The sequence below is a fragment of the Sturnira hondurensis genome, unplaced genomic scaffold (genome assembly GCF_014824575.4).
Source record: "Sturnira hondurensis isolate 20B ecotype Veracruz unplaced genomic scaffold, ASM1482457v3 Scaffold0016617, whole genome shotgun sequence".
Lineage (NCBI taxonomy): Eukaryota > Metazoa > Chordata > Mammalia > Chiroptera > Phyllostomidae > Sturnira > Sturnira hondurensis.
Genome location: NW_028089248.1, coordinates 6,782,337 through 7,023,198, shown reverse-complemented (window position 1 = coordinate 7,023,198; position 240,862 = coordinate 6,782,337). Strand labels below are relative to the sequence as shown.

The 240,862-nt window shown below is 58.2% G+C and overlaps 13 protein-coding genes and 1 long non-coding RNA gene across 29 annotated transcripts; 7 read left to right on the top strand and 7 right to left on the bottom strand.

Annotated features, from left to right (window-relative positions):
- Positions 1-1,519: 1,519 nt before the first annotated feature.
- On the bottom strand, positions 1,520-20,888 carry TCF25 (TCF25 ribosome quality control complex subunit). The gene is made up of 18 exons (XM_037066456.1): positions 20,573-20,888; positions 18,103-18,258; positions 17,100-17,174; positions 15,672-15,790; positions 15,109-15,174; positions 10,404-10,486; positions 9,407-9,537; positions 8,987-9,086; positions 7,819-7,912; positions 6,601-6,693; positions 6,376-6,481; positions 5,582-5,741; positions 4,458-4,545; positions 3,829-3,987; positions 3,593-3,683; positions 3,300-3,379; positions 2,005-2,077; positions 1,520-1,776 (listed from the first exon to the last, which is right to left on the bottom strand). Exons 1-18 carry the CDS (start codon positions 20,759-20,761, stop codon positions 1,618-1,620), a joined length of 2,022 nt encoding a protein of 673 aa, XP_036922351.1. The 5' UTR covers positions 20,762-20,888; the 3' UTR covers positions 1,520-1,617.
- Positions 20,889-23,765: 2,877 nt separating this feature from the next.
- On the bottom strand, positions 23,766-47,790 carry SPIRE2 (spire type actin nucleation factor 2). Of its 3 annotated transcripts, none has more exons than XM_037066453.1 (15): positions 47,387-47,762; positions 39,183-39,226; positions 35,286-35,651; positions 32,792-32,872; positions 32,504-32,668; positions 31,716-31,802; positions 31,382-31,505; positions 31,124-31,293; positions 30,344-30,533; positions 29,496-29,617; positions 28,317-28,451; positions 27,717-27,784; positions 25,703-25,730; positions 24,922-25,037; positions 23,766-24,645 (listed from the first exon to the last, which is right to left on the bottom strand). In XM_037066453.1, exons 1-15 carry the CDS (start codon positions 47,655-47,657, stop codon positions 24,423-24,425), a joined length of 2,190 nt encoding a protein of 729 aa, XP_036922348.1. In that variant the 5' UTR covers positions 47,658-47,762; the 3' UTR covers positions 23,766-24,422. The 3 variants fall into 3 exon arrangements, with proteins under 3 accessions (XP_036922348.1, XP_036922349.1, XP_036922350.1); XM_037066454.1 differs by having other exon boundaries at positions 24,472-24,645; positions 24,890-25,037; positions 47,387-47,790; XM_037066455.1 differs by having other exon boundaries at positions 24,472-24,645; positions 24,899-25,037; positions 47,387-47,790.
- On the top strand, positions 24,126-47,090 carry LOC119001187 (uncharacterized). Its single transcript, XR_005069499.1, has 3 exons — positions 24,126-24,204; positions 33,892-33,897; positions 47,073-47,090. It is a non-coding gene; the product is annotated as an uncharacterized LOC119001187 (long non-coding RNA).
- A 12,600-nt stretch (positions 47,791-60,390) lies between the features above and the next one.
- Positions 60,391-95,279, top strand: FANCA (FA complementation group A). The gene is made up of 43 exons (XM_037066452.1): positions 60,391-60,585; positions 60,984-61,093; positions 61,250-61,334; positions 61,922-62,064; positions 62,179-62,274; positions 63,254-63,327; positions 64,886-64,998; positions 65,424-65,506; positions 66,007-66,040; positions 66,489-66,555; positions 68,143-68,255; positions 69,030-69,106; positions 69,295-69,436; positions 69,783-69,916; positions 71,222-71,332; positions 72,278-72,373; positions 72,475-72,534; positions 73,264-73,352; positions 74,018-74,078; positions 74,167-74,216; positions 75,186-75,262; positions 76,575-76,688; positions 77,803-77,939; positions 78,387-78,457; positions 78,651-78,747; positions 78,826-79,013; positions 80,023-80,119; positions 80,939-81,106; positions 82,544-82,617; positions 83,985-84,113; positions 86,762-86,846; positions 87,992-88,158; positions 88,684-88,789; positions 89,357-89,413; positions 89,555-89,659; positions 90,377-90,486; positions 91,302-91,455; positions 92,387-92,449; positions 92,815-92,917; positions 93,225-93,300; positions 93,426-93,579; positions 93,723-93,815; positions 94,152-95,279. The coding sequence occupies exons 1-43, from the start codon at positions 60,393-60,395 to the stop codon at positions 94,257-94,259; spliced, it is 4,464 nt and encodes a 1,487-aa protein (XP_036922347.1). The 5' UTR covers positions 60,391-60,392; the 3' UTR covers positions 94,260-95,279.
- On the bottom strand, positions 94,572-107,378 carry ZNF276 (zinc finger protein 276). Its single transcript, XM_037066437.1, has 11 exons — positions 106,980-107,378; positions 105,832-106,135; positions 105,510-105,556; positions 104,966-105,415; positions 103,967-104,045; positions 102,895-102,978; positions 96,420-96,530; positions 96,275-96,350; positions 95,858-95,975; positions 94,918-95,017; positions 94,572-94,845 (listed from the first exon to the last, which is right to left on the bottom strand). The coding sequence occupies exons 1-11, from the start codon at positions 107,167-107,169 to the stop codon at positions 94,599-94,601; spliced, it is 1,806 nt and encodes a 601-aa protein (XP_036922332.1). The 5' UTR covers positions 107,170-107,378; the 3' UTR covers positions 94,572-94,598.
- Positions 107,379-107,595: 217 nt separating this feature from the next.
- VPS9D1 (VPS9 domain containing 1) lies at positions 107,596-119,229 on the top strand. 2 transcript variants are annotated; one of them, XM_037066434.1, is made up of 15 exons: positions 107,596-107,851; positions 109,090-109,165; positions 110,753-110,845; positions 110,938-111,100; positions 112,863-112,974; positions 113,043-113,105; positions 113,523-113,575; positions 113,665-113,752; positions 113,978-114,063; positions 114,398-114,891; positions 115,869-115,998; positions 116,238-116,446; positions 116,733-116,829; positions 118,153-118,257; positions 118,552-119,229. In XM_037066434.1, exons 1-15 carry the CDS (start codon positions 107,753-107,755, stop codon positions 118,748-118,750), a joined length of 2,067 nt encoding a protein of 688 aa, XP_036922329.1. In that variant the 5' UTR covers positions 107,596-107,752; the 3' UTR covers positions 118,751-119,229. The 2 variants fall into 2 exon arrangements, with proteins under 2 accessions (XP_036922329.1, XP_036922331.1); XM_037066436.1 differs by lacking the exon at positions 113,978-114,063 and having other exon boundaries at positions 114,423-114,891.
- Positions 119,230-120,352: 1,123 nt separating this feature from the next.
- Positions 120,353-123,802, top strand: SPATA2L (spermatogenesis associated 2 like). Of its 2 annotated transcripts, XM_037066439.1 has the most exons (3): positions 120,353-120,496; positions 120,730-121,033; positions 122,167-123,802. In XM_037066439.1, exons 2-3 carry the CDS (start codon positions 120,731-120,733, stop codon positions 123,118-123,120), a joined length of 1,257 nt encoding a protein of 418 aa, XP_036922334.1. In that variant the 5' UTR covers positions 120,353-120,496; position 120,730; the 3' UTR covers positions 123,121-123,802. The 2 variants fall into 2 exon arrangements, with proteins under 2 accessions (XP_036922334.1, XP_036922333.1); XM_037066438.1 differs by lacking the exon at positions 120,353-120,496 and having other exon boundaries at positions 120,531-121,033.
- A 145-nt stretch (positions 123,803-123,947) lies between these two features.
- On the bottom strand, positions 123,948-135,229 carry CDK10 (cyclin dependent kinase 10). 7 transcript variants are annotated; one of them, XM_037066447.1, is made up of 13 exons: positions 135,140-135,229; positions 128,732-128,804; positions 128,083-128,154; positions 127,522-127,624; positions 127,348-127,429; positions 127,179-127,246; positions 126,566-126,618; positions 126,348-126,417; positions 125,878-125,937; positions 125,441-125,564; positions 125,234-125,373; positions 124,883-124,935; positions 123,948-124,561 (listed from the first exon to the last, which is right to left on the bottom strand). In XM_037066447.1, the coding sequence occupies exons 3-13, from the start codon at positions 128,099-128,101 to the stop codon at positions 124,464-124,466; spliced, it is 870 nt and encodes a 289-aa protein (XP_036922342.1). In that variant the 5' UTR covers positions 128,102-128,154; positions 128,732-128,804; positions 135,140-135,229; the 3' UTR covers positions 123,948-124,463. The 7 variants fall into 7 exon arrangements, with proteins under 7 accessions (XP_036922342.1, XP_036922338.1, XP_036922336.1 ...); XM_037066443.1 differs by lacking the exon at positions 135,140-135,229 and adding an exon at positions 129,638-129,946 and having other exon boundaries at positions 125,252-125,373; XM_037066441.1 differs by lacking the exon at positions 135,140-135,229 and adding an exon at positions 129,638-129,944.
- SPATA33 (spermatogenesis associated 33) lies at positions 132,823-135,676 on the bottom strand. The gene is made up of 3 exons (XM_037066450.1): positions 135,587-135,676; positions 135,140-135,307; positions 132,823-133,074 (listed from the first exon to the last, which is right to left on the bottom strand). The coding sequence occupies exons 1-3, from the start codon at positions 135,621-135,623 to the stop codon at positions 132,857-132,859; spliced, it is 423 nt and encodes a 140-aa protein (XP_036922345.1). The 5' UTR covers positions 135,624-135,676; the 3' UTR covers positions 132,823-132,856.
- Positions 135,677-135,805: 129 nt separating this feature from the next.
- On the top strand, positions 135,806-142,544 carry CHMP1A (charged multivesicular body protein 1A). The gene is made up of 7 exons (XM_037066449.1): positions 135,806-135,900; positions 137,175-137,194; positions 138,721-138,798; positions 139,806-139,952; positions 140,167-140,295; positions 140,711-140,898; positions 141,096-142,544. Exons 1-7 carry the CDS (start codon positions 135,894-135,896, stop codon positions 141,115-141,117), a joined length of 591 nt encoding a protein of 196 aa, XP_036922344.1. The 5' UTR covers positions 135,806-135,893; the 3' UTR covers positions 141,118-142,544.
- Positions 142,545-144,509: 1,965 nt separating this feature from the next.
- Positions 144,510-151,019, bottom strand: DPEP1 (dipeptidase 1). The gene is made up of 11 exons (XM_037066440.1): positions 150,642-151,019; positions 148,850-149,024; positions 146,948-147,080; positions 146,554-146,686; positions 146,290-146,440; positions 146,101-146,170; positions 145,600-145,776; positions 145,430-145,514; positions 145,278-145,353; positions 144,950-145,085; positions 144,510-144,874 (listed from the first exon to the last, which is right to left on the bottom strand). The coding sequence occupies exons 2-11, from the start codon at positions 149,020-149,022 to the stop codon at positions 144,707-144,709; spliced, it is 1,302 nt and encodes a 433-aa protein (XP_036922335.1). The 5' UTR covers positions 149,023-149,024; positions 150,642-151,019; the 3' UTR covers positions 144,510-144,706.
- Positions 151,020-163,354: 12,335 nt separating this feature from the next.
- Positions 163,355-173,270, bottom strand: CPNE7 (copine 7). The gene is made up of 15 exons (XM_037066468.1): positions 173,002-173,270; positions 171,304-171,486; positions 168,558-168,632; positions 168,297-168,371; positions 167,845-167,928; positions 167,450-167,539; positions 167,262-167,360; positions 166,977-167,063; positions 166,619-166,678; positions 165,808-165,941; positions 165,241-165,295; positions 164,853-164,904; positions 164,655-164,788; positions 164,086-164,322; positions 163,355-163,898 (listed from the first exon to the last, which is right to left on the bottom strand). Exons 1-15 carry the CDS (start codon positions 173,170-173,172, stop codon positions 163,761-163,763), a joined length of 1,674 nt encoding a protein of 557 aa, XP_036922363.1. The 5' UTR covers positions 173,173-173,270; the 3' UTR covers positions 163,355-163,760.
- Positions 173,271-178,225: 4,955 nt separating this feature from the next.
- ZNF507 (zinc finger protein 507) lies at positions 178,226-198,687 on the top strand. 4 transcript variants are annotated; one of them, XM_037066431.1, is made up of 7 exons: positions 178,226-178,337; positions 185,954-188,100; positions 189,575-189,692; positions 193,213-193,327; positions 194,795-194,929; positions 195,020-196,895; positions 198,388-198,687. In XM_037066431.1, exons 1-6 carry the CDS (start codon positions 178,289-178,291, stop codon positions 195,366-195,368), a joined length of 2,913 nt encoding a protein of 970 aa, XP_036922326.1. In that variant the 5' UTR covers positions 178,226-178,288; the 3' UTR covers positions 195,369-196,895; positions 198,388-198,687. The 4 variants fall into 4 exon arrangements, with proteins under 4 accessions (XP_036922326.1, XP_036922325.1, XP_036922327.1 ...); XM_037066430.1 differs by having other exon boundaries at positions 197,451-198,687; XM_037066432.1 differs by lacking the exon at positions 178,226-178,337 and adding an exon at positions 178,705-179,272 and having other exon boundaries at positions 197,451-198,687.
- A 3,228-nt stretch (positions 198,688-201,915) lies between these two features.
- On the top strand, positions 201,916-234,322 carry DPY19L3 (dpy-19 like C-mannosyltransferase 3). Of its 3 annotated transcripts, none has more exons than XM_037066428.1 (19): positions 201,917-202,050; positions 202,946-203,086; positions 203,879-204,015; positions 209,435-209,525; positions 211,302-211,423; positions 211,942-212,087; positions 213,680-213,803; positions 214,466-214,600; positions 216,242-216,373; positions 217,522-217,623; positions 218,966-219,039; positions 219,231-219,389; positions 220,907-221,017; positions 221,548-221,659; positions 222,164-222,220; positions 225,484-225,566; positions 231,228-231,360; positions 231,560-231,718; positions 232,791-234,322. In XM_037066428.1, exons 2-19 carry the CDS (start codon positions 202,984-202,986, stop codon positions 232,950-232,952), a joined length of 2,142 nt encoding a protein of 713 aa, XP_036922323.1. In that variant the 5' UTR covers positions 201,917-202,050; positions 202,946-202,983; the 3' UTR covers positions 232,953-234,322. The 3 variants fall into 3 exon arrangements, with proteins under 3 accessions (XP_036922324.1, XP_036922323.1, XP_036922322.1); XM_037066427.1 differs by having other exon boundaries at positions 220,898-221,017; XM_037066429.1 differs by lacking the exon at positions 216,242-216,373 and having other exon boundaries at positions 201,916-202,050; positions 220,898-221,017.
- Positions 234,323-240,862: the final 6,540 nt, after the last annotated feature.

Sequence of the window (240,862 nt, the reverse complement as noted above, 5' to 3'; positions counted from 1 at the left end):
CTCCCATTTTCCAAAATGGAGGACCCACATGCGTGTCACTGGCCATGCACAAGCCCCCCCCCCCACTGCCAACAGCTGGACAAAAGGATGGGCCCACCGCAAACCCTCTCCCGCCCTTCTGGTGTGGAACCCCAAAGGGTCCCAGGGCATGAGTGCAAGGCTGTACCGCCGCAGGAAAGGTGGCCCCAGCAGCTGAACGGGGGACCCGTCCCTTCCACTCGCCTTAGACCCCCACTGAGCCCTCTGTCCCTCCTGCCATCTGTCCGTGGGGCACAAGGGCATCTCCTGGGTGAGTCAGACTGGGCTCCAGCTCCTGTTATGGCATTTCAGGGACGTTACTATTTCTGGCTCTATAAATGAAGACTTTGAGGTGGCCAGTGCTCCCCTCCTGGCCCCTTAGCCTGAGACTTCAAAAGGCGTGAGAACTGGGCGGCCTTTGGCCAGTGACCACAACCCTCTTCCTGGTGGGGCCTCAGGACAGTCCATCTGGTTCTCACTGGACTCGCCTGTTGGGGACCCCGTGGGAGGGAGACAGCAGGTACAGCCGAGCTGTACAAAGTGGACACACAGCCATCTACTTTGTGGTTAGTTACAGTCACGAGGAAAACATCTACGGTAATGACAGATAATCCCGAGGGCAATCACACCACCCGATCTCCATCGCCCCTGGGAGCTGGCGTAGAGGGCAGGCATGGCCACGGTGTCCCTGGAGCCCACCAGAAAACCAGGCACCTGACCCACTGTGAGAGGTTGTGAGAGCTGGAGCCCTGGGTCTTGTTCATGGCTGTCCCCCCAGCACCAAGCACAGTGACAGGCGCACACCAGGCCTGCGTCACACGAGCATCCGACGTGCAAGTGAGCCCCACAAGGACACCAGGGCACGAAGAGCCAGAGGAAGGGGGAGGGGGGTTCCTGCAACCAGCCACAGCCACACCAGCGAAGTGGGGTCCCTGTCTGACCGGGGGCCCAGGTGGCCTGGCCCTGCTGTCCTCGCAGAGGTGCCCACGGGCCAGGGGACACACAGGCACGCGGGATGTGTAGCCGCGCCCTGGCTCTCGCCACAGAGAAATCCCAGGAAGGGCTGGGCCAGAGCTGGGTCACAGGGTCGTTTCCTTTCAACTTGGGAGGGCGCCCAGCAGATAGGATTCCTCCAGCTCACTGCTCAGTGCCCTGGATCCTTCCGGAACCAAACAGGCTCCTGAGTCACAGGCAGCCCTGTGTGGTTCTCAGCTGTCAAACAAGTGTGCCAGGACCTGCCCCAGCTGACCGGCCTATCCACCAACGCTGTTCATCCTGAGGAGCAAACGCCCCTGTCTCTGCCCTGTCCACCCTTTGGCAGCCCTCTTGGGCTGCCCTCTGACTCGACGCTTTCCCACAGAGCCCTTCCACTGGGCTGGGCAGCACACACCCATGTGCCCAGGCCGGTTCTGAGCGCGGTATGCTGGGCGAAGGCACAGCCTGGGAAACCAGGATCAGATGTGCAGGTGTGGCTGTTCCCGCCGACAGGAGAGACAGGACAGGCAGGCAGACACCACGTTTTTACTTTGGGGAGCTGGCCAGTTCTGACCAGGTGAGTCAGGACCATAACTGCACAGCGCAGGCACGGCGTCCGCTTGTTCAGTCCCACTCCGCATCCCCCTCGGCATGGGCCTCCTGCGGAGCCTCCGGGTCGTAGAAGTGGAAGGTGGCCATCATGTCGCGCACAGCAAGCATAAGCCTGTTCAAGCCCTGGTTGCGGTCCAGCCCCTCGGCCCCTCCATCCTCTGGCCTCTCCCCCTGTGGCAACGAGACCCATGTGAGCAGGGCTGTCGGGCACAGGAGAACCTGTGGGGGCGAGGAGTCCCTAGAAGCCGCACCCAGCATGGCCATGCTGACGGAAGAGAGTTCTGTCCAGTCGGCAGCTACGGGCTCGGGTGGGCATGGCCCGACGTCCTTGGCAGGCAGCGTGCTCCGCCGCTGGCAGGGCTCCTAGTTAGCGGGAGAGGCCGCGGCGTGCTCACTTACCTCTGTGGTGTAACTGGGCAGCAGTGACCGAAAGAAGAGGGCGATTGTGTTTCCACGGCTGACGGGACTCAGCCTGAAAAGGACAGGAGGGTCAGGAGACAGAGCAGGGATGGGAAGGCGGCAGCAGCAGCTGGACAAGGGATGAGCTGGGACCTAGAGCCCCAGGGGCAAGCAGACCTGACTGCCCCTCAGCTTGGGGTGCACTACCAGTGCCCAGGGGCAAAGGGGGGGACTGTTCCTGAGGGTGGCTGGCTCGTTGAACCAGGTGGAAAGCAGGGCCCCCACAGCCAGGCTGCATACCGGCCACGGCACAGGTGCCTGAGTTCAGAGTGTCCTTCAGCACTTAGAGCTAAAGGGGCAAAAACTGGCCAGAGATTCCAAGGCCAGTGTTCCATGAAGACCCCTCCTGGTGAAGTGTGGTACTGCAGCTCAGCTCTACGATACACAGAGGTGCCCTTCCGCAGGAGCCCCCTCTGCTGGGAAAGCTGATGATGGTCTATAGGGCTGGGGTGGGGGCAGGGTGGGGGACACTCTTTACTGTAGTCAGCAAAGTCCTACAGCTATTCCTCAACGCTGTGATGTCCAGCATGTTGGCTTTTTTCTGAACCCACGAAACAGTAATTTCCACCTTGACCGAAGAGTTTAACTGGGAAACGGTAACTCACGATCATGCAATCCAATTCTTACAATTCGGTGGAAAAAAATTCACGCTACAAAACATGTTCTACCAAGATCTGAAAGCCCCTGCTCCCTTAAATGGGACAAGCTGTCGACGACCGTTCCAGACCTGTGAGTCGGCGCTGGGGAACTCTGGGATCGGCAGTGACTCGGTTTTAGAGTCCAGAAGGAAGCAACCGCACATCCCACCCTGCAGCAGTGGAGGCCCGGCTCTCCCGGCCCAGATGCACGGGCCTTTGCACGAGCTGACTCTTCCGCTCAGGCCCAACAGCTGTCACCTCATCACCTGGTCAGGGCGCCTCCGGCCTCCATGTGCCCACCACTCCTTCCACGCAGCTGCTGGTGGCGGTCCCTAGTCCCTGCCCCTGGTGTGTCTCCCCTACCAGACTGCAGGCGCCGGGAACACAGAGCTGGCCTCACTCTTGCTTCCCACTGAATGCACAGCACCTGGGACTGAGCAACGCTTCTGCTCAGACCGAAATAACTGATGGTGTTCACACCTGCAGAGGCTGGTCCGTGACCCCAACACTCAGCTCTGTGTCTGGAGGAAGCAGCAAGCCCAGGGTCCAAAGCACTGAGCCAAAAAGCAAAGAAGCGAACCACATGCAGACAAGTACCTCTCAGGCCTCGTGTAGGAATAGATGGTGTCCGGAGGAGGCAGAGGGTCAAAGCCCATCACAGACTGCGTGGTCACGTCCTGCAGAAGGTGACAGGACACAGAGGCGGGGCTTACTGTACCCAAGGCGCTGGCAGCAGGGGTGGGACAGACAACCACCCTTCTAAGTGCCACAGCCTCCACGCGGGGTGTCAGGATGTCTCTGCGGAGCAGCGGGCTGCAGGCTGTGGGAGCCTGAGGCTCCAAGGGAGGGACCAGTCCCCACCGGCTCCTGCTGGAGGCCCCACTCCTTACCGGGGGGAGGGCGGCAACAGCTTCCTTGATCTCAGAGAGGATCACGTGACGGTGGATATTTCTGGGTGCACGCTGGTAGAGCACCTTCCGCCTGGGGCCCGGAGAAAACAAGGGACAGCCCATGGAGTGAAGCCTGCCCTGCCCCCACGTTCACAACCAGATCCCTGAGCAGTCGGGCCTCGCGCTTCCTGTGCGAACCCATTAGGCCAAGTGCTCCCTGGCTGCCCCAGGCTCACCTGCTCTCACACTCTTCCACAGCAGGGTCCCCGGCGTCCACTGCCCGCAGGACCTCCCGGACGTTCTCCTCCAGCCAGCTCATGGTGGTAGCCTCCTTCCACAGGAAGTGTGACCGCCCGAGGTACAAGCTCACCAGCTGGCGCAGGGCGGGGGGCTGGCTGTGAGATAGCAGGGCCTGTCAGCACGGCCCCGCCCAGGCCCAGTCCCCACAGGCCCGCTGGCAACTGTGAGGCTACGTCCAGGGTGTGCCTAGGCCCTAAAGAGAGCAGAGGCTGCCCAGAGGGGCTGCCCACCTGGGATGTGCTGCTACCTGGGGGTTTGGGGGCACACAGGTGGTTTCTTCTGCACACGCACATGGTCCTCACTAAGTACAAGTCCATTAATGGGAACATAAAGAACAGAAAGGATGTGGGGCCACCATGCCCTGCACCCCTGCTCCTTGGGAAGCCTTGTGCTTTGGGCTGCAGGCCACTCACACGCCCGCCAGCTCCAAGTCCGACAGGCCAGGCCAACCAACCCCCACAGGCCCCAGGCCCCTGCACATGCGTGCACAGCACCTGCCAGGAAGACAGGCCCCCACCACAAACACACAGGCACGTGGCCCCTCAGAGCGTCTGCTGGTCTTTACCTGATCTCGGCACCGGGTCCGAAGAAGTGGTGGCCAGCGGCGGCGGCGTCAGGCCGCACACTGCAGTACTCGAGCAGGGGCATCAGAACTGTGGGAGGGAGCACAGCCCCGACGTGTCACTGACACCCAGGGAGGGCCCTCTGTCCTGCTGCCTTCCAGGGGCCCAGGGGCTAGGGCCCCTCCGAGCATGGGAGCTGGACGTCCTCATTGCAGAGGCCACACACCCTGTCCCCTCAGCAGCATCCACCCTCTGAGGGAGAAACGTTCTCCCCAGTGACTCTCCAGGGGGGTCCTGCCCCAGGCCCTGCCCAGAGGCAGCTGCGTAGGTGAGAGCGGGCTGCATGGGTGGGCAGCTGTGCCATACGGGGGGTCCAGAGCCACGCCTCTAACACCACCAGGCAGTGGCCTGGAGGCAGACCTCCCTCCTCCACATGAACAGACACACAGCTCCAGCCACTGGGTGGGGAGGGTCAGTTCCCTGAGACCTGCCAGGCAGCCCTGTGTGCACAGCAAGCCAGGCCAAGGTGCGCAGCAGGGCGGGGGTGGCTGAGGTGTGGGGGGCTGGAAGCCCGAGTGGCTCCCCTTCCTCCCCATCCCCACACAGCCCTTCCAGTCCGTCTGCTCCAGCGCCACCTCGTACACCGTCCCAGTGCCTGCCTCCCTGCCCCAGGGAACAGTGGCGAGCTCCTCTTGCAGGTCAGAGCCCTTTGAAGATGTCTGGGATGCACCGCAGCCACCGAAGGGATGAGCTGCAGGCCTCTGCACCCCGACACCTACAGGGTGGTTCGACCAACCAGCGGTGGTTCGAAAGCGCCCAGGACAACCTGCGTCTCAGCCCCTCCAAATGGAAAGACTCAGGATCACATGACAAGAGTGTGAAGCCCACCTGGCTAACTTGCCCTCCTGCCCCACTTGCCCCTCCGTCCAGGGCCTTGCTTCCTGCTCCTTAGAAAATGCCACACCTTCTTCAGAAGCTAAGTCTTTTTCAGACAAAACAGCCAATATCAAAGACATCCTAAAACCCCAAGCTCCCCTGAGACCCAAGTAAGTCCCAAGTCCTTCTTGGCTTTCACTTGGTCCCTTAGGCTGGTCTGACAGGGAGGGCTGGGCTCAGGGTCACCCACCTCCGGGGAACATGGTGAGGGCCCGGCGCAGCAAGAGGGAGGCCTTTGCCCTTGTGGAACTGAGCTCCTGGTCTGGGAGGTCTGCCTGCTGGCTCAGCAGGAAATAAGCCAAGGGCACGGAGAAGGCGAAGTTTGGGAGCTGGGACAGGTTCCGGTGAGCCTACAGGGGTGAAGACCAGAAGCAAAGTTCTCAGCTTGCCAACACACATGGAGTCTCTGTAGCACTTAGTGGGACAATGACAGTCTCACATCTGGGGGGAAACGACACACGGTCATGCCCCTTATCCATGGAGGATGTGCTGTAAGACGGCAGTGGGCGCCTGGTGCCATGGCCAGCACCGAAGCCTGAACATGCGCATCCGTGACCAACTCCAGGTTACGGACGGGGCAGCGTAAGAAACTGACAACAATAAAACAGGATGACAGTTTGAGGTACGACAGTGAAAACAGCACGGATTTCTTTTCTTTCTTTAAATTTCACTGACAGATTTGTTTTCACCATAGATTTTAACCACCTCAGCATATGATTTTTCTCTCTCCTTATTCAGTTGCAAAGTTTCACCTTCTCACTTAAGCGAAGCGTTCTACGGCTTTCCTGGGGCAGCGCGGCACCTCCGGCATCGGCACTCTGGTGTATTATTCAGTGAGATTGGGCTGACCTGCGCACAAGCCCCGTGCTGCCCTGACAGTCTCCCTTACAACCCAGAGGGCTCATCCGTGCGCCCCTCATCCAGGCTAGGTGCACTGGGGTCTCCCGGGACCCTTGCCAGGGCCCGTCAGGGACTCACTCCTACCTCCCACTCCTCAAACAGGCGGATCAAGTACTCGTAGCTGCGTGCCCGTAAGGCCAGGTGGTCCACCAGGAGCAGCATGCACAGGGGGTCCTCGTCTGGCTCCAGACTTCCAGAGGCAGCGCGGGGCAGGGGGAAGAGGGAGACGGAAGCCAGAGTGAGCCCAGGTCACGGTCATGGGCCTGCAGCTACCGCGGGAGAGGCCGCGGCCGCAGCCAGGGCACCTACCTCAGGATGAGCCTGCAGTACTCCAGTGCCGTGCGCGGGCAGCCACGCTTCTCTAGGAAGCTCAAGTGCTTGTACAGGGCCAGGTAGAAGCTCCTAGACCCAAGACAGTGCTGCGTGAATGAGAGCGACAGCAGGCGGCAGAGCCACGCCACCCTGTCCTGCTGGCTGCGTCGGCACTTCCTGTGGGGCCTAATCGCCGTGAATGTTCCGGAATGTTCCTGGGTCTGCAGAGAAGGCGACGCTCCGCTTGTTGTTTGAGTTACACGTGTGTCCGTGTACAGAAAACCAAGCTTATCTGCTAGGTTGAACCTCTACCTTGGGTTTTTGTTTAAGTCACCATTGAAGGGAGCAGAGTTAAAACCCAGTGTCATTACCGCCTGCACCCACCTCTCACTCCAACAGCTGCAGCAGCTCTGTCGCTGGAGCATTGAGTTTGTGGCAGGAACGATCCCAGTGGACCGCTGTTTTATCCAGACCTCCCGCCCAGGGAAGGCCTGGAAGTGTGAGTACTTCACAACCTGCCCCAGTGCTCTAAGAATTCACACGGAGAGACCAGGCTAACAGACACCAGCCATGGGGCGGTCAGATGGGGCCCACAGTGCAGGGGTGCAATGGGTCAGCATGCCGGGGACCAGGGTGGCCTCTGGTGGGGGCTGGGAAAATGCTCCTGGCTGCCGACAACCAGAGAGCCCAGGACAGCCAGCATGCCCCCCACACTAGGGCTCTGATGACCAGGCTGAGGTGAGCAGGGGGCTGCGGAGGCCACTCAGGGCCTGAACAGGGCCCTCGGGGCAGCAGAAGTTTCTGCAAGACACAGGGGTCCCGTATGCAGAGCACGTCACTGCCAGAAACAGGGTCGGGTTGCACCCCAGGGGCACACTCATACACACTCATACACACTCACAGTCAGAGTGTGGCAGGGCATTCTGCACTCACAGGGCACGAATGCTTCTGGGCAGAGACCCATGGGACCCTGAGTACAGACCCCCCAGGGCGAAGTGGCTCATCAGGCTCACTCCTGACATGGACAAGCACAACCCCAGTCAGTGATCACCTGGCCAGAGCCCAGCCTTCCTGCACTTACGCTTTAAATACAGTGTGATGCCCGGTCTGAACTACCAGGTGGACCCGGTGTGGACAGCCCATGGCCCTGCCCCCACTCCCCACCACAGGTTCTCATGTTACCTGCAAGGAAAGAGCAGGGAGCTATGCACACACCTGTTCTCAGGTCTGCGGTAGTCCAGCCGGCACGCCCCGCTGGTGAGGCTGAACAGGGGGTGGAAGGCGCACTCCATGCTGTACAGCGCTCTCTCTGTGGGCCACACAAACACCAGGGGACAGCGTCACAGCCACCGTGCAGGAGACTGCAACCCCATCCTCTGTGCCTCGCAACACGGAAGGCTCTGCAAGGAAGGAGGTCAGGTAACTAGGACTCGGGGAAGAGACAGGGCACAGATGTGACGCTGGAGGTCTGAGGCCACTCTGCACTGACTTCACCCGCGGGTCTGAGCTGGCAGCTCCGGGACTCCAGACAGAAGTGCACACACATGCTTCCCTGGCTGGGTGGCTCAGGTGGCTGGAGCGTCATCCCATAGACCGAAAGGTTGTGGGTTCGAGTTCCGAATGGGGCACATGCCCAGGTTGTGGGTTCTATCCCCAGTCAGGGCATGTAGAAGGTAACTGACTGACGTTTGTCTCACATACTGATGCTCTCCCTCTCTCTTTCTCCCTTCCTCTCTAAAAAGCAGTAAAAAAATAGCCTCGGGTGAGGATTTAAAAAAAAGGAAACGTACTCATGCCCTTACAAAATTCACACGCACAGGCCCCAGCGGCTCATCCACAGGGGCTGGAACACGGGAACAAGCCCGCGTCTGCCGAGCGCTCCCCCACACAGTGGAGCGCCTGCCAGCCCTGGAGATGGTGGTGAGCGAAGCACCCAGACACGTTTCTACGATTCCACTGTTCAGAAGGGTCCAGCACGGGCAAGCCCAGAGACAGAGAGCAGACTGGTGGTTCCCCAGGGCTGGGAATGAGGCAGGTGGCCGACGAGTCCAGGCTAACAGACACCAGCAGCGGGGGGCTCAGATGCAGCCCCCGTGCAGGGGTGCAGTGGGTCAGCACACCAGGGACCTTTTGTAAGTAATGAAAATGGTCCAGGATCCTCAAGGGGCTATATGACTCTGGCATTTATTAAAAAGCCAATGAACTGTACATTTTTGAGCGAGTGAATTTCATGTAACATGAATTCTACCTCAAAGCTGTCATTTTCACAATATCTTGGCAAACCCCTTCGAGTCCCAGCATCGCCACACGGCAGGTGCCACTAGCCAGCCTCTGAGACACTCGGGTGAGGGGACGGGAGGGCTGGGCAACAGGCAGCTCTCACCCACGAGGTCTCGTGCCATCTCCTGGTCGTCCTGGAAGCGGCAGGCGTCGCTGAGCTGCAGCAGTGAGTCGACGTGGTAGGGGCTGGTCTGCAGTAGGACCTGCGAGGCCAGAGGGCACGCTGGCCACAGCTGTGGGCAGGGCCCTCCAGGGACAATGCCCGGGAGACACCAGACCCCCGGGCACATCTTTCTCTCGGGCACCCAAGCCTCAGGGAAAACATCACCAAGGGCGACTCAAAACCCCCAGCTCAGACGCTGATGGACATGGCTGTGAAGCCAAACCCCTGACTTGACTGGACAGGCAGCTTGGGACTCTCTGCGCCCAGGTGTCTCCACCTGCCCCCACCCCCAGGGCCCAGGCCCCACACTGCCCACAAGCACGGCCCCCGTGTCCTGGGCGGCCTGCAGGCCCTGCGCACCACGATGTTGTTGGGCTCCATAGACTCCACGGCGGCCAGGAACTTGTGCTGTGTCTGCTGGTACTCCTCGCTGTGCTCGAATGCAAAGTAGGACAGACCTTTCTTGGACTCCAGCAGCCGCATGGACAGGCCTGGGGACAACGCTGGGTCAAGGCCCTCAAGGTGCTCTTGGTGGGGAAGCTCTGCACTCAGCTTGAGCTGCCACAAGAGCGCCAGCTCCACCAGGCCAGCTAAGCGGCTGACGGCCCGCAGCCCCTCCGCTCTTCCCTGCAGAGACGCTCCCTCTGGGAGTGTGGACAGAGCACGAGCCCCCGGGACAACAGTGCAGGGGCCAGGCAGGCAGGAAGGAGATGTGACCCAGACCCGTGACCAGACGCCGTCTGTCCCTGCTCCTTGTGCCCGAACCTTCGGGGCACAGGGCTGTTTCTGCAATAAACCTGGAACTCCTGTTTCCCTTCATCACCTTCAATAACTCGGTCCGCGGTTCCTGGTCACTCTAAGCTCACACTGTGCTGACGGCCGCACTAGGGCCACGTGCCGCAGGACACACGGCGAACGTGCCCCCATCTATGCCCAGGCCTCATCGCTCACCCCCACCCCAGCCCCAGGGTTCCTGCAGGCCGTGCAACCAAGCTGTCCCAACAGGCCACTGGCCCATATCCCACACCTTTCTGCACAGCTCCTGTTTTGCTTTAAAGTACATGACATATTAGTTTGCAACAAAAAATAAAATATCACACTTTAAAAATGAATTTGATTGCTTGCTATGGTATAGTATCCATAGAAATAAGCAAGAGGGTAGAAAAAAACTGCACTGAAACATGGTCAGGATGACACATGGTTGGCAGGGGGTGCTGTGTCTCTAGCACCACGCCAGGCCTTCAGTCTCCGCACACAGCTCTGCACAAGCTGAGGAGGGGCCTGGCCGAACGGGCTCAGACCCCAGCAGTGCCCAGCGCTGGCCACTGCACAACCCCACACTGCCGCAGCTCCTCACCTGGCTTGGAGTACCGGGGCCAGGTGCTCTTCGGGGTCGTCAGCCACGTACACTTGGGGTACATGCGCTGTCTCTGCCGCGGCCTACGGAGGACAGGACACAGCTTCAGCTGGGCTGCCCAACCTTCGCTTGGCTGTGGGAGCAAAACCGCGTGGCGGGGGGAGAAGGCGCATGGCTGCACCTCCGCATGCGGTGATAACCTCATAGGACCACTGCTGGACAGAGCTGCGACCTGCGACCTAAATAACCAGACAACCAGAGAAAGCAAAGAAACAGGAAACTGGCGGCCTGGCAAAGTGGCGGGGAAGGTGACGGGGTCAAACGCCTACACTGAAGACGATGAGGAGAGCGAGCCTGCAGGCACCCTGGGGATGCCCACGAGCTGCGTCTGGGGGGCGGACAGGACAGGCCATGCAGTGGGCTGACCTCCCGCTGCAGGTGAGGTCCCATCTCCCCCCACTTCTTGGGACTCCCCAACCCAACAACAGGTTTGAAAAGGGGAGAGACCTGGCAGCCCGCTAACATCAGCACCAACACCAGTTTCTGGGAGGAGGCTGGCCCAACAGGAGCACAGGGTGGGTGGCAGGCACAGCTCTGCAGACTTTGGAGTGGATGTCCCCCCACCCCTTGCCCCACACCCCGGGTCTCTCTGCAAGTGGCAGACCCACCCGAGCACTGGCCACGAGGAGGGGTTCCCACTCTATCAGTGATGTTTCGTTTCTTAAGCTGAGTGATGAGCACACGGACGTGTGTATGTAATTATCTATACTTTTTTTTTATAAACTGAACTATGTCACTTGAGAAAAACATGAGTGATGACTTCTGGCCAAGATGGAGGTGTAAGGAGACACACTGTGCCTCCTCGTACCACCAAAAGAAGGACAACGACAATTTAAAAACAAAAAACAACCAGAACTAACAGAAAAATCAAACTATAAGGAAGTCCATCAACCAAGGAGTTAAAGAAAACACATTCATCCAGACTGGTAGGAGGGGCAGTGATGGGCAGCCAGGCAGAGAGGACTCACGCAAGGCAGTGGCTGGAGGATTGGGGCAGGCAAGGTGGCCACTGGCGGACCCAGTGAGGCAGTGGATTGTGAACTGGGTAGTCCCACATTCGTGCGCAAATAAACCAGTAGAAACAACTGGGGAGCAGGACGGACTGCAAAACTCAGGGCAATAGCGTAGGGAAATAAAGCCTCGAACCACTGATTGAAAACACCTGTGGGAGATGAGGCGCCAGAGGGAGCAACTCCCAGCCTCACAGGCAATCCGCTGGAGCGACCCCCACCCCCCCACCTGGAAATTAGCACCACAAGGGCCCCATTTGCTTGTAGGAAGCGGCAGAAGGGACTGAAATCCAATAGAGTGGAGCAAGCACCATTGTTCCCTCTTGGAACCCCCCCCACCACACACACACATATAGCGCCACAACACAGCCACGTGGATTACCTAGCCTGGGTGAACACCTAAGGCTCCGCCCCTCACTATGTAACAGGCACGTCAAGACCAAAAAAAAAAGGCCCAAACGAAAAAACAGATCAAAGCTCCAGAAAAAATACAACTAAGCGATGAAACATAGCCAACTTATGAGATGCACAGTTCAAAATACTGGTGATCAGGATGCTCACAGAATTGGTTGCAAGTTAGACTAGAAAATGAAGGCTACACTGCCCTGGCTGGTGTAGCTCAGTGGATTGAGTGCGGGCCTGGGAACCAAACAACCACAGTTCAATCCCCAGTCAGGGCACATGCCTGGGTTGCAGGCCAATTCCCAGCAGGGGACACACAAGACGAAACCATACATTGATATTTCTCTCCCTCTCTCCTTCCCTTCCCCTCTAAAGATAAATAAATAAAAATTAAGAAAAAAAAAAGAAAATGAAGGCTACGCTGATAAAATAAAGGAAGATGTACAGGGAACCAACAGTGAAGGGAAGGACACTGGGACTCAGATCAACAATGTGCAGCAGAAGGAAGAAAGAAACATCCAACCAGAAAAGAATGGAGAAATAATAATTCAAAAAAATGAGAAGAGGCTTAGGAACCTCCAGGACATCTTTAAACGTTCCAACATCCGAATTATAGGGGTACCAGAAGGAGAACAAAAAGAGCACCAAGTGGAAATGTTACTTGAACAAATAATAAAGGAGAACTTTATTATTTGGCAAAGGAAATAGACTCCCAGGAAATCCAGGAAGCTCAGAGAGTCCCAAAGAAGGTGGACCCAAGGAGGAACACACCAAGGCACATCATAATTACATTAACCAAGATTAAAATTAAGGAGAGAACCCAAGCAACAGCAAGAGAAAAGGAGACAGGTACCTACAAAAGAGTTCACGTAAGACTGTCAGCTTACTTCTCAAAAGACCTTACAGGAAAGAAGGGGCTGGAAAGAAGTATTTCCAAGTCATGAAAGACAAGGACCCACATCCAAGATTGCTCTATCCAGCAAAGCTTTCATTTAGAATGGAAGGGCAGATAAAGTGCTTCTCAGATAAGCTCCAAGTTAACAAACAGAGTTCATCATGACCAAGCCCTTACTATATGAAATGTTAAAGGGATTTATCTAAGAAAAAGCAGATAAATATGAAGAGTAAAATGACAGCAAACTCACAATCATTAACAACCACACCTAAAACAAAAACAAAAGCAAACTAAGCAAATAATAGAACAGGAACAGAAACAAAGAAATGGAGATCACACGGAGGGTTATCAACAGGGGAGGGGGAGAGTGGGGAAAAGGGAATAAGTAGCACAGATGGTAGGTAGAAAATAGACAGGGGAAGGGTAAGGATAGTATAGGAAATGTAGAAGCCAAAGAACTCATATGTACGACCCATGGACATGAACTACAGGGGGGGGGGAATGTGGGTGGGAGGGGGTGTGCAGGGCGGGCAAAGGGGTGTGAAGAGGAAGAAATGAGACAACTGTAATAGCATAATCAATAAAATATATTTAAAAAACATGAGTGAAAACTTAAACTGTGTTAGAAACAGGATGAAAAAGCATGTTTCTGCTCCCAGTAAGAAGTCAAAAGCAGGGGAAGACAGCCACACGAGAAAAGCCCAGGCAGATCCTCAAGAGACCAAATTGGGAGCCGGTTCTGCACAAGTGGCCAGGTGCCCACAGGAGAGGTAACTGTCCGGTCTGTGGAATCCCAGGGACAGCCCAACCCTGCAGGGACCTTTCTATGGACAGACTCAGACTGGACTGAAGCAGCTTTGACTGTGCTGGGCAGTGGGACAGGGGGTGGGGTGTGGGGGGACACAGAGACACAGGGGGAGAGGGCCAGCGAGCCAGCGGGCCTGTCACAGCAGGGGGCCAATGAGAAAGAGCAGAGCACCCAGTGGATGCAACTCTGAGTGGCCGGCAGAGACAGCGGGCAGACGCCCGCGGGAGCAGGTGAGGGATGAGAGGCAGGATGTCTAGGGAGGAGACCGCGGCTTCTCAAGGAGGCCATCGTGTAGGACTTAAATTTTAAAGAAATAGGTAAGTATAAACCAATAAAAACAAACGTAATTATTATTAACTTAATTACTAGCTTTAACTCAGACGAAATAAGACAGGCAAAAATGTCAAGAAACAGCAGAGACAGGCACAGGGGGTGAGGCTGGGGGCAGGGAGAAGGCCAGCCTAGGGCGGCCCAGGTGACCAAGAGGAATGGTTTAAAGTACAAATGTTTTTCACTAATATTAAAAAAGAGAGAGAGACAGAGTCAGAAACCCTTGTGTCCTAAATAACACCAAAAATAAAAGCAAACTATAAAGTAAAAACCATAATAAACACAAGGGAAGTATAGGCAAATAACAGGGCACAAAGTCCTCACTCAACCTTTCTCATAATCAAAGGAAGGTCAAATCATCAACACAGCTGTCCATGTGCGCAGGGCAGACTGTGAGCCCTCCTGCGCCTGGGGAGGGACAAACTTGGGCAAAGGGCGGTGGCGGGGGGGGGGGGACGACACAGTTGTACCGCTCTTCTGGCGGCCAACGGGGTGATGTGTCGCTGGGAAAACCCAGACTGGGGCGACTTCTCTAGAAAGGCTGGCACGGACACAGGGGCTGCAGCCAGCACACAGCCTGCTGCCCGACCCCTAGAGAGCAGCCCCCCTACACCAGGGTGTGGCCACAGGGCATGCGGGGACCGGCAGAGCTCTGGGACCCCGGGGAGGTGCAGTGACCCAGCAATCTGTCCTGAAGGGTCATCTCTTGGGGGCTGTCAAAGCAGGCAATTCTGACTTGCTTGAATTTTTTAATGAGAAGTATTTAGTTCTGTAATTGGAAAAAAGTTCTGTCATCAGACAGAGCTCCTGTCAGGTAGAGGCTCTCAGAACACCGGTCCTTCCACAGGGAGCTCCAGAACCAGCCCCTCACACCCCGAGCGTCTCTTGTCGTGACTCCCACGGAGCACCAGCCACCGAGAACTGTTACATTAACAGAGATCAAACTTGTCCCAGAACTGAAACTCAAGTTACTTGTGCTAATTGAGAAGAATGAACCTACCTAAGATTTCAAGGCTAGCAGCTCAAAATTTAGGAATCTCAAAGCCTTTGCTACAGAAAGCAGTGGGCCCAGCAGCCAGACAGATCCAACTCCGGCGGTCCTCCAGCCCTGCCCTCAGCGCCCCCGGCCCCAGCGTCCACCTCTGCTCACCAGGGCTTGGAGAGCCCCGTCTGCAGCGGAGACTCACTCACTGGTCTTACCTTTGCTCCCCCAGGACAGCTCGAGCACCAAAATACCTTTTCAGTTCTGTGTCAGGGTTCAAATGTCTAGAGAATTTAAAATTAAAGCAAAAAAAAGAAACTGAGTTCTTCTTCAGTGATTCTGGGAATTTTAGAAAGTCACATAAAACCCCCAGTGGGGAGAACTGCCATCTGGGCGTCAAAGACCATTTGTCAGCCTGCTTCCCCTGCAGCCACCTGCCCAGAGGCCAAGTCAGGAGAGTGAAAGGCCTGGACTAGGTGGGCTTTACCCACCGGCTCAGGAGCAGCCTCTGCAGTGGGCACACGCTCCCCCCCCCAACCCCCCGGCGTCTGTGGGGACCAGACGAGTGACTGACCCCAGGATGACGCCCCAGGGCAATGGTGTCACTGCATACCCCCAAACTAAGAGTGGGAGGCCCTTGGAAATGGAGGGCTCCTCCGTTCCTCTTCCTCCTTGTTCCTCAACATCTGGTAACGAACCCCTATCGCCTTTATTCAAGGAGAGTAAGCTTCCTTCCTCCTCCTGGCTGCGGAGCCCCGGTGGCCCAGGAGGGCAGCGGTACCTGTGCTCCACGTACAGCACGTGCCTCCTCGTGCTCAGGGGCTGCGGGCTGGGGCGCCTCGGGCCGCCACTGTCCTCGATCCTCTCCAAGATGCGATCGATGTCTTCCAGCCCATTTTCCTAAAAGCCCCCAAACCCTGTATTAATCACCATCTTCACTTCACTTTAAACATCACAACGACAGATAACCCTGTGATTCACTTTGACAAAGAATACCAGTCACACTGCTAACTTTCAGGAGAGCGAGCATATGACCGAGAGGAAGAGAGTCTGCCTAGAAGGGGCTCCGACGAGACAGAAGCACCACGAGGGCCCCGGGCCATCTGAGCGCCGAGCCCACGCCCCTGGTCTCACAGGTCCACTCACCTCCTCAGGTAATTAGCTGGGACTGGAGATGCTGATGAACAGCCTCAAAGCTGCAACCTCTTTTTTGGGACTAAGAGAGGGGGACAGGGAGGCCCAAGGGCAACACGGAAAAATACTTTCCGGGGACACACGGCCCCTGGGGGCATCTGCTCCTCAGCACTGGACACAGGTCCGGCTGGGAAGGGGCTCCGCCACCCCACAGAGTCATCTGGGGGCAGAGTGGGCTTGGGTCTCAAGGAATGACATGAGCAAACACAGAAGCAAAGCTGGGTAAGCAGTCTCCCCTTTATTTTTTTAAAAGATTTTTTATTTATTTATTTTTTTAGAGGGGAAGGGAAGGAGAGAGGAAGAAAAATATTAATGTATGGGTGCCTCTCATGAGTCCCATAGCTGGGAACTGGCCTGCAACCCAGGCATGTGCCCTGACTGGGAATCGAACCGTGATCCTTTGGTTCGCAGGCCCGTGCTCAATCCACTGAGCTATAACAGCCAGGGTGCAATTTCCCCTTTAAATTTCTCTAACCTCTAAATTAGTTACACTCCTGGTGGGAAGAAATCAAAACATCAAATGAAAACAAACTGCTTTCCTTTCCACAACCACAGTGCTCTTGCCAACCTGGCTATGTCCCTAATACCTTCCCAACTTCCTGAGAGGCGCTGCAGGCACCAGCCCCACAGAGGGACTCCCGACAAGATGGGCAAGGCCTGGCTGTGTGCACAGGGGGAGCGGCGTGATGACAGGACGCAGTGCCTGTGGTGGGCGGACTAAGCCCGTTTTCCACAAAAAGGCCACGACTGGGAAGATCAGGCTGAGGCTTGCGTGCGTGGCGCACACTGGCACATGTGAGAGACGCCTGCCGTGAAGACGTGCGAGCAATTTGAACTGGGAGCAGGTAAGAGGAGGCAGAGCCACGGGACCCAGTCCCAAACTCTGTATTTTGTCTTATCATGTGACAGTAAAGCCTCGAGGACATTTTTGCTTCACACAGACAAACGAATAAGCTGCCTCCGACACCACCTGAGAAACAGCCAGGAAAGGATAGGCGGGTACCGCTGAACATACCAAAGTTTCTCCCGTAGCATTTTTCTTATTTTTCTGCTTCTTTTTCTTCTTTCGGAGTTTGCCACTCATATTAGACTAACAAAAAAAGCACATCTTAATTAATGGGAAGAGACAATGAGACCTTCCACCCTGACACCCAGAGCGGTAGCTACAGAGGGACAGTCACACAGGACGCAGGCCTGGCGTCCCGCTTCCACTTCCTGAATGCCCTGGGACCTCACCTACTTCTCTCAGACAACAAACACCTCCCTGAGTCTCTGCACGTCTGATCCAGCCTCCCCCTTCCTCTCATGCCTCTTTCTGACACGCCTCGGGGCCCCCTGGGACCTGAGGCTCAGGGTTCTGACGTCTGCCCAGCAGCCCTCTGCTTTCACCCTTCACTTTGTCAAGCCCTCTCCTGCCACACTTAGCCACTGGAGACCAGGCCCCGCATCACAGTCCCTATACCCATGTCCCTCTGCTCTCGTCCCCACGTGGAGGCTCCTTGGAAAGGCCCCCCCACGCTCATCTACTCTCCCCAACTGGAGCTGTCCATCCATCCTTGTCCCCCTCGACCAGAGGCCCCTGGAGGGCAAAGATTTGTCCCGAGAGTCCAGGAGGCTCCCCAAGCATGTGTTGGATGAGTGAGCGAGAGGTCTTTGGAGGAGCATTCCCAAGTGCCCCGAAGAACACAGAACTAGTGGGGCCTGCACATTCTTCAAGGTGTGTCCACCCGGGGCCCTGGTCCACCCGGCCTGAGCTCCAGACGCGCATTTCCGAAAAGCAAGCGCCCTGCTGAGTAGGGGACTCTCGAAAATGAGGGAGACAGCACTTGTGCTGGGGAGACTGGTCTGGGGGACCCTGGATGCAAGAGCCCTGACAGTACCAGTCTTGAGGATTTCATGCACATCTGACCAGGGCTCCCCAGGAAATTTGGGGTGACTGAGCAATGAACAAGATGGAATTTAGAGAATGACAGCAGAGAGTATGTGCCTGGGCACCTCTGCCCCACACCCCGCCACACCTGCTCCAGGGGTGCTGCCCCGCCAGTCTCCTCTCCATCCTTCTTGGGCTCGGCACCTCCACTCTGGGCCCTCCTTTTGTTCCCCGACACCGCAGCATCTGTGGGCAGACTCTCCCCATTCACCACTGGCCCCTCCTCCAGGTCCTCAATGTTTATCTGCAGAAATGGAGGGGAGAGAAGAGGGTACTATATGGGTGTCCGGTCACCACTTCATCCTGATGCTACTGCAAGGCACATCTGCAACGATGGCAGGGAGGCCACACGGGGCTGTGGAGGAAGGAGCGCCAGCATGCTGTGCCCCGCAGGCCTCAGTGCCAGCACCTCAGTACGTCCTGCATCAGGGCTCCCACAGTCCACAGAGGGGTTGTGGCCCACGTGGCCCATGGTGTCCTGTCTTCCGAGCCGGCAGCAGGCAGACTCCCCAAACATCACAACTTATCCCCCATGAGCACCGCCCAGGGCCACTGTCATACAATGGAGTCCACACTCACTCCCAACATGGATGAATCTGAGGGTCACGGTGCTGAACAGGAGCAACTCCCAGGACATGCCCCCCCCCCCCCCGCCCACCAAACACACACTCTGGAGAAGAGATGGAGACAGGGATAGGGGTGGCAGAGGTGGATACAGGTTACTGCGAAAGCTCTGGCCCTTCAGCTAACAAATTAATACAGAAATAAGAGGCCACCATGTAGCAATAACCAGATCTGACAGACGCAATCTGGTGCACTCAAGTCCAAAAAGAAATAAAACTGTATGTTCAATTTAGAACATCTAAAAAATATAAAGCTAAAAAAAATCTACTCTAACCCTGTAAGCCTGAGATAATTTTGAAGTACAACTCGGACTACGATGTGGCTGTGACTTCTCACTGATGAGAACGCAAGGCAGAAGCGCCACTGCCGTCCCCAGTGGGCCTGCTGTCCAGCGGGAAAGCCGCAGAGAAAGCAGGGTCCATTTTGTGCTCTTGGGTCCACCTTCCTCACCGGCGGAGAGCTCCACGTGGAAGGATAAACTCAGGAGTGTGCGACGCGTGTCTGTCTAGCAGACCCCTAGGTCTTTGTGGATGAAAGAGCACCTGATTGGATGATGCTGAAATTTTACCAAAATGGGGTCTGCCACAGCACCACCACTGGCAGGTGACTGCTCCCTCAGACGCCTTCTTCTGTGCGGCAGCATCAGGACATCAGGGGCCCCGTGTGGTCTGGCTGGTTAGGGTCTTGAAGCAAAGAGGGAAGCTGGAATGAGGCTACTGTGGATATCTCCCCTAAACTTTGGGTGTCATGGAGGACTGGCACCCACACTGTCCTCATCATTCAACTAAGGGTGCCACCAGGGCCTCTTGTTAGTTGGGTGCTGGTTTCCTATTATAAAGTCATGCTCTCTTCCTTTAAAAATATCCTATTTTTTAGCCCCCTTTGGGAATCTGAGGTGTTTTAAGGAATTCAAGTTCATAACAAACTCTAGGCCAAGCTAAACCTCAACAGAAAGAACTGCTGATTCTATGTGCACACTGGGCACGCACACTGTGCAGGACACACAGGTGAGCAAAACACGCATTACCAGCCCACACAAGGAGCTCAGGGAAGCAAGAACACGGTAAAGAACATAACGCCCTGGCAAGGTGGCTCAGCTGGTGGGAGCGTCATTGCATACACCAAAAGGTTGCAGGTTCGATCTCCAGTCAGGGACTGGAGGCAACCAACTGATGCTTCTCTCTCTCACAAAGATGTTCCTCTCTCTCCCTTCCTCTCTCTCTAAAATCGATAAGCATATCCTCAGGTGAGAATTTTTTAAAAATCTATAAAAAAGACACAGCACACACAAGAAAATTACAGACTGAGGCCAGCGCTAAGGAGACACGGGTGGGAGTTTATTCCTCCAATTCACAGCTACTGTGTTACTTCTCTGTGCTGGACACCTGGCTGGCGGTGATGCAGCGATGAGCAAGACACCACGTCCGGTGTGAGGAATAAAGGAGAATGTTTGTAAAGACCCTTCAAGTGCCTGGCATGGAGATGAAAATCAAGGGAAGAGAGCTCAAGATCCTGAGAAAGGGAGCCCCGCCCCCCACGCTTCCGCCCCACCCACCGATGCCACAGCCCTGCCCACTGCAGGGCAGCCCCACACCTCAACTGCTGGCTATGCTCACTAGAGGTAGCTCAGACCACTTGCCCCGCCCCTGGTCACTATGGCCCCGCCCCTAGCGTTGGCTCAAACCCGAGGTGGCCCCAACCCCAGGTGGCCCCGCCCGGTGCCCCTGCCCCACCACCCCGGCTGCATGCCCCGCCTACTCCCCTGGTCCCGCCCTCTCCAGTGCGGCCCGGACCCTAGATCGCCCCGCCCGCGCGACGTCACTGCCTCACATCCCCACCCCCACCCCCACCCCACCACCGCACTGACCCGCCCGGTGCAGACCCGCCTCCCACGCGGAGTCCCCGCCGCCCCCACCCCAGGCGGCGCAACTCACCAGCTCGAACCGGTTGTTGACTTGGACACCCTCCTTCCCTGCACCCCGGAGGCGCCGAGCGCCTGGTCCCCGCTTGGGTCCTTCTTCCGCATCATCGTCATCACGGAAGCCAAACTGCAGGGCGCCGGGCCCGAGGGGCTCCTGTCCGCGCTGTTCCCCCCTTAGCCTCCGGAGGGCCCGGCGCGACATAAGACCCAACGGCCGCTGACGTCTAGGGACTGGGAGAAGACTGGCAGAAAAGAGAGCGGCTGACGCGCCTGCGCACTTACGGCGCGCTGGCGCGGGGCTGGCTTGTGGCGTCTGCGCGCTGCGGCTCTCCGGGACTTCCGCTCCGTTCCGGGTGGCATCAAGGAAGGTGCGGGCATGCCCGGACTTGTTCTCGCGCGATTTGCGTGCCCCTGGAGGGTGTGTCCGAGTCTTCCGGAGGCGTGCCTGGGAATTGGGCTGGGATGCGGGAGTAGGGTGCACAGGCTCCCAGCCTCCTGCGCTGGGACCTAGGCTCTGTCCTGCGTGGGGTCACGCAGGTGGTGCCAGGTGAGGGGGCGATGCGCAGGTGACAGCTGGAGGGACCTATAGGGCTTGGTCCCCGCTCTCCGCGCCCTGCCCGTGACTCGACTGGCTGTAGACCGGACAATCCCCGCATTAGCAGTAAGCGCGTCCAAACCGAGTAGCTCCCCAAAACTGCCGAATTCCGGACAACACGCAGGGACAACCCCCGTGCCAGGATGGACTGAAACCGAATCTGTCCTGCTTGCTTTCCGCCACTGATGCGCCCCCAAGAGACTTCCTGTACCTCTAGGTATGGGAAACTGTGGTCTGAGGTGAACTCGCCACCCTAACTGCGTCATAATCTGGGAGGTTGTTATAATAAAGATGAAGGACCCAGCCCTAAACATTTTAGGTGGGGCGTTGACATTTTAAAAAGCTCTTTGGAAATTAAAGCGTGAATGCAGACAGGACTGAGAACCCTGCACTGCCATCCAAGAGCAAGGGCAAGATGACCTGGTGTGGCAGCCTTGAGCTGGGGATGGCTGTCACTAGGGAGCCTGGCCAGGCCCTGTGCTAAATTCTCACCTCCTCTAGCGAGCTAGGGATCCCCTTTTAACAGGTAAAGAGAGTGGGATTCAGAGAATAGCCGGGCCAGGTACAGCCTGGCTTTGCATTTGTGTCTGTGTCTCCAGAGTTCACAGGAGGAAGTGTAACAGTGGAAAATTGTAACCCGCCGCACCGTTCTTTCAACATTGTTTCTGTAAGTGCAGACTCTGACTAATATGTAGCTTATAGATGAACAGCATGTTCATATAAGAATCCTAGGAATTAATTTCGAAAGAGTCCCTGACCTTCAGGCATCCCAGCTCTGGGAGTTTTGCTGACCTTCAGTCCTGGAGCCGGATGACGTGAAGCCAGGATGATGAAACCAGGAAGGGGCTGTGTTCGTCTGCACGCAGAGAACTTTGCAGCCCCCTTTCCCTCCTTATAAAAACCTCTGCCTCCAATGAGAAATGGAGATGGGCTTTGAGAGGTGAGTCCTCCATCTTCCAGGACATGGGGTATTTAACATGAGTCCCACATCTCCAAGGAGATGGGCTTTGAGACCTGAATCCCATCTTCCACCCACATGGCCAGCATCTGCAAATTAACTACTTCCTTTTACACCAGCACCTGCCTCTCAAGTATTGGCTTTCCTAGCGGCAGGCAGCCAGACCTGTTTTCGGGGGCAGAAGGCCACTGGCAAGGATGGAGAAGGGGAGTCAGGACGGGATACGGTCTACAGGCCTGTACTGGTCACTGCATCTTGAACGACTTCACACCACTGGCTTACAGCTTCTGCCTCGAGCTCCCGCAGCCTCACCTGCTCTAGCCACTCCCCCCGGGGCCCCTAGAAATCCTGCCCCCGTTTGCAATCCAGCTACAAAGTAAAGGGTTATGCTCAGCACAGGTGAGCCCTCCAGGACACCACCCTCCTGTCCAGTCTGTGCAGGGCCAGGCTAGCTGGTGAACAGGTTGGGTCACTTCCTGGTCCAGTGGTGTGACCGGTTTATGCAGGCTTACGGCCCCGCCTGTGGATGGAAACTCAGGAGTCTGAGGAGCCTGGAGCTGCTTTCTGCTTTCCCCATCACAAGACAGCTGTGTGACCCCGAGGGGGGGCAACGTGCAACCCCATTTGAGTGGCACCTTCCCTGAACAGGCAGCTTGAGCCTGGGTCCACGTACCACCAGTCCACTATTTACTGTGTTTGTAAATACTTGTAGAGGAAGTGACCTTTGTGGGTCAACCTCAGGCCGGGGCGGGCAGGGCTTGGCTCCATGGGCACTGCACAGCCTCTGGACCTGTGGTCCGCAGATGGCAGGCCCAGCAGCCTGGGGACAGCAGTGACAGTGACACCCTCTCCGCCCAGCCAGTCAGGTGTTTGTGTGGCCTTCCATTTCCACGGCTTCCTGTGTGGGCCAGAACCCAGGTGTCCCCTGTTGAATTGGGACAATGACAACAGTGCCCACCCCCCAAAAGCATCTGCTTGTGGAGCTGCTACCCACGTGTGAGCTTTCTCCTTGCTGGCTGTGTGTCTGGGAGCAACTCCTATCCTTTCTGTCCTGTTTTCTCATTTTTGAATAGGAATAATACCACTCCCTGCCCGTGAAGTGCGCAGAACAAGGGCTGGGAATTGGCCACTGTTACTGGCTGCTGTAATTTTGTGTAACTGAATAATCTGGACCCCAGCTGATGCAATATCTTCTCCCACAAACCCACCTGTTTCGAGCCATTGCCTTGGGTCTCCTGCAGACCCATGTCCACCAGGCAGGCATTGGAGCCTGGTACCCAGCAAGCCTGGGTTGAAGTCCCGGGAAAGCTGGGTACATCTTTAGCAAAGTTCTTGAACACTTTGAATCTCAGTTTCCTCATCTACAGGGTAGGATGACAACAGATACCATCTCCCAAGTACATGTGGGGCTGCTTCCACCCCGCACACCCCAAAGAGCATCTGGGGGACGAGGACAAAGGGTCCCTCAGGCTGGCCAGTGACAGGCAGCCCTGCTGGCCTTAGGACCAAGGTGTTGGGTTATGAAGTGGGGCACAGAGAGTGGCAGTGGGCGTCCCCATCCCGCCCCAGGGGCGGTTGCCCCCAGAGCCCAGTTTCTACCTTTGGAGGGCACTTCCACTGCCGCGGCAACCCTTAGTTCACGCCCCGACGGGAGACTGTGAGACCACCTTTATTAGGCCGAGAACATAACCCACACGTATAGGTTCCCCCAGGTGACCAGGCCGAAAGCATTGCAGTGTGTGACGTTGGGCAGGGAGTGAGCTTGGCCACAGGCCTTCCCAGGGGATGGTCTTGGGACACCTGCCTGGGAGAGTCTCAGCCCATGCAGGCTTCCTGGGTGCCTCCGAAGCCCGCATCCCTGCTGCAGAGCACAGACGCAAGCCGGGCCCTCCATGCCCCTCCCCGGACCAAAGTGCCCCTCCCAGCCAGGACATCCACCCGAGGAGGGACGGAGAATCAGTGCAGGGGCAGGGTCTTCCCCAGAGCCCCCGGCCCCCCGCCTCCAGTCTGCCCTCCTTCCCATCCTGTGCCATCCTCACCCCACCCAAGGAGTCCAGAGAGGAAACAGCTTCCCGGGGAGGGGCCAGGAAATGTATATAAATATATAGGCTGTGTATGTGTTATATAAAGGTATCTATATATGTATATATGTACATGCACACTTGGGAGGCTGCTGGCAGCTGGGCCCTGGGACGGGGTGAGAGGGTCTCCAGCCTGGTCCAGAATGGGCCCAGCTCCTCCCCAGAGGCCTGGCCACCTGAGGCCACCTTGAAAAGGCTCTCGCCAGGTGGCCTTGGGTGACAAGGACTGTCACTGGAAGTCAAGAGTCCAGGTGCTCGGGACGTAGAGGGACTGGGTCTGGCGAGAGCGGCGAGGAGTGGTATTGAGGGCGTCCACACTCTTGCGGCTTGAGCGTACCACGTCCGCCACAAAGCTGGTGCAGTCGCTGCAGACGTCCTTCAGGACGCGGCCGTGGGTGTACATGTGCGGGAACTCCTCCTCCACACTCTGCCACTGGGGCCCCTGCAGGGACCTGGGGCAGGACCTGGCAGTCAGGGGGGCCCCAGCCCGTGCCAGGTGTGCAGGGTTTAGGAAAGGCCATGCGGAACAAAGTGCATCCCAGCAAGACCTCTTCCTCCGAGTCCCCGGCCCTCACCACCCAGCACAGTTTCGGTCTTACACCACTCACCCCCAGAGCCCTCCCAGACCCCTGCGTCTGGTTTCCTCGGGGTGTCCCAGCAGACAGGGTGCCCCACCCACACCCTGGCTCGCGTTACCCGCAGCACTGGCAAACAGCAAAGGCACGCACTGGAAGGCATCTCTCCTCTGTGTCACCGTGGCTTTGGCCGCTGCTGCCCTCTGAGGACTCTCAAAGCCCAGGGTGTAGACAGGGATGTGTGCGAACTTCTTAGAAGGCATCTTCATCTGTGGACGGAGGAGTATGGGTGGAAAAAGGCTTCCCCAGGGACAGCCCAGGCTCCCGAAGCCCCCTGGGTCAGCCCCTAATGCCATGCCTGGCATCTGAAGGCACATGCCTCCTCGCACACACACCCAGCCACAGCCACTCACACATAGGCAGGGAGCAGGCCCTGTGTGTTTCCCAGCAGACAGTCCCTGTATGTAGCAGACAGTCCCCTGGGACCAGGAGTGGTAGGGTATGACCTCAGGGTCTGGAAACACTGGGGATGAAAACCCCTCTCACCCAGATTCCTGTTTCTGGGCTGAAGCGTTAACAGGGTGACACACTTCTACAGACATCACCCATTTACATCAGGGCACACCTGTGTGCGGACACCTGAACAGTTACAAAGAGCCCCCCCAAACACTGGGGGACGTGTGGGGTCAGGAAGCTAGGACTTTTGGGGGAAGAGAAATGTTTCTTGGCACTGTCTTATTAACATGGAATGTTAAAAAAATCAAAAAGCAAAAAACCATAGTCCTGGAAAGTACAGGAATGGGTCCTGCCTGGGGGGAGGAGAGGCGAAGGTGGTGTCCTCTGACAGGAGACTGCAGAGCCCCTGAGGACACTCCTGGCCAGGCAGCAGCCCACCGAGACCCCAGGGGCCTGCCCAGACCCCACGGAGCCTCACCTTTATGCTGCAGGAAGTGCAGACGGCTCTGGAAGGGAAGAGGGAAAGGGTCAGCCTGGAGAGGCCCGGGAAGAGACGGCTGCCTCCCGGCCAGTGTCCCAGCAGCACACCTGCCTCCGGCTGGGCCCCTGGTTACCTCAGAGTTTCACCAGCATTTGACTCTCGAGTCTTGCTTTTCTCTTCACTTAGTTCTACACCCAAACCATTCCTGTCCCTCGTGGCTCTTTCTCAGCATGTGTGGTCTGCAGTTCTCACTTACCGCCCCGTCCCCCGCACCTGCGTGGGCCCCACACTTCTCGCCACAGCGGCCATCTGAGCCAGAGGGGCCATGATTAACTCTTTTTATTCCCCACATCTGATTTCAGAAGTAAATGCGCTTTTTGGGGGGGTAAAAAATTCAAACATTAGAATCGTAATTCAGACAATGGGGTCCTCTTCTCTGAAGCCCAGTCCTCAGCGATGGCCCCTGCTAGAGATACAGCCTTCACTTCCCTGGCATGAGCTTAGAGGTGCAAAGATGCACATCGAAAATAAAAATGCAGTGTCATACGTGCTGTTCTGTCGAGATGTATCAGGGCTCCTCCACATCAGTGCAAATCGCCCACGTTCATTTTTAGAAATAAGCCGTTGTTTTCTTGGGTGGGTGTCCCACCAATAAACCACTAGGTGAATTTTATTTCACTGTGGCCAGGGAACATACTTTGTGTGACTCGAGTCCTTCTACACTTTAACACTTGTTTCATGCCCCGGAATCTGGTGTATCTGGGTGAATGTTCTGTGTGTACTTGAGAGGAACAGGTCCTGCTGCTGGTGGGGGAGGGGTGCTCCTTCACAGGGTGGGTCAGATCTTCTACAGCTTTAGCGTCCTTCTGTCCACAAGTTCTACCCGTTGTCCAGAGAAGGCCACTGAGGTCTCTAGTTACAACTGCACATTTACCTATCTTCCATGTCGCTAACTTTCTGAGCATAAATGCAGTTCAAAACTGTTAATGTCCTTTATTTGACTGGATGCCAAGCATTTTATCTTGCTGGGTGCTGGATACTTTTTATTCCTATTCTTTTTTTTATGTAATTTTTTAAATTACATTTTGTTGATTATGCTATTACAGTTCCAATTTTCCCCCTTGGCCCTTCTCCACCCAGCACCCCTGACTCCCCCAGGCAATCCCCACACCACCGTCGACGTGCGTGGGTCACACCTTTAAGCTCTTCAGCTGCTCTATTTCCTATGCTATACTTTGCATCCCCGTGACTATTCTGTAACTACCTATTTCTATGTCTTAATCCCCTCACCTTTCTTGAGCTCTGTTCCAGGAAACAGTTAAGATACTTGAGAACAGTCTGGTCCTTTCAGGTCTTGCTTTTGTCGATTGTGTAGGTCTGGGGCAATGCTCGGTCTAGGTACTTATCCCCCAGTAACCAAGACCTTACCGGGCTTTCCACTCAGTGGCCCGTGAGTTACATTCCTGCCACTGCTGGTGAGAGCAGACGCTATGTAGCGTACTGTTCCTTTAAACTTTTAGGGGAGGGTCAGTAAGCTTTTTCTATAAAGGGTTACATAATATTTTAGGTGTGGCTAAATGACTAATGAATAAAACAGGCTGTGGCCATATTTGGCCCATGGGCCAGAGTTTGCCAATCCCTGATTCTTTCAAAGCCTTCAGTAATTTCCTTGCATGTGTTGATCAACACTCTGCTGAGCACTCAACGGGGACCTTTGGCATGTCACTAGGCTCGCTCTCGGGACAGCTCTCTCCTCCCTGAGGGCTCTGGGGCCTGGGGCTCCTGGGGTGTTTAGCTCCACCGCTCAAGGAGCCAAGCAGGCGCTGACTCATGGCCCAGAAACTCAGGCAATGGAGGTGAACCAACCCCGCCCTTTCTTATGTCCTGCCTGAGAGGACACCCCCCCCACCCCCATCACAGGGAGTGTTCTGTCAGACAGTGCTGACCTTAGGGCTTCTTACCTCTTCCCTCCCATGTTAATTCACAGCCAAGGTGCTTACAAAAGACTCACCTTTTGCAAAAGAGACAGGTGGACGGCCAGGAAAACAGTGGGAATTTGCTTCGGCAACAGCAGCAAATCTGTAAGAAAAGGCCTCGTAGAAGATTAAAACTATGAACATTAAAATGGTAATAAATTCACAACTATCAACAATTGATTAAAAAAAAACAAATGAAGCAAATAAGCAGAACAGAAACAGAATCATAAATGCAGAGATCACATGGAGGGGTGTCAGTTGGGAGGGCGTAGGAGGAGGTTGGGGGAAAAGGCACAGGGAATAAGAAGCACAAATTGGCAGGTACAGAACAGACCAAGGGAGGTTAAGAACAGTATAGGAAATGGAGAAGCCAAAGAACTTATAAGCATGACCCATGGACATGAACTAAGCGGGGAGCTTGCCGGGGGGAACGGGAATACCAGGGGAGGAGGGCAAAAGGGGAAGAATTGGGGTAACTGTAATAGCATAATCAATAAAATATATTATTTTTAAAAAGAAAAGGCCTGTTAGAGTCCAATTTTGTCTAAAGTTCACTGGGTCCAGTCCTGTCCTCCCCACGCCCCCATCCAGGGCTCCTGTGTCGGGAGGGGTATCCGGGGTCCAGGCTGCCTCACCTTTCCCCTCTTCAAGCTGCTGAAGAGCTCCCTGTTCTGCAGGAACTTCTCCATCTCAGCCTTGACCAGCACACGGCGCACGCCCATCACCTCCTCCACAGTCAGGGCCAGGCTCTCCGCAGGGTGGCTGAACTCCTGCGCACAGGGCGGGGGGCGTCGGTGCTTCCTGGGGCCCTCAGTCCTGGGGCCTTGCAGGAGCCTCCCTTCCTTGCGGACCCTGACGTCTTCCTGGCCTCGGTCCACCCAGGCCCAGCAACTCCTACAAGGCCCTGTGCCTCAGCTCACACACACCCAGGAGCTGGACAGGCTCCCGTGACTTCTCTGACGAGACCTTCTGACGCAGCTGTGGGAGAGGCTCCTCCAGCCTCACTGAGCCCTTAGACAGAAGGTCAGCAGCCCCCACGGACACTCCCACGGCCCCCTCCCTACCCGAACCAGAGGCCCTGAGCCGGACCAGACCTTCAGAAACTGTGTTTGTTGTTGTAAGCAGCCGTGTTCAGGGGTAATTTTCCGTGCAGGGAAGGATAGCAAATTCAGGGTGCAGGGAAGGGCACTGCCCTTGTGTGTGTGGGGGGGGGATTAACAGTAACACTACTGTGCGTTTACCCAGCACTTACACTTTGCAAAGCATTTTAACATCTGATCTCACTTGAGCCTCTTGCTCAAACATCAAGGAGACGATACAGAGCACCCACTGATGTCTCTCCACGTGCCAGCCAGGTGCCCAGTAGACAAAGTCCCACACTGAGGCTGGGGTCAAAATGCCAGCAAGTGTCAGAGCAAATTTCACAGTTGATAAAACTGAGGAGCAGGGAGGGTCAGCAGGGTCGTGGCTGAGTGGAGACCACTGCCTCACCCCAGGAAAGAGCCCCCTGGTGCCACCATGAGGACTTCAAGGCATAGGGTCTCTCCTCTGTGCTAAGCTGGGACTCTACAAGCCCACTATCCCCTTGGCAAGGTCCTTCCCTTCCAGGGGCTGCAGTGCCCGGAATGCCCAGCAGGGGGCAGCAGAGACCCACCTCCCCAGACTGCGGCCAAGGTATGGACCAGCCTCGCCCATGAACGGAGGCAGATGCCACTCTGGGCTTCTGCTGGAGCCTGGTGCTGGGCACAGGTGAAGCTGAGCACCCGAGATGCATCCACCCCAGCCACCCTGGACAGCGCTGCCCTTTCACTCACCAGCCACAGGTGATTGGCGTCTGGGGTGGCAGAGGCCTCTGGCCTGTCCCCTACTGAGCTCAGGTCACCATGTCGGCAGGAGCTGAGGTCAGCCTGGGACTGGACGCTCACAGGGAAGGGACCTGAGGAAGAGGTCAGAGACCCTGTCAGAACAACCCGGCACAGATCCTGGTGGGGGAGGGCCGCCCTGGGGAGGAAGAAGATAGTCTGCCAGGCAGCAGGAGACAGTGGGGTGGATTCATGGAGGCGGCAGGTCGAGTAGAGAGCATGTCACCCATGTCACGGGCCCATGCCATTCATAGGGTCTGAGCCCTATGAATGAGCCACAGTGCAGGCCCCGTGGGACCTTCCTGCTCTGTGGTCCCACTCGTTGCATCTGCACTGGGGACCCAGAGGGCAGAGCGGGGCAGGGGCGCCAAAGGCAGACTAGCCTCCACCATGGGGTCTCCGAGTCTTCAGGACGGTTGGCGGGGCCAGTGAGGTATGCACTGGCCTGGCCGGGGCCTCTTCCTGGCCAGGAAAGAAGGTCACAACTGCTGAATGGGACCATTCCGAAAGTGGTCACAGGCTGAGGTGACCAGAGGGCAGAGAGGGGGCCTGGCCAGGTGGAGTGACAACCCCGTGTCCTGCCCACACAGTGGTAGGACTAACCGCGTGGCCCCGAGACTCCATCTGTCCTCCATGACAATGGACGCGGAGGAGGAGGCCCTTGAGACACGGAGGTGACAGAAAACGGGATGAGCTCCCTGCACCCCGCAGGTGCCACCTACTCAAGAAACAGGGACCCAGGCCAAGGGACACAGCACCCAAAGGACAGGACCAAGGGAGGGGCGAGAGGAGGCACTTGCCCTGCTCCGGGGTGCTGGGTGGGCAGGTGTGCACGCTGCCCGCTCGGGCCCGAGGCGGCTCCAAGCCTCTGGGGGGCTGAGTGGCCGGCTGCAGCCCAGAGGCCCCTTCTGCTCGGAGCTGGGCGAGGTCGTGCTCTGAGAAAGAGCGGTCCCGCTTCAGGGTCACCTCCCCACACGGAGACTCCTCCTCCTGTGGACACACCAGAGCCAGGCCCACCTCACCACTCCACCCACAGCGCCACCTGCCCGTGCCTGCACGGGGGCCACTGGGGCCACCCTGCACCCACGGCCCAGTCTGACTGTTCTCTGGACAGGAAAGGCAAGTGGCCCCCAAACCAAACCATTCCCGGCAGCCTCTGGAAAGCCCTGGAGAGGGGAGGCCTGGCATGGGGTGGAGCCTGCTGAGGTGGCCACCACCCTGGCCTTCCTGGCTCAGAGGGCAGTGAGGACAGGCTGGGAGCCCTGCTAGGACACACTGGTTTTTCACCTTGACCAGGGGGCTGCTCAGCTTCCCTCCCACTCCCAAGATGACGGTCCTTTCAGTGCTGTGGGAACTGGGGCCTCAAGGCCACTGTCCCTGTCATCCTCTGGTTCCCACCATGCTTGTGCCCAGGACAGGACACCAGCATCAGTGGAGGTGCTGCCAGGGGCCCCGAGCAATGGACGCCGCAGCTGGAGGCTACACCTGGGTTTGCCTGGCCCCTTCTTACTTCCTCACCGCGCCCCCCGACCCCCGCTCCTCCCTCCCTGCTGTCTCTTCCGGGGACTGTGGGATCTGACCTCCGACGTGTTCATCTCCTCCATCTCCGCCAGCGTGGGAGCCTTCAGCAGGACCCGGGGCCGCGGGCGGCGGGCACAGCTCCCAGCATCCATCAGGGACAGGTTGATACAGGAAGTGGACTTGACATCCCCAGAGCAGGCGTTGAGGATACAGGGCAGAGAGCCAAACCCTGGGGGGGTGGGGGGCGGGGCAGGAGGTGAGGGAGGGGGCAGGTCAAGGGGTAAGGGGTGGCAAGGAAGGGGGCATCCCTGGCTCACCCCGGCCACCCCAGCGCTGGGCTGCCACAGGGCGCAGCCTCCGCTCCTGCTTGATCTCCTCCAGGATCTTCTCGTGCAGGGTCCTCTGCTTCTGGGGCAGGGGGCGGAGCCTTCTCTCGGAGACCTGTGGGGGGTGGCAGCGCAGGGTAGGAGGGGTGGGAGCTAGTGGGCACAAGAGAGTTGGGGAGAACCACCAGGAGCCCGCACATCAGGGAGCAGGGAGGCGTCCATTGAGCTCCTGGGGCACCTCCCTTGGCAAGAACTCCAGGCCGCCCTCCTGGTGGGAGGCGGGGGTGGGGGGTGGGGACAGGGGCTGTTGGTGGGGAGCCGGCACCTGCTTCAGTGGAGGCCGGGAGCGGATGAAGTCCAAAATGAGTTCGTGCGCATCCTTCTTCACCCTGGGAGGGATGTCCCCATCGACCTGTGGGGAGGTAAGGAGACCCAGAACCTGAGACTCCCTGCGGCTGTCAGCTGGGGCGGAGCCGGGAGGGTCTCACTGAACCGTGAGCAGGACCAGGCCCTCACAGCCTCCTCCGCTGGCTCCCCGGAGCCCCTCGAGTTTGGGGCTCTTCCCAGGGAATGCGGGCAGGGTGGTTGTGAGGGTCAGAAGAACTGGTACATTTGAAATTCTCAGAGTCCTGACTGCTGCTTGGCGGGTTGGGTGATGTTCACCCTGAAAAGTGCAGGGCTGCCGGTGCAATTCCAGGTCAGGGCACCTGCCTGGGTGGTGCAGGTTAGGTCCCCAGACAGGGCGCTCACAAGAGGCACCTGATCGTTTTCTCTCTCATGTCCATGTTTCTCTCCCTCTCCCTCCCTTTCCCTCCCTCTCCCTCCCTCTAAAAATAAATAAAATCTTTTAAAAGTAAAAACATTCTCAGAGTGATGCCAGCGTCTGGCAAGGGCCAGAGGTGCATCGCTAGATGATCCCGCAGCCTCGGCTCCCAGCCCTGGTTCTCCACAGCCCATGACTAAGCTCTCCCTCCCCTTGACTCACTGAGTCCCCGGCGCGACCCTGTGAGTCTGGGCCACGTCTGCTGACTCCCACTGGGACCCTGGCTCAGCTTGGTGGCCCGCACACAGGCGGGTGGGGCGGCTTGGCAGCGGCTGCCCAGACCTGCTCACCATGACCTTGCGCAGCTTGTAGTTCCTGGCACGGATGTCCTGCATCAGCATCTCGAAGGGGGTGAGCTGGAACTCGGTGGGCAGCGGGTTGAACTCCCGCTCCTGCACCTTCTTGAGCTTCACTCCATGTCGAAGTTCCCGCATGAGCTGCACCCAGAGCCGGGCCTGTGCCCGGAGGAGGGGAGAATGGCCCTTAGCCACGCAAGGCAAGGCTCCCTGGGCCCCCTCCGCATGGGTCCTCAGGGCCCCCGGACAGGGCTGGGGGTGGGGGTGGGGGCCTCGTCTTACCCAGTCCGTGTGCCCCAGGTTGTCGAGCTCTGCCAGTGGCTGCTCCGCCTGCGGCTCGTCCTCCCGAAGCTTCTGCAGCATCTGTGCAGGGGGGAAGGTGGCAGATGGCAGCTCAGGGGACAGGCACCTGCAGGGCCACTCTCTCGGGCCCTGCCCTTACCACACCAGCTGCGATTCCACCCGTGAAACAAGGGCTTCGGCTGGGGGGGCTCAGAGCAATGTCTGGGGAAGCTGAGACGTCAGCCATGACACCCACGGGACCTGCGACATCCCATCGCTGCCTCCGACAGCATCTGCTGGACAAGCACAGCTCCCACGGGACCTCCCCTCACCTGACGTGCACCCCCAACGAGGCGAGGGGCCCTCCACACACGGCACAGAGCCCCGCTCGCCTGCACCTGTGAAGGCGCCCACCCTCTCAGGGCACCCTGGACCCAGCCAGAGGTCTACACGGATCTGCTTCTCTGACTATTGTCTGCACTGTGGGCTCCGTGAGGCCAGGCCAGGCCTTTTGTGGTTCCTCCTCACGTTGGTGTCCCTGTCTCCTAGGACAGAGCGACACATGCTAGGTCTCGAGTGTTGTTGGATGGAGAGGGGATGGGAGCAGGGATGGATGGGGGGTCGGGGAAGGCAGGGGTGAGTGAGAGTGAGCCCCTGGAGGACAGTCATGGGCATGTACTATACGAACTGGGAAAAATGCCACCGCTGTGGGCAGGGCCCAGGAAGGACATCGAGGTCATCAGGCAGCTACTATGCTGAGAATTTGGGAAGAAGCTGCTGGATCTGCTGCTGCCATTGTCCTGGGTCTTGGCAGCTCCCGGGGCCTCTGTTCTCACCAACCCCTGACCCCCCACCCCGGAGAAGCACCTGTCCTTTGGCACAGTCCTCCCCCCCTCTAAGACAGAACCGGTTCCCCTGGCTGTAGCCCCAAGTCACTCGCCAAACTGCGTTGGAACACTCTAGAAAACACCGCCAAGTTCCTGAGAAGCACAAGGTGTGTGGGTCCAAAAACAGACCTGTGTGTGACCTGGTGGTCCCTGTGGGCGTAGGGAACGAAGGTGTGCCTCCCACTCTTCTGCATACGTGCCCCTGTCCCCGAGCAGCCTGTCTGCCCCAAATGCCTGCCTGGCGTGTCCCACGGAGAGACCCTCCTCCCACTGCCCCCGCCGCTGCCTGGCCGAACCCCTCCTGGGTCCACAGCTGCAAGTGTGGGTCTTTGTGCTCTTGCTAAAGACACAGTTTCTGGCGCCTGGGTCAGGAATGGACTCTCCACAGAGTGGAGGCTTCAGAGCACCCACCAATTGGGGCGTTAGGAGCACATCTCCGAGATGCTGAGGAGGAGCAGGGGTGGGAGGCCGGCAGGGGCTGAAGACCCACCCCACCTTGGGTCATCGACTGGGCTGCAGACCAGGCCCAGGAGGCTCAAGCAGCAGCTCTAACTGGTCCTGCACTGAGTCCCTGGCATCAGTCAGAGCAAGCATGAGAACCTTCTCAGGCCCAGAGCGCCAGGGATACTGCCCAGAACACTTCAGGTGGGAGGAAAAGAGAGACAGCACCCGCCATTGGTCACGGCGAAGCGAAACCAGGGGCCAGCATCAGGTAATTCCAAAATACCTTCTGCCATTTATGCAACAGAGGGAAGCTAAGGCCCCCTGACTTCTCCCAAGTGTCTATTTTCTCATCTGTGAGAGGCTGGTGCGAGGCAGGGGTCCCTGTGTGCCGAGACCCCCATTTCAAGGAAACACCTCAGTATTGTCCAAGGGTGGGCCTGGAGAGGTGAGGGGTCAACTGTCAGCTCCTAACACTGAGACCACCAGGGGCAGGGCAACCCTGAGGGAGAAGCCCCCAGAGAGCCAGGGGAGGCCCCAGCTCTGCCCAGTACTGGCTATGACTCGGGGTGAGGGACAAAGCCTCTCAGAGCCCCCAACTTCTCCTCTGTAAAAGGGGTGACAAGCACAAAGGGCATGGAGAGCAGCGTCGGACATCACCAGCCGCAAATGCCTGGGCAAGTGTCCCTCACTTAACTGTCCATGGCCCCAGGGCTGCCAGCCCGCGGAGCACCTCTGTGGGTCCAGGCTGCAGGGAGCAGGGGCTGGCTGCCTTTAGCATCCTGTCTTCAGCTCTGCCCAGGTAAGCTGGAGGCAGGAGGACGGGCCCTGGGGAGGTTAAGGACCCCACAGGAGTGGGGTCACAGGGACGAGAGGCTGACAGCTCTCTGAGTCTGTTCTCTCTGTGCAAAACTGGGTTAGAAGGTGGGAGGGGCGCCTTACAGCCTGCCAAGGTGTAGAACAGCGCCCGCTGGACGGACAGAAGGGCAGAGCGACCCACACTCCGAGGGGTGCAGACGGCCATGCCCCACGAATGATCCCTCCCCAGCCTTGCACCAAAGGCTGCACCCACGTCCACCGCCTCCTCCCGGAACCCCTCCACACGCTCACCCTGGGCCCGCCCCCTCCACAAGCTCCGCCCCACGGCACACCCTCCCTGTGCTCACCTCCTTGGCCTCTCGGACTCTGGCCAGGAAGGCCCGCAGCTCCAGGGTCTCCACGAACAGCGCACGGCACACCGCCTGGTAGTGGGCCTGGGCGCCCCGGGGGTCTGTCAGGCGGGCTGCGCACAGCCGCATGGCCTGCGTGAAGGTGCGCACGGCCCGGGGGCTGCCCTCCACCTCCTCCTCCTCCTCAGGGGCCCCATAGCCCTCATCTGCCGCCCCGCAGCCGCCGTCCTCGTCGTCCTCGCAGTCGCAGTTGGCCATCAGGTCGATGAGCTGCTCCAGCTGCGGGCTGAGTTCCCGCTCCTCGCTCTCGTCCAGCCCCCAGTCCAGCGCGCGGTACACAGCGAAGCCCAGGGACTGCACCATCTGCAGGACCAGGTGGGGGGTCAGATGGGGCCACTGGGAACCTGAATGACAGGCCCCAACAGCAAAGGGAACAGCCAGCCACGGGCCACAGGGGACCACCACGGGACAGCTGAAGCAAGCCACCGGATGGCCGGTACGCCCACCCCACAGCACAGCCACCACGGAAAACACTGGCCAGTTCTCACCATTTGAGCGCGAATCCATCATTAAATGCCTCTCCCAGACATTTAACCCAGAGGAAGGAAAGCATGCCCTCGCAAAGACTGGCCCTGAAATGCCCCTGGCGCCCAAACCAGGAATGTCCAAACGTCTTTAACCCGCGGACGGCACCCAGACGTGGCCCATCCTTACAGCAGAAATGAGGCACCAAGCCCCTCCCCCATTGTCTCATACCCTAATCGCCTGGTGGGGGCCAGCGTGAACCAGCCCAAAGTCTCCATTGCTTGGGTCCCTTCGCACAAAACTCAAGGCAACCTCAGTCTCATGTGCAGCCCCAAAAAGCAGCTCAGTGATTCCAGGCCGGGGCAGCATGGGGCGGGGCCTGGCCTGGACATGAACTTCGGGCCATGGAAGAGGTTGTGTCCATTTGGTGAAGTGGGCATGTGTTTGTCAGCACCTGTCAAGCTCAAGTGTAAAACACACCCCAATACATTTACCTACCATAGATACCCTAATTAAATGTTATCTCCTAACGTAACATAACCCTACCTGGTAAATCTGAGGAGAAAGGCCTGCATACTCAGTGGCTGCTGCCGGGACAAGCTGCTTCACTACGCACGATCACATTTGACAGCTGAACTCATATAAAACTGACCTCCTCATTTAAGTATTTAAACTGCATGTTAACTTCAAGGCATGTAAATTTAGCTTAAGAAAGAAAAACCTGAGAAATAACTGCACCTGAGAGGTGGCGGGGGGGGGGGAGGGTGGAGCTACTGGGGGAAAAAGCCTTGGTACTAAGTTGTAATCACAAGGCTGTTCTGTTTGCTTCATACAGCCTTGAAATTCTCCTTAAGAAGTTTTTTTAAAGTCCATCAGCACGTTAAAAATCTGTGAGTCTTACAGTGCAGAGATGTTTTAACTTAGCATTCCTCAATTCTTCCTGGCCGTGAACCCCACTTCCATGGACTAGCATTGACGTCTGTGGGACCAGAGTTCCATGGGCACGTCCACATGCCCAAACACCGCCTGCACCCCCAAGTACCTGCTCCGAGGGATGCAGGCAGACACAGCCTAGCACTGAGGGCAGAGGGTGACCACAGGGATGCTGCTGCCAATGTGCACAGCCCTGTGCTCACGGCAACGACACGGAGACCCACACGAAGGGCGATGGCCCTGCCGTGTCAGGCACCTCACTGAGCTCGTGGCCACTCGGCCTTGCCTCACCACGCCAGGGCACCTCTGGAGTCACAGGCAAGGCACAGAGGCACATGCCCGGCCCCTTGACTGACACTAGCAACTAACTGAGCTGGGCCTGAGGCTCAGGTCGGTCCGAGGCCTATGTGGAAGGTGGCTTGGTGACAGGTGGACCCACGTGCTTACCAGGGCACCTGCCATTCCCCCACCACCTGGCTTCAGAGGGGCCCCTGGGCAGGGAACGGGGTGCAAGAACAGGATTCTCTGTCCTGCAGGCATGCCTTGGAAAGCACCCTGGGCCTCAAAGCACCCTGGGCCTCAAGGAACCTGGGGGTCAGCTGGGCTCAGGGTGACCAGTGGGAAGAGAAGGCACAGCCAGTCCTCGGAGACCATCACCTCTCTGATTCAGGTCGGGGCATGGGCAGGGTCACACCCTGGAATCCAGGGTCAAGGGCACAGCCCAAGGCCTAATGGCTGCTGACACCTGACAGGCAATCACAGGGCCCGGGAGTCCCCAGGGCAGTGGGCTAGGAGCCCCCCCATGCCCCTCAGGAGACTGGGTGTGAACTTCACACAAATTCCCATCATTCCTTCAAGGAGATGGGGGCAGATAAACTTGACGCTGACTCTGGGTCTGCCCCACAGGCCTGGCTGGCCCTACCAGTGGCTCTGACCAGCCACTGGTCCCCAGTGAGGACCAGTCTGCTACATGGGGCAATACAGACAGGGGGGAGTGACGGAAAAGCCCCAGCAAAGCACAGCACCTGACTACCAGCCTCTTCCTCTTTGTCCAGGCCGCTGGCCCCCATGAGCTGCACAGCAGTGAAAGGGTTAACTCCATGCAAGCCTCTTATCTGATGATAGCTCCTGGAGGGGGGTGGGGTGCCCACTGCACACCTGGAAGGCTGGCACTGGCTTTTCCTGGAGGGGAAATCTGGGCTGCCGGCCAGGATCTCAGGCCCTGCAGCTCTGCCTTCGGTGGGGGCGCCAGCCAGGGGGCCAGCCCAGGAAGAAAGGAGCTGCAGTGGCAGGCCAGCTCCAACTCGGGGCCTAGTGAGAATTCAGGGGGCCGTTGCAAGTGTCCCTGGGCACATTTCCTGGGGTGGGGCGGACCTCCAGACACAACAGCCCAGACTGGATGCCTGCCCACAAAGCTCCGTCTGAAGAACTTGGAAACTGGTAACCACAGGGCCCCTTTGTGTTGGGAGGTGCGGGCGGCAGGGGCAGCCCGAGGGACTCGCCCAGGAGGTGGGGAGCAACCCTGGGTGGTAGATAAATAAATTCCAGAATATTATGCAGCAGTGAAGGGTCTACCAGCCACGCAAAGTGATAAAGATGAGTCTTGAAAACACATCGTTTTTTCCAAATTCCAGAAAACTATACAGGGTGGGGCAAAAGTAGGTTTATAGTCGTCCATGTGGAAAATAATACAATAAATAATTCCTAATAATATGAGAATAAACTCTCGGCACTCATGACGGTGACCCCACTTGCCCACCCTGTATGCAGAGGGTGCAGGGCCCCAGCGGTGCCGGGGGTGGGGCGTGGGTCCTGACCCTGATATGAAGGAGAATGGCCAGCAGCTTTGGGGTGGTTTTGTTACTGTTGTTAAACCCTCCACAGTGGGTGACAGAGCCTCTTTCGGCCTGTGCTCACCCCCACGCCGTATAGCCTGTTTAATAAATACATGTGCATTTGCATAGAACTTTTTTTAAAAAGGCGGTGGAACGATAAACATCAGGTTCAGCACACACTGGGGAGGAGCAGGGGAGTGGGAGAGGCTGGGGTCTGAGTTCGGGGTGGGGTGGGGGTTCCCGGGCATTGCTCACGGGGCTGGTTTCCTCTGCGCTCCCTGACCCATGCCTTGCCCACACTGTGTGCTTGGCAATGGCTCCACACACCACATCACCTTCACTTCCTCAGGGTGGAAGGAGCGGGGGTCAGGTATCATGGCTTCCCCCTCCCCTGTAAGGCCAGGAGGCTCACTGGGGTCTAGACCATGCACGTGGGCTTTCCCCTCCCCCACCCACCCTGGGGGCAGGAACTCTTCACCAGCCCCCTGCAAGGAAGCCCATGCAGAACTGTATCCTGTCCTGCCCCACAGAAGCAATGGTGTAATGATACAGGTTAGCTTGAATGTGTATCAAGTAAACTTAAAAGTTGTTTTGCCAGTACCTGGGCTTCTGAGCTGGCCGGTGACACCACCATGGTTGCGGGCTCTGCAAGAGAGAACAGATGACAGGTCGGGACATGCCCCCTACTGCAGACCCGAAGCAGGGGGCGCCCAGCCACTCTCCCCTCAGGAACACACGGCACGTCTCCCAGAACTTCCTTCACTGCACTGGGAAGCTCACAGTGGGCTGAGCCACCGGTCACTTGGACAGACGCCCACAAGATCCAGCTGGACGCCCAGGTGCGCAGTCAAGACAGTGAGGCAGGCCCTGCCCACTCACAGCACGGAGCTGCATGCAGAGCTCCAGCAGCTGAGCTGGGTGAGCCGGCGTCGGCGCCCACTCTGGATCTGGGGGGCGGTTCACCCAGACTGTCAGCCCCTCTGTCAGAGCCAGAGTGCCTGCCCCATTGAAACCCAGGTGCTAAGTCAGGCTCTGCCCAAATTAGTATTTTATTATGCTTCTTACTAAGCATGGCACTGAGTCGGCGTGTGGACACGTGGCTGCTCACATACCCCAAATACAACCCCAGAGGTAGGCACTTCCGGTGCCCATTTCCGAGATGAAGAAATGGAGGCCTACCGGGACAAACTTGTGTGCCCCAAGGTGTCACAGGTAGTAAGTGGTGGTGCAAGGGGACCCAGACTCGAGCCCTCACTGCTACTGATCCTGCCTCCCAGGGCCTCCCAAGCGGCCAGGCTGGATGAGACGGGACCCAGTGCTCCCCAAACCTTCCCTGAACTCAGTAGGCGTGAGCTTCTGCTGCCTTACATTCCCCCAGGAATGAGGTGGGGAATAAAGACAGGACCCATGAAATTGTCTGCTCAGCGAACCCGCTCACTGCATGAATATTTTCAAAATGCTACCAAGCTCCAGGAAGACTGCCAAGATAAGGGGACTTTGCATCACACTGACCATTAGAAGAAGGGAAAGCACCCGCCCCCCAAGGTCAGTGGGGCTCCAGCCGGCAGCCCACAGCACACTGGGAAAGTTCGTGGCCGTGACTGGGTGGAGGCCGTGGAGAAATCAGGTTCAGCGCAGAGGCACTTCCTGGACCAGATCCGTGCCTGGAATCACCCTGATGACCTGGAACGGGTGCGGCCAGCCTGCAGGGCTGCTTACAAACCAAGCCTGTCCTCCCATCAGCGGGAGGCTGTCTGGTTAGAATAATTTTAATGCCTTTGTCCCTGGCTGAAATAGTTCATATGTTCACAAAAGTGCTCGTGAATCTAACTGCGTGTCAAATTGCAAGAACTTGGCGAGTCTCTGGGTTTGGAGGAGCAAGCTGCCCCTCTGGGAGGTCTGGGGCGACAGAGGCTGCGCCCAGCTCTCTGCACAGAACCCTTTGAAATGTTGTATTATGGCTTCCACCCGTGCTGCCCCCTCATGGAGCTCGGTCCTGTCATGTCCGCTTTACAGATGAGAACACTGAGGTTCGGGCAGATAGAGAAACGTAGCCAAGACCACAAAGCCAATAAATGGCTGGGCTGGGACCCCCATACCCCAAAATGCCCCCTCCCCATCCCCCTGGAACACCCCGGCACAACCGAGTGGAGCTACCATAACTTGTGATCAAGGTGGTCTCCCAGCATCATGCAAAGTCCCGTTTGCTCCTTTAGAAAACCATCCCCGTGGAGACCAGAGGCAGCCAGGCAGAGGCAAGGGTAGGCAGCGGGGACCGTGGGGCAGATGCCCCATTGAGGCAGTGCCAGGAGCCAGGAGCCAGGACACCTGGGGCCCCGGACAGTGCCCGTCCCTGCAGACGACCGGATGCACTACGGAAGGAGGCCTCCAGTTTCTCTTCTACAAAACAACAAATGTGGAGAAATCAAGGAGGTCCTGAGTTTTCTTTGCAGTGACCCTCTGTCAGAGAAAAGACAGAAGAACTTGTTCGTGGGGACTCTGCAGCCCGGAGGCCCCTGGAGCAGCTTCAGGTGGAAGTGCTCCCACCTGCCTGGCAGGTGAGAGGTAGGAGGGGGCTCCCCCAAAGCCTCAGCCCCCATCCACCTGGGGCCTGCAGACTGAGAGGGCACCTGCCCAACCTAACGAGAGAGAGAGAGCAGATGCTTCCCAGGGCACGACACCCCGCAAGGATGCGGACCAGCACGATGGCAACAATGAGGGGGCGAGCCTCCTGCCCAGGACTGCTCAGGCCTGGGGTCAGGGCAGCGAGTGGCCGTGGAGGAGACCCCAGGCATCTGGAGGGAGGCCGGCCACAGCCTGGGCTGCAGCAGGCTCTGCAGGCGGCCCCCCAGGGGTCTTAAGTGCTGACAGTAACTGCAGACTGAACAGCAGAGGGGTCTCTTAAGCCCAGGAGGCTCCTGCCTGTCACATCTCAGGTTTAGAGCAGCCATGTGGCCACACGGCAGGGCACAGACAGAGTCCCCTGCCGCTGTGAGAATGAGGCCCCCCTCAGTGCTGGCGGACAGGACACCAGCCCCGCACGCCTCTCAAGTCACACCCACTCACCACCATGACAACCACTCACGGCCGTGTCCTTCCTCACAGAGAAACGCTGCAAACACATGGTGAACATGTCCACACAGGGGACTCTGGACAGATACTAAGAAGACGGAGATGTCCTTTGTAATGAGACGAGATCAGCCTGCGCTTAAGGAAAGTAGGAGGCAGCCCCCTACGTTTGCGGGGTGGGTGTCCTGAGCCTTCTGTGGCACGTGGACTCCCCTCTCACTTTCTGAGTTGTGTGCGTGTGTGACAGCGAGCGAAGCCACCACGTCACCTCCTCACACACACTCAGTGCTGGGGGTTGGCGGGGAAACAGGGCCTGGAGCCAGACAACTGGTGTGTGGTGGGACACCTCCTCTTATAAACAGGGCTTCGCCCACCACACAGGTTACCGGAAAGACTAAACAAGCAGGCACCGAAAGTCTGGTGTCCAGTAAGCTACCCATAAACGCCATTCCACCATCAGGAGACAAATTTTGCAACCTAAGTCAGGTGTCGCCCGAGACCAAGCGCTGGTCTCTAGCAAGGACTGGTGGAGGCAGGGAGCGGGGAACGCCCGCGCGAAACCACGGAGCTTGTGTTTGTTCAGCAAACACTGAGAGCTCTTTGGGTCAAAGGCAGCCACACTTCACTCAGCCACCGCCTCAGGGACCTCGGGGTGGGTGAGCTCAACGTGGGTGAGTTCGCCACGAAGTCACACGTCACTCAGAGGGCTTCCTCCCTGTGAACAAGAACCCAGGACCACCAGGCACCGAGTGAATTCTGGGGAGCCAAGTCAGGGAGACGTGTGGGGGCCAGAGCTGCCCCCCCTGAGGCAACCCACGCTTCTCCGCCTCCCCACCAAGTTCCAGTGCCTCTGCTCCCAGGGAGCCCCCACACCCAGTCCCTGCCCAGGAATCTCGAGAATAAACCCAGGGAGACCCCACCGGTGGTCACAGCAGATGGGCAGCCCCCCAGAAACTGATGTTCCAACTGCCTGTCCTTCCACCCTGCTAAGGATGGCTGGAGGGAGCTTCCCGTGCAGCTTTCAGGGACTCTCTCCTCTAGGTCACTGCTGCCCCACAGAGCAGCCAGGAGACAGGGCAGGGGGACTTGCCCAAGGCCACCTGGCTGAGATTCAGTCCCCCACTAGCCTGGCTCTGCTGACTGTGACTGGGCCCCCTCTCTGACCACATCAGTCGTCCTGCTACTGGGGGCGTTCTGGCAACAGCAGGGGGACCCCTCCTTAAGGTGTGGCCCAGGGGACACAGGCACAGGACACCAGTGGCCCCAGAGCGGGACCTGCAGCACTGGCATCAGTGGGACTTGTCAGAAATGCATGTTCGCAGGCCCATTCCAGGCGTGGGGGAACCAGCAGCAGGGGCTTCGCACTCGACGCACCCCTGAAAACCAGCCCCTGAAAGCAAGGGGACTGTAATTCCAGAACCCATATCCTGCCGATGCTGCTGAGGAGGAAGCGCCCATCCCCTGTGGCCCCCCTCCTGGGTTCCACCAGCCTGTCTGCGCCCCAGGCCCAGGCCCGTGCAGGACCTGTGACCCTCCCAGGGGACTCGGGGAGGCAGAGGAAATGAGGTTGCCAACCACCTGACCCCTAACTGCAAGAGAAGGGGTCTGTGTCTGGTTCATACGGGTCAATGTGTGTGGTTTGTTACCGCCGCCAGGGAAACGCCCACACCCTCCTTTTAATCTGCCCCAGCGCCTCCCACCGTGCAGTCCCTGGGGAGGGGCCGCGACACCAGCGTCCTTCAGTGGGGACAAATGTGCCAACGCTGAACAGACAGGGCGCCAGATGGAGGCGAAGACAGCAGGGGCACTTCCTCCAGGTGCCCTGCTCACTGCAGGCTGATCTGCCTGGTCCCCCGGGAATCCATTCCCAGGCAGCCTCCCTGGAGGCCAGACGCCCTCTGAGCCGTCCAACAGGATCCGAGTGAAACCCTAGTGTCTTCCCCTGGCCGATACTCACCGGCATGTTTGCTTAAATGCCTACACCCGGGACCAGACCAACCAGTGCCACAGTGCTGCTTTTGTGGGGCCACGAGGACCGGGGTGGGGGCGGGGCGGCAGGACTAGGGTCCCAAAGCTGACAGGGGCTGGAGCTGTACCCACCAGAAGCCAAATCTCAAGGGTGCACAGGGACCCTGGGGACCCTTTCTCAAGAGTGAAGCCTCTCCTGAAAGCCCAGGGCAGGATCTAAACATGGTGGGTGGGCAGGGCGGCCAGCCCAGGAGGCAGGTGGGCTGAGCGTCTCCTGGGGTCAGTCATGCAGGGAGGGCCAGGATTGCTAAGGGTGGCCTTCCTGTGAGGTCACTGCTGCCAAGAGGGAGACCAAATCGGGACTGCTGTCCACAAACACACTCGGCTCCGTCACACCCAGGCGGGTGCCCTTCCCAGCACGTGCACCTCGCCCCCCACAGCACCAGGCCCTCGGCACACCCACAGCCTAACCAGCCCCGCGCCCAGTGCTCTGAGGGGTTGCTGGGGTGCCTCCGGATGGAGGGCATTTTACATCAGCCAGAAGTGTGCACGGCAGGCAGCTGCCCATCCTGGTCAGGGCTTGTGTGCGGGAACCTGCACCCATGTTTCCGTGTGTGCCTGTGTGTCTGAGGATGTGTGTGCATGTCTGTGTGTCCGTGGGCCTGCACACGCATGCTTCCTGGGCCCAGGGCAAATGCAGGCTCCTCCCTATGCTACCTCACCCGTCTCCCCCCCTCCACACAGGCACTGTCACCCACTCTATGGAGGAGGAGTGGGGGTACCGGGGAGACGCCCCTCCTGCTCTCCAGCACTGCTCTGTCTCTAGCCACCGGGTAAAGCGGTGGGAAGGAGATTTCCGGCCCCATGGGGCTCCTGACCCAGGGACGCCCAGTGCCCTGACCGGGCTTCTGTGCCGGGCAAGCCTGTGTCCGCGCAGCCCGGGCTGTGCAGGGAGCTGCCTGAAGGAGCCTCACCCAGAGACTGCGGTGCTTGAGGGTCGGCTGCCTCGGACCCACAGGCAGAGCGGGAGGCACAGGAGAGGCAGGTGCGACCCGGCCGACAGGAGGTCATGTGAGGCACACAAGCACCTGGAGAGTGGAGCTTTAGCACCAAAACTGACGGGAAAACCCAGGAAAGTACGGCAGTGGGTAGATCAGCAGAAGCAGAATGGAGCCATGGGAGAAAGGGGACGAAGGGGTGAGCTCAGCCGTGTGGATATCCACCCCCAGCCTCAGGAAGCCCAGGGCCTGGAGGAAAGGGCGCTTCCCCAGCTGACGCAGGCCAGGAGGGCGGGGGCCTCTCCGTCACGGTGACGGCCAAGCCCTGCCTCAGGTGGACAGATGCTGCCGAGCACATCACGGGGCCGCCCAGTCACGGACAGAGTGGCCCCGGGGAAGCGAGCTCTGTCTCGGGCATAGGCTCCCTGCATTCCCCAGCCAGCTCCTGCCTCCGTCAGACAAGGAAGCTTCTCCCCTCTGCAGGCTCCATCACGGCCTCTTAAAACTGCCTTCACATGTCAACATGCTTCCATTTTCCCACTTTGGAAAAAGGGGCTTCCAAGCGTCATGAGGAAGTCTTCAGACTGAAAATAAGGGAGCTGCCTCTCATCTGCCCTCCCCATGCGGGTCCCCATTGGCTGAGATACCGCCAGTCATTCCCCTAAGGACGGTGGAGTCCTGAAGCTGATTTCCTGAAAGTTATTGTAAACATTTACTTATCCAGAGAAAGTTTCTCTGATTGCTATTTACAGCGAGAAATACCCACGCACACCCCTCTGAACGCCGCCTCTGGCACACAGCTGGTCTAAAGTCCAGCTGATTCACAAAAGGTCAGTAACAGCAGAAAAGAAAGTTCGAGGGATCCGTTTTCCTTCATCTTGAAACGGCAGCAAGTCACTAACCTCATCCACCTTTATGACACGTTTGTGCACTGAAACCAAAGATCGTAATGACTGGAAAATTCAAAACTGGGCTCCCTGATGTCACGGGCTGGTGCCGCCCCATAAAGTTCGCTCAGCGCAGGAATGAGTGGCTACGAGTGAGCTTTGAACCCAGCCTGCGTTTCCAGTCCAGCTTGCACAAGGAGACAGCGGAAAGTGCTCCTGGGTCTGTAATAACCAGGAAGAAGGGGCTGATATGTCCCCGTGGGCTGAAGACATGGACCGTCTCTGACCACAGCCACCTCGGACAGCCCTCTCGGCACCCTTGGGGGAGTACCAGTGAGACACACAGTGTGGCTCGTTCACCGTACAAGGGGTGCAGGGCGCATCTCTGCTCTAACCCGCTGCTGGGATTGGCGGCAAACTACTTATAGTCTGGGCCTCAGTTTCACCATCTTTAAAGTCAGAGGGTCAGACCAGGCAGGCCCTCGCTGTCCGGCCCTGCGGTGCCCAGAGCCAGACCTTGGGCTATATGGTCTCCAAGGGTGGGGCAGAGCACGGGGATGATGTTTTTGTCAGAAAAATACAGTGTCAGGAGAACCGACCTTTATGAATATCTAACTCCGGGGCCCACCGACAAGAGGCAGTATGGGGTGTGGGGCTCCCAGGCCTGCCTCTGAAGACAGTGTACTGAATGCTGACGTGTCCTGCCTCCTTTGGTGGGCCTGGATGAGCCTGAGCCTTGGCTCCCCTGGAGTAAAATGGGGGTACCCCTCTTGTGCCAACTCTTACGACTCTCACCAGCATCCCACAGTAGAGGGGGGTGGAAGCACAGCACAGGGATGGGCAGGGGGGCACAGCCATGGTTCCAGGGCAGGGTGCAGCAGCCCCTCCTACCCCCTGGTTACCAGAGCGTCCATGCCCTCTGGGGCTTTGCCCTGGTCCTTCCCATCCTCCACGATGCCTGCCTGAAAGGATCTCTACAGACCCACAGCTCCTGGGGCTGGAGAGGCTCCAGCCTCCTCCAGGGCACAGCAGCACCTTTGTGCCCCCCACAGTGTGTGGGCTTGGGGGGGACAGCATCATATTCTCCATACCAGGACTCAGGTTCCCCAGGGAAGAAAACAACTTTTTTCTTAAAGAGACAAAAGCCACCTAAACGCACCATGCTGAGTGGACTCTGAACACCTTTCTAGGGGTTCTTAGTGACGGTGGAGAACGGAAAAACTGAACCAGTCGTCTCCCAAGTTCTACTCATCACCCCTCGCTTTCTATTGGACGGAGGAAACGGGGGCAATCCAGCAGGAATTGCAGGGAGACCCGCCCCGCCTCCTCTCACCCTCATGCCCACGAAAAAGACCCCAGGAGGACGTCTGTCCTTTTCCTGCCCAGGGCACCGGTGCCAAGAGGGTCCCCCACCACGAATCCCCGGGAGGAAGAGGCAGGAGGAAGAGGCCAGGCGGGAGAGAGCGAGCGAGCAGTCGGCGCCGGGCGGGAGCTGCTCTCCTCCGAGGGCAACCTGCCCAGGCAGCCCCTCCAAAGCACCGGGCCCTGAAGCTAAGAGGCGGGTTCTAGAATGGGGGAGGGGCCAGGGGCGGAGGTCCTCATCTCAGCAGAGTTGGGGCGCGTGGGGGGTGGCGGTGAGGGGGGCGGTTGGCTCCCAAGCCAGAAAAGGGACCCGGCCTCCCTGTCCGCAGAGAGAGAAGGGTCAGAAAGGGGCGCCGGGTGAGCCGAGGCAGGACGGGGAAGGGGAGCGTGTGCCCGGCCCAGGAGGAGAGAGGAAGGGAGGAAGAAGGGCTCGCAGCCGCTCCCCCAGGATCGACGCCGGGCCGGCTCCCCGGGCAGCCCGCCACCCCAGCGCCGCCCGGCCACACCCCCGCCGGCCTCACCCGCTGCGCCGGGCTCCAGCCGCGCGCCGACCGAGCCGTCCCTGCGCAGGAGGATGTCCGCCGTGTCCCGGATGCGCCGCCGGCCGCCCGGCGCGCCCCGCAGCCCGCGGCAGCACTGGAAGCACACGGCCCACGCCTGCTCCTCGTTGATGGGCTGCTCGTACGCCTTCAGCACCTCCTCCAGGGACAGCTCCCACGGCTCCGGCTGCCCGCCGCCCGCCGCCCGCTCCCCGGCCGCCGCGCCCGCGCTGCAGCCGCCGGCCCCGGCCATGGCCGCCCCATCATCGCCCGCTGCGCGCCCAGCCGGTTTCCATAACAGCCGCGCCGGGGCAGCCGACGCACCCGGCGAGCGCGGGGGGCGGGTCCCGCGCCTCCGGCCGCTGCTTTGTCATCCTCGGCGGCCCCGCCCCGAGCGCGGCGCGCAGGTGAGCGCGGGGAGGGAGCTCCCAGGCTGGGAGCGGCGCCGGGCGCGGGGGAGCGTTCGGCCGGCGGAGTGCAGAGCCGCAGCAGGGGCTGGAAGCGGGTCGGGGTGGCGGGGGGCGGGCAGGCGTGCGGAGCGCAGGGCCGGGCCTAGGGGAGGCGCGCTCCCAGACGCGAGTCTGCCCGCCCCGGAGATTCCGAGAAAGCCAGACGGCGAGCGCCCACACCCGGCCCTGCCGCAGGTCCGGAGGCCGGCTCCCAGCCCAGACCACAGTGCAGCGACAGCGGGGCCTCCGCACGCCGGGCACGGGAATGTGGGAGGGAGCCAGGGGACTGTGACCCCCACTCCCGCGCGCGCGCGCACACACATAAGATGCCCGCAGCGGCCTCTGTGGAGGTTACTGCAGGGCGATGGGAGCGAGGGAGATCTCACAGCACAAAGCACTGAATAAATGACCCTTTTCAGCAGGACAAGTGCCTGCATTAAATGCTCCACTGTCTCCAGGGAAAGTGAACGGCGTCTCAGCGCACCCGTGGGCCGAGGTTGTGCCTTCATCCCCCGCCAGCTCCCTGGCCCCGTGAGGGGGTGGCACCCTGGCACCCCGGCACCCCAGCGACTTTATCCGGGCTAACCTGAGACCCCTTCAGCCACAGTGTCACGTGGTTGGAGTTAATAGCCAAGCGCAAGGGGAGAAAAAATGCCAATCAGGCCCCAGCCTGGACCCCCTCAGCAGCACACGACGTGCAGATTCCCGGAGGTTTCTCCCTGGCTGAGGTGAGCCCCGGGTTCTGAAGTCCCCGAGACTGTGCGCCATGCGGTGATTTCCCCTCATTTCAAGGAGACTTGGGGTAGGCTGTCACCTGGGGTCCTCTGGGTGTTTAGTCTTCAAACAAAAGGGAGTTTGACAAAGACAGACTGTTCAGGGGCTCTGTATTTGGTAGCTGGGAAACTTTCAGCTCTCCAGGCTTATGCCGCGGAAACGACAATGTTGGCACTTTGGCGATGGGGCGTGTGGGACATATGCTGAGTAAATGGTGCAGAGCAGCTGGAACTCAGGTGGCTCTCCTGCCTAGTCTCTCTCTCTCTCTCTCTCTCTCTCTCACACACACACACACACACACATACGGTTGTCGGCAGAGGGAGGGAGACAGTCCAGGTCTGCCTTCAAGTGGCAGTGGCTAGGGAAAGTGCCCCCGGCCTCTCACCGCAGGGCCAGGTGTGTGTCTTGAGGGACACTGTCCTCCCCCGACACCGCAAGCTCACTCCCAATGAATCCACACAATGGTCACACTCTGTGGGAATGAGGACTTCCATCTACAGCGCCTTTGGGGGAGGGGGCGATGCTCCTGGCGAAGGCAGGGGGCCCCCCTGCCACAGGGCAGTGGCTGGACAGGGAAGTGGCTGTTGTCCTGATTGGAAGCTGGTTGGGTGAGAGCAAGAAGCACCTTCCCTTCAGACCCAGGTTTTGGTACCAAAACCAAACACAAACAAAACAGAGAAGTAGCTTCCCTGCCTTCGAAGGGCCTCAGACTCCCCTCTGTGACCACATGTCTTTAGGAGCTCATTTGATGAGCAGGTGTCTTGTTAAGGGCCTCGTGACAACCCACACCTGCTGACCCAGCGGCCTTGGCGGTCACCTGTGTAAGGGTGCAATACCAGTTATGATCTGGCATTGATCATTTAAGTTTTTTAATATACTTTTACATATTTTATTTATTTATTTCTAGAGAGGGGGCAGGGAGGGAGAAAGGAGAGAGAGAGAAACATCAATGTGTGGTTGCCTCTCACGTGGCCCCCACTTGGAACCTGGCCCACAACCCAGGCATGTGCTCCGATGGGGAATCAAACCAGCGACCCTTCAGCTCGCAGCCCGTGCTCAACCCACTGAGCAACACCAGCCAGAGCCGATCATTTGAGTTTGAAAATTAGGTTTTACTTATCTCTTGGCATCTGAAGGTTTGCCCCCCGGCCAGGACCAAAGTGACGGAGCAGAGCACCCCTCACCTCCCCAGATGCCCCTAGAAACGTCTTTTCCTCCCAGGTCACTTACCATACATCTCCCCCCCACCCCACCGAAAAAAGTGCCGCATGAGACCTAGAAATGGCCCTGGAAGGTGAGAAGTGAGCCCAGTCAGGCCTCCGGGGGGTGGTTGTGGCCCAGAAAGGGCCTCCAACTTTGTAGCCTGGATGCCACTGGAGGAGACACGGGTTGGGCTGCCTCCAACAACCAGGGGCACCCAGGTCCAGGCTGGTTGGTGGGAGCGCTGGGGACAGTGATAAGTTCCACCCGTTAGTCACCAGTCAAGTCAGGACAGCTATTTCCTTCCTGAAGCTGGGCCCCAAGCAGCACCCACAGTTTTTATTCATTAGGCTGAGGGCTGTGCCATGAGGTGCCCACACTGGTGAATGGTCGTCCTCTGGGCCACACAGAAAGGGAAGCTTCCGACAGGGGAGCACAGGGCAGGCGCCTGGTGGGGGGGGCATTTATCCATGCTGAATGTGGCAGTGGAGTTAAAACATTTCACTATTCGTCCAAGGAGTGTGATTGGAATCAGAGATACACTGGTTCCTCCATAATTTGAACTTGCCACTCAGGTTTTAGGAATAAACAGTGTCCTTCCAGCCGTTATAAGAGGCCTGGCAGAATCGATCGAGGTCAATCATTAACTCTGCTTGGAAAGCCACGGACCAAGGTCATTTCTGCACCTGCTCCTCAAAACATGTTCTTTGTACTGCACTCCCAGCGCAGGAGGAAGTCCCAGGGGCAGACGTTACCCCTCACTGTTAGGGCTGTGCCTGGGGACGGAATAGGAGCGTTTCGTGCTTGGAGTGCAGGAATCACTTCATCAAGTTTGCACATGGACTCCCGGGTGTCCCTCGCGGGCTGCTGCCCGTCCACGCCCACGCACTGGCTGAGCACCAGCCGTGGATGTCTTAGGCCGGCAGAACAGACCAACTGGCACCCTCCCCTACCCTGTTCTTAGGGGGAGACAGCGCATGGAGCACCTTCCCTACAGGTGGGTGAGGTTCCCAACAGGTGCTGATGTGGAGGGGACCCCACTGGTTGTTTTTCCCGTTCTCTGTGGGGTTCGGAGGAAGCTGTGACTGCTCCTCTCACCTTGGCAATGGGAACAGTGAGCAGTTCCTGGCTGCCCTTGGCCAGGGGTGAAAAAGCTCTGGGGCCCAGACATCCAAGCCTCTTTGCAGACAATGGGAGGTAGCGGACCCTGATTTTAGGCTCCTGGAGGCTGAGAGGATAAGTTCTACCTGGGTCCCCAGGAGCGCCATGGGCAGCACTTGCATAATTCCAGGGGTGGGGTGGGCGGGTGCAGGGCTCCAGGGCCAGAGGGACCACAGGGAGGGCACCATGTTCACTGAGATAGAGGTCACAGTGGTCACATGCATGAGCGGTTGGATGCAAGGTCAAAGACAGTTCAAGATGAGAGGCCGTGGATTCCACTGGCTGCAGGCAGACCGCTCGGCTGTGGAGACGGCAGTGCCAGGCTCTGGTCCCCTCACTGATTCCACTTCAGAGGGAAAAACAGGTCGGCTTCCCTCAGGGGACCCGTGCGGTGAGCAGCCAGGCTCCCAGTGCCAGGACGCAGAGGCCCCTGAATGCCTTCTTTGTCTGGCTCCTTGCGACCAGGCCAGGCTCAGGGGTCCGGAGAAAAAGCTGAAATGTGAGAGGCCGGGGTTTTGTGCTTTAGGTTTATTTTAGGAGAATGATAAAGTCTGTGAATCCCAAGGGTGCTCACAGAGCCAGGCTGTGCCTGAGGGCTGAATGGAAGCCAGAACAGCTCCCAGGGAAGGGCCCTGGAACGCTCGCTGCTGGCTTCTAGGCTGGCAGAGAAGGTGAGGTGGGGCGGGGCTTCCAGACCCCAGCACTGGACTCTGAGGTCCCAGGGCCAGGCCAGGATGACCACCACAGATGCAGGGCTGTCCTGTGTGGGGCCAGCCCAGAAGAGTGGGGCTTAGGGGAGTTATCTGCCCACCCTGGAGTTAAGTGTAGGAAATACCCGGGGACCCGGTTTACTTCCCACTGAAGACATTGGAGGTCATTTAGGAAGTCTGAATGTGTTTTTCCAGTTTTCAGCAGGGAAAGCAGGGTGGGGCACTTTCCAGGTGTGTTACTCACCCACCAGCTATAAGCATCGCTCCCAGCCCCCACCTCCCTGCCAGCCTGCAGTGAAGCCAGTTCCCAGCACAGCTAACAACTCTGTAAAACTGTAGAAATAATGACCAGCCCTGGCTGGTGTAGCTCAGTGGATTGAGCACGGGCCTGCAAACCACACGATCGTGGTTCGATTCCCAGTTGGGGCACATGCCTGGGTTGCAGGCCAGTTCCCAGCAGGGGATTCATGGGAAGCAACCGTGCATTGATGTTTCTCTCCTTCTCTCCTTCCCTTCCACTCTAAAGATGAATAAATAAAATCTTTAAAAAAAAAGAAATAATGACCAATCCATGTTGGCCGATTTGACGAGGTTTGAGGTTCACACACTGGCCTCAGACAGTCCCTGTCACGTGGTCCACTGACTACAAACTCACACGTCCCCTTGTCACACAGAGCGGGTACACCGTCCACCCTGTCCTGTGCTCTGCTCCTCACTCCTCAGCTGGTGGGATCTTGGCATCAGCATGAGTGTGTGCAGCTTCTGTGTCCTGCTGGTGGCCACATCGATGCAGCCCCCGAGGACAGGGTCTTGTTGGCTCAATGGCTGCTGTCCCAAGCACTCTGGGCCCTGTAAGAGAAGCATGGATGTTGGCCTCTACAGGTGGACAGTGTGGATTCTAAGAAACAGACTGTCTGGGTCCACCAATAAACGCTGTCCAACAGCCCTGCACATGGGCTGTGCCCATCCATGGGATCCCAGCGCTCTTCAATGCTTTTTAAAAAACTTCCTCTTTGTTTCCCAGTTTGGGTAATTCCTGTTTTGCTCAACCTGCAACAAAGGCTTTCTTCATCTCTGTCACCATGCTTTGTGTCTTATGGTTTTCCTCTGTCTGTCGGGGGCCTTTCCTACCAGGGACATCAGCATATTAATCGTTGTTGTTCCAATATCTGGGGGATCGCCTGGGGCTGGTTCTTTTATTTGCCTTGTCTTTGAGAGTGGGTTGATTTGGCCCTGGCCAGGTAACTCAGTTTTTTGGAGCACCGTCCTGATACAGCAAGGTCATGGATTTGGGGGTTTGATCCCCACTCAGGGCACATTCAAGAACCAACCAACAAATGCATGAATCAGTTGAACAACAAATCGATGTTTCTCTCTCTCTCTCTAAACATCAATAAAGTTAAATAAAAATGTTTTTAAAAAGAGCGGGTTGATTTTTTTCTTGTGCTTTTTGTTTCTCTCATAATTTTTGATTGAATGTGAAACGTGTGTGGGCCAGAGGGGTCCCAGACGAGCTGTGCTTTTGCATCTTGTGTGCAGAGCGCATCCTGCCCCCCAATCCCCCCCCCCGGTGGTAGGGGACCCTGAGCTCTGGCCTGTTCCCCAAAAGGTCTCACCCAGCAGAGGGTCACCTGGGCACATCACAGTGACACGTTTGGTGATTTTTAACCACTGGGCACCCTCGCTTCTTCTTCCTTGGGAGAGTACAGCGGGGATCGTGACCATGGACCACGACGGCGAGCTCTCGGGGGGGTGAGCGCGTGTGCATGTGGGGATGGCTCCCGGAACCAGCTGCCCCCCAGCAGCTCCACCTGGAATTTGACCTGTTCAGATTCTGGCCCTGGTCTTCCCAGGTTTCTGTCTCTGCGGCCCCCGCCCGGCATCTCCCTCAGTACTGACACCACCCTTCCACCGGCTCATGTCCAGAAACCCCAGACTCTCTCTCACCTGGAAGGTCAACCTTCAACGTAGGAACAGCTACGTCTCTCACCTGCATGACACCCCTCTGGACTAAGCTTCCCGCCCCCCATCTTTTACCTGGTAATCGCCAGAATCCATCTGACTGGCCTCCACGCCCTGACCCTGCCTCCCGGGGTCTTTACGACAAGCTGCATAATGCGGGCATGCACCCACCAGGGGCCGGCTCCAAGGGCACCAGAGCTAAGGTCCTCATGATGCTTACAAGATCCATGTGGACGCCCCCCTTTCTCCCTGCCCCCCATCTTAGTAATCGGACCTTCTCTGTTTTTCTCAGTGCACTAACCACACTATTTATAACTCATTGTCCACCGCTTCCCAGTAGGCAGTGAGCCCTGCCACCACCAGCAGGGACTCTGGCAGGTTTCTCGCTGGTGGGTCCCCAGGGCCCGGACAGTGGTGACCCCGTGCTCTTGGCCTCTCTCAGAGAATCCATCACCTCAAATGACACTATCTGGTGGCTTAAAACAATGGAAATTTATTTTCTTATAATTCTGGAGACCAGAGTCTGAAATCAAGTTTCAGACGGTGCGTGTGAGGCAGGACCGTGCTCCCTGCAGAGGGTCCGGTAGGGAGGGACACTCCTGCCCCTTGCAGGCCGTGGAGCTCCCGGTGTCCTGGGCTGGCGCTGTGCCACACCAGCCTTCTCTCCCCCGTGTCTTCTTTTTGCCTCTGATGACTCTTGCCATTGGATTAAGGCCTTCCTGGATCATCCAGGGTGATCTCTTCTCAAGATTCCATATCCAAACTGGATTTCATCTGCAAAGCCCCTGTTTGCAGGCGAAGTCACCGCAGACACGCCTCTTTGGGGCCACCACTCAGCCCTGTGGTGGGCGAGGCAAAGCTGCCACACATGGACTGGAACCAAGGCCGCACACTGAGCTGTAGCAGTAACACTGCACTCAATGCAAAGGAAGAGAAAGGGGGAAAAGACAGGAAAGCCAGTTATAAAGCGTTTCCCTGATGGAGCAACACCATCGTTACTTTCATCAGAACTTTACTGTTAAGTCCTCCAACATGTGTTTTTAATATTCTGGAATCAGGGTTTCATGAGGGGGTCTGCCCCCTGGGACCAGCGACCTTGCCCATGAACACAGGGCCGGGCTGGGACACAGCACTTCTCAATCTGCATGTCTGTATACTCACTAGTAAAGGTCGGGTGTGGCAAAAAAAATAGAGAGCGGCACTGGCTGGTGTGGCTCAGTGGATTGAGCGCCCGCCTGCAAACTGAAAGGTCACTGGTTCGATTCCCAGTCAGGGCACACGTCTGGGTTGTGGGCCAGGTCTCCATTCAGGGGCGCATGAGAGGCAACCACACATCAGTGTTTTTCTTCCTCTCTTTCTCCCTCCCTTCCCCTCTCTCTTAAATAAATAAATAAAGTCTTAACATTTTAAAGAGCAAATATTAACGTGTGTGTGGTCTTGAGCCAGCAATTCCATGACTTGTAACTCATCCTAAGGCAATAAAGACAAGTCTGCAGACTCAAAGTTGGCACACTTTAAAGAACTCTGGCTTCCCAAGGGGAGTGAGAGGGGATGACTCACACTCAGCAACAGGCTGGTTCCACCGCAGGGGCATCTCAGTGAGGCTTGGAGAGGCAATTAACGAGGCTTCAGGAGAACAGGATTGCTCCGTTGCCAGAGATGCCCATGAATCATTGTAGACGAAAAACACAATTATAATGCAGCAGTTTAAAAAATTGCCAAGGAGACAGCCTGAAAGTAGGCACAGTAAAATATCAATGGAAGTTGTTTCTAGGTGTGATTTTGGGCAAATCAGTGTTTTTCTGTACCTCTAATTTTAGTCGTCATTCAGCATGTGTTTCTGTTTCCGTAGTGGGGGAGAAAGTCCTTCCCATGTTTGAAACAAAGGTCTCGCACCTCCCTTCTGTGCCGGAGTGAGTCAGGGTGGTCGTGTCATGGTGGTGGGGGCATTTTTTGTGCATGGAAGGGTCCTACCTTCTGGACTTGTCACGGTGAGGGGGGCACTTTTGATAACCAAGCCAGGCTCTCCTCACACAGGCCTGAGGCGGTATTCGATGCTTTTATTTTAATCTTTTTTCTATTGATTTTTTAAAAACTTTTTTGGACCAAGAGAGACAGAAACATCAATTTGTTGTTCCAATGTTATTTTTGCATCGCTGGGTGATGCTTGCCTGTGCCCCGACCCGGGATTGAACCTGTGACCTTGCCATATCCAGGTGATGCTCTAACCAACTGAGCTACCAGGACAGTCTTTGGTGTTTTGAATGTTTTCTGCTGCTGAATCAGCTCCCTTCTTTATTTTGGGTCTTTCTAACTAAATCGTCTTTGAAGTGCGAAAGAGTTCCTTGGCTACCTGCCACTGCGGTCCCACCTACAGGCAGGTGACTGACTCTGCCTTCTCCAAGAGCTCCAAGGCCAGCTGGGCCTCCTTGTCCCTCTCAAGGCAGTGGCTGGGACAGGATCCAGAAAGGAAGGGAGTGAGAAGGACGACTCTCCTTTCCTGCCTCACCCCGATTTGGCTCAGCTTTACTGGGGGGCCCTTCAAGCCATTCCCAAGCTCACCACCTCCTTCCAAAGGCAGCCCCAGCATCTGTCTGCACAGCAGGGGATGGGGGCATCAGCACGTTCATGTCCCTGCTTCCCATTTGCCACTGCCATTGATGGGTGACTTTGCTGGGAAGAGCAGAGGCAGTGGGGTTAAGTGAATTGTGTGCGTGTGTGTGCACGCACCCACACACACTAAGCTTTATGGTGTGGCTTCGTGGCTTTGTCTAACTGAGATCCGTGGCGGCCACCTCACAAGGACAACAGCCCCTGCTCCTGCCTGCACCCCTCCCCGCTGCATCCCACGCCCTCCACCTCCAGTTCACAGACTGCTGCTTGAATGGGGGCAGCCCCGGCATTCCTTAGAGGCCCTTCTGGGAAGGGGGCCTGGCAGCACAGGTGTTAGCTGTTGCCAGATGGTGGGCTGTCCAGATGTTGCCCTTGGGGAAGGAGCCTTTAGACGGAAGGGGGTGTCCCCTCACTATTGCATCACCTTGATGGCTCTCAGCCGGCCCTGGGCTCCCGATGAAACACTGAAGGTCACTCTCGACTGTGGGCCAAGTGAGTGCTCTGGACTTTCACACACAGGTCCCCGGGAAACTTGCCAGTATCTGTCAGGCTGGTTTTACAACTGGAGGAACTGAGGCTGGAAGGTTTTCTGTGCCTTGTTTTTCTCCTGAGTAGTCTGGGTGCTTGTGGGAGAGGGTCTCAGGCATTCTACCCTCTGACTCTAATGGCCTCACTTCCTGAGGAAAAGGTCACACCACAGCACCAAGCTCCTTTGCCCGCCTCTTCCTACAGCGCAACCTCGAAGTGCAGAAATGCAGAACATTGGTGTTCTCACGGCAAACCGAACGTGAGCGCTGGCACCATGCACGCAAGGGCCCTGCCTGCCCAGCTGAGGCGGGTGTGGTCCCCAGCCTGCACCCGAGCCCGGCCAGACGGAGCTGGGTGGCCAGTGTGTGGCCCTCGGGTCTGCGCATGCCCCTGGCTCTCTGAGCACAGCGTCCCTCCGAGCTGGACATGTGCTGGCGGGTTTTATGAAGCTCTTTTATACCTTCACTTGGTTAAGGGGAATTTGTGTCTACACTGGAATTTGGCAAGCTTTGGGAGAACACAAGTCTGATTTGATTGCTAATTAAAGTAATTAAAGTAATCAGGGCTCAGTCCTAGTCAGCAGCTTGAGGACGTGAAGAAAGAAAAGTTTTTCATGAAATGACTCATGGCCCAGTGAAAATACTGTTCTCTAAAACTTAATAATTGACTCCCCCCTCAAATAACCTGAAAGGTGCGGAAAACAGGCAGCTCTGGGCGAGGTCTGAGCTCTCTGCTGGAGGCACGGCCCACTGAGAGCCAGAGTGGGAGGGGGCAGGCAGAGCTGATGGCCAGGACCCGTAACGGGACTCTTGGGGCTGCTTGAGAGCAGCTGCCTGCCTGTTTGCTGTGGCTTCCCAGTCATCGTGGAGTGGGAGGTGCTGAAAGAATCCTCATACGGACTTCAGGGGTTCTGACTCGGTGTCCACACCCCACCCCTGGCCCCGAGTGTCTCAGTCACAAACAAGAGCGTGGTTGTGCTGAATGCAGCCTGAGCAGTCAGCACGGCTCGGGGGTGGGTGGACGGTCCAGAGGGGCAGAGAAGGGGCACGTGTACCAGGCACAGGACAACCAGCGCAGAGAGAAGACCCCTTAGTGCTCAGAGCCACTGGGGGTGGGGGTGCATGTGGAGCTGCCTAATGGCCTCTCCTGCCCCCAGGGCTTTGAAGAGCATCCTTGAGATGCCGGCTTTTATGGATTTTCCAGATATGAAAGGCTTTTAGTCACTTTCCAACCGTAGAGCGTGGGAGTCAGAGGCTGTGAGAGACTCACCCTCATCCCCAGTATTTCCTGGCACCTCAGACAATGCCAAGGAAAAGCCCTTCCTGTTTTTTCCTGGTTCTTGCCCATTTCCGTGTACAGTGTCATGAAATAGGGGCCATCCCCCCGTGCGGGGCAGAACGGTCAGGAAGAGGTGAGAAGCAGATGCGGCCAAGGCAGGGAAAAACCTGGATGCTGAGACTGAGTGGGAAGGTGACTTGACTCTTTCAACCCGCTGTGAGATAATGCAGACATACGTTGATCTCCGCCTCAGCCCCACCCTCCAGAACAGGGCAGGCATGGGGGGTTGGAAGCGGAGTTTACGATGGACTGTGCCCACGTGAAGAAGCCTCTATAAAATCCCAAACTTACGGGGCTGCGGAGAGTTCCCAGATCGTGAAACACATCCATCCCAGCTCTATGGAGACAAAGGCCCCAGGACTCGGGACCCTCCTAGACCTCAGCCTGTACCCTTCAGCATATCCTTTAAAAAACTGGTAAATGTCTCCTTGAATTCTGTGTGCTGCTCTAGCAAATTAAGTGAACCTGAGGAGGGGGTTTAGAGACTCCTCAATTTGTTGCCAAATCTGGCAGAGGCTGCAGATAATCTGGGGGCCTATAATTTAGCATTGGTGCCTGAAGTGGAGGCCGTCTAGGGGGATCTGTCTCCGCAAAGATGGTGGCAGGATTGAGTTGAACTGCGGGACACCCAGCTGGTGTCAGCATTGCTTGTTATCGCAGCAAACCCTCCACCAGGAGGATCAGACGTGGTGTCCCTTGTGAAAGTTAAGGAAGCACAGGAGACAGACTCATGTAGGCAGGAAGAATAGGCGCTTTTCCTACTTAGAAAACTGGGTTGTGTGTCTAATTCACCCCTTGGAAGGGCCAGGGGGCTCGGGATGCCTTCCACACGGCGTCTGCCAGTTTGTCTTCTCACGCATGCGTAAAAATGGTGCAAGGTACAACCTGTCAAAAGAAGCCTAGAGAGCTCTCCCGGTTTGCGGTGGCGAGAAAGCCTGTGTCCTTATCTGACAGGCTTCCTACAGTTCATCCTCAGCCCCAGGGCCTGGGGAGCCAGGCAGTCTGCTGCCCTCGCCCAGAGGTTGGTCGGTCAGTGAAGCTCCACGGCCCCCGGTCCGCTGCTGCTCCCCAGCCCCAGGCGGGGTGTGAACTTCGCTGGGTGGCCTCAGCTCTTCTAACCCTGAGCTGCCCTCACTTTGCCTTTTAAGAAAATGTCTTTGATGATCACCAGAGGAGATGCAGAAGAGGCTCTAGGGAGCAAAGTTTATTGTATTCATGAGTCTTAGGGCCTCAGGGGGCAGCGCCAGGGTGGCCAGAAGATGGAAGAAAGGAATGAGGGGAAGGCTAAGGTCACTGCCTTTGTTGGGGGTTTCCATGGGAAAGGCAAGGCTGGGCAGGGGCAACCGCCAGGGCCAGCTACTTCCAAGAAGTCTGGCACCAGACCCGGCGGTGACCGAGGCAGAGCCCTGTGGCCTCCTGGGTTTGGGGCCCAAATGGAGCAGATCCGGCTCTGGATTCCTCCGTCGGCGTATCACTCGCACACTCCCCAGCTCTTTGCGGTCCGCTAAGGATTGGCTAGCCCGGTACAGGCAGTCTCGCTCCAGCTGAAGCTTTTTAAGATGTAAAACCAGAATACAATATCCAGAAAATAAAACATAAGCATATGAAAACATTAAATACAAACTGCATTTGTAGAGTGGAATACTACACAACCAGAAACACGGGTGAGCTTCACCTCCGCACACCAGCCACTGAAGCCTTCAGCCCGGCTCCCCGCCGGGAGGGGGCCTCCCACGGGGCAGTTCTGAGCCCTGGGTTTGCGGCTGGAGGCCGGCGCTGTGCCATCATTCGGGAGCCGGAACCGTGTGGTCACCGAAACGTAAAGTCAAGGGACATTAAGCGTTTAGTTCCTTGGTGTCACTGGCCGCCTCACGAGCTACCTCTTGGGCGGAGGGGACACAGAGCAGGTCTGTCCTTGCAGGTTGTACCGGGTAGCGCCCGCGGGCTGATTTCCCCGTTTACACTTCTGGTCTGAAGCACGCTGCCCACGGTTTTTGGCGTTTCTGGATTTGGGTTTGGCCGTTGCTTCTTCAGGACCAGCTGTGCGTCATTGTTGGCGGGAATAATGCGTGATGCGTGCCGCCGTTTTCTTGTCGGTGGATGCCCTTTTGAATCCGCCCCGCTACACACCAACTCCAATCCCGGGTCCACTTCGCCCGAGTGGCTGTCGTTTCCCTTCCTCCCGCCACCACCAAGATGGCTGCTGTACCAGGTCCCGCCTCGGCGGGGGTGTCGTCGGGCAGCAGCCAGCCAATGGGAAGGCAGCGAGGGCCTCCAGCCAATGGAAAGGCCGCGCTGGTTGCGAGCCAATGGGAAAGCAGCGCGGGCCGGACGCTGGGAGCTGCCGGAGAGTGTGGTGCTCACGCCATGGCTGGTTCCAGCGCGCGGGACACCGCCAAAGACCCCGGGCCCCGGGGCCGCAGGAGGACGTGGGCCGAGCTGCTGAGTACGTGGGCGCAAGGGCCCGGACTGGGCCCCTCCCCGGGCCCCTTCCCGCCGGAGCCTTCCGAGCCGGGGAGGCCAGGGTTTTCCCCCGCGTTGGCTGCTTTGAGCCCGCTCCTACCTCGACCCCGACCCCGACCTTCCTCCTGACCCTGCACACCGAACTCCGGCTCCTCCCAGGGTCGTTGTGTGTCAGACGTAGTGTTGGGAAAGGCAGCCCTGCGAAGGGGTGCGGTCTCCCAAACGGCCCGGGAACGCAGGTAGCTGCGGCGTGTGGCCTTGGTTTCACGCCCGGCCGCGGCCCTCGGTGGGCCCGGGGTCAGGCTCAGGAGGGGGGTGGTGTTGCCAGGGCCCGCTGCTGGGTCCCTGACTGGCGCTCCCTTTGTCCGACCCGGTCCTCAGTGGGCAGGGTCAGGAGGCAGAAGCCTGGTGCTGAACATGGACCGCAGATCCGGGCGGCCGCGGTGCAGCTCCTGAGGCGCCACCTGAACCTGGGCCACCTTCTGCTGGAGGTGAGGAGCCCGGCCTGTGCGGCGGACGGGCTGTGTCCCTGCGGGGCCGGAGGGTCGGGGGCGCCAGCTCCGTGCTGACCGGTGAGGAGCCAACGGGGTGCGCTCACCTTCTGGAGGTGGAGCTGCCGCGCGCTGCCCGGTTTGTGCTGCTTCCAGGTGGGAGGCCCGCCCCCCGCGAAGCTGCGCCCCAGCGCCTGGCCTGACCTGCGGTCGGACCACAGCAACCTTGGCGCCCTGGTCGGTGAGTCACAGCCCACGCCCCCTCTGCGCCGCGTCCCGCCCCAGTGGTCCCATCTCGTCTTTGACGCAGAAGTGATTATAGAAAAACAGGAATTCACAAACAGAGGCTGCTGTAGTTCTCAACTTACTGTGCTCCTTTGAAAAAGTTGGTAAAACTTAAAAAAAAATTAAATGATTTTTTGAGAGACATCAATTTATTGTTTTATCTACTCATGCATTAACTGGTTGACTCTTGTGTGTGCCCTGGCCCGGAGTTGAACCCATGCTCTTGACTTACCTGGATGCTGCTCCAACCATCTGAGCGCGGTCCAGGGCAATAAAGTTCCCTGTCAGAATGCAACTGCCAGCCCCCGTCTGTGTCCCACCAAGCGCACTTCTAGGTGCGCAGCTGTGGGCTGCAGGCGCTCTGACAGCTGCTTCCAACCCAGATGGTCTTCACTCAGCACCTGTGTTTCCCTGGCCTTCAGTTCCTCCCTCTGCAGGCAGGGTTCTGTGGTCCTGCAGCACGGTAGAAAGAAGGCGTTGGAGACTGCAGGCCTTCTGTTTTCGGTGTTGCGGTGTGTCTCCCATGCTTTGTGTTGTCTTCAGGCTCCGCCTTGCGGGATCAGGCCTTGAGGCTGGGGGTTCCAGTGGCAGTCCTGGCCAGCCAGACGGTGGCCTCCGGCATTGTGCAGATCTGCAAGGCACACGCCGAGCCCTCCCTCGGGGTGCTGCTGGACCCGGAGCAGAGAGTAAGGCGTGATGCGGAGACCATGCCGCTCTTCTAAGCTGTTGGGGAAAGTGGGACATTTCCTTAACATTGTCCCAGATGTTTGCCCACTTTTACGAAAGACTTCTCTTTTCAGAAGAAACTGTCTTCCCTGTTGGAGATCACTGGGCAGTTATCGGAGCACAGCATGTTCTCCCGTCTCGCCTTCTGTCAAGAACTGTGGAAAGCACAGGTATCAGCTCCGACTCCTGTGATTGCACCTCTGACACCAGGGCTCTTCCAGTCAGGGTCCTGTTGTTTGGGGGGAGCCACCAGGACCCCCACGTTTCTTTGAGAAGAAAGCCTTCCCACCAAGCACTCCAGCAGGCCCCGAGTGGGGACGTGCTGAGCAGGTGCCTGCGGGCAGGAAGGAAACACTCAGACACCATGTGTGCGTGTGCATAGGGCGCAGCAGGAGTGGGGGCTGCTGGTGGCTGGGGCTGGGAAGGGCATGAGTGGAGGAGGAGTGTGGTCTGTCGCGGTGGGAGCCACTGGAGCAGGGTGACCGAGGGGACTGTGTGTGTCCATGCTGGGGGAGGACAGGAGACAGGGCCCCGGTCACAAAGGGCTGTCCCGTGTTGAAGAGGGAACTGTGTCCTGGATGCTGTGAGGGGCCTTGCAGGAGCCCAAAAAAGAGACTGGCACATTCCTTTGTGATTTGGAGTCTTGTGTTGGCCGTGGTGGAGGAAGGTCTGGAAGTGGGGGAAGCCAGTGACTGGGCAGGTCCTGTCGGAGCCTGCAGGACCCGTGGTGCGGTCGGGCAGGAGAAGGGACAGCTGGCTGCGGGTGTGTCTGCAGGTGTGGTAAGGTTAAAACCGTAGCAGATGAGGCACATTTTAGGCTGTGCTATTACTGTACTTGATTTTCTTTTTTTAAAAAAAATTATCTTTAGAGAGAGAGGAAGGGAAGAAGAAAGAGAGGGAGAGAAACATCAGTGTGTGGTTGCCTCTCATGTGTCCCCTATTGGGAGTCTGACCCGCACCCCAGGCATGTGTCCTGACTGGGAACCAAACCTGTGACCCTTTGGTTTGCGGGCCTGTGCTCAATCCATTGAGCTATAGCAGCCAGGGCCCTGCACTTGGATTTTTGATAGAGCTTGGTGATGAAGACCACAGGCTGAACATTCTGTAGGGAGTGAGTCCGGAAGGACTCAATGCTGTCACTCTCTCCAGGATTCTTTGTTGCTGGAAGCTGTGTGGCGTCTTCACGTACAGAACATCGTGAACCTGCAAGAGCTGCTGGAAAGGTAGTGACGATAGAACATTTCCTTATGTTACGTGACTCTGTGTTCGTGATCTGGTCCTGCGTGACTTAACACATCAAAGCCAAAATCACCTGGAGAGGCTATTACATCCAGTCTTTGAACAACGTGGGTTTTTTTCCCCACCAATAAGTGCAGTTGGCCTCTGTAGCCATTGGTTTTGCATCTGTGGGTTCAACCAAGAGGTTCAAAAACAGAATTCAGTCTGCAGCTGGGAATCTGTGGGTGCAGAGGGCTGGCCGTGGGTGTTCGGTGCCATTTTACGTATGGACTTGAGTATTGCTGGTGAGTCCTGGAGTCAGTCACCTGCAGATACTGAGGGACGATGACTGTATTACATTTTGGGGGAGTCAAAAGTTGTCCAAGGGTCAACTGTATTTTATTATTTAAAGAGAATGTTTTTGTAATTGAAGTCTTATGCACACACTTGGTGATGTTTCCTTTGTAAGATGTATCATGTGGAAATGTGTTTTTAAAAACTAAAAAGACGTTCAGGTAAATGTGGTTTATAGAAAGTGCATAAGGACTTCTGCCCCTTGTAGAGCTCACCAAGGCTGAGAAAGGGGGTTTTACGAGAGAAGCACCGCCTATGAGGATGGGAGGGTGTGGGGAGAGCCGTACTAACAACAAAGGCGATCCCAAGAGGCAGGTGACTGAGCAAACTTGAGACCAGCTTGTGCTGAGCCAGCAGCGTGGGAAGAAGGGAGCCACCTTTCTCCCTAAAAGTCTCAGGGACTCCCGGCCCCAGGTGCCTGTGGATGTGGGGTGGAAGGGGAGAGATTCATGCACTGAAAGCAGGTGCCGGGAGCACTTGACCGTGGGTGGGCCCTGCTTTTCTTCAGGCAGCAGCGGCTGCTCTCCCCCTGGCGGGTGGGGCAGGAGACTGGGGGCTGCGTGTTTGCTCTCTGGTACAGAGAGATGGACTCTTGCTGGGGGACTGTCCGCCAGTCCCCCACAGTGGTGTCTCAAACCACTGGTGATGAGACATATGGGCCCCGTCTGGATTTTAAGTTGGATCTTTATACCAAAAACATTCTGATGAATCAGAGAAGGAAAAAAAACAGCTGAAAGCACTCGAGGGAGTCCTGGAAGGATGTTTTTGTAACCTTGAAGTGGGGGAGGCCTGAATATTCCAATCAAATATGGACAAAGGATTTTAGTCAGTTTCCCAGAGAAGATGGACAGATGGCCAAGCATGTAAAGGGGCTCAGCGCCCATGGTCCTCGGGAGGTTAAGCTGAGAGTGGCCCATCCCCTGGGTGGCAGGCTCTGGCCTGGGACTGCTGCCGTTTTGTGTGATCACGTTGCAACTGAGCTTTCTGCCCCCAGCAGCAGTACGCTACTCCAACAGGTAAACTTGAACACGATCGTTTTTCACATTAGTGAAAAACATGTCGGCGTCCCTGATGGCTTTCCTCGTGAGCTCTGACTTCCTGTTCAGGAAGCTCAGGTGGTTGCCCGAGCTTCCTAGTGAAGTGAGGGGGAGAAGGTGGCCTGGGGGCTGTGGAACAGTGGGGCCAGGTGTGCCGTGTGCTTGTCCCCAGCCACGAGGACACACAGGCAGTGGTGGCGTGGCTCTTCAGGAACGTGCGCTGTCTGTGTGAGCAGACAGAAGAGGCCGGTCCGCACTCGGACATCGCCGGGGCCATGCTCTCTGGTAAGTGCCTCACAGAGGTGGTTCGTGGGTGCAGCTGAGGCCAGCTGTCTGCGATGAGGACCACGGGAAGCAGGACAGGCCCCATGCCATGGCATGGGGATCTCATGTGAAGTCATCTCAGGCCACACCTGTCGCAGGGTGTTTGCATTCAGCCTGAATTGTGTGGAAACTGTGGTAAGTCCGCTTGCTGCCCCGTTGAGCAGGGGCCCCATGGCTCGTGTGTTTAGTTAAAGGTGGGAATTACCACGGGCTAGAAGAGGAGGCAGGAGCCCCCACGAGTGTGGCAGAAAGTGGGTCTGGGGCGGTGCTGAGTGAGTGCATTTCACTCACAGAGGGTGGTTGGGAGACAGAGCAGGTGGGGGCCCCTGTCACTTATAAGATGACTGGTATGGAGTGTGTCAGTACTTCTCTTTTGTGGTTTCCAGATTTTATGCAAGTGTTTGTTTTGAGGGGATTTCAAAAAGACTCGGGTCCTGGAAGAAATGCAGAGGCTGAACGGATGCCCCAGGTAGGAGGAAAGGCGAAGGGGAGTGCCACAGGGTCGCTGGGTTAGCCCCCCACCTGCCATGTCTGTCCTTGGCTGTCCGTGGCCTGGTGACTGGCCTTGCTGTGACCATGAGATGCCTCCACAGTGTTCCTCCCTAGTCCAGCAGGTGTGGGGAATGGGACAGGCTGTGACCTCCCCCGACATTCTTTGGGCCTGTGCTTACAGACAAGGGAAGGGTGCTCTTTACTGGGCACAGCCGAGACCCCACAGCAGGACCCCCTGTGCGGGCAGCATCTGAGCAGTTGGGACATGTGGGAGGCGGGGCTGGGGCCTCAGCAGTCTCAGGACGTCAGGCGGACACTTGCACAGAGTCCGCTGTTCACTCTCTCTGGTTTCCTTGTTGGGGTAACACACAGACCCAAGGAACCCTTAGCAGTGCCCCTCTTTGAAAAGTCCGAATTGTGTGTGGCGCTCGCATGATGCGCGGGCGTGACTGAGCGAGGGGCTCCGTCTGTCCGCAGATCGCTGCCGCTGTGCTGCGGGGGATGCTGCTGTGTGAGTGCACTGCCCGGGCCCCAGAGGGGGGTCTCCTCCACCCCTGCCTGTCCGTCTCCAGGGCTTCACCTGCTTGCAGGTGTCCCATAGGGTCCTTGTACCGGAACACCCCTCCTGTGGGTGTAATTTGGCATAAACTTATCCCCCCTTTTCTCTTGGCTCAGTTCCTCAGCGCTGTGAGTGGCTGATTGTGTTTATGGTGAACTTGGGAACATTTCATTGTCTGCATATTGTGACTGGTTTAAAGGCATCACTGAGCGATTCACTTCAAAGCCTCAAGGCCTTGTGCCGTCTGGGGTTTGGGTGGCCCGGGAGGTCTGTACCTTGGAAGTGAGGGGCTCCCACCAGAGCCGCCTGCCTTGTGCGGAAGCACTCGGTCAGGGGTGGTTTCTGGTGGGCTGGGACGGCGGGCTGATGCCTGCGCTCTGCTCCCCACGGCCGGCGGCAGTGGCATTGGAAGCCTTGGCGGACGGCGTGCAGGAGGAGTCCGTATCGCACAAGGCCGCACGGTGCTGGTATGTTCCTGGGGAGCCTTGGGGGGGTCCCGCTGGGGTAGAAGCCCTAGGTGTTTTAGGCACCCCAAAGTACTGACGGGGGCTCCTGAGCACGTGGGCACTGCCCTCGTGTCTGCGTCAGGAGAGGTGATGGCAGCGAAGCACAGGAACCCGGGTCCCCTGCCCCCTCTCTGGGCCCCTTGTTCCTCCGGGCACAGGCTCTCGCTGGTCGCGGCACCCCTCTTCCTGCCCTGCCCTCCCTGCCCTCTAGGGGCTTCCTGCAGCACACAGCGGGCCATCGCCTGCACCTAAGCCAGGGCCCCCGCCGAGACCCCAAGTGGCCCCAGGTCGGCCACACTGGCTTTGTCTCTCTGGCTCTGGAGCTGCATGTGGACACTCTGGGTTGGGCCTGGGGATCGACTCTGTCCTGGGAAACCCGAGAGTTTCCCAGCATCTCCCTGCGCTTTATTTTGCTCTAGTTCTCAAATACTTTATAGTTCTCAACTGTGCTGTATCATTCACTACTTCTTATTACTTATTTTTTATCCTCATCTGAGGACATTTTCTCTTTCAGAAAGAGAGGAAGTGGGGGGAGAAACATTAACGTGAGAGAGAAGCATCGATCAGTTGCCTTCTTGTACGTGCCCTGACCAGGGCTAGAACCTGCAACCTGGGTGTGTGCCTTGACCGGGTATGACGCTCCAACCAACTGAGCCACACCGGCCAAACTTGGTTCCTTACCTTGTGGAAACAGTGAAAATACCGCTTTGGTCTCTAAATTTTACACATTTTGTAATATGCCTAGATAGCACAAACTCATGGCCTGGGTGTCAGATAACGATCACCAGTCTGTTTTTAAAACTTTAAATTAGTTGCCAATGCTTGCACTGAAATCAGATACCCCGCCAGCTGGGATTGGCGCGCTGGGACCCCACCCCACAGGAAGGAGCAGGCCCCCAGGCCCTGTGTTCTCCCTTCTGCCCGCCGTGCCCCCGTCGTACGTGTGGCTCTGGCTGTGCACCTACCTTCGGGGACCCTCAGTCCCCCCACGAGGAATCAGCGGGGCTGACCCTGGCACATGCCCCGCATCGGCCCTGGTCACTCTCCGTCCCTCCTCACCTGTCAGCTGACGTCCTGCTCCCTCTGAGGGAGGGCCGTCCCTCCTCCCTGCTCCCGTCCCAGGACACGGTTGGCTGAGTGTGAGCACCTGTATGTGCCAGGCCCTGTGCCAGACCCTTCTCATGAGTTTGGTGTAACCCTGCTGCCTGGCCCCGTCTCACAGAAGGGGAAATAGGCTTTGCAGCGTTGGTGGCTTGCTGGGGCCTGGTCCTCAGGCCCAACCCTTGCTCACCTCTGACCTCCTGCCTCTTCTTGGCTTGTCTGTTGCCTGCCTGTGGTTTTCTCTCGTTGAAACTACGCTCCCCAGGATTCTGTGGCACCATGGTCTGGCGGAGTGTCTCAGGGTGGCGGGAAGGGCTGCCTGTGAGCCACTGAGCTGGCAGTCGGGACCTGATGGTCCTGGCCTGCTTTGCTGGACAGAATGCTTTGATGAGCCATCGAGGTTGTAGGGACATTAGGACCCTGGGCATCTTTCTGCTCCGTTTGCAGGTTCAGTGGGTTCAGTGGACACACGCTTCGCAGTATAATTTCGACAGATTCTCCAAAGAGGTTTTTCAGACACACGCTGACTCAGATCCTCACCCACAAACCTGTGCTGAAAGGTGGGGACCACCGTGGCCTCCCTTGGTGGGAGCTTGGGCCCCATGTTAACACTCTCAGACACTTTGAGGTCAAGAAGGACACTATCGTTATCTAGCCTTTGGTTTGAAAGTATTGTTTTCATAAAGGAAATTTAGAATTAAAGAAGTGTGTGGGGGGAAACTGTTATTCTTCTTGTCACCAAAATAGAAATGTCTTGAGTATGAAATCTGTTTTTCCTGGGTCTTTAAAAACATAGTTATACTTTTAAATTCCAAGGTTCTGCTTCAAGATGCATATGTCTCAAGAAAACCGTGTGATAGCTTGAGGAAATGCTCTGGTGTTCCTCCTGCTACTGCATGTGCTAGGCTGGTGGCACCAGTCGGGACCAATGGAAGGGCATGCCTCGCCCCCGGAGCCGCCTCTGTGCTGCGGTCCATCCTGGGCAGGTCCTAGAGTGGGACTCAGGCCGGCGTCCATCCCCCGGACCCGCCCCAGCCTGCCGCCACACAGTACCCCCTCACTGCTCACTTACCGGCAGTTACAGCTTAGAAGCAGCTGAGCTGAAGTGCAGCTGACAGATTAGAGAACTTTCATAGCAAATGTAAAGGGACGTTTATATTTGGGCCAAAGAGACATTTTGTAACAGACATGGCTAACAAATAGGAAAATGGTGAACTTCACTGATGAAAAGATGCCAATTAAAACAAGGTAGTTTTTTGACGTTGTAGCTTTAGAACACAGCTTTTTGCTGATTGCCAGTTGACGTTTTTTGTCTGTTCTTCCTCCTGGTGAAGTCTCCGATGCTGTTCACATGCAGAGGGAGTGGAGCTTCGCGAGAACCCACCCTCTGCTCACCGGCCTCTACCGCAGGGTGAGTTGAAGGGCAGATGAGAGGCCGTCTTAGCTCTCTGGCAGAGCGCTGAGGCTCCAGTCCGCACGGAGGGAGGCCCGTGCTCTCCGCACGGCCGTCAGCCAGTGCTGCAGAGAGGGGGGCTCAGGCGTGTCCTGCTCCTGCCCCGCAGCGGTTTTGCTCCGACAGCCCAGGCGCTTTGTTTTCAGCTCTTCGTGCTCCTGAGTCCGGAGGAGCTGGTGGGCCACTTGCAGGACGTTCTGGAGACGCACGAGGTGAACTGGCAGCATGTGCTGTCCTGCGTGTCCACGGTGGTGGTCTGCTTCCCTGGAGCACAGCAGCTGGTGACTGGTGCGCTCTGGGGGGCATCCTGTGTGTGCGTGTGTGTGCGTGTGCGTGTGTGTGCGCGTGTGCAAGTGACAGGCATGTTGATGGCCAAACCCCAGCATTTGGGGTGAGCCTGTGGGTGGAGATAGTGTCCATCTCAGTGAGGACAGATGTCCTCCCCTGCCCGAAAGTGCCCTGTGTCCAGTGCCCTTGGGCTCTGCCGCTGCTCCTCAGCCTCGGGCAGTTGCTGCTTGGCTCCTCTGATCCGTTCCCAGGCCCTCGAAGTCGTGTGGGGCCTGCAGGTCGTGAGGGGGCACTTGCTCCCTGGTAGGACATACACCTTTTATTTTTCCCCGTTATTCCTGCCTAGACTGGGTGGCCCGTCTGCTGGCCCGTGCGTTTGAGAGCTTCGACCTGGACAGCATGGTCACCGTGTTCCTGGTCGTGCGGCAGGCTGCGCTGGAGGGCCCCGCCGTGTTCCCGCCCTACGCAGACTGGTTCCAGGTGCGTTGCCTTTGCTGACCTGCTGGTGCTCCCAGTAGGTTGTTGGCACATCCCCAACCTGTTGCGAGAATGAGTGTGCTGGGTCATCTCTGAGGGGTGTGCGTAGGATTGATGGCAGTGTCGCATTCGAGCTGCAAGGGACGTTTCTGTGTTGGCATGTCATCTGCTGAGAGCTCTGCCCAGCTGCTCTGGTCCCTGTCAGGTGTCCCAGGCCTCAGGTTTGTTCAGGTCTCGAGACGGCACAGGGCAGGACCGAGGCTACAGTGGTGCGTCCAGGGCTGCTCTTTGGTCTTGAGACTCCTTTTCCCCTTTAGTCAGCCACCCTGAACTAGAACTTATAGCAACTGAACGGACCTTCAGCAGGCGAGCGTGCAGTGCTCGAAGGTCTGGCTCAGTCTCTGTGTTTCAAGACTGCCCGTGAGCAGACTGACGTGGCGTCAGGTGTAAGCTCTGGGTCGGGCAGTGGAGTTCTGACTCATCACAAGGCACAGGTGGCTGCAGTTTCTCTGACAGTGAAGGAAACTGCCTTTTCCTGGAGCGGCTGCTCTTACCCCAGCCTGGCGGTGGGGGGGTCCTTCACACGAGACCCTTCCTGCGCTGCAGGCCTGCCAAGGGGCCCATTTCCTGCTTGCCCGTCTGTCGTGTGTCCTGGAGGTGCTCTCTCCACGGAGTGGGTGTTGCCATGACCCGAGAACCCCTCTGTGCGACCGAGTCCTTTTGTCTGGTGGCTTCTGTGTCTACCCCATCAGAGTGTTCAGAAGAAGCTCGTTCTCTGCGGAGAACGGCTGCAGCAGGCGTCTCGGTGTGCGGTGCCGTGACAGGGCCTGGCTGCAGGACCTGCGTGGTTCGGGAGGTGGCGGTGTGCTCTGGGCCAGTGCGTACCGGTCTCCCTCCCCGCAACACCCCCAGCACCCTCGGTTCCTGAGAGGCTTCTGCTGCGGTCAGGGCTGTCAGGGCCCCGGGGACCGCCACCCCCACTGCCCTGGCCTTGCCCGTGCAGGCGAGTGTGGAGGTTGTGTGCGTCACTGGGGAAGAGCGGCCTCTGTGGGGACGATGGGGCTGCTGGGAGAGGCCTTGTCAGGCTGTTGGTGAGTTGTGCCTCCGAGGGCCACTGGGCACTGCGGCTACTGTGCCAGCTGCTTCCATGGCCAGGGCTTCACTGTGATGTTTGGGGAGGGCACGAACTGAATGGCCCTGTGGCTCCTCTTTCTAGTAGCAGTGTTCCGCTGTCGAGGGGCCACCCCGACAGGTGTCTGTGTGGACAGCAGGGCGCCTGCCGTCCTGCCTCATGCCCTCCCCCTCCAGGCCTCCTTCGGGAGTACGAGGGGCCACCACTGCAGCAGCAAGAAGGCGCTGGTCTTCCTCTTCAAGTTCCTGTCCGACCTCGTGCCCTTTGAGGCCCCCCGGTACCTGCAGGTGAGAGGTTGGCTGTTGCCACACACTCGGCCAAGGGTGCTGTTCCCGGGCCGGCGCCCACTGGACGGTGCAAACCCGACAGCCAGGGGTGTCGGTGTGCATTCGGGGACAGGACTGGCGACGGCAGAAGGCCAGGAGGCAGCCCCTCGTTCGCCTCTGGGCGTCGGCCATGTGGGGCGGTGTCTCAGCCCTTCCGTGAAGTAGCTCCGAGAGCTGACGTGGGAGGAGAACGTGTTGTACTGCGTTTTTGGTTTTCAAGAATGATATATTTTTATATTGAAGAAGAAGAACCTGGAAAGATGTACCCCAGAAGAATTCTGGGTGTGGGAAACGATTTTTTGCAAGTCTGTGTTAATCTTACGGCTCAAATATATTTATTTCTGTAAGCCTTATTTAATTAGATAACTGTACCCATTTGTTTTGGGGGGAGGGCATCTGGAAATGGATTCTCGCCTTTTTTTAATTGAGAACTTGGCATTCCATTCTAAAGAGTTCAGGGGAGGTCGTAGGCAGAGAGACAGACGAGCTGTGTGTCCATCTTGGGCGAAGCCGAATGCTGCCCGCACCTCTGGTGCCTCTCCGCCCACCCGCCCGAGTGCGGGCCCCAGTGCCCTGGGCGCCCTTTCAGACGGAAAGACGCCTCGCCCTCAGAGGCCTGTCCGCCAGCAGCAGTGTGGGCGCCCACCCCAGGAGAGGCGGGCACAGGAACGCCGGGGTTCCGTGGCCGAGGAGCCCCTGCCGCCCCAGCACTCACGCCTGCCCACTTCTGCAGGGGCACCCTCGGTGCTTGTGGAACCCCTCACCCAGGGTTCCGTCCATCTCTCCTCCAACTTTGCCCTCGTGGTCTGTGGCTAGTTCTGACTTTTGGTGTCACCGGTACAAGTGTCTCCCCCCAAAATCAGGAACAGTTGACAGGCTGGTGTTCTGCCGTATCCTCTGCTACAGGTGCACGTCCTCCACCCGCCCCATGTCCCCAGCAAGTACCGCTCCCTCCTCATGGACTACGTGTCGCTGGCCAGGACACGGCTGGCCGACCTGAAGGTGGGTCCCGGGTTCCCCTCCCCTCCCCCCGCCCCCCCCCCGCCTCCACAGTCACCCACGCCCGTCTGGTCCTCACGCTCTTGCTCACATCTTCTCTGCAGGTTTCTGTGGAAAACATGGGGCTCTATGAGGACTTGTCTTCAGTCGGGGACGTCATAGAGGTAACTCACCTCAGTGCTGGCCCTCGGGCATGTCCCCATGCTCTCTAAGCACAGTCTCATTTCCTGTGACTCTGGAGTGTTCAAGCCTTTTCTGTCTGGGACCCGGGATGTCTGGTGCAGTCGGGGCGTCCCAGTTGCCCCAGGTGCTCGTTGCGTGGTGTCCGCACTGCTGAGAGCAGGCAGCCGCACGTCGGGGGCGCACTGTGCGTCCTCACGGTCTGTGTGGAGGGGTGGGCTGTGCCAGCGCGGGCAGGCAGGCGTCATGGGCAAAGGTTGGCTGCATTCCTTGGCCCAGTGGCAGGTGGCCGTATGGCGTGTGTACTTTTTAAGACCCTCTTAAAAGCCGTGAGTTGCTGAAGAGCTGTTACAGACGCCGTTGAAGGGAACATTTTGGAATACTTACTGTGTTTTTCCATTTTAAGGAAAAATTGCTGCATTCTAAAGAATATCAGTAATTATGTCTCTGTTCCTTCTCACCTGAGAACTTTTGGAGCACCGTAGTGTCCTGGGAGTCGGCAGAGAGGAGAGGCGGGAAGGACGCAGGGGGACGGGCAGGGCGGTTGCTTCCTGGAGGGGCCACGCAGCCGCTCGGTTTGACTTGCCAAGGGCAGAAAGCCGTCGATGCCATCCCGGGTTCTGAATGTTCCTATGTGCTGTGCGTCAGCCTCAGCACCTTTTACTGCAAAATGATAAGTCTTCTTTTTTCCTTTCCTCTTTGCACGGACTCAGCCCCACAGCCAGGCGGCCCAGGATGTGGAGAAGGCCATCCAGGTGTTTGAACACACAGGGAAAATTCCTGTTGCCGTCATGGAGGCCAGGTAGGGTCCTGTGGCTGGAGTGGTCCCCTTGCCTATTCCCAGACGCTTGTGCAGCTGGTGCTCATGTTCATGGGGAGACCCCAGAGCCCGTGTGAGCGTCCCAGGAGTGGTCCGTGGCTGGCTGGTGTAGAGCCCTTGCTGTGACGTGCTTTTTTTAGAAAAGGCCGAGACACCCCCAAAACAGCCAGTGGGTGTGGCTGAGTGGAGCCCACACTGTTTGAGGGACAGTTTTTATTAATGCGTCACTGGTGACCAGTATAAAGCCAGTACAGAGTCAAATAGCAGAACTGTTAAATTTGGTGTCACCCCCAAACTGAAATTCTGGTTGCTACCACGTGAGGTCGCTTTATTACAGTGTTTCTTCTGAGAAACCTGGTCCCAGCTCCCAGGATTTCTATGCCATCTCCAAGGGGGATGCCAATATTGACCTGAAGTGACCCCTGCGGCCTTGGATTGACTCAAACCCCTGGCCACACCAGGGACAGGACACAGGCGGTCACACCACAGACTACCCTCTGCATGAATGGGACTTAGCAACATGATGTAACATTGTAGCCACAAACTGAGACCACCTGCCCGGTGCCCTTGGAGTGGACACTGGCGTTGCTGGATTCACTGAGTTACCCAGCGCTTCTGTCCTCTGAGCCTGCCCCTCTGCGTTGCAGCATATTCCGGAGGTCCTACTACACGTCTCACTTTCTGACCGCCCTGCTCACGCCGCGAGTGGTCAGTACGCTTCTTTGTGAACTTGGGACCGAGGTGGCGGGGAACGAGGACGTCCTTGCCTCACTGGGGTCCTGTGTTTGCCCCACAGCTGCCGAGCCCCCCTGACTCCCGGGCAGCCTTCATAGAGTCCCTGAGGAGGTGTGTGCGTCTCTTTCGCGTGTGGTTTGGGCGGTGCAGAGACTGCTGGTTATGTGTTAGAGCTTTGTTTTATCACATGTAGGTTTTGCTTATAAAATTTTGGTTCAAAATTAGTTGGTGAAGATTTTACAGAGAAAAGTGGACTGTGAGTATGTCCACTCTGCGTGGGGGAGGTTGGTCTGGGGACTAAAGAGACAGTGTTGTTAGCAGTCACCGTGAGAGGGGGTGCGGGGCCGGCTTTTCTATTTGTGTTGGATGGTGTAGCTGCTTAGTTTTTTTTGACATTTATTTTCAGTCTTTTTAAAATTTCTAATCTTAAGAAATGATTTTTAAGGTTAAATTAGATGTGGAAAAAAGAACCACAGTTGTATAAAGTTTGTCAAAGACAGCCACCACCCTCCTCTGCCACTTCTCTGGAGACAACTGTTTCCAACTCTGAGCTGGTTTTTTAATTTCTCTCCATATCTTTAAACTCTCCTTTTTAAATGATTTAAAAATATATATATATCATTCATTTATCTTTAGAGAGGAAGGGAAGGACAGAGGGAGAGAAATACCAATGTGTGGTTGCCTCTCATGTGTCCCCAGGGACTGGCCTGCAACCCAGGCGTGTGCCCTGAGTGGGAATCGAACTGGTGACCCTTTGGTTCACAGGCCGGCACTCAATCCATGGAGCCACACCAGCCAGGGTGGCTCACTTTTACTACTCGGAAATTACTGGAACTTGAGTGAGAGAAGTAAAATTGGTTCATGATCTCCCTGCGAGGAGCCCACTGTGGCGGATATGCGCTCGTGCCACCCTGGCCCCGTGAGGGGGCCGACACGGGGGCGGGTTTCCCTGGGTCTCAGGGTGCAGCGTTGTGCCCTCACTCTGTGCCCAGCTTCTGTGTGCGGTGGCTTTGGGACTGTCAGCTTGTGAGTTAGCTTGTGTTGTGGGTGACTGGGGTGTTGTGTTTCGTTCTGATTCAGAGCAGACAGAGTACCCCCGTCCCTGTACTCCACCTATCGCCAAGCCTGCTCCGCTGCTGCCAGGGAGAAGCCAGCAGGTACGGGTCGTGGGTTCCTGGTCACGGGGCGGGTCAGTGGCACCACGGTCAGTGCCGGCTGGTCAGGCCGTGCTGGATGCGACTCAGAGCCTGCCCGACACCAGCACCATTCGTAGGCCAGGATGGCTGGACGTGGTGCCTTCTGCCCATGCTCTGAGCCTGGAGGCCCTGGCATCCCCTGTGGAGCGTGTTCGTGCAGTGGACGCACCCCACAGGGGACAGGGTGGTCTCTGTCTGCCTGTCCCGAACTCCAGCTTCACACTTAGGAGACTCTCGGGCCTGTTGTAGGGGCTGACCTGGGGCACCTTTCTGACTATTTGGATGGTTTCTGGGTTGGGGGTGTCTTTCTGACCCTAGGGAAGAGCAACATGGACTGAGGCCACATTGGAAAGATGTGGAGACGAGACCACCATCGCAGCAGCTGGTCAGACTCGGCCGCATGTCCTGGCCATTGACCAGGTGGCCGTCGGCAGCGCCACCGGGCAACTGTCTCAACACTGGCCCTTGATGGGCAGGGCAGTGCTGTCCAAGTAGCTTGTGTTTGCCGGTTTCACCCTCTGGTGTCTGTAGGGCTGTGTGGTCTCATGGGGCTTCTGTCTGCCAGAACCCCCGTACCAGCCTGTGTGGTTTCTCACAGGTGGAGACCCAGAACCCCCGAGTAGGCAGAGGACAGGGGTCCGGGTCTCCCAGCCGTTGGCCTGGTGCTGAGGCAGCAGCTGCGCCGGGACTGCGGGTGCAGCCTGGTCCTCCTCACCAGCCCCCTGGCCCCACTTCACAGGCTTTGAGAGTGTCCCTGCTGCAGAAGGGTTGCAGGGGCCTCCTACCGGGGCCTGGGTGTTGACTCCCAGTGTTGCTGTGGGGAGACCCCTGCGGCTCACCGCACATGCAGAGTCTTCGCCACTGACACCACAGTGAACTTGCTCTGCTTATAAGTGACTAATCCTTTTTTCTTTGATTCTCTCGCCTCCTGTGGTAAACGATAATATAATGGCGATACTTAAACATCTGAGAGCTAAGGACTAACCCATCACCCATGCTTCTGTTTCCAGCTGGGCCTCGCTCACTGCGTTTCTCCTCTGCATCCACAGGCACTTGCTTTCCTTGCTTGCGGCAATGGGGTGGGTGCACCGTGCTTGTTCTTAAACTTGTTCTTACACGTTTTGGTTGTCGATGTGACAGCGTCCAGCCTCGGGATGGTCTCCTCTCCTTGCTTATAGACAGAGAAGGAGGTCACGGACGCAAGGAGGTCTGCAGTCAGCTCTGTGTGTCCTGTCCAGCCTGTTGTTGATGCCCCCCCCCCCCAATCTCTCAGGTGTGGCCCTGGGAATGGAGACGGACCCCGGCTGCACAGAGGACTCCCTGGCACCACTCACAGCCGCACTCGGAGAGCTCAGGGCTGCCATGGCTGACCCTACCCAGCACGACGGTGAGGGTGGGCTGGGGCGGGGCGTAGGGGCTGGTCATCTCCTTGTGGTGGTAGTGGCTGCTACTCTGGGCATTCATTGTTTGGCAGTGAGGCCTGACCACGGTACTGGCAGGTGTTGGGTGTGGTCCCCTTCAGACAAGGGGGGCGACTGGTCTCCAGCTGTCACACGCCCTTGGCAGAAGGTGACTGTTCTGCCGTTCAGCATCCCCCAGGCCAGGTGGTGAAGGGGAAGCTGGGCGGTACTCCGGTGGGGGGGTGCTTTCTCTGCTAACAACACCCATGTGGCTGTAACCCGGACACAGGCCTCCACCTGCTGCTGGGTAAGCCCGGGTGCTTCTGTGCCGCAGGGCACGGAGCGCTCAGCGCTGAGGGGCGCACAGTCCAGGAGACAGAGTGTGGAGTCCCAGTGTGCTCAGACATCAGCGATGGGAAATGCAGAATCTGAAGTGACAAGCTGTGTGTGTGTTTACCAAGGAACTGTGACATTTTACGTCTTATGAAGTCATTTTATTCCAGCCAAGAACAAACATCCCTAAGAGCTCGTGGAGGACGTGCTAACAAAATACCTTAGTATCCCCACTTGCTGGGTGTCTGCCTGCAGAGCCTTCGCTGGGATGGGGGGAAGAGAGGCTTGACCTTTCAGAGCTGTGCTTCTGTAGAATGTGGCGTCTGGGGACCCTGGGGCCTGGTGGGACCCCAGAGCTCCAGCAGGGTGTCTGAGAAGCCAGGTCAGCCTTGTTTCCACAGGTGCAGGCCTTCCATTTGCACGCAGCGTGGTTGCCCTGCCCACCCTCCAGGACCTCTTTGCTGTTGGCCTCCAGCAGACAGCACAGTTTTGGGGAGAGTTGGTGTGGGGTTCAGATGAAGGGTTTAAATGAGTAGGGAGGTGTGTGATGGTGACAGACTGCATCAGCCCTCACATGTGCAGGACCGGTGTGGACGGCTACTGCCCCTCTGCACTGACACTTGCCCCCCGAGGCCTCGTCACTGCGCCCTGCAGTGGGGCCCTGGGGTGTAGTCAGGCTGGTGGTGGGAGGTGTCTGCGTCCCCATGGGCCCCTGTGGGCACCTCCTCCCTGCAGCCCTGCTCACCTGACTGGGCTCCTCGGGTGCAGCTCTCTCCGCTCAGGTTGCAGTGGTTGCTGAAAGGCTGAGCTCTGCCCTGGGCCTCTGCGAGGACGGCAGCAGCCCCGAGGTCTCAAAGATCCAGCTCAGCATCCTCGCTCCCAGACTAGAGCAGCGGGAACAGCAGGTGCGAATGAGGTGCCTGAGAGCACAGCCGCCTCACCTGCTGGCTTGTGCTGAGGAACTGGAAGCCCTGTTCTTCTCATCTGTTCTGCTACATAAAGTGTGTGCCTGGAGCCCACGGTCAGGGGACTGTGTCCCAGGGTTGGCCGGCCCCCCTGCGTGTGTGACGAGCATGTAGCGAACCAGGCCGTTTGAACCAGTCTGTTGGCCGGCCCAAAGCCTGAAATGCTTACTGTCTGGCCGTGCTCTGATGTGAAATTTCCCAGCTGCAGGCTGCATGGTGACACACAGCTCGTCACATGCCCAGGGCTTGGGAGCCGAGCTTTTTGTCCCAGGCAGCTTCGGAGGGGCTTGCCCGCACGCAGCTGTTGGCTGTGCACATAAGACAGTGCCCAGCTCATGCATGTCCCCTCTGGGGTGCGAGGCCCTCAGCACCATCCCCCCCTCCCAGGTTGTGGATCTCCTGCTGGCGTCTTTCTGCCAGAGCGTGATGGCGGCCTCCAGCTTTGCCCCCCCGGACAGGTAGTCTGGGCAGGGAGAGCTGCCCTGGGCAGCCCGGTGCTCCGGGTGGGCTCCCATCCAGGGGGGCTATGGCAGAGGGGAGCCTGCTGTTTGGGGAGCAGTCTGGTGCTCACTGAAGCCTCCTGTGCCCCCATGGTCGTCCTCTGGCTCTGGGGGGGCTGTGAGTGACGGGGACTGGCCGTTGTCTCCAAAGGCAGGGCTCCTGGGCTGCCCACTTTGTGACGGCCACCTGTGGACGCACGCTTCTTCCTGCTGTGCTCTCCAGGCTCTGCCAGCTTCTCCGTCACCAGGTAGGGCTGCTGCCCCCCTCCAGCCAGGAGTGGGCTCTGCGCCTTCCTCCTGCAGAGCCAGTTTCTCTCCTGCTGCAGGGCCCAGGCCTGCGGGCCTCGCACGTGCTGGGGCTGGCCGCCCTGGCTGCCCACCTCGGCAAGTCCCAGTCTGCGCTCCCGGAGGTCCACGTGGGCCCTCCTGCCCCTGCCAGGGGCCTCTCCGTCCCCGAGTTCTTCGACAGCCTCCTGACGTGCGGGTCCAAGGAGTCCTTGCTCTTCTGCCTCAAGTGAGTTCCTGCCGGCCCCTCGGTCACGTGTTTCCTCTGTCGACAGAAGTGACGGGTGTGCCCCACAGGTGGCCCCTGGTTAACGTTGGTGAGCACCCTTCCAGGATCTCGTGTGTGGGTGTTTGTGGGAGAATGCTGGTTTCCTTGTTCATGGAAACGGGGTCACGTACTGCAGTGCACTGGCCCGCAGGTGAGGTGTCGGCATGGCCCGCAGTGCCCCTGAGTGTCCCTCAGTGCCCTTTGGGCCAGGGAGAGGGGCTCCGTTTTGTCTCGGGGTCACGGCCTCTGGTTGGGTCCCTGGCTCCCCGTGCGGAGCAGCCATTGCAGCTGCCTCTCTAGGGTGAGTCCCTGCCTGTGAAACGGCCCCGTCCAGGGGCAAACTCATCCCAAAGGGCTTTGGGACCCCTCCTTCTATAAGTCCGTCCCTTCATGTGCCCCTGCACCAGGCCCTGGGGTGGAGCCCGTCCCTGCCCTTCTGAGCAGGGGCCCCTGCTAAGTGGACAGTGAAGCGTGCAGGGTGGCAGGTGTGGGGGCACAGGTGGGCGGCTAGGGGTGAGAGCGGCTGCCTGGGGAGGGCAGGGCTGTCCTCTGACGGGGTCTAAAGTGGGAGCTGTTGGCTGGGAAAGTCATGAGGAATATAGGGGCAGGAGAGACATTCCCAGTAAAGTCTGTGTTGGGCCACTGCCCACTGGATGTCCATCCCAGGAGGCAGATGGCCCAGCACCCTGTCTGCCTCGTGGGTTCTTGGCAGCGTTGAACAGTCCCTACTGGGAGTCTGGTGCCCGGGCCCCACTTTCTTTCTTGCCACCTCCCTGACTTTCTCTGGGCCCAGGGTAAGGCTGCTCTGGTCCTCTCTCCTCTGAGTCTCTGGGGCTGAGGCCGAGGGCAGGCGCTTAGGCCCTCTGGTCCGGGAGGCACTGGGTTCACTCTGCAAGACTCACACTCTGGCCTCACTCCCCCTATCTCATGGTTCCTATTTCTGTGTCCAACTTCTGTTTTCAATTTGCAGATTTTGTACGGCGGCAATTTCTTACGCTCTGTGTAAGTTTTCTTCCCAATCACGTGATGCTTGGTATAGCTGCTTGTCCCCGGGCCTGATCAAAAAGGTGGGTCTCCCCTTCCGCTCGCCCGAGCTTCCAGTTTTCATGCAGAAGCCTGAGGCATGTGCCCCCCAGCTCACAGGCTGTCTCCTTGGGCTGGACACTGCCGTGCCTCCTGTCCTGAGTTTCAGTGGGGGGTGGGGGTGACTGCAGACATTCCTCTGTTTTTTTAAAAGAAACAGACTGATATTTATAAACTAGGTAAACTAAAAGGTAAAATATTCATCAAATATCTGCCCATTCAAAGTTTTTAATATTTCCTCTAGAGTTCTCTCCTGTGAGTGCTTGATATGCTTACTTAGAAATTTAAAGCACGTCAGAAACCTTAAACATCGGCCAGGCAGGGGGTGTTGCTGCTTCTTCGGAAGAGATTTAAGGAAGCCCCTGGTGAGGTGCAAACCTGCGTCAGGGTCCGCTGAGAAGCTTTCCAAGCCCCGCCTCCTGGGCCTGACAGTTGGATCGGCACTGGGGACCGCAGGGCCCGTTGCTGGGGTGGAGGAGCTCAGTCCCAGGGGCCAGGATGTCAAGCGTGGAGTGCAGAGCAGGGGTGGCCCTGACAGTGAAGTCCTCAGTCCCACTGTCCAGTCCCGTCCCCGTGTGGTCCAGCCTGCATTCGAGAAACACGGGGAACAGCTGCCCTCCTAGGGTACGAAGGGCACACGTGAACTCATCCCTGAGCGGCTGTGCTCACCCAGTGCCACTGTCTAGTGGGGGTGCCAGTGTGACCACGGCAGGGAGGACGCCGTCACTCTGTGGAGGGTGTCAGACCAGCCATTCAGCACGTGTTCAGAACCTCTTCGTAGACACATCACTGTCTCTCTTCAGTTTCAGTTTGTGGTGCTCAGACTGTTCTCAGAAGCCCGAGGGCCTGTCTCTGTGGAGGACGCAGCCGGCCTGCCCTGGTGCCTGCTCCCAGTCGACTGGCAGCGCGCTGCCCTCTGTCTGTGGAGACACAGGGCCTTCCAGGACCTGTTGAAGGAGGAGGAGTTTCGTGTAGGTCCCACTGACCTTTCCCTCGCTTCTCACGTCGCCCTAACTCAGATCTGGGATCTGAGGACATGGTGGGCGGGCAGGTGGGCGCGCAGGCATCATGGACCCGGCTTTGATGGAAACTTATTGGGATCATTGGGATCGATCGTTGCAGACCCACACGAAGGCATAAGAAACCAGACAGACAGGTGGTCAGTTCCACCCAACAGTAACATTTTGCAGAGATTTTTTTTGTAAATTATTTTTAAATATATTATGTATTTGTCTTTAGAGAGAGGGGAGGGAGAGAGAAAGAGAGGGAGAGAAACAATGTGTGGTTGCCTCTAGCACATCCCCAACTGGGGACCTGGCTCGCAACCAAGGCATGTGCCCTGACTAAGAATCGAACCAGCGACCCTTTGGTTCACAGGCCAGTGCTCAGTCCACTGAGCCACACCAGCCAGGGCACAGAGATTTTTAAGAGTGGATAAAAGTGTATTTTAAACACCTGCCAGGCTTTGATTTGGGCCCAGGCCTCTCCAAGCCCCATTCCCAGAGCCTCAGCCACTCCAGCCTGTGAGCTCCTCTGCTCCTTGGCTTCATTTTCATAGCTTGTCATTTCTTTCTTGGATGCTTGCCTGTTTGTTTTGGTCTTTAAAAACAAACATGTTTTCCAGTTGCTTTATTTTTAAAACTCTTTGTTGTTAACTCTGTCCTTTACACCAGAGTAGGCCAAGCAGGAGCCTCCCCAGTACCTCAGGGTGGCCGCCCCGCCCTGTGTCATTGTGGCCTGTCCTGGCTCTGTCTCCCGGAGCCCCGAGCACGTGCTGCTGGGTCTGGCCCTCACCGATGGAACGTGCTGCATGTGCGTCTCTGTGACGTGTTTTCTTACAAGCAGCGTTAGGTTCTGAATTAGTCCTGGTGGATAGGTGCTCCAAGAACTTGGAAACCAGAAATAGGCTACTGTGAGTGTTCGCAGCGTGCTGTTCTGGCAGGGTCACTCTCTAGTTACTCGTCCAACTCCCTCCCGGAAACGAGAAAGTCACGCTTTCCCGGTGCTGTGCCCAGGAACCCGAGAGGTCTGCAGGTGCCTCAGCAAGACCAGCAGCGTGCTGGAGGGCTGAACTCAGAAGTGCCGCTTGTGCCCTGGCTGAGTGGCCCAGTCGGTTAGCCTGTCTCCCATACGCCACGGTTGGGGGAGTGCTCCCCATGCGGGGCACGTGCGAGAGTGCCCCAGTGATGCGTCACCACAAAGACAACAGTGGCGCTTCCCCATTTCAGTAGCTTCACGCCCGAGTCCAAGTGAGCAGTGGGCGTGTTCTTCCTCAGGGCCTGGGGCTGCCCGCGTGGTCCAGCAGTGGAGGGGGGAGCGAGGTTGGCCTGGGGGCTGTGGGGTGATGTGGGGCTGTCTGTGCTCTGGGCTCCATCCTTGGGGTGACACACAGCTGGTCCTTCCCTCAGTTAACGTACAGAGACTGGGTGCAGCTGGAGCTGGAAATTCGCCCTGAAGTGGATTCTCTTTCAGATACAGAAAGGTAAGTGTTTAAAGGGTTCTTAAAATGTTACACAGTTTTCCACATGGTCTGAAAGTCTGAGTTTCCTTGTTATATCTTTAATTTACTTTTGATTTTATTTTTTAATATTTATTTTTAGAGAGGGGGGAAGAGAAAGAAACAGGGAGAGGAACATCAATCTGGGGTTGCCTCTTGTGCGCCCCCTCCCTGGGGCCCAACCTGGCCCCATAACCCAGGCATGTGTCCTGACTGGGAATCGAACTGGCGACCCTTTGGTTCACAGGCTGGCCTTCAATCCCCTGAGCCACACCAGCCAGGGCTGTATCCTTAATTTAATGTTCAGTGTAACACATTACCTGTGAGCACAATTTCATTTCTTTATTCAAGAGAAACTGAGCTCTTGTTTGCTAGATGACTTTTAAGGTGTTCTAGCAGCTGGGGAATGCGTTGTGAGTGACACAGCTGCCCACGTGGCACCTCGACCCCCGGCTCCTCTGGTCACTAGCCAACTAGCCACACTGCTGGCACCTGTGTGGGCCTGAGGACGAGCAGGTAGACAGTGGAGTAGAGGGGCTGTGCTCCGTGGTAGCCACCAGGCAGGGCTGTGAGGGCAAGTGCTGGAGAAGGGGCAGCGGCAGCAGCCAGCACACTCCCCAGGCGGGACAGGAGTCACTAGCGGTGTGACTCTGCCTCCACCTCTCCCATGGGAAGGGCACACACAGCCGTGGAGGAGGCCTCAGGAAACGCGGGCCTCAAGGGGCAGGCCAAAGTCTGAGGGCCTGTTACCGAGACTGTCGGGAGGTTCCAGTGGCGTGCTGTTCTGGGCGTGCAGGTTGGGTGCTTATAGGCCCGTGGGTCGGGGGGTGCAGAGGTCAGGGTGGGCACGGGTCCGCCTCAGTCCGACCTGCCCCTGTGCCCTGTGAGGTCAGAGTCCCTCCCCACTCACACGCAGTGCCGCCTTCCCCACTCTTGGGGCATCAGTATCTGGATGGAACTTGGAACTTGGACCTTCCAGTGGCCCCTCCCTCTTTTTCTGTTTTAATTATGAGAAACCCTCAGATGGTCTGTGCCTGTCTGAGGTGGGGAAGGCCGAGTGGGAGTATCCCATTTGGGTTTGGCTCCTTCACAGATGGCAGTGTCGGTGACCCTGTGCTGAGTTTGCAGTTTGTCCTCAGACCTTCCGGGGGGCAGCTGTCCACGTCCCGACCCCTGTACTGCAGACCTGGGGCAGCTCAAGGCACCCTGGGAGCACTTCCCAGCCTCTGCCCCCAACCCAGCAGGTGTGGGTGGCCCCTGAGGGGTTCCCTGCAGCCCCAGACCTCTGGTCCCACCCCCCTCGATGGAGCTGTGGAGTCACTCTCAGCACAGGCCTGGGGTTTGCTGCGCAGGTGGGACTTCCACCAGTGGGCCATCCGTGAGCACTACCTGCCGATGCCCTCCGCTGCAGGGGGCTGCGATGGAGACCTGGAGACAGCATGCACCGTCCTCCTCAGTGGGATGATGGACTTCTGCCAAAGGTTAGGAGTGTTGATGCCAAAAAGCATCTTGTTAAAGATTTAATTACTCATTTTTAGAGAGGGTGGAAGAAAGGGTAAGAGGGAGAGAAGCTTTGACATGCGAGAGAAACCTTACTGTGTGGTTGTCTTTCTCATACCTCCCGCCCAGGGACCTGGCCTGCAGCCCAGGTCTGTGCCCTGACTGGGAATCGAACCTCGATCCTCTGGTTCGCAGGCCCACGCTCAATCCACTGAGCCCCACCAGTCAGGGCTCACTTTCGACTCTGGTAGTTCTTTTCATTCCCCTCAGCCCAGTCTGTGTTGCCCAAAGCACAACTTAACTTACGTTTCGCTGGCGAGTCTGCGTCTATTCAAAGTGAAGGGGCCTTCCTGAGCCGTTCTCCTCTGTGTGCACTTGCCAGTGGCAACAACCGTGTCCCTGCCTTGTCACCTGGAGCTCAGGGTCTGTGAGTGTGGATGGGGGACAAGTGCTCTGTGGGTCCCCACCCGAGGTGCAGGCGGCAAGGGCCTGCGGGGATGCCCTGTGTCGTCCAGGCTGTGTGGGGCGTGTCTCCACCACACGGCTGCGGTGGAGGGGGGAGGTCATGAGTGCCAGCCCCAGGTTTTGGGTGACGCACCCCGGTACTGCAACCGCAGGGAAGGAGCCCTGTGATGACACAACGCAGGACGGTGCCCTTTTTCCCCCCCGCTGCCCCTCCATCCTCCATCAGGGTCTGTCCGCACGTGGCCTGGCTCTTCACACCCTTTGGGCACTGTAGGCGGGCTCCGACCAGCGTGTGGCGCCGGGCACAGCCCGCTTGGCTCCAGCTTTCCCGTGGGCTCTGGAGGTCAGCTCGGGAGGTGTATGCCTACTTGCTGCCTGGATTTGTCGGTCTGGACAGTTATTGTATAAGTGAAATTGCAGTTCGTGGCCTCTGTCCGCTCACTCGGGATAGTGTTTTCAGGGTTCTCGTGCCGTGGCGTCTGTCCGAACTTCCCATGGGAAGGTGGGCCACCTTCCGTTCACCCACCATCCGTTGACAGACATTGGGTTTTCACTGCATGGCTTTGGTGAGCGATGCTGCCGGGACACGTGTGCGGGTCTCGGGGGACCCTGTGCTTCGTTTTTCTTGGGCATGTACTGGAATGGAATTCCTGGGTCATACTCTGGGTTTGCCCTTTTGAGGAACTGCCAGGCTGTCTTCCAGACTTCCGCCACTTCACGCTCCCACCGGTGGGGCAGGCGTTCTGGTTTCTATGCCTTGTCACCAACACCGTCGTGACCTGCCTTTCTGATGGTGTTTGTCTACTGGGTGTGCAGTTTCACGGTGGCTTTAGTTTCTTCTCCTTGATGGCTTAGTGATACTCTAACATCTTTTCATGTGTTTGTTAACTGTTTGTGTATCTTCTTTGGAGAAATGTCTGTTCAGATCCTTTGCCCATTTTAGAACTGGGTTGGTTGTTGTACTGGGTGTTCAGAGTCCCCTATGATCTCTGGACACCAGGTCCTGAGCCAGGAACATGAGCTGCCGTGTTTCCTCCCGTGCCGTAGGTGCACGGTTCATTTACTCTTGGTTTCAGTTCTTATATTCAGGCCTTTCATCGTTGAGTTCGTTTTTGTATGTGGTATATGTCAGGGAGCTTTATGCCGCACGTGGGCATCCAGCTCCCAGTTGTACGGGAGACTGTCTCTCCCTCGTGCAGAGGTCTTGGTGCCTTTGCCGACAACCAGCGAGACAAGTGTGAGAGGCTCCACTCTGCCCGTCTACACATGTGTCCTGTCATCCTGTCTGGTTGCTCTGGTTGGGGACTATGTTTTCAGTTGGGGAATGTGAGTTGTCCAACTTTCTAAAAGATTTTATTTCTTTTTAGAGAGAGGGGAGGGAGAAAGAGGGAGAGAAACGTCAATGTGCAGTTGCCTCTTGCGTGTCCCCAACTGGGGACCCAGCCTGCAACCCAGACGTGTGCCCTGACTGGGAATCGAACTGGTGACTCTTTGGTTCGCAGGCTGGTGCTCAGTCCTCGCCAGCCAGGGGTTTATTTCATTTTTTAATATTCTTTGCTAGTGCACAGAAATACAACTCATTTTTCTACATATACATTTTCTATTCTGCAACTTCACAAACTCTTTTATTTGCTGTTCTTGTGGATTCTTTTGGATTCTTGTGACTAGAGTTGGCCTTTGCATCTGGGTGAATCGTCCTGGCTAGAATGTCCACTGTCAAATGGCAGCGGTGAGAGGGGACATCTTTGTCTTGCTCTTGATCTCAGGAGGAAAGTGTCCGGTTTTTACCACTGTGCAATGTCAGCTGTGTGTTCTTCACCAATGTCCTTAGTCCAGATGGGTAGGGTCCCTTCTCCCAGCTGGCTCAGGGTGTTTAATCACGGAAAGGGCACTGAGTTCTGTCTGGTGAGATCATCAGACAGTTTTGGCTGTTCTGTCGATATGCGTTGTATTCGTTGATTTCTGGATGTTGGACCGACCTTGCATTCTTGGGATAAGTCCCCATGGATCGTGGAACATAGCTGTTTTACGTGTTGCTGGTGTTTTGTGGTAGGCGGTTTTGTTGTTGGTCAGGTACTGCTACCACTCCCCTCTCTGGAGGCAGGAGAAGCAGGGGTCCAGGTTAGGAGATGCTCAGGAGGCTTTCGCTGTTGTTTTGTTTCAGTTCAAGGAGTTACAACCACTCAGAAAATTCTGACTTGGTTTTTGGCAGCTACACAGGAAATCGGGATATTTTTTCAAGACTGCAGGTGAGTTGGAAGATGCAAAACCCAGTGTGTTCACTGCATGAGAGCTGCCTGTTATTAAAGTATTTAGTGTGAGTACCATAGCGGGTCCTACAGCAGCTGAGCGGAACGGGAACCCCCACACATGCTGTGGCCCCGGCCCCGAACTCCAGGGCCTCTGTGAGTGTGCCCAGTGGCCATCGTAGAGGCCCAGGAGCCAGGCTGTGGTGCTGCCCTTGCCCCCAAGCTTCGGGACATTTCTGAAAACAGGATTGAGAAAATACCAACTTCGGTAGTGAAATGTTGCTGCCCCGTGACTTTTCTCGTCATGTGACTGCTCCCTTTGGGTCTCAGTCTCTGAGAAGTGATGCGTGTGGCTCCACACAGAGAGTCACAGGGTCCCCAGCAGCAGGGCTCCTTCTCCCGGGCGGGGCCCCTGGAGAGCCCCACAGCCCCCATGTCCACGTAGGCGTGGGGCGCCTGCCTTTGGAAATGCACAGCAGCCTCGTTTTGTGGGTTCTGTGTGTGGGTTTCGTGCCCCCTGGCAGCCTGTCTCCCTGCTGTCTGTCAGAGTGCCGAGGTGTGGGGCGTGTGGGGATGGAGGGGAACGAAAGAGGCTGTGGCTGGGAGCACTGGGGGGGGTTGCTTACAAGTGAGTGAAAGTCCCACGAGAGAGACCCCAGTGCCCTGATCCCTCGTCTTGACCTCTTGTCCTCCACATCTTTCGTGCTGGATGTGGAAGGAGGCGTGACCAGGGAGAGGGAGGGCAGGCGCCGCCAGGGCACCTGTGACGGCAGGCAAGGGCCAGCACCTGAGCATGCCAGGGGGGACGTGCACGTGCCCGCAGGCGCTGGTGCCAGCTGTGGGTGAGTCTAGGTAAAGGCGTTCTTTGTGCTGTTCTTGATTTTAATTTTTTTTACTATTCTTATTTTTGAAGAAATTCTGTGACTTTCTAATTTCAAGTAAAAGTCACGTCCCACTTACTCTCCAAGCCCCTGTGGAGATGTCGCTCCCATGCCCATGTCAGGCTCCTGACTGGGACAGACAGGAAGCTCCTGACTGGGACAGACAGGAAGCTCCAGGGGCTTCCTGCCTTTGCATTTGGGGACAGAGAAGCACCTGGAACTGGAGGTGAAAGTGCAGGAGGTCTCAGCCTAGTTTTTTTCCAGGAGATGGCTGCTGACCTGGAACAGGGCCCGGCAGTGCCCCACGGCCCTGCTGCCTCTCGGGGACACTTCCTCTTCCAGGTGTTCCGCAGCCGGCTCCAGGCTCTGGCTGGCGGGCAGGACCTGGCCTCCCGCCTTCGGAGACAGCGGGAGCTGCTCCTGTGCAAACGGTAACAGCTCCAGAGTCTGTCACTCGTTTCTGTGCCCCCTGGTCCTGTCCTGTGCTGACATCCTCTCCCTGGGGTCCCATGGAGAGCAGGGCCTGAGGGGTGAGAAGCCGTTGGGAGCAAAGGCTTCCCGCCCAGGTGCAGGGTCCCTCTACGTCGCTGGAAAGCACGCAGGTCACAGGAAGGAAGGCCATGTGTGTGCAGAGCTCGCCATGGCAGTGTTCCCATCCATCGGGGTGCTGGGTCTCCCAGGGGCAGAGTGGTGCTGAGGCCGTGCCCTGGGCCCCTAGTGGGAGAGTCTGCTGTGGGGCCCTGGTGCTTGCGCTGCCCCACCGGGACGAAGTTTTGGTGGGAGACAGCCCTAGGAAGACAGCTGAGCCTACCAGAGCAGAGGTCAGAACCAAGGGGCAGACCAACATACTCTGGTCTTGAAGGCAAGCTGGGGGGTCCCTGCAGCCCCGGGGTCTGAGTTCTGGAGAAGCGGCGTCAGGCTGGCCTCCACCCTTGACGTGCTGCCTCCTCTCCAAGGATCCTCCTCGGCCTCCCTGCGTCCATCCTCACTGGCAGTCCCCAGACAGAGCCGCTGGCCACCCCCGACTTTGCCGAGTTCTTCCAGTTGGTCAACTCTGAGCTGGTAGGTGCTTGGACTCACGAGAGCATCTACAGTCGCTGAGCCTCTTGCCTCAGGGCGGGTCCCGCACACCGGGGTGTGCAGCTGCCTCCGCAGAGCCGTCCGTGGCCGCTGTAGGTGGGGCCTGTGAAGGGTGCAGACCGTTTGCTCATGAGGCACTTCTCTTTCCCATGCTGACTCTGGGTGATGCTGTGACCACACTGTCACCCACCAGGTGGCTCTGTTTCCTTCCATTTTGATCTTACCAGGCAGGGTAAGGTGATAAGTAAGTGTGCCCTCTGCACACCTGAGGGGTGTTCTCTAACTTTCAGAAAAGCACAGATGTGACTAGAGATTGAGCTGAGGTTCCGTTTAGTCACACAGTGCCCCTCTCCTGCCTCCCCAGGTGCCCGGAACTCCCACCTTAGCACCATTGTTGGTGGGCTGGGCGCCCTGGCTGCTGGAGCCGCTATGGGAGAGGCAGTGAGCAGGTGGGAGGGTCTGGGACAGGGTGTGGGCAGGCGGGGGCCGCCTGCCAGAGGCTTTCCTCCTGCAAGTGGCTCCTCTTTCACTGGCCTGTGCTGTTTGCAGAGAAACTTCTCCCACGGAGGTGCCCTGACGCATGACATCACCGTCCACTTCTTCAGGGTAATTGCCTTTCCCCCAGCCCGGCCTGCACAAACCACCTTAGCCGAGCCCTCATGTCTGGCACTGCTTGGAAGCCGAGGCGTCTTTCAGGACCCGGGCTCACCCGCAAACCACTAACCTTCCGGAACCTCTCTCCTGCAGGGGCTCCTTCACGCCTGCTCACGAAGCAGAGACCCCTCCCTGGCAGCGGACCGGACCCTGACCGCCTGCCAGACCAAGTGCCCCTTGGTTCTGACCTCTGCTCTGGTAGGTTCAGCTGTCTTCCTAGGGCTGTCCCCCACCAAAACTTCGTCCCGGTTGCTGTAACTCAAGAGAAGAAACTTGGGAGAAGTGAAGAGAACATGTCAGAATGCGGTCGGGGGACGGTCTCCCTGACTCTGCGCCCCGAGTGGCCTCAGGCAGCAGCAAACCCATGAGGGAGTGGGGGGCAGGCTGTCTGCCTTTGTCCGCACCCCCCCCCGCACCCCCGCCGCTGCAGCGTGTTCGCTGCCTCTGCCGTCTCGGCTGCTGTCGTAGCACAAGGGGCAGAGGCCACCGCAGCCACTGCTGGCCCGCCTTGGGGGGAACTTTGGGTGCCCTTGCGTTTTTAGCACCCTGACAACACACCCCCTTCTCCGTCTCGCCGGGACTTGGGCTCCTTCACAGGCTGGTGGTAGCATTTTACCTGCAACGTAGTGGGTGACCTGTTTCGTATTTCAAACATCAACTGTCCGTAGGGTGTCAGGGGCCAGGCTAAGCTCTTGCGCAGTAGGGCACCTCCTCAGGTAAGGCCTCTGGACTCCGGGCACTGAGCCTTCCTTACACCGGGTGCATGGGGTCCTGCCCTTGACCTGATGAAGTGTTAGGTCAGTGTGAGCCAGGCTAGGGGAGTTGGTCAGAGGGGTTGGGTGTCTCTTGCCCGAACCTCAGTGATCACAGAATAGCCACCCAAACCTGTTGACCTGTGACCTTTCCTCTTGGCAGCTGTGGTGGCCACGCCTGGAGCCCGAGCTTTGCTGTCAATGGAGGTCCTTCCAGGGCCCACTGCCCCGAGAGCTGCAGAGGCTGCGTGAGGCCTGGCGGTTTGCCGGCAGGTAGGTGCTGGCCCTGGGACCTGGGGAGAAGGCTCAGGTATTTTCTAGGGCCCGACTGGGTCATCTCCAGGATACCGTGGAGTGCTTGAGGGTGCCTTGTGGCCAGAATCCACTGGACCTGCGAGAGGGAAGCAGCAGCCCTGAGCCACCGTGTCTGAGTGAGAAGTTCAAGAACATTCTGGAGAGACTGATCCCAGCCTGAGTGGCTAACTGAATTTGGTTCCTGGGGCTGGGCCAGTGATTAGAGTTAAGCCCCCTCCCATGACTGGTGGGTGGATGGTCTCCAGTACCCTGCTGGACGTGGGGTGCTGGCGTCCCCATCCAGCCTCCAACAGGCTTGAGTTTTTGTCTCGAAGTGCCCGGGTCTCCCTGCAGGGTCGGGGGGCTCAAAATGTACTCAGAAAACCAAGAGAGCAAGTCCCACCCATAAACCTAATTCTACAGAGCAGATAAAGTTTCTTAAGCCACTGCGTTCCACTCCATTCTTTGTCTCCAGCCTGTTTTCCACCTGGAGAACCTTTCTGTGCGGTGCTGCCATTAGAGGTGACCAGGCTGGACCACTGGGCCTTGGTGTCCCGTGACCTCCTTCCAGAGTCCAGGCCACTGGGACGAGGGGCCTGGTCAGACCCTGCTGCCCCTCGTGTTCGGGGCACAGAGGCATGCTGACCCCAGAGACTGTTCTGACCCCAGGACGAGCCCGTGGCAGGCTGGGCTCTGCAGACTCTGTCTGCTGACTGGACCTCGCCGCTCGCCCACTTAGGTTCAGTGGCGGCTCGGTTCCCAGGCTCCTGTGTAATGACACACATCTCTTCCAGCTTCCTGTCCCCTGACGCCGAGTCCCCTGACACCATGCTGCCTGCTGCAGGCCCAGCCTGGGTCTCTGCGGCCGCGCTGCACTTTGCGGTTCAACGAGCCGGGAAGGGGAGCCTGTGGCGAGGCCTGGCGAGGCTGTGCGGCCTGCAGGATGAGGCAAGTGCAGCCCTGCCCCCGCCCCACCCCGCAGGCGCCTCTCCAGGGGGTGTGCTGGGCCAGGGGCTTCTCAGCACTCACCTCACAAACCGAGCTTTTCCAAGGACAGATGGGAAGTTTGGGGGTTTTGTCACTTTATTTCTAAGTAAAAGTTACTGGGAAGTAACTTTGGCAGTAACTTTTACTTTGGAAGTAAACGTTGGAAGTTTAAGGTTCAATAAGACTTTGACTCTCAAGTTCATTGTTTAAAAAGAACCCCTTACGCTTTCAATTTGGAAGAGTTTTCATTTGTCTTTTCCTCATCCTCACCACCACCCAGGGCAGGGCAGTCAGCTGTCCGTTTCTGCAGCCTTGGTCAGTGGGGCAGGGCAGGGGGACAGGGCAAGCAAAGGGAACCGTCCCCATGGGGAGCCGTGGGCCCGTCTGGACCTGGCACCCAGGGTGCCCACCCGAGCCAGGGTCCGCCTGCCTGGAAAGTAAACTGTGAGCCAAAGTATTTTTGGTGATTATAATTTAAAGTAAAAAATTAAAGTTTAAAGTACAAATGAGAGTCTTCCCTGGTTGTTTGCAGGCCGTCTCTATCGGAAGGGGCTGGTGTTTTGAGGGAACAGGGTGCACCCCTGGGGCGGGTGAGGCGGGAGGAGCCTGGCAGTGTGTATCCAGGGTCTCGCCAACCTGCTGGACAGGGAGCTGGGGAGTGAGGCTGGGCTGGCGACTCCGGAGGCACCCGAGTTCCCTGCAGCTGGGAGACCAGGCTGAAGACGAGAATGAAAAGGACCCAGTCAGTGATAACTGTGCTGACTGGAGTTCTCCGTTTAAACATGACGGGAAGTTTCTCCTTCTGCAGTGACCCATGGGGCCGTGCCCGACTGCCGTGGGAGGGCTGGGGCCGGGCGCTCCGTGTGGCGAGTGGCTCTGTCTGTGTTTGCAGCTGCTGCTCGTCCTGCTCTTCCTGTCCTCGCTGGGCCTGTTGTCGTCACGTCTGACCCCCCGGGTATGTCACTCCTCAGCTAAGGGGCCCTCCTCCCCAGGGTGCCTGGCACTGCAGGTCCCCTGGTGCCTCCAGGCAGGTTCCTGAGTCAGGAGCAGGTGGTTCTGGAGCCTGGGTTTCTTCAGGAGCTGTGCTCACCAAAGTGGGGAACCTTCGGCCACGGGTCTTTGTTTTCATGTCTCACTTCAGAATTTGGGCGCCTACAATCTGTGGTCTCTGTCAAAGGCCCTAGGGTGATGCTCTCTGTAGGTTGTCACCATGTAAGGCCCCCTCCTGGGACAAGGGTGGTCCCTCCTCCCCACGCGGGCACAGCTCACAGCCCAGGGAGAGCTGTTCCGCCTGAGTCCTCCTCCCTCTGCTGCCCACAGGATGCCAGCTGCCCAGCAGCTTTGGACGTTTGTGCTGAGGTCCTGGGGCATCTGGAGAAGAGGAAGGTGTCCTGGCTGCCACTCTTTCAGTTGACAGACACTGGTGAGGAGTCTGCTGAGGCCGATAGCAAATGGGTGGCCTTTGTCTAGTCACCAGCCATCAGAGTCAGGGTGTGACCCTGACCCCCGAGTCTTTTCCTTCAGAAGCAACTTTCAGATGTTTATCTTCTTGCAAAGCATGTAAGCCTAAGTGTTCGTCAGGACACACACAGTACATACTCATTTAAAAAACAAGAGTTTGGTGGAGGACCAGGGACCCCAGGGGGCCCCACAGGCACAGGGTAGGGGTCCTCTGAAGACAGAGGCTCCAGGGTGAGGCGCCCAGTCTGACCGAACCCCTTGGCTTGCAGCTACCGGCCTGGGGCGCATCCTCCTCCTCCTGGCCCCGGACCAGCACATCAGGCTCCTGCCCATCGCCTTCTGCAGGTCAGTCCTCGCTGCTCTGATGAGGCCCAGTACGGCCACACGGGAGGTCACTGCATGGGGTCGTGCCCGACCACCGTAGGTCTCCTCCAAAGGCTGTGTCACCTGACATGTAGCCTCACCTTCAGCCTCATCTCCTGCTGTGAGGAAGATGCCCTCATTCAGGACGCTGCCTTCCTGCCCATTGCTGTGGACATGTACCTGAAGCTGCTCCGCCTCTTCGCAGCTGGGGAGACAGGTGCAGTCTCGACCGCAGCCAGGAGCCAGGAACTCCAGGGCCAGGCAGGTGCAAGGGCTGGCTGTGTCCAGGCAGAGGGCAGGCCCCCCAAGCCCATGGGTGAGCTCTCTGGGGCCTCAGGATGTGCCAGCCCCTCCCAGCCTGTGCATGGGCTCTGTGACCAGGGCTCTGCCTGTCCCCTCTGTAGGGGGACCCTGTTGGCCTGGTAACAAGAGCTCGGCATTTTCTGCTGCGATCAGTGCCTCGGTGTCCCACCCAGAGCTTCTCCCACGTGGCAGAGGTAACACCCAGAGGCTCACCTTGCTGTTTTCTTAATGTTTATTAGCTTTTGGGGGGAGAGAGACATTCATGTGCTGCTCCACCTGCTTGTGCGTCAGCGGTGGTTTGTGTGCTCTAACTGGGGGTCGAACCTGCAACCTTGGTGGATCAGGGTGATGCTCTAACCCACTGAGCTTCCCTGCCAGGGATCGTGGTGTTCGCTTTTCAATCCAGATCTTACTGTGTAAGCCTGAGAACACAGATCTGACACTGGGCCTGGTGGCTGTGCTCACCAGCTTCCCTCTCCCTCTGCCCTGGGTGTTCAGTCGGGGTCACACTGCACATGGTTTTCTCGCAGCTGCTGGCCTCTCATGGGAACTGCGACCCGGAACTGAGTGCCGCCCTCCTGAGCAGGCAGCAGGCCACAGCCAACGCAGGCCTCTCCCAGGAGCCCCACCTCTTCTGACTGGACCCCAACATGCATCACGCCTCTGTAAATAATTTGTTGAGCGTGACGTGGAGCTCCTGCCGCACTGAAAAGTGGGTTGCAGATCTCCTGATTGCTTTGGTGGGGAACAGGAACCAACTATTTAAAACTTACATCTGGCCCCAAGTCAACGTAGGAAAGTAAACTGCTGGTCCCAGAGTGGACACAAAGGTGACCTGGGCCTCGCACCAAGCCCTCCACATCCCAGCACAGGGCTCTCAGGGTGAGCAAAGCAGTGCCGTCAGGGCACACGGGAGGAACTGTGGAAGTCGTCCTGTGACCCCCTCTACCACCTGGCGAGTTCACTCCGGTGCACCCTCAGGTGGGCTCAGGCTTCACGGCCTGACCCTCTGTGGTCCCAGGAGGCGGCTCCAGGGGCAGGGCTTTGTCCTGGGTCTGGGTCAGGGGGTGCACCATGGACATGTGCACGTTGAGGTTGTGTGCCTTCTCGAACCGCCGGCCACACTGGTCACAGGCAAAGTCCAGCTCAGTCTCAGCCTTGTGTTTGGTCATGTGGTACTTGAGTGATGCCCGCTGCCGGCACTGGAACCCACAGACTTCACACCTGGGGACAAAAGGAGGTTAGCAAGGACGCGGGTGCCAGTGTGGCCATGAGGGGACACTGGACCACACTTACTGCAGAGGCTTGGCTCCCGAGTGCCGCATCTTGTGGACAAGGAGGTGCTTCCGCTGCTTGAAGGTCTGTCCACACTCATCACAGATGTAGTTCCGCACCTCTGGGGAGTAACAGGTGAGCACAGGCCCCAGAGAGGCCCACCCTCTCAGGCTCCCCACACTTAGTGCCACAGCAGGGGACCCTACTGGCCTCCTTTCACTAGAGAGACACTTGTGGTCCCATTAGCCATGGCGGGGGCTTCCTCTGAGGCCTCTCTGGATAGTTGAAGCCTGTTTCCTTAAAGGTTTAAAGGTCCCTTAATAAATACTTGAGCACCTTGGGGGAATTACTATGCTGGACCCAACGTGCACAAGAACACTCACTGCAAAAACCACAGGGAAGGAGTGTCCCTGGGAAGCCAGCAACAGAATGGACAACTCTGAGTGAACTCACTCGCATGAGACTTCCGTTTAAGAAATCTGTCTTGTGAGGAGGAGGCTGATTCAGGGACTGCCTTCTCTGGACAGGGCAGCAGTGAGGCAATTGTGTGGGTCATGTGTTTCTGGACACATGGGTGGTATGGTCACACCAGTAAGGGGGGAAACCGTGACACTGGTGTCATGTGAGCCCAGGTTGGAACACAGCAAAGAAGTGGCCCTTGCAGGCTGAGAGTGTCTCAGGGACACTCGCTGCCTCCTTGCACTTTTTCTTCCTCACTGTTTCCATAGTGCATGGCTTCCTCTTACAATTCCCAAAGCACGTCGTTGAAAGTTTTTTTAAAAACCCATTGCAATAAACAGAAAGGCCTTGGGGTTTCTTTGCTTATCCCACACTCTGACCAACTGAGCTGACCTGCCAACGCTGCAGCCCAAGGGTGTGTGTACCCTCGGAGCTGTTCCCCGGGGGGGGGGGGGGGGGGGGGGGGGGNGGGGGGGGGGCGGGGGGCAGGGCAGGCACACACCTGTGTGGATGAGCTTCACGTGCCGCTGCAGGTAGCGGTCGATCATGAACACCTTGTTGCAGCCGGGGTGGGGGCAGGGCCTCTCGCGGACTTCCTCATGGTGCTCCTTAATGTGCTTCTGTGGGGATGGTGCAGCCCTGAGTTCTGGGCCGCCCATGACGACGACTCCCCCATCATGCAGCACCTGCCCCTCCCACAGGCCCTGCCCAGCACCCCCAAAGGAGCAGATCTGACCATTCCTCACTCAAGACGGTGCTCTTCCAAGCGCAAAGGCTAGTGCATCCTCTCCCATGGAGCACAGCAATGGTGGGGGGCTGCTCTGTGCCTCCATTTCCCCAGGACCATGGGCACCCTTGGGTGGGTCTGCCCCTGGTGCTTCCCCCAGGCCCCCACCGACTTCAACAGCGCCTGCCTCACCTTCATGCCGTCAGCCCCTCGGTACACGGCTGTGCAGCCCTGGTACGGGCACTTGTAGATGGTGGGCAGCTCCTCCCTGCAACAGAGCGCACACTGGAGCCGCTGCCCTGGCCACACCCTGCAGTGCAGCCCCCACCAGCCTCACCTTTCACAGCGGAGCTTGTTCTTCCAGCCTGGCTTCGGCCCAGGCTTCTTTCGGATTTTTGGTTCTTCGGGCTTCTTGGCTTCTTTGCTTCCGTTCTTCTTACCAGGCACTCTGGAAAGAAAAGAGCAGTCAGGTACAGTGACGTGTCTGTCCGGCCTCCGCAGTGTTCTCACTTTCCTGCACACTCTCCAATGTGAGGGGCCAGGCTTTTTCAAGCTTCCAGGGTTAACCTGCGTCAGCCTCTGTGCTCACTGGGGGCCTAGAAGCAGGCTTGAGCCACCAGAGCCTGGACAACTCAGGAGGCAAAGGCCCGGTACTGCCACCTTGGGAGGGATGACCACGGCCACTGTGGGAGTGGGTTTATTCTAAATATCAAAACCAAACACTGCCCTGGCCAAGTGGCTTGGTTGGTTAGAGCAGCATCCTGACACATCAAAGGCGTGGTTCTGACCCCCAGTCAGGGCACATTGAAGAAACCACCAGTGAAGGCATCAGTAAGGGGAACAACAAATCGATGCTCCTCTCTCTCTCGCTATAAAAATCTATTTAAAAAACACTTTGCAAAGCTTTAGGCATCGCTCTCCAACAAAACAACCATGAAGTTAGAAAAACAGATCAGAATCAACAACTGTGGACTCTGGGCCCCGACAGGACATCCTTGTGGGGGCCATGCTGCCGCTGGAAGAGGCAAGTGCTCACCAGCTGCCAGCCCCGTCCCTCAGCCCTGCTGCAGGACCGGGGGCCGCGGGGACCAGCCCGGGTGCAGCAGTGTCCCCCTGCAGGGTCCGTCGAGAGGAGACACGCACATTTGTTTTCCTTTTTGGACCCCAGACATTTAAGGAACTCTTGTCAGAAAGAGAAGGGAACTTTTGGGGCCACATGTGACAAGCCCTAGGATGGCCAGCACCATCCTCGGTGGTTCGACTCAACCCTGCCCTCTGAGATCAGGAGCGAGAAATGAGAGACTGGGTATCCTGGCTGGAGAAGTTACACTGGGGAACAAACAGCCATCTACCTTAGAAGGGAAGGACATTACCTCTATTCACAGAGGACACGATCTGATGTGTAAAAAACCCTAAAGAATTCACGTACAAAGTAAAAATTCATCAAAGCTGCAAGGTATAACACCAAACACCAGTCCTATTTCTATATGCTAACAAAGAAAATAGAAAATTCATTTGCAATCTCATCAAAAAGAATAAATTACCTTGGAATAAACTTAACCAAGGAGGTGAAAAACTTGTACGCTGAAAACTACAAAACACCGATGAACACAAAGACCTAAATAAATGGACAGACATCCCATGTTCACGGATTACCGGACTGACGCTGTGAAGAGGGCGACACATCCCCCAAAGGGGTCTCCAGATTCAACCCCTATCGAAATCCCAATGGTGTTTCTTGCAAAAGGGAGGGGAGCATAAAACACCCTAAATTTCACACTGAGTTTCAAGGGACGCTGAATAGCCAAACAGTTTTGAAAACAATGCTGGGGGACTCACTTCCTGAGTCCAAAATTTACACTAGCTACAATAATCAAAACCGTGGCACTGGAATAAAGACAGACGATGCAGACCAGGTGAACAGCGCAGAAAGAACAAACTGATTTTCCACGAGGGTGCCAAATCCACTCCACAGGGAAGGGGCAGTGTCCCCAACAAAGGTGCTGGGAAACCATCACACGCAGAATAAAGTCAGGTCCCTGACGTACACCACATGCAGAAATTAACTTCCGTGGATCAAAGGCCTGAACGTGAGAGCTAAAACTACAATGCTCTTAGAAGAAAGCAGGGGTGAGTCTTCATGGTCCCACAGGGTCTGGCAGAGGTTTCTTAGCTGTGACACAAAACAGGCAATGGAAGTGAGAACTAGGCGAGCCAGACTTCAAAACCATTCCTGTGCACCGAACGGCCCTGATAAGAGAGTGAGAGAACCCACCGAACAGGAGAAACTACCCTGCGATCCAGTAGCGCAGAGACGACTGATTAAAATATGGGCAGAGGATTCAAAGAGACGTTCCTCCAGAGACACAGCACAGGTAAAGGAGCTCAGCATCATTAAGCCTTAGAGAAATGCAAACCAAAAGGACAACAAGACATGCTTCCCACCCGTTAGCATGACCGTTTAAAAAAAGAAAATAGCAGTGTTTCTAGATGTGGAGAAAATGGACCCTGCGCACTGCTGGCAGGAGTATGGAGGGTGCGGCTGCTGTGGGAACCCGTGGCAGCCCCTCCAAGAGTCGAACATGGAGACTTCCGCCAAGATGCAGGCATAGGTGGAAACACTGTGCCTTCTCCCACAGCCAAGTCTGAATACAACAAAGGTTTGGAAAACAAAGACACAGCCAAAGAACAGAAAATTGAATTATACGTAAGTCCGACAACAACTAACCGTTCAACATGGACGGTAAGAGGGGCGGAGCCAGCAGCGGAGCAAAGTCAGGCAGGAAAGATCCCCCGACTTCAGCTCGCAAGTGGCCCGGACCCAGTCAGGGTGTGGGGCAGACTGACCGCGGTCGCACATTCGCACACAATGAGATGGACCATGCAGGCCCCAGGGGGCGAGGGCTGACGCTGGTGGCACACTTGAGTGCAGTGGGATGAAATGCGCGGGCCCCAGTGACGGTGGCAGCTGCGGCACCTGTGGGGGCCGCGGCGGGAGGCAGCAGACGGGACACCATTGCTCCTCGTTGACCCCGCCCCCACATACAGCATCACAACCCAGCGACTGAGTGGCCCTGCTCTGGTGAACACCTAGGGCTCCGATCCTGCTATGTAACAGGCATGAACTGCCCAAAAGATGTTGCAAGAAGAATTCAAAGTCCAAGAGCCAATAACTCTAAGCAACCGAGAAATTGCCAGCCTCTCAGAAGCACAGTTCAAGACACTGTTTATCAGGATGCTCACAGAACTGGTTGATTACAGTCACAAATTAGAGGAACATATGAAGGCTAAACTAACTGAAGTGAAGGGAGATGCACAGGAAACCAATAGTGATGGAAAGGAAACTGGGACTCAAATCAATGGAATGGACCAGAAGGAAGAACAACACATCCAACCAGAAAGGAATGAAGAAATGAGAATTCAAAAAAATGAGGAGAGGCTTAGGAACCTCCAGGACATCTTTAAACATTCCAACATTCAGATTATAGGGGTACCAGAAGGGGGAAAGAAACAGCCACGAGTGGAAAACGTATTTGAACAAATAATAAAGGAGAACTTCCCCAGTCTGGCAAAGGAAATTGACTTCCACGAAATCCAGGAAGCTCAGAGAATCCCAAAGAAGCTGGACCCAAGAAGGAACACACCAAGGCACATCATAATTACATTAGCCAAGATGAAAATGAAGGAGAGAATCCTAGAAGCATCAAGGGATAAGGGGACAGTCACCTACAAAGGAGTACCCATCAGACTGTCAGCTGATTTCTCAAAAGAGACCTAACAGGCAAGAAGGGGCTGGAAAGAAGTATTCCAAGTCATGAAATCCAAAGACCTACAGCCAAGATTGCTTTATCCAGCAAAGCTTTCATTTACAATGGAAGGACAGATAAAGTGCTTCTCAGACAAGGTCAAGTTCAAGGAGTTCATCATCACCAAGCCCTTATTATATGAAATGTTAAAGGGACTTATATAAGAAAGAGAAGATGAAAAATATGAACAGTGAAAGGGCAGCAAAGTCACAGTTATTAACCACCACACCTAAAACAAAAGCAAACTAAGAGGACAGCTAGATCAGGAGTGGAACCATAGAAATGAAGAACACATGGAGGGTTAGTAACAGGGGAGTGGGAGGGGGAGAAGGGGGGAGAAGGTACTGAAAATAGCATAGACAGTAGGTAGAAAATAGATAGGGGAGGGCAAGAATAGTGGGGAAATATAGAATCTAAAGAACTTGAGACACGTGGACATACACTAAAGGGGGGAATGGTGGGGGAGGGGTGTGCAGGGTGGAAGGGAATGAAGGGGGAAATAGAACTGTAATGGTATGATCAATAAAATATATATATATATATTTTTTAAATATTTTATTTATCTTTAGAGGGGACGGGAAGGAGAGAGGAAGAGAAACATCAATGTATGGTTGCTTCTTGTGCATCCCCTGCTGGGAACTGGCCCCTGCCGGGAACTGGCCTGCAACCCAGGCATGTGCCCTGACTGGGAATCGAACCGCGATTGTCTGGTTCGCAGGCCGGCACTCAATCCACTGAGCTACACCAGCCAGGAATAAAATATATTTTTTTAAAAAGAGTCAAACATGGACTCAGCACACGACCCAACAGTCCTCCCTGGGGGGACGTGCTCTGCAGAACCCCAGGGAGGTGAGACAGCTGCTCGGGCACCGGTGTTCGGAGTGCTGCTCACAACAGTGACCAAAAGGTACACACAGGCTAATCACATTCTGCTGCATGCCAAACAACGTGTTTTTGCCAAACTGACAAAAAAGAAAAAGGTGTAATTTTGATTCACGAATACCAGACGGCTGTCATTGTGCTGGCTGTTGTCATTTTGTAATTTGACAATCTAAGGGGAAAAAGGTCAGTGCCCCTGACTAAATAGCCAGGTGCCACATGTTTTAAAGACCCTTGTGGCACACTGGTGGTGCCATGGCACACCCTGAAAATCACTGCCAGGGGGTCATTCAGCCACGGGAAGGCATCAGGGCCTCACATAGGCTACAACACGGTGAATCTCAAAACCATGGTGCCGAGTGCAAGAAGCCAGTCACGAAAGGACAAACATTACGTAAGTCTGCTTCCATGAAGTCCCTCAAATGGGCTCCCAGATTAGAGGCTGTCGGGTCTCGGGGGTGGGCAGTGGGTCAGGGGTGGGGAACTCATCACTTAGTGGGAACAGAGTTTCTTCCGTTTGGGATGATGAAATTTGGAAATGGTGGTGGTTTCTGCACAACACTGTCAATGTACTTAATGCCACTGAACTGTATGCTTATAAATGGTGAACTTCTGTGTCTTTTACTGCAGTTGTTAAGGATCATAAATAACTGTCCTCCTCAGAGCATTAAAAGGACCTTTCTGGTGACTGAGAGGCCCCTCCCCTCCTCACCTCTGTAGTAGCTGTTCTTGGAGCCCCGTGTCCCTGCTTGCTCGCCCCTACCCTCTTCTGAGGGGCACCACCACCCCACCAGAGCCTCACTGTGGCCAGTGATTTGCCATTTTCCACCCACCCTAGATCAACGCTTGCCGAGACCAGGAGGCTTCTGAGAGCCTGTGGGTCCCACAGGTGGGTCCCTGCAGCCATGGGCGGGCTGTGGGAGGTGGAGGCTCAGTGCCACACCCAGCCTTGATCTCTTGAGCCCCAGAGCCCCTAACTGTCCTCCGTTTACTCGAAGCAGTATTGGAATATAAAGGAAAAGTCGCGACTGCTTCTCAGTCTGCGCTCTGCATCTCCTGTGGCCCTCGTTTTCGCTGTCTTGTGAACAGTGAAGGGCCAGCCCACATCGGCGTTGCCAGCCACAGGGTCTGGGGTTATTCCCGGGCACAGAATGGGAGGAGAGCGACACAAGTGCAACAGTCCCTGCCTGCCAGGACCCTATGCTCTAACTGAGAGACCGCCCAAGTCCCTGACAAGAGAAGGTCAAGACAAGGTCATAGAAACAACTGGACAAGAAAGTGGCACCAGGCCTTGGTTGGTGCGGCTCAGTGGGTCGACCCGTGAACCAAAAGGTCACCAGTTTGATTCCTATTCGGGACACACGCCTGGGCTGTGAGCCAGGTCCCCAGCGGGGAGCGCGAGAGAGACAACCACATGTGGATGATTCTCTCCCTTTCTCCCTCCCTTCCCCTCTCCACACGTAAAAGTGAACACAATCTTTTAAAAAGAAGCGGCACAGAGACCAGCGCCAGAGGCATAGCTGAGAACGCCGCAGAGCTGGGACCCGGGCCCAGAGACTCGGCACGAGGAGCAGGACGGGCACAGGGAAGGCCAGGAGCTCCGGAACTGCCTGGGCCATGCCCACAGGCCTGCGTTGCCCTCGCGTGGGACCTGAGACCAGGTTCCAGAGCTGAACCGAAAAGGCCTCAGCTCACTCAGGGACCGCACTGTGCTGGACCTGGCGGGCTGATCCAAAAAGCATGTGATCAGAGAGCAGCGCCCAGGCCCNTGAACACAATCTTTTAAAAAGAAGCGGCACAGAGACCAGCGCCAGAGGCATAGCTGAGAACGCCGCAGAGCTGGGACCCGGGCCCAGAGACTCGGCACGAGGAGCAGGACGGGCACAGGGAAGGCCAGGAGCTCCGGAACTGCCTGGGCCATGCCCACAGGCCTGCGTTGCCCTCACGTGGGACCTGAGACCAGGTTCCAGAGCTGAACCGAAAAGGCAGCTCACTCAGGGACCGCACTGTGCTGGACCTGGCGGGCTGATCCAAAAAGCATGTGATCAGAGAGCAGCGCCCAGGCCCCCCCCCAACCCCGACTCCACCCCGCAGCCCCAGGCACGTGCAGCGAGGCTGTCCCCTTACTTCTTCTCTAGGTCAGGCTCAAAGGACTCGTCTGAGGACTGGATGCTCTGCTTCCTGTCATTGTCGTCTTCACTCAGGAAGTCCCTAGGACAGAGAGGGAGCCTTTAGCCAAGCCCTAGGGTGGGCAACTGGTCTGACGCAACTTCCTGCCTAAAGACACCATGCGGCCCCCACGTCCCACGTATCGTTCTCCTGAAAGCATCCTAAGAAGCCAAAACCCCCGAATCTCCAATCCCACCTCCTAACAGAAACAAGCCTGGGCAACTGAAGCCCAACAGGCTGGTGATCCCGTGAACCACACGCTCCTCACACTAGGGCCTCTCCACGGGGCCCCTGGCAGGTGGCAGACCCTCGCAGGCGGTGGGCTTCTGAGCATGCAGGTGCTCAGAACACCGCCTCATCCTATCACTGAGCACCTGCCAGGCAGACAGGTCAGCTGTCAGCCATTTCTAAGGTCACAAAGGCCAGAAAAGCTCTGTGCGTCTGTGACCTTCACCCTGAAGCATGAATCGCCGTCCACCACTGTCCCAGCTGGGCAGCTGCCACTCTCCAGAAAGGCTGGAGGCTGGCCGGCAGCCTGCAGGACAGCTTGCGACCACTGTGGGTACCGGCGTGGCTCTCGAGCACACATGCGGGTTCTTCCAGGACCGTGGTCCCTGGCGCCCGCTGGAGTCACACTGAAAACTGCTCCAGTCTGCAGACAAAGTGCACCTTCGCTCCAGCCACAGGGGCGGGGCTGGGGGGGTGTCAGTGGTTCCTGGCTCAGAGGCGGGGTGGCCAGGAGTGGACAGCCCCAAGCCACGGCTGTAGCATGACACTGGCTTCCTCTGTTCTAGGACACGTGGGGTCACACAGAACTAAGGCTCTGAAGGTGCAGCAGCAGAGGCCGCCCACGTCCTGCTCCCTGGTGGCTGCGTCAGGGTGGGGCACCCTCTGAGACCCAGGGAGCCCCCAGTCAGGACCGAGAAACCTGGAAGCACCCCCAGCCAAAACGCGGGCAGCAGCCCCGGGGTGGTGGGATTTGATTTTCCGAGGAGAAACTTTAGGCTGTTTAAACCCCCTCTTCTCTCACCCCTCAGAAAGGTCACTGAACTCGTCTTTTACCCGATCATCCGAGGCCGGAGGTGGCGACTGCTTCGCACCCAACTGCCCTGAGAAACAAAGAACAGGGCCCTGTCACCTGCCCAGTGCCAGCCGGCCGGGCAGGCAGGCGTGGCCTCATAGAGCCTGCCTGGTGGGGGCGCCGGGGTCCTCCAGCCTCCCATTCCAGCCCCCCCGCCCCCCCCCCCCCAGGGAAGTGCCAGCCCAGCGGAGCCCCGAGTGTCCGGCACGGGTACAGGCACCAGAAACCAGCCCCTCCTGAGACTCAGACCCAGCCGTTCCACGGTGGGCCAACTCACATGGCTCGAATGTCTCAGGACATTTACAAACATCGCTGTTATCGAGGTATCGCACACATAGTTTAAGCAGCCATGAGGCCCTCAGGACCCTCCGACACAGCCCCTGCTCCCGCCCAGCATCTGAGTGTCTCAGACCCAGACCCTGCCTGGGAGCTGCACTTTCTGAAAGCCCACAGAGGCTGCACACGCAGGAGCAGCTGTGTGCCCACACACAGGTGCATGCGGGGCAGCTGACAGCAGGCGGGAAGCCGGCCTGGCCCTGCTAATGTGACATCCGTGAACAGCTGCACCACCCCCATGGCACTGTGGGATCGGGCCCCGAACAAGGGCCTGTGTCTCCCCTCGGCACTCAGCAGAGGAGCCTGTCCACTCCAGTCCCACTGAGGTGTCACCAGGGCCCTGGCCAAGGCCCAGGAAATGACCCAAGACAGCCTCGGAGGCACCAGCCGTCCTGCTCCCCCACACCCCACCACAAGGGCCCCATTCTTCTCTCCCTCGGTCCCCGGGCTGAGCAGGCAGAGAAGGACAGCAGAGAGACTGTGCCTCCGCAGGCCTGCAGGCACAGAGTCCTCGGCCCTCCCTACCGTCAGACGCCCACACACACAACTGCCTGCTGAGGACCCTGCTCAGGAGCAGGGATCCTGGTCTGATGGCCCAGAGGAGCCTCCTACCTGGAGCCCCACTCGGGGGGAGGCCAGACTGAGGCAGGGGGCTCGAGGGCCCAGGCCCCACAGGGCCGCCATCTGAAGGAGGCCGGGCCACATCCGTGTTGGGCAGCAGCTCTGTCTCGGCCCAGACTGTGGTCGCTCCACCCTGGGAGCTCAGAGCAGCAGCCCCAGGAGGGTTGGACCTCCGATGGTGGGTGAGCCGTGGGGCCACCTCCTTGTCCCACGTCCACTTGACTGCCAATGCACTGTCCAGTAAGAGAGTCCCGCAGCTGGAGTCGGTGTCCATGGTGTAGTCGTGGCCTTGGTCGCAGCTCCACACGGCCTGGATGACACCGCAGTACTCGGATGACAGTGCCCTCTGCAGGTTGGGCAGGGCCCCACAGCTGGCCGCGTGTCCATGCACCCACCTCACCAGGCTGCGCAGGCCTTCGGGGCTCGAAGGGATCAGATCCACTGAGGAGAGGCACAGAGACGGCAGCCCGGGGCTGATCAGCACCAGCCCACAGCGAGCCCACCTCCCACCACACATGTGGTCCTGGGCACTCACCCAGACATGCTCCCTCCTCTGCTTCTGCCGGGGGCTGGACACCCACCCTGTAAAGGATCAGCAGGCCATGAGTGGCCCCACAGCAAGCAGGGGTAGGTTTGCTCCCTTCACTGTGCTCCCCCACGGGCGGCTGCCCCTGCCCCTCCACGGGAGCACTCAGAGCCACCACGGCCCTCACCCCCCACCCTGGCTTCCCACCCCAGCCACACGGGGCTCCCACGAGTCTGCTGCCCTGGCACCATGGCCTTCCCGTGCTGAGAACAGCAGAGCACACAAGGGCTTAGTCTGAGCACCCCACACGCACGAAGGAGGGGGTGCCTACTGTGTGCAGGGCTTCCGGGGACTCATCGGGGACACGTTGACTCTCTGCAGGAAGGACCTGAGGAGACCGAGGCACTGGTAGAACTGGGTGTGGCAGTTCTTGCAGACAAACTGCGACAGGGCTGGGTCCTGATGGACTGCCACCCCTAGCAGGCGCTGGAAGTCTCTGACGAACACGCGCTCCCCCGAGGGCGGTCTGTCTGAGCTGTGCCCAGGTGCCCGGCCAGAGATGCTGCGGAGACTCCGAGTGGAGAACTTCCCGTGGCAGAGGCGGCAGTGCCCCATGGCGAGAGGCCGACCTGCCCCTGGGCGAAAACAGGAGACAACGGGTCAGCTGGCAAGGCGGCTTGCCGCACAGGACACACAAGACCACAAGCTCCCGGGAGGGGAACTACGTGGCCCCGGGGAAGTGAGACCCCTGCTCCACCAGCCTCCCAGCTCCTCGAGTGGAGAACCCTCCCTGGGGCCTCCCCAGACACATCCCTAACACACAAGCCCACGTCTGGGCCACAGGCAGCGTTCTGGCTCTGGGCTCCGAGCTGAACATACAGCCTTTGGGAAGATGTGGCCAGTGGGGGTCTTCTGGTTCAGAAAACCTTAGGAAGCACGCTAGCTGCCTCCATTCAGAGTCCAGCAGCACACTGAGCCCACAATCAGACAAGGGCGCCACACGAAAAGAACTACAGGCCCATATCCCTGACGAACACACACATGCAAAAATCCTCAGCAAAACACGAGCACACCAAAGTCGCCAGCACGCTGAGAGGATCACACACCGGGACGCAGTAGGACTGACCCCGACAGTGCAAGGCCAGACCCCCTGCCGGCGGGGCCCAAGCTCCCCCAAGCCCCACTTGACCCACCGGGCTCTCTGTCAATGAACCGGCCGCCAGGGCTCCGGAGGTGAGGCTATTATCCCTCCTGTCTCTCAGCGCAGCACCGGGACTGGACCCAGGCCAGCCCGAGTCCGAGCGGCAGGGAGGGTAAGCGGCTTGCGAAACAGCCCCCAGCGCGGGCGCCAGGGAGGCTCCGCCCGCCCGCCTGCCTGCCTGCCTGCTTGCCTGCCTGCCGCCCAAGGACGCCGCGGGAGAGAGGCCCGGGGCCGTGAGCACCGAGCGGGACATGGCCCCTGGCGACGGCCGGACCTACCTGCCTCGTCAGCTCCGTCCTCGCAGGCCCGCGCCGGCCCCCAACCCAGCCGCGAAGCCACCAAGGCCGCTGCCTCGTCCACACTCGGCCCGCTGCGGGCGGGGCGGCCCCGGGTCCGGCCGCCGCCCGAGCCCCCGCGCTGCCCAGCAGTCGCAGGTGACAGGAAGCGGCCGAGCCGGTCCCGTTTCATGGCGGCTGCCCCAGCGCTCCGCCCCGTTCGCCTCTGCTCGGCCCCCCTCGGCTCCGCCCGGCAGCACTCGGACCCGCTCGGTTCTCTGGTCCCGGCGGCTTGGCGTCGCTAAGTCCTGATACGCTCGGAGCTCTGGTCCGCTCGCCTGGACTGCGCTCCTTATTTCTCTCCAGCCTCCGCCGTTCGGCTCCGCTCGGCTCGCTGGAAGCGGGCGGGGCAAAGAGGGGTGGGGCCGCGTGACGAGGGGACGGAGCGGTGAGCGTGAGGGGCGGGGCGAGGAGGGAGGGGCGGGGCCCACGCGGCTAACGTGTCACGGACGTGAAATGAGGGGGCCGGTTGTGGAGCTCGCACGCTCGTGGCAACTGCGTGAAGAGGTTATTGGAAAGCTCCGTCTCCTCCGCCTTCTGCGCAGAGCGCGCGGCGCGGGCGGGGCGGCCGGAAGTGCACCCGCGCCGGTCCCGCGTGTTCCGGCGGTTCCCCGGCTCGGGCGACTCCGGCTCCCCTGCATTCTTCGTTCCGGTGTTCTAGGCGCCCGCTCCGCCCCGCCCCTCGGCCGCCAGCACCGCCTCCCCCGCCCGGCGCCATGGCCGCTGCGGCCGGGGACGGCGCGGTGAAGCCGCTGCAGTGTGCCATGAAGCTAGCCAACGGGGCCATCGAACTGGACACCGGCAACCGGCCCCGGGTGAGGCGCGGCGCGACGCGGCGAGATGCGAGCTGCCCCCTGGAGAGGCCGGCCGAGTGGGCGTGGGCGAGGGCGGGGCCGCGGGGTGGGCTCCCGCAAGACCCCACGGCGACGGCCGGGGGCGCTGGGCGGGGGTGTCGGGTTCTGACCTTGGACAGCTCCCAGGCCTGCCGGCCGTCTGTGGGCGTCGGGAATCACAGCTGCGCTTTTGTTTGTGAAGGGGGTACAGTGGGGTCCGAGGCGCAGCCTTAAAATAGACCTGGCAGACGGCATCGCGTGTGTGTATTTTCCCGGGAGATACTGCAGATTTAATCAGATTCTCACGGGGGACGACATCCAGAGCGGCAGCCCTGCGGTTCCTCCGAGCAGTGTCTTTCCAGGCGTCTGTCTCAGCCGCGGGCGGGCGGGGAGGCTGTGCCTTGTCCCCAGGATGATCTAAGGGTGGCGACCAGATGGGAAAGCCGGCTGAGCCTCGCAGGGCTGCCCGGGTGGGAGAAGGCTGCGCGAGCCGGGGGCGCATCCCGGCCCCTCAGTCCCCTGCGGTCCCCGAGTCCCAAGTTGGCTTTCTGGGGCAGCGGGTGCCCCCACAAGTCAAAGGTCCTTCCCGGAGTCCATTTTACCCTAATCTCTGAGGGTAGACTTAAACGCAGAGGGCTAGGATGCACCAAACAACAATGAAACACCATGCTGTGGGTCCAGGCGCCCTGCACTCTGTTCAGGAAGCAGGACACTCACACCTGGGAAACTGGCAGTAATTCTAGTGGTCTAGACTCCCGCCAACCCAGCCGGTGGGGTTCAGGAAAAGGGTTTCCCAGAACCGAAAAGCCAGAAAGTGATTCTACAGTTTGCAATACGACTCCCTCCTTAGCCTTCCGGGAAAAAGATACCAGAGCCACTGAATGAGCGGCTCCGGAAGGAAACTTGTTGCACGGAGTGAGAAAGGACAGTGGCTCTCTCGCTGCTTTCCCTGGTCTCTGAAGGAGACTCTCAGTTCCTTCCTGTGCTGGAGAGAGAGGCAGTGGGAGCAGGTGTGGACACCCGGCTGGGCACCTTTTCCTTCAAGTCTGGAGAAGAGGGACGCTGCTGTGTGAGCCCCAGGCAGACTGGCCAGACACTCAGGTGTATCTCAGAGAGAAGCAGACACCACTGTTCCTGTTTCCCACAAGGGCCGTGGGAAGAAGTGACGGTATCTTTGCCTCCACTGCCTGACCCCTGCCTTTTTTCTTTCCTGGGCACAGGAGGCATATGCAGAATACCTGAGGAGCATCCACTATATCTCCCAGGTGCTGCTGGAAGAAGTGGAAACCACCAAAGGTACAGCTCTCAGCTTCACGGCTGCTCTTGGGCTGGGCACATTCTGGACACTGTAGCCCTTGGTGGGTTTCAGGCCTGGGGTGGCCTATGCTACACACTTTGCGAAGGGCAGGCACTCAGTAAGCATGAGCTATGGTAGAGTGCGTGACATGGGAGCAGAAAGGGACAGGTGCCCTGAGGAGAGGAGTGAGTTGGGCAGAGGCTGGGGGCAGCGTTCCCCGCAGAGGGATGTACAAAAGCCCTGCGCTGAGGGTGGGTGCTGAGTAAGGAAGGCAGGCAGGCTGGAGAGGGTCAGGTGTGTTAGGGATGGGCAGAGCCTTGGGTGTAACAAGGGCCATCCTTGTGTGGGGGTTCACTCTCGGAGGCTCCAAGTGAAGAGGCCAGGAGGGAGTTTGGGGAGGCCGTCAGTGGTGAGGCCCCCTGAGGTGGGTGGACTTGGGGACATTCTTTAAAGCTGCACCTCTGTGGCCTTGGTGGAGGGGTAGATGGTGAGCTGTGGGGGAAGCAGGAGAGGGGGTGCAGGAGCGCACTAGCAAGGGCGGAACAGAGGGCTACCTAGTGGCACAGTCTGCTTGGTGCCCTGCAGTTCAGTGCGCACAGGCACAGTGGCCAGGGCAAGGTGGGCGTCCCCAGTGAGCTTGGCAGAGCTCTGCGCGCTGCAGGGTTGAGGACAGGGAGGAGCTGGGTGGCAGTAGCCCTCGCTGGGGGTGGGGGTCCCTGAGGAGAGAGGCCCTGAGGGGTCGGGGAGCACTTGGAATAGGGCAGAGGTGGGGATGAGGGCAGTTTCAGTGGGAGTGCGTGGTGACAGGCCAGCTGGGAGGGGGCAGGAGCTGGGGCAGGAGCTGGGCTGGCGTTGTCCGCAGCTTTTCAGGTGGAGCTCCTGTGGCGACTGCTGGTAGGAGCTGTCTCCAGAGGTGGGGCAGTGACAGGGGGGCTGGGCACAGCCAGAGGCAGGGAGTGAGCAATGACACTGTCTCTGTGAAAGGGCCCATGACCATGGCCCACCTGGAGGGGGGGCTGGAGGTACAGGTGAGGTCTCAGAGGAGAAGGTTCATTAGGGGGGATAAGGGGACTAAATGGTAATGGGGGGAAAATACAATACAGATTAAATTAAAAAATAAAAGGCCCCATTAGGTGGAGAGAGGACCCTGATGGTGCAGCTGAGACAACGGAATAGCCGGCCAGAGGCTGGGCTAGCCGGGCTCAGAACCCAGGGTGGATAGTCAGAGATGAGGGTGGGTGGGCTGGCCCAGGGATCAGAGGTAAGGAGACAGCAAACATTCTTCTGGGTTTTTTTTAAGGATTTTTATTTATTTATTTTTAGACACAGGGGAAGGGAGGAAGAAAGAGAGGGAGAGAAACATCAATGTGTGTTTGCCTCTCACGTGTCGCCTCCTGGGGACTGGGCCTGCAACCCAGGCGTGTGCCCTGACTGGGAATCGAACCGGCGTTGAACTGCCCTTTAGTTCGTAGGCCCTTGCTCAGCCCACTGAGTCACACCAGCCAGGGCCCTTGTTTTTATCTCAGCAAAAATCTGGTTGGTGACTGAGGTGAAGGGAACCAGTCTCCTTGTCTCTTGTTCCCTAGAAGCTGGGGAGGCCGTGCCCCTGGAGACCTTGAAGATGCTGAAGCTGGCAGAACAGTGCCTGGAGAGGGCCCAGTCGACAGCTGCCAAGCTCGGTGGGTGTCAGCAGCAGGTTTTTCTGGGGCGTCCGCCCGAGTCTGTGTCCTCTGTGGGACGTGGGCCTTACGCTGACTTGTGTGCCTCGCAGGGAAGGCCTGCCAGAAGCCGGCTGTGCCTGTGACTGCTCCTGTGCCCTCAGCAACCAGCCGGCACCGCCGGGTGTACTCTGACGAAGGGGGGAAGCTTCTCCCATTTCTGCCGCCTGAGATGTTCCAGAGGCTCCAAGTGGTGGAGCCACAAAGCTCTAAGAAGTAAGATGGGGCAGGAGGGAGGGGGCTCAGTCTGGGTGCGGGGGCGTGAGCACAGGTCTCCGTATGGACCACCCGGTGCCCGGCAGAAACCACACAGATCGTCTCTGGGTAAAAGCACCTTGAATTTCCGTAAAGCGAGAGGCACACAGTCTGAGATAGCTAAGCACAGAAAGAAATAAGAAGCTGAAGGAAGGAAACAGACCCACACAGTCTTCAGATGGAGTTGTCAGACGTAGCTTATAAAACAGTCATACGTTCTACATTCAGAGAAATAAAAAGGCAATACCCAAATACCTACAGGGGGGAAATCCCACAGGGAACAAGAAACTGTAAAACCTGGCCTGGCAGATAAAGAACCAAGTGGAAACAAAACAAAAAATATAATAGCAGAATTACTTTTACAAATTGAGTGGCAATAGTGACAACAAGTTACGGTTGATACTCAGACAACTGAGGGTTGGGGGCACGGAGCACCGTGCAGCTGAAACCCAGAGCAGGGCTGAAGGGGACCTCAGGACACGCGAGTCCCAGCAGCAGATGGAAACCACGGCCGACCCTCAGACACCACGGTTTTGAGCTGCGACATCTGCTCATACTCACGGATTTTAAGTAAATTTTAATTTAAAGTGAAATCTGCATATAAGTGGGCCCATGCATTCAAACTGTGCTGTTCGACGGTCAGTTGTGTCTCCTCCATAGAAACCTACATATGTGCAAAAAAATGACACTTTGATAACAGCAGAGTAGATGAAGCTGAAAAGAAATGAGTGAATTGGACAGAAGGTCGAAGGACACCCAGCAGGACTCGCAGAAAGGAAACTGAGGACAGGAGGCTTGAGAGGCAGGTCTACCGTGGGTCACTGGAGTTTCCGAAAAAGACAGGAGAGGCATGCTGTTGGAAACACAATGACAGTTTTCTAGAGCTGATGAAAAACATCAAGTCCCAGAGGCCAGCGAGCAAGCAGGGTCAACGAGGAGGGCCAGCGGCTCCCTCGCCACCGCCAGGCTACAGGGCCCCCACTCTCCACCAGCAGCCCTGGGGCAGAGCCGGCACACGGCCTCCATCCCCCTCCAACCCAGGACCTCAAGGAGACGTGGGGCCGAAGCTGCCTCTGTGGGTGGCTGTTGGTGGCAGTGATCAGTAGACATGGCTCCCCCTCACGGGTTGCAGACTAGTCTGTCTGGCTCACATGGTGCCTTCAGAGGGCTGCCTGTTGCTGTCAGACACGTGACAGACCCGCACGGAAGTCTGATGCTCAGCTTCCCGTGAGGGGGTGCAGAGTCGGCAGTCCTGGCCACTGGACACCCACCTCTCAGCAGACAGTGGCCCAGTCCTCTGAGACCTTCTTCCTCCTTCNCCTCAAGGAGACGTGGGGCAGAAGCTGCCTCTGTGGGTGGCTGTTGGTGGCAGTGATCAGTAGACATGGCTCCCCCTCACGGGTTGCAGACTAGTCTGTCTGGCTCACATGGTGCCTTCAGAGGGCTGCCTGTTGCTGTCAGACACGTGACAGACCCGCACGGAAGTCTGATGCTCAGCTTCCCGTGAGGGGGTGCAGAGTCAGCAGTCCTGGCCACTGGACACCCACCTCTCAGCAGACAGTGGCCCAGCCCTCTGAGACCTTCCTCCTTCTCACTTCCTGCCAGAGCCCTCTTCTCTGTGTCCTCACCTCTGGGCTCAGGGCTGGGTCAGGAAGGGTCCTTGGGTCCCCAGAGCATGGCTGGGGTTCCTGGGGCCTGGACAGCAGCTTCTCACCATTTCCAGGGAGCTGACGCCCCTGGAGGAGGCCTCCCTGCAGAATCAGAAGCTGAAGGCTGCCTACGAGGCCCGGGTGGCCCGTCTGGATGCCAGCCAGGCCCTACAGAAGACGTCACTGGTGAGCGGGTCCCAGGGAGGCTTGTGCTGGGAGGGGAGGGCAGGCATGACTCCCTCCTCCCCTTCCAGACCCTGTCCCTGCAGCGGCAGATGATGGAGAACCTGGTGATCGCCAGAGCCCGGGAGGAGACTGTATCCTTTCCATCCATCCATCCTCAGAGTCCAGAGGGGAAGGCTCAGGATGTGAGCCTGCACTGAGAGAAGGGGGTGGAGGGTAAAGGTGGCCGGATGGGTCAGTCGGTGGGTTACTCAGTCAGCGTGGGAGCAGAATTCTTCCAGCTTGGGAGAGGCTCGTGCTCAGGGATGGTCCTCTCACCCCCTGGGGCCTTTGCAAAGACACCCTGACCCCACACCCAGCGCCCACAGCCTCCACCCTCCAGTGGCCAAGGACTTGCCATCCTTCTCTGAGCGGGTGCCTATTTGGCCTGTGGACTGGACTGCACCTCCTGGGGGGCCGAGGTGGTGGCCTCCTGTGTCTGGCTGGGCGATGGGACGGCCTAGGCTTGGGGCACATGCGGGTCCTCAGAAGTGGCCTTAACCCAGCCCCAGCTGCAGAGGAAGATGGAGGAGCGCAGGCTGCGGCTCCAGGAGGCGGCCAACAGGTGTGTCCCTGGGCCCTTGGGGCCTCCGAGCTCCTGGAGGACGGGTGGTGCCCGCCCTGCACTGAGGCCGCCTGGCCCTCTCTCCCCAGGAGGTTCTGCAGCCAAGTCGCCCTGACCCCGGAGGAGCAGGAGCAGCGGGCCCTCTACGCTGCCATCCTGGAGTACGACCAAGACCATGTGAGTCCTACAGGGCAGCTGTGGGCCGGCATGGGGGGGGGGCGGGCTCCTGGACAGAGGATGCAGGGTCACGTGGGCCTCATGGTGTCGGGTCTTCCCTGCACCCCAGGGAGGGTGTCAACAGTGTGGCCTGACCTTTGGGGTGCAGCTGTGGTGAGGGCAGGGAGGGAGGGGCACCCCCCGGGGGCGGGGGCATGTGCTGTTCCAGGGCCTTCCATCCTGCAGGACTGGCCCAAGCACTGGAGGGCTAAGCTCAAGAGGAGCCCTGGGGACCTGTCACTGGTGACCAGCCTGGTGTCCCACTTGCTCAGGTACCTGGATCCTCAGACCCTTCCCCTGGCTGCTGGCTGGCAGGACTAGAAGGGGAAAGGTAGATGAGGAGGCCAGCCCCCGTGTGCCGCCCCAGGGCCTGGCCCCTGGCCCCATGCTTCTTCACTGGCCTCCATCTGCTTTCTCTGAGGGCGGCTCAGACTTTACTTGGAAAGAGTACATGAGATGCTTCTCTGGACGGCGGTGAGGGGGTGACGTGGGGGAAGCACTGGCTTGCTCAGCCCCCAGGACAGAGGCCAGCAAGTGGACTGTAGCCCCTCCTACCTGCCGGGCTCGCGCTGGGCCCACATGCACAGCCTCCACTTTGGTTTGCAGCGTTCCCGACCACCCCATCTCCCAGCTCCTGAAGAGGCTGCAGTGCACTGTGTACCGGGCGCTGTACCCCGTCGTGAGCAGGGGCGCTGCCGCCACCTTGGCCCCCAGCAGCTGCTCCCTGCCCCCTGATGCCGATGGGCTGCTGGCCCCTGGAAGCCGACGGCTCCGACCCTCGCAGAGCCTCTACTGCATGCCGTGCCCCCTGGAGCCCAGCCCGGCCCTACGGCCCCGTGACGGGCCTCCTCCCAGTCCCCCGCCAGCCCCACTCCAGCCTGGGCTCCCCAACAGAGGGGTGGACAACAGCCCTAAGGGGCCTCCCTCACCCCAGGTGGGCAAGGATAGCTCCTTCGAGGACCTGGGGCAGTTCTTGGCCACCTCTGAGCGGTGGGGCCAGGGCCCCGGGGGCCGGCCTGAGCCTCAGCCCCCAGAGGTGAAGGAGGAGCCGTTGCTGGCACAGCTGAGGGGCACCGTGAAAGACATCCACGAGGCCATAGGTGAGTGTGTGGCCCGCAGGACGGTGGGTGCGGAGTTGCTTGGACCTGCAACAGGCCCTGGAGGGACCCTTCCTCTGACCGAAGCCACGCCAGCCCCAGCCTGCAGAGCCTGCTTCCCAGACAGGCACCTGCCTGCCTCTGGGAGTGGTGGGCTGCCTGTGGGCCTGGCAGCCCCTCTGTCCACGGCCGTGTTCTCGGGGGGGGGGGGCGGCGGGCTGACCCATGGCAGTCTTGCCAAGTGGAGAGTCTGCCCTCAGAGCCTCTGGCAGCCAGCTGGTCCTCCGGGCTGTCTCAGACTCTGAGTCCTTCCAGGCCAAAGACTGTCCCATGCATGCAGCCTGCCAGTGATGATGGGCTCACCCCCAGCGTCTCCCACTTTGCAAATAGTGTGTGGGTTCCCCAAGGGTGGACCACGGCTGCCAAGTCCCAAACAAGGAGGGGGTTCCAGGGTTTGCTAAGCGCCAGCAGCGGAGGCCTGGCGGTCCAGGGCCTTGTTCTCACTGTGGGGCCCCTGCTGAGGGTCTTGAGGGTCTTGGTGCCCTCCCCAGGAGGGCACCCCATCTCTCTGGGACTGAGCTTTCTTGTCTTCAAGTGTGTTTCTCAAGTGTCTCCAGGTTCCTGCAGTTTTGGGTACAAACCCTTTTCAGAAAGAGCCCTGCTCAGCGCTCCTTCCCAGGCAGACCCCCTCAGCCCCTCAGGGAGGTTGGGCGGGACCCTATGACCACCTAGGGATGAGGGGCCAGACCCCAGCTCTGGTCCTGGGCCTGGGCCTCGTGGGCTGGGGGTGGGGCTGGTGTGACGGCGGGTAGAGGGAGGGCCAGGCAGGTGCCCCTCTGCCTCTGAGTCAGGATGCCGGCTGTGGCCCCAGGCACACTGGGGCTGGTTCTGAGAGGGTGGAGGCGTGGTGATGGGGGAGGGGCTCATCTGGGGGACATCCAGCTGGCCCCACAGTGCCGTGTGTGGTTCTGTCCCGGCAGACAGGCTGCTCTCTCTGACCCTCCTGGCTTTCGAAGGCCTGAACGTGGGCATCTCCAAGGACCGCTGCCTGGCCTACATCGAGGAGGCCTTCTTCTCCCCACTGTGGCCCCTGCTGCTGGCCCTTTACAGGTGCCACCCCGCTGTGGGCCCCTGTGGGGTCTTCCTGCGTGTCACTGGCCCTTCCCCTCTGGGGCTGCCCTGCCTGTGCTTCCCTGGCGCTTAGCTCTGAGCATATCCTCAGCTGGCTCCCATTTGCCCGTGGCCACATCTCGCCTCCCGTGACTCAGGGTCTGGCCAGCTGCTCCCGCCCTGCCTCTGTGCTGGGCAGGGCCCCTCAGGCTGCTGAGCCTGGCCTCTCTCTGCCCCAGGAGCGTGCACCGACCCCGGGAGGCCGCCCTGAGCAGGAGCATGGAGCTCTATAGGAATGCACCCCCGGCCGCCCTTGGCATCCCCAGCAAGCTGCTTCCTCGGGGCCCGGAGAGCCTGGGAGCCAGTGCCTATCCCTACTGGGCAGCAGCCCAGGAGCTGGGGCTGCTGGTCCTGGAGAGCTGCCCCCAAAAGAAGCTGGAGTGCATCGGTGAGGGGCACTGGGAGGAGGGGGCAGGGACAGCCACCTGTCCCAGCCCCCTGTCCCAGTGGCTGGCTGCCCTGGGCTTGTGTGCCTTATCTGGGAGCTGTAGACCCTCCTCCTGTCGAGTGGGGTGTGTCCCATGGGACCTGAGCCGGGCAACGGCTACGTCCGAGGGAGGGGTCAGCCATGCGATGGGCGGGGGCGGTGTGGGTTTGGGGAGCTGTTCTGGCTGCCAGCTGTCGGCTCTCGGGGGCGGGCCTGCCCCTCACCAAAGCCTGCCTTCTGCGTGCAGTGCGGGCCCTGAGGGCCATCTGCGCCTGTGCTGAGGGCTACCACAGGGCCCAGGAGCCTGCGCCCGAGGCTGGACCGCCACCCGGCTCGGCAGCCATGTGAGTCTGGGGCAGGCACTAACACCGGAGGGCCCGCCCTCGGAGGCTGGGGAGGAGAGCGCCTGCCCACTCTGCCTGCAACCAGGGCCATGGCTTTTTGCCCTAGCAGTTCCAGCCCCGGTGGGCGACACATCACTGCTCCTCGGGTCCAGGGTTTCCCTGAGGGGCTTCTTAGCGGCAGGGGCCCTCGGGGCTGCCCCCCCACAGAAGCAGGTGCTTGGCTTCTCTGTGGCACACCTGGGGTGAGCTGCCCGGCAAGGGGAAGAGCCTGTTCCCCGCTCTGGGCCCCAGCCCCAGGCCTCCTGCATCTTCCCTGTCCCCTACCCCCAGAGCCCAGGGCCCTGGTGCCTAGTCCTGCCTCAGTTTCACCTGGACCTGCCTGTGGCCCGCAGCCTCCCGCCCTAGTGCTCGCCTGGGGTTGGTGTTCCCACAGCACCTGCTGGGGCTCTGCCTCCTGCCACCTGCCCCAGGGGCCAGGGTCACGCTGCAGCCAGGCGGGCAGGCCGTGGTACCTCCCCACACCCAGGCGCCCGCATGTGACTGACAGGTAGAAGTCAGAGCTGAGTGGGAGGTCAGCAGGGTGGAGCTCCCCCAGAGGAGAGGGAGACAGGTGCCACCCCACCCACCCCAGGGCCAGGTCGGCTGGGAGTTGCAGCCGGGCCCCCACAGTCCCCGTCACCAGTTTGCCATCTGGCTGCCAAGGGAGTTGCTGCAGGTGGCAGCCCCAGGGCTGAAAGCTAGCTTAGTCTCGCCGGAGCTTCACCAGCTTCCTCCCCTGGCACCTGGCTGTGTCCCGGCAGCCCTGCGGTGCCTGGGGACATAGGGCGGGGCCTGAGCGGGAAGGAGCGCGCCCTGTGAGAAGCTACCCTCTCCTGTCAGACTGGAGCTGAAGTCTGCCCCGTGCTCTTCTCAAGAGACCACTGACTGTGGGGCCCTTGCCTTGGGGCGCTGGGGTTCTGGGCCCTCCCTGATCAGCTCACTCAGACACCTCTCACGAAGAGCCTGGGGTACTGGGGCACTGAGCTGAGTGACACCTGATTTCAGGGGTGAGCAGGCCACCCCCCGTCATGCTGCACCCCAGGCCCGGGCCACCTTGTGAGGTTGCAGCCACCCCCACCCATCCTCTGTGGAGCCTTTTTGGGGATGGCCTGGCGGCTCTTAGGTGCTCTCGGGGTGGGGGGGGCGGTGCTGGGCAGTGCTGGGCAGAGAGAGCAGCCAGCAAGCCCAGGACCTCTGCAGGGGCTGAGCTGGGGCTTCAGGGATTGGTGATTGAGCAGTCCCTCGGCCCCAGAGCCCCCAGCCATCTGAGCCTCTGTCCTGCAGTGGCGCCGATGACCTCCTGCCCATCCTGTCCTTCGTGGTGCTCAGAAGTGGCCTCCCGCAGCTGGTGTCAGAGTGCGCCGCTCTGGAAGAGTTCATCCACGAGGGGTAGGAGCCCAGGCCTGGAGCTGGGCATGCGCCCTGTGCACTCGGCCCACCGCCCCTCTCCCTGGCCCCGTTCTACCCCCCTGGCTCAGCCCCCTGCCAAGGCGGAGGGTGGGGAGAGCTGGGGCCCAAGCCTGAAGGGTGTCTGCCCGAAGAGTGGTCTGTCTGCCTGCCCAGCCTCCCTGACAGCCTTTGTGGGGCCCCAGTGCCCAGGCCCTGCCCCCTGAGGGCAGATGCCCCTTCTAGAAGGCCAGGGCCTCTTCACACCCCTCAGTGACTGGCACCGCCTCCACGCAGGTATCTGATTGGAGAGGGGGGCTACTGCTTGACCTCACTGCAGAGCGCCTTGAGCTACTTGGAGCTGCTGCCCCAGGGGGCCCTGGGCAAGGAGAGGAGGAGGGTTCCTGCCGAGGACTGTCCAGGAGCCACCTGCACTGGGGCTCTGCAGCTTTGCCCCCACCCTGACCTGACATCTGCTCCCAGGGGCAGCTCTTGACTGGTGTGGGCTAAGCTGAACCAGTTCCCAGAAGCCAGACCCTTCTCTTTCCTGCTCCAGCCTCTGAGCAGCCTGCTTCCCTGGGGGCACGAGGGTGGAGCCAGGGCATCGACCTTCTGCCCCCTGAGACAGCTAACTGAGCCAGCTTCTTGTCAGAGTCAAGAGCTTTGTCAGCCCTCTGCTCCGGAGCTTGGGGCTTGGGTGGTTTGAGACCGTACTGTTTATTTATTGGGCATTGACCACTCCACTGTCCCTTGGAGGCCCAGGCGTCCCGGGGACACCTGCCATGGCTGGGGACTCTGGGCCACATGTCCACCCTGGGCAGTGGGCGTCGGATGAGTGGGTGGCAGGTTCCTACCCCCACACATCCTTTCTGAGTTGGTGTGGACCCAGGGGTCAGCCTGCAGCCCACGGCCTGGCCTGACTCTGCCTGTCCCCAGCAGCCACTGAGCTGGCTGAAAATAAAGAGGTCACCGACATCTCTGCACGAGCAGGTTGCTTGCTCCCCACTCACTGGCTGATCAGCAAGAGCCAAACTTCCAGAGACCACTTCAGCCCACCCACCACACCAGGCCTGCCACCAGGCCCTCTGCGAGGGACGGGGTAGCCCTGGGGTGCCCCGGGGTGCCCCCTAGGACAGGAGGCTCTTCAGGGTCCAGTGGGGTGGAGGGCATGCCTGGGCAGAACCTGACCTCACAGCACGCAGCCCAAAGGGCTCTCAGGAGTCAGTTTTTGCTCCAGAATGCAGACGTGTGTGGGCCCCTGAGCGGAGGTTCCTGCAACTCTAGGAGAGGAGAGAGCGGGGGGGGGGGCCCTCATGGGCAGTCTGTGCCAAGGAAGGAGGGGCTGCAGCAATCTGGGTGTCCAGAGGTGGGTGATGCGGGCCCATCCACAGCAGATCTGGGCACGGGAGCGGTGCTCAGGTTCTTAGGGAAATGCTCTCACAAAACAGCAACCAGAGGGTCAGGCGTTTACCGGGGCAGACAGTGCCCCGGGCCTTCTGCCCGTTCACTGCCTGGGGTGAGGTGCCTTCTCCAGCAGAAGGCTCTTGGTGATGGAGCTGGGCATGAGCCCAGCAGGCCAGCTTTCGAGGCCACTGGGCACCTGGGGCTGCTCTCCTCCCAGGGTCCTGTGAGGGCTGCGGTCCCCTGCCCACCAGCGCCTCAGGGACGGAGAGGGCCGCACCTGCCCACCCAACTCACCCTGCCAGGTAGGGCGGAGGGTCCCCTGCCGTCAGAGGGGAGCCCCGCCCTGCGTCTGGCTCCCAGCCGGGCGGGTTCAAGACGAGCTCCTTCAAGAGGACCACTCCCGAGGGCCCAGCCGGAGACAGCGGGGAGCAGCAGTCCGAGCCCTGGGCCTCCTTGGTGGACGTGCCATTGGGACGCACCGCCCATTTACGACAGGACTCCCGCTCTGTCCGCATCTTCAGCGAGGGATTGGCCCCGAATGGCACCGGCGCCTGAGACAGAGGAGGGAGGTGGAGGCAGGTGGTCTGACAGGTGCAAGCACCAGTGCTCGGGAGGGAGGTCCCCAAACAGGCTCCGCCCAAGGGGGGGAGGGGAAGACCACGCCCCCGGGTACGCCCCTCTAGGCTCCTGTTAGCTGAGGGGGCGGTGCCTGATTCAAGTCCCACCCTGAGCGTCACCGCCAAGGCCGAGGGGCGGAGCTGGCTCCTGGCGGAAGCGCCCTGGTGGGGACAGGCCGGAGCTGAGCAGCGCGCGCTAGGGAACCCTTGGGGACGAACAGGTAGTGGGGTCGCCCACGGGCTCCGTGGCAACATCTGGTGGCGAGGGGTGCTCTGCTTGGGATTGGGGACTCAGCTGGCGGGGTGGGGCGCATCTCCAGGAAGGGGGTGGCTTGTAGGTACCGGGGTGGCGAGTTCGCGGGTCTGGAGCCTGGCCTGGAATGCCGGGTGTGGTCTCGGGGCACCCGGCCGGCGGGAGTGGGCTCTGGTTCCTAAAGCCCTACCCCACCGCCAGGATGGGCAGCCGCTCGCTGTCGGAGGACTACCGACTGTGCCTGGAGCGCGAGTTGCGGCGCGGGCGCGCGGGCGTGTGCGGGGACCCGACGCTGCGCGCGGTGCTCTGGCAGATCCTAGTGGAAGACTTTGACCTGCACGGGGCGCTGCAGGACGACGCGCTAGCGCTGCTCACTGACGGCCTGTGGGGCCGCGCCGACCTGGCCCCGGCGCTGCGCGGCCTGGCCCGCGCCTTCGAGCTGCTGGAGCTGGCCGCTGTGCACCTGTACTTGCTGCCCTGGAGGAAGGAGTTCACCACCATCAAGGTGGGTGCCCGGCTGAGGCGGCTTCCTTGGGCAGGCATCGGGGCTGGGGATTTCAGGTGCCCTTGGCCCGGCGGGTTCAGGGTTCAGAGTGCACTGAGGGCACCCTGCCCTGTAAAGCTTCCGTCACTGCCCTCCCCAAAGTGTCTCTGCGGCCCCAGTTGCCATAAAGAATCCTAGGTCAGGTGCACGGGAGGCCCTTGAGAGTCCATGGTCACCCTAACCATCCTGGATGTGGGCTGGGTCCCATTTATGGAGAACGAAGCCAGGTCGGTGCACCTTAGTGAAGCAGCCAGGGCTGGGGGGCCACACTGGGCATGGGCCTCTTTCACGCTCAGCCCAGGTACAGAGGGTGTGAACTGGCCTCTATAGGTGAGCTGCCACCAGCAGGAGGGGGCAGGCCCCTTGCTTAATTTAGATGAGTGGGAAGGTGATGATGTCACTGGGCATGTGGGCGAAATGCCTCTGCCGGTCGCCATGGCAGCGGCAGCCTCCTTGGGGTGGTGAGCTCTGGAGCCGGCTGCTCAGGGAGGACCCCAGCTGGTCTGAGGTCGTAGGGCTTTTATTCATCTGTTCAGAGGGCAAGGGGTGGGTAGGGGGCATGCAGGGCCTGCCCCGGGGCTTGAGGTGCCCCTGGGCAAGTCTGGTTCTGTCTCCTGGCCATGTGGCTTTGGGCCAGCCTCCCAATTTCTCCGAAGCAACTTCCCAAGTGGACAGAACAGCCCAGTTAAAGGTCCGTTCGTTGTGAGGGGAAGGCAGAGCCCTGGGTCTGGAGCCTGCACTCGGCTGAGCCTCGCAGAGCTCACCGGGAGGCTCTGACAGCAGCTGGGGGTGGAGGCGCGCTCCTGGGGTCCCATCCTGACACGTGTACTAGTTGCTCCCCGTTTGTAGCCCAGAAAGCTCTCACCCCCTGTAGCCGGAAGGCAGCGAGTTCTCAGCGTGGGGCTCTTTGTCTTGTTCTGAGGAGCCAGAAGAATGTACTCACTTCTTAAACTATGGTGATGGGGGGGGGCTGCCTCAGTCAGTGAGTCCGGGCTGGAGGTGGCCCTTCGTGTCAGCCAAGCTCTGGTCACCTGGCACCAGCCGAGGGGGGGGTGGTGGCCTGGGGCTGCCACTGACTGCAGACATTCTTGCAGACATTCTCGGGGGGCTACGTACATGTGCTGAAGGGCGTGCTGTCAGAGGACCTCCTCGTCCAGAGCTTCCAGAAGATGGGCTACATGCCCGGGGACAACCACTGCCTCATGGTCACTGCCCCACCACCTGCCTGCCAGCTGGTGCAGGTGGCCCTGGGCTGCTTTGCCCTGCGGCTGGAGTGTGAGATCCTGGGAGAGGTGCTGGCGCAGCTGGGGACCAGCATGCTGCCGGCCGAGGTGCTGCTGCAGGCGCGGCGGGCCAGTGTGGATGTGAACTCCTGCGTGGCATGGCTGCAGCAGAGGCTGGCCCGGGAAGAGCCACCGCCCCTGCCCCCTCGGAGCTCCCCAGCTAGGTTCCAGGCCCAGCTGGACCTGTACCGGGACTTGCCGGAGGACGAGAGCTCAGAGGAGGCCAGCCTGTACGGAGAGCCCTCTCCAGGCCCGAGCTCACCCTCCCCGGAGGCTGCCTACCGGCCTCTGCCCTGGGAGCAGAGTGCCCGGCTGTGGGGCACTGGCGGGGAGGCCTGGGAGCCCCTGGAGGAGGCTGCGGTGCCACAGCGGACCAGCAGCCCACCCCAAGGAGCCTTGGAGGAGGAAGAGCAAGAGCCGGAGGCATTTTTCCTGTCCCTGCATCGAGAGCGGCTAAGTCAGCCTAGGCACCGGGCTGCCCCACAAGGCCCCGGGAGCCCCGGGAGCCCCAGCCCCCAGCACACACATGAGCCCGTCCCCGAGTCCCCGGGTTACCAGGCACACAGCTGCCTGGCCCCTGGCGTCCTGCCTGCCCTCTGCTGCCACACGTGCCGCCAGCTGCACACTGTCCATTGCGCAGCCCTGCCCACCTGCCGTCGGGGCCACGAGCTGCACACACTGCTGGGCGACACACAGCAGCGCCTGTGGCTCCAGCGGGCGGAGGTGGACACCCTGCTGTATGATAGCCCTGGGGCCCGGCCGTAGGCCTGCCTGGCCAGGCCCCTGGCCCAGGGCTTTCCAAGTGTTTCCATGGTGCTTCTCTGGCTCTCGTCCCTCGTCAGGCCTGGGCCACTGCTGCCCTGGACACGAGGAGAGTACTGGGCACAGCAGGGGCTGGGGTGTGGAGAGCCCAGGCGCACAGGCAGGGGGTGAGCTCTTGCTTCCAGGAAAAGCCCTTGCCCCCTCTCCCCCTGCCTCACCACCCAGACCCAGACCCAAATGTGCTGGAGGAGGAGCCATCCCCTTCCTGTCCCCAGGAAGGGCCCTCCCCCCTGACACAGTAGGGGCCTGGCAGTCAGCTTGGAATTCTTGACTTGCTCCCTGCAGGTTGTGGCCTAGGAGATGCCACCTCCTCCCAGTGTCCCAGGGGACGTGGAGGTGACACTGAGCCTGAGCTCTGAGGACTCTGCCAGGTGCATGGCTGACCTGCCCAGGCTCAGCCATGGGGGAAAAGCTGGCCCCATGGGCAGAGAAGTGACTGGACCTCCCATCAGGGCATGGAGGTGCCCGGAGCTCTGGGTCCTGGGCAGCAGCAGCAGCAGGGCTGATGGAGCCTGGGGCTGTGAGGCCACTTGGGGCACCAGCACTCAGCTTCCCATGAAACCCACCCGGGCCCCACAGTCAGCACTTGGCTGGGCTCCAAGGCCAAGGCAGGCAGGGGCAGCCCTTTCCCGGGTTCCAGGAACCACTTATCCATTGGACTGGTGGGTGGCTGGCTGGCTGGCCTGGTATCTGCGCCCACCCTCTCCTTCCCAGCTCCTGTCCTCCCAGGACAGGGCCTCAAGCCCATTAAAGGACACGGGACCTGCCTGCGTCTGTCAGGAGAGCTTTTATCTCTGAGTTCCTGTTGTTCCAACCGTGCGGCTCCCTTTTGGGGCTCAGCCCCCAGCCCAGGGCCTTGCTCTGGTGCCTCAGTGGTCACAGCCCAGACCTTGGTCACTGGGTCCCGCCAGCCCTGCTCGGGGGTCACCATAGCTTCTCCCTGGTCTGGGAAGACCGTGGTGACCAAAAGAGGGCACAGCATCCCTGAGAGCTTGCATACACTAAGCTAGCAACATCCTCTGAGATGAGCCCAAAGTGCTCTGGAGCTTCTACAAGCCAAGGGCATGGCAGTAGGCAAGACCCAGTGAGGCCACCAGGGGGTGCCAGCGCAGGCCAGGTGGGGCCAGCCCAGGGTTGCACCACCAGCATCACCCCCTGGTTCTGGGGCAGTGGTGGGTGGAGGCAGCAGGAACCCGTGCGGTCAGCTGAAGTGGCTGGTGAGTCCAGCAAAGGGTCAAGCTGCATCCTGGGAGCCTGTTGGCCTGGCAGGCAGGGGCTTCCAGTGGTCAGGGCCTGCAGCGCTTGCTCTGGCTCTCGGAAGTGGCTGGGGTGGCCCGCTTGTTGCGGTGGTGAGGGAAGGTGGGCATGAGCTCCGGCTCACAGGCTGCAGAGAGGGGACTGTCAGCACCAGGCAGGAGGTCTGAGCCCCACCCTACATTCACAACAGGCCCCAGGCCTACCCCCAGACCCCTCTCCTCCAGTGCTGCAACCCACAGAGAGCATCTGTGGCCAGGGCCCAGTTGCTACTGCTCAGGGTCAGTACCCCACCTGGACAGGTCTGGGCTGGGGGCCACCTCCCATCCCAGGATGACAGCTGGAGGAGCTCCCAGAGGCTGTCCCCACACCCTCCAGAAGGTCACAGAGTGGACAGAAAGTCACTAGCCCACAGTTCTGCAGGCTGAGCCTGAGGGTCTTGGGGACTCACGCAGGGGCTTCTCCTTGAAGTAGGAGCTCTCCAGGCAGTCCCCGGCCGTCGCCCTGTAGGACAGCTGCTGTCAGCGCGGCCCTGAGCCCTGCGCGGGCCCATTGCCCTCACACCCATCCTGATGGGGTGGCCCTGATTTCTGTTTCCCAACAACGACAGAAGGGCGGGTGGGAAGGGAGGGCCAGGGCCCAGACACCAAGGGGACCCTCAGGATGGGCTCTGTGCCCTGAGTGGGCAGAGGTCACCAGACCTGGGCACATGTCTGAGGAGGGGCCAGCTTAGCCTCTGATCTGAGAGACCCTCTTCAGAGGGCTTGGGTGGAAGGTGCCCCCGCCCCCTCGGGGCCAGCACCTTTTCTTGGGGTCGTACATGAAGAGCAGGTTCAGCAGGCGCAGGCCGGCCTCCGAGAGCCAGGGGAACTTGTGCTTCAGGTTGTTGTACGGCTGCTTCCTCAGGCTGTACTGGCTGGCCAGCGGCAGCTTAGAGAAGCCCTGCAGGACACAGGGGCTGAAGCGTGGGGTAGGCCAGGCGGGGTGAGGGTGGGGCCTGGGCACTCACCGGCCAGATGTTCTCACTGGGCGTCCCCAGCAGCTGCACAATCAGGTCCACCTGGTGGATCTCAGATGTGCCGGGGAGGAGGGGCTTGTGGGCCAGCAACTCGGCCAGGACACAGCCCAGGGCCCTGCGGGGCAGAGGAGGACCTCCCTCACACACCTGGCAGTGCCCCTCCCCCGTGGCCCCCTGAGGGGTCAGAGGACAGGCCGAGCTCCAGCAGGTGTCACAATGGGGTGGCCACATGATGGGGTCCCACAGGCCCCCCTGGTGACCACGAGAACAGGGCCTCTGTTCTAGGGACCATGGTGCCACGGCCCCCATGTGCTGTGTCCTTGCTTCCTCCCGGGACCCCACGTCCTGGGAGCTGGAGCACAGATGCCAGCCCATTCTGTCCCCGAAGGCCTCACAAGACCTGCCCTCCTACCCCTGCCCCATCTCACCACATGTCGATACTGGTGGTCTGCGTGCAGGACCCCAGCAGCAGCTCGGGGGCTCGGTACCTGCAAACAGAAGCACCCCACCTCACGCCTGGCCCTTCCTGGGCCTCCATGGGGCACAGTGGTCTGCGGGGCCCTCCCACAGGCCACCGGCCTCACCCCCTCCCATGCAGCTCTGCCCAGAACAGCAGCACTGTGGGGACCGCTGTCACTGCAGGCCCCCAGAGACACACAGACAGCTCTGGGCCCAGGGTGGGGCCCGCGGTCCTCCCGTGCCATTCCCAGGGCTGCAGAACACATGGCAGGAGGCGCCTGACGCCAGTGCTCCCCTACCCCTCTTCAGGCAGGGCAGCGACCACCTCCCACCCCAGAGGCGGCTCTGAGCCAGGCCGGGCGCCCCACTGCTGGGGAGCCACCCCAGACCCAGCCTCAGCCACCGCCCCCCAGCAGCATGCTGGTCCCCAGGGACTCACCACAGAGTGACCACCTTGGGTGTCATTGGCTTCACAGGGATGCCATAGGCCCGGGCCAGGCCAAAATCCGCTGTGACAGGCCAAGAGACAGGAGGGAGGTGTGTCACCCAGTGAGAGGCCCCTGCTGAGCCTTTAGGGTGCATGTAAGGACAATTCTGCTCACCCCCCGCAGGGGGCCTGCACAGAGATACTGCCTTGGAGCCAGCCCCCATACCTACCTGTCTTCACACAGCCCTTGTCGGTCATGAGCAAGTTGGAAACCTTCAGGTCCCTGTGACAGAAGGGGGGGTGTGAGGGTCCCCAGGAAGTGGGCTGCACGCGGTGGTCTGCTCATCATCATCCCAGAGACACTCAGAACGCCGTCCCACACCCCCTCCTATGGGGACTTTTCAAACACGAGCAGGCAGCACAAGCAGGTGGCAGCAGGGACACCCCCCCTCCGCCCCCGCCCCCGCCCCCACCAGGAACTTTCAGAGAAAGAGCAGGGCCAGGCCAGGACGGCCGCCAAGCACGTGGAGCCGCTATCCGCACAGCCCTGCTCTGGGCTCCGCCGTCCCACGCCCCAGGCCCAGCCTCTCCTGCGTCAGCTACAAGACCAGGGGTTGGTTCTCGGGGCCTCGATGGCACTCACACCACCTGCTCCCCAAAGGGGAGGCTGAGCACTAACAGCCCCTGGCTGCGCTGAGCCGCATCTACTGCTGCTCCCGTCCGGGACCCCGGGGCGGTGACGCACTGGAACCTGTGGTCAGTACTGGTGGCCACACTTCTCCATGTTAAGAACCAGCACCAGTGCCTGAGGCCCGGCCCGCCCCCAGGCCCCCAGGGCCCCACCTGTGAATGATGAAGTTCTGGTGGAGGTAGTGGAGGCCCCGCAGCACCTGCAGCACAATGCACTTGACCTGCACAGAGAGCCAGACACTCAGGGGGAGCCCTATTTGACACAAACGTGCTGGAAAAGGGCCTGTGAAAGCCGCCCCTGGACACCCCCAACCCTGAGCACCTGGGCTTCGGAGAAGGGTGTTGGCATGTTCTCCAGAAGGCTGGCCAGGTCCTGCTCACAGTAGCCCATCACCAGGAAGATGCTGGAAGGACAAAGGGGAAGCCACCTACCACCTCCCCCTCCTCCCCGGTGGGGCTAGGCAGTGGGCTCCGCAGGGCCCGGCAGACTGTTCACCTCTCCAGGTGGTTTCCCACAACCACCTCCTTCAGCTCCACGATATTTGGGTGGCGGAGGCGGAGGAGCAGCGTGATCTCACGGAGGCTGCTGATGGGGACCCCTGCAGTCGGATGCACCTCAGTGAGCCTGCCGCTCAGACAGGGCCCCTGCACCCAATCCCATGTCAGGCTGCAGTGACCCCACCCTACCACTGCTGGGGCTCAGCCGCTGGCTCAGGGAGACTCAAGGCCATGCCAACAAGCATCTTGAACCTTTCCTTCCTCAAATGCTAGGCAATGGCTCTTTGCACAGGTCACTGTGTAGGACAGGTCCGTGATGAGCAGGGCAGGGCCTATCCGCCCAGGCAGCCAGGGAGGGGCGGAGGCTGGCACACAGGGGCTGCCTGCCAGGCCTTGGGCACGGAAGGCCCCATGTGGGCTGAGAGCCTGGAGCTGAGGTAGAAGCTTAGGGAGACAGAGGACAGGGACTGCAGCCTACAGGGTGGGGGCGCAGGCACCCTGCACGTTTCTGCCCCTCCACTCTGCGCTGGAAGGGGCCTGGCGCCCCCACCCTACTCACCATCCTTCTCCTTGTCCATCCGCACTTTCTTCAGGGCCACAATCTCATCTGTCTGCGTGTCCCGGGCCCGATCTGGGACAAAAACTGAACCGTGATGGAGTCCAGCCCACCCCCAACCATACATCCTCGTGACACGCAGAGGCCTCCCCTGACACCCGGGGCTTCCCTTCCTCTTTTCCTTGGACAGCCAGGTGCCCAGTGCCACTCAGTCTCACTCTGTGAAGCCAATACGCATGGCCCCACTGGACACAGGCTCTGTTTGCGCTGGGTACAGGCTGCCTGGTTGTGAGACACTCCCTGGAGGGTTCCCTCTTAGGTCAGCATGCAGACCACTGCTTGGTGACCTGTTGTGACCACATCCTAACACAAAACCAGGCACTTCACCTAGAAAAAACAGTCCCCATTCTGCACAAAGATGGCTCCTGGAGGCGTTGTGCTGGTTTGTGAGGCTTCCCAGTGCTTAGCGGTGGGGTGTGCCTCTGTGTTGCCGCGGCTGCAGTGCCAGCTGCTGCAGTGAGGGAGCCGCAAGCAGTGTGTGGTCATTCAGACAGACAGTCACCTGTGCCAGTGGCTGCCCTGGCTCCTCTAGCTCCAGCACAGCCACCGCCGGACTTTCCCGAGCTCTGGCGCCCCCATCTCAGCCACTCACACACTATGCCGTAGGTCCCTTCCCCGATGCGATTCAGCTTCTCAAACTCCTTCACGCTCCGGCACCGTCCCAGCTGAAAGAGAAAGCGGCCGAAGGTGGTGTTTCACACTTCATTGGTACCACCTACGTCCCAGTCCCCAGACAGCAAGCTAACCACACACTTGGGCTTTTCAGATGAGGAAAAAGGTACGGTGACACTGGGCCAGACGCTTTGAACGTAACATCACAGACGGCCCAACTGCTGCCTTCCAATCCCATGGTCCAGCACGGGCTGCCTAACTCGCCAGCAGCTGTGGTTCAAGTGAAGCGCTCACTCCCTCAGCTGCATTGCCAGCCCTGTGAGCCGGGTTCAACAGCCCCATGCAGCTCAGGGGGACCACAAAGCAGACGGTGCAGAAAGCAGGACGGTTCCAGTGCCACAGGAAGTGCCCCGAGCACACTGGTCTAAATGATGCTCTGCAGGTGGCGAAAGCTTCGAGGTCCTCATGAAGCATCCGCCAGCCAGAGTGGCAACGCCTCTGTCCCTAGGAGGCAGGCAGGGCTTCTTCCTGCAGCTATGAAACACTGCTCAGTGGCAGGCAGCCACAGCTGGTGGCCACTCCCCAGCCTCCCTTACAGCTAGTATGACCGTATGACTAAATTCTGGCCAACAAGGGACAACCTGGGTGCTTGGCCCACCCTGTGGAAAACAGCTGCCTGTCTCTGGAAAGTTGAGGGAGGAAGGAATGAAGCCCTGCACCCGGCCACTCAATTCTGGGGTTGCTCTGCACCGGTGGACAGCTTGCACACTGACACGCCTTCAAGATGTGCAGAACGTGCGCTCTTCCTGTGTCTAAGCAGCACACCCGGAAAATTCCAATTCTGACAGCACCCCTCTGACTCTAGGCTTCTCGCACCAGTCCTTACCCTCCAGGTTGTTCCTTTCCTGGAGAACCAAGTGGCCTGGGCTGAGGACCCGCCCATGACCGCCACCTCCCTTTCCCACCAGACTCCCATCCTCATTCTCTCTCCTGTGACTTTGCTCCTGCCACTCGCTCAGTCTGGCTTTCTCATTTCTGTGCCCAAATCCTACCCCCCAGTGAAAACCATTCTCTCTCTGAAATGACGGTACTTTTGTCCTGAAACACCTGCTTTTGTGCACGTTGCACTGTCCTGGTCGGAGTGTGTCTAACTGCTCTCTGAGGACAGGGACCCCGGCTCCACGCCAGGAACGGGGCCCACCCCCGCGCCCGCCCCGGCACCCCGCCCCCCCGCCCCTCCCCGCCCTGCCGACGGCCTCGGCTTCCCGGCCTGCCGAGAAGGGTTGTGGGACTCTAGTTCCCGCCCATGCCGGAAACCACGGCGCCGTAGCACGACACTGAGGGCTCAGAGCGTTTCGGCCCCGCCCTGCCGCCGGCGAGGGTGGGTCCACCCCGAGCGACCCCCAGATCGCACCCTGTGTTCTGGAGGCACCGTGAAGAAGCCTTCCTTACGGATACACTTCAGACGGATCTGCTCTGCCTCCGGCTCCGGGTCGCCCATGCTGAGCGTGGAACCCGCTTCCCGGGTGCGAAGAAACAGACGGCTGCTCGGCGCAGGCGCGTCCTTACTTCCGGGGGCGTTCAGGCTTCTGCAATGGTTACCAAGGGAACCGGAGACCTCTGGAGACTCAGATCCCTCAACGCGCTTGGACTATCGAGGTTCGCGCCTTATTTAATTTTAAATCGGGCACTTGACTCCGCAGGAGCGTTGACTGACGGCCGCCGGAGGAGGACGGCCGGCCGCAGGGATCGCGGGACCGGGGCGCCACCCTCGACTGCGAGAGGTGAGCTTCCGAGCTCGAGCGCGGAGCGCGACTGGCCCCCAGAGGCAGGGCTTGGGTAGCGGCTACGGGCAGACAGGAGGCCGGTGGGGCGGACGGCGTGGAAGCTGCGCGGGCGGAGGGGCTGGGCGACCAGAGGGCTCGGTCGCGCTGCCAGTGCTCAATTAATGTGAACGTAAGTCACGACGTTGCTTAACTATGAAGTTAATCAAATTAATGCATCAAAAATTCGTTGTTTCCGATTAAATTAATAAATCACCCTATCTTTGTAGTCTTTTTAAAAAATACTATAATAGTTTCAGGTGTGTAGCACGGTGGTTAGATGTTTATGTTATTTAGGAAGTGAGCCCCAGATATGTCCGATACCTACCTGGCTCCCTCCATAGTTATTGCAGTATTGACTATATTCCATATTGTACTTCCGCCCCGTGACTGGTCTGGAACTGCCCATCTGTACTTTCTTTCTAACAGGAAGCATTTTTGTTTACTTTGATTAAAATCCAAACACAAGTATTTGTATGACAGTTGGGTTCACAAAAGGGAAGAGCTTTCTGACCATATCCTTAGCCCTTCAGAGCCTGTTTTATAAGAATATGGGATGAAACCCAGGTGTTTCTGTCCCCTAACACCCACACCGGAACCCATACCCTGTGGTCCCTGTCGTTCTGGCTGGCGACCCATTTGTGCCCAGCTCTGGAGTCTTCTCCAGTGAGGACACCTGTCCCGCAGATGTCAGCCTCAGCTGTTGCCCAGGAGGAGGCCCCTCGTCCTGCCTCCCAGACTTCCCACCAGGTGACTGACTGCCAAAAGCCCCACAGCAACTGCCTGTCCTCCTTGCCCTCTTGAGTTCACCCCAGGGGGGCCCACCTGCACTGCTAGGTCCCTTGACCCTTCCCCTGACAGCCTCAGCCCACTTGTTCACAAGCTGCCTACCACCGGGGTGAGCACCAGCACTGTGGTCAGGACAGTTTTCAGATTAAGCCGCTCGGGGCAGGGCAGGGAGAGCAGTCTCTAGGTCCAAAAACAGAAGCATAGCAGCTGCTAGGAGCTTCACGGGGCAGGGAAGGCCTGTGGACTCTGTGGGGTCAGACCCACATTTGTATGGGCTGGATTTCTCTGTACACATAGCTGTAGCAGAAGCCTAAGTAAATACATTGAACAGAAAAGTCACCAGTTGGACTCCCAGTCAGGGCACATGCCTGGGTTGAGGGCTAGATCCCCAGTAGGGGGCACGTTAGAGGCAACCACACACTGATGTTTCTCTCCCTCTTTCTCCCTCCCTTTCCCTCTCTCTAGAAATAAAAAAAAAATATTTTAAGAAATATATGGATATTATGGATTGAGCTTGGGCCTGCGAACCAGAGTATCGCGGTTCGATTCCCAGTCAGGGCACATGCCTGGGTTGCAGGCCAGTTCCCAGCAGGGGATGCACAAGAGGCAACCATACATTGATGTTTCTCTCCCTCTCTCCTTCCCTTCCCCTCTTAAGATAAATAAATAAATAAATCTTAAAAAAAAGAAATATATGGATATTAATGATGTGTTAATAAATAATGTCAGTATGAGACTTCTTGTTTCTCAGGTTACACTGAAACGAACTGATTGGAAGTCAATTGCACTATTTAATACTAATGGAACATAATCCTCATAGGCAAAAATAGGAACTGTGAACAGTTTGCTTCCATTCTGCAAACTAAGAGCTAACACAGTGCCACCAGACTACACGTGAGACCAGCCACAGTGGGGTGTTCTCTCCAGTTGCACCTGAGCACAGCTGGCTGTGGGACACAGCTTGGGGGTCCCCTGGATGGATGCCCTCGTTCACAGCCAGAAAGACTAGAAGTGTCAGCCCCACTCTCCTCTTTCTGGGGCAGCGGTGACAAGGCTGCTTCCAAAGTTCTGCGGACACATTGGCCCTACCTCCTGTTCCACATTCTCATTCTGGACTCTTAATACCCTGGGCCAGGTCACAGCTGGGCTAGGAGCCTCTCGGCCGTAAAGTTCAGTGCTCAGAGCCCCATCTTCTTTCCAAGGGGGGGGACACCTCATTCCCCACAACTACCAGGTCTCACCACACCCTCCTCGGAGTGTGTGAGGACCCCACCGGCCCCGGGGAGTCAGGGCGAATTGTCTCCTGCTCTCTTCAGCCCTCCGCACAGGCCACCATTCCAGCAGGGGGCGTGACTCATTCATTTAAGAGTCGCTCTGGCCCTCAGTCAAGCTGCCAACACAGGGGACCCTCGTCTCCTGCAGGATGGCCCTCCCGCCATTGCAGCTGAGACGTAGAGCACCGTGAACGGGGTACAGCTACTCAGGGTGGCTGTTTATTGTTTGGTTTGTGAGGTGTAGGCATCGATGGTGCTGGGGTTCCTGTGCCGGGCGTAGGGGCCCCATTCCACCTGTTCCCTAATGGTTTTTTGCTCCTCGTTCCCACTGGAGCTGGAGTGGTAGCTGAGGAGAGTCTCACTTGAGGCTCTGCTGATGACGATCTGTGGAAGGACAGCGCTCTTCTTGCTCAGCCTGACTGTTGCCTCGGGTTTCTCTAGAAGGAAGGAAACACCCAGTACTCAGCCTAGGAAAGCAGACAGTGTCTGGCTTAGGGCCACAGCACAGGGAGATGTGGATTCAGGAGAAACAGGCAAGGTCGAAGGCTGTCAAAACAGCACACGGACATCTGAAGCTTAAACTAAACACCCTGTTTCTTGGACGAAAGTAGGAGACTTCTGCCACCCACCTCAGTGACATGGCGCTGCCCAAGGCTCAGGTGATAGGCCTCAGAAAGGCAGGCACTCCCCAGAGGTGGAGAAGGCCCAGGCACAGTTTCCAAAGGACTCCAAATCTGGTAAAAGCTCTTGGTGAAGAACCTGGTCAGAGTGCTGTAGGAATGGACATTTCTGATGTCGGTCGGTTTTTAAATGGTTAAGGTCACAAGGGATGCATAGAACTTCAGTATGTTGAATGTTACAACACACAACAGTGGAGGCCTTTCACTGCCACCACCCCTGGGGCTTCCAGCTTGAGGCACATCCCTTCAGGCCTCTGCACGTCTGTGGGTGTCAACAGTCAGAAGACTGCTCACTGAGCATCTGCACCAAAACGCTTTGCGGTGCACTTTGCTCCCCACCTAACCCCTTACAGGACAAGAGGTGGCCCATTCGGAGCCAGAGTGATGACAGTGAACAGTGACCCACGACAAGCTTCAGAAGTTGTGCGGGGAGGGAACTGAGGGGAGGGAGGTTTACGTCGCCTGCCCAAGGCTGGTGGCAGAGGGAGGGGCAGGCATCGGGGCCAGAGCCCTTGAACCGATCTTCGATCTTTCTAACCAGTGGGAATGACCATGGCCTGCGTTAGGTGCTGAGAGTGTCCTTCCTTTTTATCATGAAGCCAAAGCTTCCATCGTGTTCTGTATAATTTAAATTGGGGAGTTAAAATTTTTACATTGACTTATGTAATCTTTTTATCTAAATTAGAACTACTTAAAAGGTTAGGAATAGCCCTGGCTGACGTAGCTCAGTGGATTGAGCGCGGGCCTGCGAACTACACGATCACAGTTCGATTCCCAGTCAGGGCACATGCCTGGGTTGCAGGCCAGTTCCTGGCAGGGGACTCACGAGAGGTAACCATACACTGATATTTCTCTCCTTCTCTCCTTCCCTCTAAAGATAAATTTAAAAAATCTTTAAAAAAAAGGTTAGGAATAGTCCACTTAAAATAGCCTGTGGATTACAAGTTGCCAAAAGCCTCTTGACAGACAGGGAGCATTCTCCAAACCTCCCCGAGGCCTCGGGCCCCTCCTGCCACCTTCCACCCTGTGTTGGGATTTGAAGTCCAGGCCTTGTTCCCCAGCCCCATACCCTCATGCCCTTCATGACCCCACATATGCTTCGGTCTGAACCTCTCTCCCCTCCAGACTGACAGTGGTCCTCCTGGCCCAGCAATGACTCAATCTCGTGGTCCTTGCCACCATCCTTCTGGCTCCATGTCCCCACATCCCGTCCTATAGCAGGTCCCACTCATCCACCTCCTGGATCCTTTGTAATTCCAGCTGGTACTCCCTCATCAGCTCCTACCCAGTAACAGCAGAGGGCCTGTGACACGTGACAGGTCTCCTCTCTGCCCCTTTATTCTGGAGACAGATTTTTCCAGGGCGTGAACTCCATCACATGTCCCCTGTTTTAATTTCCATTAACCCACGAGATGGAACCGATAGGGGATTTCATCCTCTGGCTGCTTCTGTGGCCTCACCCCCCAGCCGCATGGAAAGGTCTGGCCACCCTAAGCTGTGACGACGTGAATAAATTTGCCGAACTGTGGCAGCCCTTCGTCCCACCAGGGTCTGCTCCTTCTGCATCCCATCTCACACAGCATGTCCACCCTCCGGGACAACAGCGGCATGCTCGGTGTCTGTACTAACCCCTTCTGCCTCTGCTATGCACGAATCACTTGGCAGCTTCCCTCAGCCTTCCCGAACCCGTGCTTCCACCTAGAGTTCTGGACTTTCCCCTCCTATGGAAAGGTCCTAAACCCTCCCACCATCACCCCTGTGGCCAGGATTCCTCACTCTGGCTCCTGTTGACTCTATCCCCAAACTCCCTGAAGCTGCCTACCTTTCAGCTCAGGTGACAGGCACTGCTGCTTGGCTGCCACCTTCTTCTGAGAGTGACACTCTGCAGGCGCAGTGTCTAGTGGCTTCTCAGAGTCCTGGGACTGCCTGCTCACCGACCTTCCCGTAGGCCTTGGGCCTGAATAGGCGTACCCCTTGTTTTGCTCCTCACCTGGAATAGACGGATAATTAATTCGAACTATGATTTACTGAATCTAGGGCAATGGATCCACTATTCTTCAGTTGCCTGCTTTGGTTCAGAATGAAACAGGCAGCTTGAAAGACTTGGGTCATTCCATCTGCCCACGCTGGCTGTTTCCATGGAAGAAGGGGCTCCCGAGGCATGGTCTTCAGGAGAGGGCTCGGGCGTAGCAAGGGCCAGGCGCCCGACACCCCAAGCCCTCGCGGGTGCCGGCCGCTCCAGAGCGACAGCGGGCCGGCGGCCCTTTACCTTTCCCGGGTTTGTGTTTGCTTCTGCCCAGCCCCATAGGCGAGCCCGCCGCCCCGCCGGCACAGCCGGGCACCAACCAGCACCCCGGCGGGCGTGACTCACAGACACTGCCACCTAGCGGAGCCACGGGGTCACCACGGCAACCCGCTGGCGGGCTCGGCAGCGGTGCTCTCGCGCGAGGGCCGGCCGCCGGAAGTGAGGAGCGACCCGGAAGTTCCCACCCGGCAGAGGTAGTCGGCTGTTCCGACGCTCCTCGGGCAGATCCAGTCCCACCACCTCTGCCAGGGTTCCAGCTGCCGGATTGGCCATGGACGGTGAGAACCGCCGCCCTTGGAGGCGCGGGCGGGCGCCCCAGGCCTCGACCCCGGCCCTCGACCCGCGGCCCCCAGTTCCCCTATCCCCGGTTCCCCTCAGCCTCCGGCCTTCTCTCCACCTCCTAACGCCGGTACCGTCTACGGACACCGCCCTTTGGGGCCCCGGGACGTTAGGTCAGAGGGGACAGCGAAGAGAAATAGCCAAGCTAAGGCCGGCAGCACCCTGCCCGCGGGGCCTGGCTCACGAGAGCCCCCGCGGTGGGACCTGCCCTCCTGCACAAGGGAGACCAGGGGAGCGAGGGGGTGGGGCAGCTGCGCGCCGGGCCCCTGAAGGGTCGGTGGGTGGAGCTTCGGTGTTTGCTAGCCCGGTAGGGAGGTTTTGAAAAATCACTTTGAGACATGCGAAAAGCCACGCAGCTGTGTCAGCGTCGTGAAGGAAATCTGTACAAATGGCCTCAGAAGATAAAGAGCGTCCCTCTACCCGCCAACACACATACACACCGTGGTTCACTTAGCTGTCCTGGGAGCTTTGACTGCCTGCGTCACTTTGGGGGGAGATTTTGCCGTAGCAACGTTTGGCTCTTGGCCTGGCGCCTGTGCCAGGTGCGCTGTGGTTTCTAGAGTCCGCCACGCAGGCCTTGATGAGGCCCACCCTGAGGGCCAGCGCCCTGGGCTCTGCGGGCAGTGCTCAGCACCCCAGGCTGGGGACAGGGCTTCCAGTCGCCCTCCTGAGCCGGTGTGGTGAACCCTCCCAGGAGTGGGGCCAGGTGAGAAAGTGTTCATCTGCGCTCGAATCTCCCTGGCTCTTGGGTTTTGGTGAGTGAATGGCAAGTCCCCTTTGATGGCATCAGCGCCATCGCTCTGCTGTTTCCACCATGTACTTTGGGGGGGAAAGAGTGTGTAAGAAATGCACCGTCAAATGGGGAGAGGATTCAGAGGGAGCTTTGTAAAGGTGCCTGAGTCACAGTAGTAGTACCTTGAGTTTTCGCTGTGGGCCACCTGCTGCCTCTGTGACCTCCCGTGTACATGCTGACCCTGGAGGTCAGCTGGTGCCATCTGGGTGTTGCTGGTGAGGGCGTGGAGGTTCAGGGCCCTGCATGGCCCAGGCCCCGTGGCCAGCGAGGCAGCAGAGTGGTGTGGTGGCCCATCAGCACCGTCCATGCCAGTGCTCTCTTCCCACTCCTTGTGGTGTGAGGGTCTCGGGTCCCACCTGCTCGCTAGAAGTATTATTTCCCGTGTTTCTTAAAACTCTCAACCTCCCCCTTTCTTTGCAGACACGCTGTTCCAGTTGAAGGTACGTACTGAGTGGCCATGTGACTCCACCCCATCCTGCTGGTGTATAAATTTGGACACTCAGAGGGACAGGTCATCTGCTCGATGACCACTGCACAGCGTTCTGCCAGAGTGGTAACAAAGTGGTGGATTCTCTCCTGGTCTCGGGCAACTGGTAGAGCATCTGTTGCTCTGAGAGCGTCCCACCAGGCGTTGGCCCCTGAGTCCTTGGGTCCTGTGCGGTCCCAGCAGAGGGCGGGTGGGCATCTGAGTGGGGCACCTGCCTGGGTGGTATCTGAAGCTCTGGCAGCTCCAGGGTAGGCTCCTGCCCCGTCTCCCCTGCCTGCTCACACAGTGAGCATCGCTGGTGAGTTCCTGGGTAGCAGGGACACACTGGGTGGCAGGGACACACTGGGTGCTCTGGCTCTGCCTTACACCAGAGGGTGGAGGTTAGGGAGGCGCAGGCACTGTGCTGGTGAGCACCTTTGGACAAGGCGCCATGTTAAGGGGTCCGGGCCAGACTCCCAGGGCAGGAAAATTTGTTTTTTTTCCTTATAGAACATAGGAGTGGGAGGTGGACAGACTGGAGACCCTTTCTCTGTGACAGAAAGTTCCAAGTGCCAATGGTGTGGGGGCTCAGGGCCATGGGGTGGCCCATCTGGTTGGCGGCCCTCTCAGGAGGGTGGGTGTTGCGGGCCAGTGGGACACGGCAAACCGGCCAGTGTCCAGGGCTGTGGGCCCTGGGGGCTTCGGTCTCCCTCTTTTGCTCTACCATGGCCTTCTGACAGGCTCCCCTGCTGGCTTCCTGGTCCGGAGAGGCCTGTTTGGGGGCCATGGAGGCCACTCTGACCAGGTCTGGGTGGAGCCCCCCAGAAGGCAGGAGGCGGCTGGGGTGCCTGAGGGCTTGCACCAGGACCCTGCTGCTGCAGTGGCAGGAGGGTCCGGGATACCTGGCCCCAGGACGGCCTTCATTTGGAGGTGGTGGCAGGGCGAGGACTCTGTGAAGGAGGAGCAAGGCCAGGGGTGGGCTGTGGGGGTTTGAGAGCCATCAGGGAGGATGAGGGGGGGGACAGGGCTCAGAGGCGGCGGACTGTGAGAGTTTGCAGGGCTGAGGGGGGTGAGGAGCTGGGGCTGGGGTAGGTGTGAAGGAGGAGGGTGGGAGCTCAGGTGTCACTCTGGGTGGGCAGGGTGACCCTGAAGTGCCCTGTGTGTGTGGGTAGCCCAGTCCAGCAGAGAGGTGAGGACACGGGTCTGGTCCACAGCAGAGCCAGGAGAGGACGAGTCCCCCTGCCCTGCACAGTGACAGCTCTGTGATGCCCGCTGCCCGGCTGCAGAGTCCCACCTGGCTGCTGTACCAGGCGGTGTGGGCTGGAAGGGTTTGAGGAAAGGAAGAAGGGTTGCAGTGTCAGACGCTGAGGGCGGAGCACCTGAGGCAGGAGCCTGCTGATTAGGGATTGGCAGGTGACCTTCAAGAGGCCCTGTGCCCTGGGAGCCTGGCAGGCTGGGGATGGCCTTACCAGTCTGACCTGGGTGTCTGCCTCTGCTCAGTTCACAGCGAAGCAGCTGGAGAAGCTGGCCAAGAAGGCAGAGAAAGACTCAAAGGCAGAGCAGGCCAAGGTGAAGAAGGTGAGACGGCTGCTGCCACTGACCTTGCTCCTGGTGTCTTTTTACTTTTCTAATTTATTGGTTGATTTTAGAGAGAGGGGACGAGAAGGGGGAGAGAGGGAGAGAAACATCAGTGTGGGAGAGAAACGCCACTTGGCTGCCTCTTGTGCGTGCCCCCAGTTGGGAACCAAACCTGCCATACAGCCTCTCGGTTCACAGGCCGACATGCAGCCCACTGAGCTGCACCAGCCAGGGCTCCTGGTGTCTTTGGTGGGTGTCACTTCCACAGAGGGGAGGACAGACCTGCCCAAAGCCTGTAGTGGCTCTGTGTCCGCCCGCCCACAGGGTGTCCAGAGCAAAAAGATCAGACATTTCTTGTGCTTTTTCTTTGGAGGTCCATGCTCTCTATTCATTTCTAGTGTGCTGAACTTGACTTTCCCACAGATGGTGCAGGAAGTGGGCTTCTGGAGGCTCCTCCCTCACCCCAGCTGCTTAGCCTTCTCCTCCTGGTGAAGCTGTGTCTTAGGCTGAGGGAGGTGACCCCTCCATGGGGTTGGGGGCGGGGTAGGAGGTTCCTGGGGTCCCATGTCAGGGAGGGGCAGGAGAAGAGGCTGGAGGGGTCTCTGTTCTCAGGAAGAGGGGGCCTCCGTGGGACCTGGTGACTTCTTATCCGAATGATGGCTCCCGGGTGGAGTGAAGGCCAGAGAACCCACTGGGGGCCTGAGCCCATCCATGGTGGCACCCGCTCCAGTGGTGGTGTAAGAGGCCTGGGAGGGAGCTGGGGAGACTGAGTCATTGGGGGCATGGAGGGGCAGGGCAGGTGGTCCAGGCTGTCCTGCTGGAGGCCTGCTGCAGCTGGTCTGGAGGCCCTGCCCTGGGCACCCTGGCTCCTGAGGGGGTGTGGGGCCTGGGTGTGTGTGTTTTTGTGGTGCTCTTGGCCCTGTGGAGGGTTGTGAAGGAGGCCACCAGCCGACACTCCCCAGGAAAGGCCAGGCCCCTGAGCTAGGCTGGCGTACTTCGAATTTCAGGCCCTGCAGCAGAAGAACGTGGAGTGTGCCCGCGTGTATGCGGAGAATGCCATTCGCAAGAAGAATGAAGGTGTGAACTGGCTGCGCATGGCATCCCGTGTGGATGCCGTGGCCTCCAAGGTGCAGACGGCTGTGACCATGAAAGGGGTGAGTGCTCGGCCAAGGAGCGTCCAGGGGCTGGCCGGGAGGGTGTTTCCCTGTGCATAGCAGGTGTGCGCCGAAGGGAACGTACCGCCTGGGAGCCACAGCATCCTGGACTTCGGTCTCCTCCTGTCCGCTGTTGGATTGGTGGCTCAGAGGGCCTGTCCCTGGTGGAGATGTCCCTTCCTTCAGTCCTGTTGTCTCCTCCCTCCCATGCCAGGTGACCAAGAACATGGCACAGGTGACCAAAGCCCTGGACCGAGCGCTCAGCAGCATGGACTTGCAGAAGGTGTCCGCAGTGATGGACAGGTTCGAGCAGCAGGTGCAGAACCTGGATGTGCACACCTCGGTAGGTCAGCTGTGTGCCAGTGAGGGGGCCGCGCAGGCGGTTGCATTGTCCCCTTCCCCGTGTCAGTGAGTGTCCTTTGTGCCGAGCCACTGTGGGGCCACCTCCAGAGTACCCGAGCCCTGTCAGGGTACTGAGCACACACAGCTCAGGCAGAGGAGGCCTGGGGCAGGGGCTGGCACCTCTCTGTGGGGTCAGGGGTGGCTGGCAACGCTCCCTGCACAGGCAGCTGTGTTTGGCCCCCAGAAGCTGGAGAGAGCCAGGCACGGGCTACAGAGAGAGCCAAGGGAGGGGCTGCAGCCGGGGAGCAGGCGGGGAGTGCAGGCCGGCAAGGGGCCCGTGGTGGGGACCGGTGGGCCTGCTGAGGCTGCAGTGGAGGTCCTAGGCCTGCACCTGACAGCCTGGAACCTGGCCCTAGGTGATGGAGGACTCCATGAGCTCGGCCACCACGCTGAGCACACCGCAGGAGCAGGTGGACAGCCTCATCGTGCAGATCGCGGAGGAGAATGGCCTGGAGGTCCTGGACCAGCTCAGCCAGCTGCCCGAGGGCGCCTCCGCCGTGGGCGAGGGCTCGGTGCGCAGCCAGGAGGACCAGCTGTCACGCAGGTGGGTGGGGCCCAGGCCTGAGGCTGTGAGTGAGGGGGAGGTGGTTCCGTGCCCAGGCTCCTGAGTTTGTGTGAGGACCCCTCTGTGTCTAGGCTGTCTGAGCACTGCTCCAGTGGAGCCATCGCAAGGGGACTTGGCTGCCTGTGGGTGCTCACAGACCCTGCCCTCCCCCATGGGGCTCTGTTGTTATTTTCCAGGTTGGCTGCCCTGAGGAACTAGGAGTCCACTGGGCGCTGCTTGGGTGGTGTCTCCCTGCGCCCTGCCTCCGCTTTGGGGCTGCTCCTGCAGCAGCGCCAGCCCTTACTGCTCTCAGCATCTTTTGCCTGCCCGGCCTGGGACTTCCTGTCCTCTTAGGCTGGTGGTGGGTGAGTTTGCACAAACTTCTGACTTTGGTGGGTGATTTCTGTGACTCTTGGCCAACCATCTGGTGAGTCGGCAGGCTCCCTCCTGTGCCTGACTCTGCGAGGATGTCAGGTGATGGAGCCTGTGCTGCTGGCTGTCTGCCAGTGGGGTGCAGGGTCCCCTGTTGCCAGGCGGCACCTGGAGCTCTCCCAGCAGTGGGTAGGGGCTCCCCTACCCCCCTACCCCTGGATAGACAGGGCCCAGGCCCCAGGACTCGTGGAGGGGGCCTTCAGGGGCCACTCAGCAAACACACCCCAGGCTGCCTTTGCAGAAGTCCCGGCGGTAGGGTCCCACCCTCTCCAGCCTGGGTCAGTGCTCCTGCCAGCTGGCCAAGCCCTTGGGGTGCCTGGTCCCAGGTGCAGGGGTGCTCACTCCAAGGGCCATTCTCATCCCCTCCGCTGCCTCTGGTGGGCCCCTGGGTGTGCACTGACCCCTCGGAGCCCAGGCCCCTCCTGGCCTCGGAGCAGCCACATGTGGTCACAGCTCCTGGCAGTGAACTGCAGTGCCTCCCCCCACCTGACAGCCCCTCCTGCCTTGTGCTCACACCTTTGACCTCGGGAGCCAGAGTGACTCTCGGGGGCCCGGAGAGCCAGGTTGGCTGTGGCCACGTGTGCAGGACAGAGCAGCAGGCTTGCCCTGATGACCTGCTGGGGCGGCACATCTCTGTCCTTCACATTCCTGATGTTTACGTCATTTTCTTGAAGCTGTTTGGATTTGTTTTGAGGTTTTCTTGTAGTTTTGGGGGTTTTTCTTTTTTTGCCAAAATAGGAGTGGGCAGAACACCGGGAGCATGGGGCCCACACCCTCCTTGGCACAAGCTGCTGGGGGCTGCATGGTGGGTGCTGACTGGGCGGTGCTGCCCGACCTGCCCTTCCCGAGGGCAGGCTGCCCAGTCTGTCCTCGCACTGGGGCTCTCGTGGACAGACCCTTTGGAGACCTTTCTCTGGACTTACACATTTGTTTCTTCCTGGACTGGGAGCCTGTGGGTAGTATGGGGGCAGACTTGGTGGGCTGTGGAGCGGGACTCTAGTGGGGGTGGGGCTCTGTCTGGCTGTTCTTCTGACATATGGACCTCGCCTCACTCCCTGGCCATGGCTCCTCGGTGCACCCATGTGCTGGGGTGTCAGAGAAGGTCCTGGGAGTCCTGGACCCAGTGGGGGGAGGGGCTGCAGCTCATGTAAGGGCCATGGGTGTCTGTGCCCTGTTCCGGAAACACTGCTGCAAGTAAACAAGGTGATCACTGAGAAATGGCTCCAGGTTTGCTTTTGTGGCCTTGGGGTGGGGGAGCCTTGGCTGGGACTCTGTGGCCTTCCAGCCCCATGTGGGCACTGGGGACACCTGGAGGACAGCAGGCAGGCCCAGGACTGCAGGCTCTCAGGCCTTGCCCAGACAGACAGATGGTGGCGCTTTGGCCTTCAAATAATTTTCAGCTTCTGCTTGGGCGGAACACTGTCCCCCCCATCCACCTCCTGGTCAGCTGCAGGTGGCAGGCGAGAGCAGGGGATCCTGCCACAGGACTGACCGCCATGGCTCTGCTAACCTGGGACGGGTGGTGTCGGCCAGCCTCTGCCCCTGCCGAGCATCTGGTGGGAGAAGTCTGATGACTAGGTGTGCAGACACCACACTGCAACACCTGATCGTCCTGTGACTGGCTTCCTGTGTGTGGTTCTGTCCCCGGGAGCCGCTGCCCTGCCCGTCCTTGCCATTCCTTGTTTCGACAAGGAGTGTGGGTGTCAGTGTGATTCTCCGGCCCTGCCAGAAGCCATACCCGCACACCCTGTGTGCGCTGGAGACCCAAGTTCACACTTACAGGTCTCGGGCTGGCCCTCCCTGTCCTGGAAACCCCGCCGCCACTTGCTCATTCCCTGCTGTGCTGCCTGGTGCAGTTTCGGCACCAACTGCGCTAGCCTGAGCCTGACCAAGCAGAGGAGTGTGGGCAGAGTCTTTGCCATGGCCCCCAGCACGTCGGTGACGCTCATTGTCACCACACCCTCGGCGAGGAGGTGGTCAGCTGTCTGTGGGAGTCCCTTGTGTTCCATTACGGGTGACCCCTGCCGCTTCTGCCCCTCCTGCCCCTCAGCAGGGGCCCTGGGGCTGCTGTGCACCTGGCTTGAGCAATAACATGAGTCCTTTCAGGGGGCGGGGCCAGGGCAGGTAGTACATTCCCCAGAGTGACATCCCCGCACCGGAGGGCTCTGTGCTGTGGGTAGTGGCTGCCCTGCACCAGCCCCTGGGTAGGGGGTGGCTAGGACCCCAGCGGTCATGGGGCACTGCCCCTCCTTGGGAGGGCTGGTGGGTGTGTCCCCACTGACGAGTGACCACCCAATGGCCCTGGGGGTTCTGAGGTCTAGTCTCGGGTACAGTTCAACATGGTTGTGACTATTCAGGGCAAGCAGTGAAGCCTTTCTCAGGAGATGAGCCCCAGGGACCCTGGCACAGGGGTAGGGGTGGGGCGACCGCTCAGCAGAGAGCCTGGCTTTTTAAAAAAACATGAATTGGACCTCTCAGTGACCAGCAGACACCCTTGAAGGTGCCTTCAGCAGAAGGCCCAGCGGCCAGGGTGGCAGGGCCCATGCCCACGGGCTGGGGGTTCGTGCTGCTTCACAGAGGGGCCCCTATGGGGCCACGCCTGGCATCCACCTGTGCACAGGGGCCATCTGGGGCCTAGAAAGGGCCCAGACGGGTTGGGCTCCCAGACTGGGTTTGTCACCCACGGGTCTGTTCGTCTCAGGACACATGCACACAATGCCCAGCAGGGGGTGCTGCTGCCTACCCTCACTTCCAGTCTGTCCACAGAGGCTGAGCCCAGGGGGTGGTGGGCACACGCAGTGTGAGTGCCTGTGGGTGTGTGTGGGCACAACTGGGAGGACGTGGGTGTGTGGGGGTGCATATGTGTGCGTGCAGTTGTGTGTACATGTGCAGGTGTGTACATACATGTGCAGATAGGTGTGGGTACGTGTGTGCAGGTGTGTGTGCATGTGTGCAGGCATAACTGGGAGGACATGGGTATGTGGGTATGTGTGTCTTTACGAGTATGTGGGGGTCGCTGGAGCCCAGGCTGTGTTTTTAAAGATGCCCCCAGCAGTGACATGTGAACCCCCCTTCCAAGACCAGGGCCCTCCAAGGCCTGGATGTCCAGCCAGGAGCCGGGTCACCGGATGTGACCTGAGATCTGCAGGAGGCCCCTCCAGGGTGACACACAGCCTGAGGGCTCAAAAGGGTGGGTGCCTTTATTGAGGGTCCTCTGTGGGCCTGTGTCCTGAGTGCCCACCCCCACAGCATGCTGCCCAGGTGCCTGCTCAGGATGGGCCGGTCATGTGCGAGGAGCCGTGTCCCTGGAGCCCAGGGTGCTCTGACCAAGTTTCCCCCGAGCTTCCCGAGTCCAGGGCCTGCGGACCCCAGGGTGTCATAGAAGTCGCAGGCTGAGGAGGGCAGGGGTGAGGGAGGCCAGCAGGATCCCCGACTGGCGGTGGAAGCTGGGGGCCTGTGAGTAGCCGTAGTAGGTCCTACAGGAGTCCTCCAGCTCTTCCCTCGGGATGAGCCCCTCCTCCGGGGGGCGGCTGTGGTTGCTTGCCTGTGGACATACATGCAGTTGGGCCTCTCGCCCACCTGCCTGGCAAGGGGCTGGGGAAGCGGGAGCCCTCCTCACCTGCTCCACTGCCTCCAACACCCTCAGCAGGTTGTTGGCCAGGGCGCCCCTGACCTCCTCCTCTGTCCACTGCCTCCTGAGCAGCTCAGCGACCAGGTCTGGGTACTTGGACACGTCCTCGAGCCCCGTGGGGAGCCTGAGAGGACGGCAGAGAGAACCCAGCTCCACTGCCCTGGGGTCAGGGGCTTGGGGACCCATCTGACCCCACCTGAGGCACTGGGGGCCTAGGGGGGTAGCCTCCAGAGGAGGCCTGCCAGGATACTTACTCTCCAGCCCCTCATGACAGGCACCTGGGGGTCACGATACCAGGCCCAGTCTCCGTCCTTACCTTGGGACACCGTCGAAGTCCCCACCAAAGCCCACTGCTTCGGCCCCTGCCACCTCCTTGATGTGGTCCATGTGGTCTGCAAGGAAGGCCACAGGTGTGGGTCCTGCTGGAGGCGCCTTCCCGCTCGGCCGAGGCAGCTCACACCCACCTACCTGCTACTTGGGACAGGGTGGCCTCCTTTTTGCAGGCGACATAGTCGTTGTAGAAGTTCACCATCACCAGGCCTCCGTTCTTCCTCTGTTCAGGACAGAGAGGAGCTGTGGGTGTGGAGTAGGCTCACGACCCCCATCCCAGGGCCCGCCTGGGCCGACAGGCGCCTCACCACCAGCCGCAGCACATCATCTGGTACATTCCGGTGGTGCCGGCACAGCTGGAAGGCGGAGGAGTGGCTGAAGATGACTGGGGCCACAGACAGGTTCAGAGCAGCCTTCATGGTGGCCACAGACGTGTGCGCCAGGTCGATGAGGACACCCAGCCGGTTCAGCTCCTGCACCACGCTCTGCGGGCACACGGGCTTCAGGGGGCTGGGAGAGCCCCGCCCCGGCCATGGGGGCGAGGGCTGGTGCCTGGAGCCAGGCTGCTGCCCAGTGTACTCTCGTGTTGGCACAGCCTCTTGGGGTTCACTGCTGCCCCCTGAGGTCTAGGCAGGGGGTGCTATGGGGCAGGGGCCCCATGGGTAGAAGATTAGGGTCTGAATGCCCGCCCTTGGACAACCGCAGCCAGCTTCCTTTCGTGAGTGAGTAAACGGAGGCCCCAGCAGGCGGGACACCGTCTCTTGGGTCACGTCTCTTCTGAGGGTGACTGGTTCTTGCCCTTTACTCACCTTCCCAAAGCGGGACAGGCCTTGGTTCTGGGCCTTGTCATCCCCCTTGTCCACCAGCCAGTTGTCGGCCCTGGGGGGAGGAGAGTCATTGTCCCCACCCACCTGCCCCCATCAGGACCCAGAGCAGCAGGGCTGCGTCTGAGCCCACCTGCAGCCTTTCCCTAGCCAGGGGTCCCGGGGGCCGCTCACCAGGGCGTGTTGCAGTTGTGTGTGAGGGTCAGGTACCGCATCCCCAGGTGGTAGAACGCCCGCAGGACGCCCAGGCTGCTGTCGATGGAGTGGCCGCCTTCCACGCCAACCAGACTGGCCACCTTCCCGTCCTGGAAGGCCTGTCGGATGCCTGTGAGCAGAGCCGTGCAGGGCCATGGGTGTCTGGGCAGCAGGTGCGCCCGCTCTGCTCAGGGCGAGGTGGGGGTGGTCAGGGCCAGGACGGCTGGCTGGGCGGGCACCCACCTTTGCTGTTGGTGACGCACACAAAGGTCTCAGGGTACCTCTGGCACATGCGGTGGATGACATCAATCTGCTCCAGTGTCCGCCTCACGGCATCTTTGTTCTGGGTGTCACAGGGCACATACGCGGACCAGAACTGGGGGGCAGAGGGAGGAGCTAGGACCCGAGGCCCCCGAGGCCTCACCCTCCGTAAACATAGGAACGTCGCTGGCTCCCCTCCAGTTTGGGAAGCAGTCTCTGCAGCCCGTGTGGCTGTCGGAGTTCCCTCCAAAGCTCTGCAGCCCCGAGGCGATGGGGGTACACTGCCACCAGAGGGGGGCTGCATATTAGCCAGGACCCCGGGGAGGAGGGAGATGGACCCCCAACCTCAGGGAGTGCAGGGCCAGCCCAGCTGTACCTGGCCCCCCACAAAGCCAGCCTTCAGCTTGGGGATGTTGGTGTTGGTGTTGGCCAGGTGGTTCAGGTCGGCCTCCTTGCTTGAGAGCTGGTTGCTGAACCTCTCGAGCATCACCCAGGGCAGGTCATTGTGCCTGGGCCGGGAGGGGGGTGGGAGGCAGGTCAGTGAGGCTCCCGGGGCCTGGGGCTCCGAGCTCCGTCCCTGGCCTCTGTCCCCTGCTGAATTCCAGCTTCTCACGGGCTCAGAACTAAGGCTGCCCTCAGGTCATAGGTTACTCATTACCAAGACACACCTGAGTCAGGTCACCTGCCCTGTGAGCCATAAATGCATAGGTCTTCCCTCCAAGAACCTTTCCTAGGTGCCCGGGGGTGGGGTGGGGTGGGGTGGGGTGGGGTATGTGTGTGTGTGTGTGTGTGTGTGTGTGTGTGTGGAGAAGCCACGAAGACCGTGGGAGTCCATCAGAATGCAGTCTCAGGCCCATGCAGACCACCAGTCGGAAGCTGGATTATTAGTCACAGCATGTGAGTACACGCCTGTGCCCATGCACACAGACATGTGGCCACATGTGCATGGGACCTACCTCTAGGAGGGGGGGTCTTCTGGGTCCCTAACCCAGTGCGGTCTGGGCCTGAGCCTTCGTCCTTGGGATGCCCGGGGCCTTGGGTGCCACTGCGGGTCCCCCCAGCCTGCCACCCCTGCCTCTCTGAGCACCATCGAAGGCCCCAGAAACTGCCTCGCTCTCTGGGTGGGGGCGGGGGTCTGTGAATGGTGAGACTGACTGACGCTAGAGGACTGGGCTGGGGGTCAGGATGCCTGGCTGCCTGAGTGGAGGGCGAGGCCAGAGTCCAGGCACCGTCACTGGGGCAGAGCTGCACCGGGCCTCTGTGGAGACATCCCGCCTTTCCCGGAGGGTCCCCTCCCCGTCTGCCTAGGAAATCCAATCCCACCCTCCAGCTGCCTCCCAGAGGGAGAGGAACCCCACCATCTGAAGCCACAATCCATCCTGCGTATCTGTGTGGTCCAGGCACCGAGGCCTCCTGGTGCTGGGGTGACTGCACAGCAGGCCCTCGTGGGCAGCTGTCGTGGGGCACAGCTGGCAGCCTTCTCCTCCTCTCCCTTGGTAACAGGCCCTCCCCCCATTTTTAGCAGGACACATGGCCATTCAAAACAGGCATTTCCTGCCCTGGCTGGTATGGCTCAGTGAATTGAGCACCAGCCTGTGGATCAAAGGGTTGCTGGTTCAATTCCCAGTCAGGGCAAGTTACCTGGGTTGTGGGCCAGGCCCCCAGTGGGGGCGCACAAGAGGCAACCACACACTGATGTTTCTCTCCCTCTCTAGGTCCCTCCCTCCCCCCTGTCTAAATACGGAAAATGTTAAAGAAAGAGATACTTCTGTCCTCTTACAGCTGGGTGTGGCCATGTAACAGTCTATCCTGTGACCACTGTTGCCCTTTTACCCCAGCTGGTGGCAGGCAGACAGTGCAGCCACCGTAAGCCCTGAGGAGACCTGGGGAATGGTGGCCTCGTTGAGCCCCTGCCCTGTGGGACACCGTGCCAGGGTCCCCCCGAGGCTTCCCTGTTGTTGAAGCTGTGTGTTTGGCTGCAAGAGGTGCTAACACGAGCTGACCTGCCATCACTGGCTTTGACTTTGTCCACCTCATCTCAGCTGTCCAGGCCTCTGAGAGTCCCAGGGGCCCACATCCTGGCTCTCTGACTATTCCCGGCTGCTGGGCCCTTCGGGTCTCTGCACGGCCCCCAACACCTGTACTGGGACCCCCCCTCTCTGTGCCCACTGCCTCAAGTGCCCTGTGACGTCAGGGCAGTGCCTGCCTCAAGTCATGGGCACCTGGCCTAGCTCTCGGCCCCCAACACCCAGCCCTTGGCCCCCTAGTGGCCACTTACCCGTCAATGAGAGGGTTGGCCTTCATGATTTTCTTCGCTTCGTCCTGGAAACTGTCTGCAGTGCAGATGGCCACCAGGGGCCAGAGCCACCAGCTGGCCCACATGACAGTCCCCAGGGCCGTACCCCTGCGCTGCGCCAGGCCCGACTGTCTTGTGCACGGAGGATACGCCATGGCTGGAAGACAGTGCAGAGGCCTTTGTTCAGGTGATTGCTGTTTATGAGCGGTCAGCACATTCCCGGTGAGAAAGGGCCAGTGCCAAGTCCCCCACTTGTGGCCCAAGACGGCGCAGCTGGAGGCTGCGTTGTTATTGCCTCCGTCGGGACCGGGCCTGAGGTCTGCAAACAAGAGCTGGAAGTGAGGTGAACTTCGCTCCCACCACACCTACCAGTGCCGGCGTCTGCACCCCGACTCCCTCACAGGCGCCCCCATCCTGCTGCAGAGGCCCTGACCAGCATCCTCTACAAGCTGGGATCCTCTTCCTGCTGGTTGCAGCCTCCAGTCTCCAGGGCCCTCAGCCCCAGACGCCCACTGGGCTGCTGCTTGGGCACAACTGTCAAACTGGGGGCACCAGAAACCCCAGTCATTGCAGGAATTAGCACTTTAGCACAATACTTTAAAAAATGAATGCATTTGTGCAAATATAATCCGCTGTGAACAAAACATCCAACTTCTAAGTAAAGGAGGGCCAGCGTTCTGATGTCCCCGTCTGGCCCACCCCGACCCCGTGGTCCATCTGACAGCTTCAGCTTCAAGTGTTTCTTGCAAGTTGGTGACAGGATGACATTTCTAGGAAGGATGCTGTGGGTGTGACCCCATTCCTCAGGGGCCACCTGGTGGGAACTCCCAGTCACCCCATGCGAGTGCCCACCCCTGCCAGAGTTGCAGACCACAGCAGAGCTTATGTGGCGGACGGGAGCACTCCAAGTCATATCTCTCCCTCTGCCCTTGTCAGACACATGTCCTCCCTGGGTCAGGGCCCTTTTGCGTGGGTCTTCTGTCCCTTCCTTCAGGTTTTCTTCTGCTTTGCTTCTGTTCCCAGCATGTTCACTTAATATTTTTTTTAGGGAATTACATATTGAGTTTTTTGAGAGTGGCTTCTGGTGTGCTGTCGACTGGCTCTGGGTGTGGAGAGAGTGTGAGTCTGTTTGTCCTTGGCCGACTGGACTCGTTTTTCTCGTTTGTTTATCTGCGCCTGTGGCTGCTTTGCAGCCTTTCCTCCAGTGGCAGCGGCTTCTGTGCCTTCGTCTGCAGTGCCTGGGAGCTCGGCAGCGGGACGGTGGGGCTGTCCAGACGGCGGGCTCTGAGCAGAACGAGCCAGCGGCCGCCGTAGACGGGGCCAGAGCTCAACTCAAGCGAAGTGCCCACTGTGCTCATTTCCAAGTCCGATTCCCACCTCTCATGTCACCTGTCCGAGTGAGGCCCGTGTGCTCACGGTGCTGTGATGTGGACCCCTCTCTCTAGAGGCTGCGGCTGGCCGGGCATCTGCCTGCCGCCTGACGCTGTCTCCTAGTGCAGCTGCCCTGGAGGTCTGGCCAGCAGCCCCAGCTTGGCACAGCTGGTCTTCGTCCTCTCCCGCTGAGCCCTCAGCCCCTGGTGACCTTGCAGCTCACAGACTGGTGGCTTCTCCTCACCCAGCAGGTGGTCCTGCTCTCATCTCACTGCCTCCCTGACCCCAGAAGCCACCCTTTTCCCCCTCGACCCGACACCAAGGACCCCTGCTCTGACCTGCCCTCCATCTCCTGGAGAACTCCAGATCCCCAGTCTGGGCCCCCCCCCCATGATGCACTCACCTGTCCGTCTCCCCACCGGTTCACGCCTGAGCCTCACTGAGTATACAGCAGGTGCCCACGAACAGATGCGCTGGCAGGCGCACCCTCACTCAGGGGCTCCGGAGGTGGGGGGTCACAGAGCCCAGGCTCGTGGTCCTGTGCCTAGCCCCCAGCGAGGAGGAAGGTGCTGCTGGGACCTGTCTCAGGCCGCCTGGCTCCCTGGTCCTGAGCTTGGGGGTTTGTTATTGTTTTTCTCAAGTTTCAGCCCTCCCCTAAGTTCTCTAGCCAGCTTCACTTGCACAAGAAGTCCACTTCTTACAGATAAAACATCCCGGGGGCCTTTGTGACACCATGGAACAGGACAAGGAGCTGGATGTCCAACACATGTCAGCTGGTTCTGGTTTCTGCAGACGCAAGTGAGGCCTCAGTCGGTTGGGCGGGGTGGGGGTGGCGAGGGAGGAGGGCACAGGCAGGATGCGGGGACTGCATTTGTGGCAAGCAGTCCAGGTCCCCGGGCGGTGCTGTGGGGAGTGTCTCCACGGGAGAGTTGATTTGGGGGGTACAGCAGGGAGGGGGCTCGGTGCTGGGCCTGTGATGCCCCCGCCAGCGGTCAGCCAAGGACTTGGGGATTCCAGCCCAAGTAGCTTTCCTGGTGCCCCGACCCTGTCACCACCCACACTGTCTGGGGGACCTCCCTGGTGCAGGACCAGGGTGCTGGCGCCCACACATGTAGGGGGGCCATGGGTGATCCCCCCTCACTCCAGCTGTGGCAGGTGGAAATATGAGGCAGGCCCAGCTGGGGGTGGCTCCACCAAGTGGTTTCTGAATTCTGAGGCTGGGGTGGAGGGCACAGCCCCCCAGGGGGCTGTCTTGTCCCCACCTAGGGTCCCAGCAGCTCGGTGGAGTCACTGTGGGGATGACCAACCCCGATCCTTGCCCACCCTCTGCCAGCCACTGTCTGTAAATGGAGGACAGTCCCCAGTCGGGGTGCTGCTGCTGTGAGGGGTTCCAGTGTCACTCTGGGGAGGAGGGGGACACAGTGATGGCCTAGGGGGCCAGACGGGGGGCTTCCTTCACTTCAGAGCCCAGGGGACCAGAGTGAGAAGGGGCTCTGATGGAGGGGGTATCCAGGTAGGGGCCCGCAGTGCTGTGAGGGCCACTGCCTGGCTCCCCGACCCTCCGCCCCGGCTGGCTGGCTGTGAACAGCCCAGGGGGAGTGGGGGCACAGGAGAGGGGCTGAGGGGCCCTGCACCCGGGGAGGGAAGGACAGGGCTGCCTGGGCTCTGGGCATCTACAACAGTGGCCTGGGCTGTGGGGTGGTCCCCCAACTGCACATTCGGACAAGACCCTTGTGCAGGGCTGGCTGGAGACCTCGGATGGGAAGGCCCTGCGTGGGGGAGAGAGATTTCTGTCTCTAATGGTGTTACTTCCTGTTCTCTGTCACATTTTCAGCATCAAGACAGGAAAATCGAATGAATTAAAACAGGAAGAGATTCTTGAGGACCCCAGGCCGTCCTGCCCTCCGTGCAGTTGGTGGGTTCTGAATAAAATTCTTCATTTTATCTTTGACGTATTTTGTCAGGGAGTCCAAAGGGACAGTGGGTCCCCACCATCCCATCCCAACTCCTTCTTCCGGAGGCCCCGGGACGGGAAAATAGTAAATCATGCCCTGGGACTGGAAAGTACGTCACTCTGAAAAACAAACGCAGTAACAGGGGCCAATGCAGGACCTTCTGCAACGCAGTGGCCTTGGGCTTGGAGCCAGCGCCTCCGTTTCTGGGCCCGGGAAAGGGGGGTGACAGCCGCCTTAGCAGCCTTCTACAGCTGTTAGGATTTCTCATTGATTTTTTTTTTCTGCCTGAAGGTCGCACCTCACAGGGCTATGCTTGTCCGCTGCCTGCTGTCCCCAGACCTGACCCATCATCCCCCAGGGCAGAGGAGATGACCCCACAACCCACCCAGTGGCTCCCTGCCCAACTGTGGCTCCGAGGGGCGGCCCTGGAGGGTCGTGCAGGTGTCTGCGGTTTGGTGTTGGGCCTGGTGCGCGTGCATGTGCTGTCTGAGGAAGCTCGGCTCCCGTCGGGGCCTGACAGGGCCTCTTGGGCGAGTCGGTGGCCCTGGCCATGCTGCCCCAGGAGGGTGGGCCCCCTCGTCCTGGCGGTTCTGGGGCCCGAGGTTCTACCGCTGTGTCAGCGGATTGTGCTTCATCCAGCACAGGGAGTTCCTGGTCATGACCTCAGAAGCACGCCTGACCCTCCCAGTGGGGCACCAAGGTGTCTGGGCCCGGCCTTGGCCCCTGGGTGTGGCATGGGACACTCTCGATTTGAAGGAGACGGACCTGTGAGGAGGCTGTGTGTGTGCGGTCCATGAAATGGGCCAGACTCGGCCTGTGGCTGGTGGGCTCTCCAGGGCTGGGCCCCTCAGGGGGGCGGCTCTCCTCAGACCCACACTCGGAGGGGAGCTGGGCAGCGGGTGTCCACCCCATCGGCAACTCTGAGGCTGCCCTCTGGTGGCCGGTCAGGCTCCTGCTGCTGTGACCCAGGAGGTCACTGCTTGGTGTGGGGTCTGGAGGCTGCTCAGATGATCACCCCCCTTTCCCAGGTCAGGAAACTGAGGCATGGCTGCACACACCCCAGCCACATGGCTCAGAGCAGGTCCAAGCCCAGGTCACAGAGTGGCAGAGGGTACAAGGTCTGTGTTGACGACTGTTACCGCATTTATGTTTTGGAACACCCAGGACAGTGTGTGGGGAGAAGGGGGCCCAGGCCTCCCTTGCCTGCCTGTCCCTGGGGGTCTTTGTTCCATCAAGGCCTCTCAGAGCTGCCTCCACCCCAGTGGGTGGTCAGAGGTGTCCCGACATCATTGCCTGGACAGAGGGGACCCCTTGCCTCGCATCTCCTGTGCACAAGGGGCTGAGGCCAGGAGAGGGCACATCTGGGGCACTGGACGTCCCCCACCCATGACATCCAACTTCCCCTCCTGGAGTGGCACAACGGTCAGCGACCTTCCCTGCATTTCCGTACTTGCGGGTTAGGGCTGCCAAGCCCCCAGCCCATCCCCATGAGCACCAGGCGGCTGCATCCTGCAGGGCAGCGCCACAGAGGGACCTTCTAGGCAGCACCGTGGCGAGATGTGGGGACACGGCAGGATGGGCGGCAGGGGCCCCAGCAGCCTCTGCTGGTCTGGGCCTTGTCCCAGGACCCAGGAGGCTGCCACTTCCCAGACGACCCTGGGAGGAGCCCGCGTGGAGACGTGCTGCAAACCTGTTTCCTGTCTGACTGCGGTGCTCTCGCCTTCTAGAAGCCCACCTGTTTCCAGGCTGCGCCCTGCTGAACCTGGGCTTCGGGGCTGGGGCTGTGGGTTGTGCTAGGCCACCTCCTCTCCAGCAGCACCCCACCCCCTGTTCCCCTCCCCCTCCCCCTCTGTGGGTGGCAGCACCTCCCTGAGACCCCAGCCCACTGGCCCCCAGTCCACTTACCTTGGCCTCAGCAATGCAGGCTTGTCCGCAGCCAGGGCTCGGCCACCAGGACCTCACAGCTACATTGGCCCCTCCCCAGCCACCTGTTCTGCTCCCAGCCCTGAGCCCAGGAAGGTGAAAATGCCCCATTTCCACCTGCAGAGCCCCGAGCCTGTGAGTGTGCGGAAGTGGGGGTGAGGAGGGGCAGGAGCGGCCTGAGACAAAGGGGCTGGGCAGGAAGGAAGGAGGAGGCACTGTTCGCGCGGGGCCCTGCCCAGGGCCGCCAGGGCCGCCAGGTCCAGCTTTGCAGATCGTGGAAGACGCCCCTGTCGGCACCTGCGAGCTTTCCCATTCTTTTTGTTGTGCATTTTAATTGTGAAAATGTAACACATGTACCAAAAGCTACGAAAGACGTGGGCAGCCCCCCAGAAACGTGGACACGTGTTCACATCAGGGTTGTTCACAAAAGCCAGCAAGTGGGAACAACCCAAGGGCTTGCCAGCTGACGATGGGCACACGCAAGGCGGTCTAGCCCGACGGCGGAGCCATGGAGCTCGGCCCCAGCACGCCGCACACCCGTGGACCGGGAAAACGTGCTGCTCCGCCGTTCCGACGACTGAAGAAGCAGGCACACAGGACCTGGAGCTGGGTTGGAACATCCAGAGCGGGACTTGCTTCTAGTCCGTGGGGGGCAGTGGGAGGGGCCCAGGGATTTCCGGAGCAGGCGCTGTGCCCTGGACTGAACCCCTGTTCGGAGTTCATGTGCTGCCCCAGGCCGTCTCGGGAGGTGGGCGTCTGGGGTGTGTGCTTTCTTGAGAAGAGGACAGAGGAGCTGTCTCCGGGCCACAGCGAGGACACAGTGGGAAGGTGGCCATCAATGAGCCAGGAAGAGGACGCTCACCAGCCACCCGCTGCAGGTGGGGCATTAGCGTCCCCATCACAGCTGCTACAGACTACCCTAGGCCGTCCCACTGGAAGTGTGAGACTCAGCCTGAGAACTCCCTCACCTGCTGCTGCAGCCAGGTGACGGAGGCGTCCAGACTCTGAGGAGCCAAGCTGGGGACGGGGCTGCCAGGTGGAAAGGGGAGCCGTTCACAGACACCTCTGCACAGATCTGCGTGGGCATCGGGCTCCAGGGCCCCCAGAGTCCATCCTTGGTGAGGGCACCCCTCACCTGGAGGAGGTCCCTGGACCCTCGGGTGCCAGACTTCCATCTGCTGTAGGTGACCTGCAGCGTGTGGGGAGTCCTGCGCTCTTGCCCTCCACCCCCTGAGACCCCAGGAGGGTGCATCTCTGAGAGCATCCCGTGAGCTGGGACGGAGGAGTGGACGGGCATCAGGGGAGGCTTCTGGGGGAAGCATGAGGGGCAGGGCTCAGAGCTGGGCTCTCAGAGGCACCCTCAGGCTGCAGCCCCGAGCAGGGGTGGGTGCCCAGGGGTCAAGGAGGGTTCAGGGTGACTGTAGGGTGGGGTGGGATGGGGTGGGGCCTCCCCTTCCCCTGCTGTTTTGGGGGAACATCTTGATTGTTTGACTGTTTGCCTTTTGTTCTCAGGATGCTGCTCTCAGATCTGGCCTTCGTCTCTGGAAACTCGTCCCCAGCTCAGCTCTTGTGGGGCCTGAGGACAGACGGATGGACGCTCTGCGGCCGGCCTCTCTGTCTCTGAAGGTGTATGAGGATGTGAGTCCGCTGAGCAGGCAGTGTGGCTGTGGGCTGTCCCTGCCACGTCCAATGCTAACCAGGTAGGCTGACACAGTCACGGCTTGGGGACAAAGGCTTCACAGAAGCATTTTCTAACCATGTTGGTTGACACAGTCACGACTTGGAGATGACGGCTTCACAGAAGCGTTTTTCAGCAGGACGGACATGGCATTAGTGGATATATGGTGTTGCTTTTATTCTTACTGTTTCTTAGTATTCTAACCTTTACACTTCTGATAATTTGGAATCTCCTAGAATTAATGACCACTCTCAGAGAAAAAACAACAGTTGGCTCAAGTCCTAAGCAATATCACCCTGGCTGAATTAAGGCATCGTACTTTACTTATTTGTTCCTGTGATAGCCACCCAAGAAAGAACAGTTCAGGGAAAAATATGTATTCCCACAGAACTGCCTCATAGAATAGCAAAAACCCTTTTAGAAAATAGCCCCTGATTGTCCAAGACTTGTTAGAGTAACAGCCCCTCCTTTACCTTGAATAGGAATATATATCAATTAGAATTAGACAGGCATAAAAACAGAAGAAGCTAGTTAGCTATTACAAACTAAGCACTTAGAAACAACTACCAAGGAGTCAGAGTCCTCAGTATACAAAAAACATTTTAGACAGCAAGATAGATAGCTAAGTTAGATATTACAAAGGCTTATAATGAATTTCCTAACCTCTGCTCGGTCTAAGCGTACCTGTTGCCCATGACGATTTCTGAGAACTTTAATAAACAATAAGACATTTAAACTGTATACATAGAACTATTTCAAATTGTCTGATTAATAGTTTTCCTGGTCAAAATAACTTTTGTTTAACATAACTGAAACTATGGGAACTTTCGTATTTTCCTGGTTACCTTTGTATTGATTTTTTCTGCTTAACTGATCATACTGTACACCTATAAATGTTAATCTATGCCAAAAATGAAAATATAAAAAATCAGCTTGTACTTGCAATAAACGGAACAGTGCTTCACCTGCCTTTGAGCTGTGTAGTTGCCTGTTACCCAGCGCCGACACCTACTCTCACCTGAGGACCCTTAGATGGGCTGCGGCTGGACCGCAGCATGTCCCAGCTGGGACCCCAGGGTATTTCTAGGCCCAGGAGGGACCCCTGCGAGTGGCCGAGGCAGGAGCAGGCCCAGCTCCCCCTGCGGAGGGGCTGGGCCCCCCTTTCTCTTCAAGTGTCACAGTGGGAGGCTCATTCCAGAGCAGGCTGTTGCCCGCATTTCCTGCCTGCTGCTGCCAGCTCATCTCAGAGACAAACATGCAGACGGAGTTCAAGTGCGGGTGGATTTTAATCAGTGAAACGAGCACAGCGGGGTGAAGAGTGTGGCCCTGGCGAACTCAGCGTGGGCTTGCTGGCGGTGCCTGGGTCAGAGACCAGGGCCGTGAGCGGGGCTGGAAGGGTCCGGAAGGGGGAAGTCACTCTAACCCCAAACGCATTTGTGGCCGTGTTTGGCACAAAGCAGGGGTTACGGGAAGAAAGGAAGCCGTGAGCTGTGTTCCCTGGTTCATAACGGCCCTTGGGCAAGGTCTCGTTTTTCTAGACGGTTACACTGGCAAACGCCACAGTCAGCAGAAACCTTGAAACATTTATAATTTTGGCCCAGTTTCTTAAGAGGGGGAAAAGTGACATTTCTTTTATAGGGAGAATGGATTCCATCAGGCTCCCTCACCGGACGTCCAGGCGACTGTGGCTTGGCTGTGTCCGTGTGGCCTCGAGGAGGGGCTCTCATGCAGAGAACGAGGCTCTGCTCTGTGACTGAGCATCGGTCCCGGCACTCTGCTGGCTTTGCGTGCACTTAGCACGTGAGGGAGTCGGGACTTCCCACAGGGCAGCTGTCTGCCCAAGTTCCGGGGCAGCTGTCGGACTCTTGTGTCTGGGTCTCCTCTGCCCCAAGTGCTGGGACTGGTGGCCGCCTCGGTAAACCAGAGGCTCCATTCCCAGGACAGAAGCCGCAGAATCTGGAAACTCAAAGCCGTGTTTTGTGTTTGGTATGTGGCTGAAATATGTTAGTAAAAGCAATCATGTTGAAATAAGCCAGTCAGAGAAAGACAAGTACCCTGTGATCTCTCTCGTATGTGGAATCGAATGAACAAAATAAACAAAGTAGAAACAGAGACCTAGATGCGGAGAATGGACAGCTGTGAGGGGGGAGGGGGTGGGGGAGGGAGAAGAGAGTGAGGGGGTAAGTGGTGCCGGAAGAAGTCTGGACTCCAGGTGACGATGGCCTTTGTACTGCAGAATTGTACATGTGAGACCTGGGCAATTTATTAACCAGCCGTACATTCAAACAGGGGCTGGGTCACTGCGGAGCCCATCAGGATGGGCTGACTGGCCCTTGTCCCCGTCAGGCCCCTGCCTGTGCTCCGGGTGACTGGGCCGGCAGCCACATCTCGGGCAGTCACTTCCAAGGGTCAACCATCCCAGGCAGTGTTTGTTCCGGTCTTCCCAGGCTCGATGCCCACGGAGGGGAGAAGCGGGCTTGGGGGCTGGGCAGGGGCCTGGAGAAAAGCATTGCCGGTGTGGGGAGCCTTGGGGACAAGAGCAGCTGGGGGTCCCTGGTCACTCTCCTCCAGCGAAGGGCACCCACATGGCGTCTCCCCATGGGTCGGGCTGGCTGGTGCAGGCCCCTGATCAGGGCCCCTCCCCTTACCTTCGGGGACCAGACTCTGCTCCATCCCGGGCTTCCTCACCAACACACAAGCTCCGTCCAGGTCACCTCACAACTTGTTCCCGCAGGGCACACCCCAACACAAGTGAAAGACCATGGCTGGGTGGGGTGCCCACTGCCGACCACCCCACACGGGCCTCACTCCCTCTGTGGTGCCTGGGTGGGCGGGGTGCTGTGTCTACCACTCTGTCACAGCCTGCAGCCCGGCCTCCAGGACAGGACTCGATGGGTGGCTTCAGGCACCGGCTCCAGCTTCGGGGCTCCCCTGAGCCCCAACAGTCTTCTTGGCAGCACATGCCCTCCTGTCCTGGCCTGAAGGCAGCTGCCAACGCCCCTGCCCAGCCCCCACCAGCCACCAATATCCCCGCCTTGGCCCATCCCAGTCCCTGGACATGAATGTGAATGTGGTGTTAACTTTTTAATTTTATTTAAAAACAAAAAGCGCAACTGAGAGGCAATGAGCATTTATTTCAGATCAAAAAGAATAGCTGTCCCAGAAGCACCAATTCAAGCAAAACCCCACAGTGTTCCCATGGGGAGACCAAGCGAGCGGTTCTTGTGAGGCGGATGGGCACAGTGACAGGAGGGGGGAGGGGGAGGGCCTCCCGATGCTAAAGAACGTATCTAATTTTCTGCCCTGGCTGGTGTGGCTCAGTGGACTGAACCCCGGCCTGCTGACCTGAAGGTCAGTGGTGCGATTCCCAGTCAGGGCACGTGCCGGGGTTGCAGGCCGGGTCCCCAGGAGGGGACGCATGAGAGGCAACCACACACTGATGTTTCTCTCCCTCTCTCCTTCCCTTCCTCTCTCTCTAGAAATAAATTAAATAAAATCTTTAAAAAAAGAAATAATGTGTCTAATTTTCAGTCTGGGAGCCCACAGGTTTGTCCCTGTCAGCCTTGCAAACAGTTGTTTGAAGGAGAAGTCGGTTCGGCCCCCACATGCACCGCCCAGGTTGGCGAACAGGCAGCTGCCGGGTGCCCTCCGAGCAGGACTCCATGTGCCGCCCCCTTGCCGTGGGAGTGTCTCTGCCTGCTGGTGGAAGGGTGCTGGGGGTGGTGGGTGGGTGTGGGCACAGGACGGGGCCGTGGGGCCCACCTGGGGTTCTGGTGGGCTTGTGGCCTTGCAGGAGAGGGCCCTGGCTTCCCCGAGCCACTGTGGGGACAGGTGGCATTTAACTTCCCTCTGCCAAGGCGGTCCGGGGTCAGGGTGTAAGGAGAATACTTTGCAGAACCAAGGGATGGTCCCCTCTTCCTGGAGGCCAGCCTGAGGTGCTGGTCCAGGGTGTGGGGGTGCCCTGGGAGTGGCAGCCCCCGTTTCTGAGCAAGCGGGCATTAGGAGCAGCGCCCCCTGGTGGCCAGCCGACTGGAGTGACCTACAAGGTCAGCATGTGGTTCTTCAGCTACCTCCCTTTCCTGGGGTGCAGGGGCTCAGGCGGCCTGGGTGGGGGAGACAGGGGCAAACAGGGTGCTGAGCAGAGAAATAGCGTCAAGGTAAATGAAACACAGATCACCTGCATTAAAGAATATCGATCACACCCGCAGGACAACTAGGGTTCCTGGCAGACTGGAGAGGGGTGACTGGACTCAGCACGTTCCTGGGGTCAGGGCGGAGAGAAGACGCGGATAAACTCCCAACTCGGAAACACGCAGCTAGAGAAGCGTGAAACTTCCAAGCCAGGACTGGGGAAAATGGGAGGAGCAAACAACCAGCAAGGCCCCCTCCGTCAGCTTAAGTAACCGATGGAGAAGAGCAGGGGAGGTGGGGGGGAACAGCGAGAAAACGGGCTTGGGCAGCACTGTTCTTCCTATTTTACAGCTGAGCACCAAAGGGGACCTGGGGGTGGGAGCCGACGAGCCACCCTGCACGGGAGGAGCCCAGCCAGGGGCGCGGGGCGGGCTGTGGGGAGTGAGGCCGCAGTTCCTCCAGGTGTGAGTGTTCACGCATCCTCGAAGACAGGCCGGTGGAGCCCTCCATGCCCGCATCTCCAGGCCTCAGGGATGGTCTCCAGGGCTCTGTGGTTTTCGTGCTGTCCTCAAAAACCCTCCAGCTCCCGCTGCCACCCTGCCTGGTGCCCGCCCGCCTGCCTGCACCTGTGTGCGGGGCCTGGGCAAGGCAGGCTCACCCTTGGGTTGGGCCAGGTCTGTGGGCAGCTGTCCAGAGCATGTGCTGGAGGTCCAGGCATCCATGCCCATCCCTGCCACCCGGGTGGTGGTCTCTGCTGCTCTGCTGGGACCCTCCAGTGCCTGGGAGCTGCCCTCTGCCCCTCCCACCAGCTGAGCAGAGGGGCGGGGCTCTGGACTGCAGTCTGGACCACACCCACCCACCATGGTGCCCCACGTTTAGAGGAGAACTCCCCAGCTCTTGAAGGTGAGCTGAGGCTGGGGCAGGAGTCAGCTCACACGGGAGACCCCAGGTAAGGCGCCTTGGAAGAGGGTCTAGCCCCACATTTCCTCCCACTTAAAACGGGGACTTACTAAACTGAGTACTGACCTACTGGGGCGGCCCTCAGAGGCTCTGCCCTTTGCTCCAGGCCGGAGCGCTCACCCTGGCCGTGGCCGCCGGCTGGTCTGACCCGGGCGCTCAGCAGACATTGTGCTCCTGTATCCTTCCAGCCACGGGCCCCCAGCCCTGTAGGCCCAGAGGAAGGCAGGCAGACCTGTCCGCCTACCTGCCTGCAGGTACCCTGAGCCCAGCCCCCAAGACTGGCTCCCCCCAGGGCAGGGAAGGTTTTGCTGGTCAAGCATCTGCGTCTCATGCTGTCAGCGAACTTGGCACTGAGTGGCTCCAGGAAGTGTGCGTCCCAGAAGGACACCAGGGCCTTTGGCCCACACAGCCTGGCCTGGCCGGCTCCCAGCCACTGCAGAGTGGGTGGGCCGCCCTGGGGTGGCTGGTGGGTCAGGACAGGCTTCAGTAAAGCAGCTGAGGACAAAGACCCCCCACCCACCAGGCTCCCTGACTGCACATACTCTCACACCCACACACACATAAAGCACTCGAGCATACACTCATGCACAAGCACGTGTGCATAACACGTGTGCACACTCGCACGCACAGCACGCGCACACAAACACACACACCTGTGATGCACATGTGCACACATGAGTGTGCACACGTGCATGTCCAGGGCCTGCTGGCTCTGGGCCTGGAGTGCCTGGAACCCGCTAGAGCCCCGCCGCCCTCTGGGAAGCGCGGCTCACAAAGGGGACCCGGCGGGGCTGCTGTGCATAAGCACTGCCGTGAGGTGAGGTTCGAGACACGCCTGGCAAGCACCCCGAGGGGAAAACTTCCACGCAGGGGCTTGGCGGCTGCTGAACGTGCTAACAGGGACGAGGGTCCACGCCGGGCCAGGGTCCCGCTGCCGTCACTCAGGGTGATACCACGCAGGGGTGGGGGTGGCAGGCCGAGGACGGCCTGTGCTCACGGCCCTGCGCCAGGCTCTGCGTCTGGCAGCCGCGCACCCCCGCACCAATTACCAGCACTTAGTCACAGTTTCCTACTGCGCTTCCTCTCTACAGCAGAAGAAAGAACAGCCGCAATTCCCAGCGGCTGCTGTGCCACCCACGCCTGACCGAGGACAGCAAGCAGGGCAGCCCCTGGGGCTGGGGGTGGGTGCGGCGCTGACCCCGAGTCCCTGCTCACTTGCAGAGTGGGGCAGGTTCACAGACAGAGAAGTAGAGATTTGGCACAACCTCTGCAGAGCTGGAGAGGAGCCCCGCTTTGCCCCTCGGCGTTTTTTGCCAGACCCAGTGCCCCCTCGCACACCCCCACAAGGAGCAGTCTGTGGCATGGTGTTTCGTGACCAAGCCTGGGAAGTGACATAGGACCTGGTCTGCCCAGATTCCAGGAGAAGGCACACTCACCCCATGGCTTCCTGGGAGAGTGGCCCAGGACTTGGTGGGGGTCCCCCCTTCCACCCCCAGCTCATCGGGCCCCCTGCTGGCCAAGGGCTGCTCCCTGGGCCCTGGTGCCTCCTGTTGAGCAAGGAATCACCCCTCTTCTCAGCTGACCCCTCTGTGCCTTCTGCTCCCCACCCCCAGAGCTCACTGGACCCACCTCGTGGTTCTGTCCCCCAGTGGAACGCAGGGCCTGCCTGGGGTTCCCAGCCACGGAAACTGCTGTCCCGTCATGTGGCCTCAGCAGCCAGGTCAGGAGGAGGCTGACACTTGCCCCCCGACCTCGGGACCCACAGCCCCATCCCCCACCCTGCCCCCAGCTGCTGCCCAGATGTGTGGGGTGGGGCTGCTTCTCAGTTGACCGCTCCACTGCCAAAGAGGCCAGCATTGGCCCTTCCAGATGCATCATGGCCAGGTTACCATGGTGATACCCATTACTCCTGCTTAACAGATGAATCAGGAGCTAAAAATAGGATTCAGGAGTAGATCGATGGACAGAAGGTCAGATGGATGGATGGAGGGGTGGATGGTGGCCCTGGATTCAGGGACAGGACAGCTTGTTTCTCCCAGACAAGATATCTCAGGGGGAATCTCAGTTGGAGTCCCACCCCCACAGGGCTGGGAGGCCCTGGCGGGTGGAGCCTGTCCTGGACAGAGCCTGTAACCTGCAGTGAGTAGTAGGTCCTCATCAGGCCGGGTGGGGGCAGAGGCCACAGGAGGTCCTGTGCGGCAGGCCCTCCCCACCTGAGCCTGGCGGGGTCACTCAGAAGCAGGGCCCCTCCACTGGGGTCCGGCCCTCCTGATACCCTTATGTTTTGGGAGGCCTTCCGTCCAGTCCAGGAAGAACCCTGAGAAGCAGGCCAAAGGCCGGAAGAGTCCCTGTCTGGGGTGGAGCTGGGAGGGGCAGATCCTTAGCCCCCGGGGCCCTCTGGTGCTGGGTCATCCTCGCTGCAGGGGGCGGGAGGGGATGGGCAGTGAATGCACAAACTGCTCAGGAAATGATGACTCTTTATTGCACCCGAGCCCCAGCTGCACACCCCACAACAGGGTGAGGGCAGGACACAGAGCAGGGAGGAGGGAGGAGCAATCTGACTGTGGAGGCTGGGGGGGGGGGTGGGCCCCTGGGGCTCTGGGTTTTTCGGTGATGGGTGCCACCTGCTGGCCCCTCCCCATGGAGTCAGATGCCAAGCAGGACCCCTGCTTCTCCCGCCAGCCCCCATACCTTCATCTCCTGCTTCTGGGTTTCCTGAGGCCTAGATTGGTTCATCCTCTAGCCTTGGGGCCCCTGAGAATGAGGGGTGGGCCCGGGCTGGGGGACAGGGGGACCCTGGAAGGTCAGGATGGATTTAAGGGACCACAGGGGTGCTGGAGACAGGAAGTAGCTGGCGCCCTCCTCTGTGGGGTGCTCAGGGTATGGGGCCTGGCCCACTGTCCTGGGTATGGGTGCCGAGGCCTCGAGGTGGTAGCCCCCTCTGGCTGTAATACTCCACCACCTGCCGGGGCACCTCGGCCAGCACGCACTTGGCCAGCGCTGCCGGAGATGCCTGCGGAGTGGGGCAGCCTGCTTACTTGGTGGCCTTCCCTGGCTCCCCCGGCCACCTCTGCAGGGAGGGGCGGGTGGCTTGGGCCCTGTGATTCCCAGTGGGTTGCCCAGGGTGGACCTGCCGCAGTTGCCGGGACAGGGACACCTCGGGGCCGGGCTCTGACCCCGCTCTGGCCCCCAGCACTTACGCTCTTGAGTTCCCGGAAAGGCACGAACTGGACGATGTCCCGGAGGGCGGGCTCACCCCGTGGGGAGCACAGGATGCCGGCGTCCCCGACCAGGACCTGCATGTCCGTGAAGTCCGCATTGCCCACGCCCACGATGATGACGGACATGGGCAGGCGGGAGGCACGCACAATGGCCTCCCGCGTGTCCGCCATGTCGGTCACCACGCCGTCCGTCAGGATCAGCAGGATGAAGTATTGCTGGGGACACAGGGGCACAGTGGTGGCCCTGTGCGGACCCTTCAGGGCAGCTGCGTCCCTGCACCCCCTTCTGCCAAGCTCCCAAGTCCACGAGCAGCCTTCTCCCCAGACACCCCAGGCGGGACCACCGACACCCCTTGGCTGGGGTTTCCAGTTTTTCTGGAGTAAGTCTGAGCTGTGCCCAAGTCACCTCTCCACCCTGCCTAGGGTGGCCCCTTACAGACGGGGCGCTGGGGCCAGAGGAAGAGGGGTCTGCGGGTCCTGCGTGGGGAGGGGCTCCCCACACCCTGGAGAGACCCTGAGACCTAAGGGACAGGGTCTGGGGTATCTACCGAGGCCTCGCCGGTGCGCTCCTCGGCTGCGGCCACGCCGGCCACCTTGGAGATGACGGGAGCCACGTTGGTGGGGCCGTAGAGCTGGACCCTGGGCAGGCAGCGCTGGTAGGCCTGCACCACTCCCTGGATGCCTGCAGGGGGAGGCAGTGAGCCAGGCAGCGCCAGCCCCTCCCCTGGCCTCCCTGGGGCTCCTACCTTCGCACCGGTCATCCTCAGGGTCGAAGTTGATGGCAAAGTCGTGGGACACCTGGGGGCACAAAGGGGCCTGCCAGCCTGCTCACCTCCCTGGAAGGGAGTCACCAGGACAGATGGCAGACAGACTAGTCCTGGGCACCTGTCCAGCCCCCAGTGCAGCGGACCGAGCCCTGAGCTGCCCGCCGGCGCAGTTTTCTGCCTAAGCCAGTGGGACTGCCATCTGTGAGTGGGGTTCCAGAAGACCGTCCCCTTCTCTTTGTCTCCAGGGGCAAAGGCCGGCCCCTCTGGCAGGCCAGGCCCCCTGCGCCCACCCCACGGGGCAGCGGCTCTGGGGAGAGGCAGGGTCTCGGGCGGGGCGCAGAGGGAGACAACCCTCAGGCGGTCCTACCTCAAACTTGGGAGGAATCCGGGCTCCGAACCCCAAAGCCGAGAACTTCTTGTCGCTGGAAGAGAGGTGGCCCTGTCACACAGGGTCCCCGATTCCCGGGCGCAGGGCAGGGTGTGGGTGGTTTGGGTGGCGCTCACAGAGCTCTGTGCCACAGGGGAGCCAGGCCACAGTGAGGTGAGGAGCCTGGTGCAGGCGGGTGGGGACAGAGCCACCCGCTCAGAGGCCACACTCCCACCTCCACTCCAGGCCTGGGCACCTGCTGGGGGCAACCCGATCCCCGTGAAGGTCGGCTTCCTGCCCACGTGACCCTGGAGGCCCAAAAGCCCCTCCCCAACAGCAGGCTCACTGTCCATGCCTCAGTTTGCTGCTCTGTAAAGTGGGACACAGGCCCCCCCAGGGGTGTGTGAAGTGTGAGCAGTGCCCTGAGGTGAGGGCCAGTTTCCTGTGGACACACAGACTCTGACCCCACTCCCACCAGGGAGCGGCACCTGCCCTCGGGGTCAGCCATGCAGGGCTGCCCGGCCTGGCAGTGCGGAGCTGGCCTGTGGGGGAGAGACGGTGGGGCACCTGTCATAGTCCTGGCAGACCTCGCCCACGGCCAGCAGGGCCTGCAGGTACTCGTTGGGCTGGAAGGGGTGGATGTAGTGGAGGGAGCAGCTGTTCCTCGGGTCGCCGTTGGAGGCCGTGAAGTCGATGGCCACCTGCGGAGGCCCCGTGATGATGTCGGAGCCCCTCTCCCGCCTGGCCTGGGGGCTCCTGCACCCCCACTTGATGGGTGAGGGAAACTGCGGCCCCTCAGCAAGGGGGCTGTCAGAGTGGTTCCCGAGGTCTGCGAGGAACCCCATGGGGACACCTGTCGGTGCCTCCTGCTCCCAGAATGGCTCGCTGAGCCCGTGGGCCATTACCATCCCTGCCACCCTTCCTGAAGGGCCAGCCCTGCACCCACTCGGCCACACCCCTCAGGTGAGTCCGGGTCACTCGGTGACACGGAGGAATGGAGCAGAAGGAACCCTGGGCTCTCTGTCCAGCTGCACCAGGGCCACCTGCCAGGGCTGCCCCTTGTGTGGCCCCTGAGAGTCCGCACTCACGGTATCTTTCCTCACGTCTTTTCCCTGTCACTGTGTTTTTGTGGAGGGCCAGTCCTGGCTACGTCCCTCCCGAGCATGTCTGGCCCCCCCTGAACAGAACAGGACCCCAGGAAAAGGCACAGGGAGAACCTAGTGGGTGGGGAGGGGCCTCCAGGCCCAGCAGAAGGGCCCCCCTGTCCCCATGTCTGTTTCCACCTCCGGGACCACGACGGATGCCACACCCATGCGGAGCCAGGCCCAGGGTGGGGAGCGGGTGCTGGCCTGGCCGGCGGGGGCGCCTGTGGACTCACCGTGAAGTGAATCTGGCAGCCACCCATGATGTAGTCCAGGAAGGAGTAGGCCCTGGAGGACTGCCAGGCCGTGGGGTCAGCAGGGCCTGCCCCGGACTCCTTGCCCCGGCCCGGGGGACTGAGGCAGGGGTGGGCAGAGGCCAGCAGGTGCGGGCAGCGGTGGACCCTCCCTCCTGGGGCCCCTGGCTGCCTGAGCGCCCAGCACCCCCACTCCTCTGTGTCCCCCTCCCCTCAGCCCCACCCATGAACTCCCTGAATACTGAGGAGCACCAGGCATCAGGGACAAGGTCCCCGGGAGTCCCTCTGGGGGAACTCGGGGGTGGGGTCACTTTTGGCTTCGGGCAGAGGCAGTTAGTACCTTCAGCTCTGCCAGGATGACCACCCCGGAGTTCTCATAATGCCGCTTCCTCTGCTTGTACTTGGCGTTCACACATTCCCACTGGGCCTGGGGGACAGGGGTGGGCAGAGCGCCCCACGTGGAGCGTCAGCACCAGCGCCCCCCACCCAGGGGGCCTGGGGAGGCCTAACAGGCAGCCGGCGGCGCATGTCTCCCGACCCTGTTGCTGCTGCCCACAGCGGCCCCCTCGAAGCTGAGTCAGGGCCCGGTGTCCAGAGCCTCAGGGACCAGGAAGGGCCGGCTCACCTGGCCCCCGCTGAAGGCCCGCTGCATCTCCGAGAAGGTGGTGGTGAACTCCCCGATGAAGTCGTGCTTTCCGCGGGCGTCGTGGTCCCAAACCAGGCCCTGCGGAGCCAGCCTGCTCAGCCACCGGCCCCCAGAGGCCCCCTCACCTGGGGTCCCCACCCCTGCCTGCCGGCTGGCTGGGTCCCCACCTTCAGAGGCCGAGTCTCGTCACCACTGCACAGGGAGCTCAGCGACACCTTGAAGGGCTCCCACTCAGGGCTCAGGTTGTCCTTCACCACCTGTGGGCGGGGGTGGGGGGGTGGGGGGTGGGGAGACGCCTCTTCCTGACACAGGCTCTTTTCTCGGCACTGACACTAATGTATCTCAACAGGAAGTGCCCCGGGGTAGCTGTCTGCAGCACGGCACCCGCAGGTGGGGACCACACGGAATTCTCACGGCGTCGCTCCACACCCGCCCCCGGCTGCCTGTTCACAGGGGAGGGTGGGTGTGCACGTGGCTCCCCGACAGCCGGGGCCACGGCGGTGACGGGGCCAGCCGTCCTTCCGAGTTCTGCAGCACCGCGGGGCCAGGCAGCAACGCTCACCTCCGTCCTGTGCACCAGCTGCCGGCTCTGGTCCTCGTTGACCCGGTACAGCTCCAGGAAGGGGTCCGACTTGCTGAAGACGTCCTGTGGGAGCAGCAGGGGGTGCGGCCCTGCTCCGCCGATCCCGCTGACCCTTCACCCCTGGGGCCTCTGTCGGCTCAGAGAGCCAGGGAGGCCGCAGCCCCTCCTGAGAGCCGCCTGCTGTAACTTGGGCCCCGTTGCCACCCGCTGCCCCTCAGCCTCTCCCCCACCCCACGCCCGATGGGCAGGCAGGGCTCATAGCAGTGACAGAAATGCACCCTGACGTGGCCTCCACGGAGCCCTCCACTTGGCTCTTCAGGGACAGCCCTGCTTTCCCTGAGGCCGGAGCCCTGAAGCAGGGGCCAAGCTGGGCTGGGGCTTCCCTTCCCCACCGCAGGCCCTGCCTGGTGGGGGGGGAGCCCCACACTCACCTTGTCATCCAGGTTCTGGGCCCGGAAGGAGAGCTCGACAAACCCGCTGTTGGTGGAGATGTCCTCAGCCGTGACCTGGGTGGGGCAGAGCCGCAGGTCTGGCTCTGCAGACGGGGCTCCCCGACCTGCCCACACCCAAGGGCAGCCCCGTGGAGGCTGGAGGGGGGCGCCCGAACCCCCTGGGACCTCCCTCGTCGGCAGTATGGGGAGGATCCTCAGAGCTGCAGCAAGACCAGGGCGCAGGTCTGCGGGGGGGCTCACCGTGATGGTGGACTTGCCCGCATTCCTGCCAGACCTCAGCAGCAGCGCACAGGTCATCTTTTTCTGGGCCACAATCTGGAGGTCAGGAAGGTCCCGAAAAGGTCAGCTCCTGCCCTCCAGGGACCCTGTCTCCCTGTCTCCTCAGCCTGGTAGCCTGGCTCCTCCAAACCAGCTACGCAGGACCCTGTGCCCTCAGGGCCTGGCAGTCACCAGCTCACGGCCCTCCCCTGGGACACTTGGCCAGCTGTCGCCCTTCTTGCTTGGCCTGACACTGTCACTTCACCACCACATGGACCCCCATCATCCGTGTGTCAGAGGAGGGAACGGAGGCTCAGAGAGGAGGCATGAGAGAGACTGCCCAGGGCCACACCAGGGCGAGCACTGGTCCTGTGTCAGGCGTCCGCAGACCAGGCCCCAAGGGTGGCCCCGGGCTGGTGGTGGGGGTGCAGGGGCAGGAGCCGGATGGGGGAACACAGCCCAGCTCCCCCCTCCTGTTCTGGGGTCTCATCCCTCTGCCTGGCCACCTCCTTGTTAGGTTCCAGGCCCTGAATGGGGCCAGTGAGGTGATGCAGGGATGCTGTCTGCAGCCAGGGGCACCTGCTCACCAGAGGGTGGTGCTCAGGCAGCTGGGGACCTCCTGTGATGCATGACGACCCCTCCCCCACCACGGCTGCTAGAGGGCCCCAGACTTCCTCTCGGGGGGACTCAGAGTGTCCACAGCTATCGCCATGGTGACGGCACACTGATGGGTACCAGCACGTACCTGGCCCACCCCACACGGGCTCCTGTCTCTGGGGGAGGACTGGGGAGGCCACAGTGAAGGGGGCTGTGTGCAGTGGGGGGACAGGATGTACCCCACCCCCTGTCAGGGGCTGCCTGGCTAGCAGCTCCTGAGTGCCCGGGAACGCTCTGTGCGGAAGAGNTGTCCACAGCTATCGCCATGGTGACGGCACACTGATGGGTACCAGCACGTACCTGGCCCACCCCACACGGGCTCCTGTCTCTGGGGGAGGACTGGGGAGGCCACAGTGAAGGGGGCTGTGTGCAGTGGGGGGACAGGATGTACCCCACCCCCTGTCAGGGGCTGCCTGGCTAGCAGCTCCTGAGCGCCCGGGAACGCTCTGTTTGGAAGAGAAAACAGGCCCAGGGTGGGAACGCTCTCTGCAAGGCGTGGGGCCGCATGCCCCCCCCCCGATTCTCCCATCTGTGGGCTTGCCGTCTGGGCTCTCTCGTCAGGAAGCAGGGACAGCTGGCCCGATAACAGAGAGTGGCCACCAGCGCTTCCTGCCCGTGGCTCTGGGGTGGGCGCGGTTCAGTCACACTCAGTGCGTCCTCAGCCCAGGCTGCCCTGCTCCCAGCACCCCCATTTCCCAGGTGGACAGGCTCAGGCAGCAGTCAAGGACTCGCCCAAGGTCACGGAACTGGGGTTTGAGACCACTGCCTCTCCCACCCCACCCCCACGCCCGGTCCCGGACTGCGGGGACCGGGGTGAGCACAGAGCAGGAGGTTCTCGTTTGCTGTCTAGAGGCTGCGTCGATGTCCAGACGTGTGTGTCCACGGGACTGCACCCACGCCTGTGTCTGCATGTGCATGGCATGTGTGCACAAACGTGCGTGCACTCAAGCCCAGGCGTGCATGTCTTTGTGTGGGCACACGAGCACATGTGTGCCTGTGTGCGGGCTTGTGCACACATGTGTCCGCGTGTGTCTGTGTGTGAGCTGTCCTCCTCCATGCTCATGACAGGGGACGGGCTAATACCCGGGGGCACCTTGCTCTGCCACCCTTTCTCAGGCCCGAGTCCTTCCTCTCCGTCCTCTCATCTGAGACACAGGCGACAGAAGGGGGCGCCCTGCACCAGCTGTGGCCCAGGCAGCCTCGTGCTGTGCAACACACACCGGACACAAGTGCGAATAAATATCCCGTGCGATTCACTGAGTTTCTAGCACAGGCTGCAGAAGACGGGGGGTGGGGGGGGGCTCCTACTCTCAGGAATGGCAACCCCTCCCCTACCGTGGCTGCTGGAGGGCTGGTGACTTCCTCCCTGGGAGGACTCAGAGTGTCCTCAGCCATCTCCATGGCGACAGTGACGGTGGCACTGACAGGCGTCAGCACTTAGCTGCCCCCCCCCAGGGGGGCCTGTGGGTGAGGACAGCATCCTGGCTGATCTGGGGACGCTCAGGAACACGTTGACCTCCACCCGTCCAGCTGCATGCGCGTTAGACTGAAGCTCATAACGGTGCCCCCCTGGCTCCTGGGAGCGTCAGATGTGGGGCGCGCTGGGCGCAGCTGACACGGAGCTCTGGTCGCACTGGTGGTGCAGAGGGCGGGACAGGGCCTTCCCACGCACCCCGGGAGCTGGAGTGGAGGGAGTGGGCTGCAGGGCAGCGTGTGGGGTTCGCGCGTTAAAACTGCGCAGAGAAGAAATCACAGGTGCCTTCCTCATGTGCCTTCCGGTCTCGGCCGGTGTGTGGAGACGGGGCCCAGGGTGGAGGGTGCGAACCGGCGGGCCTTGCCCACTCCGAATGTCGAGCCACGTGCACATATTACCAAGCTCAAAATGACATGTTTTTTAAAATGACAAATAAGGGACCGTGACAGAGAAGGAGCCATGGAAATAGCAGAGCCAGGATGCTCCCCAGAGGGGAGCCTGCACTGCACCAGGCCCCAGAGCCTGCACTGCACCAGGCCCCAGGACCAGCCCAGGCACCCCCCGCCCTTGCCCCTCCTGAGGGGACAGGGCACCCACCTGCCCCAGGGTGCACTCCACGCCCCCCAGGAAGTCGTCATCCTGGCAGCTGAGGCCACTGGGACCGTGGCTGTCGTAGACCTCGAAGCGCAGCCTCTGTGCCTCCGCGAAGCAGTATTCGAGTGTGAAGACCTTGGAGAATGTGGGGTGCAGGCAGCTCCCCACCACCTCCGTCCGGTCCACCTGCAGCACAGAGAGCAGACCCGTGGGGAGGGGCTTCCCCCAGCCCAACCCAGGGCCCGCCCAGCCTCAGGCTCCCTTCTCCTGGGGGCTGCCTGGCAGGTCACGCCCTGGGAAGACCCCCACTGACCCGCACCCTACCCCACAGGTCTCTCTCCAGGATCCCCGCACCTCCATCCCTGGGTGGAGGTGACCCCTGCCGGACACAGTGAGCTTCTCTGCGCCTCCTCATCTCATGCCCACCTCGGCTGCTCTGCCCCCACACCATGGTGGGGAGCTGCGGCTCCACTCTCCGAGTGAGGTGTGAGACAGGGACAGACCCTGGAGCACACCCAAAGCAGAGACCTCTCCCCAGCACTTGGCTGGGCAGCAGGGAGACTCGGGGTGGGGGGCAGATTCCAGACGGGTCCTGCTCTCTCCACCATCCACCTTGGGCTCTGACACCTGGGGCACAACCCCAGTTGGGCAGACAGGTTTCAGTGCCACTCCCAGGGCCCCACACACTCTGGCACCCCAAAGGAGGCACCTGCCCTGGCAGTGCTCACGCCAGGCAACAGGGGCACACCTGAGGGTGGGACCCATCTGGTTCCTTAGCCCCAGGATGTTGGTGGCCCCAAGATGACAGGAGACTGTGCAAGGTCAGAGCTCACGCCCCTTGTCAGCAGAGAGCCCAACATGTCCCCTCCAAGGCCCTCACCTAGATTTCTGCTGGCCAACACCAGGGTTCCTGTCCCCCTCACTGAAGGCACCGCGGCCTCCGCTGCTGACCTCCTCCATTCTCGCCCTTTCTGTGTGAGATGGTGACTGAGAAAGCAGTTTGCACAGCACGGAGTGCCCAGAGCTCCCACTGCCCAAACAGAGGGGAGGGCTGTGGTGGTGGGGTGGTGGTGGAGGAGAAAGGCTTGGGCCATGGGGCAGTCACCCTCAGGACCAGAGCATGTCAGGGGGAGACCCCCACACCGTGGAGACTAAAACGTCCACCCAGAGCCAGGTCCGCGGAGCCGGGTGACAGGCTGGGGAGCCCTCTCGGCGGGAATCCCGAATCTCCGGGTCAAGTCCCGGCTCTGGAGCCACCGCTGCCGGCTCCGGGCTCTGCAGCCAGTTCCTCTACCTGGAATGTGGGGGACCTGACACCTGAGGTGAAGATCCTGCTTGCCCCGGACACAGAGGGAGACCAGTGACCTCAGTCCAACCCTGCGTCCCCACCCGAGCCATACCGCTCACTCCTGGGCGCCACTCACTTCTGCGCCCCTCAACCAAACCTCCTGCCTGCACCCTCCAGATCTGGCAGAACCCTGGGGGCACCCCGACTCCAGCACCCCTTTCCTCCTGGAGCCCTGTCCGCTGCTGCCGAGACAGTCCAGCCCCTGCCCGGCTCCCTCAGCTCCTGGCGCCCCCTCTGGACCTGGTAACCCCACCCCACCCCCACGTGCCCCGGCTCCTGGGCGCCGCGCTGCGCCCGGCCAGCCTGGCGAGCCCACCGCGGTCCCTGCTTGCTCGGCCCCCGCCCGGCCCTACCTGCACCCACCGGCCCTGCGAGTGCAGCAGCAGCACCACGCTGGGGTCGGATTTGGTGAGTGGGTCTCGGTCCAGCAGGTGCCGGCAGCTCACCCGCAGCTCCACCTTCGAGGCACAGGGCAGGGGCACCACTCTGGCGGCCGCCGCCCCGCGCTCCCAGCCCGCGCTCATGATGCCGGCGCTGGCGCGGGGACCCGGCTGGGCGCACTGAGGGGCCGAACGCGGGCTAAAGATGGCCTGGCCAAGCGTGGCCGCGCGTCCTTGCACCGGCGCGGGCACACGTGCCTCCCTCCGGCGCCACCACCGAGGACTGTGGTGGGGGCGGGTGGGACAGGGGAGGGGTCAGTGGAGGGGGCGGGGCCTGGGAGTTGTGGGTGGTGATGGGGGGACAGAGGATAGGGCAGTGGAGGGGGCCTGGGCGGGAAGAAGAGGGGAAAAGGGTGGCCCTGGGAGGGGTGTGGAGGTGGGCTGAGCTGGGGACCACGCAGGCCACCCTCCATCCGGCATTCCCTCTGGGGCCTTCTGGGCTAGCAGGCCTGGGCTGAGTCGGGGTTGGGGCCAGGGTGTGCCCTCCCGGACTGTGCTAGCCCACAGGAGCCCTGAGGTGGGGGTGTCCTGGGAAGGTGTGCACAGCAGGCCGGTGTCCGGGGCCTGGCTGAGTGAGCTGGACTCTGTCACCCAGTTCATGAGGCTAGGGGCAGGTCACACACAGAGGAATGTGGGGCCACCCGGCGCCCCTTCTTCCACCCCAACCTCGGCAGCTGCCCCTCTGGAAAGCTAGCTTCGGAAACCAGCTTGGACTGCTCTGGGTCTCCCACCCCCGCGTCTCCCTCAGTCCAACTTCTCAGGGGTGTGGGGGGTGGGGAGGGCTCTGAGCCCTTCACCCACCCGCACTACCCACGGGCTGTGGGGAGCCTCTCCCCAGAGCCAGCTTCCCCAGGATGCCTGTCCAGCCGGCACACTGGACAGGACCCTTCGCCCATTCTGAGCCCCCGAGGTCCCAGGATGGACGCCTGGGTGAGCAGCAGGCCCGGGGAGGGGGGTGGGCAGGCGCTGCAGCCCCTGACAAGGCTCAGGGTCTTCCCTGCCTGGCTCCTCCCGCCAGACCTTGGGGAACAGGCTGACGCCCAGGCTCGACTTCAGCACCAAGGACAGCGCCAGCCCCTGCTGCTCCCTGGGGCCTCACTGCACAGCTCGCAGAGAGGAAAGGAGGGCATCAGTGGGTGACTCACCCTGATGGCCAGCAGGGCCTCTGGACAGCTGCTTGATGTCACATGGTGAACACGTGACAATAAGGGACCGTAAGGGACAGGTGATGTTTCCACCAGCGGCAAATTCAGAGGTGGGGTGTTCAAGTCTCCGATCCCAGAAGGTCTAAAGGATGCACTCGGGTCTCCCACCATAGGCTCACGGTGACACGTCCCACAAGGGGACCCTGAGCCTCGACCTCAGGACCCGGCAACACTAACAGAGAGAAGCCACCAAGGGCAACACTGGTGTCCTTGCAGCCCTGGCCTTCTCAGTGCAGGCAGGCAGCTGTCCCCTCCTCGTTGGTCTGGGCTGGGGCAGAGGGCAGGGCGAGGCTGCAGGAAGTGAGGTCACCTCGTGGATTCTGTTGCCATTTTACAGGGAACAGTACCATGTTCCCTGTTGAAAAACTAGGAAATGAGGATGAGCGAACTGTTAACATTGGATGTTCACCCCCCACTTTTCCCCACATGTTCTGAGTTTTTACAGGTTGTCCCGCCCCTGACTCTTCACCACATGGGGCATGTGGGACAGCTAGCTGCAGGGCCTGTCCCATCCTGTCACATCTCAGAGACAACTCCCTGGGCCTTGGGCCGAGCCCAGCATGGAGTTGTGTCCAACCCAGTCACATGGCTTCTCTTTGGTCACCCATTTCCCCTCTTTTTGAGTGACAACATTAGCTGGCCTTCCTCTGTGCCATTGACGGACACTGTTGCCCCAAAGCTCATATGTTGAAACCCTAACCCTCAGGAGACGATGTCAGGAGGGTGGAGGCCCCAGGAAAGAGGCCCTTCCACCACTGGTCAGCCCTCTGCTGGCCAGCATGAGGCTCTCCCCAGATGCCTGACCTGCCGGCACCTTCGTCTTGGACTTCCAGCCTCCAGATCTGAGGGCTGAGTGTGGTGTCTCTTACCGCAGCTGGACAGACGGACAGTTCACGCCTACAGCAGGAGCCAGGGAGCTACAGCCCCTGGGGCCAGATATGACAGCTGCCTGTTTTATTAATAAAGTTTTATTGGAACACAGCCACACCTATTCATTCAAAGAGTGTCTGTGTCTGATGTTCTGTAGGAGCAGAGCTGAGGTGCTGTCACTGAAAGCCAGAAATACTTACTGCCTCACGGTCTGGTCCTGCGAGAAAAGTTTTGCTAGGCCCCGGCGAGGACACGGGCCCAGGGACAAACAGTACACTGTCCAAGACCGACTCTTCCTCTCTGGTTATGCGGCTCCTGTCCCTGCTCTGCCCAGAGGCCTGCCCTGGGGACCTCTGTGCTCAGCTGCTCTGAGATGGCAGCCTGCTTGCCCAGGGAAGGGGGTGAATGGCCCCTTCTGTGCAGGGAACGCTGCACAGAATCCCACCACCGGGGTGGCAGGGCTGCTTTGGATGCTGTGACTGTCTGACCTCTTGTTCTACACCAGCCGGCAGCTCAGACTCAGCCCAGCTGAGCTGAGAGGCAAGCAGGACCCTCGTCAGCCAGAGCCTATCCCAGGCCCCAGGGGGGCACCCTGCTCCCCTCCCGCCCTTCCTGTCGTCCTCGGCTGCAGTGCGTCCCTCTGGGATAGTCAGGTCCGCAGTAAAAAGTGAATTAACATGTGAGCCTTGTAGCACGTGACAGCTTAGATGTCGCCGTGCCACTGAAATGAGGTCAGTCTGTGGCTTTTAGCAGAGGATGGATGGCAGATGGGTAATTTATGATGATTCTTGAGACCTGAACTCTAATTACGAAGCATTTTGAGGTGTATATTCAGGATGCAAAGGATAAAGAGCCCACAGCTAATGTTAATCTATCACTGACAGCTGTATATATAATAATACATCACATCATGTAATCTTACATCCCTTCTGACTTACATCAAACAATCCTTTCATTCATGAATAAAATCAAGCCTTGTCATTATTCTTTTTTTAAAAAAGATTTTATTTACTTATCTTTAGAGAGGAAGGGAAGGAGAGAAGGAGAGAAACATCAATGTATGGTTGCCTCTCTTGAGTCTCCTGCTGGGAACTGGCCTGCAACCCAGGCATGTGCCCTGACTGGGAATCGAACCGCGATTGTGTGGTTTGCAGGCCCACGCTCAATCCACTGAGCTACACCAGCCAGGGCAAGCCTTGTCATTATTCTTAATGACGAAGTCCCATTTCCAGCCCAGAGGGGTCCTAACATTAAACTCCTGACTTCCAATTAGCAGGCACCTGAGGTTTGGAACAAGGACAGACTGAGCTCTCGTTCCCCAGGCCCGGAGACAACGTAGGAAACCCAGTGCCCCACAGCCCCACGGGAGCAGAACGCAGAGCCGGGAAAGTGTTTGTTGACCTCGGCCACACCCTTTTAGCCTTCCCGCCTCCTCTCCCTCTTCCACAGTCTTTCGTTTTTGGAGGCAGCATATTCAAAGTATACTTTTTAAAGGTCGAGATCACAATACAATGAAAAGGACTCCATGCTAACTTGTCTCCTCCAGTTTTCTGTGCTGTGCCTCAGACGTACATGATTAATCTCTCCCCCCGCCACCAAAATCTATTCTAATCTTATTACACCAAAGATGGGGTGTCCTTTGTAAGTAACACCGGGAACAACTTGGTCTTCTCAAGTTCCACGTGGTTCGATGCCTCGTCCACCTTAGAACCTGCCATTGCCACAGCAACTCACCCCCTGCACTGCCCTCGGATGCTCCCCAGAGTTTAAACAGTGCTCTGGTTCGGGCTGTCTGATAACACCGTGTGTTACCAGACTCCCACTTTAGAGGAAACAGACCCACGACGCTTGTAGAAGCAAAACCTTTAACCTCAGCAACTAATGAATGGTCCCACAGTGGAGTAATGAGACCTGTGAAGGTGGGGACTCGGTCGTCTGGGCCATTGCTCCTGCAGAGACAGAACCAGATTCCACTGGGGAGGTGCCAGATAACTGGGTGAGCAAGTGTCCCATCTGTGGCACCAAATCTTACTGTGACTGGCTCATTAAACCAGGATGAATGGGTTCTGGGAGATGTCCACAAGTACAATGAAGCTATGTCTGAATGAATGTCTTTGCGTTTTTCTGACTTGAAAATGTGTCATTTAGCTGCATATAGGAAGAGAAACGCTGAGGTTTCGCTGCCCTGGCTTTTTTAAGTCACCCAGGTTTTCCTGCTGGACTCAGCATCCCATACCGTGTCTGTCTTCGGGGATGAAGGTGCCTGTTCTCCCATTAACATTCCTGTCTGCCCAGAATGGCTTCTTACCATTGGTTGTGCCTCCTCCAGTGACTTGAAGGAACAGAGGAGGCGTGTCAGTCAGCAGTGGCTGTCCTGTTGCAGTGACAAACAGGTCCCAAATCTCAGCAACTTCCTCTCCCTACAGACCCACTGTTCAGCGACTCTAAAATCTAGGCTGAACCACCATTGGTCCCCCAACCAGCAGGAACAGAACTTCGGGCAGAACTGCACTGGCCACTAGATGCTCCAGGAATGAGGTGGCACCCCTGGCTTCTGGTCACCATACACAGGACCTCCCCCTTCACAGGCCACGCCTCCGAGCCAGGAGTTCCCTGGAGCCTGGTGCTGATGAGGGAGGAGGTTGGACGAGCTGAAGAACACTGGAGATCATCACACAAGGACCAGACTTTTACTCACCCCCCTCCCTTGGGTGAGCAGCCCCTCATTTTCCCCAGGTTATGGTTTCTCCACATCTCTGCACTCTCCACTGATGGAATGATTCTCCGATTTCGCGTCTGCCCACTTTCTGAGCCTCTCTTTGGGGTGTTATGAACGAGGAGTGTTGGTGTTGGCAGCAGAAGGGAAGTGGAGGAACTTGCACATTGACTGTTTGAGCTCACGTTCTCCCTTTTAGGTATTTCTGGGTTTCTTTGCTGTTTTTTGTTTTCCTCCCACCCTTCCATGCTAATCTCCCGGTCAATCTCTTTTATTGAAAAAAAAATAATTACTCAATCCTTTATGTCTCCTTCTTCTTGGGTATTCGATCCAATTGGCAAACATTCTGTAAAAAAAAAAAAGTCAGAATTCTATCTACTGGTTTCCCAATCGCCAAATATTCAGGTGAATGGGTAGAGATGCGTGTCCCGGGAACCGCGAACCTGTCTGCACGGCGAGTCACGGGGCCCTCCCTCCCACCTGACCAGCCGGGCCTGCTGTAGAGACTCCGGTGCACCTGTCAGTGCCCAGAGACATCTCGGTCCCGCACTGTGACCTCCTCTTCATTCAGCTGTCTCCCCACTGTCCGTGGCCCATCTGCTGAGACCAGTCCCAAGCACCGGGCGGCGTCCTTAATGCACCCGCATCGTCCGACCCCCTGGGCGAAGCCGAGTACTTCTCTCACTTCGTGTGTTACCAGGGCCACCAGCCAGGCCCCAGCGCAACCACCACGGCGCCCTTGGCGGACGGGGGCCCCCAGCCCCTAGGATGAGCTCGGAAAATCCTCCATCCTTCCCACAGGCGTCCCCGCAGCTGCGCCCATCGCCCCATCGCCGGCCATCCCTGACGGCGAGCCGCGAACCCCGCTGGGTCTCTGCCCGCGTTCCAGCCACTGAGGGTCCAGCCCGACCTGCAGCTGCACCAAGCTCAGAGGCTGCGGGGGACGCTGAGCGTAGCCGGGAGGCTGCGGCGACAGCGCGGACGCACAGACACGGCGACCTGGGGGGACGCAGGGGACACCTGCCGACCCTGCCCCGACGCCCCTGAGAGCAGCGCGGCGACTTCCGGAGCCCACTCCCCGCCCGCACCGCCCGGAGCCGACGCCTCCGGATCCCAGGGACCCTGTGGGCGTGGCCCGCGCGCAGCCCCGCCTCCCGGCGAGCATGTGGGCGTGACACGCGGGTGGCTCCGCCCCAACCCCGCCACCTGACCGCCGACGGTCACGTGACCGGCTCCGCGTCGCCATCTTGGGGTTCCGGTGAGGAGCCGAAAAGCGGGGAAAAGGAGGTGCGGAGCCGGCAGCGCGGTGGGAGAGGACGAGGGCGCGGGCGCGGGGGCGCCCGGCCGGCCCCGGGAGGCCCGCGGAGCAGCAGCTGCCAACGCCCGATCGCAGGTACCGCGCCCCGGGGCCGCCCCTCGCCGCGCGGGCGCCGCCGCCGGCCATGTGCGCCGCCCCCTGCAGCCCGCGGGAGCCCGCGGCGAGGCCCGCGGTTGCCGGCCGCCGCTCTCGGTCCCCGCCGCCCGGCCGCCAGAAGGGCAGGTGCGGGACAGCCGGGGCGCGGCGGCCCAGCCGCCCCAGTCCGGGAGCTGCCCACTGTGGGGAGAGCGCCTCTGAGACCGCGGCGCGCGGTACCAGGCACCAGGCGGCCCGCGCGGATGAGTGGCAGGCCGGCCGCCCCCTCCACGCGGCAGCGGGGCCTGGGTCGTGCGTCCGCGGTCGCGGAGCCAGCGTGGCCCTTCCGGCCTTCGGCCCGTGTGGCGTCCACCCTGGGCAAAGAGCGAGAGCCTTCCGCCTTGGCTGTGAACTTGGCCGTAACGTCGCGCTCCGGCCAGTCGAATGCGTACCCTCTGCCCCTTTAGATTCTTTCCAGATAGGAAAACGGCCGGGAGCCAGGCGCTGTGTGGCCGGGGTTGACGTTGCGTCCAGGGGCTGCGGGTCGCCCCCCGCGTGTTGTCCCTGGAGGCTGCCTGGAGCGCGCACCGTGCCGACAGGGCTGTTCGAAGTTGGCAGAATCACCCTTGAAGCCAGGGGTGTCCAGCCTTATGGGCCACACTGGAAGAATGCGTTGTCTTGGGCCACGCATTAAATACACTGCAACCTGTAATCACAAAAAAAATCTTAGATGATTTAAGTGAACTTACGACTTTGTGTTGGGCTGCGTTCATAGCCATCCTGGGCTACGTGCAGCCCCGGGGGCCCCAGGTTGGACACCCCCAGAACTGTGTGTTCAATTGGGATTGAAAGAGCGGTGTGAAAAGCGGTGTCAGTAAAACCAGTCCTGTTCTGAGCAGGTTAGATAAGTTCTGAGCTAAAGCATAAAATGCACAATTATTGGAGAAATTTCCAGAGCTGTTTTTCTTCTAACTTGTACAGAATCCCAAAGTTTACTTAGGAGATAAGTAATGTGAATTTGCATCACCTCAGAGGGTTCCTTTTAACATAGAACATTGAGAGATGTCCCACTGCCCCCCAAATTGTTACTTTGTTTCACCAGGTAAGAGAAATGGCTGATTACTACACGCTTTTGTCCTTGGCCATAGCTGGATTTTGAAGATTGATCCATGGGACTGTTAATTTCAGGAGCTAACTAGAAAAACATTGGCTCTGCCCCTTAACAATCGTGTAACCCTGGGTGAGTCGTTCAAACTGGCACCGAGTGTTTCCTTGTCTGTAAGACTGGGTAGCTCCCAAGGAGCAGACACACTTGTGTGGCTCACACAACCCAGCTTGGAGGGGCTGCGACTCGTTTCAGCATTGCTACTTTATACAGTTCTGTTCTCATAGACAAATAAGAAGTTAGTGTGCCGAGAAAGGATAGATTTCTCCTTGTACACTGAGACCATACACACTGGAGTTCCAGTTCCTGAACCATGTATTACTTCCTGTCTGTGAGCCTCCTCTGCAGAGAGGAGGTCGCTGTTGCCAGGGCTCCCAGGAGTGCTGGATGTAGGGGCTTAGATCCAGAGCCCCCCACTGTCACAGTCACCTGCCCCAGGCATAGCGCGTCATAGCTGCTCAACAGGGTTAGGCTTGAATGTTGGTTCACATCAGTTAGACCTCACGTGTTCCTTGTAGCTGCCAAACTAGAGTTTACTTAAGGCTGGATGCCAGCTAGGAAATGTTATATCGTGAAATTCATATACCTGTAGTATTTATACTCAGTTATTTTCTTGGTGGCAATTAACAATTACATTAAGCTAAGGAGATTTTAATCAATGGAATTATAGCTGACATCAGTAAGGTAAATCTATAACTAGTGTGTGAGCAGCTTCAGAGTGATTTTTTACAGGGAGTGGAGAATTCGGGGACATACAGGTTGGTCCAGCGCTGCCCTTCTCTTTGACGTTAGAGGAACCTGGTACCCACAGAATCGGCGACTTGTCTGAGGTCCCACAGCCAGATGAGGCCCCTGAAGGAGAGGAGCCCATGCGCACAAGTCCCTGCTGTCTTTCGGCAGAACAAAGTTAATGTTTTGTGTTTTAGAATTACAATAGAAGAATGGGGAATTGGCCATTGCTTCTATAGCAGATTTTTCTATTTGGAAGAGAGCAAATTCTTGTCTGAAAGAACAGTTTCTTTATAACGNGTGCTGGATGTAGGGGCTTAGATCCAGAGCCCCCCACTGTCACAGTCACCTGCCCCAGGCATAGCGCGTCATAGCTGCTCAACAGGGTTAGGCTTGAATGTTGGTTCACATCAGACCTCACGTGTTCCTTGTAGCTGCCAAACTAGAGTTTACTTAAGGCTGGATGCCAGCTAGGAAATGTTATATCGTGAAATTCATATACCTGTAGTATTTATACTCAGTTATTTTCTTGGTGGCAATTAACAGTTACATTAAGCTAAGGAGATTTTAATCAATGGAATTATAGCTGACATCAGTAAGGTAAATCTATAACTAGCATGTGAGCAGTTTCAGAGTGATTTTTTACAGGGAGTGGAGAATTCGGGGACATACAAGTTGGTCCAGTGCTGTCCTTCTCTTTGACGTTGGAGGAACCTGGTACCCACAGAATTGGCGACTTGTCTGAGGTCCCACAGCCAGATGAGGCCCCTGAAGGAGAGGAGCCCATGCGCACAAGTCCCTGCTGTCTTTCGGTAGAACAAAGTTAATGTTTTGTGTTTTAGAATTACAATAGAAGAATGGGGAAGTGGCCATTGCTTCTATAGCAGATTTTTCTATTTGGAAGAGAACAAATTCTTGTCTGAAAGAACAGTTTCTTTATAACGTAGGGAACTGTCTTTGTACGGGACAGCAAGTCCCTCCTTTCTCCAGTCCCCGCAAGGCCCACGGGAGTCATGCAGCTTGATTTTACTTTGATTGCCGTACTGACTGCTATTCCTGAAAGAAACGAATTAGGTATATAAATAAACCACATAGCAGAGTATAAGGAAATAAAGACAACTGAGTTAATTTGGCTCTTTAATTGAAAAAGATGTTCATTGTAAACTTCTGCCTGTGGACAGCTCTTGTCCGGGAGAGGTCTGAGGCTCAATGGGCAAGGACGTTAGCACTTCTCTGGTCTGGGTGCAGTGTAACAGTTTGATGCATCTGGTCTAATGTCCTCATGTCTGAAGGCTGCAAACAGGAAACCCCTGATCCCCTTCAGCCACGCTGGCCTTTCCACCAGCCCCTAGACAGCATGCCTGCTCCCCCTTCCGTAGAGGGGGTGCGGTGGCTGCTCTGCCTGTCAGTCTCACCCTTGTGTCAACAGAGCCACAAGAAAGCAAATGGCCCCCTCTAAGTTGGGTGATTGAAGACGCAGTTTACGAAGATGCATTTACAGAAGTGCTCAGAGCCCAGGTGTGGGACTCGGGCAGGCGAACTGGGGGATTCCACGGTTATCTGGAGCAGATCAGGAGAGGGCGAGGGGCCAGAGCCAGGGGCCTCTGTAGAGCAGCCTGCCTGGAGGAGCACGGCCAGGTCAGGGTGAGCTGGGCGAGGGGACTGGGAGACGAGCAGCATGGAGCCCCTCTGCTGCCCCGAGCTCCTGCCGTGGCTCTCTGTGGGCAGAGCTCCCCCAGAAAGCAGAGCGCGGGTCCCAGTGGTGTGCACCCTCCCTGCACAGATGGCCTGGCAGGGCTGGTGGGACACAGCGTCTGCCTCACGTCTTCAGGAAGCCTTGCTCCCCTTTCCACACCAGGAGAGCTCTGTCTCTGGTAGGGTTTGACCCGAGCTGCCTGTGGTTGCCTGACGTTTTGCTCCGCATACTGTTGGATTGTTTCAAAGTTGTTCATTCCCTTAAACTTCAAAACAGGTTTGTCTTATTTCACTCAGCTCATTTTTGAACTGTGAGTACTGCAGATTTAACATCTTTCCATTCTTCCTGGTACTTTGCTTGGTGCCTTGCACATAACAGTTTTTTCCTGTGACTTTTTATTTCCAAATGTAAGCATTTACACAAATAGAACAGCATCATGGACTCTGGGGCGCTGATCAGTCCAGTTACTCGATCTGCCAGTCTTTCTCCACCCTCACTCTCCGTTGTCTCTGTCGTCCTGCCGCCCGCGGCGACGGTCTTCACAGTTGCTTTCCCTGCGTTCAGTGCAGGGTACACGACCCACGTTGCCGTTGTCGCTCAGCCGCAGGACTGGGGTTGGGTTTGCTGGCTCTGTTCTCATCTCTTGTTCTTCACGTGCGTTTCACCTCACTCGACGTGCAGCCCCAGGCGTTCGTGCGCACTGGTGGCCTAAGTGAACTCTGTGGATGTTCAAAGAGCTGGCGTCCGGCCAGCGTAGCCCTCTCTCTGCAGACTTTGTTCCGCTGGTGAGCCTGTTCACCGGGGACTTTGTTTTAAGGAGTCTTCATTTTGGTGTTGGTTGTTGCATGTGCACCACACTGGTTCCTCTAGTGTTTCTCACGGTGTTGTGTCTGCTCCAGAGTTGCCATTTCCGCACTCACCTTGTGTGCGCAGCCTCCACAGTGAGACACGTGAGCGCCCAGGGTGCTGGGCGTCTCCCCGGCTCCCTGAGCACACTGCGTTCACCAGGAGTGTCTCGTCGGGTTTGCTTCTCGCATTTTCCTTGAAGCGAGATAACTGCTGCTCCTCCTCCTCCTCTTCATTTCACCTTCTTCGGAAGGTGTTCCCTGAACTAACCGCAGGGAGCAGTGGGCTCGAGCTGCCTCTCTTGGTTCCATCACGAAGTCAAGAGGGGCAGCCGACGGCTCCCTCGTAGCCTGGGGGTGTGCAGAGTTGACCCCAGGTTGTTAGCCTGCGCAGCTCGTGTTTCTTCAGAAGGAGACTGAGATCTGCAGGCGAGTGCCGAGTCTTGTGCTGGAACCGAGATGTTCTGGGACTCCCGTTGTTAACTTCTGCTCACCTAACTGCAGTAACAACTGAACTGAAGCATAAAGCCCTGCGTGCCAGCCCCACGGAGGGCTCAGCAGTCCTGTGAAGACCGCAGCTCCCCTTGGCCCGACACTGTGGGCCCTGCAGGCGGGCAGGTGCCAAAGGAAGTCACAAAGGGTTTTTCTAGAGAAATAGATTTGTTCTCACACTGGCCCCTCTTTGGCGACTGAAGGTGGGCATGGAGATTTCTTCCTGCCTGAGAAGGATGTAAGAAACACAGGTGGTCCTCGGACACGGTTTTCCAGCCTCGTGGTGGTGCGGAAGGAGACACTGCACTTGGAACTGTGATCTTGCCCTGGGCTGGTGCCGCGAGTCAGAGGCTCTCGTGGCTTAGGACAGTGCAGCTCCGGTGAGCCCGGTCTCGGAGCTGCACAGCCCACACTCTGTGGTGTGGGCCCAGGTGCTTTGTGGCCTGGGAAGTCTGTCCTCCTTTGAGAGGTGATTCTCCCAAGTGGTTCAAGGGAGAGCGGCCCCCAGGGCCACGGCTGTAGTCCACATCCCCCACTGTGAGTGCAGTTGGTTGGGGTGGGGGAGGGACGTGGTAGTGCTGGAGAAGCCCAGAGTGAACGACCGAGAGTCTGCCTGGTGTGGATGGGCCCAGACGTGGAAGGCTGTGTGCCTGGGAGAGCGTGCGGGTGTGTCAGAGCCTGGGGGTGCCGTAGCAGGGGCCCATGGGTCACCTCAAAGAAGCAGTCAAACCCTCTGACTAGGAGTAAGAATAGCATGTATGGCCTTTGGTGTCAGCTAGTGCCACTAGAAATCCTGGCATTTACTGAATGTTGGAAGATTCCAGAATGCACCTAAAATAATGGAAAAACAAAACTCGTTGCCGGAAAAAAGCCTAAACTTAAAAATGTGCTCCAAGGCAACCTGCTAATCTCACTTCTAGCCAAAGGGAATGTTTGAAATGAAAGTTATGTCAGGAGACAGAGTGTGTAAGATTTAGGCTTGAGAGAGGCCAAGAGTGTGTTCCCTGGAGTGACTTCGGTGGCCCTGGCATGTCATGTTCTACGGCCCCGTGCTTGTGTGGGTCTGAAGCTCAAGGGGATGCTGGTTGTTCTGCTTCTGAGGCCTCTCCCTTTCATGGGAAGAATCCTGTGTGAGTGATGGTTGACCACTAATGTGACCTCTGGAGAAACCCACAACACAGTTGCGGTTTATCCTTGGGAAGATAAAGGAAGTAAAAGAAGGAACCACAGCTTGGCTTTTCTTTAGTGTCACGTGTGCAGAACTGCTCAGAGTCCACTGTGCCCTTTCAGTGACTTCATTACTACTTGTCTCTAGTCCTTTGCAGAGGAAAAACTAGAAATTTATGCCTTTAGTAAAAAACTACAATTCTGTTTGGTATAAGGAGTGCTGTTTCACGGTGACCTGAGCTGGCTCCCTGTGCCCTGTTCGCTCAGCCAGTTGTGCGGAAGAGGGGGAACTGATGAGGTTTGGCTAGATGTGGTGGGGGCGGAGAAAAGAGGGGGTGCAGATTGGGAAAAGCTTTTCAGGAGAAGGAAGTGTGGGGTGGAGCGCTCTCCCTCCGCAGCCCTGATGGGAGCTCTCATCCCCGAGTGGAGTGCTCACCTCTCTGAGGGGACAGCAGCACGTTACTGCAGGGCTGCCTGTGGGAGGGACTTAGGTCGGCTCCCACCCGAGACCCGCTCCACCTCCTGAACTGCGCACTTGTGACTGTCCTGTGACCTGCCATCTCTCTGTCGTCTGTTACCCTTTCTAGATATGGAAGAGAGCAACGGTGTCACCATGCTGGTGCCAGGTATTGGGGAACCGGAAGCTGTATTGACGGCTGAAACTGTCATCAGCTCTTCTCTGGAAGTCGATGAGCAGAGCACAGCTAAAACAGACCCGCTGATCCATGTTATCCAGAAGTTAAGCAAGATAGTGGAGCACGAAAAGTCACAAAAATGCCTTTTAATTGGGAAGAAACGCTCACGTTCAAATGCTGGGACATGCTCCCCCGAGTCCCCTGAACTCTGTGAGATTCCAGCTAAGGCGGCCCAGCCTCCTGCTGCTGCTGCTGCAGCGAGACGGGCCACGCCACCCCAAATGCCTGTGAGCCCTGACTCTCCCGCCCAGAATGATGGGAAGGGGATGTCTTACCAGTGTAGCCTCTGCCAGTTCCTGTCTCCGTCCTTCCCTGTATTAAAAGACCACATCAAGCAGCACGGTCAGGAGAATGAAGTGATACTGATGTGCTCCGAGTGCCGTGTTACGTCGAAAAGCCAAGAGGAGCTGGAGGCTCACGTGGCCAACGACCATGACGATGACACCAACAGTCACAGTCAGCCCAGGGCCCAGCTGTGCTCAAGCCCCCCCAATGCCCTGTGTCCAAGACCCTCAGAGAGGAAGAGCAGGACCACTCCAGACCTCCCTGTGGGCGAGAGCAGCCCGCAGACGCGCACTGTCCCCACCGTGCCCAAGGTGGACGTGGGGAGGAGGAAGTGGTACGCCTACGAACAGCACGGTGTGTACCGGTGCCTGTTCTGCAGCTACACGTGTGGGCAGCAGAGGATGCTGAAGACGCATGCTTGGAAGCACGCCGGGGAGGTGGGCTGCTCCTACCCAATCTTTGAGAACGAGAATGAGAGCGAGCCCCTGGGCTTGCTGGGCTCCTCAGTGGCTGCTGCTCCTGGCGGGGTGGACGCCGTGGTCATCGCCATTGGAGAGAGCGAGCTGAGCATCCACAATGGGCCGTCGGTGCAGGTGCAGATCTGCAGCTCCGAGCCACTGTCCTCCACGTCGGCTCTGGAGCCGGGTGTGGAGGCGGGCATTGGCCTCGGCCCGGCGGTGACCCTGGATGCTAACGAGGAGGACGTGCTTGAGGTGATTTCCGATGCGGAGGAGAGCCTGGTGGCCGACAGCCTCCTTTCGTCGGCGCAGAAGATCATCAGCAGCAGCCCCAACAGAGAGGGCCACGTGAACGTCATAGTGGAGCGCCTGCCCAGTGCCGAGGAGCCCGTGTCCCAGCAGCCGTTCCTCGTGAGCGCTGCGACCGAAGAGGGGCACAGCCCGCACCCGGCGGGAGCCCCGCCTGGGCACGACGGGAGAGACGAGGGTCACCGGACTGACCAGTGCACTGTTGACCTCGGGGGGCTGATCATAGGCTGGAGCAGCACTGAGAAGAAGGGCAGTGAGTTCCTCCATCGGGGACTGGCCCCCGACGAGAACGCCCCACCCGGCCGGAGGAGGACAGACTCGGAGTCTCTTCGGTTGCACTCGCTGGCAGCAGAGGCTCTGGTCACAATGCCCGTCCGGGCTGCTGAGCTCACGAGAGCCAGCCTCGGGCACCATGGGAACGTGGCCCTCGTGGGCCCAGACGCTGGGCAGAGGCAGGCAGACAGCGCACTGACTGCATATTCCAGGATGATGTCACCACTGAAAAACTCCCCGAATGGATTAGCTAGTTTTAACCAAAGCAGCTGCCCCTTGGTGGCACTCCCAGAGGGCAGGCAGGAATTGTCTGACGGTCAGGTGAAGACAGGCATCAGCGTGTCTTTACTCACTGTCATTGAGAAGCTGAGGGAAAGGACGGATCAGAATGCTTCGGATGAGGACATCTTGAAGGAGCTGCAGGACAACGCTCAGTGCCAGCCCAGCGGCGAGGCCGCCCCGCCAGGCGGCAGTGTGGTGGAGTACATCCCCGACGCCGAGCGGCCCTACCGCTGCCGCCTCTGCCACTACTCGAGTGGGAACAAGGGTTACATCAAGCAGCACCTGCGGGTCCACCGGCAGAGGCAGCCCTACCAGTGCCCCATCTGCGAGCACGTGGCGGACAGCAGCCGAGAGCTGGAGAGCCACGCGGTCCACCACTGCAAGGCCCGGCTGTACCCGTGCAGGCGCTGTGCGGAGGCCTTCCACTACAAGGTACGTGGGGCCCCCAGCCCGCCCAGGAGCCTCGGAACCTCAAAGCAGGGATGGGCTTAGCAGCTGCAGTCGCCCACACGGCCTGGGTCAGGAAACAGGCCTGGAAGGGTTGGGGATGGGCTTAGCAGCTGCAGTCGCCCACACGGCCTGGGTCAGGAAACAGGCCTGGAAGGGTTGGTGGCTGGCCCCGGGGATCCCAGCCAGTGAGCGGCTGGTCGCCTCCCTGGCAGCCTCTGGCCCTTGCTGTCGTGGTTCAGTGTGTCTTTTCAAGGGCAAGGGGAAGTGCGCTGGAGGGCAGCACAGGTGCACACTCGTGGTCCCACATTCAACCCCACGNCCCATGCAGGCGCTGTGCGGAGGCCTTCCACTACAAGGTACGTGGGGCCCCCAGCCCGCCCAGGAGCCTCGGAACCTCAAAGCAGGGATGGGCTTAGCAGCTGCAGTCGCCCACACGGCCTGGGTCAGGAAACAGGCCTGGAAGGGTTGGTGGCTGGCCCCGGGGATCCCAGCCAGTGAGCGGCTGGCCGCCTCCCTGGCAGCCTCTGGCCCTTGCTGTCGTGGTTCAGTGTGTCTTTTCAAGGGCAAGGGGAAGTGCGCTGGAGGGCAGCACAGGTGCACACACGTGGTCCCACATTCAACCCCACGTCAGCAACACCAAAAAGACCAGCCTTTTCTCGCCAAGGCCCCAGAGTGCAGGTCCCTCCCTGTAGCTGCCACACGGGGGAGCCACTGAGACTCACCTCCCTGCAGAAGGGAAACCGGGCCGAGAAACAGCACAGGGACCAAGAGCCCGTGGTCACTGTGTGGGCAGCTAAGTGCGTGCAAGGGCACTCTCACTGCGTGACTTTCACCCTGTGTGCGACCTTGAAACGCACAACCGGCAAGAAATGCTGTTTTTGTAAAGGAAACATGCGTTCATTGGGTCACTGGTTTACAGCTGTGTTTCTTCAGTGTGCCAGTTGACTGAAAACCAGTTTTTCCAGTCCCCCTAAGGGGCTGACTGGGATGGGGATGCGCACTTTTTCTGCCAGGTGCCGGGGGTGGGGGTCTGGTTGGCAGTGACATGGCGATCGGGTAAAAAGGCCTTTCAGGGGGTTCTGCTCCGCTCGGGCTGCCTCCTGATGTCTGTTGTGGTCTTGGGCCTCTCGACATGAGCCAGTCGAGGCCACTGGGCCAGTTCCAGGAGGGCCTGGGGCGACCGGAGGAATAGGGTGCCTTTGCGGAGGCTGGTAGCAGCCGGCTGGCAGGCTGTGTTTCTGGGCATGAGCAGAGTCCTTCTGGGCCTCTGTGTGATGGTGAGCACACATGTCTTCCCACGACTGTCAGCTGCGTTACATGGTCTGTGAGCACGCTCACTTTAGAGACTCTGGTGACATGTTTCAGGTTCCAGGCTCTGAGAGCAGTCGCACCTTCCTCGGCCCCTGTAACTGTAGCCTGTCCATTGAAAACTGCCTGTTACTGTCTCAATTTCTAGAGTCAGCTGCGGAGCCACGAGAGAGAGCGGCACGGCCTCCCAGACTCCTTGTCTGCAGCAGCTTCCTCTGAACCGAGGCTTCCCAGGGACGTGGCCGAGGTGAAGTGCACGCAGGAAGGTACGTGTGCACGTCCCCTAGGCTACCATGACTCACACCCCGGGTGAAGACTCCACAAGCTGTCTGTCACGCAGGTGGTTCTCAGGGCGAAGGTGGTGTCAGTCCTCCTGTGTCTTGTCCTGTGGGTGTGAGTGAGTCTGACCTGTGCCTCCAGGGATGCCCTGAGTGCCGGGGAAAGAGCTTGGAGTAAGGTATGACATTGGCGTCTACACCGACCTGGAAGAGCTACATGCAGGGCGAACCCTTGAGTGGCGTGCCAGCAAGACAGGGAAGCTGCAGCGTAGAAACAGCTCCCCTCCTCCCCTGCCCTCCCCTCCCCTTCCCCTTCCCCACCCTCGGCCAGCTGACCTGCCAGAGCCACCCACCCCACCGCTGGCAGGATCCCACTGCTGGCGCTGGCCGAGATCTTTCCCTTAACTGGGTTCAACTGCCAGGTGTCATCTGCACTATCTAAAAAACAACACCAGATCTTTTTTTGTGCAGGTGAGGTGCGGGTCCACCATGTTTCTGCCGAGAGGAATATTAGTATCTAAAGGCTGCGTCGCAGCTCCGCAAACAGGCGGCACTGCCACGCCCGCAGAGCCGGGATGAAGCTGCCGGGCCCTGCTTCCCTGGGTCCCGAGTGCAGCACTGCCTGGTGCTGATGGGAAACAAAGCCGGGGGCGCTTTCCTGACTGCCTGAGAATTACAGTCAGAAACAGCAGAGTACTGTGGCGTTGAGTGTCCCACTGCGGTGTGCATTACGTGACACCCAGAAAACACACCTGGCCCTAAGACGTTTCTGAGAGCTGGACTGGCCCTGTGGGGACACCGGACTCCCCTGTCAGGCAGACGTCGTCCCTACAGATGTCTCCCCGACATGGGAGCTCACGGCAGAGCCTCTCCCTGTGCGAGAGGCGGCCTCCTCCCAGAGGAGCCTGAGGGCCCTCTCTGTGTGACCCTTGTGCTTCCACGTCCCCAGAAAGGTGGCGCCAGAGCCTTTGATGTCTTCAGACTGTGACTCCCAGCGACAGAAAAATGTCAGTCCTGCTCAGCAGCGCCTGGGCCTGAGGTCTGGGTCACCGGGACCTGCGGGGCAGGACTCTCCCTGCCGGCCGCCTCCCTGGCAGCCTCTGGCCCTTGCTGTCGTGGTTCAGTGTGTCTTTTCAAGGGCAAGGGGAAGTGCGCTGGAGGGTGGCACACATGTACACACGTCACACACACTCCACCCCACGTCAGCAACACCAGGAAGACTGGCTTTCCTCTGGGTCCTCAAGGTGAACACAGCTGGAACCGGTCTTCTCGGCGCCATCTTCAGAAGGAATCCCCTACGGAGTCCAAGTGGGCTGTTAAGATAAGGGCCTGTGGGGCCCTTCTTTTGATAAGAAGGTTAACGGGAGATCGGAATTGAAGGAAGCAGTTTGTCATTCCAGAAGGAGCTCCACTGCGTTAGTGTGTCCACCGTGCTCCACTTTGCAGCCTCCTGGGGCTGAGCGTGGCCCCCCAGCCACCCCCCTCGCTGCTCCTGCTGTGGCAGTGGGCGGTTCAGACAACCTCGGCCGCCTTCGCTCTGGCTCCTGCACTGGTGCTTGTTCGTTTAGCATCAGACCTTTCAGAACCTGATCGTCGGGCCTGAGAACATGTGTTTGGCTCACAAAGAAGGGAAAAATTATTCTTGTTTACTAAAACTCTTTTAACCGCTTAGTAATCTCATTGAGGAAGAGGAGACACATGTGGCCCTGTGGTCCCAGTCTCTGCCCATTACGATGGCACAGGTACCTCAGGGCATGTTTTCTGCACCCAGGTGCAAGGCCATAGTACTTGGGCCATAGTTCTGCCCAAGGCAGGGAGCCCCGCCCTGAGCTGGGTCCGGTTCCGGGTGCTGGGATACAGGGACCATGTCAGTGCCGTTGAGGGGCCCAGCCCAGCGACCAGTCCTCCGTGGCCCTGCCAGAGCCGTGGGCCCAGCACTTCCTGTGTCTCCTTGTGGGATTTGAATAAAGTGCTTCATTGCAAACCTGCAGTTGGCCAAGCAGTGCAAACAGGGGTCCCAGCCCACAGAGAGCCCACAGCTAGTGACACTCCCAGGGACTTCCCAGGGAGATCAGGAAACTGCACAGGTGGTGGAGGGAGAGCACAGGCCCCTGCGTGTGCCCACCCACACCGGGACACTCCGAGAGCTCGGTGTTGTGGGAGAGCAAATCGAGTCCCCCAGAGGGGGCTTCACTTGTTCATGACCACCGGGGGGCAAAGTGGCAGCCAGGAAGAAGCCCAGGTTCTTGAGTTGAAACCCAGTTCCTCCCCCTGAAAAAGCTGCCCTCCCCCCCCGCCCCCGGCTTGGTGCTGCGCACAGTTCCCATCCCGTGACCCGTCCCGGCACTTCTCACCTGGCACCACGGGCTGGCCTGTCCGCTCTCTTCTCGGGGGTTCCTTCTGAAAGCGCCTTGGAACAGTGACGTCCGCGTTTCTAACCTGCCACCTGAGAGAGAGACTCAGATCGTAGCTGTGATTAGTGTGTACGTTAGTGTAACAGATTTACTCCAGGAAATTGGGAAGTTCTGTTGTGCAACAGTGGTTCCCGGCAAAAGGGTTTTCACTCTAGAGGCTTACATGAAAACTACGGGTTCTCTCTGTTCCCACGTGGGCTGTCCATGTACCCACACGGCACCTCCTCCCGCTGTGGCGTGCTGTCCCTAAGCTTGCTCCCATTCTGCTCTGTCAGCGTCCGTGCCTGCGCAGTTGGGCTGTGGGCAGTGTGGGCTTGGTGCCTGCAGGCTGAAGGAGGGGCTGGGTGTCTCCAGGAACAGCATCAGCGTTCCTGGAGACATCAGGAGACATCACACTCAGCCCGCCCTCCCAGGCTTCCCTGGGTCCAGGAACCCTACCTTGTGGCAGATTGACCTGAGGGTTCAGAGAGCTGCACATTCACGTCAGCTGTGACTTTTGTCCTTGGGACTTGTCAGGGTGCTGGCTGTCGTGCACAGCCTTGGTCCTTAGCAGCAGACAGGTGGGCAGGTGACAGTTGACAGCTATAAACAGGAAACCTACAGGCTGAAAAAGGTTATTTGTATTCAGGCCTTTACATGTACTTTGTAGCCATACTTTGTAAGGTGGGATTCTGATATTAAATTACAGCTTGTTGGCAAATCACTTTCCTCAAGACAATGTATACATATCCAACATTGACTAGACTAACACCTTTCACATTAACAGTGGCTCTCTGGTTAATTCAGCTGCTGTTAGTGGGCAGAACAGCCGGCATCAAGTCCATGGGGTTAGACTTTTGTGCAAGGTTCTGTAGACACCAACCCAGTGCACCTGCGTCTGCAGGCCCAGGGGTGTTGAGTTGTGTCTGCGTAGAGTCTGGGTGTGAGGGAGGCTGCAATGCCCTGTGCAGACCTGTTCCCTTGATCAAACAGTGAGAAGGCCTTGACCGAGGCCTTGGTGCTGTGTGGTATCCACACACGTTAATGTGGGGTGTGGATGCTGCTGTGCGGGTCCGAGGGAAGCATGCGCTGACACTCTGAAATGCCTTGTCCAGAGAACAAGCCTGCGGCCTCGAAGCAGTACCGGTGCGACGTGTGTGGCTACACGAGCACGACGCACGTGGGCGTCAGGAACCACAGGCGCACCCACAGCTCCGACAAGCCGTACAGGTGGGTGGCACTCGCGTCGAAGTGCTGGGTGGTGAGGGAGGACTGGAACGCCTTAAAGACTCGTGCCCTCGTTTGAACACGGGTTGAGCACTAAGAGACTTTCACACGCTCGTTTCCAGAGTACCGTCTGGCACTGGCCAGTATGGCTCAGTTGGTCGAAGCATCGTCCCGTAGACTGAGATGTTGTGGGTTTGATTTCCGGGCAGAGCATGTACCTGGCTTGCAGGTTCAGTCCCTGGCTGGGGCACCTGCAAGAATATGAGAAGGCTGCCAGTTGGTGTTTCTGTCTATCTTTTTCCCCTGTCCCGCCTTCCAGCCCTCTCTAAAAAGCAATGGAAAAACATCCCCAGGTGAGGATTAAAAAAAAAGAGTATTGTTTAGTTTGTTAAAGAAAATGAACGTTAAGCTTGAGTCCTAGGGGGGTAGACATGCAGTCTAGTCGAAATAGAGGAAGACGCCCGTGCCTGTCAGCTCTGTGTCTTTTCAGTTTCATAGAATTAATGTAGCAATTTCACTAATTCAGGTGCTGAGTACTTGGTATTCCAGCGAAAGATTCTTCACACTCAAAAGCAATAAAATCCCCATGACAGATTCTGCTTTGGGGAATGGTGGGCAAGGAGGGATGAACAGGCGACCAGAGAGGATGTTCAGGGCAGGGAATCGTTCAGGATGGCATCGTCACGGTGGGCGTGTGACGCCACGTGTCTGTCAAGATGCACAGGGTGGACAGCAGACTGTGAGCCCCATGCTGACGCGGGCAGGGCGGGTTTGACTGCGTGTGTCCTTGTAGACAGGGCCGGGCACCTGCGTCCCTAATGTACCCTCTGCCCCCATTCGAAGGTCAGCCACACAGACTTCTGTCACTGACACACTGATGGCGGCCTGACAGTGTTCCACACAGACATGGTGTCACTGCAGGGGGCTGCGTCACCCAGCAGTGCCCTGAGAGCTCGTTGCTTCCGAAGGGCTTTGGCCCAGACCCCCAATGCACCCCGGGGCAGCTCTTCCTTCGCCAGAAGCTCGGGGTTATTGTGGTTGTGTTTGCCAGCTGCTCCCACGGGTGCCTCTCAGGACTTTGCCTTTTCTGTAGATCTGTAAACAAGCACATACTTCCTGTTGAAAGGCCTTTAGTTCTGTTTTGTTTCCTTAAAAATAGAGGTATGTGGAGTATTGTGTGTGTATAGATAGCTTAGAGCATAGATTCAGTATATTACTGTATTTCAAAACACTACTGCATAAAGTAATCTGAGATATTTGTCTCGGTCTTTATAAATTCTTCGTGGTGTAACGCACTTTGGCTCATTGTTTCTAGGAGATACACTCCAGGACGTTCCAGCCTCTGAAATCATTGTGTCTCTTAGAGTCAGTGAAGGTTGAGGCCTCAAAGGCTTCAGGAGAAGGGCTGTCCGTAGGCAGAGTCACCGTCAGGAGGTGTGACGTGCTCCTGTGACCCCCTTCTCACTGCAGGTGCTCCCTGTGCGGCTACGTGTGCAGCCACCCGCCGTCGCTGAAGTCCCACATGTGGAAGCACGCGAGCGACCAGAACTACAACTACGAGCAGGTGAACAAGGCCATCAACGACGCCATCTCTCAGAGCGGCAGGTATGGTCCCACCGCCCCTGCTGCCAGGCGGGAGTTCAGGGCCCACATTCTGACTGGCTCAAGGCTTGGTGCTTCTGTTTGGCATTTTAGGGCCCTTGGGAAGCCGCTTGGGAAGACTCTCATGAACAGCAGAGAAGGAAGGGCCGGCCCTCCCCCTGGCAGTCCGGGCAGTGTGTCACCGCCCTCCGAGCCCCCTCCCCAGGCTCCTGTGGAGCGCGGGGGCCAGAGCCCGGCCAGCCCTGCCTCCTGCGGCTCGGAGAAGAGCCCCGGGGTGGCGCCTCCCGGGCTGGAGCACTGCGTCCTGCTCTTCTGTTGCTGCATCTGCGGTTTCGAGTCCACGAGCAAAGAGAGCCTGTTGGAGCACATGAAGGAGCACGAGGGTGAGATCGTGAACATCATCCTGAACAAGGAGCATGGCCCCGCTCTGCCCGCGAGCTAGATGCCACCGGGCCCTCAACTCCCCTCCTCCCACCCTCCGCCGCGGGGCCCAGGGCCGAGTTTAGGAAATGACAGGAATTGCAAATGGATAGGAGGTGATCACATTTAAGTATATTGAGGGAAACGGGCTGGGGAAGAAGCAAAGATACAGTCAACCCTCTGTCTCCTCTTGTAGCTTTAACTGTAGTTACTGCTAAAGCTTGTCGTCGTCGTCGTGCAGAAACGCAGGCGAAAGTGAAGAAAGGGTTTTTCAGGGACTGTTCCGCAGCCCGTTGTCCTAAGTGTCACAGTCTGAAGCAGAGCTGGTCCTCCTCCTCCACAGTGGGCAGCCAGCTCCGCGATGCCGTGTCCCGAGGGCTTCGAGGCTGTGCACCCAAGTGTCCCCCCCAGGGTCAGAAGGAACTCGTCAGGCACCCTAGGAAATACTGCTTTACTCTTTAAAAAAAAAAGGAAAGAGAAAAAGAGACATCTAAATTCAAAGCTAGGATGTCAGTAGGCATTTGAGGAATAAATTACTATCTTAAATTCACAGAGAGTTCCTGTGGGCACTGGGAGAGGTAGGGGAACCCACCACACTCAGCCAAACCTGCAGCTTCATAACCGTGTGTCCCAGCCCAGGCCGGTCCCTTCCCAGACGTCCTGTTCTGTGTGGGATGGGCCCCCACCCTCTGCTGACCCAGACCAAGCTTTTATCTGACAGTGTCTGTGAAAGCTGCAAAGGGTGCAGGTTTGCACTCGAGCATCGGACCTCGGAAATAGTTTGATCTCTTAAAATCATTTGGGGGAAGGAGGCTGGACCCAGAACCCCTTTGCAGGGGTATCCAGCCTGTTGGCACCTCTGGGCCACCCTGGAGGAAGAGTTGTCTTTGGCCACACGCATTAAGTACATTGCAACACGCAATCACAAAATAATCTCAAATGTTTTAAGTAAATATAAATGATTTTGTGTTGGGCCACATTCACAGCCGTCTTGGGCTGCATTCGGCCTGTGGGCCATGGGGTTGGACAGCCTGGGAGGGTTGCTTTGAGATTTTCCTTTCCTGGAGCTAATTAATGTTAGCAGATGAGGTGTAACCAAATGTGGCCAAAATACACTGAAAATCCTGGTTGTTTTAGAACTCGAGTGACGAATGAGCCACACTTGCGAGTCTGCAGGGTTTCTCCTCCCTTGGAAATCCCTCTCCCGAGTGGGAGACCTGCTGGACCTGCTTTCGCTTTAAAACACGCGCCAAATAAATGTGACTTCTCACTATTGACACAGTTTGTATGATAATGCATTTCCAAGACCACAGGGTTTTCTGTTGGGGCTTTAGTCCTGTGCTCATGCCTTGTTTTGTTAGAGTCAGTTGTGCCCACACGTCTGGGCGGCGCCGCACGCAGGCCTGCCTCACGGTGCTCCTCCTGAGCTGTCTCTGCAGCTGTAGCAGCCCCGCTGCATTGCCGGCGACTCTGGAGACACAAAGATGGACTCGTTGAATGTGATGCTCTGTGGACCCGTGTTGGATGGGCACCTCTCCCCAGAGTTCAGGTGTGACTGGGGTTCGCATTTTTAGGATGGCAGTGGGGCCAGGTGTCTGGAAACACTTCCTTGTGTTCTTCATTTCATTTTCCTGATGATTTTTAAGCAAACAGAACTGATTGTAACTTTGCAGCTCTTTAATTTAGGTAGCTATAAGTTATTTATGGAAGTTAATCTGCTTTTGACACATGATTTTTACAAAGGAAGAAGGAATATGTCTAGTAAATGATATTCCCCAAGTCCACTGCGTGTGGATTTATATTCATTTTCTCCTGTTTTCTCAAGTAAAACAATTACATTTCATTCCAGCTGCAAATGAAGTATTTTGAATGGCCCCGTTATGGCCACTCACGCTGTTACCACTCAGCCAACCTGCTGGTGGCTGGGACTCAGGGTTTCTTTACAGAAACCTGTGATTCTGAGAGTCAGCAACCTTAAAAAATTTTGTTCTATAAGTTTTCTTGGCTTTAACTTTATGCAATCATTTTGGAAAATACTAATAACTAAGAACATCCCAAAATTTTCAACAGGGAATTTTTTAATTACTTTTTTTCATTTTCTTAGTCCACTTCCATTGATTGTTACTAAGTTTCCCGTCTGGAATCACGGATTTAAAATTCCCCTGGCTGGAGGGGAAAGAAACTGACAGAAGTTCAAAGTCTTTAAATGCTCATCTGGCCTAGAACATCCTCCAAAGCTTCCCCCCCTGGCCTGTAGGGGGCCACATCCCACAGTGTCCGCACCTCCTGGGGCCCGCTTTGTGGCCAGCCTTGGTGCCACTGCTAGGAGCCCCTGGGTCTCTCACAGTGTGGAAGCGGACTGAGTGCGTGACGGCATTGCAGCTGGGCTGGGCCTGAAGTGAGCAGCCGGAGCCCCCTTTCCGGGGCGTGTCAGGTGTTGGCAGGGGCCTGTGGCCCTGCAAAGCCTGTGCACTTGTCCACTCTGAGCTCTGATGGTTCTAAGAGTTGGTATTGAAAATTCTTTTTCAAAGACACTTAGGGACAAGGCAGCGGTGGGGAGGGGACAGTGGTGCCCTGGGACCATCACAAGCAACCCTCTCGGGTGCGCAGCGTTCCCCTTCTTTCTCCAGGGTCCTGGGTGTGGACAGTGGTGAGGGCTCTGGAGTGGCGGTGTCCTGCTGTCACTCCAGGTCACCTGGAGACAGTGCACGGGAATGACACCGCCACAGCCTCTGTCCTGGGTCTGTCGCCCCGGCCGAGGAGCTGCTGTCTCCGTGGGCCTCCGGCTCCTGGCACAGCGGGGTGGGCACCCCGCGTCTGCCTGGCATCTCCTGCTGGGGAGGGGCTGTTCTGTGGAGGCTGAGTCTGCCTTCAGTTTTCATAGACACTTATGTAAACTTTTTTACTGTACAGCAAGGTGCTCTAAGTGATATTCTATAAAGTGTATTTAATAGAACTTTGAGTTTGCTACCCATGGACATGAACACGTGTATTTTTTTAAGAAATGAGTATTGTGTAACACTATGGCATTGCTTCTGTAGCCAAAGTTCGAAACTCTGGAACACTGACCTGTAAAGACGACAGTTCTGCACGGCGTCCTGTTAAAAATAGGGTGACTTGGCGTTTCGTAAAACCGCCCTGCACAGCGAGCTGCATGCCTTAACGCCTCCCTCTCTACGATGGTGTCCTGGCAGGTTGGGCCGCCTGCCCAGCCGCGCGGCGAGTGCTGTCAGGCTTCAACTACCTTTGGAGAAACTGTACGATGTTAGAGTAATTTATTTTGCTTTATAGGAGTTTGTCATGTATTGACTTTAATATTGTATTTTGGTAATAAACTTTTTCGTTAAAAACACTTGCCTCAAAGTTTTATTAACCAATGGTTATACGCATGCTTATCTTGGAAGTGCTGATCTGATCACTTAGAAAGTTGGGTTTAGACCTTGAATGTCCCAAGGATCACCGAAGGATTGTGATCCCCCGGTCACTTGTTAAATTGCTGATGGTGTCAATCTGTGCCCTACAAAGGGACCAGAAAGTGCCTTTAGATCTTTGTAGTCACTGTGAAAATTCAGTCTAACTGTGACACTCTTGGCTACATGGTTCTTCTTCATTCAGTCTTCCAGATCGCACCCTTACATGCATGAAACTCCTGTGTAGTCCAAGTGCAAAAAAGCAGCTCTGTCCATGACTCAGTGTTCGCCGCTGGAGGTAAAGGTGACACAGGTGCCCACTCCTTGGTCACCTTGTGGTCTGCACCACTGTCTCCTCACGTGACACTTGCAGTGTCGGTCAGTGTAGCGAACCTCATCCGCCTGGAGTGTCGGCCTGGTTGTCCCCTTGTGCCCGTGTCTGAGGCCTTGTGTCCCCTCACCACAGCTGTGACCCCTCATCCCGTCTCCCTACAGGCAGCAGTCCCCTCCCCTGTCTCCCAGGAACCAAGCTCCAGTGCTCTGCTCTAAGCTCCCGACTCTCTCAAGTCCCAGCCTGCAGGTCCAGACGTGGGTGTGGTTTGGTGGCACCAGCCACACACGGCTGTGGAGCATGGAGGGATGACTGCTGTGTGCACACATGCAGCGCGAGTGGCCTCAAAGACTCAGTTCAAAAAGGGAGGTGTCTCAATAGCTTTTTACATTGGTTCCATGATGAAAGGATATTTGGGGTTAAATAAACTCATTAAAACTCACTTCACCAGTTTGTTTTTTTGATGTAGCGACTAGAGAGTTTTACATGTCACACTGCCATTGGACAGTGCTGGGGGGCTGGGGGGCCGAACTACAGAAAGCTCCCAGAGAAAAAGGCTTTATAGCACCGTTTTGGGACTAAATCATATTACTCAGTCCTTTGTAATTGTTATAAAGTGTTCCTGGTGTCCCACAGACCCCATCCATAATTTGTAACTCACTGTGTCATCGTCTTTGCTACTTAAAGCCACATACAGTTTGTTTGGAATGATGTACAATTAAGTAATAACTGATGCTATAAACAGTACTATCTCGTTCTCCGCCCATGCCCCCAACTACCATGCAGTTTCAGTGGCATGATCTCCACCCGACCGATTCAGCGCTGTGGGCGGAAGTGCAGTGTGGTCATGCACCCACACAGCTAACTGTGGTGCAGGGGACCAGGTGGCTAGTCCACCCCCCTTAGGTGACAAACACAGGATACAAAGCAAAGCATCTCTGATGCACCTTTCATGGTGAATGGCTCGTGTGAGTTGAGCCACGCCCCTGGGTTGGGTGAGGCTGCAGGTGGCTTTGGTGAATGTTGGTGACATTGGCAGCATTAGAGAACATCAGTATTCTCCCCCAGAGACCTTGTCCCACGCGCAGCACAGTGTAAAATGGACATTTTTGGCCCCAGAAGTTCCTGGAGAAGACTTTTCAATTGGTGTGATACAGTAGGCTTTATTAGGTTGTGTCTGGGTTTGTGTCTCAGAATCCAGGTGTCTATGATGTGTGAACCATTTCTAGGTTTTGGCGTGGGTGATGGGACCCAGTGTGCCTCCCTCGCTGGGGGGGCGTGTGCCTTGCTTTTCCCGGGGGTGGGGTCATCAGTACATGCCCTGTGCCTAGTGCTCTCATTCAAACTGCAAAGTATTGGTAAGAGTGTGGCGTATTTGGGTTTTTAATCTGACTTTTTTCAGTAATGGTAATCATGGTTTAAATAGTTGGCCTTATAAAGGTACATTATTCTAGATCTTGCTTTAAATTTAAACACCTCATGTAAACCCTTATTATTTGAGGAAATCCCCGAATGTTGGTGTCTTTTTATTCTCACCTTAATGCAGGCATTAAAGGAGCCGGAAAGTAACAGTTTGCAAAACTGGATGTAAGAGGGATATTGGACGGTGATAGGAGGTATGTGGGGCCTTTGTTTAAAAGGACATTCTTCCTTTTTTTTTTTTTAAGATTTTATTTACTTATCTTTAGAGGGGAAGGGAAGGAGAAAGGGAGAGAAACATCAATGTATGGTTGCCTGTCATGCATCCCCTGCTGGGTACTGGCCTGCAACCCAGGCATGTGCCCTGACTGGGAATCGAACCGTGATCCTCTGGTTCACAGGCCCGTGCTCAATCCACTGAGCTACACTAGCCAGGGCTAAAAAGACATTCTAAGATGGACATTCTAAAAGACATTCTTTTTATTAACACTAATTAGAGAGTATGAGCTCAGACTATTTTATTTTTCTTCTTACCTTTATTAAAAGGAGAAATAATACTTAAAGCTGTCTATGTCATTGCCATTGGCATCAGAATGTTTTTAATTTATATTAATAAAGTATGCCATCTTAAATGCGTTCACAGAGGGGAGCTGTGACCTTCAGAGACCCTCAACGAAATGTTACTCATTTTTCAGGCTTTTGGGGCATAATAGCATCATTAAAGGCTGTTGTCACTACAGTGCGCATCTGCAGATTCTTGCTTTTCCTACTCGTTTCACGCCTGTTCGTATCCCTGTTTTAGAAATAATGGGCTTTCTTGAACTAGGGACCTCTAGTTCATGTCCCATCTGTCACATCTCACGCTTGTGTTTGTATCTGCCGTCCTGTCTAAACCCAGCATTTCCCGCCACAAATGTGTGAGAAACTCCTAGTTCAGGCTGAGGAAATGTGTAGCAGGTCGTGATTCAGATCTGAAGCTGCATTCATTTCCTTTTTTGAACTTTTAATTTTTCCGTTGCCATTTCAACCCCTTATATGCTCCTCCCCCGTCCCGCCATCAGCACACGTTTGTCCACGTCCATCAGTCCTTTTTCCTTGATCCCCTCACCCGCGGGTCACGCCTTCCTCACCCGCCAGCTGGAGGATCGGGACGGTGGCACCAGGACAGGTTCCCTGCCCTCCTCTCGAAGACGCGTTCCCTCCGCCGGCAATGGTGACCGGAAGCGCGCTGCTTCCTTTCCGGCCGGCGCAGCACTGGGGGCGACCGGAAATGCGCCGCTTCCTTCCGGCCTGTAGGCACGGGGCGGGAGTAGGGCGCCGTGAGGGGCGGGGCCGTGCTGACGGACGGCTTCCGGAACCTATGGGCGCGGCCGCAGTGGCCTGGCTTCTCCTGCGCGCCCCCGGCGGGCCGCAGACGTCCCCAGACCCCATTTCCGGGCGGCGCGCGACGCTCCACGACTCCGTGTCGTCCCCGGCCTCGGCCTTCGGCGCCCCGCCCACCGGCCCTTGAGCGCTCGGAGCGGCGCGTGGAACGCCGAGCACAGGTCTGTGCTCCGGGGACCCGGTCGTGCTGGTCGGCAGTGATCCGAGGCCGCTTCGTTTCTTTGCGCGCTGCGCGCCGGAATTTCTCCGGAACCGGAGGCCTCTATCGCGGTCGGCGTGGCCGTCACAGCGCCGGCCCCGCGTGGGTCTAGTGTGTGTCCGCTGTCGTGGCGCCCTGAGCGTGGCCGCCGTGGGGCCTGTGCGCCTGCCTTGAGGGGACCCGCGGCCTCGAACCTGCGCTTCTGAGTTCGCCCCGCGTGCGCGTGTAGTGTGTGGTTTTGTGTGGACGAGGGCGTGAATGAGCGAGTGGACGGAGGAGTGAACGAACCGACAGAGGAATGAATTAGTGAGCGCATGGACGAATGAACGAGCGAGTGAATGAATGGCATCACGTGGATCTGTTCTTTTCCACGGAGCAAGCTCTTTGGCTTTAGGGAGTCATAACCCAGCCAAAGCCGCGTTATAACAGTTGTCACTGCTCTCCACTCGGGCCGGTAGGGAGCACGGGCGTTGAAATCCACGCAGGACACAACCCATGCTTCAGGTTTTCACGACCAGGCCCGCGACAAGCTTGTGGGACTCCTCAGTGGCATGCAGCTGTGTGAATAACAGGTGTCCTGTGCAGGACACAGGTGACGCTGCACGTTGGCAGGGGGTTCAGGCAGGGAGGAGGCCGGGGCTGGTAGCGTCTCCAGGGCATCCCTGCCTTCCGCCAGTATGCTCACAAACACATCATCTGTAGGTTCTTGTGTTGAGTGCAGAGTTGCTGGCTGGTGGAGAGGTGTGAAGGGAAGACGGGAAAGGGCCAAGGAAGGTCACCTGTGCCCAGGGTGCGCTGGGGCTGGGGCCATGGCCCGTCCTGGCCGGTGAGTGGCATTTCCTCTCTGCTGCCTACAGGAGCTGTGGGGAGACCATGCACCAGAGCCTTTGACACCATGATGTCCATCAGGCAAAGAAAAGGAGCCAAAGCCTCAGAAGTGTCTGAGGGTGGTGCAGCCCAACAGGAGAGTGTGACGCTGGAACGTGAGTTGCTGTCTGGTAGGTGACAAAGTGGCATGTGAGGCTGCTTTCATTTCTGCGTATGAATTGTCCCTCTCACAGGATAAAGATACAGTGAGACCTAACCCCGGGGAAACGGGCTAATGCTCTGATGTTTCAGTCTGATGAGTGATCTGCTTGCAGCTCGGTAACAGGGCTCTGCCACCCTGATGGCAGAAGCCAGGGCGCAGCTCCGAGGAGGTCAGCTGGGATCTCGCTATCTTGCTCGGGGCTGGCGACTGTCTGGAGCAACGGTCCCCTTGCCTGGCCTCTGCTGGCCACACTGGCAGCCTGGCCTGGGGGCAGGGGTCTCGTTTCACCAACATATTGAAACAGAATCAGATATGTTTTGTTCTTTGTTTTCAGGCAAATTCCTGAAATTTTCTCCTTTACTCTTTTTGGTGGGATTTAGATTACTGGTCAAATGGTGACCGACTAGGTCACAAATTGTGGGTAGACTCTGCCTCCTTGACACGGAGCCCGTTGTTCCTCTGTCTCGCAGACTCGGTAGCTACACTGTGGTCACTGAGTGTTCAGGTGGGGAAGACAACTCCTCAAGAAGCCCATGTCCCAGTGGGCAGGGCGGACGTGTGCGGTTAGGCACAGCGGGGAAGGCTGTGTGAGCGGGTGGGCGCTGGCTGGAGGTCTCAGGAGGAGCCCTGGCCATCTGCTACAGGCGGGCGGGAAACGGCTCCCCAGTGACGGGCAGCTGGGACGCAGCAGGCTTGGCTGGCGTCTGAGGCAGGACTGTTCAGTTCTTTACCCACTTAGTTGTCTGTCTGGCTTTTCCAGGAGCTTGTACCAGGAGAAGACTCTGGAAGGTCCTGTCACTCACAGCGGGTGGAGCCGTAGCCCTTTGTGCTGGAGTGCTGACCTCTGTCTACCTGGCCACTCTACACGAAAATGACCTGTGGTTTTCGAACATTAAGGTAGGGGCTTTCTGCGCACTGGGCTCCTCCTCTGTGTGCCTGGGGAGGGCCCACACTGTGGGGCTTCCCCCGGAGAAGCCAGTCTTTGACAGTTTGGCTGTGGAGTAAAAAGGCTTGTGTTTGTGAGGGTGAAATAAGGTCAGAATGTTTACAGTCAAGTGAGTTTTGTCACTGGTGACGCAGCAGCACAGAACCAGTGTCTGTCAGCGGGGTTGTGCAGCCAGCGTCCTCAACTGGGGGTGAGGCCTTCCTGGTGGGTCCGGTGCTCTTGGGGGCCGGCTCTCACTTCTGTGTGTGTGTGCAGGTAGGGTCCTGGGAAGGATTCTTCTCATGGGTACAGTTTAAAAAAGCAAAAGGAGAGCAGTTCTGAAGGTGCTGCTCTGAGCCAAGCCTTCCCCACTGAGGGCTGTGGTGTGTCCGTGTCTCGCTCATCACGCTCCCAGGAGGACCTGCGATGTAAACACCAGTTTCCTGTTGTCTTTCTCTCTCTTTTCAAGCATTTCTAGATTTTTTTTCATTAGACATCATTTTCACAACAAGCATATTTGCAAGGAAAGTTACACGCTGGCAGTGTTTTTGAACCAAACATACCTTGATTTGATCCAGAGTGTCGTGATCTTTGACCTTGCTCACTACTGCAGCCTCTGATGGCTAGTTGCTTACAAAGACGAAATTCACCTTCTGAAGTCAAAGATTTATGATCTCTGCGAATATTCAGAAGAATCAATGAGGAGTCAGGGCAGCCTCACAGAGAGCTTCCCAGAATACTTCGGGCCTTCGTTTGTGGGAAGGACGGATTCGGTGTGTCCGAGTGACTTCCAGCAGCTGACGGAGCAGCCTGTGTCGACATGCCTTTACACAGGCGGTTGTGACAGCAGAGTTGTGACAGCAGAGTTGTGGTGACAGCAGAGTCACAACTCTTATCCCTCGGTGACGATTGCTAGCTTTTGTTGTCAAGAAAGACTTTACTCACCTTTATCTCTTTAAAATGGAGTGACTGTAAAGAGACCCCCTAGGGTAAAGCAGGTTAGTGTTTACATTAACATTATTACATTAACACAAGTGTTTACATTAACTCGAGTGTTTTGAATCCAGGCTCAAATACCCCTGTGGGGGCGGTGCATGGCTGGAGTCAGGTGCTGGTGACTGCGGGATCCGGAGACAGGCTGTAGAGGCAGGGTGACTGAACTTTGAACTGTCAATTTAGTTCTCTGATCTAAAGCTCAGGCGTGGCCTTGGTAGCAGCCTCAGCTGAGTGCACCCCATCATCCAGACACCCGAGCACTCTCGATTTTTCTCCCATTACTTTCATTATACTGCTGCCTGCTCTTTATTGAGCACCTGGTTTGTAGGTAACTTGGATTTAAACACTGGGCGCCTGGAAAGAGTAACAGAGCCTTCAGGATTTGCCAGCAGACTTGAACCTGGGGAATATATGCTCGGTGCCCGCCCTGTGCCAGCAGGCCCGTTGTCAGTGTCAGCAGCGCCGCCTGGCATCACAGGCCCCTGTTTTCAGGCAGTCGTCCTTGAGCGAGACGCAGGCCCGCGGGCGGCCCCACATCGTGTCGGTGCTGTGCTGGGCTGACGCCGTGGGATCAGGTGGGAGGGTTAGGGGGCCAGGAGGGTCCCGGGTGACGTGACCACACTGAGACCCGAAGGAGGGGCCGGGGGAGCTGGGCAGGGCGGGGAAAGGTGTGTAACAGGGAAGGGACACGTGTGGGAAGCTCAAGGGGTACAGCAGCCTCCCTGATCGCTGGCTGCCCGCCTTCCTCCCTGTCCCTCAGGGAGGGTGGAGGGCCGTCTGTCCAGCCAGGAGCCTCTTTCCACACGCTCAGGCCTCTCCTCCCCAGGCCTCCGTTCAGTCGTCCTCCCCTCCCCCTCCCAGTCTCCACTCCACTTGCTGTGTTTTACTTGTTCGCTCCAGACTGCAAACTCTGGAGCACAGAGGTCTGTGTCTCTGTTCCTTGCTGCACCCCTGGCAGAAGCGTGCTTGTCACTGGCTGCTCAGAGTGCGTCTGTGGGCGAGGGGATGAGTCTGCAGAGGACGCAGAGCCCAGCTAGGAGCACAGAGTCCCGTGGGGAGGCCAGTGGGATGGTTCGGGCAGGGTCTCTGTTCTCTCCGACGGACGCTGCTCTTCCCTTGAGGTCGTCTTCCTTTTTAAAAACGCGCCATTCTTTCTTGTTGAAAAATAAACCCATGAGCTCAAGGACTAAATTCTTACAACGTTTCGTTTCCCCAGCAAGTGAAGACTCACTGGTAAGGAAGGGGTTCTCACTGGCCCGAAAGCACTCAGGTCACTCAGTTTTCTTGTCTGCTTTTCCTCGTCTTGACCTTTCCACTGTCGCTCTGCTGTGCACTGGGTGTGGCAGAAGCTGCACGTCTTCCCGTTGGATGATCTTGCAAAGCAAGCAGCCTTCAGGATACACAGGGTCTGTCCACAGGTGGCAGCTGCAGCAGGCCTGGGGCTGGTGGCCGCCCCGTGGGACCCCAGTCACGTCTGCAGTGGTCCCAGCACCTCGAAGCTTGACCACTCCCTCTCGCTGCGGCTTGTCTCCTGGAGGGCAGGAGTCTAACAGAGAGGTGTGCACTCAGCCAGACAGCGCACGTGTGTGTGTGTGTGTGTGTATGTGTGTGGCTCTTCACCAAGGGCCAGACCTGGGGAGCCGCTGTTTCTGGGTGAGATGACCTGTGACCTAATTCGGAATCGGGTTGCGTTTACAAGGGCAGTGTTCCCATGGCTTCCCCCCAGCTGCAGCCTTGCAATTTGGGGGGCAGATTTTATAAACAAAAGTTACATACATGAGAATTTTAGAAACGAATGATGCGTCTCCTTTGCAACCTTGGCATCGTTCGTCTGAAAGGGCTCGTGCCCTTTGTGTTGCTGAAGGTGCAGACCACTCACCCCCAGCCGTCATTTTCTTTCTTGGTGTTTTCCCCTCTGGCGCCTCGGTTACGTTCCCAGACACGCCCCTGCAGAGCAGCGGCAGCTGTGCAGTTCCTGAAAGACGCACTTCCTTCGTCTCCCCACGTCCTCCTGCGTCACCTTGGAGGGGGGCGGGGCGTGCTTTCTCCCAGCCCCGCCCACCTGTGGAGCGGGTGCTCCTTCCACAGCATTCGAAGCAGCGCCTGCCGCTGTGCCCAGGCCCACCGGGCGCAGCCCACCGGGCGAAGTATAAGTATAAATTGCCGTAAAACTGGGGAAGTGCTTGAGTGAGTGAAGCAGATGTTCTCTTAGCAGGAAGCAGATGTAAAACTTGCAGATGTCTGTCTGATAAAGTAGAGCATTTGGTTCCATGCAGCTGGTGCCAAGATCACCGATTCATCATGTGCAGATGCATCTTGGCTAATCACAGCCCTCCGTTCTGTGCACATCCCGGGTGGGGGAGGGGGGCCCCAAAGCTCTCTGCTGTCAGTGCTTCCAGCAGTGTTTGCTCCCCACCTTTACGAAGTCAGCCTTTTACTCTCAGACCGTGCTGGGGAAGAAGCTGCGGGTGAGGACCGTGCTGCCGCTCTCCCGTCTGATTGGCGGGCGTAGGTTCAATGTCAGAACGTCCCAGGGGAGACAGCGTGCTGTGAACACGTTAAGGCAGCTGGAGAGCCTGGTGTGGCTCAGTTGGTTGGAGCGTCGTCCCATAACCGAAAGGTTGCGGGTTCAATTCTCGGTCGGGGCACATGCCTAAAAGCAGTGGAGAAGTGTCCTTTGGTGAGGCTCAAACATTTTGTTTAAGGCAGCTGGAGAGAAGAAAAGGAATGTAATTAAACTTAATGTTTTCTTTTTATTTGCATTGAAGGAAGCTAATAGTGGGTTCAGTTAACATCTAGAAGGGAGTGATAACAGGTTAGTTTTACATTATCAATAGCGCCAGCCGGTTTTCTCGGCAGTTGAAGTGAGGAGGCTGCTCAGAAGTGCAGCCTTCGCTGCTGTGGAAGGCGACGTCTCAAGTCAGTAGCAGATGTAGCTGAAAAAGCCGCCCCATTTCGTGTTGTCCTTTTACAAAGCACCTGTGCTAGTGAACACACTCTCAGAACCTGCCTGAGCCTTCTCCTTAACGTTTGGTCTTTCCTGGATACATTTATGTTCTTGAAAGGAAGCTCAGTGTGTAAGGGTTGCTGCCCAACCCACTCTCCTGTTTTTTTTCTAGAGTTAACAAAGATAGAATGTAGTAGTTTGTTTTTCAAGGCCAGAGATTGGATTTTTATAATCTTAAGTACTTCTGAGTATTTCTTCAATGACTGATAGGAGAAATATTTAAAGGCGGAAGAAATAAGTGATTTCCAGGTAAATAGCACAAGTAGTTCTTGCAGTGAAGTGTTTATCACGACCTGAAACATAGTCGGCAGCAGGAAAGCTCAGAGGTGCTGACAGAGGCCGTCGGTGGCATGGCCAGGTCCCACCCTCCCCAGGGAAGCCGGTGGGGGGTGGGGTCGGCTGGGGCAGGAGGACAACAGGCCGCAGGTTCCAGGCCTGGAGGTTTGGACGCTAGTGTAAAGGACTCAGGTATGACACAGACCACAGTTGTCTGTTCACTTGTATCATGTTTTCATGTATGTGAACATGGATATCCTTACCTATGTAAAATGTAAGACCTAGGAGTATTAATGCGATCATTCCAGAAACTTCTCCAGCCTCATGACCAGTTAGTTGCCTGCATATGTTATGTGAATGGTTTAAATTTTATGAAAAGCATCTCACAACCAGTTGACTAATAGCTATGGCTTTACATTTTAGTTCCTTTAGAACTGACCCGTTATGTAGAAGCAGTTTAAATTTCTTATATTCGTTTTCCTACATGAATGCTTCTCCATTTGTCAACATAAGACCCACATGTGAAAGGTGTGCCCCATTCCTCGAGAGCGCCTTGTCCTCCCGTAACACAAAGGAAAGTGTTCCTCTTGTGTGGTACTGTGAGCAGGTGTCTGACACAATTAAGTTCTTGTTTGGTTTTTTTATTCCCACCTGAGGACACGCTTATTGAGGACAGAGGAGGGAGGGGGTGGGGGGGAGACGAGAGGAACATGCAAGGCTCCCTGGGGGGACTTTTAAAACTCCCTGTTCCTGTTTTGTCTCTCAGCAACATTCTGTGAGAATGGCAGTGTGTGTTTTTGAAGTTTCAGTTTGTGTGAAATACAAGAAAAGCGTTGACTCTGAGACACCGACTGGAGGGAACCAGTTGCCTCCGTTGTTTTAAACGCTTTGTTATGGAGAATCCCCACCAGCCCCAGCCACAGAGAGGACAGCACAGTAGACCCTCCCTGCGATGTGCGCCCAGCTTCTGCTGTGTTCCTTTGCCCAGATTTCCCGAGGCTGTGTTTTCAGTTTGCTTCCCTTTTAGTTGCAGCCCTGGGCCCCATTTCCCTAGTGACCATGGATGCCGGAGCCCAGGAGGGCTGCGGATGCATGGCCTCCCTTCGTTGCAGGAGGTGGAGCGGGAGATCTCCTTCCGGACCGAGTGCGGGCTGTACTACTCCTACTACAAGCAGATGCTGCAGACGCCCAGCCTCCTGCAAGGTAACGGCACTGCGGGCGCCGGTCTGTCCGTCCGGGGAAGTCTTGGGGTCCTTCATGGGGTGGGGGGGGCGCCCTTTCCTTGTCTCCCGGCTCCACGCCACCCCAGAGTCATCAGTCTGCAGTTTCTTGGTGCCACAGCCGCCTCCCCTCGGGCTGTTTGGGAGGTGTCTCTGCAGGGACAGGAGCAGTGTCTGGGAGGAGCATTTGGATGTCACGAAAACCCCAGTGGCCCCCGGGGCCCTGTCTGTCCTTTTGTGTCACAGTTGCCACTTTCACTGCCTCTCAGCATTTACCGCCAGAGGGCGCCCCGAGGGGCCCAGGCCACACGTGCTGGAGCGCCCGCCCTGACGGTGACACGGGCCCACAGGTGGGGTGCTGCACTCTCTTGGTCACAGTGAGACCCCAGACTCGTCGTCTTCCTTTCTGTGCCGTAGAAGCCCATTAGGCCGCCCCTGGGTGGATGGGCAGTTTCACCCGTGATCAGGTGCATGGCCCACCAGCCCTTTCAGGGTTATTGCTGAGACCCAGGATCTCACTCAGCAGGGCCACAGAGGACAATCTGACCCTGTCCCCCCTCCTGTGTCTGTCAGCAGGGGCTCTGTGCCGCAGAAGGCCTTTTCCTCCCCCACTGTCTGGTGGCCTGAGGTGTGGCTGGTCCCAGAGAGGCAGCCGGAGGGGAGCTTCCTGCAGGGTGAGGCAGTGCTTGCTGGTTGGCCAGGAGTCAGCAGTGTGCGTGGAGACGGTGTCTGCCCGCGTCCTCACATGCCCGCTGCCCAGGCTCCCCCCTTCTGGGCTTTGGCCTCAGATGGGGCAGGGCACAGGATGCCGGGCAGGTGGCCTGGGGCCCGACACCAGCTCCCACCTCCCACCTCCCACGCAGCCTCCGCTGCCCCTGCAGAAATAAAAGATGGCATGTTGATAGAGCAGGGCTGTCAGTCGATGGCCACCACAAAGACGCACCAGGCCCCAGGGCGGAGCCACGGTGGTGCTGGGCGGCTGCTGTGGAGCTGAGTACCCGTCTCCCTTCCAGAGGCCACTGTCAGCTGGGCCACGCGTCACCTGTGAAGGCTGCTCTTTTGTAAACTTGCAAACAGACGGGAAGGTGGAAGGAAGCCCTGCCTTGGGTGTTGGTGTCTCACAGGGTGTCAGTGGGTTTCCAGATCCGGACACAGGCCACACGCCACATGCCACCATCATCGCTCTGTCTCTTCGTGTCTTTTAACCTATAGGTTTCTCTCCATTTATTCTTATCTTTTTTTTTGTTGTTGTTGAAAACACCAATTCATCTACTAGACAGAGTTTCCCACTTTCCGGGTTTTGCCGCAGCCCTGGCTGCCCTTTTCTGTTCCAGCCATCCAGCTGTCTGGCTGTCTGGCTGTCCGGCTGTCCGGCTGTCCGGCTGTCTGGCTGGTGGGGGCGGGCCTAGGGGCTGGGGCTCTGGGTCTGGCTGGGGTGTGGAGGCTGCAGCGCTACTGCAGGGGTCCCTTCCAAAGAGCCCACGAATACTTGTGAATAAATAACTTTAATTGTAATTATTTTTCTTTTTTTAAAGATTTTATTTATTTATCCCTAGAGGGGAAGGGAAGGAGAGAAGGAGAGAAATATCAATGTATGGTTGCCTCTCATGCATCCCCTCCTGGGAACTGGCCTGCAACCCAGGCATGTGCCCTGACTGGGAATTGAACCGCAAATCGTGTGGTTCGCAGGCCCGCACTCAATCCACTGAGCTAAACCAGCCAGGGCTATTTTTCTTAATTTTTCAAATATCAACCTTAGGTTTTCATGGCTTAATGTATGACAACAAGACTGAATCTATGAGGACAATCAACCTCCTTCAGCGAATGAATATTTACCAGGAGGTGTTCCTCAGTGTTCTGTACAGAGCTCTGCCCGTGCAGGTACGTCGTGCGAACAGCCCTGAGCTGGGAGTGGCGCTGAGCGCAGGGGTCTGTTGTTGCTCTGGGTTCCGCCTGGGTGGGTCTGGTGTGAAGCCAGCCGCATCCGAATTATCTTCACAAACGCTGTGAACTTGGCTTTTTATATGTGTTTTGTAAGATACTTTGTGCGGGTGGATACTCCCTGGCTTATAATATATGTGTGCAGGCTTGAAGTGATAACGTATTTTCCTGTGGAAGCATGTCAGCTCTCCTTACTTACCTTTGAAATAAAAACATTGGAAGGTTAGCAAGTCACAGTGACCACTTCTCGAGTGAAACTGGACACAGTTGGCTGTAAACTTGTCCAAAGAATGAAGCCAGGGTCCCCAGGGCAGCTTCCCGCTCCTGCTCGCGCAGTGCCGTGGGCTGAGTGCCGGGAGTCAGGGTCCAGCTTCCAAGTAGAGTGTCTGCCGTCATGTTCTCCAATGGCAAGGACGGGCCTGGGGCTTCCTAACGGATCTTGTTACTCCCTTCCACAGAAGTATTTAGAGCCAGTTTATTTTTATATTTACACCTTATTTGGACTCCAAGCGATCTACGTCGCAGCTCTTTATGTGACCAGCTGGCTCCTCAGTGGCACATGGCTGGCGGGACTGCTGGCTGCGTCCTGGTACGTCACCAACAGGTGAGCTGGAACCGGTATGCCTCTCTCCCTGTAGACATGCGAAAATGTGAAGGTTCTTCGTTTACAGTTCAAAGAAAGTTGTTCTGTCGAGTCAGTCGATTTGGGAGTCTCTGCCCAGGGTGTCTGTCCGCCTCGGTCAGTGAGGCAGGACGTCCTCCATGTGTGTGCCCCTGGCCGAGCAGCAGACCGCCGGACTGCGAGTCAGAGAGCCGTGCGTGATGCCCCTCTGCCACCTTCCCTCTCGGTCGCAGAGGGCTGCGCGCAGCTCACGGCGAACGAGGCCTAAAGCGCCGTGCAGACGCGAGGAACTCGTCTCCTCCGTAATGGTCTGCTCCACGTACCGCAGCACAGAAGTGCGCACATGCTGAAAACAGCCCGGCCGGCAGCAGTGGCCCCAGTGCCCAGAGGAGACTTACCAAACACAAGTCCTGACATTTATTTTGTGACCCTGAACAAACTGCTGTTTATTTTATTTTATTTTTTTAAAATATCTTTTATTTATTTATCTTTAGAGGGGAAGGGAAGGGGAGAAGGAGAGAAATATCAATGTATGGTTGCTTCTCATGCACCCCCTGCTGGGAACTGGCCTGCAACCCAGGCATGTGCCCTGATTGGGAATCGAACCGTGATACTCTGGTTCACAGGCCCGTGCTCAATCCACTGAGCTACACTAACCAGGGCCAAACTGCTGTTTATTTAACTTTACTAAGGCCCTGGCTGGTGTAGCTCAATGGATTGAGTGCGGGCCTGTGAACCAGGCAATCACGGTTCAATTCCCAGTCAGGGCACATGCCTGGGTTGCGGGCCAGTTCCCCGCAGGGGCCAGTTCCCAGCAGGGGATGCATAAGAAGCAACCATACATTGATGTTTCTCTTCCTCCCTCCTTCCCTTCTCCTCTAAAGACAAATAAATAAAATATTTTAAAAAAAACCAATGCTTTAAAAAAAATAACTTTACTAAGTAACTACTGTATGCCCAGTACTCAGCAATATGCTTTGCGTGTGCATTGTTATTCATGAGTGTGTGAACATACGTGAGAACGCACACCAACATGCACACAGCCAAGTGCAGGGCAGAGACCCGACCCAAGGCCCGAGGAGCCCACGGTGCTGTTCTGCCTCAGCATCTGGGCTTGACGTACCACGCCTGCAAGAGCAAGTGAAAGTCAGATTTTCTGTTTGCACGGAGAGTAAATAACACGTCTGTACTGAGTGCCTACTGTGTGCAGGGTGGTTCCTAGTACCAGGCATGCAGAGACAGACACCGACCTGCATGTGCCCTCAAGGGGGCGTACAAGGTGGCAGGGAGCTTGCACACTGGTCTGTAAGGACCGGGCAGGACTCCAGTCTGATGCAGGGGAGGGCGCGGGAGCGGTGGCAGGCTGTCGGCGTGGACACGCCTATTTGCCACTCCAGCCCACCGCCTGAACACGTGTGCGTAGACGGGCGACCTGGATCTCAGTGCCGACTGTAGTGATCGAGACCCAACGAGCAGAATCTAAGTGTCCTCAGTGCGGTGTAGTTGCTGCTACAGGACACCCGGGCGTGGCCCCTGCGAAGGGCAGCGGTGGTGACCGTGTCTGATCTGCGCAGAGTGGACACGACCAGGGTGGAGTTCACCGTCCCGCTGCGGGAGAACTGGGCCCTGCCCTTCCTTGCCATCCAGGTGGCAGCTGTCACCTACTTCCTGAGGCCAGACCTGCGGCCTCTGTCTGAGGTAAGTTGTTAGGAAACATCCTGTGTTTTTTGTTTTACTTTTATTTATTTATTTTCAGAGAGACAGGAAGGGAGGGAGAGAGAGACGGAGAGAAACATCAGTGTGTGGTTGCCTCTCACCCACCTGCTACTAGGGAGCTGGCCTGCATCCCAGGCCTGTGCCCTGACTGGGAATAGAACCGATGACCCTTTGGTTCGCAGGCCAGCACTCAATGCACTGAGCTACACCAGCCAGGAAAAACGTTCGGCATTTTTAATCTCTAGTTGCATCCAGGCTTCAGAAGTGGGGCCTCAGTTCACGGCCAGTGTTTTAAGTTAAATGGAGTCTTCTTCTGAGCCTTGTCCTCCTTTGCAAAGAAAATGGCTTCTTTTTGTTGTTTAAATACATAATCTGCCCTTACATGGTTGCAGCAAACCCACAGTTTCTGCAAAACTGTCAGAATTCTGAAGCTGTGTCTCTTGGGATGTGACTTGACGTATGATCTCCCAGCCAGTGCGGAGCTCACGTGTGCGTGTTTACGTGCTGAGCGTCACTCGGGGCATTCAGAGCTTGAATGACGGAGGCAGCAGTGGTTGTAGAGGCTTGACCGCCCTCGAAGACTCGTCTGCGAGGCTCTTCCTCGCCAGCGACACGTGAGTCACACAGAGGCCCTCTCTTTCCAGAGGCTGGCCCTTCTTGCGGTTTTCGTGTCGACCTTTGTCTTCAGCCTGACGTGGCAGTTCAGTCAGTTTGCGATGCTGCTGCAGGCGCTGGGACTCTTCGCCCTGGACACCCTGGACATGCTGCCGGCCCTGAAGGTGAGCTCCACCAGCGGCTGGCCGTGCTGCCGCGGAAGGAACGTGACACATGGGTGTTACCACTGAGGCGGGGGCTGCTTGTAGCTCACGGGAGTGTGGTGTTTGGAGAGGGCCATTCACGCAGCCTCATTGGACTGTCTTGACTTGTATTCTGCGTATTGTATGTTGAATGGTATGAGGGGAGATGCAAGGGGGAAACTGGAATTACCTTCTGGGGGGCGGGCCCTTGCAGTCCAGGCTTCCCCCACTAGGTGGGTGTTCTAGGAACCTCCCTGTATCAGTGCACCAGCTGGCGTTGTTGTGAGAGTCTGCGTTTGGCCTCGGTGAAACTTGTGGAGACTCAGCACGTCTGCCCATTTCTTGATGGGCGACTGACGGGTGTACCTGCCCACACCGCGCTGAGTTGTCAGCAGTTTTTGACCAAAAACAGCATGACCCTCACCCTCTCCACTGCTTCCCCACCCCAAGCCCATGCCCCACCCTCCCTATTCACCTAACCTCACCCCGAGCAACTTAGTTTTGTTTCTCTGGGTGAAAAAAGTCCTCAAACGGAAACAAAAAACAGCAAAAATGCTAGAAAGTGTCAGATGAAGAGGCCTTTGAAGGTGGCTGAAGTTTAAATGTAAGATTAAACCCACGATTTTTTATGAATAAGTTCTGGAGTTTTTGGGTCCCCTCTGGTAGATTTATTTGGAGCACGAACATCCAGATTGCCTGCCCTTTTTAGAGGTGACTCAAGTTTTAATTTATGTGACAGCCCTTTTGAAGTGTGTGGCTGTGTGCTGACTTTCCCAGGACGTCCGTGGGGGTGTGGCAGTCCCCGGCAGTGCTCCGCACACTCTCCACAGTGACGTCTAACCAGCTGACGGGCGTCTCTGTTGACTTGCCACAGGGACCTTGCCTGTGGCCCACGGAACTGCGACTCTCATTTGTGCCCGTGTGTGCGAGAGGCCTCACGCTTGAGTGCTTCATGCAGGGTTGAAGTAACCCTGTGTCCTACGGGGTTAGGACACAAAGCAAGGGGGAAACCCGATTCATCGCTGAATATAGTGAAATTTTCATAAGCCATTGTGAGTAGGAAGTGGCCTAATTGGGGAGAGAAGACAGAGGTATATCAGCTGTCTTCCTTGCGAGCCAGTCTCCACTGCTGGTTTCTGCCAGCATCAGCATGTGTCCTTGGTGCCGCACTGTGCCTGCTCCCACTCCCACGAGGTTTTCAGTCACTGGGGGAATAACCACACACACAGATAAAGCGAAACGGTGTATGCTGTGGTTCTGCACTGGGGAAATAGGAAGTGATGGAATACGTTAAGATACTAATGGTCGGCTGTCAGCCATAACTATAGAAGAATTTAGAAGAAAACTGGAGCGAGCAAACTGCCTTGCTTGTTTCTGGACTGTATCTGTGGCATTGTTTGCCTCCTCTGCAACATAGTGTCCAGTTTGTTTCCTTTCCAGTTATGTTGCAAAATGTCAAGTGTTTGTTGTTCTGTTGTTCTGTCAAGTGTCTGTTGTTCAAGTGAAGTAAACAGAAGTCTGCGATTGAGTTTCCTGTTTAGCTTGTGTTATGTGGGTGTGTTTTCTGTGCATCTGGGTCTCGGGGTGAAGGGCCTCACCCACCGGACTCTCTGGCTGTTGCAGGCAACGCGGCTCTACGTGATTCAGGTCACAGCTCTGCTCCTGGTCTGCGCACTTCAGTTTTTCAATTCCATGATTCTCGGATCGCTGCTTATCAGTTTTAACCTTTCAGTGTTAATTGTAAGACGACTTCAGGTAGGACTTCTCTTGTCTGTAAGGGTTTTTATATAAATAGCGTGGTTTGTGGGACCTCGTTTTTATGCAACATTCAGAGGTACACAGGTGAGCAAGTTCCCACCAAAAAGCAGAAAGGGAGTACCAGTATTTGCTTTTGGGAACTTCCTGGTTAGCATTCCCGTTTTTATTATTTCTTTGAGAACTGGAGTCGTCATTCAATTCAGGGATTAAGCAAAGACGCCTGCTTGAGTGCTGTGGCTTCAAAGTTGGGATAACAGAGAAAGCCGGAGCAGGGACGTGCTCAGGCCAGCTGGCGGGGCGCACCCGTGCTCTGCCCCTGCCCTGCCCCTGGTTGCCGACACCTCAGAGAGAAAACGAGCTCTCGGAAATCCGAGTAGATGCCTTTGGAAATAAGGGGGCATTTCCTAGCGTATCACGTTTGAACACATGGACCCCATCTTTTGACTCTGTTACCTGATTAGAGTTTTCAGAGTCGGTGGTTTTCCCCTCATGATAGCCCCGAGCCCGCCGCCTCTGCCGTAAGCACCTGAGGGACTTGGGAGCACGTCGCTCCCAGGAGTTTTGTTTTCTACTTTCGGCGGAGCCGACCCTTTTCGTCTCTAGTCTCTGTGAGAGCTGCTGCGGACCAGCTCACAGAGGCTTGTAGTTGACGGTCAAAACATCAGCATCCATCGTCCTCTCCGACCTCGTTATCAATAAGCGTCACTGTGTGTGAACTGGCTAGATATTGTCATGTGTGAACACCTGTGAAGTTTTCCGAGGCTGGAAGAGAGCTAGGGTCTGCCGGCTCGGCTGCTCTGTGCTCCCTGGGGGCCGCCGCACCTGTGGCGCGTGGCTGCCAGGTGAGGGGTGGAGGGCTGGTTCCGTCCGCGCCCCTGAGCACCTTGTAAGTGGCAGGCCCCGTGCTCTGGTTGCAAAGGGCACGTTTTCCCATTTTATGGAGCTCCTTATTAATGGATTCGCGTAGTTTTAGCAAATTGCAAATATTAAAATGATGTAAGCATATGAAAATTGGCAGGTTATATTTTCCACACATTTTCCCTATATGTTGTATGATCCAATGTTTTAAATCCTTAAGTAATCCTAAGTGTTTTTGAAGCTATATTAAAATTTAAGAATTAAAACTCAACTCTTTTAATTTCTAGAAAGACCTGAAAACTGGAAACCTCCTCAGCAGGCTCGGGAAACTGTCATCACATTTACTCGGGGTCTTATGTTTGACGTTTCTCCTCAACAACCTCATGAAGGTGGGTCATTGAGATGACACTTAACTCACTAGGGTGGAGAGTTACCGGTTTTACTTCGAGCTTGGTTTTGAGTTGTGTCAGTGTCGAGATTGTTTTCTGGACTTTGGCCTTTCTTTCTGTTCACTCTTCCACATGTTCTACCTTGAACCCCCCTTTTGAGTTATTAGACTTCTTAGAAGCTCAAGTTTAAAAGCTTCAAACAAGTATCTCCAGAGATCATTTTCTGCACTGCAGAGCTAAGAAAGCTATAAGGCCCGATTTTTACTGGGTCAAGTCAATCAGTAAACCGGCTTTCCTCTCAGAACCAAGTGCCTAATGGAGGGGGTCCTGCGCCCTGGGAGGCGGGTCTCCAGACAGGCCACGTGTGCAGGCCGTGCCGCACGCTGACCACAGAGGGAGGACTGGCCCCTCCGGTCCCTCGTCACCGTGCCCTTCACCCGCACACGCTCAGTGTGCGTCCAGGCCTTATCTGAGCAGAGCATTGGCATTTCTGAGAACCCGGGGAAGCATCAGGCTCGCCCTGTTCCCTCTCGGGACGCCCGGGGACCCATCCTGGCAGGGGCCGTCGTGTCCGTTCCCCAAAGAGCCACGTCTGCTCCATGGCCCTTGACATTTTGCCTGTGATTTACAGTGACAGTGACAGTGTTTAGGGGAATAAAACAAAATGTCGGTGAACTCCCTGCCATCTCTCCCATGCCTGTGGGAGAGGCTTCTCTTGCATCTCCCTGTGCGGGCCAGGGTTTGTGAGCAGCGGGACCGTCTCGAGGGAGCCACTCGGGGCCTCTCGGGTGCGTGTTTTCTGCACCACCCTCACTCTGGACTTGACCTTCATTTTCCTTCTGGTACGATTTCTTCCCCGTCTGTGATGCGGGGGTTTGGTAAGCCATAAATGAAAAGTAAAACTGTGACTTAAAGTCACGGTCTCCAGTGGTGAACACAAGCGTGTGTGTGTCCCCCCAGAGGGCTGCTGGTGAGGAGTCCACAGCCCCGAGCCCCACAGCACACAGGCCTTGTGGGCTGTGCACACGCCGAGGCCGCAGATGACCGGGTGGCCGGTCTTCTGATCTGAAGACCTGTGCCCAGCGGCCTCCGCCTGCCTCCCTCTGTCGAGACCACAGGAGGCTGGGGTTCCATGGACAGATGAGTCTGCTGGGGAAAGAGGTGGGTGGCTGCAGAGGCCCCGCTTGGTGTCTCTGGCCCACGGGCCTCCGTACGCGTTGGTTGTGGTTGTTGCTGGCCGGCAGCACCGCAGGCTGGGCCCGGGGCCTGTGTGCCGTGGGGACTCCAGGCCACCATGCGCAAGGCACTAACAGCAGCTTCCACTTGTTCCCCCCCCCAACAGAAAACCCTCAACCTGAAGTCAGACGAACACATATTTAAATTTCTGAAGGCAAAATTTGGTTTCGGAGCAACAAGGTATGACTATATTTAAAATCTATTTTTTCTTCAACCGATAAAATCTAGGTTTACTTTTTCTATTAAGTCAGCAGAGACTTTAAAACTCAAGTTACCATTGTGCCTTCTGCTGTTCATTTTGGGCTCATTTTAAGGAAAAGATTATGGTTTGCTGATAGTGAACTTAACCCTCACTTCCCGTTTACCCCCAGAGACTTCGATGCGAATCTGTACCTCTGTGAAGAGGCCTTTGGCCTCCTGCCCTTGAACACGTTCGGGAGGCTGTCGGACACCCTGCTTCTCCACGCCCACGTGTTGGTCCTGTGTGTCACAGTGGCGGCAGCATTGGCCGTCGCCTTCCGTAACCTCAGGTGCGGCGGACATCAGAAACCAGGGCTGTGCCTCCGCGAGCCTGCCCGTGTTTCGGGGAAACTGCGGAGCTGAGAATGGGGTGGATCAGTCAGCTTACGTGGGGTGCGTCTGTCGGGGGCTCTGCTGTTGATGTGCGGTCCCGGGTCCAGGCGGCAGTAGCCAGCGTTTCAGGACAGAGTCAGACCAGTGGGTGGGGGACCTTAGTGCGTCACTGTGACTTTCAAGTGGATCCAGGGGGTCGAGGCCTCCAGATGCCCAGAAATCTCCAGCCCCAGCGGCACCGACACACAAGGGGCCCTGATAAAGTGTCACATGGTCTTCAAGGGGCGCCTTTGCTGTCGCTTCTCTTCCCCCACGGCTGTGTGGCATCCACCCCCACTCACCACCAACACACCTAAGAGGGACATGGACACACATGTTTCTCAGTGGGGTGCAGCACGCAGCAGGCGATGAGGCGTTCCTGCCGGAAGGGTGCCGCGGGCTGCCCCAGCCAGCCTTAGATGCACCCACACCTTGTGAGAAGCACAGAAATGGAGAAGGGCGTTAGCTGCCCTGTCAAACCCAGTGGGTGTGGAGGGTTATCAGGCAAGTGATATCTTCCTCCAGTGAACAGCCTTGTGGGGGGGCACTGTTAGTGAGTGAAAGGTAATTTGGAGACGTTGATGAATGCAGTGTGCAAGATGAGGATCCTGATGCAAGGAAACCATCTGAAGAAACAGCCGCAGCGAACAGAGAACGGGGCGTGAACAGGTGTCAGGTGCTGTTTTGGAGTTACTGTCAGACTCTGTGGGCGTAATCGTTCTAACAGAAATGTGCTGGGTGAGTCATCTGTTAGAGATACCTGAGGGGTATCGGCAGGTCAAAATGTGATCATTAGTTCATGCAGAAACTGAATTCCAAGTTTATGGATACATTTTTAATTTTTCTTGCTTGTAAAAACTTGAGCCCCGGCTGGTGTGGCTCAGTGGATTAAGCACCAGCCTGTGGACCAAAGGGTCGCCAGTTCGATTCCCAGTCAGGGCACATGCTTGGATTGCAGGCCAGTTCCCAGTAGGAGGCGTGTGAGAGCCCACCATGCATTGACTTTTCTCTCCCTTTCTCCCTCCCTTCCCTCTGTCTAAAAATAAATAAATAAAGTCTTTTAAATATTTTTCTTCAAAAGGAAACCTTGAAAAGCACTGGTAACTTATAAAATATCTTTCTTAGTTTCAATGATTTCAAAGGATTTTTTTTACTATTCTCTTATAATTGAAAGGATTGAAGCACTTTAAATTTTTACTTTGTTAAAGGAAATTTGTTAAGTTTTAGTTATCCTACTTACAGATACATTTACATTATGACACTGTTAGCCTCATAAATGAAAATTGTCAGTAATGTGTTTTATCTTAGAGAAATAATACATTTCTAGGTATATGAAGGTGTGAGTGTCTTGTGTCCTCTTTAAAAAGACTCGACTCAGTGAGAGTTCTGCACCTGCTCTAACTTGTGTGTGTGCTGCTTCCTGCAGCGGTCCTCCCGGCCGGCCGCCCCGGGGGGCGGGAGCCTGTACTCTCGGCCTGCGGCCAGAGACCGCCTACAACTTGGTACACACCATTCTGTTCGGATTCTTGGCCCTGAGTACGATGAGGTAATTTTGGCTTGTCTGTCTGATTTGTTTGTTCATCCATCCGCTCTCTGCCTGGTGTCATTTAGAAATGAAATTGGAACTGACGTCATCCTCATTCATGACCAAGGCTCCCTTAGATCACGGGTGGCAAACACAGGGCCCGCGGGCCAAACCCGGCCTCCACCTGGTTTCATCCACCCTCCACCTCCTTTCCGCCCAGCAGCAGCGCTGAGCTCCTTGCCCCTCGTTAAGCCGCAGTCACATGGACACAGTCCTAAAGTCACATTTGGCCCTTTGAAGGCCACGGCGAGGCTGATGGGGCCCCCGGTAACAATGAGTGTGACACCCCTGCCCTAGAATGTCTCTTACCTGCTATTTCTCCCAGAGCAAAGCCTCGCCGATAACCGGTTTTCCCGCCCTCCTCCTTCACTCCGGGCACTTCTCAGAGGGCAGCGAGGTCGGCCGCTCAGCTTTGGCAGATGTGCTGCGGGGTGTCGGGGAGATGTGACGCGCAGCTGTCTCGGGCTGACCTGTGCCCGTCCCCCCTGCAGGATGAAGTACCTGTGGACGCCACACCTGTGTGTGTTCGCAGCCTCTGGCCTGTGCAGCGCGGAAGTGTGGGGGCTGCTGCTGAGGGGCGCCCGGTTGTACACCCCGGCGAGGGTCAGTGCTGCCTCTGTGACTTCAGTTTTCTCCGACTTTCTGCTTTACCTAGCAGGTGCCCGTCCGTCTGTCTGAGCAAACGGGTGCTCAGAAACATCGAAGCTAAAGATAGATCGTTGATGCGTTATGACTTACAAGGAATTTTTATTTTTAGTCATTTTTCCCAGACCATAAATTGGACATGCTCATTATGTGGAATTTGGAAGTATTGAAAAACACAAAAAGAAAATTTGAAAATTACCAGTGACCCCACTGCCCAGCGTTACCACGTGTAACTGGGATGTGTTATCCTAAACCAGTGACCAGAGAGCACACGGTCTGCGTGGCCCCGCCCTCTGAGGCTGCGGGTGGGGGGGGGGCCTGCTCCTGGCTTGTGGCTTTGCATGTCAGGGACTCCAGTAAATGCCCTTAAATATAAATGTCTGTTGTTTTGGAAAAGTCATATGTTTACAGAGCAAAACTGTTGAAAGTGCTTATAATCTAAATGTTGTCTTTCTCATGTAGATGTGCATATTGCGGTATTCAGTTCCGATGTTAATACTGCTCTCTCTGTGCTACAAGGTAAGACTGATTTTCTCATTCTTGGTGTTTCCCCACGTGGCAGAGTGCTGCCCCGGCCCAGTGACCTTGTGTGTGGCGGGCAGACAGTGCTCCGTGGCGGGTGCAGAATCGCCTGTGCTCCAGGGCAGTTGGCCTCGATAGGAAGACTTTCCCAGATAGTACTTAAGAAGTGAAAGCATGGCAAAGGTGACCACAGTTTAATCATTCTAAGTAATTTTGGTTCTGACTTACTCTTCAGCTGATGCAAATTCTGAGCATAAAGATGTTTTCAGACCTATTTTGAGGTGAATAAAGTAGGAAGGTTGTTTTCCCCGTGACCTGCCTTCCGAGGAGTGAAGTGGCCTGACCCTGTACGCAGGCTGGCCCGGGCTGGCACCCAGGCTCGGAGGGAGCGAGGCCCTTCGTGCTCTCGGGCGCCTGGTTCCTGGGATGGTGCCGATTGTGCTTCGGGCCGAGAACCCGGGCCGTCAGCCAGGTTGGCGACTCTGGGAGGCTTTGTCACATCTTCGATGTTTACAGGCTCGGATTATCACGTGGGCCTGGGCTCCCCAAGTGAGCTCTCAGCCCGTCTTTAGAAAAAAAATATTGCATGTTTTTTTTAAGTTTAGATGGTTTTCTCCAAATTTTGTTCTAATTAGAACAGTGGATTTCAGACTCCCCTGTGCAGGGCACCTGGTTTGAGAGACAACCGTGGGGAGGGGACTCCCACAGAGAGGGCCAGCGTCGGGGCTCATTCTCTTATGTTTTCAAGTGAGATTTCATTGGAAGCGAAGGGCTTAGGCTAAAAAAAAGCTAGCTAATCACTGTGTTGGATGATCCCATTATAAAAATTTCAGAAAGCTGTGTTTGGTCATGTTCCTGTCCATCAAGCCATTTGTTGTCCCAGGCAGAGCCCTGGGCCGACTCCCGGACACTGGGGCCCGCAGCACGAGGTGGTTGCCCCCACCTCTGGGGCTGCAGTTGCCCCAACGTGGACAAACGAGGCTTCTCACAGACGTCTGAGAAGCTGCAGCAGGGGTCAAGGAGATGCCAGGTGAACAGTGGGCCCCGCACAGGAAGCTCACACTCACACTCTTCTCGCCTCACCGCTGACCCCGTCTTCCCACCGTTTCTAGACATTTCGGCCACTGTCTTCAAATTTTACTGATTTTTTAAAGCTGTCTGGGGACTTAATCCCCTGTTGTTGATTTGAGGGGAGAGGGACAGAGTAGAGGAGAGAAGTCTCGCCCTAGAGCTGTGGGTCTCGGCCTGCTGGGTCAGAGGCTTGGAGGGCGGGTCCTTGCACCTGGGGCTGCTGCCCCTCGAGGCTGGACACTGCGTGGTCAGCTGGTGAGAGCCCTCTGACACCCAGAGTCCTGGGCCTGGCTGCCCCTCTGCCTGTACTCACCGGAGGCCAGTAGCACTCCCTCCACTCGGCATGACCAGAAAGTGAGCAGACATTGCAGAACGTTCTGGGACCGGGGCAGACCCCTCCCCGCGGAATCACAGGGCCTTTGTGCTGCTGGCTCCGAGGGAGAATCCAGAGCCCTGGCCTGTCTCGGCCCCCGATGAGGAGACGCCGCCGCAGGAGGCAGGGCAGGCAGCCCCCTTCTCCGAGCTCGCGTAGTGGGAGGGCACAGAGGGGAGAGGGCTGGCGTGTGCGTGCACGGCCCCCTGAGCCACCTCTGCCGTGTTGAGCAGGTTCGTCTGTTAGCGATGGGGCCTCGTCTCCCAAAGCCTGGCTTGAGCTTCACGTGCAGTGGTGGCCGTTTCAAGCGTCTTGTCCGTAATGCTGGTTTTGCTGTGTGTCTCTTCAGGATGGTCCTGCTTGAAAGGGAAAGGCTCCATTCTAAAATCAAGACGTTAACAATATTCTTACCGCCATGTTGATCACTTATTTAGGTTGTTAAAGTTTCACATAAACTATTGCTGGTCATTTAGAAGCAACATTTAGTTGCTTCTAAATTTTCATACTATGTTAGTTGATTGTAACATTTTCAGAATTAATAACAGCAACTTTCAAACTAGAAACATATGGAATGTCTGTTGAATTCACTTACTCAAAAATGTTTTCCAGCAAAAGCATTAGAACACACCATGAACAAGTTGGTGTCCATTTTACCGAAGTCGCGGGGGTGACGGTAACGGGACCTGACGCCGGCACCAGCCGAGCAGGAGTTCGTTTCTTCTTCCCAGGAGCCTGGGGCTCCAGGTGCCGACCCCGCTGGTCCACCCTCACCCCAGAGAGAGACGTGAATGAGCCGTAGAAACGGCCAAGGATGAGACCAGGAGAGGGAGTGGGGTAGCTGGTCGGGGCCGCCCACACTCCGTCCACGCCGCTTCAGCCCTCTCACACCTTCCCCGCCCGTGGCGCACTGTGGGAAGCGAGTCCTGGTGTCCACTCAGGCGGGAGCAGACACTGAGGTCTCTCTAGCCAGTTGTCATGTGATGATGCCACCAGTGTCTCAGCTGGTGTTGCATTAGCCAGACGTGTTCTGTGAGCACAGCCTCTGAGGGGAGCTCTGCCTCTGTCTGCCCGACCGGCAGGACTACGATCCTTGGAGGCGCCCGTGTGGGGAGCCCTGTTTCGGGGCTTGTCTCTGGCATCGCACCCGTGGTGTTGATAATAAACCTCAAACCATTGCCCGGACTTCTAGGACAAAAACTATAATCACCATCCCCACCCCACATAGCAAAAAGGGGCTGGATTTGGAGTCAGGTTTTGGGGCGCTGCTCCGCCCCTTTGTGGCCTGGCCAGGTCCTTCCTGTCTGCGCCTCTCGAGAGGACGGCACATGGCGTGGCGGGCCTTCTGTGGCTCCTGTCTCCCTGGCGATGGTGAGGGCGCCGGGCGGCTTCCGCAGCACACCCCCAGCGCCTCCACACTGCTGTCTCCCACCGGAGCACCCGAATGGAGGGCGGGCGCAGAACCGTAGTCACGGCTCCTGATGAGCTGTGCACTTTGTCACAGTCGCTGCTCCTTGCTCCCAATGAACATTTCACTGGATTGTAACGATGGCATTTTTATTGCGTAAAACAAAAGCTCCTTTAAAACAGTCGGCCACACCTCTAGTCAGAATCAGCTTTGACTCAGGTTGGTTCTGGAAACCTCTCAGAGGTCGGCTGTCTCAGCAGCAGAGGGTGGGCTGTGGGGGCGGAGCCCTGGGGTCCCACTGCCTGACGCCAGCTCACATGCCCAGCAGCGTGGCCTTTGCCCTTCCACCTTAGTGACCGCCGTGGGTGTGGGGTGGATTTTGTTTTTGTTTTGTTTTGTTTTTGATTTCAGTTCTGGCCAGGAATGATGGATGAGCTGTCGGAGTTGAGGGAATTCTATGACCCAGATACAGTGGAGCTGATGGACTGGATTAAGTAAGAGGATTTTCTTACCCTTTCCACTCTGGGGCCTTTCCGGGTCTCTGCGGACCGGCCGTCCGTGCTGCTGCTCTTGCCGAGTCCCACTGTGGAGGTGTGCTCGTCCCAAGTTTGTCTTTCCAGCTCTGTATTTGGAAATAATGTTCCTCATCCAAGAACTGCTCTTTGCCCCCACGGCCTGAGGAGAGGGGACCCCACGAGGGGAGGGCGTGGGGGGGCACTGCCAGGCCCTGAGTGAGGCAGGGCCGCAGGGTCACCACGCGTTCCAGCACCTTTGGCCCGTGTGGACCCCACCTGGAAAGGGTTCTGGCCAAGTGTCCACGAGCTCTGACCACACTTGTGTGACGCCCAGGCCTGGAGCTCGTGGGACATGGGGCCGGAGCCTTTGGGCGGGAGGGAGGGCTCGTTCCGCACCACCAACCAAGAATCCTTCGGGACTGAATTTCTCCATCACGTGTGAGGACATTCGTGACATCGGCCCCCAGGAGTCTTCCCTGGGGCACAGGGAGGTTGCTCACATAGGCAAGCTCAGTGTCCCCACAGTGTGTCCCTAGCACACCCACCTGCGTGTGTCCCTCTGCCCCGCCCTGGCTGCCAGTGTCTCTTGGGCGGAAGGTTGAAGAGGGGTGTCTGTGCTGGGCGAAGACCTCTGTCAGCAAAGCCCCGGGCCATTCCACGGGTCTGAGGGTCCGGGAAGCACTTCGTTCCACGAGGCCCGACGCCGCGGCACCGGGGCCTTGCACCTGGTCCCTCAGTGTCCTGAGAGTGCTTTGGTTGCTGGAGTTCTTTGTCCCCATGCAGTTCAGAGGGACCTGTGGGTCTGAGCATTTTGAGGTGTGACGTCCTAATTGCTTGGCTTCCAGAAATAGTCTGCCCCGTGAGGAGGTGTGCAATGTGTATCGAGGTGAAGAAAATGGACCAAACTTCCTTTGCATTTAATCGAAGCAGAAAGAATTGCTCTCTATATTTTAAATAGGAGGTGGGCTGCCCTGGCTGGCGTAGCTCAGTGGATTGAGCACAGGCCTGCGAACCACATGATTGCGGTTCGATTCCCAGTCAGGGCACATGCCTGGGTTGCAGGCCAGTTCCCAGAAGGGGATGCATGAGAAGCAACTGTACATTGATATTTCTCTTCCTCTCTCCTTCCCTTCCCCTCTAAAGGTAAATAAATAAAATCTTTAAATAGGAGGTGGGCTAAGTTCAGACCTTAAGTGCCTAGAAGCTGCTTTCACATTTACTGAGTCCCTTCGTAGAATTTCCGAAATTCTGTAAATCCCCGAGGTGTGGGTGAAGCAGGCGTTCTTGCTCAGCTGGCCCATCGGGTCCGCAGTCGTGAACCTGTTTGGAGCTTCAAGCTTCAAAAGCAAAGGAGAGTGTTTGTTCCAAGTGCCACCAGGTCTTTCTGGGACGATGCGTAAAGCACACAGCGTAACCCTGTCCGACCCGCGTGTGCCCGCCGCCCCCGAGTGCCCTTGCTGAGCAGTGCCCCTCACAGGGCACAGTGTTTGCAGGTTGGGCAGCTGCTGCGGGGCCGGACGGAGCTGCAGGGACAGACGGCCCTCCCTGCTCAGACGTCAGTGGGGGGTGGCTTTGTTTGGTTTTTTAAAAGTATATTTTACTGCTTATGTTACGACAGTTGTCCCAGTTTTTTCTCCCCTTTGTCCCCTTCTGCCCTGTACCCTCCCCACCTTAGTTCCTGTCCGTGGGTCATGCATGTAAGTTCTTTGGCTTCTCCACTTTCCATCCTGTTCTTATCCCCCCCCTGTCTAGTTTGTACCTACCGGTTATGCTTCTTACTCCCTGCACCTCTCCCCCCCTTCTCCCTCTCCTCCTCCCTGGTGATAACCCTCCATGTGACCTCCATTTCTGTGATTCTGTTCCTGTTCTAGTAGTTGCTTAATTTTTGTTTTTGTTGTTTAGGTTCGGTTGTTGTCGGTTGTGAGTTTGTTGTCATTTTACTGTTCATCGTTTTAACATTTCATACGATAAAGGCTTGGAGATGATGAACTTTAACTTGACCTTATTTGGGGAGCACTTTACCTGCCCTTCCACTCTCAATGACAGCTTTGCTGGATAGAGTCACCTTGGATGTGGGTCCTTTCCTTTCATGACTTGGACTACTTCTTTCTAGCCCCTTCTTGTCTGCAAGATTTGTTTTGAAAAATCAGCTGACAGTCTTTAAAAAAATTTTTTCTTTTTCTTTTTGTTTTTAGAGATAAGGGGAAAGGAATGCCAATTGATTGCCTTTTTTAAAAAAAGATTTTATCTTCTTATTTTTAGAGAGGGGAAGGTAAGGGAGAAAGAGAGGGAGAGAAACATCAGTGTGTGGTTGCCTCTCACATGTGCCCCTTACTGGGGGCTTGGCCCCAACCCAGGCATGTGCTCTGACTGGGAATCGAACAGGCAACCCTTTGGTTCTCAGGCAAGCACTCAGTCCACTGAGCCACACCAGCCGGGGCTCAGCTGACAGTCTTATGGGCACTCCTTTGGAGGTAACTGTCTCATTTTTCTCTTGATGCTTTAAGATTCTCTTCTTATCTTTAATCTTGAGTAACTTAATTATGATGTGCCTTGGTGTGTGCTTCCTTGGGTCCAACTTCTTTGGGACTCTCTGAGCTTCCTGTACTTCCTGGAAGTTTATTTTCTTTGCCAGACTGGGGAAGTTCTCCTTCATTATTTGTTCAAATAAGTTTTCGGTTTCTTGCTCTTCATCTTCTCCTTCTGGCACCCCTGTGATTCGGATGTTGGAACGTTTGAAGTTGTCCCATAGGTTCTTAAGCCTCTCCTCATTATTTTGAATTCTCGTTCCTTCATTCTGTTCTGGTTGAATGTTTATTTCTTCCTTCTGGTCCAAATCATTGATTTGAGTCCCAGTTTCCTCCCCATCACTATTGGTTCCCTGTACATTTTTCTTTATTTCACTTTTCATAGCCTTCACTTTTTCCTCTATTTTGCAACCATACTCAACCAATTCTGTGAGCATCTTGTTTTGAACTCTGCATCTGATGGGTTGTCCACCTCCTTGTCTCTTAGCTCCTTTTCTGGAGTTTTGATCTGTTGTTTCATCTGGGCCGTATTTCTTTGTCTCAGCACACCGGTCTGGATGAACGGCTCTTTAACTCCTTGGTTGTCAGAGTTCTCGGCAGTTTGGTTTTCTGGCAGTTCTCATTGTGGATGGTTTGTCAGTTGGCTGCTGTCCTTTCAGTTGTGTGAGGAGGCCGAGAGCTTGTACCTGTGTCTCCTCCACCTTGGCTGGAAGTCCTGGTCGCTGTGCTTTCTCCAAGGAAGTGTCACGAGGGGTTGGCAGCCAACCGTCATCTGTGCTAGACACAGGCCTGTCCCTTCCTGTCCCCATGCCTGAGAACTTCTCCACAGAAAACGCAAAGCCCTGTGGCCTTGGTTTCTGACGTTTAGAGATTGTGTGTTTTTCATTTAGTTCCAGCCTGCGTGTCTGCGACACCATGCGAGTCCACGCCGACTGTGGAGGTCAGTGCTCTCAGACACACCACAGGGCCGGGACGGAAACTGGGCTGAGGTCGTGGGCAGACGCTGTCTCTGCGGGGCTGGGGTGTCTGCAGAGGTTCTGTCCCTGCTGTCCACAGGCCCTGGACTGCCACCTGTGTTTTGCTCCTTTGAACGAGACCCGGGACTGTGGGGAGACCCTGCCCGGAGCCTGGCCGTTCCGAAAGGAGATGCCGCCCTTGAGGTTCCTGGTTCTCGATAATGAGGCCTTGCGTGGACACAGGTCCCACTGGATGAGCTCCTTCCCGTTTTCTCCCGGAGGAGTCTGAGGGGTCATGTGACACATCACCTCCCCGAGCCTGGTGGTGCCTTTGCCTTGGGGGTCGCGCCCGCACACTGCGGTGCGGGGGTCGGTGTCTCAGTGCATGCTGGTCGGGGGCAGTGTCTGTGGCAGTGTCTGTGGCCCACTGATGGTGTCGAGAGCATCTGGGGTGCTTGCCTGCAGTGGGGGCTGAGTGGCTTTGAGCAGATGGTCCAAGATGGCACATTGTCCAGGGCAGTGCACAGCAGGCCCTCAGCGGCACCCCAGACAGGGCAAGAGGCCAGGTGCCCGTCTCTGCCCCAGCCACGCACTGTGCCCTGTGAACAGCTGTCTGCCGGTCCCAGCTGGGGACTCCGGCAGTGATGCTAGGCCACCACCCCCTGTGTGCCTCCCTCCCCATCCCGTCTCTGCCAAACCAGTCCCCAGGGCTTTCCTTCCTGAGTCTGGGCCTGTCTGCCCAGAGGACTGAAGACGGACCCCTGGGTGTTAAAATGCGATGTTCTTGGACCACCGAGGGCAGTGGGCTGGTCAGGGCCAGTGGAGAGCAGACAGACGTGGCCACAGAACCACGTAGGGAGTAGGCTGAGCCTCCGTGAACCTTCCGCAGAGGACTCTGCACTGCCCCCGTCGTCCTGGTCCCCTGACCCCATGGGGCAAGTGTTAAGAGCTCCCTGGAAATTGCGGTTCAGGGGTGGAGCAAACGCCTCCCCGGCTTGTGCTCCTGGGCCTGCTGGTCAGGGCACCACCTCTGCGCCCAGCCCGGCTCATGGAGCCCTTCCCTCCTGGAACCCACACTCCGGGCCCTGCCACTGCTCAGCTGCCTTTTCTGAGTTTGTGAATGAGAATTCCGTTGTTGAGAAGAAAATGCGCAGTCCTTGGCTGGATTAGCGCTAAATTGGAGTAACTGGAGCAGCCTCGTGGGCTGGGGGGCGGGGGCAGGGGCAACTGCAGGGAGTCCTGCCCGGCCCCAACCTTTGGGGCCAGCCCGCTGTTGCTCTTACTGGGAGTCTGCATCTTGTGTCGGGGGCCAGACCCTCTCAGCCACCTGGCAGGCATGGGCCCCTCGCCCCCACACCAGGGGCCGGCAGGTTCGTGTGGGAGGGCACAGAAGCTGTGGGCACGTTCTCCACAGTGATGCCTCACCTGCTGGCAGGTCACTCCCAGATTCCAATGCAATGGGAGGGAGTCGAATCTTCTATTAAGATTCTTTTCTCCAGCGCAGAGGAAGGAAGGTGGCTCCCCCCAAATCGGGGCTGTGGTGTCTGGGAAGTGAGCTTGTGGTTGGGTGGCAGAGGCCCTGTGATCTGAGTCCCTGGCCTCCCAGAAGACACTGGTTTCCAGGGTGGGACGTGGCACCATGCCCCACGGAGTGACGTCCGCTCTTGGAATCCCTTCTCTGAGCTCTTTTGTTTGCACTGAGTCTTAATTTCTGGAAAGTACTTTATAGTCATTTCTGGGTTCTCTTCTGCTTGTGTTAAAGCCCTTGGAACTGACTTGCTTGCCTGCACTTTTTGGCTTTGAGGCTCACTGTTGGTGGTAGGCAGTCCTTGCGCGGCATTCGCCTGAAAAGCAGTGGGAACTCTGGCGCCCTCTCCTCCTGTGGGAGCTGGCTGGGGGGCCTCCATGGGGCTGGAAGACGGGGAGCCTGAGGCAGACCACTGTGCAGGCAGCCCCGTCAGAACCACCTGTTTGGAGCTCCCAACCCGACGCAGGCGTGGAACCGTGTGGTCTGGTCTGAGTGCAGACGAGAGTCTCAGGCTGCCCCCTGGTGTTTTCTGACCGCAGGGCCGCTCCCCACGCAGGGGCGCAGGCCACCTGCACTGGTGCCTGTGAGCAGCCCAGCGGCGGGGTGACCGAGACTCTAACCCTTTCAGTGCTCGCACCCCAGGGACGGCGGTGTTTGCCGGGAGCATGCAGCTGCTGGCCGGGGTCAAGCTGTGCACGGGTCGGACGCTCACCAACCACCCCCACTATGAGGACAGCGGCCTGCGGGCACGGACCAAGGCGGTGAGTGCCTGCTGCGCCTTCTCTGGCTCCTGGGGTCTGGCTGGGGCTGGGAGGGGATGTGGGATGGAAGTGCTCAGAGTGCCCTGTGTGGGGCCAGGCGGGGAGCCGGGTGCCCCTTGGGAGGCTTCGACGTGCCCTTGGCGGACTCCCCAGCTGCTGAGTGTGCTCCGCCCTGCCGCGCACTGGCCGTCTCCCACAGGTCTACCAGATCTATGCGAAGAGGCCCCCGGAGGAGGTTTACACCCTGCTGCGGGCCCTGGGCACCGACTATGTCATCCTGGAGGACAGCGTCTGCTACGAGCGCAGGCACCAGCGGGGCTGCCGGCTGCGGGACCTGCTGGATGTGGCCAACGGACACGTGAGTGTGCGGCTGGGGGGGGGTTCCTGCAGGGTCCTGGGGATGAGGTGTTCCTGTGCTCCATGGAGCAACACCACACTGTGGCCTCCTCTCTGCGCCCCTCGGGCTGTGGAGCAGGTGGGCGAGTGTGGGGTCCCCCTCGGGCGGGGCTGGCAGAACCTGTCCTCAGCTGGCCCCCAGGGGGCTCTGCCCAGCGTTCACGGTGAAGGGCTCACTGCCAGCACCTTCACCTCATTAAAGCCTGTGCTCTGGAACGTCACCGGGTGATGGTGGTGCTGTGGCATCCCACTGTCCTCCTGTGTCCCCTTGTCCAGCAGACAGGGTGCTCTTGGGCCTGCTCACACCCAGGGCAGAGGGACAGGAGCCTGACCTAGATCCTGAAAGGTGTCACCGTGCCACACTCCAGGCTCAGGAGAAGTGAGGTCTGATCTCTCAGCAAAGTCCAAGTGCACAGCACGCTGTTACGAACTGGGGTCACAAGCTGTCACCAAACTCGCCTCAGAGCTGCCACCTGCCCCTTTCACCACCTGCTGTGCCTGCTGCTGAGGTCCTGGGCCCCATGTTGGTGTGTGCCCAAGCCAGCCATCCCCTGCTGCGGGAGGCGCCCACGACTGTGCCTGCCAGCTCTGCCCGGCAACGCTGGGGAGGACAGTCTGGGTGCAGGTTCTGCCCAAGCAACGCGACCGCGCGACGCTCTCTTGAGCGCCAGGGAGGAATGGACCAGAGACATGTGTTTCAGCGTTTCTTTTTGTGGGCCCTGTCTAGCCGTCCGGTGAGCTGGGGAGGGGGGTGGTCTCTGCTCATAGTGGTCCCTCTCGGGCTTTTCTTCTGGGAGAGGAGTGGACTCACAGAGGTCCAGGCCACTCTGGCTTTGCCACAGAAGGTGGCTCTTTGCCTTGTGCTCACCTGTGGGGGTTGGGGCACCAGGGGACCCCCAGTGGCCACCGACATTGAAAACAGGCCACGCAGGTCCACTGAGGAATCCAGTGCCTGTCCCCACATGTGTTGTCTCTTGTAAAGGTGACTTTTTTTCTTTTTTGCCGAATTGTACGGGGTTTTGTTATGGCTCCAGGTGATGGACGGCCCGGGGGAGAATGACCCGGACTTGAAGCAGGCAGGCCACCCCCGCTTCTGTGAAGAGGTCAAGAGGGACCTGCCTCCCTACAAGCAGCTCTTCACACGGGTGTTCCAGAACAAAACGTTCCACGTCTACAAGCTGGCCAGAGACAAGTGACAGCTTCCTCTTCCCTCTGACACACGAACCTCCCTCTTGGTGAACCTCTGCAGATGGCGTTTTGTGTGTGACCAGGTGGCCCGGACCCTCTCGCTGTGACACAAGAAGGCACACACATGTTTACACGGCTCTTCCCGTCTGTGGAGTGTCTCGCACCAGCTCCGGGCCGTCTCGCTTGTCTGTGTCTCCCTTCCATGCGCTGCAGCTGCGTGCGGGTGGTCGACGTCCGCAGAGTGACCAAGGGCTCTGTGGTCGGGAACAGAGCCTGCTCCACGGGCGGCCTGTGCAGGGTTGGGAGCCTGCGAGTGTTCAGTGGGCTGAAGCCTGCGACGGTCGCGATGCACTGCGGGGCGTGTGCCCGGGTCTCCGACTGTTATCCCCAGTGACACCCAGCTGGTGGCTTTGTGAAAGCCCTTCGGCACCTGCTCCACCCAGAAGTTTTAAAATGTTTTCCAACTGTCACGCTTTTAACATGTCAAAAAAATCACGTTAGGTCTTTGTAACCAAATCTCTCCTTTGTGCTCTGTCTGGAATGTGACATTCCGTGTGCTGCCGTGTGCCACCGTGTGCCGCGTCCTTGCGGACATGGGAGGCTTCCAGGCCCACACGGCAGTCTCTAAGGGCAGTGCGTGTGGTCACGTGTGCTGTCACCCTCCTCTGTGGCTGTCCTCAGACCTGAGTTCCACTTCACCGGTCCTGCCAGAAAGATCCCTTTTCTTCACTTCCTACTCTAAATTGACCGGGTTTGCAGAATTTTGTAAGCAGTTTGTTTTTAGCCTTTGTATTTTTTACAGCCTAGAACCTTGCAGAATCTGAATATTTTTAGAATATTGTATCTTAACCAGTGCATTAATACAGTATTTTTGGCAGAGCGTGTTTCCTACCAAGTCGGGCTGTGGTCTCACTGTGAGGGCCTGGGGGTGAGGCTCCTGCCCCCGGAAACCCAGAGCCGCGGAGTCCTGCTGACCTGTAAACACCCAGGGGCGGCCTGTACCCCTGCTCCGAAGGCCGCTGATTGCTTTTCCAAGTGATTTCTAACAATGGGGGCGTGTGAGAGTTGTCGGCAAAAGCACCTTGTGCATTTAATGAGGTTGAGATGGCTGAGATGCTCGCTGGCCCCGGCCTCGCTGGGCCGTGGTGCCCGTGGTGCCCGTGCTTCCCGGCAGCTGTGGAGAAGCCAGTCAGCACCAGCCGCGGTGGCCTGTGACCCGGCAGCTCTGTGCTCAGTTGTGACTTGCCAAGCGGTACCTTGAAGCTGGTACCTTGAAGCGGTACCTTGAAGTGTTTGGACTCATGGGTACTTGGCTTTGATCAAAACCTATTAAAATAAAAATTGGCAGTAGCTGGTGTATTAAATTATGCAACTGAAACTTCTGAATTACATCTTTTCTGTGTCCCTGCAGTTTGGGGTGATGAGTAGCAAGCCCTCAGGGCAGGCTGAGGCCCGAAGGGGCAGTTCTGCGCGCCCCCCCCCACCCCATAGCCCTGGCCCCACGCGCGCACCGGAGGCCCTCCTGGCGAAGTTTGCTTCTTTGAAACCTGTGTGTGTCAGTTGGGCATTTGGGCATTTGGAGTCTCCAAGGTTCTCAGGCCTGGCCTTACCGCTGGGGGTGGTCAGAGCCCCTTCCTCAGAGCCCTGGTGTCGTTCTTGCTGACAGTCGGTGTCCAGTCTTCAATGAAAAGTGTAAGTGCCCCCAGACCCCTCCAGGCCACCCACACTGTCCAGGCCTGACTGTGGGCAGCACATAGCCCTTTGTCCCGGGGACCAGGGCCCTGCAAGTCACGGGAATATGTTCGTGTTCCTTGGTGTCCCTGTCATGAGCTTCTCATGGAGTATGGGGACGGGGTAGTGGTGGGGGGGAGTGACCGCCAGCTCCCACTGACCTGAAGCCCATGCCTGTGGCCTGAGCCCCCCACGCACATCCCAGTGGCTGCTGATTCTAGATGACCTCACGGTGCGTCTGCCTTCACGGACAGAGGAACCCTTGGCGTTGCTTCAGAGGGAGCGCCTGGAGGCCCCCACCGACCAGCTCCCCAGGTACCCTCGGCAGCCTCACCCCCGGAGCTGCCTGTCTGGCCCCCCGGGGGCTGTGCCTCCGGCCTCGGCTCTGCACCCTCTGTGCAGACTGAGTTCCCAGGTCATGGAGACCTAGGAAAACGGGGTGAAAACAGGGAGGCAGCTTCGAGCAGTAACCCGAATGCTTTCATGTGATCGGATAGTCTGAATTGCTCAGAAAGATTCTTTTTAAATTAGGTGTGGTTGAGAAAATCCTGAAGTATTGTGAAAACAAGATCCGAGATTCCTGAGCTTAGATCGCCTCATCAGCCCCTGCGCCTGTCCCACTGTTTGGAAGTCTGGACTGAGGGGGGGCATTCCCCTGCACCCAGACTGCGCGAGCGGCGTGACCAGCGCAAGAACAGGGCTGCCGCCCTCGGGACTGTGCAGGGGCGAGGTCAAGTGCGGGCACCATCGGGTTCACAGCCTCTACTGGAACCTGCTGGCTTCAGTAAACCTTCCAGCCACTTCTGCCACAGACTTAAGAAACAGGAATTCGTTGCAGATCTCTTAGCCAGGAGCAAATGGGCGGCAGGCCCTTGCCACTCGAGGGCCGCTTCCTCACCTGTGCGACACCCGCCAGGGCTTCGAGTGTGGGCGGAGTGCTACCAGATGACCCGGACGTCGTTCCACATGAACCTGGTCCGAGACTGCAGTCTTAGTTCATCTTTGGCCACAGTGGCTCAGTGTTCCACGTTTTAAGTCTCGCAATTAACGGGAAGATGTTAACGGGTTCTCAGGGCATCCGTCCAGGTGAATATGGTCACAGAGATGTGCTGTGTGACACCCCTGTGGCCCTGAAGAGAGTGCTTGTTGCAGAGAAAAGCTCAGTGGGGGAGGGCAGCTCATTCCCTAGTGACAATGAACTTGTATAGTTAGCATCCTACGGGTAAAGTCTCACAGAGAGCTTTTGTACCTGGTGCCAGACTGGAGATTACATACTAAACACAGCTGTTCGAGATTGTGCGAATGTGGCGTTTCTCTGAAGGTGAAAAGTCAGGCACCAGCATATGGAAGCGTATTGAGTAGGTGCTGAGCAGTGAGGGGTCAGCTGACCGGCGTGCCGCCGCTGCCGGGGGGGGAGGGCTGTTTTCCACGCCATCTGGCAGTGGCTGCGTGTCTGTCCCACCTGGGCCTCGAGGGTGCGCAGTTCTGGTCCCTCGGGCAGGCATGGCTTTCGGCAGAGCCAAGCCTTGGAGAGGTGAGTGCTTTCTTCCAGACCTTCCGACACATTTCTGCGTCCTGGTTAGACTCAGCCTTCAGTGATCCCGGAAGGTGGGGATGGTCCGTGTCTTGTAAGAGTGTGCAGGTGATGAGGGCGCTTGTCCAGAGCAGACGCTGCAGTGGCCGCCAGAAATGCTCAGGGAGCCTGACGTCCCTCCCCTTGAGGACACGCAGTGGGTCTCAGGTGTCCTGCGCTGCCTCTTGGACACACCTGGGCTGCTCACACATCAGATGCTCAGCGAGGGCGGCTGTGCCAGAGGGACATGCAGGGGACGTGGACAAGTGAGCAGATGGGGGTGGACGGTGTGGGTGACGGCAGCTCGACACGGGACCCGGCCAGTAGCCCCTCCGGTCTGAGGCCGTCCCTGACACTCACGATCCTTTCAGTCCATCTCACACAGAGGTCTGCTTTCTGGGATTGCTTTTCCCAAATGCCAGTCACAGCTGCGCAGTGGGACGTGGAATCCATCTGGGGAAAAGGAGAGGAAGGGAAGGGGGCGGGCCGTGTCCAGGCAGGGGCCCCCTGGACCCAAGCTGATCGCAGTCACTGGGAGCAAGATCTCAGATGCCCCAGGAATGACCACAGTCTGCAGTCTTTTATGTGTTTGGAAGCGTAAGGACGGCGACCTGGGGGTGGTGAAGGCAAGTCTAGGATCAGATTACAGGACAGGAGAGGTGACTCCAAGGTGTGTCCACCTAGACGCACAGAGACAAGGGACAGGACTGGCTTAGAACCTTTCGTTACAGAAGTGACGAGCCAGGGGTGTGGCCGCCTGCGTGACTCGCCGGGTCAGGAACAGATGACCAGATGCTCCTGGGAGGTTCTTTCCATCAGCCCCCTTTGTGCCCACAGCTTCCCCGAGGTCCTAAATCGGTCTGATGGAGGTGTGGGTGACCGAGCTTTGGGTTGGATCGTGCGATCTCAGTGCTAGGAAGGCTCGTTCCTAGGAGTCTCAGTCCTGTCATTGTCCTGTTGGCCACAGGGGATGGGGCAGTTCAGTGACCAGGGGGACCTGAGGTGGGGCCGAGTGTCCCCAATGCAGAAGGACAGGCAGGATGGCGGTAGGCAGGGAGGTCACAGGGCCGTCCTGGTGACAGCCCCGGTGGTCCCTGCCTTGTGACCGATCATGGCGGGAGTCCCACCTTCCGCCTCGTTTCTGTATTTCACCAGTCGCGAAGGGCCTTAGCCGTTCTCCTGCGCATCTCCAGTCTCCATGAACCGTTGTACAACACAGGAAAACCCAAAGACCAAGCGTCACCATGACTGTGACCCTGTCACTGGCAGGCGGGTGAAGACTCCCACGGCAGTGGCTGACCCAGTCCGCAGGCACGCAGGCCTCGTCAGTGCCCTGGAGCCGTGGTCTGTCTGCTGGGGTGTCAGCGGCGTATAGCACCTGCTTCTGAGGGAGACAAGGCGATTGCGACAGGAGGCTGCCTGCAGAAGCTGGTCCCGACCTCAGTGACCGGCACTGATGGGAGAGGCGTTGGGGACAGGGGGAAGACATGAAAAAAAAAAGGAGAAGAAAATGAAAAAAGGTGCTCAGAGTGGAAGTAACTGCTCATCAAACCGCAGGGGCCCCATTGCAGGGTAATCCTGTGACCCACGAATGTGTTGTTATTTCGACAGCTGCTCTTGGGGAGAAGGGGCCGGAGAGCCCTGGCCGCCCCCGCTGCTGGCTGGGGGGCCGACCGTTGGCTTCCTGTGGACCCAGTGGCTGGGGAGCCACACGCAGCAGCGTGTCTTCCCTCCGAAGCGCTCCAGCTCTGGGTCCTCACGTGGGGCACAGAGGAGTGCCGTTTTGTGCGCGACCAGAAGGGGTGTGAGTGAGGAAGGGCTGGGAAGACGCGTGTGGCCCCCTGGGGTCTTCAGACCTGCCCCTGAGAGCACAGCTCCCACAGGCCGCAGGTTGGAGGCCCAGCAGAGACCTAGGCGGCACGTCCGGCGCTGATCGTGAGCAGGTGGCAGGACATCTGGGCCCAAGAGCAGCTGGCTGGGCTCCCACCCCCCTCCTGCTGCACCAGCACCTCTCCTGCAGCTCACGCCTGTGCGCCCCCTGGACGGAGACCCCACGTACCCAGTGACGGGGCCCCGTCTGAGCTGAGTTGATGAATGGACCTGCTGGGAGGTGGGAGGCGAGGGCAGGCACGCCGCTACCAGGCACGGAGGGCCACAGTGGGGTCCAGGATAGGACTGGCCAGAGGCATCCTGGGGTTGGTGCTGGGCCAGGCAGAGGCGGGCAGCGGGCACCTTTCTGGGGTGGGGCCTGTGTCGGGCTCTGCTCATCTTACTTCACCCGTCTTTGGGGACGTAGCTCTGTGCCCGTTCGCTCTACCTGTAACCTCGACTGCCTCCCTTCGGTCTCCCTTGGCAGCCGAGAGCTCCAGGAAGCGTGGGAACTTGCCGGTCTTGTTCATCGACACCCCCACCCACCTCCCAGCCCAGAACAGGGCCCGGAATGCTACCTACACTCAGTGAGTACTGCTCGAATGGGAAAGGGGCTTCACTCAGCAGACTCGCTCCCAGGCACGGACTTTGTTCGAGAAGCGACTTGAAAGCTGTTCTGGGGGGAGATCGGCAGCAGATGGAGAGCTGGGGGCCAGGGAGAGAGATGGCGTTGTGCCAGGGACTTCGCCTTGAGCTTCAGCATTTGTGAGCACTCAGGAGCTGCGAGGCAGGGCGAGGTGCTGGGCTTCTCTGTGCTCTGCTCCTTCATCTGTGACCCGGGCACTGTGACATCTGCCTCACGGGCTGTCGGGAAGTTGGAAGGACGCACTGTTCGTGCCCCGCCGATGCCCACACTCGGGGTGAAGGGCTGCGACGAGAGTTTATTATGATGTCACAGGTTCAGGCTGGAAGTACATGGAATGGACATGGAGACGGGGACCCTGCGAACAGAGAACATGTAGCCTGTGAGGGCGGCTGGCAACAGGGTGTGGGGCCAGTGAGCGCTCTGGTCCTTGGGCGGGCATGTCCTGGTGGGGACATGTGTCCTGACCGCTCTGGGTGCCGGCACCAGTGACAGGCAGGTGTGGCATCAGGGGCCACACCAACATGGGGCCCCAGCACACACTGAGAAGGGGCTGCTGCCCTCACACTGGCCCGTCCACTGGGGGCTGTTTCGGGAGGTCGGGCACGTCACAGGAGGTTCCATGGGCCTCAGCCAACTATTCCCCCATGGAGATTTTTTTAGCAACTGAATTTGTGTGAACACCCTAGGATGCAGTGATATTTTGGTTAAGGAGTTCAGAAGACGTTGGACTTGGCTTTGACAAATCGAAAGTGAATCAGATTTGCACTATGTAAGTGGCTTATTCAGAGGAATGCTTCTATCTCTTCGCATTTAAAATTTCAAAGGCTCGAGATTTGCTATTTTGGCAGCAACAGCAGCACCCCGGGTTGGGTTTCTACAGGTCTCATCTTAGACCTGTGTCCCCAACACCTCGAGACACAGGGTGCTAACATGTCTATTCCGTCTGAAATGTCCGGACCACCTGAGTTTGGTGGCACCGTACCGCACCGCTGCTGCAAACAAAGACGAAGCAGGAGGTGGTCCCAGCTGTCATCGAGGGAATGGGCCACCCTTCTGAAACACGCGGCTCAACTGGCTGGGGCTTGTCCGCACACCAAAAGGTCGTGGGTTCAATTCCCAGATGGGTGCACACACCGAGGTTGCTGGCTGGGTTCCCAGGGGAGACGTGTGGGAGGCAACGGCTGGAGGTTCCCCTCTCTCTCTCTTCCTCTAAAATCAATAAACATATCCTTGGTAAAGAAAAGTGCAGCGCCTCTCAGGGTCACACGCTAACCAGACACAGGCCACCTTCCCCAGTTTCCCGCTGGAGCCTCGTCCTCGAGCAGAGGGCCCGGGTCTCGGGGGCGGCTCCCCTGTGTGTTCCGTATCTTGAGGAGTCAGGGCTGGGTCCCATGGTCCCCTCTTCTCCACCCTGCGTGTTTCACCGGGTGCTTTTAAACGGCTGCTCCTGCTGACCGATTCGGGGCAGCTCTGGTCTGCTGTCAGTCATCAGCTGACAGGGCAGACTGAGTGGTTCTGGGTGCGGCCTTGTGTGCGGGCCCCACGGGGTTCAGGTGGCAGTGAGTGGACCTGGGTGAAGCCTGGGAAAAATGAATTTACTGAAAGAACGCCAAACGTGCATGCTAATGGCAAATAATTATATGTGAAAATATCTATGAACTTATTGGGGAAAATTGCCAAGATTCGTATGATGTTTAAGGTTTTTCTCAGCACAGGGATTGTGATTTTTGTGCCGATTAAAGTTAGTGCCCTCTTATGCAGACGCCCAGTAACGCTGGTGTTGGCCCAGGAAGTACAGATTTTTTAATGCTTTCGTGGGCATAGCACGGAACAGAACTGTCTCCGTGGCGAGCAGCAGCCGTCCCTCAGGGGCCTGCCTGGGAGGCGTGTGTCTGGTTCGCCGAGGGGGCCAGGGCGGTGAGCCTGGCCCCGAGGCACGGTGTCGGGGACACACAGCGCCCCGCCCACCGAGCTTCCTGGTTACCGGCCCCCCGACCCCGCCTGCCCTCACGGGAGCTGGTTGGTTTCCCAGCTGCCCCAGCGGGTCCCTCCTGCAGCTCCCTTCTCTCCACGGGGTCAGTACTTCCTCTTCCTCAGGT

Excerpts from the sequence above, each read along its gene's own strand:
- ZNF276 (XM_037066437.1), bottom strand. The coding sequence starts at position 107,169 with ATGAAACGGGACCGGCTCGGCCGCTTCCTGTCACCTGCGACTGCTGGG. Across the intron at positions 105,557-105,831 it reads CCCCGGAAGCCCTGCACACA|GGTGGGTGTCCAGCCCCCGG; the intron begins GTAGGCACCCCC and ends GATCCTTTACAG. Across the intron at positions 95,018-95,857 it reads CGTGAAGCTCATCCACACAG|AGGTGCGGAACTACATCTGT; the intron begins GTGTGTGCCTGC and ends GTTACTCCCCAG.
- SPATA33 (XM_037066450.1), bottom strand. The coding sequence starts at position 135,623 with ATGGGGCTGGGCAGAAGCAAACACAAACCCGGGAAAG. Across the intron at positions 135,308-135,586 it reads CAAACACAAACCCGGGAAAG|GTGAGGAGCAAAACAAGGGG; the intron begins GTAAAGGGCCGC and ends CGTCTATTCCAG. Across the intron at positions 133,075-135,139 it reads CCTGTCACCTGAGCTGAAAG|AGAAACCCGAGGCAACAGTC; the intron begins GTAGGCAGCTTC and ends CCTTCCTTCTAG.
- SPATA2L (XM_037066438.1), top strand. The coding sequence starts at position 120,656 with ATGCCGGGTGTGGTCTCGGGGCACCCGGCCGGCGGGAGTGGGCTCTGG. Across the intron at positions 121,034-122,166 it reads AGGAGTTCACCACCATCAAG|ACATTCTCGGGGGGCTACGT; the intron begins GTGGGTGCCCGG and ends ACATTCTTGCAG.
- TCF25 (XM_037066456.1), bottom strand. The coding sequence starts at position 20,761 with ATGTCGCGCCGGGCCCTCCGGAGGCTAAGGGGGGAACAGCGCGGACAG. Across the intron at positions 15,175-15,671 it reads GTGCTGTACGTGGAGCACAG|ACATTTGAACCCTGACACAG; the intron begins GTACCGCTGCCC and ends TAAATTCTCTAG. Across the intron at positions 6,694-7,818 it reads TACCGCAGACCTGAGAACAG|GAGCTTCTACCTGGCCCTGT; the intron begins GTGTGTGCATAG and ends TCTTGGGTCTAG.
- FANCA (XM_037066452.1), top strand. The coding sequence starts at position 60,393 with ATGGGAAGGCAGCGAGGGCCTCCAGCCAATGGAAAGGCCGCGCTGGTT. Across the intron at positions 72,535-73,263 it reads CAGTCGGGGACGTCATAGAG|CCCCACAGCCAGGCGGCCCA; the intron begins GTAACTCACCTC and ends GCACGGACTCAG. Across the intron at positions 93,580-93,722 it reads GCCAGGAACTCCAGGGCCAG|GGGGACCCTGTTGGCCTGGT; the intron begins GCAGGTGCAAGG and ends TCCCCTCTGTAG.
- SPIRE2 (XM_037066453.1), bottom strand. The coding sequence starts at position 47,657 with ATGGCCGGGGCCGGCGGCTGCAGCGCGGGCGCGGCGGCCGGGGAGCGG. Across the intron at positions 31,803-32,503 it reads ACAAGCTGCGCAAGGTCATG|GTCGATGGGGACATCCCTCC; the intron begins GTGAGCAGGTCT and ends ACCTCCCCACAG. Across the intron at positions 27,785-28,316 it reads GCAGCTTGAAGAGGGGAAAG|ATTTGCTGCTGTTGCCGAAG; the intron begins GTGAGGCAGCCT and ends CTTTTCTTACAG.
- CDK10 (XM_037066441.1), bottom strand. The coding sequence starts at position 129,733 with ATGAGGATGGGAGTCTGGTGGGAAAGGGAGGTGGCGGTCATGGGCGGG. Across the intron at positions 128,805-129,637 it reads GGAAAGGAACAACCTGGAGG|CTGGGACGGTGCCGGAGCGT; the intron begins GTAAGGACTGGT and ends TTTCTCTTTCAG. Across the intron at positions 125,374-125,440 it reads CCAGTGAGAACATCTGGCCG|GGCTTCTCTAAGCTGCCGCT; the intron begins GTGAGTGCCCAG and ends TGTGTCCTGCAG.
- ZNF507 (XM_037066431.1), top strand. The coding sequence starts at position 178,289 with ATGGGTAGAGATGCGTGTCCCGGGAACCGCGAACCTGTCTGCACGGCG. Across the intron at positions 178,338-185,953 it reads CGAACCTGTCTGCACGGCGA|ATATGGAAGAGAGCAACGGT; the intron begins GTCACGGGGCCC and ends TACCCTTTCTAG. Across the intron at positions 194,930-195,019 it reads GCCATCTCTCAGAGCGGCAG|GGCCCTTGGGAAGCCGCTTG; the intron begins GTATGGTCCCAC and ends TTGGCATTTTAG.
- VPS9D1 (XM_037066434.1), top strand. The coding sequence starts at position 107,753 with ATGGCCGCTGCGGCCGGGGACGGCGCGGTGAAGCCGCTGCAGTGTGCC. Across the intron at positions 112,975-113,042 it reads CCCTACAGAAGACGTCACTG|ACCCTGTCCCTGCAGCGGCA; the intron begins GTGAGCGGGTCC and ends CTCCCCTTCCAG. Across the intron at positions 113,753-113,977 it reads TGGAGTACGACCAAGACCAT|GACTGGCCCAAGCACTGGAG; the intron begins GTGAGTCCTACA and ends TCCATCCTGCAG.
- CHMP1A (XM_037066449.1), top strand. Across the intron at positions 137,195-138,720 it reads ACACGCTGTTCCAGTTGAAG|TTCACAGCGAAGCAGCTGGA; the intron begins GTACGTACTGAG and ends GCCTCTGCTCAG. Across the intron at positions 140,296-140,710 it reads ACCTGGATGTGCACACCTCG|GTGATGGAGGACTCCATGAG; the intron begins GTAGGTCAGCTG and ends ACCTGGCCCTAG.
- DPEP1 (XM_037066440.1), bottom strand. The coding sequence starts at position 149,022 with ATGGCGTATCCTCCGTGCACAAGACAGTCGGGCCTGGCGCAGCGCAGG. Across the intron at positions 146,687-146,947 it reads CTGGCTTTGTGGGGGGCCAG|TTCTGGTCCGCGTATGTGCC; the intron begins GTACAGCTGGGC and ends TCTGCCCCCCAG. Across the intron at positions 146,441-146,553 it reads GTGCGTCACCAACAGCAAAG|GCATCCGACAGGCCTTCCAG; the intron begins GTGGGTGCCCGC and ends CTCTGCTCACAG.
- DPY19L3 (XM_037066427.1), top strand. The coding sequence starts at position 202,984 with ATGATGTCCATCAGGCAAAGAAAAGGAGCCAAAGCCTCAGAAGTGTCT. Across the intron at positions 204,016-209,434 it reads TGTGGTTTTCGAACATTAAG|GAGGTGGAGCGGGAGATCTC; the intron begins GTAGGGGCTTTC and ends CCTTCGTTGCAG. Across the intron at positions 209,526-211,301 it reads GACGCCCAGCCTCCTGCAAG|GTTTTCATGGCTTAATGTAT; the intron begins GTAACGGCACTG and ends TATCAACCTTAG.
- CPNE7 (XM_037066468.1), bottom strand. The coding sequence starts at position 173,172 with ATGAGCGCGGGCTGGGAGCGCGGGGCGGCGGCCGCCAGAGTGGTGCCC. Across the intron at positions 167,540-167,844 it reads AGCTGGTGCACAGGACGGAG|GTGGTGAAGGACAACCTGAG; the intron begins GTGAGCGTTGCT and ends CCCCGCCCACAG. Across the intron at positions 167,064-167,261 it reads GGGCCTTCAGCGGGGGCCAG|GCCCAGTGGGAATGTGTGAA; the intron begins GTGAGCCGGCCC and ends CCTGTCCCCCAG.